The sequence below is a fragment of the Castor canadensis genome, chromosome 12, assembly GCF_047511655.1.
Source record: "Castor canadensis chromosome 12, mCasCan1.hap1v2, whole genome shotgun sequence".
NCBI lineage: Eukaryota > Metazoa > Chordata > Mammalia > Rodentia > Castoridae > Castor > Castor canadensis.
Window position 1 is genome coordinate 60,604,801 of NC_133397.1, and position 274,699 is coordinate 60,879,499.

The 274,699-nt window shown below is 42.7% G+C and overlaps 5 protein-coding genes, 3 long non-coding RNA genes, 3 other non-coding genes and 1 pseudogene across 37 annotated transcripts; 7 read left to right on the forward strand and 5 right to left on the reverse strand.

Annotated features, from left to right (window-relative positions):
• The first annotated feature begins 9,483 nt into the window (after nucleotides 1-9,483).
• Snrnp27 (small nuclear ribonucleoprotein U4/U6.U5 subunit 27) lies at nucleotides 9,484-25,439 on the forward strand. Of its 2 annotated transcripts, XR_012439732.1 has the most exons (7): nucleotides 9,484-9,595; nucleotides 10,634-10,754; nucleotides 12,322-12,434; nucleotides 13,244-13,323; nucleotides 16,833-16,897; nucleotides 19,544-19,730; nucleotides 19,826-25,439. XR_012439732.1 is itself a non-coding variant. In XM_020152709.2 (6 exons), the coding sequence occupies exons 1-6, from the start codon at nucleotides 9,562-9,564 to the stop codon at nucleotides 19,596-19,598; spliced, it is 468 nt and encodes a 155-aa protein (XP_020008298.1). In that variant the 5' UTR covers nucleotides 9,484-9,561; the 3' UTR covers nucleotides 19,599-25,439. The 2 variants fall into 2 exon arrangements, 1 of the variants encoding a protein (XP_020008298.1); XM_020152709.2 differs by having other exon boundaries at nucleotides 19,544-25,439.
• Nucleotides 25,440-27,096: 1,657 nt separating this feature from the next.
• Nucleotides 27,097-51,170, forward strand: Mxd1 (MAX dimerization protein 1). Of its 2 annotated transcripts, none has more exons than XM_020152750.2 (6): nucleotides 27,097-27,429; nucleotides 28,028-28,127; nucleotides 33,232-33,261; nucleotides 46,414-46,528; nucleotides 48,232-48,391; nucleotides 48,618-51,170. In XM_020152750.2, exons 1-6 carry the CDS (start codon nucleotides 27,357-27,359, stop codon nucleotides 48,803-48,805), a joined length of 666 nt encoding a protein of 221 aa, XP_020008339.1. In that variant the 5' UTR covers nucleotides 27,097-27,356; the 3' UTR covers nucleotides 48,806-51,170. The 2 variants fall into 2 exon arrangements, with proteins under 2 accessions (XP_020008339.1, XP_073905995.1); XM_074049894.1 differs by lacking the exon at nucleotides 27,097-27,429 and adding an exon at nucleotides 27,756-27,934.
• A 6,771-nt stretch (nucleotides 51,171-57,941) lies between these two features.
• On the reverse strand, nucleotides 57,942-67,042 carry LOC141414835 (uncharacterized). 2 transcript variants are annotated; one of them, XR_012439734.1, is made up of 5 exons: nucleotides 65,551-67,042; nucleotides 63,191-63,282; nucleotides 62,499-62,592; nucleotides 59,472-59,811; nucleotides 57,942-58,702 (listed from the first exon to the last, which is right to left on the reverse strand). It is a non-coding gene; the product is annotated as an uncharacterized lncRNA (long non-coding RNA). The 2 variants fall into 2 exon arrangements; XR_012439733.1 differs by having other exon boundaries at nucleotides 57,942-59,811.
• An 86-nt stretch (nucleotides 67,043-67,128) lies between these two features.
• Asprv1 (aspartic peptidase retroviral like 1) lies at nucleotides 67,129-68,690 on the reverse strand. The gene has a single exon (XM_020152739.2). The coding sequence runs from the start codon at nucleotides 68,458-68,460 to the stop codon at nucleotides 67,681-67,683; it is 780 nt and encodes a 259-aa protein (XP_020008328.2). The 5' UTR covers nucleotides 68,461-68,690; the 3' UTR covers nucleotides 67,129-67,680.
• Nucleotides 68,691-72,888: 4,198 nt separating this feature from the next.
• On the reverse strand, nucleotides 72,889-183,615 carry LOC109688663 (uncharacterized). Of its 18 annotated transcripts, none has more exons than XR_012439738.1 (11): nucleotides 183,459-183,599; nucleotides 182,270-182,357; nucleotides 179,188-179,333; nucleotides 178,900-179,035; nucleotides 129,011-129,216; nucleotides 120,268-120,323; nucleotides 119,230-119,271; nucleotides 101,741-101,870; nucleotides 80,186-80,231; nucleotides 77,584-77,735; nucleotides 72,889-73,511 (listed from the first exon to the last, which is right to left on the reverse strand). It is a non-coding gene; the product is annotated as an uncharacterized lncRNA (long non-coding RNA). The 18 variants fall into 18 exon arrangements; XR_012439736.1 differs by lacking the exon at nucleotides 77,584-77,735 and adding an exon at nucleotides 112,861-112,934 and having other exon boundaries at nucleotides 72,890-73,511; XR_012439737.1 differs by lacking the exon at nucleotides 77,584-77,735 and adding an exon at nucleotides 123,848-123,949 and having other exon boundaries at nucleotides 72,890-73,511.
• Nucleotides 119,548-119,651, forward strand: LOC141415176 (U6 spliceosomal RNA). The gene has a single exon (XR_012440190.1). It is a non-coding gene; the product is annotated as a U6 spliceosomal RNA (small nuclear RNA).
• LOC141415291 (small nucleolar RNA SNORA51) lies at nucleotides 181,198-181,327 on the forward strand. Its single transcript, XR_012440274.1, has one exon. It is a non-coding gene; the product is annotated as a small nucleolar RNA SNORA51 (small nucleolar RNA).
• Nucleotides 183,616-184,153: 538 nt separating the features above from the next.
• Nucleotides 184,154-185,770, forward strand: Pcbp1 (poly(rC) binding protein 1). Its single transcript, XM_020167155.2, has one exon. It carries the CDS (start codon nucleotides 184,355-184,357, stop codon nucleotides 185,423-185,425), a length of 1,071 nt encoding a protein of 356 aa, XP_020022744.1. The 5' UTR covers nucleotides 184,154-184,354; the 3' UTR covers nucleotides 185,426-185,770.
• A 39,810-nt stretch (nucleotides 185,771-225,580) lies between these two features.
• Nucleotides 225,581-225,699, forward strand: LOC141415252 (small nucleolar RNA SNORA70; annotated as a pseudogene).
• Nucleotides 225,700-228,389: 2,690 nt separating this feature from the next.
• On the forward strand, nucleotides 228,390-239,613 carry LOC141414836 (uncharacterized). The gene is made up of 2 exons (XR_012439756.1): nucleotides 228,390-228,528; nucleotides 235,420-239,613. It is a non-coding gene; the product is annotated as an uncharacterized lncRNA (long non-coding RNA).
• On the reverse strand, nucleotides 232,261-268,181 carry C12H2orf42 (chromosome 12 C2orf42 homolog). Of its 7 annotated transcripts, XM_074049899.1 has the most exons (11): nucleotides 268,024-268,128; nucleotides 267,427-267,526; nucleotides 259,367-259,641; nucleotides 258,201-259,035; nucleotides 256,395-256,505; nucleotides 252,071-252,175; nucleotides 249,372-249,476; nucleotides 246,125-246,232; nucleotides 243,676-243,776; nucleotides 242,192-242,354; nucleotides 232,261-232,913 (listed from the first exon to the last, which is right to left on the reverse strand). In XM_074049899.1, exons 4-11 carry the CDS (start codon nucleotides 259,021-259,023, stop codon nucleotides 232,705-232,707), a joined length of 1,725 nt encoding a protein of 574 aa, XP_073906000.1. In that variant the 5' UTR covers nucleotides 259,024-259,035; nucleotides 259,367-259,641; nucleotides 267,427-267,526; nucleotides 268,024-268,128; the 3' UTR covers nucleotides 232,261-232,704. The 7 variants fall into 7 exon arrangements, with proteins under 7 accessions (XP_073906000.1, XP_073905998.1, XP_073905997.1 ...); XM_074049897.1 differs by lacking the exon at nucleotides 267,427-267,526 and having other exon boundaries at nucleotides 268,029-268,181; XM_074049896.1 differs by lacking the exon at nucleotides 267,427-267,526 and having other exon boundaries at nucleotides 268,024-268,160.
• LOC141415198 (U6 spliceosomal RNA) lies at nucleotides 264,458-264,563 on the reverse strand. Its single transcript, XR_012440211.1, has one exon. It is a non-coding gene; the product is annotated as a U6 spliceosomal RNA (small nuclear RNA).
• Nucleotides 268,182-274,699: the final 6,518 nt, after the last annotated feature.

The window sequence follows — 274,699 nt, forward strand, 5'->3', positions numbered from 1 at the left end:
GGAACCATGTATGGTTTCTGTACATTGGTTCTTTCCTGGTCAAGTTGCCTACACTGTCCATTGAGAGGAAATTACTTCTGTCACAAGTAGGTTATGTTCTCGTTCGAGAAATTGGTCATTGTTGGCTAGTACTTCGAATTGGTAGTAAAGAATCTACTTTTGTTTTCTCACCAGAACATGTGTTTTGCAATAGTAATGCATTCAGCCAAGTGTTAAAATAGTCTTAGGAGAATCATCGTGTAAACCATTGTACATGGAAGCTTTTGTATTTGTCAGCCCTTGCTTCTACCAGTTTTTTTGTTGGTTTGTTGGGTGTTTTTTGGGGGGTGTGCTTCTAGAGCTACAAAACAATATTCACTCGATAATGATTTTTGCTTGTCTAATCAGTAAAAAAGAGGTCCTTAAGGGAAGACCTTACAGAAGGATACAATGTACCTTTCCTTTTTTTAAAAAATGAATTTAGCTTGAAACTTACAAAGATAGGCAAAATTAAATAAAAAACAGTGGTAATCACTAGCTTTTTGTGTTGTTTTTAGACAGGATCTTGCTATGTAGCTTAGGCTGGCTTCAAACTCAGTCCTCCTGCCTCCGCCTCCCAAATGCTGGGATTAAAGGTGTGCAGCACCTTGCCGAGCTGCCACTAGCTTCTTACCAACTGGTTAGCAGCTAACATTTTATCCCATTTCAAGTCTTTTTTCTTTTTCTTCTCCTTCAGTGAGACTGGGGTTTGAACTCAGGTCCTCCTTCACACTTGCTCAGGAGGCACTTTACTACTCCAGCCACACCCCCAGCTCTCATTTCAAGTCTTCCAATAGGATTAGCATAAGTGAACAACTTTCACCATCAAATACTAGGCTGTTTAAATTTAATTAACAATTTTAAAACTTAAAAATTTATTTCCTTTGTCGTGCTAGCCACATTGTAAAGTCTCAGTGACCACGTGTAGCTGGTGGCAGCCTACTGGAAAGTGCCAACACAGAATATTTCTATCATTGCAGAAAATTCTGATACGTGGTTTAGAATATTGGACTGTTAGCTGGACATGGTGGCACAAACCTATAATCCTAGGAACTCAGGAGGTAGAAGCAAAAGGAGGATCCCAAGTTTGAGGCCAGCATAGGCCACATTGAAGACCTTGACTCAAAAAACAAGAACAAACAACTTGTCTGATGTCACACTCACCTGATTGCTATTTCTCTGGCCACTCTCTAGTCTCCCTTAGGGACTGGACTACCTTGTACTGGCTACCTCCAGGCGCTTTTGTCTCCATTCACTCTGGGTGATTTTGTGGCTTCAAAAGAATGTCTGTATTCTGATGATTTCTTTTTCTGTAATTCCAGCCTAGGTATCTCTTCCAAGCTCCAGATGTACATCTAGTTGACATCTATCCATGGTGTTACAATGACATCTTAAATTAGCTGCCAGCATGAACACAACTGTTCTTCCCAGAATTTCTTTTTCTTGGTGGCACTGGGGTTTGAACTCAGGGCCTCACACTTGCTAAGTAGGTGCTCTGCCACTCTTGCCACTCCACCAGCTCTTTTCTGTGTTGGGTATTTTTGAGATAGGCTCTTACAAACTCTTTGCCAGGGCTGGCTTTGAACCACAATCCCACTAATCTGTGTCTCCCAAGTAGCTAGGATTACAGCCATGAGCCACCAGTACCCGCTCAGAATTTGTTTTGTATACCTCATTTTGGGAATTGATGCTGCCATCTGTCCAATTGTGCAAGACAGAAACCTAGATATCACCCTTGAATGTTCTAACTCCCTCGTGCTCTGCATGGAGAAGTCAAGTTCTTCCAGTTCTATTAAGGGTTTCTCAAACACAAGCCATTCTCACCCTGCCCACTGCCATCATCTGTAAAAGCCACTGCAGTTTTCAACTGCTGGGGCTGGACTGTGTCTCCCAAAGATCATATGTTGGAAATTTAATCCCCAAGGCAAAGTGTGAGAGGTACAACCTTTAAGAGGTGATTAGGTCATGAGGGCAGACTGCTCGTGTTAATATCATTCTTTTAGAAGTGGCATCGTCTCCTGTGTTCCTGCCATGTGATGCCCTCTGCCATGTCATGATACATGAAGCCCTGTGCTGGTGGCTCATGCCAATAATCCTAGCTACTCAGGAGGCAGAAATCACAAGGACCACGCTTCAAGACCAGCCCTGGCAAAAAGTTGGCAAGACCCCATCTCAACCAATACAAAGCTGGGCACAGTGGTACGTGCCTGTCAACCCAGCATACATGGGAAGCATAAGTAGGATTGTGGTCCTGGCTGGCCTAGGCACAAATGTGAGACCCTATTTGAAAAATATCTAAAAAGCAAAAATGATTGGGGGTGTGGCTTAAGTGGTAGAGCACCTGCCTAGCAAGCGTGAGGCCCTGAGTTCAAGCCCTAGCACCTCAAAAAAAGAGAGAGAGAAACACATTTGATAAGTGATTTACGATATGCTCTCTTCACAACAAAAGTACTGTATTTTATTATTCTCATTGTAAAGAAGAGCAAACTGAAACAAATATGTTGCCCAATGTGGCAAAACTTGAGCAGTGGAGCTAAATACAAACTCAACAGTCAAACTTGAGCTGTTTTCCTTTCTTTTCTTTATGAAATGTACAACACAGTGATTTCACCTACATACATATATTGAAAAGATTAGTACTGTAAGCAAATTAACATCCATCACCTTCCACTGTTAACTTCTTCTCCGTGTGTGTGTGTGGTAAGAGCATCTACTTCACAAATTTTCAATATGCAGCATTAAAACTTCATTAGCTAGGACATACCTCGAGTGGTAGAAGGCCAGTACCAGGGGAGGAGGGATTATACAGATATATATTTGCTGTCTAGACTTATGCACCCTACATAACTGCAAGTTTGTACCTATTGGTCCACATCTCCCCATTTCTGCCCTCTCCCTGCTCCTGTTGACCCCCATTCTACTGCTTCGATGTGTTTCACTTTTTTTTTTGTTAAGACCTCACAGGTAAGATCATGCAGCATATTTCTTTCTGCACCTGGCTTATTTCACTTAGCATAATGTCCTCCAGTTTCATTCATGTCACAAATGGCATAACTCCTTTATTAAGGCCAAATCTCTCTCTCTCTCTCTCTCTCTCTCTCTCTCTCTCTCTCTCTCTCTCTCATTCACACACCACAATTTCTTTATCCATGAATCTACAAGAGAATACATCCAACTATAAACACACATTTGTGAATGTCTTCTTCCTGGTTAGATACTGTACTAGAATTTCATAAGGTGTTAATTGTTGGTGAAGTGTACACAGGACCTCTCTGTACTATCTTCACAACTTCCCATCAATCTAATTACTTCAAAATAAAAAATTAAACTCTAGATGAATCACTGGTGAGAGTTGGTGGAGTGCCCTAGAAGCTGCGAAAGTCATTCTGTTTTCCCTATCGGTCCAAACCTACTTGAAAACACTAGGTTGTTCAGACTGAATGAGATGAGTTTATTGGGGTGCATGGTGCTATAGATTCGATGTTTCTGTCCCCTCAAAATTCATATGCTGAGCCAGGCACTGGTGGCTCACTTCTGTAATCCTAGCTACTTGTGAGACTGAGATGAGGAGGATCACAGTCCAAGGCCAGCCCAGGCAAATAGTTCTCAAGACCCCATCTCCAAAATAACCAGAGCAAAATGGACTGCAGGTATGGTTCAATCGGTAGAGCACCTGCTTTGCAACTGTGAAGACCTGAGATCAAACTCCAGTCCCACAAAAAAAAAAAAAAAGAAAATTCATATGCTGAAACCTAATCCCCAACATCATGGTGTTAGGGTGTGGGGTCTTTAAAACCCAGAGTACTAGCTAGCCCCGTCCACTATGTGAAGACACAGAAGGCACCTTCTATACAGTACAGGTCCTCTCCAGTCACCAAATCTATTAGCACCTTGATCTTGAACTTGCCAGCCTCTAGAACTGAGAAATAAATGTGATTTATAAGTCACTTAGATTTTTTTTTTTTTTTTGTGGTGCTGGGGTTTGAACTTAAGGCCTACACCTTGAGCCACTCCACCAGCCCTTTTTTGTGATGGGTGTTTTTCAAGAGAGTTTCACATGAACTATTTGCCCAGGCTGGCTTTGAACCACAGTCCTCCTGAATAGCTAGGATTACAGGTGTGAGGCACTGGTGCCTGACTAGATTATAGTATTGTTTTTATAGCACCCTGAACAGAGAGCAGAGCTTCCCTTTAGCATGTCCTCATTGGCAGGAAGGTGACCAGCCTAAGTGGGAAATGGATCTGGAGGGCTATCACCATGCCTACTTTTTCTCCTGGATGTCCAACTTCTGGTGGCCTGAAGTTTCCCGGGGCTCTGCCCTGCTTCTCCCTTCAATTCCAGTGCCCCTGTGTATAGAGACCTCCCTGCCAGGTGCACCCCGACACAGTGCCACTCACAGTACAGAGTGCTGGGTCCCTGCTGCTGCTCCTCGGTCCCACTGCCTGCTGTCAGGATGGTTTGGCTCCTGCCTCTCCCCCTCAGCTGGGAGTGTTGGCTCTGACAGTAAAACAAACCTGCTGTCCTTTCCACTCATCATCTTCAGCTATGCTAATTGCCAATGTGTCAGGTCTGACTTTTCTAATTCAGAAGCTCAGTTTCTTGTCCACTGATGGCATCTTCTATAATTTCCAGTGTTAGCAGGGATTTAGGAAGAGGGAAAGGTAGGGGCAATCCCTTGTCTTTGCTGACTCTTCACCAAAACAATTTTTGGGAAGCTCACCAATGGCTCTGTATTGCTAAACCCAACGGGCAGTTTTCAGTTCCCATTATGAAGGACTTGACAGAGCCGATGGTATGCGTTTCCTGAGGCTTCTGCAACCAATTACCACAACGTGATAGCTTAAAACAACAGAAGTGTATTCTCTCACAAGTTGAGTGGCCACAAGTCCAAAGTCAGGATCAATGGGCCAAAAGTGTCAGCCCAGCTTCACTCCTCTGGAGCATAGAGAAGAGTCCCTTCCTTGCTTGTTACAACTTCTAGTAGCTGCTGGCATTTTATCACTCCAACCTCTGCTTCTGCAATCACAGTGTCTGCCTCTCCTCTTAGAAAGATATTCATGATGGTATTTTAGGATCTGCCTAGAACATCTAGGATAATCTTCCTATCTTAGTATCCTAACATCTGCAAGACCTTTCCCACATAAGGTAACATTAATAGGTTCCAGGAATAAGGACCAGATGTCTTTAGTGGGCTGTTCAGCCTCCTATACTGACCATTCTCTTTTCCTCCTCAAAATTCTACCCACTTATGGCTGAACATGGCAGTGTATGACTGTAATTCCAACTACTCAGGAGGCAGAGGTAGGAGGATCACAGGACCAGGCCAGTCCAGACCAAAAAAAAAAAAAAAAGAAAAACAAGAACTAAAAGCCAAACTAGACAAAGTATCAAACTAAAAAGCTGGGCATGGTAGCTCATTTCTGTAATCCCAACTACTTGGAAGGCGGAGTTCAGGATGATTGAGGTTGGAGACCAGCCTGAGCAAACAGCAAATCCCCATCAATAAACTGGGCAATGGTGGCATGTGCCTGTGATCCCAGTTATGTGGGAGGCTATAGGTAGGAGTTTGAGGCCATCCAGAGTAAAAAAAAAAACTAGAGACCCTACCTGAGAAACAACTATTGGGGGTGTGGCTCAGGTGGTAGAGCCCTTTCCTAGCAAGTAGAAGGCTCTGAGTCAATCCCCAGTACCAGAAAAAAAAAAAAAAAAAGCCTCTACTCCCGTGAATTCTCCGCTAGTGTTTTTATACTTGTCAGTTGAGTCTTGGCCTCTCTGTGAGCCTTTCATCTTCTGTCTCAGCCACAAAGCTCCTGGGGGCTATCCTTGGCTTTTCTTATGGAACAAACCCATGGACTTCTGTGGTGTATAAATCCCCCACCTCTATCTTTACTACTGCTGCCTCCCCTGAATATCAGACTCAGTCTGCATAGAGCCCAATGTCTGTCAAAAATATTTATTTGGATGTTCACAATACTTAATAGTTTAACAAAATGAAATTCAGATTCTCCCTCTCCACCACAAGTTGAAGTGTAACTGTGTTCTCAACTGTGGATCAAAAATGCACACAAGAAGAGCTCCTCTGAGTTGATGAAGAGGAACAGGAAGACTCATACTATTCTTCAACAGAGGAAACCTCACATCAGAAAGAAATCACCCTTTTGTTGCCTTCTCCACACCTCTTCCATATACTTTCATGTTTGTGGTGAACAGACCAACTCTCGCTCTCTCAATAAGCATCACAAAAAGATGCACAAAGCTAGTCACAGTGCAAGGTGAAAATACAAGACATAAAGGTCTTGGTATTCAAATATTGGAAAGAACTTCAAGATGGCAGCAGCTGAAAGCAAAGTGTGAGGCCTTTCTAAGTCCAGGCCTGTGAAGCTGAACCTGCTTGGGAATCATATCTTCCAGCCACTAACACCTGCCATGCTGCTTCTCAAGTGTTTCCCCATTCTGTTCTTCCTATTTCTTCTCTTTCATCATTGTCCTAGTGCAGCTTCTTCATTCACTCCATCTCTTTTCTCTGGCTCAAGTGTTTACATCTGGCAGTGAGAAAGAACCATCTAAAACACAAATCTAGTCATGTAACTGTCCAGCTTAAAATGCTCCAGAGGCCTCATGGTCTTAAGGATAAAGGTCAGATAAGTATTATGGTCTCCCATGATGAGCCCAGTGTGATATAATATCACGCCATCTATAGGACTTGCATGGTATGGAAGCTCTGTTCCTTTGCTACTGCACCTCCTTTACCTGGACAACTCCTTTGGGTACATACACATTTGTTTTTACATTATAGCAGTGTCTGGCACACAGTACAGTAGGTATTAGGTAATATTTTTCCAGGAAACCTTCTTAGAATACCAAATTAGGCTGAATGTCTTTTTATGTTTCCATAGCACACTCCACGTGTATCTTGTCTTACCACATTGTAGTGAAAAGTGCCTTATTATGTCTGCCTCCACAACTAGTCTGTACTCTCCTTGAAGTCTACACTGAAGCTCCACATCATCTTTTCATCCTAGTGCCACAGCAATGTGGTATAATACAGTAGGCCTTCCAAAAATGTTCATTTATTAAACTGATCTCCAGCCTACCTCCCAACCATTCCTGGAAGTTCTGGAGGAGTTTCTTGAAGTGCTTTCATCAGAGGAGACACAAACCTTGATGGAAAAAGAAAAAAGAAAGGAGAGAGAGAGAGAGAGAAACACAGAGGAAGGAAGGAAGGAAGGAAGGGAGGGAGGGAGGGAGGGAGGGAGGGAGGGAAGGGAGGGAGGCAAGGAGGGAAGGGAGGGAGGGAGGGAGGGAAGGAAGGGAAGGGAGGGAGGAGGGAAGAAGGGAGGGAGAGAGGAAGAAAGAAAGAAGAAAGAGGGAGGGAGGAAAGAAGGAAGGAAGGAAGGAAGATGTAAGGAACTGCCGAATAAAGGCCATGCCAAGTGTGGAAAAGAAAGATGTATTATGGGTCAGACTGCAGGGCTGTCTCTCTAGGGTTTAGAGCGCAGAAGCTTGGCTGGAATGGGTAGTGGGCTTTATAGGAGGGTCCAAGCTGTGAGGGAGGGAGAGAGTTCCTGGTTTCCGATTATCTGCAATCACCAGATATAACGGGTTGACGTGCCTAGCTAGTTGAGAAACTGGAAGTTCCTGAGATTTTGCAAGCAGGGAAGTTTGGCAAGCGGTTATAAATCAGGGGGTCTGGTTTCCATGTTAGCCTCGGGAACTTCTGCTGGCCCCAAGAATGCCAGGGACCTAACAGAAGACAAGGAAGGAAGAAAGGTAGGAAGAAGGAAGGAAGGAAGGAAGGAAAGAAGGAAGGAAGGAGAAAGAAAGAAAGAAAAGTAAGTCGATGCAAAAAGAAAAAAGAGGGAGAGAGAAACACAAAGGAAGGAAGGAAGGAAGGAAGGAAGGAAGGAGGCAAGGAGAGCAGGAAAGAAGGAAGGGAGGGAGGAGGGAAGGAAGGAAGGGAGGGAGAGAGGAGGGAAGGGAGGGAGAAGGGAAGGAAGGGAGGGAGAGAGGAAGAAGAACGAAAAGAAGAAAGGAAGAAGGAAGGAAGGAAGAAAGAAAGAAGAAAAATAAAAGTAACTGGGCACCTGTGGCTCACACCTCCTAGCTACTCAGGAGGCAGAGATCAGGAGGATTGAGGTTCAAAGCCAGCCCAGGCAAATAGTTTGCAAGATCCTATCTTGAAAAAAATCCATCACACACACACAAAAATCCATTACGAAAAAATCCATCACATACCTTGGAATGGCTCAAGGTATAGGCCCTGGGTTCAAACCCTAGTACGGAAAAAAAAAAAAGTAAAGTAAACTAACAAAAGAGAAAAAAAGAAAAGCAAGCTTCCACCATATGGCTTCCTATAATTTCTCTGTCTTCCCTGGGAACAAAGTCTTCAATCACTAGTGCTGTGTTTCTCCAGGAACACCCCTCAATCTTTCTTCTGGGAGCTTGGCAACACTTGCCCTTAAACTTCTGTCTTCCACACCTTAGTGCACCCTCTGCCAGGATTATTCCAAGAGTCTGGGATTCAGACCTTCTGGTGGACATTCTAGATACCACAGCTGGTTCCTTTCTAGAACTTTGGGGTGGGAACAGGTATTAAAGAGATCACATCAGCATGTAAGAATCTAATTTATGACTTGTGGGCAGGGTGTTTCCAACATTTCCCCACTCTGTTCTAAAAGCCAGGTAAGGGACAGTAGAGTGGCTCAAGTAGAACAGTGCCTGCCTACCACGTGTGAGGCCCTGAATTCACACCTCAGCACTGCCAAAAAATTTTTTTAAAGATAGGCCATCGGCCTTGCTAGGATCACAGGTTCAGTCTTTTCCTGGTTAGTGGGTTTACCTTCTACCACAGAAGGTTAAGCCTTGTGAGGGCAAGGTAGCCTTTCTCCTTGTTCCTGCAAATTTGAGCGTTATAAAGTCTCTCATTTTGAGGGTTGTGGCAGCTTCTGAGATGTAGTTCTTGGGAGTAGGGCGAATACAGAGCCTTTGCTTTTCCTTACAAAACTCCATGCAATTTTGGGGTGCCCTCTCAATACTGGCATTTAGAAAAGCTGACAATGAATTCTGATGTATTCACTCCTTATAAAAAAAACATTATTTTATAAAGTCGAAAAACAAAGTGGTAGCTAGCGTATGCCGATTAGACTTTATTTCATGTAAAGTATATCATGCATGTGGACAAGCACTGCAAAAGATGGGAGAAATGAAAACTTGGTTGTGGTGCGTGTACGGTTAAATTCTCCAGCCATTTCTAGAACACTATCAACTAGCATATTTTAATACCTACGGTGGACAAAGATAACGGGAAAGTCAGATGGAAATGAGTGTGGCTGGAGCACAAATAACACACCCCGACACTACCGGAACCCCGGAGCGGAGCTGCATGATTCTGGGCCGGCTCAGCGCAGCTTGCGTTCTTTAAGGTTCGGAACCCATACGACTGAGCTCTCTTTTTCCAGTCGGCGGTCAAAGCTCGGGCCCGCCTCTCCCGGAAGTTGTTTTAAGCCGTTTCCGGGGCGGTCTGAGGAGGGATAGAAATCCGAATGGGTCGTAGTCGGAGCCGCTCTCCAAGGAGGGGTGAGTCTAGCGTCTACTCACAGCGTTGGGACTCCGTCTCGGGCGCACCACCCGCCTTTTCTTCTTCTTTTCTGTCTTTTTTGAAAATCAAGCACAAGAACAGCGAAGAGGCGGGCGCTTTCCTCCAGAGGAGAGTGAGGGATGAGGAATCTAGATATGGGTCCTACGTTTCAGCTTGTGGTTTCAAGGCAGTGTTTTGGCTTTTTTGTTTTCCTTCTGAATTAGGGTTTCACCGACTCGTTGTCAGCCTCATCCAGTGGCTTTTATTATTCTCGTGGCCGGCGGGTTTAAAAATCAGACCCCAGTTCCTTCACTTAATTTCTGGGTGACCGTGCCCAAAATCAGCGAACCTCCCTGAGTCGAATGCTTGTAGTCATTGGGAGTAATGATACTTGCAAGCTGACGTGAGCATTGATGTCCCACTCCTTAGCATTCAGTGCGCGGTTTCCCTGGCTCACAGATGTCCCGTATGGTTTTGTCTTCTGCCCCAGTCCTGCAAATGATGGAATGCGAAGTAAAGATCCTGGACTGGGCTAGGAACGTGACTCAAGTGGTAGAGCGCCTGCTTAGCTCGCAGAAGGCGCTGAGTTCAAACCTCAGTACCTCCAAACAAACAAACAAAAAATCTCAATTTTAAGCCTGTGGCTTCTCCCTGTAATCCTACTTGTGAAGTTGAAATTGGGAGGATCGCGGTTCGAGGCCAGCCCGGGCAAATACTTCTTGAGAGCCCCCACCCTCCACCCCCCCAATCTCCAAAATAACCACAGCAAGATGGACTGGAGATGTGGCTCAAGCGATACAACCCCTGCTTTGCAAGTGGGAATCCCAGAGTTCAAACCCCAGTCCCACCAAAAACAGACAAAAACTCCTTTTATATTGGCCTACATGTTGGAATAATAGTTTGAATATCCTGGTTCAAAATTACTGTCTCCTTTTTTTTTTTAATCTTTCATTGTGACAACTAGAAGTAGCTCGCATTATAATTCTTTTGGATACCTGAAGTATTTTTTTGCTTTGCAATTTTTGTGTTTGTATTAGAACGCAGGCGGTCTCGGTCCACATCTCGGGAGAGAGAACGCCGGCGCCGAGAAAGGTCCCGTTCTCGGGACAGAGATCGGAGAAGGAGCCGCTCCAGATCCCCGCACCGGAGGCGCTCCAGGTGGGTGCATAAAATAAACCAGAAGATGACCACACAGCTACAAAGAACAAAGAAACCGTCACGGCCCCGAGATTTCTTTTTATTCTCTGTAAGGGAATTTACAGTTTTATGAAATGGAGAAACTTCACCCTACTTTATGCTAAAGCTTAACCGTATCCTTGGCAAAATGGGGTTTATTATACTCCACATGACAGAGTTGAGTAGTAAATGAGGAATAGTGAGTAAAAACCAATTAGTGTGGTGTTTGACAAGAGTAAGAAATAAGTACTTTCTGTTTTTGTTGGTTTTTAACTTTTTGGTGGTAACAGTTTATTCAAGTATGTAATAAAAAATGGGAGATCTCAGGTTGGATGTGGTGGATCTCAGGTTGGATGTAATCCCATCTACTCAGGAGGTGGGGAGATCTTCAAACTTTGGGGGTGGGGTGGGGAGAAATCCTATGAGTACCTGTCTCAACAAATAAGCCTGGTGTGGTGTCGCATGCCTGTGATCCCAGTTAAATGTGAAATGTAGGCTGGCTCAGGCAAAAACTGTGAAACCTTACCTGAAGAATGATCGAACCTAAAAAGGGCTGGGGGTGTGGCTCAAGTGCAACTGACAGCAACTGCCTAACAAGTGCCAGGCCCTGAATTCAAACCCCAGTACCTCCAACAACAAAAAAAAAAATGGGGGGGTGGGAAAGGACAGGAGATCTTAAATGATCTTGGATCTTTAGAGGAAGGCTCTTTCTTAGTAAGTATTAGTTGTTTAGTGGACTTTTTTTTTTCCTCTGTGTGTATGTATAATTGTTAGAAACATTTTTTCCACTTTTAGCATATATTCATTGCACAGGATAAATTCATTGTGACTATTCCGGATGGCCTTATGTTGTGCATTGATTAGATCACTACCGTCATCTTTCCCACACACACCCCCTCCCCACCCTACTTAAAACAATTGCAGGAGGTTTCACCATTCTATTTCATGTGTATACAAAGCCATATTCCCTCACCTTCTTCTATTTGCTGTCCCCCTCCCACAAGTTCTCCCTGCCCCTCCAGGTACTTATTTTACAGTCCTGTCTTTCATTTTTACTTCCAAAGTCAGTGTTCAAAAGAGTTTCTCGATGTATCCCGGCTGTGAATATACTGTACTTGGTTAGTTCAGCCCCTCTACTGCCCTCCCTTACCCTTTCCTTTCTACTACCTATTATTCAACAGTTAGAAACTTTTTAAAGAGATAGATTTTTCTGTCTCATAAAAACTTTCTGTATTTTTTATTTTTTTCTTAACAGTCAGAGACTAGGTACAAAAGCTTCTTCCTCAATCTGCTATGAAGAATGGACTCTGGGTTGACTGGAACTTAGATTTTGTTCAGCCTTCACCTTTCAGAAACTTTTATATATCTGCACTGATTTACAGAGTGACCTTTTGTTTGTTTTTTTGAGACAGAGTCTCAATACCTAGCCTAGTCTGGCCTCCAACTTGCTGTCTTCCTGCCTTAGCTTCCTGAATGCTAGAATTACAGGGGTGCGCCACCATGCCTAGCATGTTTGTGTGTTTCTAACATCTTTACTTACAAATATTAGGTCTCCAAGACGACATAGATCCACATCTCCTTCCCCTTCTCGACTGAAAGAAAGAAGAGATGAGGAAAAGAAAGAAACAAAAGAAACAAAGAGCAAAGAACGTCAAATTACTGGTAAAGTTAGATAAAACCTTTAATTTTTGAACATTTTAAATATTAAGGTTTTTTTTTTGGTAAGACTGAGGTTTGAATTTGAAACTCTGTGCTTGCAAAGCAGGCACTCTAACTCTTGAGCCACACTTCCAATCCAGTTTCGCTCAGGTTAATTTGGAGATGGGAGTTTTGAGAACTCTTTGCTCAGGTTGGTGTTGAACCATGATTCTTCTAATCTCAGCCTCCCACGTAGCTAGAATTACAGGTGTGAGCCACTGGTGCCTGGAAATATTTAACTTTTTATAGTGTTCATTGCCTATGGTTTTGAGATTTTGACTTAATTGTATCTTAGTGAATTGCTGGTTATCTGTGGTTCTCCTAATGTAATCTAGGAAGGGTATTTAAAAACATGAGAAAACTCTATTTTGGAAGTCTCTTCAAAACTAGATACATAGTATCATATTTTATTAAAGGTGATCCTACTTAAAGGCTCCAAGGAGAGCACAGGCTTTCCTTTTTCTCTTTTTTTTTTTTTGTTAGTACTGGGGTTTGAACTTAGGGCTTTGCACTTGCTAGGCAAATGCTTTGCCACTTGAGCTATACCTCCAGCTCAACACAGTCTTTTCTTGCACCCTGTTATATCTGTCCAAATTTAAGATGAATTTTTCTCACTGGATTTCTTTTATATATTCTCTGCTATTGACATGGAATGTCTATTAATCTGTTGCCACTCTTTTTATTTACATGTACATGTACATATACATTTGTGTATGTGTGAGTACATATATAAGTACATAATGATATCAGAGTTAAAAAGTTATTTTTTGCAGAGGAAGACCTAGAGGGCAAAACAGAGGAAGAAATAGAAATGATGAAGTTAATGGGATTTGCCTCTTTTGACTCCACAAAAGTAAGTAAAATATATAGTCAGCTAAATGCCATGATTTTTCCATATACATATTTTTCCATATATATGTGTGTGTGTGTGTGTGTATTTTATTATCACTTATAATTTCTTCCATTGGCACAAGTTTATTTGCTTATAAGGAGTTAACTATATTTGGAGGGCAAGAGAACACAGATGAGGAGCATTGAACTGCCATTATAATTCAAGGAATGCTTGCCAGAGATGCTGCATGAGTTAAATCTTAAAGAACAAGTAGAGGTAATGAGATAAAGAGGAGTAATTTTAAGTCAGGATCCCGTAGTCCAGGCTGACCTCAAACTTGTGATCCTCCTGCCTCAGTCTCTAGAGTGCTAGGATTAAGAAGCAAGGATTTTTACACAAAGGAGTGACATGATTATTTGTATGTTTTAGAAAGATGACTGTGGGAACAGAATGGAGGACAGATGGGAGGTGGGTTACTTTGGAGGAAGGGAGAAAGCTGCTAAGTCATGCAAATGAATGATAAGGAAGACCTGAACAGATTGAAAACCACTCCGGAGCCAGGAGTGTGGGTGTGCGAGTCAGTCATTGATGCCTCTGAGGCATTGAGCTAGGGAACCTGGGTAATAGATTAACATCTGCCGCCAGATGAAGATGACATTGGGCAGCTGCTACATGTCTCACAGTTCAGAAGGGGGATGGAGATGGATTAAAAGTGTATCCTGTCTGGCTTTCATTATAATACCTGAGATAAGAAGAGCAAGGGAAAAGAAGGAGGGATTGTAAAGAGGATGGAGAGGGATAGTAGGGAGGCAGGGGGAAATAAAAAAGAGAGGTGGGAAGATGGGTGAGAAATAGAAGAGGTGTAGAGAGAAGAAATGGAAGGAGAGGAGGGGGAGAATGGAAACTAGGAGAGTATGTGTGGAAAGAAAGAATGTATTTTTTAAATCTCTTTTCTAGAATTTTAAGTCTTTCCCTTTAGTTTTACAAATAGAAATTGAGATTTTTGAGAATTGTCAAAAATCTACTTTCCCTAATCCTGTGTTCATTGACCTGTTGATGCTGTAAGAGTTCCTTTTAACTAATGTGATAGTGTGGGGCATGCATGTTTTAAAATGACAGTGTGCAACTTAAAAGGAATACTGAGACATGACCTTTTTCCCCATTTTTATTAGCATGTATTCATTGGTGGGGGGGGATTTGTGACAAATTCTGAATAGACTTTTTTACATGTAAGAGGCATGCCTTTTTGAACTCAGAAAATTAAGAATGAGCTCTTGTTCTTGCAGTGGTTACATAAATCCTAATTATGGAATTTAATGCTATTTATGTATCAGCTTTTTCTCCCTTGAATATGCTTAAGTCTTTGTTTTTTTCTAAAGAGTGTTTTATAAGTAAAATATTTATATGTTGTTTGAATAAAAATATCTCCAGAGTGAAGCAATTATGATTTTATTGTTTTTTAGAAGAATAGAAAGGGAATTTATAGAATTACTTTCTTGTTTGTTTGGTTTTTTTTGTTGTTGTTGTTGTTTTTTGGTGTTACAATTGCCTGATTTATATTTCATGTTCCTGAGGGTTAGGGTGGAGCAACTTTGTTTTGTTTTGGGTGGTATTGAGGTTTGAACTTGGGGTCTTGAATTTTCTCAGCAGGCACTCTACCCCTTGAGCCACACCTCCAGCCCACAAACCCTTTGCTTTTAATCGGTGCTGAAGATGTTTGCTTATAAAGGAGAAATTAGATGAGAAATGATAGATCCTATAAAAATTATGGAGAGCTATGTAATCAAGAAATGTTGATTGTTTCTGTGGAGTTTTTGGTTCGTTCATTTTTGTCTTTTGCAGTGCTAAAGATGGAACCTAGGGCCCCAATGCATGCTAGGTAATCTCTCTTCCACTGAGCTATATAGTTCAGCCCCATGTCAGTTGTTTCTAATGACCCTACAAGGGTCATGTAGTTCTGTGCACTTGGCTTCATGGCTATCAGTTACAAAGTCTCTTAGCTCATTGATTATTGTGGAACCTGTTGTTTCTTTTTAAAAAATTTTTTGTCAGTGTTGGAGCTTGAACTCAGGGCCTTGCAACTTGCACTTGAGCCACATCCCTAGTCCCCTTTTTGCTGTGCTTTTTCTTTTTTTCTTTGTAGTAGTGTTTTGAACTCAGGGCCTACACCTTGAGCCACTCCACAAGCCCTTTTTTTGTGATGGGTTTTTTTCGAGGTAAGGTGTCACAAACTATTTGCCCAGACTGGTTTCAAACTGTAATCCTGCTATCTCTGTCTCCTGAGTAGCTAGGATTACCATCCTGAGCCACTGGCACCTGGCTGCTTTGGTTATTTGTAAGATACAGTCTAGAGTTTATGTCAAGGTGGCCCAGATTGAGATCCTCCTGTTTATGCTTCCCGTGTGGCTGGGATGACAGCATCAGTGTGTATCACCACTCCCAGCTTTTATAAGTTGAGATGGGGGGGTCTCGAGAAGTTTTAGCTTGGGCTGGCCTCAAACTTCAATCCTTGTAATCTTTGCCCCCCGAATAGCTAGGATTATAGACATGAGTCACCATGCCTGGCCTTTCTTTCTTTCTTTCTTTCTTGTTTTTGAACTTAGGGCCTCATGCTTACTAGGCAAATATTCTATACCTTGAGCCACACCCTTTGCCCTCTTCTCTTTTTTCTTTTTTCCTCCCTTCCTGTGATGGGGATCTAACCCAGGGCCTTTCACCTGCTAGGCAAGTATTCTACTATTGAACTATACACTTAGCCCTATTGTGGGAACTTTGTTTTGTTTTATTTTTGGCAGCTCTGGGGTTTGAACGTAGGACTTCACTAGGATAAGTAGGCAGTAGGCAGATGCTCTGCCACTTGAACCATATCTGTATCTTTTGAATTGGCTCTTGAACAACCAGATATTTGAAGATTGGATGGGGGCAGGGAATGTAATTCAAGTCTGAGGAACAGCGTGGGGACAAATGGTTATGGCTGGATCAAAAGGCTATAAAAAGGATGAGTGAAAAAGAGAGTAGTTACCACATTTAGAAAGGCAAGAGATAACCTAACTTGAGTGTTTGTTAGTCAGTATTCTGATTCCTGATTTAAACATGGAAATGGTAGTCATCTGGGTAAGAAATGGAATTTAGATACATAGAAAACTGTTCTATGATTTGAGAATATTATATGCTAAGGTTAAATTTTGTGTGAATGTGAATTTTTCTGGAGATAATATTCACAACTTTTATCTAGTTTCAAAGGATTCTTTGACCAAAAAAGTTTAGAATTTGCTGCTCTATTTTTTCATGTGCCTTGTACATAATATATACCATGAATGTTTGTTAATTTGAACATTGTATTGATTCCTGCATATGACTATAAAAATATGAGCAGAATTGTAGTTCTTGAGAGTTCATGGGATATTATGAGAATCTGCAAATTCTGTCTCCCTCATTGGGCTGTCTTTTCTTTAAATGGTTCTTACCACTTCTGTGTATCCATGTAATAATGTGTTCTTCCTGTTTTTCTGTTTATTGATTTTCTCCAGGGGAAGAAGGTAGATGGCTCTGTAAATGCCTATGCCATAAACGTGTCTCAGAAGAGGAAATACAGGTATGTATAGCCCTCTTTATTATGCTTGAACTCAAATCAATTTCATGGTTGGAAAAGGATTTTATTATGGGATAATCACGTTTGTTTAGGACATATAGCAGTTCTCCATACCTTGGTATTTTAATGAAGTATTGTATTCCTTGCTTGTATTCCATTTTACATGTAAAGCAAATGGCTATTAGAAAGAAGGTAGTTGTTTTTCTTTTTTTTTTTTTTTTTTTTTTGCGGTACTGGGTTTGAACTCTGGGCCTACACCTTGAGCCACTCCACCAGCCCTTTTCTGTGATTTTTTTTTTTTTTCCCCAAGATAGGTTCTCTTGAACTATTTGCCTGGACTGGTTTCGAACTGTGATTCTCCTGATCTTTGTCTCCAGAGTTGCTAGGCATAAGCCATCAGTGCCAGGCTGTTTTTTTTTTTTTTTTTTTTATCAGTACTAAGTTTGAAATCAGGGCCTCATGCTTTTGCTCTTACTGCTTGAGCCCCTCAGTCAGCCCAGCTTAAGTGTTTTAAGGCTATAAACAACTAAATTCCTCAGTAAAACAGAATTGCAGGCCAGACATGGTGGCATATGCCTATAATTTCAGCACTCTAGGAGCTTAGGTAAGGTCAAGAGTTCAAGGCCAGCCTGGGCTACATATCAAAACCATGTACATAAACAAATAGTGTAACTTCAAGTCTTTAGGTTTTGATTTCACTATAATTAAAGGTTTAAACTAGATCCCTTCTGAACTGTTTACCTAGATGGATTATGTAAAGATTTAAACTATATAAATATATTTGTCTGTTAAGTATAGGTATATTTTCTTTGTATCATAGATTTGGGATAAACCAATCCAGACTTAAAATCTCATTGAATTCTTAGTGATTTAAAAAGACATGTTCAAGCCCGGTGCCAGTGGCCCATGCCTGTAATCCGAGCTATTCAGGAGGCTATTTGAAGCTAGCCCAGGCAAATAGTTCGTGAGAGCCTATCTTGGAAAAACCCATTACGAAAAAAGGCTGGTGGAGGAGTTCAAGTCCCAGTACCGCAAAAAAAAAAAAAAAAAAAGATACGTCCACATGTTAACTTTCTCTCCAATGTGATTTGAGACTTTGAGCTAAGGAGTAATGTGATTTGAGATTCTAAGCTAAGATACTAGAATCATCACAGACAGTGATCCCTAAAATTTCCTTCAAATAAGGACTTAAGGGGAGAACCATTACAATGTGCAATTGAATTTGTTTGATGGGCACCTATTTTGGAATTCCTCTCTATTTCCTTAAAGTGTTCAGTGTTACCTAAAGTAAATATGGATTTTCAGTTCATTTTTTTTAAGCCTGTAAAATCTTCCCAAATAATTTTGAAAGTGTGTTTCCATACCGCAGTTTGGAGTTTAAAGAAGTCTAAAAGGCTTTGGCTTGTTTTAAAAGTAAAATATGAACTGTGGACAGGTATAATTTAGTGATAGAGTGCTTGCCTAGTATCCATGCCCTCTGCCCCTCCAAGAAAAAGAGAAAAAAAGAAAAGTAAGATAATTTCACAGCACTGGGAGTTGAACTTGGGGCCCCGCAATTGCTAGGCAGGTGCTAGTCACACCCCCAGCCCATTTTGCTTTATTTTTTAGTTAGGGTTTGCTTTATGCCTGGACAACCAGGACCACCATCCTATTTGTGTTTTCCCATAGTAGCTGGGATGACAGGCACACACCACGGCACCCAGCCATTGGTTGAGATAAAGTCTTGCAGACTTTTTGCCTGGGCTACTCAAATTGTGATCATCTACTTATCAAGTAGCTAGCCAGGATCACAGGCATGGGCCACAGTGCCTGGCCTAAATAATCTCTTCTTAATATGTATCAAAAAAAAAAAAAAAAAAACTCAAATGGTTTCTAGCCTAGACTTTGCCTCCCCCACCCCATCTCAGAAAGTGTCTTCCTGTGTATCCTAGGCTCCATTTTCCTGCCCTAGCCTCCCAAATACTGGGATTACAGGCATGCATCTGGCAGAGACTTTACCATTTTATTTATTTTTTTTTTCTTTTTTTTCTTTCTTTTTTTTTTTTTTTCTTTTATTATTCATATGTGCATACAAGGCTTGGTTCATTTCTCCCCCCTGCCCCCACCCCCTCCCTTACCACCCACTCCACCCCCTCCCGCTCCCCCCCTCTCAATACCCAGCAGAAACTATTTTGCCCTTATCTCTAATTTTGTTGTAGAGAGAGTATAAGCAATAATAGGAAGGAACAAGGGGTTTTGCTGGTTGAGATAAGGATAGCTATACAGGGCATTGACTCACATTGATTTCCTGTGCGTGGGTGTTACCTTCTAGGTTAATTCTTTTTGATCTAACCTTTTCTCTAGTTCCTGGTCCCCTTTTCCTATTGGCCTCAGTTGCTTTAAGGTATCTGCTTTAGTTTCTCTGCATTAAGGGCAACAAATGCTAGCTAGTTTTTTAGGTGTCTTACCTATCCTCACCCCTCCCTTGTGTGCTCTCGCTTTTATCATGTGCTCATAGTCCAATCCCCTTGTTGTGTTTGCCCTTGATCTAATAAGACTTTACCATTTTAAAGATGGCTCTCTGAAGTATGTTTGTTTGTTTGTTTGTTTTTTAATAAGAGAAGTCTAGATTTAAAAAAAATAATAATAATGAGTTTTCTCTTCTCATAGGCAATACATGAATCGAAAAGGTGGATTCAACAGACCTTTGGATTTTATTGCATGAGAATTGAAATGTGGAAGAATGATTTTTTTCCCCTCATCTTGGTCAGAGAGTGGATTTTGTATTTTGTATTTAATATGAATCAAAAACAGGATCTGAATTCTTCCCAGGATCTGAATTCTTCCTTCTTGTAAAGTAAGAGAATCTTATTTATGACATACACAGTTCACTTACCACTTACCTTTCCTCAAAAGAAGATAGATAAAATTTTACTTTTTTTTTTTTTTTAGGAGATATTATTTGGGGTAATCATCAACCCCATTTTGTTGTCCTTATTCCTATGGAAGCTGTATGTGTTTTCTTCTTGGATGTTTGTTAGGACTTTTTTAAAAAAAAAAAAAAGTAATTTGGATGTGAGTTTCTCCAATAAAGCAATATTCTACCCATTTTATATTTGATAAATACTTTTATTACTAAGAGTGTCTCTAGACATTTTCTTTTTCACATGTAAATTCAGGTACCTTGATTCTTAATAGTTTAAAAATTAACAGTACGAAAAAAATACCTCTAGATTTTTGTATTTTCTGTTTATCCACCCCCCCAATACCATTTGTCATTTTTACACCAGTTATAAAAGCAGTACATGCTTACTATTAAAAAACACCTTGGAAGATATAAAAAGTAAAGCCAAAAATTACCTATAATCTACTCTTAGAAATAATCAATAATAAACATTTTGGTATATAGCTTTCCAAAAAGGTTCCCATGTCTCCCCACAGCCATGAAGTGAAAATGTATATATAGTTTTCTTTTAACCCTTTTTCCTCATGTGCTGTGAACATTGTTTTAATACTCTTAAATATTCTTTAGAAACTTAGAATTTAATAGCTATTTTATAACCAGTCCCTTAGTAGTGAACTTTGGCTCGTCTCCCATGACTTACACACACATACATGCTTTCCTTCCTTCCTCCCTCCCTCTCTCTCTCCCTCCCTTCCTCCCTCCCTCTCTCTCTCCCTCCCTTCCTCCCTCCCTCTCTCTCTCCCTCCCTCCTTTCCTCCTTCCTTCCCTCCCTCCCTCCCTTTGCAGTATTGGGGTTCAAACTCAGGATTTTGTGCTTCCTAGGCAATTCCTTGTATATTTTTTATTTAAGAACTGAGCCTAATCCTCAGGCTCAGTTCTTAGATGTGAATGAGCGATAAATGGATATGTTTTAAGGTTTTTGATTTATATGGCTAAAAGGTAAAAACCAACTCTCACAGTAAAACATTAGCATTCCCATTTTATGTGCATGCATAAATAGCATATGTAATAATTTTTTTGTTTTCTATCTGATGGATAAAGTAATAATATCTGGCTTTATTTTGCTTATTATCCTGAGAGGATATTTTTTAAATGTATTAGCTATATGGTATTTCTATTGTAAAATGCTATTTCCATATCTTGGATCTTGTCTTTTGGCAAACTTCTTTTTTCCCGTTCTTTCTCTAGCAGTACTGAGATTTGAACTCACCACTTCCTGCTTGCTAGGCAGGTACTCTACCACTTGAACCCAAAAGCTCTCTCTTCATTGAAAATAATAACCATTTATTCATTCTTTTTCATAAAATGGGTGGTATTTGAGGATCTGTAGGTAGATTTTAATTTTAATTGTTTTTGAATGGCTACTACAAATACACGGAACACAGTTCAGATATTATGAAGTTTATCTAGTTATGGGTTAATTGTGTGTCTATTCAGAAATATCCCATACATGTCTGTACATGGTGGGGCACAACTGTAATCCCAAAACTTATGAGGCAGAGAGAGGCAGGAGGACCCCAAGCTCATAGCTAGTCTTGGCTACTTAATGAATTTAAGGCCAGCCTGGGCTACAAGAAAGACCCTGTCTCAAAAACCAGATATCCCATGACATCCTCAAACATCTATATATACATCTATATATCTTATTCTTCAAATAGAAGTAAACTATACATACTGCTCTTCACCTAGTCTTTGTTCACTTACTAGTACATCTCAAGTTTATTTCCTGTACATGTAAAATTGCCTTTTTTTAAAGGCAGTAGTCCATTGTAGCATAGAATGTTATCCTCTGTTAATGAACATTCAAATTATTTCTTGTCTTTTGCTATTTTAAATAATTCTGTAACAATTATCATACACACATGATTTTACAAATCTTTTGCTAGATTTTTTAAATCCTTACTACATCTGAAATTTGACCACCTATTCTGATAGAATTTCCAGATAGCTTAGTTCCCTATAAAGAAAATAATATGCTTCAGTATATATGGCACCTTAGTCCACTCAGTCCTTATGAGATAGAGTTGGTACTATTATCTCTAGTTCCCAGAGGAGAAGGCTGAGATTCTTCAGAGCATAAAGGCAGAAACTCTTGATGGTTATACTACCTACCACCTAAGTGTTGAAATATTTGAATGTGCTGTAATCCATTTCACAACTTGAAGTACCCACTGCACAGTGTCACCACTCTAGGCATTTGCGTATTTTGTGTAGACTTTCTGCCAACCAAGCTACATAGTCCCCCATGTCTCCACCACCAAAATACCATGTATTTGTAATTTATCCATGACAAGGACTGTTTTGATCAAATTTGTGCAGACCTAATTGTTTTATTAAGGAAGCCAGATCTTCTAAAATAAAATTCTATATCCCAAGCCAAATTATATGTTTTTGGATTGTCATTTTATCAGTGTCGTATTGGTAGAGATTTGACTTAAGATCCTTAAGGAAGCATACTTTGTAAACAGATCATTTGAGAGAACCTGGCAGATCAGTAAGTTTGTTATCCTAGAGCTAACACTAAAGGTAAAGGAAAACAGGAAGCTTTGAAAATCTAGAGAGAAAACCTCTGATCTAGAAGAAAGAAGTCTTTAGTTTACCATCTAATTCTGGAAGTGTAACAATGGTGGAACATCCTTGTCTTCTTCCTCTAACAAGCTGCTGTCTTACAGAGGATATAAATTGTGCCAAATCTTGTGTTTCCAAGTATCTAAATGTTAGCATACCCTAGTCAAACTCTCCACTCTGCCCTGGTGAGTCATGTGGCTTCACATATCTTCTGCCATGGCTCTCAAATGTATTTTACTGAATTACAGTCTTGTATATGCACCCAAATTATTAGGCACTTCAAATTTAAGATGAACTGAACTTTATTCTCATTTCCCTGCCTACTGTCTTTCTCAGTAAATGGCCATTTCATGTACTTCATTCAGAACAAAATCCCTAGGTCATTCTTGACTCCTCTGTGTCTTTCATGTCCACATCTGATTCATTTGCAAATCGTTTTGATATTTTGAATCAGACTACTTCTCCAACTACCTATACCAATTCAAACCATCTCTCCTGCCTTGACTATTGCAATAACCTTCTAATAGGTTCTGTCTTTCCACTCTTTCCCCTACCTGTTTATTCTCCACCCATGCAGCAGAAATTACCTTATAAAATGTGTATCAGGACACATTTCTCTTGGCTCTAGTGGATTTTTTTTTATATCATTTAGAATAAAATCCATTTTACTGTGGTCTACAATTCTCTACATGATATAGACTCTGGCCTCCCACAGCTGTACCCTCTTGCTCACTTCACTCAACCACGTTGGCCATCCTCTTCTGTGCTCTTTGAGAACAGGCATGTGTCTCCCTCCAGAGTTTTTCTACTTTTCCTTTCTTCTGGAACTTTCCCCCACCTCCTAGATTTGCATGGGTAGCTTCTTTACATTGTTCAGGTCTCTTTCTACTCAGACTAAAGTCATTTTTGATCCACCCTAACAGAAATATCAATCTTCCTTCCCTCTCTATGCCTTTCTGCTGCTTTTTTTTGTTAATGTAAAAAAATTGAGGTAAAATTCGCATACCATACGATTTACTCGTTTGAGGTTTACATTTCAATGTTTTTTAGTATATTCACAAAGTTATGCATCCATTGTCACTATCTAATTCTAGAACATTTTTGTTGTCCCAAAAAAGAAACCCTATACCCAGTAGTAATCATTTCTTGTCCCCTACAACCCCTGCCCATGGAAACTACTACTACCTCTTCTGGATGTTTCATGTAAACAGAACCATGCACTATTCACTTTTCACTTCCCTGGCTTTTATTTTGACCTTTAATTATCCATAATTGTATCCATGTAATAAATGGATACAATTTTCTTGTAAAAGACCTTTTAAAAAATATGTAGTGATCCTTTAATTATTTACTCAACATGGTGATTTGTAGATCTTTCTGTACCATAGTTATAAACTTAAGTCTACCTTTAAAAAAGAAACAACAAAAACTTGCTACATTGTGTTTTGTGTAATTATAGATCAGAGTTTACCCATTGACCTGTTTTAAAATCACAATTTTTGCAAAGGAGAGTTTTAAAAGATTTTAAAACTTAATATCATGATTGTGGATGTCATGATATTGGAGTGTCCAAAATAGTCACAAAGAAAGAAGGAGATTAATATTAAAGCAGAAACTTACAGTTCTGATTTTTTTACACTTAAGAATAAAATCAATTCTTCAAAAACTTAAAAAAACAAAATTCATTTTAATGCCATAGTGGTTAGGAAGTGTCAAACTCAGTTACAAATAGAGGGACTTTAATTCCCACAGTTTTAGAACTTTTTAGACACTTCAGGATTGTGAGTGATAATTATTCTGAGGCACTCACTGAAGCAACATCTCTTGATCAGAATTCCCATAGCATGCAATGAACCTGCTGCTCACTATTGGCATTAACATTCACAGTACTGTTTTATGCCCACCCTGAGGATAAGCCCCTAGAGAAGGAGGAGACTGCATCTTAGCTTTCTGAGATACTCAGTAAGGATTATCTATTAAGTATAATATTTTATGTCTTTGTATTTTTCTATTTTCCACTGTACTTAGGTCTATGTTTTATCTTGATGTATGCTAAAGTGTATAAACTATTTTCATCTCATGTTTATGCTGTTACACATAGCTTTTTATTTAAAATTCTTGTCATAAACCCAAGGTTCAAACATTCTAGAATTCTCATATTTTGGGGGGTGTAAAGTCTGTCTATCAATCAGCTCATGCCTTTGAGGCATTAGGGACTAGGTGTCTTTGAAAGAACAACAAAATAAGCAGCCTAAACATGTGAGTTATGTACTTTGTTTTCTGCTTACTGCTTTACTTCCAGTAGATGGCACCAAATACACTTTGAAGTTCAATATACTAATTCCAATTGGTGTTGATGGCTAATTGACCATTTCTTCCAGGGAAGGAAAATGGTGTGCTCTTTAGTCTTACTCTCTGATGTTTATATAACTTTGTGTCTTTGTTTGAAGTTTAAGCTAGACTGTGTATGCTTAAATTGTCTACTTGCTGGTTTGGACTCAGATTTCAAACACCCCCTCTCCCCAATCTCCTTTTAAAAAATTCTATTTTTCAATCAGGTTGATTCTAGGGGAATGGTCATGAGAATAGAAAGTGAGAAAGAATAAAGGGATATGCCTCCCTTCATAGGGAGGACTGGGGATGTGGCTCAAGTAGTACAGTGGAAGCCTGAGTCCCTAAGTTCAAACACCCATACCAGTAAATAATCAAATAAGTTAAATAATGCTTTCCAAATGGTCACAATGCAACCCAAGAGAAAATGTAAAGAATATACAAGATCCAAAATATTAAGACACTGACACAAAGTATTTCTAGTAATACCAGATTGGGCACGTTAGTAGAATTGCATGCTTTTCATTGACTCTAATTTTACAAATAACATGCAATGGAAATTACTCTGTAAAACTGTTATCTCCCCATTCTCATTTCTAACTTGGTGCCTTCATGAAAAGTTTTACCTTCAGTGTGTGTGTTTAACTAGTGTTTTCATATGAAAAGAACTAGCTTTAGATCCAATTAAACATTAAAACCATATAGTCAGCATGGCTTTCTACATGTTTATGTTACTTATTTTGATCAATTTATTTAATTTTAATGGATTTGTAAACCATTAAAAAAGACCACTTTTTAAATTTCCTATTTACCCTGTTTTTTGGGTTTCTTTTTGTTTTTGTGGTGCTGGGGATTGAGCCCAGGGCCTTGCACATGCTAGGCAAGCCCTGTACTGTTGAGCTACCTCCCCCTAGCCCATTGCTTTCTTTTTACCCAGGATTTGAGTGTCTGTGACTTGTCTGGAAACCTGTTTCTCTGCTATGTCTTTAGTATAACTATTAACCAGATTGGTATTCTGGGCTCTGGGTGAAGCAGATCTAGATTCAGTTCCATGTCTGGCTGAATGGAAAAGGGAAGTTATTTAGCCTCTATGGGCCTGTTTCTTGTGCATAATGTAGGTAAGTTACCTGACAAGAGAGAGCTATTATCATATATTTTCAATAATATATTTTATTTTAAAATGTTGTGCTTTACTCGTTTCAGTTTGGAGGACTTTGAACTTACCAATGGCTTTTGGAGATGTCAGTATATGAACAATGCAGCTTGGCTCCCAAGAGCTTTTATTTCAAAATCTTGATAGCTTGAGGGAAAAATCTTAAACTTTTGGTTCTGTATAGGTAATATTCTATAGACTAAGTAAGCATCCCCCCGGCCCATTACACACAAAAATAACCATTTGCAGCTATTGTGGAAAGGAGGCATTCTTTTTAATATTTTAATTTAGAATTGAAGGGAAAGACCCTAAAGCTGATTACAGTCTAAAGAATCTTGGGGTTCAGCTTTATTCTGCAGTACAAGAAATTTCTGACCTTTCAAAACGCAGTCGTGTGAGAGGGTAATTAATTCTGCCATCACTTGGGGAGGAGGGAAGGAGCGCCTTTGGCGAGCCAGGGCTGTACACTGCAGCCGGATTCCGGCCCAGGATGCAGGGCTCAGGTCGGTGCAGGAGGATGCGCGATGGGGCGCTAGGTCGCCAGGAACCCGGAGCCGTGGAGGCCGTGGACAGCAGACCCAGGGCCCCAGCCCTAACACAGTGGGGCAGGGCGCCCAGAGGACGCGAGCGGCCAGCCTTTCATTCGAGGGGTGCCTGTTAGGTCCCGGAAGTTTTCCCGGGAGATAGGTCTGGCAACAGGTCCGAGGCAAGGCCGGATGGAGCCCAGCTCCGAGGCGGCGGGTGAATCAGCGCCGCCCAGCTGCCAGGCCTGTCCTCCCAGCCTGTGCTGGACCTGGGGAGTAGTAGCCGGGCTGCTGACCACCCGCCGCTCACGGTTCTCTGGGCCTGGAGCAAGGTGACATCATCGCAGCTGGGAGGTTTCTGAAGAATCCACCAATGGGACGCAGATGAAGTGGCTTGCCTTCTACAGCTCTTGGCCAATACTAACAAAGCAAAAGGGGGCCCGGTTGTCGGTATTGAACCAATGGAAAACGGAAGAAGCACGAGGCGGAGTTGCGAATCCTGTCACCAATTGGAGAGAGGGGGTGGAGCCCGGGCCTTGTCAAGTGTGGCCAACCAGAGAGAGGAGCGGACTTTAGGGGGTGGGCCTATAGGTCCCTCTCCCAATCGCACAAGGCCAGGGGAGGGGCATTGTTTGGGGTGTCCAATGAGGAAGGCAGCTGAAGCGGGCCTGTCAAGAGAAGGGGCTGGGGGCGGGGGGATGGTGAGTCGGAGATAAACACTCCGCGGCGGTGGCGGCTGCTGCTCCGCTTGGGGTTCTGTCACAGTGTCGGCTGTACCCAGCTTACTGGCCCCCTCCCCCCTCCCGGCGAGTGTAGTCATCAGAGAGGCTTCTTCAGCCCTGCTCCACGGAGCAGGTCTACAGAGGGGCGCGGGTGTCCGGCGGCGAAGGCGAGCCCGTGGACAGTGGGGGTTGGTCCCGTGGCTCCGGCCCCCGGTGCAGAATGGCGGCGGCGGTTCGGATGAACATCCAGATGCTGCTGGAGGCGGCCGACTATCTGGAGCGGCGGGAGAGAGGTGCACGGGAACGGGGAGGAGTCTGGCCCCATTCGGGGCCGGGGGTCCTGAGGGGCTGGGCTGCGGATCGGAGCGCCTCGCCTCGCCTCTGCGGCGGGTGGTTGGGGGCGCCGAGAGCGTGCCGCGAGCGCTCCCAACCCCTCCAGCGCTCCCCATGCGCGCTCCAAAAGGAGGCCGCTGCGGCCCCAAAAGCCATGAACGGGGGCTCTTGGCTGCCCCCCGGCTTTCCTCACCTGAGCGGTCCCGCCTCCGGCGCCGCTCCCCGGCTCGCGTGTCTGCCGGCACCTTCTCCCGCGGCCGGTCCCGCCGAGCCCGACCTGCGGGACGTGGCCAGTGGGAAAGCCAGGCTGGCCAGCTCGGCCACTTGCTGTCGTTGTCAACAATGAGCAGCTGGAATCCTCCGACACCTGCTCCGAACCGAGGGTGTACACGTGGTTAAAAAAATCATTGTTCTCAGAATTCCATCTCACGCCGTGTAGCCACTTCAGTAGTGTTCTTTTAAAAGGTAGATAAATACGTGAGACAGGAGGCACGGTGACGGGGACAGAGCGTTAAATGCTCTCGGCTCATTCATTAACTGGATTCTCCGGTTTTCTAGAAGCTGAGCATGGTTATGCCTCCATGTTACCATACAATAACAAGGACAGAGATGCCTTCAAACGGAGGAACAAATCCAAGAAGAACAGCAGCAGCAGCAGGTAATTTGGTAACTATTTCTTTCTCTTTTAGAACATACTCCAGGTAACACAGATGGCATCGCGTAAGCTGCCTGTTGTGATTGTAACCCCGTAAATACATGAAGTGGCGGTCATGATTCAGTACGCTCACACGATCTTAAGCCTTTGGAGGAAGCAGCCTTTCTGTTCAAGTTGAGGGACTGAAAGGACAAGAATAGGAATGTCTTACAGTTCTTTATGAACTTTTTAAAATTTGATTTTTCATTCCTTCTGAAAAAAATCTGCAGAAGTCTCGAATGAGATTAGCAATACTGATGATATTTTGTCTTCTGAAGTTGCAGATTCAGGGCATGTTTTCTGTAATTCAAAAGTGCTGGAAGGGGTTGGTGGAGTGGCTCAAGTGATAGAGCACCTGCCTAGCAAAGCCTAACAAGTGTGGGTCCCTGAGTTCAAGCCCCAGTACCACTAAGAAAAAAACAAACAAACAAAGTGCTAGAAAATTCTTTTAGTTTTTATAGCAAAGCTTTTATAAACATTAAAGGATCTGATTTGGCCTAGATGGTAGGATTTTACATTTAACATATAAATTAAATACAGTGGTTTCTCTGTTTACCTAATTTGTCACATTTGTATTTATAATGGCAAAGAGGAATGATGGAAGTTAAAATCTACCTTTCTGGTGATGGAGGAACAGATAATATAAAAACATTGATATGTTATAACCTTTTCATATTAGTCCCTTAGATTGCCTTACAGTTCTTAAAAACTGTGAATCTCACTGAAAAGTATTTGGTTAATGGTCAGTGAAATCGCATAATAAAGTCCTAAGCACAGTTCCTAGTGTATATAAATATTCCATCAATGTTATTGCCCCTTTTGTCTCCCTCTTTGTCCTGAAAATATTAGTTGGCTAGGCAATGTGTTTTACTAAATCCATTCAACTATAGTTTTCATACCAGTAAATTAAAATCATTGACATCTTCATCACTGGTTTAGAATCGTAATCCTTCCCTCATTCTCATGGTAACTCCTGCCAAGTAACTAGATGGATAGCCACTGTGGCTTAATACAGATCACTAAACACCAGGAAGCTCACACTTAAACCTAAAACTCACTTGTTCTTGTTACCTCTTCCGTCCTTGAGTCACCTCATGGGGTTGGTGTTAGTGGACTCACAGGATATGAGCAGCATACTTGTGCCACACTCTTGACTAAGAATTCACATGAAGGATGAACCTGGTTATTACCTGGTGGATTTTTCCTTGTCCTCCCATCTTAGCATAACCCAAAAGGTGATAGCCAATAGTTCTATGCATGGGTACTAAAGCCCTACTGACTTGTATTTTGTAAGAATATTAAAACAAGCTTTGTTGCATTTTGCTACAGTATTAAGTTTTCATTTTCAATTTTTGTTAAGAACTTTGAGGTTTTTCAGTTTATCCTTCTTGGAAAGTTTATTCCACTTTTGCTTTTACTCTTGTGCATGATTTGAGAAGGATTGTTCAGGCTTAATACTGTAACACTTTATTTTTTCTTAAGTTTCATAGGAAGGTTGTGAGGGGGATATTAGAAGGTGGGAATAGAAAAGGAAATATTGGTGAAGAGAAGTGATTTGGTCTCAAAAGATGATTAGAAAAATAAAGACACTTGAAAATTGCAAACAAAGAAATGGATTCTTCCTCTTGTTTCTGAAAAGTGCTACAATTCTTGGTTTCTAGAAAAGCCCTATCACTTCTTTTTTTGTGTGTATGTGTAATACTGGGGCTTGAACTCAGGGACTTGGGCTTACTAGGCAGGCACTCTACCACCTGAGCCACTCCACCAGCTGTAAGCTCTATTACTTCTGTTGCCATGTTTAGAGACAGGGGGCTATCCCATTTGTGCACATACTTGACTAACAGTGAATTAGCATAATACATGAAGTAGTATAAGGTTCTCTAGAGACCATGATCACACTTGGGAGATGGCAAGAAGGAAACATGACGTCAGAGCAGGCATTCTTATTTAAATGTGATCGTTTCCTTCATGACCTGTTTGGAATGTCGCTCACCTGAAGAGTAAGAAGTTTCCACAGAGAAAGCAGTTTGACCCTTGCTTACACTTAGCCTTATATCAAGGTTCTAAACTGAGGTGAGGGCTAGGGAAAGGTTATTGCTGCTCAACAGAACTCTTGGATAACAGTTTATTCCTGTTTATTTAGGGTAAAATGCTGTGCTCTTTGTAGAGTCTGAGGGCATACTTTACTTTGGAAAAAAAAAAAAAATAAGAGCCATTACATCAAACTTCTTGGGAACTAAAAATTCAGTTTACTTAAAAACTCCAGAAAACTAAAACAAATGAAATAGTAAATTTTAGTTCCATGGGATCACCCAGAGAACTATTGGAATACAGAAAAATGGAATCTTTTCTTCTTCCTATGATCTTTTTAAATCACTTAGTTATTTTTCCATGTAGAGTCTCGCTTTTTGCCAGTGGCCAGCCTCAGATTATGATCCTTCTACCTATGACTTCCCTCATAGCTGGGTTCATAGGCATGTACCACTATACCCAGTTTTATTGATTGAGATGGGGTCTCACTTTTTGCTCAGGCTGACCTCAAACCATGATCCTCTGGATCTGTGCCCCCAAGTAGTTGGGATTACAGGCATGAGCCACCCCCAACTAAAGCTTTTTAAGTGTACTTGGTTGTTAGTAAAGCAGGCTAGCACGCATGTGAAAGAGGAAGCTCAAGATTTGACCACCAAGTTCTCTTATAATAGCCATAAGGCTGGCCTTATATAGGAGTCTTTTTGAACACATGGACTTTTCCCATTTCCCAGACATGCTGCAAATGATTTAGTTATCTTTTTATTAGAGTGTACATTTAAGTGGTGAGATTTGATCTTTGTTGGTGACTCCAGAATTATCAAATCTCCAATAATCACACGGGAAGTAGTTTTAACATAAGGTATCTATGTATTCTTATAATGATTTAATTAAAAATATATTTTTGCCTGCCTAGGAAGCAAAAAAGGCCGGGAGTTCAAACCCCCCAAAATATATATACATATATATTATGTATATGTATATAAATATTTTTTTACCCATCAGTGGAGGTAGCAGGCCATCTCTGACCTAATCACCTTTGAAAGGCCTGTTTTTTTTTTTTTTATTAGTGTCTAAGTCAGTTTCAACAACCAAATGGTAATATCCTAGCAATTAGGTAGAAGCCCCCTTTAAAAAGCACCATGTATTCAATATTCTTCAGGAATCAAATAAAATCTAGTTTCTAGATTTTAAAACTCTGATCAAAGTTTGGAAATTGTTGTGCTTCCTATGGAATTTGTATAAAAGTTTATCTTGGGGATTCAGAATTTTATATAAATGTAAATCTATCATTCTATCTGTATCTCTTTAAAGAATGCAGAATTTTTTTGGTAAGAATACCAGGTGTGCTCTAATTTTCTACCTAGTCACCTTTTTCTCCTTTTCTGCAGTTAAACAGGGCAGTCTTGACCAGCTGTAGTTATATACTTTCATCCATTTAAAAATCTGTCAGACTTTGAACTTATTATTCCCAGTTAAAGGTAAAATGCCACGTGTTTTCAAGCCAAAGGTTTGCAGTCCAGGCAAGGTTCTTGTTCACTGTGGCATCCTGCTGGCCACTGAAGGAAGTAAACCTTCAGAAAAATGTTACTGAAGACAGCTGATGGATCAGCAAGTGAATCAATTGAAAACCTTTAAGTTAACCAACTTAGAGGTCCACATAACATTTACTTAGAAAACAAATATTCTAAGACTTAAAATACTATTTTCTCATGGAAAATACTGATTTTCCAAGGACCTTATAAAAGAGAAATTTTAGTGCTAGGCTATAAATTTCCCATTTGAAGACAATCCTCTGCCCACATACAGACACACACATTCCCTCTATCTCCTGTATGTGGTATGATTGAAGTTGGTGGTGGTGCTGATGGTATTGATGATGTAAATGTCAGGGTAGTATTCCTCTGTGATTACTATGAGAATTTATCTCCTAGTAAGGTACTGATTATGGTCACAGAATTCATGACCTGAACTGGGGAGTTAACTCCTGAGCTACCTAGATTCCAGAGAATTCCCATAAGAAAGGTCAAGATTCAGCTCCTTTCTGTGGCTAGGAGTTTCTTCAAATTCATAACTGGTTAGAGAGGAGAGGAGTGGTGTGAGGAGGACACTGAAGGGGCCACATTGGCTGACTTCTTGTGACTTTATGGAAACCTGTCCATAAAGTTGTAGACCAGATGGATCTTCAAGGTCAGCTATGAACATGCTAATAATATGATTCTACATCCACCACACCTTTCATCCAAAGCTCTCTAATCACTTTTACAGTTGCTACCTCATTGATCCATGCTTGTTCAGTAGGTTATTGGCAATTATTTTTATTCCTGTTTTACAGAGGGGTTAACCAAGGACAGGATGCTAAAAATTTTATTTCGCCTAAAGTACTAGTCAGTGGCAAAGCTAGACTTGAGTTTTCACCCTAGCTTCTGCTTTAACCAGCCTTTATGTCAAGCTGAATTTTGGAAACTCCTTCCTAAAATGATTTGGTAGCTATTCAGCAATAGCCATTTTTAGGAGGTTGTATATAAGGTAGTTAATCAAGGAGTGGAAAGATTGGGGAGGGGAGTTATTTTATCATTTAAAACTGCATATTATAGTCAAACACCTGATAAAATTTTGGCATATGCTACCCTAGAAAAATCTACAGGGGTTGTGTAGGGGTACCACCTCCACTGTTTTACCCTTGGCCTAAAGAAAGCTTTGTGGTATTATATAACCCAAATTCACATTGCATTGTGCAGCTGTTTTTCTCTTTGTATAAATAGACCCTTTTATTCCCTTTCTTAAAAAGGACTACTTTTCCACTAGGGAATGCATGCCTCTTAGTATGTCACTGCTCCTTGAACTCTATTTTAGATATTTGCATGTATCTAACTCCCCAAATGGACTAAATTCTTTAGTAGACCCCGGTGAATTTTCCTCCCTTTCTGTGTATTCTCTACTAGCTTTGGAGAAAGAAGTTAAAATAATTGTGTTGGTGTTGAAATAGTCCTTGAAGACAAAAATAATCTTATTATTTTCTTATTGTTCCCTCTTTCAGATCAACTCACAATGAAATGGAGAAGAATAGGTGAGTTGGAGATTTTGGAAGTGGAATGTGGGGAGTTTTGATGCATTTTCTATTCATTAAGGCTTTGGTTGCTTTTTTTTTTTATAGCTATTCCCACTGGTGGTACTTGATTTAGGACTTTTTCCTCAGGGCCCTCTAAGCAGCATTGCCCATACATCACTTAGCTAGATGAAAAGCTTACTAGTTCCAAAGACCATAGCCTTACCCCTCGCCTCCAGCCCACTCCTGAGGAATGCCCTTGAGTGACAATTCCACAGACCAAAGCATGTTAGGTCTTAGGCGGTGTTTCCACATATAGCATTTTTAAAAAATACCTGCTACTGCTTATAACCAGCAGTGCTGTCTTAAATCATGTACACACACACACACACACACACACAGACACACACACACACACAGAAGCATACACATTTGCAATTGAATGACGATTCTCAAAATTCAGGCAAATGTGTGTAGCAGAAGATGAAAATGGTGACTGATGGGGGAGGGCTGCCACTCTCACGGGGTGCCATCTTGCCACATGCCTGAGCTCAATCTTTTTCATCTGGATCACCCTGGCTGCTTATCTAAACCTTTATTTTCCCAATCAAGTTGCCTCTCTTTCAGTGATGTTGCCTAGTGGTTCTCTACTCTGGCCACACAGTAGAATCGCTTTTATTTTAATGTATTTTTAAAAATATTTCTGTCAAATACATTATACATATGTACGTGTATATGAGAGGAAACGTGTTTATTTCTGCTGATTTTATAAAATAACTTTTTATTATAGAAAAATTTAAATATCACAAAAGTAGAGCAACTAATGTAATCAAGTCCTGTTTATCTATCTTGAACCTTCCATAATTATCAACTTTTTTGCCTATCATAGAAATCAAAACTACCCATCCCTGTAGTATATTTTAAAGCAAATTTTCAATCTCTAGCAAAGACTTAAAAAAAAAAAAAGAAAAGACAACAACACAGCACATGCTTTTACTATGCTGAAAAACAATTAGTGATAATTCTTTGTGGAGCTTTAAAAAAAGAAAAACACAGTGTCCGGACATCCCCCTTAGCAATTCTGATTTAATTGGTTTGGGTTGAGACTCTGCACTAGTGTTTTTCAAAAGCTCCCCAGGTGATTCTCATGTGCCGCCAGAGCTGAGAACCATTGAACAAGGCTCATTCTGGTCTCTGAGCTCCCATCAACTTGAAATGCAGACTACCCATCCAAATTGAATGGCTTTCTCAGAGCCCTGCATGAACAAGAAAATAATGTGTAATGATGGCTCTGTAAATACATGTGGTTGTTTCCTGCAAACTCTCTTTGAAAAAGGAGCCTAACTTGAAGGTCAGGATCTGAGTGATATCTATGTTTTGTCAGTGAAATCGTCTGGCCACACCCTTACCAGGCAGGTAGGATCTTGGAGGAGGGAAAACATTGAACTTTATTCCTCTGTGGAATTTCATGTGTGTGATGTTGAGTGTAACTCATTGCACATGTTCTCCTCCCCATCCCTTCTTCCTCTGTTAATTGCTCTGTGATTGTGTCTGGCCATGTTTTAAGTCAGTGCTTCCTTTGTACTATAGCAATTTACATATCATGAACTAGAAGCTCAGAAGTGTCTTCTTTAGGTGGGAAGATGGTCACCTGTGGCTTCCCTTTCTCATCTTTAGATTCCCTTCCTGACTTTGAAGCAAACTGTGTAAACTGGGACTATTTCTACTGAAAAGCCTCTAATTCTCCTTCTCCCCCTCAGAACTTTTATTTAGGAATTATTTGCATTATTGTGAAAATTTCATCCCTTTAGGCTTAAAGGATGTCAAAGGTCATATGATTGCCTAGTAGGGCAATGCCTTGGGTTCAATCCCCAGCACTGCAAAGAAAAAAGTTTTGTTTTTCATCCCTTCAGGTAAAGACTCTTAGGTTTACTATAGTTTTGGCCTTTTACCTCTGCAAGAATGCCATCCAGTGTCAATGTGTCATTTATTTTAGCAATTCAGATATGTTTATTATCTGCCTACTGTGGCCCAAGAGCTTGTGCTCGATAGCAAATGAGTTCATACAGGGATATTAAATCAAGCAAGGTCCCCATCCCTGACAAATGTTCAGTTTGTCTAATGAAAACGACGTAGAGACAGTTTCAGTTAATACATTAAGTGCTAAGATTAAAGTATGCCCAGAGCTCTGTGGAGACAGAAATTCTAGAAAGCTGTATTTTAAGTCACCACTGGACTAGCTGCTTATAATTCAGATTGCTTCCATATGACCAGCCAACTTTTGCTTTTGAAGGATTAGTTTTCTACTTTCCTCTTTTTCCTTTCTCTTTGGAATTTGGTCTTGTATGGTCTTAATGATTCTTTCTCTGGTTTAGAGCATGTGGACAGAAGAGAAGGAAGTAAGGACTCAATTTACTTCATTTAACCAGCATTGGTTTCTGCAGCCCAGGGGAAGAGGTGAAAGTTTTCTGGCCCTTCTCCCTTGTTAGTGCGATGCTTACAAATTTTAGAGTTTTGAGGTCCAACAGCTACTCTTGTAGCCTCCGTGACTTTGGTAGCTGATTGTTACAAAGAATACCACTGTGCCAGAGTGGCACTATGGCCATTTTTTACCTTTCAATATCACAGAAAAATTTTACCAGGGCTCTCAAAACAGAAACAGAACAACTTAGGGAAAGAAATTCTAAAATGGGAAATTTTTTGTTGGTATTTCAAAGTTAATTACACTCGAGTTATTTTTTTTTTAGACAGAAATCTTTTCTGTGGCACTTTAGAGATTTGAAACCGTGTTACTCTAGGTTATTGGGACTCCACTATGAGGATATTATGCTCAACACTGCCACTGTTATGAACCTTGGCATTGGTGGTAAAATGCAAGAAAAGATCTCTAGAATGGTAGTGGTGGTATTTTCCACTCAGAAGAACAGGTATTTGTTGAGCACCTGAGATGCTGTGTAGTAGATGTGGGGAGTGCAGAGCCCAGAAGAGACCAAGCCCCTGCTCTGGAGGGCTGTTTAATGGCACTTCAGTAGGCTCCTCTCAATTGGTCCATGCCTATATTTCACTGTATTTTAACTAATTTTCAGGATTAACCTCCTACGGAACCACCAATAGTGTGAATATATGGTTTTTCCTTTTTTTTTCTTCTTTCCTTTTTTTTTTTTTAAAGGTAAACCAGTCTTGTAGAAATTTTTGAGAAATACAGAAAAAATATTTTAAAAATCATCCATAATTTATAATTCTGGCAGTCAGAGAAAACCAATGGAACTTCGAAATGTATCTTTCCAATTGTTTTAGAAAATAACTTTAAATATATAATTTATTATAGAAAGTTAGAAAATTCAGAAAGGCACAAAGAATGTAAAAATCACCTGTAATAGTCCTCATAGAAATAACAACTGCTAACATTTGTTCTGTATCCATCTAGATTTTCATGTATTTTTATCTATATAGGATCATGTACCAAGAAAGTAGTTTGCTTCTTTTCAGATTACATTATGAACATTTTTCCAGCATTGTTAAATTTCCATTTCCAGTGTTCTTTAAGTGAATATTCAGTATTAAATCACATGGATATGTCCTAACTCATACAGCCAGTCCCCTATTTTAGGTTTTTCCCAGTATTTCATTAATATAAAAAATGTGTCCTTCACTGGGCATAGTAATCTGTGCTACTTGGGAGGCTGAATCAGGAGGATTACCATTTGAGGCCAGCTGAGTCCAAAAAAAAAGTTAGCATGATACCCATTTTAACAAATAAGCCTGGCATAGTGGCTTACATCTGTCATCCTAGCTATGTGGGAGATGCAGGTAGGAGGATCTTGGTCTTAGGTCAGCAAAAGGGGAGACCCTGTCTGAAAACGCAAAAAAGCTGGAGTGTGGCTCAAGTGAGTGTCTGCCTAGTAAGCACAGGGTCCTGAGTTCAAACTCCATATCAGCAAAAAAGAAAGAAAGAAAGAAACTATTTCATACATAAAAATTTCTGTTGAACATCATCATTTCCTTATGATTGCTAGATTGCAACAGGCAAGTTTCAGATGATATTTTCTTTACACCTTCACAAGTTGTTATTGCAACTTAATACCTTTATGAGTTTGATCATTTAAAAACAAAAAGACACAATAAGTATCTTGTATTAGGTTTGTTTTTGTTTTTTGTTTTTTGTTTTTTTGTGGTACTGGGGCTTGAACTCAGGGCCTTCACCTTGAGCCACTCCACCAGCCCAATTTTTTGAGTTTTTCGAGATAGGATCTCAAGAACTGTTTGCCTGGGCTGGCTTTGAGATGTGATTCTCCTGATCTCTGCCTCCTGAGTAGCTAGGATGACAGGCATGAGCCACCAACACCTGGCTTTACATTTCTTATATTACTAGCACAGCTAAACAATTTTTGTCTATTATCTTTTAAATAATCTTTGCCCAATTTTCTACAAAGAAGTTTATCTTTTTCTTTAATTTTAAAGATTCCATAATATAAGAAGGATATATATGGAAAAGATAGCCCTTTTTCTAGCACATAATTGTCCAGTTATCATTTCTGGACAATGAGTTTTCTCTCATGGACTGAAGTGCTGTCTCTGGTATATACTTAACCGTTTATGGCTAAGTCTGTTTCCAGACTTGTTTTTGTAGTCCATTAATCCATCTGTTCTTTCTATGCCAATATATGATGTTTTAGTCATTGAGGTTTTATCATACATTTCAGGATCTGTTAAAGCAAATCTCTTCCCTTCCTTTTTAATTTTGCCCTGCTTTTAGCTGTTTTCACAAGTTTATTATTTCTGACAAAATTTTAATCAACCCACCAATTCCTCACTCCTCCCTAAATTCTTTTAGGATTCTAAAAATTGGAATCACATAATTCCAATACAAATTAATCTTCTAATTTATGCTTACATCCTGTGTCTTTCCATCCAGGATTTGGTATGTGTCTTAATTTACTCAGATCTCTTTTGTCTCTAAGCAAAGTTTTGTAGCGTTTCCACATAAGTCTTGCATGTTTCTTGCAAAAGGTATTCCTGGGTTTATATAGCTTTAGATTGCTGTTGGTTACGCTTTGTCATTACCTGATTATTGTTAGACTACAGGAAATCTTTTAGTCATATTACTGTTATGTGCCCTTTATTGATGATAATTCTGCTGTATCTTTCTTAGCTGGGAATTATTCTGGTTTAAATGCTTTTCAATAAACCCTGCAGCAAATGGAGACTGAGTGAATGCATGTAAACTGTAGCCAATAGGTCAGGAGTCAGGTGCTAGAATGGACTCTTTCAAAAGAAGGCTCTGGCATCTCCTCTAATAGCAGATGCCCATTTTTCTGGAATGCTACATATGCAGGCCTTGCTGGAATTAGGCAGCTGGTCTAGAGAGATTACCTCTGCTAGAGTCTTCTGACCTATGACAAAAGATTTTTGTGTGTGCTCTGTGGGGAAGACTCAGCAGCCTGGTCTAAGCTGTAATTTCCATTTGGTCAAGCAGGATTTTAGTAGCATCTGGTCTGGCAGGAGAAACCATTTCAGTAGGTCTCTTCTGGCAGAATTTTCTAATCAATTGCAGGACCCTATAAAGTTGCTTCTCTTGGGTTTTGCCTTTTCAAATAAGCAAGCTTCTTATATCGGAAGGGCTGAGGCCTGATGTTCTCATGGGGCCAGGGTTGTGGTATGCATTGCACCACTCTTACTTCTTCTGAACTACTTTGACCACATTCAGATTTCACTGTAGGATGTTGTAACAAATTCACGTTTGTTACCACATGGGTTAAGGGCACAGCCTGGTTATTTCAGAAAAGGAATATGGGAATCAGTGTGTAAACCCAGTCTATATTGATGGTGTGGAGGAGATTTGTACCACTAGAATCTATCTTTCCTGAACTGTCCCTCCTGAATAGGTGACACCTGCCCTTGGAAGTACTTGGAGAAGAGACATATGCTGGTTATTTGACCAATTTCCCATCCCATACCTAGATCCTTGGTGATACTTCCTGACTTTTAGTCATCAGAATTAATAGTCAAAGGGTGGGATAGAACTAACAAATACTAATTGTAGTATATATTTTATATTTAAAAATTAGGGTAAAGAAATAATCTTATATCTTCAAAATGTAGCAACCAGGAATTATTACTTTTATGTGTCATTCATGGGATATATAACTACTTTGTATTTTCTACAAGGATTTATCATTATAGCTATAAAGAATCTTCAAATCTCTCACGGTTCCAATTAAGTTAGTAATAATGATGTATTTGAATTTTTATTTTGTTTGCAGTATTGGCGCTTGAACTCAGGTTCTCGCGCTTGCTAGTCAGCCACTCTTACTACTTGAGCCGCTCCGCCAGCCCTATAATGATGCATTTGGCAGTTGTTTATCAAGGGATCATTCTAGAAAAGAGAGGAAAATATTTCCCCTCCACCCCCCAAAGCATGATTTGTAGTCTTTACCTGGATTTTTTTTTTATTAACACAGTAAGGCTTTGTTCTCAATTTAGAGTCTATTGTGACCCTTAATTACTTTTAGAGAGTAGTTTTTATTCAAACTTCAATTATCCTACAGGATTTTTGATACTATTTAATTGGTTAAGTTTGTGCCCACACCAAGGTAAGAGAGAAAAATGGTGAAACCTCAGTATTAAATAGGTTACTGTTTCTTTTTTGGCTAATAATCTTAAACTCAATTTTAATGAAAAACTGGTGTTTAGTAAGGTCCATTTCTTTACTAAAGGCTTTACTCAAAGACAAGGGATACTCTTAAGTCAGTGTCTACAAACGCATTATTATTTCTAGGTTCCAATGGGTTAACAAAAACAAAGGCTTGGTCTCTTCCACAGCCTCTGGAGGTGTGGCTCAAGTGGTAGAGCATCTGCCTAGCAAGCGCAAAGCCCAGAGTTCAAACCCCAGTACAAAAAAAAAAAAGATATCTACCTGTGAACCTAATTACTTACCTAGCCTCTTTACTAGCAAGTACTAATTATAATATGTATTTTATATTTAAAAGTTAGGCTCTGTGAAAAAAATATTAATGACATATACTTTAAGTATTTCATCTCTACATTCTTCCCTGACCTTATAATTCTTTGTCTTACATTTTTGCTGTGAAAGTTACACCTTCAATAAAGAAAAGAACTCACTAGTGATGATGCTTTTCCCAAACACACAGACATACATATACCACACATGTGCTCATACCTCATTTGATACCACTCTCAACCTTGACAACATCCAAGTCAGGAAGAACCTTATGGGCAAGATACTAAATTCTGGAGCCACTATCTGCAGATAGCATCATCTGTCTATGGTGTGAATCTTTGTGGAACCTATTCCTCAGTTTGCAAACCTACCAGCCTGAGAGAGGGAGAGACGGATAGAATCAGGGAGGCTTGGGTCTTGAGGCAGAAATGAGAAGAGCTGCTTTCAGAGTTGTCTAAGGGCACAGCAGTAAGCCAAAGTCCCCTCTGTCAGTGCTCTGGCAGCCGCCTCCACGAGCCCAGAGCTGCCTTCAGTAGCAACTTTCTTCACTTGCATATTTAGTTTTTCATCACTCATGGCTGACAAGAATTAAGGAAAACTAATAGAAGTATGTGGCAGGTGAAAATATTTTACATTTATATCTAAGTTGTTTGGAATTATTTTTAAGTTGACTTCCCCACTCCCTTGCCATTTTCTTTTTTGTTTTTTCTTTTTTTTTTAATTTTTATTTTATTCATATGTGCATACAATGTTTGGGTCATTTCTCCCCCCTTCCCCCACCTCCTCCTTTACCCCCCTGACCCCTCCTTCTCCCCCCCTACCCCCTTGCTACCCGGCAGAAACTATTTTGCCCTTATCTCTAATTTTGTTGAAGAGAGAGTATAAGCAATAATAGGAAGGACCAAGGGTTTTCCCTTGCCATTTTGTGAACATTCCCCCCACACCAAGGATTAGTGTTATCTCTATTATGAGCTAAACGCATTTCTTTAGGTCTGTTTCTGAGGATTTTTATTCTGTTCACTTGATTTGTTTGTCTATTCCTGTATTAGTACTACAGTGTTTTTAATTATTGAAGCTTTATAATACAATTTAATATCTGGTACAGCACATTCTTCCTCATTATTATTCTTTTTCAAACATTTTGGCAGTGTCTCACTCATTTATTCTTCTAGATGAAGTTTAGACTAATTTCCCAGCATTAAAAAAAATACTGTTGGGATTTTGTTTTCTTGGAATTGTGTTAAATTTGTAGACAAGCTTGGGGAACATTGGCATTTTTCTTTGAGGGTTCATTTTCAGGAATGGGCTGGTTTTCCACTCACTCAAATTTTCCTGTGTCCTTCAGCAACGTTTTATAGTTTTCTTCCCATAAATCCTTCCAAAGTGTTTTAAGTTTGTTCCTAAATATGCTATACTTTCTTCTTGCTGTGTGAGAGATTTTTAAACTCTCTGGAGTATGGCTGTCCAGGTCAAAATGTATTCACCCCTGTTTTTACTTCACTCAGGCCATTGCAGTAAGGGTAGGAGAAGTTCTGGCGCTTCAGAGCCATTGCTCCTGAAGCATAGGGAAGTGAGGTCCGTGCTTTCCTCTGACTTTTTGGCTCCTTTCTCCCACTGCTCCTACTTGATGTGAGCAGCCACAGAGGAACTTTGCCCTTTGTGTCCATTAGCTTTATAAAATCTTTGTTGATTTTGTTTAATGTTAAAAGTAACTTTAGCATGAGCAATATTTGTGTTTCCATAGAAAAAGGATTACTTTCCATTTTAATAAATAAAAATGTGCATTTTGTTGAAGGAAAAGTTCAGTGAACTGGATTGTACCAGGTAGCCTCTCTCTACTTAGTGACACACTTTTGAGCTCTCTGTTGATTATAAAAAGAATAGAGTGCTACAATTATTGGTGCTTGCTCATGGTACTTATCCTCCTGCAGAGGAAGCTAGGGTTGAAAGAATAACAGCAACCATATATGGAGTACTCCATGTCAGACCCTGGCCTTGGGACTTCCATACCTTGTCTCAGTTAATACACACAACAGGCCCTCAGGTAGGTGTTGTCACCCTCATGCTACTGATGAGGAAACTGATGGTGTACAGAGTTAAGTCGTTTGCTCAAGGTTACATAGGGATTTAGTGGCAAAGCCAAGATCCTAAAACTTTTACTCTTCATCACTATACTAATACTGGTTGTATAGTGATTCAGTGACTCAGAATACATATAAATACATTTTTTAAATGTGGGATACTTAAAAAAAAACTTAATAAAGAAAATCTATGGGTTTATACCCAAATGAATTATTACTAGCTATAGGCCACACTTGATTCTGACCAGTACTGATTACAATGCAGGTGAAAAATTGATTTCCTTATGCTACTGTAGACCAAAGATGCATCAATTCATACATAAAAATTAAAGGAATCTTTCTGAAGAGCCAGCAGGTGAAGCTTGTCAAGGTTTGTGAATCTAGGTCCAAAGCAGTATGGCTCAGCTCTAAACTAGTCAGGGGCACGAGCCAGTGCTTGGCATGACCCTTTTCTGCCAAGGCAAGGAGCTGGGAGGCTGCTCTTGGCAACAGAAGATGTGACTGAGAAGATCCAAGAGCAGGGGTCAGAGTGAGGTATCAGGTGGCTTCCTTTCGGGGATATGTGACAAATCCTCTGCTAGTTTTCAGAGGGGAGTTAGACCTGGGTCACAATGGGGCAGGGACTAAGAAGGGAACTGCGGCAGGTACTTGTTCAGCTTGTTCTGGATTTGGGAATTCCATGGATGTTCAGGGCTGGCTGAAGGATTCTCGACCCCAGGATTGTGTGTGTGTGTGTGTGTGTGTGTGTGTGTGTGTGTGTGTGTGTGTGTGTGTGTGTGTGTGTATGCATGTGTGTGTGTATCTGTGTCTGTGCCAGTCAGTCAGTCTGTCTCAGGGTTGAAGGATCTCGGTGAGAGCTGTTACAGAGGAGTCTGTTTTGATTTGTTGTTATTTAATCTGGCACATGGGTTGAATTGCACTATAATATGATGGAACTGAGTCTGCTTAATATAGGTTTCTCTCTCCCTGTGGTTGGCCCAGGCACTGGTATGGGGAATGTGTCTGCAGGTGGTGGCACGTGGACAGGATGGCCATCAGGATGCAGCAGTAAGGCAGTGGAAATGGCCAAGGTAGACACTGCCAAAGGCAGAAGTTGCCTTTGAGTCTTTGCAAAACTCCAGAAAGAATTCTGGTCCTGTGTTTATAGAAATATACCAAAAAGCAGTAAGTAAATAGGTACTACCCTCAATTTGAGTTAGTCAAAAGGCTTATTTCTAGTTTCACACTGGAAGTATTCTTTGGAAACCCACATTTGGGTAATGAAAATAGTGTTTTCTGAGCTGGGCTCCTGTCTAACTAGAAATGATGATGCATTGAAACATGACTTTATTATATTTTTATCAATAGACAAACTTCCTAAAAAACTTACATACTTATATCTGTATATAACCCATGCCATAAAAGGGCTAATACAACATTGTTCTGAATCATGCAGTCCTTGCAAATAACAAGCAGGCTGATAAATGTCTAAATATAATTTTTTTTTTTTTTTTTTTTTGCTGTACTGGCATTTGAACTCAGGGCCTATACCTTGAGCCACTCCACCAGTCCTTTTTTTGTGGTGAGTGTTTTCGAGATAGGGTCTTACAGGCTGTTTGCCCAGGCTGACTTCAAACCAAGATCCTCCTGATTTCTGCCTCCCGAGTAGCCAGGATTACAGGCTTGAGCCACCAGTGCCCAGTTAAATATGGTTTTAATTTTTGAGCTTTTTCTCTTACTTTGAAAATTAGTCTACAAACTTTATAGTGAGAAATTGGTAAGAACAAATAAGTGAGAATAAAAGTTACTGATTATACTTTCTCATAGTATTTTTAATAACATGAAGAACATTATCCAAGGTAAACATTTTATACACAGTTTCTGCTTTCCTTTATTTTTCCCCCCATGCTGTAGAAGAAGGAGCAACCTTCCTAATGCTAGTGCAAGTCATTGTAGTCTTCTTTCTTTCTTTCTTTCTTTTTTTTTTTTTTTTTTTGTGGTACTGGGGATTTAACTCAGGACTTTGAGTTCACTAGGCAGGCACTCTACCACTTAAGCCACACCTCCAGCCCCAAGTAGGAGTCTTATAAAATTGTAAAGCATTTGTTCCCTTACATTCTCCTAGCTCTGAAATGATTTCTGTATTCCTTGATCTTGTCAAAGGTTAGAGGCCCTTGGAGCATTCAGGACAATTTCCTCATGATTCAGGTGAGGCAGAGATTCAAAAGGATATATAAGCATCTTGTATTAGATCTGCATGAGGAGGTAGACATGGTTGTACATATCTGCAATACCAGCACTCAGAGGCTAAGACCCTGTCTTTAAAAACCAAGGACTGGAGCTGTAGCTCAACAGTAGCTTGCTGGGTTCAATTCCTAGCACTGGAAAAAAATCAACCATAGATTTGCCTTAGGGGAATATCCAAAGTCTTTGGTAGAGAATGTGAATTGACTTTCCTAGGTAATATCATACCTGTTTCCCTGTGCTACAGCTTTCAGATGTGTGACTTTCTTCTTTTGGTCTACATTCCCAACTTTCACTAAGACAGTAATATTCTTAAGACAAAAAAAAAAAAAAAAGGAAAACCAGAAGGCATTGCATGGTTTCCCAGCTCAGCTGAAGAATAGCCACCTGGGTGCTGAGGAACTCTGCCCCAGGCAGTCATGTGTGAAAGCAGACATTATTTAAAGCCCAAGACTGAGTGAGCACTGATACACAAGCAGAGTTACAGTAGAGAGGGGACTCTGTCCTCCAAGGCTTAAAGTCTAGTTGAACAGATGACACATTTCATCCGCAAACATTTATTAAGTGTGTGGTGGAGCCACTGTGGCTACCCAGCAGTGATTAAGATGCAGCCCCAGATTTCTAAGGACTTTGCAGCAAATAGTTAAGTGACAAATACTAAACAGTGCAGGAAGTGGTGGGAACCAGCCAGGGAAACTGGAAAGTAAGTACTGGAAAAATGGAGGACCCACTGAGAACTGGGATGGCTTAGGAAGGCCTTGAAGAGGTGATGGGCTTGAGCAAACACTCTGAATCTTGGCTGTTTTTCATGTTCATAGAATTGGCTGGATTCTAGAATAAAGCCCAAACCAAGGTTTCAATGAAGTATAAGTTTCCAAAGTTGTGGAGACTATTGTGTTCCTGGTCATTTCCTGATGAAAGAGTGGCTCTTCAGTGGGTGGCTGGTTGGCTGTGGCTTCCTCCTCATCTATCCATTGTCACTCTCCCACTCTGTCCCATTGTGCCACTTCAAGATGGAGAAGTGGTTCTTCTCAGCTGTTCAGCCTGTTAGTATAGCAATGCCAGTGAGATACTTTTGCCTTATTTTATTTAACTTTTTCAATAACAATAGATTTACATGGATAAAAACTATGCAGTAAAAATTCCCCTCATTCCTTCTTCCTTCTCTCCAGTCCCTGCCTTGTCTCTGCCCCACCAATGTCATTAGTTTCTTAGGAATCATTCCAGAGTTTATATATATACAAGAAAACATGAATACAGATTCCTTTTTATACAAAGATCTCATGCTGTCCTCAGTTAGATATCTTGCTTTTCTTCACTTATCTGGGAAGTCTTTCCCAACAGTACACAGAGCACATACTCACCCTTTTTTATAGTTGCATAGTCTTCTACTGTATGGAATACCATAATTTATTTAACCAGTTTCCTGTGGTGGTTATTTCAGTTGTTTCCATCTTTGCTATTACAAATAAAGCCTCAACTATATACATGTGTCATTCTCATATGTGGACATTCTCTACATCACTGATACAGTGATTTCGTGGTTTTGAATGGTGTCCTTTACAAAAAGAAGTATGGATTGAAAGGATTCCCCTTACTGCATGTCATTATTTTCTAATTTGGATGTTCTCTGGATTACAATGTAACCTAGTGACCTAGAGAGAACCTGATAATTGTGTTTAATAAAAGCAGATTTAATTGTTACTCCTAACACTTATATTACAAATAGACTCAACTTAGAAACCCTGGATTTTTGCTTATTGGTTTTCACCAGAGTTGTCTTGTTCAAATAATGTCATTGGTAGCATTTGCCATCATTGGGTCGGGCAATTTAGAACCCATTCCTCCTGGGATGCCTTTCAGTCCACTTTGAAATACTCAAGTGCTACCGTGATTTTGCTTTCATAGACGGGCTCATCTTCGCTTGTGCCTGGAGAAGTTGAAGGGGTTGGTGCCGCTTGGGCCAGAATCAAATCGACACACTACATTGAGTTTATTAACAAAAGCCAAATTACACATAAAGGTAAGTGTGTCTTGGATGTCTCTTTATTTGTCCTGCCTAATAAGTGTTTGTCTTGTTATGAGGGACAAACAAGGGTGTGTCTTCAGGACAGTCCTCTCCTCTGAACTGCTCCAACCTGCCTCTTGGATGACCCACAGGCATGTCAAATGCAACCTTACAAAACCCAGCTGAGTACTTCTCACCCCTGGGCACCTGGAAGTGAATGGTTCACCTGCTCTCCATGCTATTGTACAAGCCCTGGGCAGTGCCTGCTCCTTGGCCATATTTCTCCAAATGTTTCAGAACCTGGTCTGCCTCCATTTTTACCCCACCATCGTTGGCTGCAGTAACACCCAGGTCTCCTACATTCTGACCCCTCTAGTCTGCTCACCATGCTCTCTGGGAACAATCCTGCCAGGCTCAAAGCCATGTTTCTGTTTTGAATTCTTCTGTGGCTCAGCTCAAACCCTGTCATCAGGCTCTGCCTGACCTGGCCCTCTAAACCTCTGCAGCAATATTTTGTGCCACACACACCCCCTCTCCAGCCTCTTGTTAGTCCTTTGCTCTTGTCATGTTCTCTAACCACAGAACCCATTGTATGTGCTGTTCCCTCTGCCATACACCATCCCCTGTCTTCTCCACCTCGTTACCCTCTACTCATCCTTCAGATCTCAGCTCCAGTCTCACCAGCTCAGCAAAACCTTCATTAACCTTCCTGACTCAGTCACTTCCTTTCTGTGGCAGGTGGTCCTGTCATTGGGTACCTCTCTCTATCAGCACTTGTCACAGCAAACATTTGTCAGTGGTTTGTGTGACTATGGATGTCTCCATCATTAGACTGTAGACTGCAAAGAGTAGGGCAGGGGAGGGAGAATGGACCTTTGTTCTCACCTTGTGTCCCCAAGACCTCAGAGTGTCTAACTCAGAGTTGACCCTCAATGACTAGCTCCAACAGCAAAGGGTAAGGAGAGTTGTGTTCAAACCCATGAGAGCCATAGCCAAAATCACTGTTTAGTCATATGTTGGTTAGATAAATACCACTTTAATGATGGTTAGTAGCCTGCACACATGACAATGCTGGGAGAAAAAGAACCTCTGTTTAAAACAAAACAGCTACAATTAAACACTCTTCTTAATTATCTGAAGAATATGAGAAGCTACGGGCAGATTTGTAAAAATATGTCATCTATGGAAATGGCATTTTTCTAAGCTCTTCTGTTGGACAATTTGAAATCAGGATTTCAAGAGGGACTGTAATTTCCTGCTAACAACAGAAGTTAATTGAGATTTGGCAGGACACACAAAAGTGCTTATGTAATTGGGGCACTGAATACACATAATTTTAAACAGAAGTGTTTCTTAAGCACCATCCCATGTAGCTTTCTAGTTCAGAGATGAAGTGTTTGGAGATCACTGCAGAAGGGGAGACCAGGTTGTGGGTTCCTGTGGTCTTTTCACTACTGAGATTGTGAGGTACAGGATCGCAGAATGTCATGCTCACCCCAGGATCCCCATGACAGACCAGTACCCTGGTGTTGTGGTTGCTGAAGAAATTAGATGAAGCCTGCAGTCACTGACCAGCCAACTTCCTATCTTGGAGAGAAGCTTGACAAGTGACACACCGAATGGCTTCTGGTGACAACTGGCACATTTCACTGCTAGAAGGGAAGATGCAGGGTCACTGCCAACTTAGAAAGCTCCAACAACTACCCTTTGACTTGCAGAAACTTGAAGATTGTGACAGAAAAGCCGTTCACCAAATAGACCAGCTGCAGCGTGAGCAGCGGCACCTGAAGAGGCAGCTGGAGAAGCTGGGCATTGAGAGGATCCGGATGGACAGCACTGGCTCCACGGTTTCCTCGGAGCGCTCGGACTCTGACAGGGGTGAGTCTCCTCTGCCCTCCCCCGCCGCCCCCAGGCGCTCCCCAGGAAGCAGGGCCAGTGCCAAGGGAAGGAGAAGTTGCTGAGAATGTAGGGAGGCTGAGCAGTGGGCAGCTAGAGTCCTTCCCATTACAATGAGGCATCCAAAGAAGGGTTGACGGGTTCTGATTTCAGCTGAGTTTTCTGCAGAGTCCCTCACCAGTGTGTGTCTGTCTCACCCTCCCTGCAGAAGAAATTGATGTTGACGTGGAAAGCACAGACTGTCTCACAGGGGACCTGGACTGGAGCAGCAGCAGCGTGAGTGACTCTGATGAGCGGGGCAGCATGCAGAGCCTCGGCAGTGACGAGGGCTATTCCAGCTCTGGCATCAAGAGAATAAAGCTCCAGGACAGTCACAAGACATGCCTGGGGCTATAGGTGAGAGGTCACCTCAGCCACCTCCAGCTCCAGCTGGTTCTCCTGTCGGAATCTGATTAGATAGCGTGTTGGACCTGCCCGCGACACCCTTGCACGCAAACTTCAGTGTACCACCTTTACCAAACTCAGCTTTGTCAAAGTTTTCCGGGAAGTTCATAGGATTGAGGGCTTCTGATTGCATCTACTAGCTTCTCTCTCTCTCTCTCTCTCTCTCTCTCTCTCTCTCTCTATTTCTCTCTCTCTCTCTAAAAATTCATCTGTGAGAGACTGTACATTCCAATCAATTCAAAACACCCAAGAACTCTTAGACCGAATAAGCAATGTTCACATCTCAGCAACAACGTCCCCTCTTCCTTACTGTCCTCAAGTGGTTGCCCAGACCTTTCTTAAAGTTTTCTGGCTTACTGTGTCACTCGCCTAGGAGAAATGTCCAAGTGTGTCTTGTGCTTAGGAAACCGAAGGAAACAAAGATTTCATGTTGAAATCAGGATCTCAGAACTCCAAAGTAAGCTTTGAAAGAGGAATGGAAGAGCACTTAGCCATGGCCCTTGCCCTGGTGAAGAAGTTGGGGACACCTCCAGGAATTGGCCACAGTGTGCAGCCCATCCTTTCCCCGCTTGCCGCAGCATGGGGCAGGAAGCAGTACTTCTCACTTGAACACAGACACCTTGACAGCGTGTCTTCGGAGTTGCACAGCTTAGGAAAGTTCCAGCATTGTTCTTGCAAACAACACGGTACAATCTGTGTGCGCTCTTCTTGGGACTTCACTGTATACTGCTGTCTCAAGACACATTTTCCCCGCCAAGATTGTTCATGCTACTTGTCTCTGGAACATTTTTTTTTCCTACCTCAGAGATAAATGAGATCTCCATTTCCCACTTAACAAAAGTAATTATGCCTCTTTTTTTTTCCCCCCAAAATAAGTGACATTTGGTCCAATTCTAATCTATTTTCCTATTTAACTTTGAGCAATAACTCAGCTTTGGCGCTAGCTGAGCTAGTAGCCATCGTCAGTGAAAGGAAAAAGTCCACATTCCTACTCTCTATGTCACAGGTGAACAGGAGGGGTGGGTTGTCCAGTGTTACTAGAATCTTTCTCCTGGCTGATTATTTTTGGACTCACCCAGAAACTTCCTTATGGAAGCTTTTGGGTTGATAGTTTAAATGGCTGATTTTTCTCTTTGGTTCTGATTTCTCCTTTAAAGTGGTCTCCCACTTTGTAGCATTTTTATTTAAGCTAAAACAGAGCACATGTATATGTACATAAGACACATTAAATCTATAAATACTATTTATTCATTTTATATAAACTAATGTAATGGAAAATAAATTCTTATGACTTTGTGCTTTTATAGATGTTCTAGAAACTTTGTATGTAGGTATCTACAAAATTGGTTCCTTCCCCTTAATATTTTTGCATTCATATTTTTGAGGTCTTGAGGTTTTCAGCCTCTGGTGAATTTTTTTCATTGAATCTGAACCATTTGTAAAATCCCTGATGCTGAAGCAGAGTGTGTATCACAAAGTGATGGAACATTCTTGAAATCCACAAACGCACTGCGACCTAAGGGCTCCACGGCTGACTCAGCAGCAGGCAGCCACCCCGTGCTGCCTCAACCATGGCCTCGCAGGCATCCAGCACCTCCACCTTCAAGTCAAGTTCAAACGCTACATGAAGAGCAATCTAAACAAAGCAAGATCACATGCATGTTTTTTTTTTATTCTTTAATGTATTAAAATTTTTAAATTGGAAGTAGTGAATTCCTAAATGACTCCAAAGTCATCTGTAATTCTTCAGTTTTTGTTTGATCTTTTTTTTTTTTTTCCTTCATTTTGGCTTTGGGTGGGGGGAGGGACAGGTAATACAAAGGATTTTTTTAATTGTTGGAATCTTTTCCAATTACCAGCTGAAGATTTGCACTGAAGTACAACTTGTATGCCTTTTGCATTTTTAAAGCCTGCTTCCTGAATTTAAGCAGAGTGATAGTGTTCAAAGAGCCAGCTCAGCCTGTCACATGTCTGAAAGAAGATGAACCTTCACTTTGAGGTCCTCGAATGCCATTTGCTAAGACCTCATGAGCATCTTTGTTGAATCGCTACATCCAAGCGCCTCGCAAGTCCACAATGCTGGGTGCCTCAAGGCATCGAGAACACAAGACTTTAGAAAAACCTTGTGGGGCTTACTTGGGGGGTGGGAAGGGAACAAAATTTGTGTACTTATTTGTTTAATTTGCAAATTAGGCATCTGAGAGATGTCTTACTTTCTGTGTTTTAAATGTGCCTTTGAGTTAAACCGCATTTTTGTCTTTTGGTTGAAATATGAAATGTTCTGTCCCAATATAAAAACAGTAATTATTTGACCTTTGCACTGTTTGTCTGGTCCTTTTCAATTTGATTGCATATAAATGCAATCTATATTTTTAATGCACTTGTGATAATCTGACACCAGGGTTAGATATTACTTTCCAAGCTCAAGGTAGACCGAGTCAGCAGGCTAGACAGGCTTCTCTCTAACCAAACTGTATCCTTCAGGACCAGCAAACTCAGCCCAAGGCAGCTAACCCCTTTCCCACGTGGCTGAACAGCAGCCTGATTGGCCAACCTGTTGTCTCATTCACTGATCCACCAGCGTAACTGCTAAGAGCTATAGTCTTTTCAGTTGTTTTGGTTTTTTTAAGCAAAGTGAAAAACGTTTCTATTAGGGGTAATTGGGGGGAGGGGATGGGCAAAGATATAAACCCCAGCCTTTAAGCCTTTGACAGTTGTACATAAATAGAGATGTGTATAAATTTAGGCACATGCATATTTTTTTTGTGAAAGTTCTTTTTAAAAAACTAAAATCTAAAGTGCGCTCATTGATAACCATTGTAATGCAAATGGGAAAGCATCATCCAATTTAATTTCATGCCATGAGAAAATATACAGGTGTGCATCTGTTACCAACCCAGAAGACACAGCTTTCTATCCCTCGTTGGCTTTGAGTGGTGGGCTGAGTACCCAGTATATTTCGATTTGGGTTTCCTTTTATTAGCAGAGATCTTGAATTCTTCAAGGTATTGACAGCAATTGCTGGCTCCTTCCTCTACTCACAGACCTGATGCTAGTTGAGTGAATCAAAGGGCAGGAAAAAGAAGCCTCCCTTGTCATCCCAAACCTATTCCAATGTCAATTCAGAATTGAGCGTTAAGTAGGCCCTGAGCCCACAATGGGTCACCGAAGTGTTTGTTGTTTTAGGTTTGGATTTCAAGTGAGCATTTTCCCTTAACCTCTATTTTTTATTTACTTTTTTGAGACAGGGTCTTGGTCTAGATCTCAGACCACTACTTTTTTTTAATAGAAGCAAAGATCCTCTCTCCCCTTGGTTTCCTGTGGGCCTCTTCCCCCATCTCTGACATAGCCAAGAGCAAATCCTGGGTTCTGAGAAAAATGTGTTAGCTAGATGGGGGTTGATGTTCAAAATAAACCTCTAGTGATATCTTGGGGCTCCATTATGGATTTTATGGACTTTTTTCCTCTTGCCTTCCTCCCTATCCCTTTAAGAGAGAACTTATTTTTTAAAAGTATATATAGATACACATTATTTAGGTTTTTATACCATTCTGTATTGGTAAAAATACACTTTCATTGTGCTTTATAATTTATTCTCTCAAATCTTGGTCTTTCTGTTTTCTCTAAGGTTCTTCGTCTTCCCCTCTTTAACATCCCTGTGTGTTGAACACCAGGTAGTAAAAGACTACAGGCAATTTCCTGCATGGCTAGCTTCTTTTTCTATGTCTCACTCTTTGATGCAGCATGCTTCAGTAGCTGGCTACTCCTGACTTAAAAGTCCTTCCTGGGAGAAGACAACCCAAAGACCCTTTTAGAACAGGCCATGTTCCTCATTCTACACGATTGGATTGCTATAGACTGTCCGTGTTTTGTTTTCAGAGATTCTGGGTTGGGGATGGGTGCAATATTTGATTTATCATGATTTTGTGATTATCGATATTTATTAAATGATGATTTTCTTCTATATTCTTCTGGAAGAAGAAACAATTGGCTGGCATTGCTAGAGTCAGCATGGCTGAGGAAAATTTAGTCTGTCTTCCCTCAAAATCATAAAATGAAAATTAGGAAGTCACCCAATTCTAAGATTACCCAGGTTTTTAATTTTGACTTCTTACTCTGAGGGGGTGGCAGGGTGAAGGGGGCATTCTTCATTTTAGCTTTTTCCTGAGAACCAAACTTGCCTTTACCCCATCCCTAGAGTTGGTGCTCTTAGAATATTGCTGTTAACAGCCTATTTGTGTGTGTATGTGTGTGGGGGTGACATCTTCCTTAAGGTAAACAGCCTAAATAGGAGAGCAGCAGATGAAAGAATAGGACATTCTGTTTCCAGATGTTTATTTCATGTAAATATGCTGGTGTAAATCCTGTGTCAAGACCATAGAGAATGGTGCTTTTTCCTACAGTTAGCACATGCATTTTTAGAAACTATTACATGTTTTAGAGAATCTTTGCTGTGTATATGTAAACTTCTGTATTGTTCAACCGTTAACAGATAATAAATTATTTCATTATTAAAGAAATGTTGGTCTTCCTGATGTTTTGCATCCCAGTTTACCCTCTCATGGTTTTTACTTACAGGGCTGAGTTAATCAAATTTCCTTTTTTCTTAAATTTCCTGGCAAAATCACTGGCCCAAAATTTCTGCGATGAGGATTTAGACTGTGTGACTTCAGTTGAGCCATTTGTTGCAGAACCATGCTTGTCACTGCATGCCCCTGCCATGCACACATACTTCCATGCCACCTGCTCATTCACTTGCTCTTGACTGACTTGCTCTTCATTGATGAGAACTCTGGTGACATTGTCAGCATGTGGGAACTACAAGGACATAGTTTGGTGGGAAAGATATGCCCACAATGCATTGCAGTTAATGTGGAATAACTGTGGACAATGCCTGGAGCTGGGCCCTGGAGAGAGCGGGTGTTTCCTGGGGAAGGATCATCTCTGGGAAAGAGACCATCAGGGCCAGAAGCCAGGGTTCAGGAAAGGGCCAGCTCCACAGGGTGGGGAGCAGCCTGGAGGCTGGACGCCATGGGACCCTTGGTGGGAAGGATCTCATGATAGGTACAATTCACAGACAGGAGAAAGGAACCAGGTTTAGGATGTTAGTTCTTTTACATGCTAACACCTTTGGTTAATTTACATTTACTCATTCAGCAAGTACAGACTGAAGCTGGGTCAGGCTCTGCCATACAACTGAAGACACATCAATGAGCAAAACACAAAACCCCAGTCCTCATGAGCTGTCTTTCTACTGAGCTGAACTTTGAAATTCAGGTCCTGTCTTGGCACCATTGCTGGGTGCAGTGTGTCTTCCTGGCAGTGTTCTTGTTTCCCCCAGAGAACACTTGTTCAGGGTCAAGGGGAAGGAAAGGTATCTTTTTCCTTCTTGATTAGTGCTTCTTTTTTTTCTCTTGTGGTGCTGGAGATGGAACCCAGAGCCTACCTGGGTGCATGTTAGTCAAGTGCTCTACCACTAGAGCCATGCCTCCAGTCCTAAATCCTACCTCAGCCTCTTGAATAACTGGGATTACAGGTGTGTGCCATCATGCCTGGCTTGGCCAATGACTTTGTTTTAGGGGTTGGGGACACTGGATTTGAACTCAGGACTTGGCACTTGCTAGGCAAGCACTCTCCTGCTTCCAGCCCTTGACCAATGACTTCTTACTCTAAAAACCACCAGAGCTTTTTGAAAGGTTTTTATGGTGGCCTACAAATTAACCATAATGGCATAAATCCTGCATATCTTAAGAAAAAGGAACATTCTGGTATTTAAGCTTTGGAAAAGTGACCTGACTCATCTGGAGTCTCCTAAAAGTATGGCCAAAAGTGTGTGGGGTCCTTCTTGGATGTGTGCGTCTAGGATTCATCGCTGTCAAATTTCCAAACTGAACCCAGCAAACAACTATGTTAATCCAAGGCGTCAGGATCTCCTGTTTACTGTGGCCAAGGAAAGGAAGCTTTGAGCTGGAGATAATTATACGCACAACTTTCACATAAAGATAGTCTGTGCCACAAGATGACAAATCTTATTTCCAAAGTTTCCTGACTTTGTTTGCTCAAGGGGCCTGCTGACAAAGTATCTCTCTTGGACCTTTTGGGCCACGTCAAGCTCACTTCTACTGAGGACTCATGAGGTGCTGGAACTCCCTGCAGCGTCCCAGTGAGTCCTCACAACTAACTCCAGGAGGCGAGTACTCCCCCTATTCACCTCCCATCTTACAGATGAGAAAACTGAGGGAGAGAGCGGTGAGACATTTGCCCCAAGTCCACAGGGCTAGTGAGAAGGGAGACTGGAACCTCAGCCAGCTATCTGACTTGAACCCCACGCTCTCTTGCCTTGGTTTTGATAAGAACTGAGTCAAATTCTCATCAGTTTCCCAACATAGCATCTTTTCCTTTTTAAGTCTGCGATCAAGGCTATCTGTCTTCTGTGAGGGAGGGACTTACGTTCCATTTAATGGAGCAGAAAATCTGGAAGCCCACAGACAACTGTGGGTTGTCATTGCTAAGTCCCTCCTGTGAAGGATAACCTCATGCTGATACCTGGGGGACCAGGTGGTAACAGGCCAGCATGCTCTCAAGAGGAAGATGTCCTTCTACACCAAGTCTTTTTGATCGTGGACCTGTGACATTACACTTATTCAACCAGTACTGACTATTCACAATTTCCACTTAGGCCTTGGAGTCCCCATTACCAAATGCCAGCTTCGTCCACATCTTGGATGTCACTATGAGCTTGATGAGAAGGGACACAGCAAGGCCCTCTGCCAAGAGATTCTAGAAGGCTGTCCCTTGTCCCCATTGCCCACTGGGCCTTTCCATCAATGAAGGACGTTTGCCAAGTTTCCCAAAGGCAGGTCTCCAAGGGAAACATTCATCCAGTCATCATTCAGGACGCCCAACAGATGGGTGGCAAGCCATCTCTCTTCCCATTCTGTTCCATACTAAATTCTGACCCCACTGCCTCTTGGGGTGCCCTTATGGAGACTTAAGTGAGGTAAATGAGGCTGCTGAGTGTTAACCGGAAGGGAAGAGAGGAGACAGAGGCCTAACCCCCTTCAGGAAGACAGGATGTATCTGGCAGGGCTTCTGAGAGCCTAACCCCAGCGTTAGGCTTCTCAGAGATGTTGAAGGCAGCATCTCTGTGAAGACAGAATTAGTGGGACACTGAGCCATTGGTCCAAAAGGATGGCCAAGGCCAGAGCTGGCACAGAAGCAAAGAGTGTGTACCAGGGCCTAGTCAGCACTGCTGAATAGAGGGTGTTGGAGCTACAGAGGTGCCCTGAGTCCTGGAGGAAAAGGAAGGAGGAGAGGGAAGAGCCTTTTATAGGATGCACTTGGTCTTCCTTCGGGCAGAGGGGAGGATGACAAGAAAGGCAGGGCTCCAGTGGCTCATGCCTGGAATCCTAGCTACTCAGGAGCCAGAGATCAGGAGGATTGCAGTTCGAAGCCAGCCCGGGCAAATAGTTGAGAGACCCTATCTTGAAAAACCCTATCACAAAAAATTGGGCTGGTGGAGTGGCTCAAGATGAAGGCCCTGGGTTCAAGCCCCAGTACCACCAAAAAAAAAAGAAAGAAAATGAAAAGCAGGGAGCTCTATGCAATGATATGTCTGTCTTCAAGGACACCCGAGAATCTGGGAGCAAAGACACAGAGGAGTAGGGGACAAGGGAAAAGGGAAAAACACTAGCCCTATCAACCCTGTCAGCCACCTAGATGGCCAGGCTGGGTAACTTGAGGAGGTCGCCCAGGTCCTGCACAGAGGCCAGTGGGGATGGAATAGCTAACCTCCATCTCCTAGAACATTCATTTAGTTAAAGACAGAGCCCCCAGCAAACTGTCACCTTGCCTTGTAGGTCCCTGTTCCCCGCTGGAAAGTAGAAGATGCTGTTTTCTGGAACAAATTCTAACCACAGAAATGAGTGCACTGGCCAAGCAGAAGGAGAGAACCCTGGGGGCAGTGCCAGGCCACTTAGGTGATGGTCAAATGCACAGACTGCTCAGAGGGATCCAAGGACCAACGCCATCTCCACCCTTTACAAACTCTGGGTGACCCAGGACAAGTCTTGAACTCCAGGTCCGTATCTGTGATGTGAGGACAATAATAGCCCTCCACTCCCAGGGTGAGCTGGAGTGCATAAGGTGTTTATTGCTGGGCCCATCATGGAGAAAACGTTTAATACCTGGGAGCAGTTCCAATGACTTTCCCAGTCCAGGAGAGAAAGTCTAAGCCCTGTTGGGCATTGTGGATTGTGTGATTGTGTGGTGTGTGTGTGTGTGTGTGTGTGTGTGTGTGCTGGGAATCAAACCCGGGGCCACATGCATGCTAGGCGAGCACTCTACCACTGAGCTACATCATACAAAATCCAAAATCTTGGATTTTTCAGAATACAAAATTCTAACACTCAGAGAAGAAATAAACCTTGAAGGGAAAGTTACATGGGCCAGGGTGGGGTTGTTTGAATATGTCATTCTGACTGTGCTATTTAGATGACAAATAGTGGGCAGGAAGTGGTTAAAATGAAGGAAGGAGCAGAGAGGAGGGTGACTCAGGCAGAATGTGGACCTTGGCCATGGAGGAGGGGAGCACTTTTCAGGTGGCACCTCACTCACTTGGTGCTGTTCAGAAGGTCAAAACAACGCCCCCAGGACAGCTCAGAGATGACTCTCCATCAGAAACCAGGAGCACAGCAGTGACTGAGAGAGTCAGAGACTCTTGCTAAAGCGCCTGCCTTTGGCAAAGTGTCTCACCAGGACAGTGCAAAATGCCTTTCACTCCAGCCTTCTCACATGTCTTTCTGACAGCAGATTCAGGACAATGGCTAGAGCCATGTGCAGGCAGTCAGTGAAGACTCCGCACTTCAAGCATGGACACTGAGCAGCTGCAGGGGGAGCAGCAAAGCTACGCTAGCTGGCAGGCTGAAGTTTTGAGATGCCCCAGACAAACTGCAGACCCCACAGGGCTTGGAACAGTATGGAGCCCAGAAGAGGCATCCAAGGAAATAAACGCTCAGGATGAGACCTGGGTGAGGAGGAGAAAGGTGCTTTCTCTTTACCTCATTTACATTCTTTAATGATAGGCAAAACCATTCTTCCTGAACTCAACACAGGAATCCCACGACTTTCCCTGGAAGAATGGGTGTATGTTTACTTCAGGAAAACAATGAATCATGAAATGAATCATCTTTCTATTCTTGCTTTGGCTGCCAGGAAGCTCAGAACCAAATTCACACCTCACCTTTAGAAATTAGGTGAGACCCTGTGATTTAAATATTTATGTCCTAATTTTCCCCTGGTCTTTTTTCTGACATTGATTTTTATTAATTTTTTTTCCTATTTTAATATATATAATTTTGGAAGTCATTTTAGATCCACCTTTGTAGAGAGCACAGGATATTGTCATGTAGAATCACTGTGTGTAAAAGAAAAAATAAAAGCTCTGGTCTTTTTCTGCAAGCAGAGGGAAGTTGGGGTGACCAAGTGAAACTGAGGTTATCAGGGCCAAGGGTATGGAGAGGGAATGAGTGTGTACGCATTTAAGTACTGGGAATAAACTTGAAGGGAAGGGAGCTGCCCTAGGGCTAAAGACAATCCCTGCATGTCTGGAGTGATCGAGGCTCCTCTGGGGATTCTACAGAGGACAGGGGTAGCAGCCAAGTTAACTTGTATCTGAGTCACCAGTGAGAGGCCGGAAGGCTCGCCACCCTTCTCCCCAGGTGGAGAAAGCGCACTGCTTCGCCGGCCATCGTGCTTTTACAGGACAAGCCTTGAATGTCCGTCACGTAGTCACTGAAGTAAACCGCGGGCAGGTTCCGTGTTCTGTTAGCACATCGCTCGCACACCGACCTGCAGGAAAGCACGCAGAGCGTGAGCGGGACGCTCTCAGCCCCGTCCCATTCAATATTCATTCGCTCATTTGGACTCAGGCACAGTTGACACAGACTGTCCATCTGGGGATGACCAGGAGGTAGCCAGGTGGCACCTAGATGACCTGAAAGCATCAGAAACCAAAAAGTTCTCGAACAAAACACATCCTAAGAGCAAGCAGCAGGGGTGCTGTTCTCAGCTGTTGATGCATCAGAGGTTCATGTTGTTTACCAGCTAGTGAGTCCCAGAGAGAAGGGGACTGTCCCACTCTTGGCTCAATGTCCAGGCTCCCAGGGGAAGGGGCCACTGCACCGTGGAGCCTCTTGGTCTTAGGAAGAGGCTGAAGCATCAAACTGGACCAACAGAGGAGGCTGTCTCAACTGGCCACTGGTCACCAGAGTGAGACACTGAAAAGGCCAAATGGACCCCCAAAGCCTCCGGGCTGGGCCCTCCCTCCGCTGGGCTCTGCTCCCCCACCCAGCTCTGCCCACACCCTGGACCCCTCAGACCAGTGTCAGAACCCAGCCCTCCTCTTCTCCCAACCCTCCTGAGGGACACCACCCGCTTAGCACCACATCGAAGTCTCCTCCAGGGCAGGTCCCCACCTGACTGGGCCTGTCACCCTCCTGGCTTCATCTCCCTCTTCTGATGCCTTCTGTGTGAAGTCACCTTTTGTGTAGAATCACATGCAGCCATCACTTCCTGTCCTCTCCCTGCTCTGGCTATTCACTTCACCCAATCTACTCACCACATGACGTCTGATGGATCATATGGAACCCTCAGAGCAGGGACCAAACGCTCCCTGTGGCTCTGTCCCAGCACCTGGCACAGTGGATGGTGCACAGTGGGTGCTCAGCAACCCCCACTGTGTACGGATGAATGATTCGATGCTCTTGAAGAGACAGAGACGAACCAGGCTCAGCGCTGAGGTAGAACCTGGTCTCCGTTGTCACATGGCCCCAAGCGAAGCACTGAAGCAGGACGACAGTCACAAATGTCACATGGCCCCAAGTGCAGGTGATGAAACACAGTGAGGCTTTTTCCAAAAATAAATGACTTTCACCAGGTCCGGGTTGTAATAGTGAGGGCTGCGGGAAACACCTGGGCTTTACAACAATCCAGAAGAATCCCTCAAGACAAAAGCAATTTGGGTGGCAATAATTTGGAGGGAAAGCAATTCCACCCAAAGAATAAAACACATTATTTGCAGAAATTGTTTTAGTGTAGTGGATTGTACCCTTTTCAAGTGTCTTGCTTAAATTTCACAATATTTAATTTTACCCGCTACTTTAAATTTCTAGTTAATTTTTTAGTCAACTTAATTCTGTTCATTTACAAAATTTTTCATGGTGAAATGTCACATACATACATAAAGGTAGGTAAAACAGAAAAGTGCTGCTTAGCAAATTATTATAAACGCCCACAAAATATCCCCCAGGCAAGAACCAAGACATTGCTGGCCCCTAGGTGTCCCCAGGTGCCACTCCCCTGACACAGTGCCCCCCACCCCACCCCCATCAACTGTCAAAGACACACTGCCCTGCCTGCTGGTGGGGTGGACACAGCTTTCTTGCCTTATCATTTTGCCTCCCTTGCACACAGCTCTATGCACTCTGGTTGAATTCTTTACATTTGCTTTAGAAACTTGTGTAAATCACGCTGCGTTATGTTTTTCAGCTGACTTCTCTCACTGAACATTATGTTGGTGAGATCTGTCTATGGTTATGTGGCAGGAGTGTGTTCCTTTTCATTACCGGATTGTAAGGTTTGAAACAGCAAAATATTAGAAATAAACTAAATGTCAAAAATAGGGGATTGGCTGAAGTATAGAGTTTAGAAAACAGGACACTCCATTACAATCCTATTTAGGTTAAAAGTGAAGAAAGAAAAAGCAAGGAGAAAGAAAAAGAGAACCAAAGACTAAAGGAAAATGCATCCACATGATGCATAGAGAAGGGTCTGGAAAAATATGCCATATTTGACCTATAGAGCATGAAAGGGTGCAAGGTCCTTTCTGAAGTGTCTCTCTCTCTCTCTCTCTTTCTCTCCATGCACTTTTGCACATGGATTGGCTTAAGTGCCTGGTATTCCTATAATGAGCACTAATTGCTTTTGTTATGAAAAAACCCACTGGAAGGAATTTAACCAAAGAAAAGAATTTACAATGCAATAATAAGTCATAATCAAAGAAAAGGATTTGGAATTTCAGGGAAATTTTAGGGGTCTCCACCCCACATCTAGTTAATTTTCAGCCAATTAGGTCTCTTCTACTTGTTTGGCATTTTGCGTGTGTGAGTTTTCTGTTTTCATAAATTGATTAAACATGAATGTCCCAACCATAGCTAACGCGCTTCTGCGGTTTGCAAATTCCTCACCCGCTGTGTATGTGAGGTGACATTGCTGCTTCTCAATCCCATGGTCACCCACTTTGTCTCGCCTCGCTGTATTTATGATAGATGAAAACTACCTAAATTCATCTCAACCGGCCTGCTTCAGCTGACTAAACCACATGTCCCAAAGTCAAGCAGGCTTAAGTTTCGATCCCAGTCCAGCCACCGAGCAATTGAGCAGTTTTAGGCAAGTGGGGAAAACCGTCGGTGTGGGTGTTTTGGGAGAACAAGGAAGAAATGGTCCAGTCAGCAACCCACAAGTCAGCGCCCTTGGGGCACGGTAACTTGTCGCTGTAGAGGCTCTCCGTGCATTAGTGTGTTTCACAGCGTCTGCCCCTCCTCCACAGCAAAGTTGTGACAATCAAAATGCCCCCAGACACTGCCAGTGCTGCCTTAGACTTGTCCTTCTTCCTCATCTTCCTAACAAATGCCCCCAAATCCTGTTGAACCCCTTGGTGTTCCCTTTGACACAGGTGGCCTTTCCTCACAGCGTGTTTGGCCTGCGCCTTGGCCAGTGCGGAGTCCCCCACCAGACATCCTCCTCCATCACGTCTTGTCCCTGCCTCCCCTCTGTGGGCTGCTGTCATGTCACTGGGCCAAAACCCAGCGCTGTGTGGATGACACAGACACTTTTCTTCCCCATCTTTCCTCCCTGCACAAACCCACGCAGGAGTAGAGGACCTGTACACCACTGGCAGGTATGTATATGTTGTAGAGTTTGCTTTTGTTTCTGCCAAAAATACTATTAATTTATAACACTTTTTTAACTGAGTGCATCTTAGAGCGAAGAAACTCAGCATGTGCCTCCCTGGCCTCTAGAGTTTCCTCAAAGGTCATGTGGGACTCCATATCTTCCCCTCCAGTCACCCGTTAGCTGGCACCAGCCTGGCTGGCCCTCGGCCTCCTCCCTTTCTTCCCTTTCCTCACCTCTTCCTGGAAACACCCATTCACTCTTCTTTCAAATTAAGTTTAAAGATGTCCTCTAAGGAGCAGCCCTGAGCTCAGCCCTGCCAGGTAGTTGCTGAGACCCCTCCTTCCTGCCCCGGTGCTGATGGGAGTGGGAAGGGGGCTGCAATGCCACTCTATGGCCTGCTGCCTCCTTGTCCCCAACTGTGATTTCCTGGAGGGCAGGACTCACTGCCCGTGCAGGAGCTCATTGGGACAGGGTTAATCCTCAGGCAATGAGGACCTGGAGCCAAGCCCCAGGCTCAGGGAGTCACCAAGGTCACCAAGTTAGGGAATGCCAGCCCACAACATCTGGGCAGTCAACACCTGAGAATCAATTTATTAACCCTCAATGAGAAACCTACCAACCAGGTGGCCTGGACAGTCACAGCCTCCCCAGAGTTTGCTCTCCTTACACACCAGCCAGGAAGTTCCATTACCTGCAGTTGCTAAGCAACAGTGACTCTGGACAGCAGCCGTGAGTGATGGGTCTAGAACGTGGGATGGTGTCATCTCAGCCAACTGCTTCGGTGGCTGAGGACCAGAAAGGCCAGGTCACCTCTCTAGGGGATGGAGGCCGACCCCTGCCTTAACTAGCACGCCACAAGGGAAGCAGGTGCAGCCTTTGGTCTCTGACTCTGCTGCCTTCCACGTCTTTCCATCATGCAATTCCTTCAGCCTAGTCCTCAAGCAAACCCTGGGCACCTGGGAAGGCCAGGCCCTCCTTTGGATGACTACATTCGGATTTCATCATTTCTCTTTCTCATTGCTGCCAAGGACCACCCACACCTGGCACTCAGTAGGTGACACTAATAACTACTTGCTTCTAGGGTTGTTTTTCAGACATGGGGTTTAGTTAGCAATTCTGAAGCTACTTTCTGAGTATTTTAGCATTGAGCAAATAAGTAACCTGGAAGCAGGTTCCATTGCTGGGAAAGGACATGCAGATATGGGGAGGGAGGCTGGGATGAGATTAACAGTGTTGGATTGGACTGGAGGAATAGAAGTGAACTCGTATTTTTAATACATACAGAAAGAGAACGAGAAATAAAGTAAGATGTGCTATATATTTTTTTTCTTAGCTCCAACCACCGAGAGGACCTTACATCCCAGTAGCAGTAAGGACACCTACCACCCAGATCCTGGTTTCTGAATACCAGAGCCCACCGGCAGGAAGCAGGGCTCTTTGAAGAAATGGCTGGTGCAGGCCTGGATGAGCTGAATCTGGAATATGTTGTGTCAGAAAAGAAGGAAGGGCTCAGTTATGATGGGAACATGCCCCAAGAAGACAGGAGTCAGTTGAAGAGACTCCCATAGCCAAATCTAAAGTGATTTGCACATCAGAATAAACAATGATGGCCAGGCACTGGTGGATCCTAGCTACTCAGGAGGCAGAGATCAGGAGGATCAAGTTTTAAGGCCAGTCCAGGCAAAAAGTTTGAGACTCTTTCCTGAAAATACCTAGCACAAAAAAGGGCTGTTGGAGTGGCTCAAGTGGTAGAGCGCCTGTCTAGCAAGCACGAGTCCCTGAGTTCAAGCTCTAGTATGGTCATACACACAAAAAAAAGGTCAAAGTCGTGAAAACAGAGACAGACTGAGGAATTGTTCAGATGAAAGGAGACCAAAGAGACCTGACAACTTGAAGCAGTGTGTGACTGAATTGGATCCTGGACTACAAAATAACTTTTTCTTTGTCTAGAAAGATTATTGGGGTAATTAAAGAAATTTTAATAAGGTCTGTCAATCAAATAATAGTAGCATCACATCAGCATGGATTTCCTGATTTTGATCATTCTGTTATGCTTATACAGGAGAATGTCATTTTAAAAAGATAATCACTGAAGTCATTTGAGGTAAACGTGCATTGTATTTATATTTGCGCATGTGTGTGTGAGGCAGTCCAGGGGTTTGGGCTCAGGGTCTTGCACTTGATAGGCAGGTGCTCTACCACTTGATCCATGCCCCCAGCCCTTTTTTGCTTCAGTTATTTTTCAGATAGGGTCTTACATTTTGCCTGGGGCCAGCCTGGATGGTGAGCCTCCTACCTATGCCTCCTGTGTAGCTGGGATTACATATGTGTACACCACGCCCAGTTTATTGAGATGGAGTCTTGCCAAATTTTTGCCTGACCTGGCTTTAAACTTTGATCCTCATGATCTCTGCCCACCCAAGAAACTGGGATTACAGGTGTGAGTCACTGTACCTGGCCCCTGTATTTGCAATTTTCAAATGGTTCAGAGAAAGAGAACGGGGTAGAGAATGATACATTGGTAAAATATTAACATTGGGAATCTAGATGAAACATTTGGAAATTCTTTGTACTACTCTTGCAATTTTTCTGTAAGTCTGAAATGATTTCAACACAAATGTTTAAAAATAAATATTTGCTCGATAAAAAAACATGAGGGATTCTCTAGTTTACTCTGGGGAGTTGGTAGGCTTCCAGTGTGTGGTGGTCATTGTTAGAAAGGGGCCAGGAGCTGCCTCTTCCCTGGAGGTGGCACGATATCCCAGGCCAAGGCTTTTCAAGCAGTGAGAATCACCTGGAATTTTTGCTCAGGTAGTCTAGGCCCAGCCAGACTAGGTGGGATCCAAGAGTCTGTGTGTCTATGAAGGACCCAGGTGACACTACTGCTACCTTTCTGCTGGTCACCTGAGGGTAGAGGACAGATGGGAGCAGACTGTCACTAGTCTCCCTGGAGAGTCTGCTGTGCCTCTGCCTTACTCCCTGTCCACCTTACCATCATGTCAGCCTCAGCCCCTCTGTCAATGCTGCCACAGATTCTGGGCTGGATATTGCTGCTGTTCTACTCCATTCTGTACCCAGGGGACACTGGCAGAGTGGCTCAAGTGGTAGTGTGCCTTCCTAGCAAGCGTGAAGCCCTGAGTTCAAACCCCAGTACCAAAAATAAATAATTAAATAATAATAAAAAAAACTGAACCTGTACCCAGGGGACTCTTTGCCCCTCCAAGGCTCAGACACCCACCTGTAAGTCTGCTCTGGGGAGCAGACCCTCATGATGCAGCTAAAACTCACTTTTCCTGGCTTCTCCCCCAGGTTCTCCCTTAGACACTCGGTTTCCTGGGAGTAGCAGCTCACAGTCCTGAATGCGGCCACGTTTGTTGTCACTCTCATGCCCATGAAGCACCTGCCTCAATGACATTCGGGTCTCCAGGTAAAAAGCACCATGTGGCCCCTTCCTGGGGCAGGGGAGGCTGTTCTGTAGACATTGCAGAGCCCTCCTCTAGCTGGATTCACTCAAGGTATTCCCTTCCCCTAGGAAAGGTAGCTGGCTGGGAGCCTGCCAGCTCAGAGGGGCTCTCCTCCCTCAGAACCAGGAAAAGGGGGTGTCTGTTGCAGGACACCCATCTAAGTCTGCCTAAGACAGGGCTCAACCCCCTTCCATGTGAGGACAGAGATGGCTTGAGCATTGCCCCAAAATTCTGGCCTAGCCACCCAATTCCCCATCTCCTTCCCACCTCCCCACTCACCTGCTCCTTACCCGCCCTTCTGCAGCCTCACAAGGTTAGGATCTGAAGGACCTAGAGGAAAATAGGTCACAGGGAGGTGCCACCTGGTTGTTCCTCAAGAAAGGGCTTGGCCCAAGAGAGCAGCAGCAATTGTGAAGCCAGAAGACAGGCTGAAAAGTAGACCTGAGAAGGGAACAGGGACCTGGGAGGCACCAGGGCACTGCCCTGTTCCCAAACCTCCCTTTCTTGGCCAGAGATGGCCTCCTGATCCACACCTGCCCTTCACCCCATGTCCAGGGCTGAGAGCTAATTCCAGTCAATGTGCTTGGCTGCCCAGTGACAGGGCTTCAAAAAACCTGGGGATTAGGGGCCAAGTTACATCGCAGGTCCCAGGAGAGTCATAGCTGACACCTGAGGGAGGCTGGCTCAGATCAGCATGGAGGTCCAGAGGCATTGCAGAAGGCAGGCCCACCCTGGCCTCCTGTCCCTCGCCTCTCCACTAGGGAGTTGTCCAGATGGATCCAGAAGAGGCTTGTTCCACCTGGAGAGGGAAAACGGCCACTCACACCTCCCATCAAGAGACTTTCGTAGCTCGTTCCATGCCCGTGTTCCTGCACGGTCCAGTCTCTGGCCTTGCACTGACATTCCTGGGCTCATTGTGGAGTCTCTGGGCCAACCTCTCCAAGGACAGGTCGGTGAGGTACTTAGTGAGGAGGCATGAGATTTGGGACAGATCTGAGCCTCGTGGAGCTTTCTGTCCACTCAGCTTCTCCTTTCAGCTCTAGGGGTTTTCAGATTCCCAGACCTGCTAAGTTCCAGAGGAAAAGGCAAGAAGCTAGAGGCAATTAGGAGGTGGACCCCTGAAAGACCTCCATTCCTGGCTCTGAGAATGTCCTCCGCCTCTATCTGGTGTTGCTAGTTTCAGGCTCCTGAACAAATCCCCCCAGGAAGAAGGTGCCAAAGCCTCTGCCAGCTGCCTGAGCCCCCCACTGCTGCTACCCTCTTGTCCCCCAGAACTCCCGTGGGCGGCCCACACAAGTCAACACTTGTCTCCTGTCCTTACTTTGTGTATCCAAGTTCTGGCTCCCACAGTGACCATAAAAACCTATTTACCTGGCAGATACCTTTCCATTTGTTTACAACTAACCATCGTTTTCCAATCCCCAGTCAAGACATGTCACAAATAGCCTTAGGGTAACTTTCGGGTACGAGGAGCAATTTGGATGTAGACTATTATAGATTAGTATAATCTAGAATAGAATAATTAGAAGAATTATGACTAGATTAGAAATGATAAGAGGAATTAGAGAGTGAATAAGTCAAAATATTTTAAGTTGAGCTGTCTTAGAAAACCTAAGACCTGTAATTACTGTGTATTTCTTTTCTTTTTTTAAAAAAATAAACAACAGATATATATTTCTCACAGTTCTGTAGGGCAGGAAGTCCAAAATCAAGGCACCAGCAGATTTAGGGTCATTTCTTCTATGTCCTCAGACCAAGCACACAGTAAAGACTCGAGTCTTCCTTGTTTTTGTCACTTTCTCCCTATTCCCCCCCCCTCATCTACCCCACCCTCTCCCAATCAGCACATTACATGGGTTTTCCACAAACCGATCTTTATTGGTTTTTGAAGTAATCAAATTATTGGCACAAGTCTCAATGGGTTTCAAAGCAAATGACAGAAGAAAACATACCACTGGCTGGTGGGAAGACTCTTCAGGGAGGCATCCCATAGCAACTGTCACCCTTGCCCAAGGCTCTGGCACATGAGGGCTCTGTGGTCAGACCCAGCCCAGCTGAGCAGGCTTCTTGAACCTAAGCCACACCTCAGAGGATCTGAAGGGGTCCCCAGTTCTCTCTCAAAGACAGACATTTCTAGCCTTTTTGGAAGCGTCTTCTGACCTTCAAGTCACTGCAATCAACAGCAGCTCAACAACCATGGGGACCATGCCAGGCTGTTCTCCCTCCCATGTGCCATTTTTATGAAGTCTCCCACACCAGGGGCAGAGCAAGGCCCTGTAGGAGGGAGGGGAGCCAGGAGCAAGAGTGAGCTTTAGGGGCTGACCACACCCAATGGCTCCCCAGGGAATACCTGCCCCCCACAATGGTGGGTCTCCCCACCAATGCTGGAAAGCAAGGAGAAAGGGCTTCTTAATAGGAGGGCTGCTGCTGCCCCTCCTGTGAGGAGGGGTCCTCCTCAATGAGCTCCAGGTCAAACTCATCTTCCAGGGAGCCTCCGACAGGCAGGAGGCGGAACTTCTTTCCCTTCAGGGTGCACGTGCGATGCTCAAAGTCCAGGACAGCGTTGTGGTCCTGGAGCACGTCTGTGCCAATGATGGCTTCTTCAGCACTTGCGTTGGCCACTAGGAACTCTGCCTTCAGCTTCAGCTTACCCAGGGACACCACTGTGTCCCAGACGCCCAGAATCTTCATTTCAGCCCCATTGGCCACTTTTACCACATTCTCAAAGGGTCGCAGGGTATCCAGATCGCCATCGGTGACCTCCTCCCACAGGCTCGGGTGGACCACGGAGACCTGGGCCCCAGAGTCTACCAGGAACCTCACGGGTATCTTGCCAATCTTCCCCTTGAGGTAATAGCCCTTACCCATGCTGTTGGCAAACACAATCTCCTTGGGCCGGAGGCTGTGGGCAGCTTCTGGGCTCCCAAAGGCCTGCAGGAGTGTCTCCTTCACAGTCCTGTAGTCTCCCTGGTCCTGGGGACTGAGTCCATTGTAGACCTCCAGGGCATCTCCCCTGAGTGACTCTTGCAGGAACCGGAGCTTGGTGGCATGGTCCCAATGGTTGAGGTCATCAATGACCTCAAAGCGGTGCAGCCAGAGGCTTGGGGCTACATTGGCCCCATCAAAAGGCTCTGGGATGAACGCATGCTCCCGGCGGCCTCCCTGGCTCCTGGTTCCACTCGCAGCCATCCCTCTGCTCAACTCTGGAACCTCAGCAGCAACCCAGGCCAAGTAGAGAAAGCCACAGAGCAGTGTCGACGCAATCACGCTGGAGAACAAGGCCTCTAGAAGCAGAGTGTTGCTTACTTGCCCAGCAGGGGCAAGCAGAAGGGATCAGACAAGGGCTATGCGGCTGGGCACAGAGGTGGGTGGTTTGTGGCCTGCTTGCTCTGCAGAGCCTTTTTGATGCCTAGCCTGGGCCCCCAGGGCTCCCCATTCTCCTTTGTTCTGGAAGCTCCACCCCCCCCATCATCCCGCCCTCCTGCCAGCATCCTGCCTGACTAGCAGGATCGGTGCCTCACCCTTCTGCATCCATCCATGGGACTGACATAGGCCAGCCCACGTGGCAAGAAAGGCAGTCTCAGTGGGGGAAGGGGTACCTGAGTACCCTCCCCAGCCTGTGTCCCAGAATAACCCAGATGAGGACATGGAGGATGTTATGATGTTCAGGTGTTTGTCAATAGCCAGAGAAGGCAGGGGAAGGCCAAGAGCAGACTCCCTCAGCTTTTAGACTGGGGAAGTCCCCTTTGCTTATCCCAAGTGACCATCTTGAGTGGTCACAGCAAAGGAGCTTACAATGATTGAACTCCCACTATGTGCCAGGAACTGATTAGGTTTCTCTCATACATTCTAAAGCAAAGAGAGGCCCCTAGAAGATTCTCTGGAATGAGAGGTAAAGTAGGGACCCAGAATCAAGAATGCAAAGAAATAATTGTTGAGTTAAGACACACACACACAAGATCACTTTATATGAACTCAATTACTGCAGTAATCTTCCTTCATTGGTCACTCCTAATTCAGAGTCAGCCCTGTTCTGCGCTAGGCCTCATATCTGTGGGCTCTCATTAAGGTCCACAACTGGGCTGGCATAGACCTTGGACTTGTGGGAGTGAATGCCAGAATCCAGGATCTCATTCCAAGTCTGGGTGGTCCCCGTACTGGACTCATGCATTGTCTACTCCCTACTCAGCCCCCCCACTTTCTAGGACCCTTTCAATGAGCCCCTTCCCCAGCACTGCAGCCCCTCCTCCCCTACCCCCAGTACAGGGGAGTGCCCCAGAACGGGGCAGTCTCACTCTCCTTGGTTCGGAGTGAGAAAACATCTGGCACATTGGTCAAGCCACTGGAGAGGAACTGGAAGGCTTTGACTGGAGGAGGAGGTCTGAGTGACACCCCTCTGTTACTGACGGTGAAGGCTACAGATGCCATGGACCAGATCTGTGAGCCCCAAGACTGGAGGCCTTGCGTGGGCCTGTGTGGGGAGACTGGGGCTGTGGAAGGGACCCAGATTCATGACCCTGTTTAAATGTCATCACCTCTCTGTCCCTAGCACATGCACACACACTGGCTGAACACACGGTACAGTGTGCTCTAATGGTATGTTCACCTATTTGACTCCTGTAACACACCATGCTGGGGCCCACAAACCTATCCTTCACGATTGTCACCAGCCCCCATAAAAACTTACTCTGGGACCCAAGAGGTGAGCTCCAGGTCAGGCTGTGTGCTGTCACTAACAGGAGAGATTAAGAATGGGAGGGGAGGATGGCTCAATGGCACACCTGTGGCTCTAGGTTGTTTTTCCTGGCCGAGAGCCTGTCCTTCTCCAGTTCCTTATGCCATATGTCACCCTGTGCCTGACCCCAGATGCACCTGGCTCAATCCAGCCACACTTCAAGACCCTCAATCCCTGCTCCTGTCTCCAGCACTGTCCACCTGACCCAGTGAGCCAGCTGAGAAGCACTTGGGTCAACACCTCTCATCATAGCTGCCTGGCTAAGGAGGGGCCATGGTAGCATTCCAGGAGCCCAGGGAGGGGGAAGTGGATCACTGAAGTGTCAAGAGCAGGTGGGTCTCTGAGAAGGTTGCGCAATAAAACAATGTGCATCCAGAGAAATGGCCCAGACACTCAAAGACCAGGAAGCCCCTTCTGCCAGTGGACTTTTGTGGATATACTTGGAGCCCTCGGGATGGGTGTGGTTCTGTGGCCCAGGGACTAACCGTATGGCTTCTTGGCTCCCTGGCATTCATCACCTCACACACCTGGTCCCCTGGAAGTGGGAATGTGTGAGAAGACTAGCATGTGACTGGGGGAAGGGAGAAAAACGGTGGCTCAGCAGCTGACAAGCCAGGACTGCTAGATGTCCTAAACTGACTCTTGAAAGCACATTCTAGATGTTGAGGTCAGATCTCCCCATTGCTCTTAGACTAAGACTAGGTGTCCCTTGAGACTTTATTTGCTTGGGTTTGGGGCTTACTTTGTCTAGGTCCTTTTGCATCCCTTAGGACCCCTAAGAGCAGAAGTTCACAGGGCTGATCTGAGGTACCATGCCATCAGCGGTTGGGCAAGGGCATTTTGCAAGTGAAAACAGGGAAGCACGGTGCCGGGCCTGAAAGGCAGACCCTAGGTCCTGGAGGTTTGTGTTTCCAGTGGCCTCTGATGAGGGCCATGGCCCCAGAGGCAGTGAAGTGGGAGCCGATTGTTAAATGTTCTGGACCAGTTGCTAAGCCAATTGGCAGCTTGAAATTGGACAAGGTGGGAGTGTTTGCACCACAGAAATTGGTCAATGCTAAATCAGGACTCTTTTTTTTTTTTTAACTGGAAATGGAAAGCCAGTTTATTTTCTGTGTGGGAGACTAGGTTCTCTCTCTCTCTATCTCTCTCTCCTTCCGTCTCTCTGGCAAAGCCCAATGGCCAATGATTAACAAATTTATATCAATCTCCACTCCCGCTCAGTTGCTTGGGCCCAAATCACCTGTCTGATGGAGGAGGCCAAGCCCACCTGGCACCAGCCTTCCCCACAGTCTCTGTACTTTGCGTGACTGCGGCTCAAGACAAGTGCCCTTCCACAGGGATGCCCTCCTGGCCTCATCTGTTCACAGTTCCATCACACAGGGCATCGTGGTTGCCACGATTTTTGGAAGGGGTCAGAGGTCATCCTTTGGCTGAGTTTAGAAGCCTGTCTCTGGGATCAGGGACACAATGAACGAAGGTAATTTCTCAAGTTCCCTTAGCCCTTGAAAGACACCCACAGTGGAAGCACTGAGACCTGGGAACAGCTATGCTGATAGAGCTGAACCAGCTGGGGCAGGCAGGGAACCACGGCCTCCTCCCACACACAACCCAGGGCATGAGAGCTAATTATTGATGAGTATAGGTATTGGGGTGGAACACCCTCATTATCACCCATTAGCATCTCCTGAGTGTGCTCGGAAGCAGGCACACTGAACTTGACCTGAGAGGAGGCAAGTCAAGACAATAAACAGGAAGGACTTAGGGAATCCCCACCCTCCACACCCCCTCACAAAATTTCTGAGCTGTGAGCACCATTGGCTCAATTCTGCCCCAGATTCCTGGTTCCTCTCTGCCATTCCTCTTCCCCTAAAAGAGTTGAATGAATCAGCAGGAGCCCAGGGCAGGAGAGACTCAGGCCCCTGGAGAATTGAAGGCCTTGGTGAACACTGGGGACATGTGACATGCTTTAGGTGAATCCTGCTCCCTGACACCTTCCAGGGAACACAGTGGGGCCTTGGAGAGGAACCTGAAGGCTTCAAAGTCCTGAGGGGTGCAGAGCATGACTCCACAATACAGGGTGGAGGGTGAAGGGCTAGGAGGTGACTTGACCTTCTAAGGAGATCATTTCGAACCAAGAAGAGGAAGAGACAACTTATGGATGGCAGTGTTCCTTGTGAGGGAGGCCCTGCCTGGAGCAGGAGGAGGCTCAGGAAAGCAGAGGCAAGCCTGCACAGTTCCCTCTGTAGCTCCTGTCCAGACTGCTGCTGGCCACCTCCTTGCATTGCTGAGGCCAACGGCATCTGGGGAACTGGCTGGGGAGAACAAAAGGGGACTCAGAGCTTTTCAAGGCAGCAAGCAAGAGGGAAGGGAGACAAGAAGACATGCTTCCCCAAACAGAGCCTGCTTCATGGACCACTTGCCCTTCACTCAAAGAAGGCCTGAGCTTGGTTTCATGCTCCATGTCACAGTCCTGAGATCTGGGCCCACACCTTCATTTTGCAATGACCCTTACTAATTATGAAGCTGGGTTTTTTCCTCCAGTCTAGTGATGAAGACTTTTCTTCACACACACACACACACACACACACACACACACACACACATCTTTACCACACACCACAAATAGAAACACTATCTACAGAAACACAGTCTCACCAGGTATGTTGGTGCACATCTGTAATCCGAGAGGCTGAGGTAGGAGAATCTGGAGTTTGAGGCCAGATTAGGCTACATAGCAAGACCCTGCCTCAAAAACCAAAAAAGAGAGGGTGGGGGGGTAAGGGAGGGGGTGGGGTAAGGGGGGAGAAATGACCCAAACATTGTATGCACATATGAATAAAATAAAAAAAAAAAAAAAAGAAAAAAGAAACACACTCCATGTAGTATACACACATCCTGTGCTTGTAAAACACGGTCACACCACAGTTTTCAGATCAAAACAGTTACAAATTGTGCAGCTTGCACGTGGACTTGAGTTCCCATTTCTGGTTCATGTGTTTATTTGTACTTGCATTTCCAGTGAAGACTAAAATCCCATCTATGGGAGGCACCTGCTGTTTATTAGCCTCTGGACACACTTGCTGCTTCAGAAAACTTAGGCAGGTCCTGTCGCCATGGCTTACAAGCTAATGAAAACAGGATGCAGACGTTTAACAGCCAGGTTTTGAAGCGTTTAAGGCCAACATGAAGAGATGCAGGCTGACCCACTTAAAGCAGTCCCCAGTCACAGTCACGCCACTTTGAAGGAGCTGGGTTTTATGTGGGTCATCCTGTCTTCTCCTTCCCACCCCATGAGGCAAGGACACAAGGCCCTCTTGGTCTTCCAACCTTTGGGCATTTGCCATCCAGAGCCAGGGCCTGCACATCCCAGGTCACCCAAGGCCCTGTCCCAGGCTTAGTGTGATGTGAGTGCAAGGGGTTGGTGGCATAGCTCTTCAGAACAACATCCTGGCTGCATTCTGCCCCAGCATTTGCTACAGGAGGTTCATAGCACCAGGTCTTCATGCTGAAAAGCAAAGCAAAGAGGTGAATTTGGCAGGGTGCCAGTGGCTCACGCCTATAATCATAGTTACTTGGGAGGCAGAGATCAGGAGAGTCCCAGTTTAAAGCCAGACTAAGCAAATAGTTTGTGAGACCCCATTTCAAAAATACCCAAACAAAAAGGGCTGATGAGTGTACCACCAAAAAAAAAGATGTGAATTTGGCACAAAAATCTGGCTAGAGAATAAGATTAGAGTCCAAGGGGATCTAAGTAAGCTCTGACCAAAGCAAGTAGTGCTGAGAAATCCAAGATGGGTTCCTTAATCCCAAACCAAAGACCCTCAAACTACCAATGTCCACTATTACCACATGGAAGCTGCCACAGAGCTCACCATCAGCCATGGCCAATGGCGTTTGGGCAAGGCAGCTCTTCCTTGCCTGTGACTCTTTGGGCCCTGCCAGCCTCCTCAAGATGAATGTCCTGCTCCAGCCCTCACCAAACAGGCCAATGTTACTTCTGCGGGACAAAGCACTCCTGCCTGCAGGGCTCTTCCCAAGTTCTCTGCTGTGCTAGAACCTGTCTTCCATTTTGGGCCGCCTCCCTTCCTCCTTTACCACCTCGCTTAGAAGACCTTCCGCTCAGAAATGACCCAGCTCATCCCGCCAGCGATTCTGACACATTAGCTGGCAGCAAGATGCTCTGTGGGAGTCATGACCCTGCAGGATCCCAGAGTGCATGGGGACATGTGATGTGGGCCTGAAGCCACTGCCAGCCCTCAGGTCCTGGGGTCAGGGTCAGGGCCAACCAAGAGTCCGTAAAAGCAAACTGCTAACTCTTAGAAAGGTCCAGTTTGCCAGAACTGGTTCTCTCCTGTTTTTCTCTTTCAATCAAATGTGAAGATTACTAAGGTGTCCTGAAACCTTCCCAGGAAGGGAAGCCCTCTGACTTGAGTTCCCACTCTTTTCTCAATTCCTGGTGACCCCAGTCTAGACCACGCCTTCACCCTTCCTACTGAGATTATTGCCACCCTCTTCAGGGTCACAGAGGACCAGGGGCTCTGCCTTGCCAGAGGAAGAGGCTCTAAGGAAAGACCCCATGCAGGTCTCTTCCCCCTTATCTTCAGTGTGCCCTAATTCAACTGAGGTTGTGAGAGGGACTTGTAAAACAGGTCCAGACAGCTTTGGGGGCAGTAAACCACTTTCCGCAAATGCCTTTGCAATTTATGAAATATTCAGGCAATCAAAATACAAAGATTGAGTAATCTCCAGATACAAGTGGGCTTCTAATGACACCAGAAAACCCGGCTTAGAGTTAGCCACATGGCGGGCTTTTGTCAACTTAAAACACCTCAAAGGCAGCTTTGAACTGGTCCTGAAATAGATTTAATTACTGCTAATGACAACTGGTATTGTGAGCAATGAAAACCTATAAAATAGCCACAGCACAGGGCCTGCTTCTTTGGAAGGCATTGCCAGTTTAGCTTGCTCCTATGATTCAGAAGTTGGGGGGTGGGCAAAGAGGGAGGCACCTTCCCTGGCACATCAGAGGGATTGCTTTTTTACCATCCAGAAGAAGGATGAGAGGAAAGGGAAGAAAGATAGAACAGCGGAGCCTTGCCATGCATGAAAAGATCCAGGTTATTGGTAGCAATATTAATGACCATTTGTTAAGCACCACGCTGTCGGATGTAAATCTGTGTAAGGCACGGGGGGGGGGGGGTCTGCAGCATCGATGGGGAAGGGCAATGCCAATTCCACACATATTTATGGAGGCCTAACCTGCCTCCCTCTGAGAGATGTACCAGACCCAAGCCTGCCCTCACAGAGCTCTCAGATCATGGGGCAGCAGACTGCACCCCAGACACTCAAAATCCAGACAGGTGAGGTGAGAGAAAAGCCACACACACTTGGAGACTGCTGGACAAAACGGTGTCCCAAGGAGCATGGGGCAACTCCTCTCCCCAGAGAACTGAAGAACAGTAAGAGTCAAAGGATATTAAAGGACAAAACTGCATGAGCACTGAAGGCCAGGGAAGGAAGCACCCCTAACCCAAAACCTGCACTCGTTTTTACTGCTCCCAGCAGACTGCCTGTGGAAGGATTTTGGAATTAAGGCCTAGGGATCCTCAGGACATGTGGACACAGCAGAGAGGGAGGCTTTTGAGATGGCATTTGCCTCTGGATAAATAATCCAGTGGAAAATATGTACATAAAAAGAAAAAAAAAAAAAGACTGGAAAAAATACACCCAGATGACAGTAGTGGTCATTTTGGGGTAGAAGGATCACAAATGATCTCAATTTTCTTCTGCATGCATTCTGTGACTACAGTCTCTAACAGGAAAAAGCTCCTCGGGCTGGCAGAGTGCTTAAGAGGTAGAGGGCCTATTTAGCAAGCACAAAACTCCGAGTTTAAACACCAAAAAAAGGACACACACACACACACACACACACACGCCTCCTTAGCGATAAGAAAACATTTTCTGTAAGCTTAAAGTGATTTCCAAATAAAAAAGGTATTAAGCCGGGAATATTCTGGAACTGTGAACCTAAAACTGCCCTAAAAAATAAAATCTATTAGTTTTTTTTTAATAGTTTCTTTAAAAAGCCCTTAAAGGCAGATAAAATAAGATTGGCAACACTGATCAAAGCTAAATGACAGGTAGAAGGATCACATGAGTTTCCCACCACTTCTGGACCATGTTTGGAAATTTCCCATGGTAAAAAGGAAAAAAAAAAGTCTCTATGCCAAAACCCTCCCAGCCTGGCCAGCCTAGTTCTTGGCCTGCTCCTCTGGTCATCTGCATGTCACCCAGTCTGGGGTCTTGGTTGTGCCTCAGTGTCCCTGCTCCATGTGGCAGATTCTGAACTGGCTCTTGCTGCACCCTGGGCCCTGGGCTCAGCAGACAACCTGACCCCTCTCAGCCTCAGGCAGTACACACAGCCCTGCCCCAAACCCAGGCTTCCCTTCAGCTGCTGTCACATCTCCCTGTCCTGTGCCCTCTTTCCCTAAATCCTCAGATTCTCCATGAGTTCCCCTCCCTCATCCAAACTGACACACACAAGTCTCTCACATCCTAAAAATGAAAACCTTAGCATGATCTTGCATCCCTGTGGGCACTGACTGCTTCTCTTCTTCCTTCCCACACAGTTTCTAGAAGGTTGGGTCCCACGCAGGGCCATGGTATGAGGACACCATGTGGGGTGTCTGTGGGGCTGAATCTGTCTGGAGGGAGAGGGAAGGACGGCCACACTTGCTAACTTCTGCAAACCCTCTATGGCCTGGTGTGACTTGCTTGCCCTCTGCCTCACTGTGTCACCTCCACTCACCTGCAAAGCCCCTGGTGTCTGTCAGCCCTTACCCATGCCAAGGACAGCAATGGCCTCCCAATGGCCACTTCCAGTGCCCCTCCAGCCTTGGGGCAAATGCATCTTTGCCCCCCACGCTGCATCCCTGGCCTGTCCTCCCACCTGATGTGCCCACCTAGGAGTGCCACTGTCAACATTAAGCATGTTATCTTCTTCCCTGTGTTCTCTAACCAGTGGGTGGGGGCAGACACACAGGAGTCTTCCTTACCACCTTTCCCCTCAGGGTCCTTTGGGTCATGACTGGGCCCCACTCCTGGGCCTCCCTCCTTCCACCACAGTCCATGCCCTCCCTAGTTCAGGCCACCCTGGTGCCCTTGTGGCTGGGATCCTCCAGCAAATCCACCCTCCTTGGGCTGCCGGAGTCATCTTCAAGGATGTAAAGTCTGCTCGTGTCCTGCCCACCATTCCCAAGCCTTCTCACCCCTAAATAAAATCTGCCTCTACACTCCAGGTGCAGGCCCTCTCCCTAGTTCAAGTCTACCCTAAGGGCGGGCTTTCTTGGGCCTTTTCACAGGCCACTCACCTAGCCAGGCTAAACCCCCACCCCACCCCCACACACAGTCCCCAACTTTTCTCTCAGCAGTCAGCCCAGGGGTTGCCACCTCCAGGAAGTCTCTTTTGACATCCTCAGCAAGCTTAGGGGCTCCTTGTCTATGTTCCAGCTCAGAGACTGTGATCCTCAGGCCACAGGCAGGCCAGGATCAGACTCTCTCCAACTCATCGTGCCCACCTGTGCAGTTTCTGGGCCTTTGCTCATACACAACTGGACATCCTCCAAACACAGATCCCTGTCCTTCCCCCATGCAGCATTGCCCAGTTTTGTTCATCAGTCACTTCTGCTTTGAGGGCTTTAAGGGTCAGACTTGGTGAGGCTGTCTTTATCTGTTGATAAAGTTCAACAAAGTTTTTTGGTTTTGCTGGGTACAGTGTCTCACATCTGTAATCCCAGCTACGTGGGAGGTGGAGGTAGGAGGATTCCAGTATAAGGCTGGCCCTGGCAAAAAGTGCAAGAGCCTATCTGAAAATAACTAGAACCCAAAAGGGCTGGGGGAGTGACTCAAGTGATAGAATACCTTCCTAGGAAGTTGGAGGCCCTGAGTTCAAACCCTAGTACCTACCCAAAAAAAGGTCTTTGTTTTTTTGCTATGATCCTAATAAGAAAAACATTTTTCACTGGGTATAGTGGTACATACTATAATCCCAGAACTTGGGAGGCTGAGGCAGGATGATAGAGAGTTCAAGGTCAGCCTAGGCTCCGTGGTAAGACCTTGTCTCAAAAAAAAAAAAAAAAAGAGACTTTTCATTGTCATCCAGTACACACACACATTAAAATGTGTCAAATATTCATGTAGCTGAAAGAAAACAAATTTACTACATGTAATGTGCTCTGATATTCTATTATTCTATTTCCTATTTGACTTCACTTCTTTTTCTTTCTTTCTTTCTTTCTTTTTTTTTTTTTTGTGGCAGTTCTGGGGTTTGAACTAAGGGCCTCAGGCAGGCACTCTGCTGCTTGAGCCACTCCACCAGCCCCTCTTTTCTTTTTTTAATCCTGGTAATGACACAGAAAACCAAACTCCCAACCCTCCAGTTGGTCCCCACCATGTGAAAACTGCCCTATCCAGCGGGGACCAGCCTGGGCCACAGCAGAGAGCAGCCCATGGACTGCAGGAGGGCATCTAAGCACTCTGAGGGGCAGGAAAGACTTTGTACATTTCCAATCTGCAAAGTTTACTTTAAAAATTGCAGTAAGGATGAACTGTTACAAAATAAAACAAAAATGTATATTAAAAAAACAATTGGCTACAATCAGACTCACTAGGGAGGATGGCTGAGAAGAGTCATGGGTAGCCATGGGACGGAGACGTGGGGTGGCCTTGGTGGGCTTTTCCATTCCCTCCAGCATTTGGCCCTGGCCACACCTACCCTGCCATTCTTGTCCTAAAGCAACGGTCCCTCACCTGCTCAGGGGCTTTGCTGAGGAGCAAGGCGCCTGTGTGCAGTCTCCAGCCTGGTCAACAGTACCAGGCTGCCCAAGTTCAAATCCTGACTCACTACTTACTCACTGAGGGATGTGGACAAATTACAACTTTCCTAAGCCTCCTCCAAGGACCGTCCTAGATTCATGAAGTAATTCATGCACAGAGTTCAGCCTAAAGCTGGGACCTGCTGTGCATTCTCTGGTTCCAATTCTGAGTGTCTGGGTTTTTCATGTCTGGCACCCTTCCTTCGTCTTCCTCGCCCTCCTGCTTTATCCTGGCCCCAAACTGCGGGCTTCAGCAAACCTTCATTCCCTCTCCTTCTCCTCACTGCCCTGCCTCTTGCTCTCAGAAGTGGCTGGCAGAGAAGGAGGGACCTCAGCTTCCTGCCACCCCTGCCCACCTGCCCCAGGCCCTCCTCACTGCTGCATCTTTTCCTGGGGTCGCTATGCCTGTCCAGGCTAATCCTTTCACCCGAGCCCCACCTGCCAGCCCTCCTCTCTCTGCCTCTTTCCATGGACTCCTTCCTTCCCTCTTCCGGAACCCTTCCAGGGTTGAGTCTCTGGTCATTCCTCAGCCTAAGGCAGTCTGCCCAGAGGTGTGCTGGGGAACGCTCTGGAGAAAATATGTGAATATTCACACTTATTACATGTTTTATGAGCATAAAGGATGGTAACAGTTTACAAAAATAAAATATTCTGGACTCTTTATTAAAAATTACATATAGCCAATTGAATCTTACAGAATATTTTCATTGATTTTTGCCAATCTCTTGAATTTATTGCCAACCTGTAGTTGAACTTGACAACATGTCATTCTGACACGTATGTTGATTGATGTTTTTCTTTGTACAACTAGTAAGAAGAAAGTGAAATAATAAAGACACATGTTGGAACTTCATCAACTGTATGAGCAGTTCCTTTTTTTTTTTTTTTTTGTGGTTCAAATCCCAATTTGAACTCAGGGCTTCTCACTTCCAAAGCAGGTGCTGTACTGCTTGAGCCACACCTGCAGTCCATTATGCTTTGGTTATTTTGGAGATTGGGGTCTTCAAACCACAATCCACCTAATCTTAGCCTCCCAAACAGCTAGGATTACAGGTGTTAACCACCACACCCAGAGATAATAGTTGTTATCTATCAGGATTCTATAATATTAATATTGTAATGGTTCTTCCCGTGAAGAATTTTTGCTTAACTTCTGAACCATGTGTAATGCAGTAATTATAGGCAAAACATATACTTGTTTAAAATTCATTAACATTTTCTCCACAACTTAGGTCTAGACAACCAAACAATTAGTCAAGCCCTGATGTGTGGTGGTTCCCAATGTCTATGGTGTAAATATACCCACCATGGCTGATCCCAAGCTAGTCAAAATGATGTCACTGAATGCAGACCTGGGAAAGAAAGCACAGTGACACACTATGTAGTATTCCCACAGACATAATAGACAGCAGTAATCTTCAAAGCATAAACCATAATAAAATGTTATAAAAGTATTAGGAAGTGATGACTTTTGAATATTTGCCATCTTTGTCTTCATATAATTGCTTTAGTTATAATTTATATAAGTTACTCTTGTCCTTTATATTTCGGTGGTACTGGGGTTTGAACACAGGGCCTCATGCTTGCTAGGCAGGTGCTCTACCACTTGAGCCACTCCACCAGCCTTTTTTTGTGTTGGGTATTTTCAAGATAGGGTCTTGTGAACTATTTGCCTGGATGGCTTCGAACTGCAATCCTCCTGATCTCTGCCTCCTGAGTTGCTAGGATTACAGGCATGAGCCACCAGTGCCTGGCTTTATCTTTTTTTTATTGGCATATATTAAATTGTACACAGTAAGGGGGTTCATCATAAAGTTTATGTAATTTAATTTTTAATAATAACTGGATTTAACAAAATCCTAAACATGTAACAGCCAGCTCTTAGAAGTTAGGGTTATCTGAGCACACCTTGATCTGTCCCCAGCCCAGCGCTGCCTTGAGGAAGGCCCTCAAAAAGCTCTCCAAACACCTACTGGCCTCTTCCTTTGTATGCTTTTCAGGACTTCTCTGATACACAAGACTAAACTCATTTGCTTTTTCTCAGACCTGCTCCCCTCTGGGCTGCTATGTTGGTGAGAGGCTTCAACACCTACCAGGAACCTCAGCCAGGAACCAGCATCAACCTTCTGCAGCCCTCACACCTCCTCTAGCACCTGGTCACTGTCCCTGCTCTGCCCTGCCCTCTCTGGGTCACACCCCCACCACCTCTCACCTGGACAGCTCCTCTCTTTCCCCACACCCCCAGCCCAGCCCTCTATAGCATGTCCTCCTTCCTCATGGGATCACAACACTCACTATGTCCTGCCCTGTTTGTTCAACACTGGGCAAAGCCAGGCTCCCAGGTTTCCCACCCAGCAGTCATTGTCCCTTGTCCCTCGTCCTGTCTCTCCAGGTCAATCTCTGGCACATTGTACTCGCTCGACCTCTACCTTGGCTGCAGAACTGGCTGCAGGCCGCCTTGCTCAGGCCACCCTGTCCCAGGAAGCTCTTCTTCATTGAAATTCCTGCTCTCAGATGCTTAGTGGGGGTCCTCTTGGATCTCAGAAGGTCTCTCCCTAGTGAACACCCTACCCCAAGCAGAAGGCCTTCATCTGCTCACTCCTGTGTGCCTTCATTACTAAGGTTTACTCAGTGCCAGCATGGGCAGATTCTGTGCCAGGGAATGAAGAAATGAGCCAGGCTCTCAGAAACTTTTCTGTCTAATGGGGGGCAGGTAGAAATAGGGTGGAGCTGGGAGTGTAGCTCAGCACCCATGAGGCCCTGTGTTCTCTAGGCAGAGAGGCAGGTGCAAAGGTCCGGAAGTACGAGAATGCAGGATATGTTGGGCGCTGTATGTGACTCCATTTGGTTAGCCCTAGGGAGCTAAAGAAGCCAATAGAGGAAGGTCAAGCCAGGACCAGAGAGGTTTTAGTTGGCACACGGAGAAAGCTCGATAAACAAGACACTGATAGTGATGAAGGAAATAAGGAGCAATGGGAGGCTTCTCAGTACAGAATTCCAGCCTTGCAGAAAGGACAGCTGGAGGAACAGAAGAGAGAATAAGAGATGCAACCAGCAAGACATGGCAAGGCCTGTGCCCCAGCAGTGGCAATATGAGGAGAGGGGCAGACAGATGGGCTGGGGAGGTGGAGAAAGTGGAGCAGCCGTACCTGGGAGGGAGCCAGAGGGGTTGCTACAGCCTCTGGACTGGGTCACTTGGAGGAGTGTGTGGCATTGCCTGGAGTGGGTACCCCAGAAGAGCAGCTTTGTGGGGTTTCTGAGCTCATTTGGGGCTGCTCCTGGTTTGTAGGTCCCAAGCACACCCATTTGGAAAAGTCCCCATGGCAACTGGGCACGGGAATCTGGACTTTTGTGGGAAATCCTGATTGCAAGCTGGCATTTGGGAGTCACCTTCCTCTTGGAGGGAGGGCGTTGGCTAAGAAAAAAAGAGAAGTCTGGAGAAGACCACGAAGCAGCACCGAGAAGAAGGAAGCCGGCAGGATGGGCCCCAGTGGGCAAAGCAGGAGAGGGTGCCTGGCTTAGGTCAAAAGCGGAGAAGATTGAAAACTACCCCAAGGATTTAGGAACTCAGGGCTCACTGGTGGCTGTGGTGTCACTGGGTGGAGAAAGAGGAAAATCACAGGGTAGTAAGGGCAGCAGAAAGTTGGAAGATGGGTGATGGCTACCACGGTGTGGGGTCAGGAACAGGGATGATGAGAGAGGCCAAGGGCATGGACCCCAGCCCAGTGGGAGGATTCTCCTTGAGCAAGCAGAATTGCCTGTTATGGACACTTACAGGAAGGCAAGGGAGAGCACCAGGGCAGGCAAGCACGTGGGAAGGGGAGCAAGACAGCTGGGACCCTGGGCAGTGCACACATGTTTTGGGGTAAGACCTGCAGAAGCTGGAGGGGCGTGGTGGGCAGGGAAGGCCTTGAGCCCAGAAGCTGGGGCAGAATGGCAGAGAAGCCTCGACTGCAGGCTTGAGCACCTGCTAGTAGCTGCAGGGCTACAGGGAGGCTAGGACTTGACCTCTGATTTCTCAGTGAAGTGGATTCAGCAGAGGGGTCAGTGTCTGGGGAAGACCTAGACAACACTGAGGAGAAGGCCAGGCCCATTGGCAGCCTGTAGCTTGGCTGCCATCCATCAGAGGCCGGAGTGTGTAGCAGCTTAGTCCATCCATGGGGAGACAGGACCAAGGATGGCTGAATCTATTCCCAAGCTGGGGGGGTGTCCCACCCAGAACAGGGCCAGAGAAACACGATGAAGGAGGAAGAAGCAAGCACTGGGAGGCTTGGGGAAGGGGGTGGTTGGCCTGATAGAAAGGGCCAGGCTGTCAGGAGGAGTGAGGCTAGGCTCGAAGGTCATGTGGCCAAGTGGCTGTGCCCCTGGGGAGCTCAGTGAGGTGAGGACTGGGTGGTGGGAGCCATGGATAAAAGCTCTTGGCAGGGAGGAGGCCAGGATCAGAGGGTGGGGGTTCTGGAATGGTTTGAGAGCAGAGGTGGGTTCATTCTGGGAAAGGAAGATGTCAGGCAGCCAAGAACTCCCTGGGCCAAGGATGGCATGGAGCCCTCAGGCAAGGTTGTTCCAAGGTCAATGGTGGGCTGAGGCATGTTCACATCCTGTCACATCCCCTGTGATCCAGACCCTGCAGCACTAGGTCTGGGTCACATGCTTGGCAGTTTCCCCACCACTACTGCTGACAGCCCCCAGAGTATCCGGCTAAGGTATGATCCTTAGGCAGAAGGTCAGAGGACAGAGAAGGTCTGAAGGGGAAGGGCACAGTCACAGGAAGGCATCACTGTCTAGGCTTTCCAGTGTAGGTGAGGCCTGGACCCACTCTTGAGGAAGAAAAACCATATCCTAGGTAGAATGGGGGGCTGTAAATGGAGGCAAAAGACCAACCTGAAAGGTCACCTTTCCTTCCGTGTCACCACCCAGCCTCACTGCCTTTTCTTTCCTCACCATGGGGTCCTTGCTCATGCTGTTCCTCCTCCGCAGAATCCCCTGCCTTCTATCATATTCTTTAGAGAATTGGTACATTTGGAAAGCACCCAGGATTACTGGAGAAAAGACTGTAAGCAGGTACATGTGAATTTGCCAAGAGCCACCAGGTTCCCAACCTTGACAACCTTGGCCAAGCCCACAGTTTTCTCCCAATGGAATTGCAGCTTCATTGGATGATGTGGACCTTCCTGAGCTATGAAGAGAAAAGGAGTGCCATGAGAAGGAGACTCGAGCCAGGTCGCCCCTCGCTGTAGTCAACATGTAGCAGCTGTTCAAAGATGATGTACTGAGTGAAAAGCCTGGCCTAGACTGCTTTTTTAATCACCCCACCCTCTATTCCATGGTCAACAGATTTGCTTTGGTTTCTAATTTGCTTTGGCTGAGCCCTACAGCCTTGGAGCCACAGGCTCCACTGGAGGCTGCACACCTCAGGATGCAAAGGGTTACACCTGTCTTTACTCAAGAGTCATGGGAAGTTGCTAAATAAACCAAAAGAAGAACCTGTGTGCTTACCACCCTCCTTGCCCACCCTCCCCAAGCTGTTGCCTCATGGAGGGTCAAACAGGCAAGATAAAATCCACCCCACTCATAGTTCCAAAGAAACAGAAGTCAGAAATGTGATCCAAGTCCGCTCTGCCCCACCCAGGCCTAGACAGTCCACGTAAGTCTGGGATGGATGGAAACCTCTGGGCCTCTGGCCACCACTCTGACCCTCTGGGCTTCTTAGAGATGCTATTGTGCGGGTTTTCCTTGGAAGTCGGGCCTAGGCCCACTGCCCCTCCTCCCAGTACTTCATTCCTTCTAATCTGATTTTGATGAGGCAGTGGTGTGGATGGGCAACCTTCACCTTGACCCTAAGAGACCACCTGCCAGGAGTCAACTCTGGAGCAGTGGAGGCTGAGTGGGAGCCTCACAGGGAGGCCCCTGACCCTGAGTCAGAGGAGAGAACATAACCAAGACCAGTCCTGGTATAAACTAATCCTTTCTGGAACCTGATAGGGGACTTTGGCCCAGAGGTAACTTTAAATAATGATTTCTTAACTGTTCTCCAGGATTACCTGAGTGAGCAAATGAATGGATGACAATGACCTTGAGTCAGAAGCCTTCAAAACCTGTCGCTGTGGGTTCAGAAAGCCCCTTCCCAGTCTCCTTCCTGTCACTCAAAGACTCCATCCCAGCAGGGACAGGTTTAGCAGACCCCTATGCCCTACAGACACAGTGTCACAGTCAGTAAGAAAGCACCACATGGCCTCTTCATGGGGCATCAGTCCCCCTTCCCCACACTCTCTGATGTGCAGACCAACCTGTGTGACATGGTCTGAGGAAGACAAAGTGCTAAAATACCTGCCCTCCACACACACCACAAACTGGGCAAAAATGTGGGAAATCATTTTTACTAAAGTCTTTCAAATTATGGAAATTCCCAGTGTGTCAAATGAAAGTAAACACAACAAAGACAGTGGCACAGAGTCCACTGTGGGTGGGAAATCACCACCAGGAGGAACTCTGCCCCTCCCCTCACCAGTTCTGCAATTGTTTCGCAGGTGCGATTCCGCTCCTCCAACATATGGTAAGTTGTGTAAGATGCTGTCGAAAGAGCTCAAGGCTGAGACGCCAGAACCTTGAGTTCTAAACCCAAGACTGCCACCGGTTGCTATGTGGACTTGGGCAAGGTTCTTCACGTCTCTGAGCTGTCATACTTCCATCTATAAAATGAAGGGTGGCCTTGTGACTTCTTTGTCTTAGATTTCTGATGTTCTCTCACAGTGCCTGACCCAGTGCCACCTGGGAAGGGCTTCATAATACAAACGGAAAAAGTAGCCCACCTCATATCCAGCTTAAGCTAAGATTTGGATGAATAAGGAGTCACATCTCCACTAGTTCATTGGGAAAGTTGGGCAGAATGCAACTTTGGAGGGTCCAAGGCCAATTCTTGGCCCATGGGGTGAAGGAAAGGTAGAAATGAGTAGAGACTCTGATAAGGGTTGGAGGGAAGGATGGGACAGAATCTCAAAGGCATGCTTGTTGAGGAACCCTTAGTGGTCCTGCTACAGGCCGTGTTGTCCTTTCCTCTATATTGTCAGCCCCAGAAGTAGGTCACTGCCCTTGGGTTCAAGATGAGTGAAGGTTTCATCTTGCCAGAGATGGATCCAACCCAGACATCCCCTGGTCCTGCCCAAGGAAACAGCAGGCTGGGTGCTCTGGAGCCTCCTTTGCATGAACTCAGCTGGTCAGATCTCCGTCCCAGGCCACAGCCCTCTGCAGGGTGAGCATAGTGGTAGGTTCCTGGCCTTATGGTCAGGCAGGACTCTAGCACTCTCAGACATGTTTGCAGACCCCACATAAGCATCTTCCCTAGGGGCGCTCTATGCTGCCCTACTCTCTCCTCATCCTTCCAGGATTCAGGGAGACACAGAACCTGTGAGTGTCTTCAGAGAGAGTCTCCCAGACTGGTTCTGAGGATGGTCACACACCATCCTAGGACAGCTGCCTTCTAGTTCCCTCTGTCCCCAGTGGGAGGGACAGACCCAGAGGGCTGGACAGCTTAGTTTGAAAGCCTGACCTGTCCCACCCCTTACCCACGAGCGACTGTGGGAAAGCTACTGGGCCTCTGGTTTTTCCTCCCTCGTATGAAACTTGCAGACCCAACGCAACAAATGCTCAGCCACTGCAATGAGATAATGCTTGGGACATTTACAACAAGCCAGAGCTAGCTCATGCTTTAAAAAAATAATAATAACCTTGCAGATTAGACTGACAACAGGCCACAGTAAAAATGTGTCAGTGATGACGGTGTTCTGGTCAAGCAGTGGCTGGGAAAGAGCAGAAACATCAAAGCGAGCCCTTGCACCCTCCCAGGAAGTGATGGACTCTAGGCCTGCGTTAGAGGTTGTGGAGCCCTATCCTCATTGCACAACTAGGGAAACTTGAACTCTATGATAATGGATAGGACGTGCCAGAGGTCACACGGCAGGTTTGGGATGGTGTAGAGGAAAGGTCCTATCTTCCCCGTGCCCTCTCCAGAGTATTTTCTCAGATGTTCGCCTGTGTCTAGATGGTGCATTTTCCTTTCCCCTTTCTTTCCCAGAAGACCTTGGATCTGTCCTCTCCAGCTCCCTGCCACAGAGGATGTTTGAGTTTCAGGAACAGGCAGAAGCCTCTTGAGGCGCTTCTCCCCTTCCTCTCTTTTCCTGGTCTTCAAGGGAGGATGAGATGGAACTGGGGAAGAGATGGGGAGTGGGAGGATTTGCAAGAAGCCATGTTCTGTCACCTGGGACGGGCCTGCCTAAGAAGTGGGAGCCTGGGCCCTGGACACTGGGGCCCTCAGCAGCACCAGCAACCTCCTGGATTCTGGGGTGACCTTCACAGAGAGGGGGACCAATCATGACCGAATGGAATCTTCTCCCTTCAGGTAAGGTGAGAGCTCTAAGCCTAAGTTGATTGGAGTTCAGGAGCATTTCCGGCTGCCTGGGCGGGTGGACTGTGATACACTCTCCACCCAAGCTGGCTCAGTCTCCTTCATGACATTGTAAAGGGATCAACCTCTGGTCCCAGGCTTCATAGAGTGCTCCGTAGTCAACCTTCAGTCTATTTGACAGGCCTGAATTTACACCCACTTAACAGATGAAGAAACCAGGGCTCAGAAAATGGGATGCCTATGCTAGCAGGCCTGCCTGAGGCTCTTGCCTTGGTGACTTTTAGCGCAATGCAGTCATGGCCTCTGGATGTTCACCTGACTGGTTGTGTATCACCTTGAATGGAAGCTAAAGATCAAGACATTGACAAAAATCCCTACAGGTGACTGGAACATCAAAAACCAGGAAATGCAACTGTCCACCCAATGAAAAAAATCTGTAAACTCACTATCAATTAAGAAATGCCTAATAGCCAGGCACCAGTGGCTCACACCTATAATCCTAGCTATTTGGGAGACAGAGATCAGGAGAATCATGGTTTGAGGGCAGCCAGGCCAAGCAGTTTCCAAGACCCCATCTCCAAAATATCCAGAGCAAAATGGACTGGAGGTGTGGCTCAAGTGGTAGAGTACCTACTTTGCAAGCGAGAAGCCCTAAGTTCAAACCCCAGTCCAACCAAAAAAAAAAGCAAGCAAGAAAGAAATGACTGATATACTTAGGAGGCAAAGATAGGAGGATCATGGTCTGAGGCCAGTCCAGGAAAAAGTGAGATCCTACCTGAAAAAAAATAAACCAAAAGGGCTGGAAGGGTAGCTCAAGTGGTAGAGTCTACCTTGCAAGTACAAGGTCCTGAGTGTGAACCCCAGTACTGCCCAAAATAAAAAACAAAAACTTGTAGCTCAATGGTAGGGCATTTACCAGGCCCTGGGTTCCATTCCAGCAAAACAAAAAAAGATTGCTATGACTTTTCTATATATACTTGCACATACATACATACATATCTGTGTGTGTATCTCAAATCCTCACAAATATTCACACTGTAAATACAACATGGTATCTTGGATTGAATTCCAGAACAGGAAAAGGACATCTGTGGAAAAATTAGTGAAATCCAAATATAATCTGAAGTTTAGTTCACAGTATCATACTAGTATTAGTTTACTAGGGGTTTTTTGTCTTAAGAGTTTTTGTTTTATCTTGTTGTTTTCTTTTTTCTTTTTTTTTTTTTTTGAGACAGTACAAAGCTGGGCCAAAACTCAAGATCCTCCTGCCTCAGCCTCCCAGGTGTTGTTATCACAGGTGTGCTCCACCACACCCAACTAGTTTACTAGTTTTGACAGATGTACCCTAGGTAGGTAAGATAATAATATTAGAAAAAGTGGGTGAAGGGAAGGTGGGAAATCTCTACATGTGTAACTATTCTGTAAATCTAAAATTATTTCAAAATAAAAGATTTCTTTTAAAGAATGTTCATACTCTCCTACCAAGAATTCTACTTCTAAGACTTTATTTCAAAACTTACCAGAGATGCAGGTGGACACTTACGTACAAGGATATTGCACCACTTGTGATAATCAGAAACATGAGGAAATTTATATGTCCAAGAGTAGCAGGTGGATTAAATGAGTCATGATACGCCCGTGTTGATATAGTGTGGCCAGTAAGACCACATCATAAAATATTTGTTGATGTGGAAAATCCTTACACTAGAAGGCAAAGGTATGAGGCCCTGGATTCAAAGTCCAGTACTGCAAGCAAGCAAGAGAGCGAGAGAGAGAGAGAGAGAGAGAGAGAGAAGGAAAGAAAGAAAGAGAGGGTCAGAAAGAGAGAAAAAGGAACAGAAAGAGAGAGAAAGAAAGAAGAAGGGAGGAAAGGAAGGAAGGAAGGAAGTGATCGATGGGTCATTCCAAGAGTATATCTTGGACTGAGATGTGGTTCAAGTGGTAGAGTGTGCTTGTCTGGCAAGCACAAGGTCCTGAGTTCAAACCCCAGTACTGCCTCACAAGAAAAGTTTCTACAGTGTACCTTTTTTTTTTCTGAATGGATATATATGTATGTGTGTACATATATATAATTTTTTATAATTAATGTGTTACATTCATAATGAGAAAAAAAATATTAAAAATCTCCTACCCATTGCAGTTCCTCAAAATGTTAAACATAAAATTATCACATGATCATATGATCCGGCAGTCCCCTGCTAGGTACATACCCAAGGGAAACTCAAGTCCAAAAGAGTGTTACATGATGGTCATGTCATGGCAATGTTCATAACAGCCCGAAAGTGGAAACCACCCATCAGGATTATCAACGTGTGGCCCATCCCTTTGTGCTACATTATTTCCCTTTGCCACCTCAAGGACAGATGAAATGCTGATACATGCTGTAACATGGATGAACCTTGAAGATGTCATATTAAGTGAAAAATGCCAGACACAAAAGCCACATATTGTATGTGAAATGCCCAAAATAGGCAAATCCATAGAGATGGAAGGTAGATTCATGGTCACCAGGACCTAGGCTGGTGGGAAGTGCCTGCTAATGAGTCCAAGGATTCTTTTTTGGTGTAACAAAAATGTTCTAGAGTGAAACAGTGAAGATAGTTGTACAATTTAGTGAATATACTAAAAACCACGGAATTGAACACTATAAAGATGAATTCATGATTTGTAGATTATATCTCAAAAGAAAAAAGGAAGAAAGGAAGGAAGAGAGAGGGAGAGAGCGAGGGAGGGAGGGAGGGTTTAGAAGGAAAAAAATTCCACTGCCCCAATTTCATTGCTTCTCACAATTTTCTATATAAAAAATTGTTTTCCCAGCTGAGTGCTAGTGGCTCACATCTGTAATCCTAGCTTCTCAAGAACCAGAGATCAGGAGTATCTCAGTTTGAGGTTAGCCTGGCGCAAATATTTTTCAAGACCCTATCTCAAAAATATCCAACACAAAAAAGGGTTGGTGGAGTGACTCAAGTGGTATAACACCTGCCTAGTGTGAGGCCCTGAGTTCAAACTCTAGTAGGACAAAAAAAAGAAATGTGTTTTTCCTACTTTTAAATGATGCCCAGGATGACAGGATTCAGCTGCCCCCAAACCCAGGATTGTGTAGGCAGAGCAGGTAGCCATCTATCTGTTTGTACCATGGAAGGAGCCCTCAGAAGGTGATTGTGATTAGAAATCCCTCCCCTTCAGTTCCTCCCTCCTTCCCTTTCAGAACCCCCTCCACCCCCCCACATCCTCACCCATCCATCCATTTCTCAGGCACTAAACCTACCCTCCCAGGGGCCTCACAGGAGGAGCTAATCTTTAAATTAACTTTGAAATTAACACTCTGTCATTAAATCTCCCCTGGGCATCCTTAGTAACCTCCCTGACAGTGTATTTTTTTGCCAGATTTACCAAGAGTAAAGTAAAAAGGAGAGCCAGTTTGGGAAAATAAAATTAGGAAGATGCAAATGGATCTTTAAAACTGTCCTGAGGTTCTTCAAGAGATATAGGGATATAGGACTCTAAGTAGCAGGTGAGCATGTTGCCTGGAACTCTTGGGGAGGCCCCAGGGAGAAGGCAGGAGGCCCTCGGGCAGAGCAAGTCCTTGAGCAAAGATGCCACCCTCCTGCTCAGGGCCCCTGGGCTGGCCAGGTACTGTGTTGAAATGAACATTGGTGGAGGAATGTGGGGAATGGGGAGGTGCAGGAGGTGGTAATTGCCTACTTCTGCACGTGCGGCCTGACCTGGAAGGGCTAAATGAGCACTGGACCCAGGTCTTTGTGTGTGGTGGTTGGTGGCTCTGCCTGTTCAGCAGACTGCACCTCCCTTGGCCTGGATCTGCACCTAACTTTCTAAGGGGAACTCAGCTCCATGTGACCCTGGCAGGGCTGTCACCACAGGATCCAAACCTGGAGGTCACACAGGAGACTAGTTCTACTTCTGCCCAGCAACAGACTTCCTGTCCCTGAAGGCCCAGGCTCTTCTTTCCTGGCCTTCCTGAGCTCTTGGGATTCAACCCCCTTTTCAACTCTTGAGCTAGGAGTCATCTAAATAGATGCCCTTTTTCATCTTTAGTTAGCTAAACTGAAATTGCACATTTTTACAGCAAGCAAAACATGATGTCATGGCAATAATCCTTCCCAAGACTTTCTGAGAGTCTTGCACGTGCCAAGAACAATGTGAGACACATCACATACATTTACTCAATTCTCATTCCACAGATGCAGAAGCTGAGGCTTAGAGATTATTACCATGCCTAGGACTCCACAATTAAAATCAATGGATTCAGGTCCAGCTTGATCTGGTTTCTAAGCCTAGACTCCCTTCCCTCCCTTCCTTTTCTCCCTTCTTTTTCTCCTTCCCTCTCCTCTTTTCCTTTTGGATTTAGATCTCAAAGAGAGAAGTTAACCACACTCCTCAGTTCCCAGCACTTGGTCACCACTAGTCCAGGCAAAGTTCCTCTCTTGTTGCACTGCCCAGGTCTTTCCAACTCACTGAGCCACCTTCTCAAGCCCATGGTTATGGCCCACATGTGGCAGGGCCCAGCCTTTGGCTGGCAGGCACTCCAGATAATTATTTGGCAGAGTCAAACTTTTGTATTCCTTAGTTTCCTCAAGAATCAAAATTCAGTTTGACCTAGGAAAATTTTCAAGGTCACTCTCCAGCAGTCTCCATCAATTGGTTAACTCAAAACCCTGCTGTGTGCCCCACTCTGGGCAGGGCTGAGATGTGGAATTTGAAAGAAAGAGAAAAATTCAGTTCCTGCCCTTAAGAAGTTTAAAATTTTACACATTCAACAAAAACATATGGAGCACTGACTTAATGTACAAGATCTCAGGGACAGAAAGATGAAAACAGTAGCTGCCCTCAGAAAGCTAAGAGCCTGGTGGGGGGGAAGACATTGAAGCAGTCACCACCTTGCGTCAGAGTTCATGAAGCGGGGTGGGGGAGGTACAGGAGAGCTCAGCAGAGCAGAGCCCAGGCCTGGGTGTGGCATGGATGGTAGCCAACTGCAGAAGTCACTGAAGAACACACGTGTGTAAGTGTAACTGTTTCCACACCTCTGCCTCAGCGTTGTGCAATAGTGGTGGGCAGATTTTTCATAATATCTGGAGGGGAAGTTTGGGATGGCCAGACTTCAAATGTACACTGTGTAGCATGCAGAAAATTGTAAAATTCAGTGCAGAAGGATGGTATCAGGAGGTAGTCATCCTAGACTAAACCAGTGGAGGCTGGGGCATGGGGCCTGCCATATGGTCAAGCGGAACATATATGTTCCTCCTTGTACCCAGATGCCTTACTTGGAGAAAGGAAACAGGATGTCTAAGATGAATGCCAATCAAAACATATAAGCACACAAGGCTCTGTTCTGCAGGCAGATTCATAGCTGGGTGGCTTCCACTCAGGTCACTCTACACATGGCACGGGCTATGCTGTGAGGGGGCAGTTTAGCCACAAAGTGGATGGCCCTCCCCAGCAGCCTCACTGCCCAGGAAGTGAGAAAGCATCATCATGCTCCCCTGCTCCCTCCCAGACAAACATGGTGGCCAGAACAAAATCTGCTCCTTAGGGGCTGCCTGTTGGGGTAAGTCAAGGCCTCTCACACCAACAAGTCCATTTGGAGACACCTAAAAAGGTTCTGTTACTCAGGTCATTATATCCCCAGCCCTGCTGAACAGGCAGGAGCCCAGACTGGAAGTAGGAGGACAGTTTCCCAGCCTCTTGTCAATGCAGCAAGCCACAAGAGGTGGCCTAAGCTCTAATAGCAATTGCCAGCCTCCTCCTCACCTGGGACTTGGATACCATCTGACTTAAAATGTGACATGAGGGCCAGCAGAATCTTTCTGGCGAGCCCTTGCTGCCAGTCTCTGCTGGACCATGCATCATCCTGTTGTGTCTGCCTTGATCTCACCGACAGGCCATGGTTTGAGACCACTCCTGTGTGCATATCTCACTGTGGATCAGCGGAGTGGGGAAGACTCTCATCCCACTCCAAGCTGGAACTGAAGAGGGAGCTCCATCAGTGTAGTGCCCAACACATGCTGTATAATGCTTCTGCAGTCCACCCCACCCCTGCTGGCCACAGACTGCAAGGGGCTGGGCTCTGCAGGGTAGAGGCAGCAGTCGTGGGTAGAGTCCTGCAGAAGATGTGCACCTGCCTTTAGGCCTTGGGGATGAGCCTCCCTGGGTTAAGAAGAAAGAGAAAGGAGTGGAGATGGTGTACTAGAGAGGGGAATAGCCTGAACAAAGGTGTAGGAGTGGGATGGACATCATGGCACCAAGCCTGGCTGTGTGAAGGGAAGGAAGCAAGAAGAGTTCTGGAGAATCACAGAGCCTCTGGGTCGACCTGTGGCTTCTCCCCAGTTTCTCTACTGCAGCACCAGTCACAGAAAACAGAGATGTTTTCCAAGCACTACACACCCTTTAGAATCTATTCCAACTCCCAGGAATCCTATTCCCAACTCCCAGGTCCAAACAGCCAACCTCAAGGGTCCACAGAAAATGAAGGAGGACTTTCCTTAGCCCCTCATAGCTTCCCCTCCCTCCCTGTTCCTCAGGGCCTCTCAACTCTCATCTTTTCCCTGCATGGACTTTTCCTTTGATGTTAAAAAAAAATAATACACGCACACACATCCCTGCTTAAAACTTTCAGAAGGTTCCTACTGATCTTGGGATAAACTCCTTGGGGGCACCCTCTGGCCTCTTCACCTCAAGGGCCTATTACAGGCCCCAGCACACAGTAGGGGCTCAGACTGGAGATCTTCTATGCTGAATGGTTTCTGCTCAATCAAGGGAAGAATGTTCCCATAGTATCCTGGGCCCCCTAACAGTGTGGGCCTCCTGGTAGTGTTCTAAGCTCCCTGCCGTGGGGAATTCTTTAAGAGAAGCTGCAGACCTTGTAGAGCATTGATTTTCAAACTCTGTGATCCAATACACACCTACATAAACATCACACAATGATACATACCTTTTTTCCCCCATCCATTACGCCCTGGATTTCATTTCATCCTTCATAAGTGCTAGTTTCAGGCATTAAAAACTGGTTTCAGGATTACAAATGCATTGAGACTTACAGTTTGAAAAATATTCTAACTTGCAGATTCCCTGACGCTCGCAGCGCCTCCAGCTCTTATGACCCTGTTGGCATCACTTCCTTGTTACTGTAGCTCTTGACACTAGTAGGTACCTCTCAATAACTCACCCAGGCAAAGGGTGGCCCACACGTGTAATCCCAGCATGCAGGCGGCTGAAGCAGGAGGATGGAGAGTTCAAGGCCAGTCTGGGCTACACAGTGTGGCACTGTCTCAGATACAGCTGCTCTGAGACCAAGGCCCTCCATCCAGCAACTATCAAACACCTCCTATGTGCCAGGCACTGTCCAGTCTCTTCAGCCATGAGCAAGAGATTAGAATCCTCAGCTCCATTGGTGAGAGTGTGGAACTCCTGTGTATTGCTGGTGGGTATGGAAATGCTTCTGCCACTGTGGAAAACGGTACAGTGGTTCCTCCAAAAGCTAAACATAGAGGTATCACCTGATCCAGCAGTCACACTTCGAGTTTAGGCCAAAAGAACTGAAATCAGGGACTCAAACAGATATTTGTACACCCACCTTCATAGCTGCGTTATTCATTTACAATAGCAGAAAGGGAGAGACCCCTGTACCCATGGATGGACAAATAGATGAGCAGAATGTATAGGCATACAATGAAATATGGTTCAGTCTTAAAAAAGGATGAAGTTCTAACACATCCTATAACACAGATGAACCTAGAAAACATTATGGGAAATAAGCCAGACATCAAATTTTTGACTACTCTACATACCAAATTCATAAAGACAGGAGAGCAGATTGTGTCTGTGGGAGCTGGGAGAGTGGGGATGGAAGGCTAGTGCTGAGTAGGTCCAGAGTTTCAGTTTAGTAGATGAAAATAGTTCTGAAAATGGATGGTGGTGACAGCTACATGCCGTGAATTTATTTAATGCTGCTGATTATACACATTCAAAAGTGGCCAAAATGGGCCACTTTTTGGAGTGGCTCAAGTGGTAGAGAGCCTGCCTCATAAGTGCAAAGCCCTGAGTTCAAATCCCAGTACCACTAAAACAGAAGAAAAGTTGGTAATTGTAAAGGAATTTGATATTTAAAAAAAAGTGGCCAAAATAGCAAATTTTATTTTATGTATAACTTACCAAAGTTAGAAAAACAAAACAAAACAAAAAACAAAGACAAGTATCTAGGATGGGGGTATAGCTCAGTGGTAGAACATTTGCTTAATACACGTGAGACCTGAGCTCCATCCTAGCTCTGCAAAAACAAAAAACAAACCAACAACAAAAATACCCTACCACAATGGAGAAGAGCTCACTACAGAGCAGTTTTGGGTCTCCTACCTTAGGGCAGGAGCCTGGGACTACATAGGGGTTCTACAGAATAATCTGAGGTGTGGCTGGAGGGGCCAGGAAACAAGCCACATGCATTCCCTCACTCTCTTCACCCAGAACAGCTCCCCTGTTTTCAATTTGGAGAGAGTCTAGATGAAATTTTGTTTGAAAAAATAAGCTGTGAACACTCAGACCCGAGGCCTTCCTTCTCTGCATTGGCCCGTGGAGGGAGTCTCAAAGGGAGTGGGGAGGGTCTGCATTGCAGAAGCCTCAGCTGAACTCAGCTCCTGAGGCTCAGCAAGGCAGGGTTTTCTCAGTCCTGGCCTCCCAGGCTGGGGCAGTCAGTTATCAGATCTCTGACTGCATATCCTCCTAGAGTGCAGGGTGCTCAGCAGAGTCACTGCTGGTCTTGCCCAGGGTGGGGTAGGGAAATGGCACCTGATTTTGGCATTGAAAACCTTGGCTCCAAGTCCAGCCTTTTGTAAGACACTTAACATCTCAGCCTATTTTCTCTGCAGTAAAATGGGATGACCCTGACACCACCCGTCTCCCAGAACAGTATGTGTCAGTATAGCACAGAGAATACCCAGCACAGTGTTGGGCACAGGGGACATGTAGGGAGCTTTAGTGTTTAGGCCTCAGATTGGGGAATGGAGGGCTATGGGCCTCTCTTGTGCCCAGTACGCCCATGCCTTTGGGCCTGCCCAGCTGGCTGGGCCTGTCCTAGTGCTCCACTGGAGTGCATCAGGGGTGCTGAATTAAGCCACCCCCAGAGTAAAACAGCCTGGAGAGCAATGAAAATGCTTCTGAGCCACATCATGGTTTCAGAGGCTGGTTCCTACTACCCCCAGGAGCCTTCCCAGATGGGCCCTGCTCAGGTGACATCACCACACCCAGTATTGCCCCACACATATCTCCCCATGTGACAGTTCTGTGCCTCCACGCTAGGATGCAACTTCTTGAAAGCAGGGACCCAACTTACTCATCTCTACTCCCTCAGCACAGAGGGTTCAGTAAGTTCATGGTGAACTGGTGACAATGATGGTGACAATGGCAATCCAGTGGCTAACAGTACACAGATCTTTCACAAGTGTGGTATAGTTCTGCCTTGATTTACCTCTTTTAAACCTCACAAAAATCCCAGTGGGTGCAAGCTATTGTCATGACCCTCATCTTACTGAAAGAACTGAGGCACAGAGAGCTTACGAATCTCAACCCAAAGTCTTCAAAAAGACAGAATGAGGACTTGAACCCCCACGCCTACATTTGCCCTTTTAACCTCTATAACAAGCTGCATGTGCAAAGGTGCATCCATGGCATCCATAAACATCTTGGGAGGGGATTTTAGAAGGCGACCTTTGCATGGAGGCTCTAACATCCCTTCTGAGGTGTCCCTGGCAGGGAGACCATCCTGGGGCTCTGCAGTCCTCCCACTGACAGAGAATTCACCATCACATAGGCCACGATCTTCAGACAGAACCCAAAACTATTCTCCCTAACACAGCCTTCTAGACTACAGAATTGTGCCTCCCTCACGTTCTGAAATCACCTCTTCTCCAGGTTGCTGGTTCTCTGTCTTACCACCTGCTCCTCTGTCCCCAGACCAGATGTTTCCTGCTTGGTCAGTGTCTTGAAGCTTCCCCCCTCCCACCCCCCCACCCTACCCTTCCCCTTATTCCCTGGTCCTTGCTCCATGTGTGGCTAGGCTGTCCTGAGCCTCTCACATCTGTAGAAAACCAGTCTCCTCAGGCTCCTTAGTTCCCCTACTATCTACTTGGATAAACCCAAATATAAAATGCTACATTAATTCCTCCTTTTTTTCCCACCTTGACAAAGTTGTTTTGATCCAGACTTTGTCATCCCAAAGTCATTTACTGTCTGATCCATGGCTATGTCATCTACAACACAAAGAAGCTTCCCTTCAGGATATTTATTTAAAAATAAATAAATTGTTTAACAAGACAAGTTTTAGTTTCCTTATCTGTGTTTGAATCTAGGACTAATAAATGAACTGGTCTCTAGTTAGGCTCTCCCCAGAAGTGCTGGGTGACTAACTTTTTGGAGAATAGAACAGGTGGGTCTTTGCTCTGGGAAGGGGTTTTCGGGGCTCCACTAACACCTACTCTACTGTTGGGGTCATTTCACTCTATGATCTTTGTTCCACTTTTTCCCCCAGTTTGAGGTCTATTCTCAGGGGAGTTAGAGTTGGAAACAAAAGTGGGAATGGGACATGAGCAGTCATGTCCTCCCCTCAATGAAGGAAGTTGGTGCCTTGTTTGTGCTCTTCGTTCAAACAGACCAAGAAGGAAGCAAACAACCAATCTTGGTGCTGACGAGGATTCTTTTGATCTCTGCTGGTTCTGAACTTTAGTCTTTCTGGGTTTCCTCACCTACCTATTGGGTACCATAACCAAGTCCTCATGAAAATGTGGAAAATCAGGAGGCTTATTGAAAAATCGAAGCTCATCTGTCCATTGTGACTACTGCCCTGCCCCCTTTCCTCCTGTTAAAATCATTTATGATTTCATCCTCTGGGAGTTTTTTCTCCACCCCTTACATTATTAGATGACTACTGGGCAGCTTCTTGAGACCACAACTTTGATCAAGCCCTACCCCATTCTTGGCCCCAAGGACATTGCAGAGTAGCTTTGTAAACACTCTGAAATCTTTTCAAAAACTTTTTTTTTTAATGGTACTGAGGATAGGGCCTCAGGCTTGCTACCACTTGAGCCATGCCCCCAGCCCTTTGTTTTTCAGATAGAGCCTAGATCCTCCTACCTCTGCCTTCCAAGTAGCTGGAATTACAGAGGTGTACCACAATACCAGATCAAAGACTTTTGATAGTGTTATTTTAGACTATTATTGTTATTTTCTCCCTACTGGGATACACTGTTTCATCATTTTGTAATCAAATAGCATTTGCAAATACCAGCCATAAGAGGTGTAATGTATTCTGCATGCATATAACACACAGTAATCTATTGTTAAGAAAGAAACCTCCTGGTGATGTGACAGATCCCCAGCCCTACTGCTTCTGCTTTCTGCCTTCTCAGATAGTGTGGAATAATCCATCCTTCTCTCCAAAGTATCAGGCTTCTCTTGAGGCCCACTCCCTCTCTAGAGAGCCCCTGCTGTCACCCAGGGTGACTTACAGAAAGAGTTGGAAGGACAGGCTACCAAAGGAACTTGGCCCTGCATTGGTGGGTGGGGCTGCTCTCGCTGGGGCAAAGCAGTGAAGAGGGTGGAATCTGTCTTCAAGCCCACCCTCTGTTGCTTCCTAAACTGCCCTATTTCCTAAATACCGAGTGGCTCTGTCCTGTCCTCTTGTCACTTGTGTCACTCTACCTTAAGTCCCCTCTCCACACCTGTGTCCAGGTGTCAGCAAGCAAAGGAGCCCAACAGTCAAGCAGGCACCCTTGGCTAAGGCAGACAGGTGTGGGGAGGGCTTGCCCCAGCAACCAAGATCACAGCATGCCTTAGCTGTAGGTTTCCAGGAGTAGGGTGAACTGAGAGAAAACAGCATCTCAGTTATTCAGAGTCACTGAGGAGGTTCCCATAAACTGCGTTATCTAAAAAGTAGAATTTCAATTGCCAAAGCAGTATTTTAACATCTTTGAAGGGAAATTTTGCTAAGATGGTCCCCAAAATTCTGTAATGCCATTTAAAAAGTCTCCTTTTAGCTAAGCACCAGTGGTTCACACCTGTAATCCTAGCTACTCAGGAGGCAGAGACCAGGAGGATCACAGTTTGAAGACAGCCCTTGCTAATAGTTTGCGAGACCCTATCTCAAAAAAAAAAAAAAAAAAAAAACCTATCACAATAAAGGGCCAGTGTAGTGGCTCAAGATGTAGGCCCTGAGTTTAAGCCCCAGTACTGCAAGAAAAAAAAGTCTCCTTTGCGCACTAAAGAGGCCTTCCTACAAGCATTGCCAATGCACAGGGCCGTAACTGGCTGTTTCTATGTTGTTGCTTTTCTCGTCTGTCCTACAGCTTCACTTTCCTGTTATCTACAAGTCTATCGCTAAAGACCACCTGCCGCCACCTGAACCCACTGTTTCTTTTCTTCACAAGAGGGTTGAGAGGTCAGATAGCAACTTGTTAGAAGGCTGAGCTGAGGCATTCAGAAGAATAAAAGCACTTGCTTTAGATGCAGGGATTTTGATTTAGCTATCTCTGAGAGTCCTGTTTTCAATGACTTCAAGTTCAGGGTTAAAGTTCAAATCTAAAGGGAGATGGGACTCCAAGACTCTCTTGCACCTGGAATGCTCTTAAATAAATTTGTCATCATTCCTCTGGTCAGCTAGGTACTCCTATGGTCATGCCACTGCCATGCAGAAGCTTTTTTTTTTTTCTCCTGTTCTTTTTTTTCTCTGCTTTTTTTTTTTTCTTGAGGCAGGATTTCACTATGTCACCCAGGCTGGCCTTGAAGTCCTGTGCTCAAGTGAGCCTCCTGCCTCAGCCGCCTGAATAGCTGGGAGCACTGGCATGCTCTACCATGTCTGGCTTTGCTTTGTTCCTATTTGCCATTCATGGCCCTGCCAAGTGAGTGGCACTGCTGAGCCTGGGAGGTCCCTCATCAGGGATGAGTGTGCAGCTTTTGGCCCTGATCCTGAGCTGGCATCTTTCTCAAGTGTCAAATGCTTGATTTCAGTCTCTTGTGACAGTCTCTGTGACCATGGCCATTTTAAGGTATTACCAACCAAGGCACTTGAAAAAAGACCACAGAATGCACAGCTCCATCAGGTGGCCCACCAACAGAAGCCCCACATCTGTTGGCTCTCTTTGTGAGGAACCCAGAGCATAGTGTCTGGACAGTGCTGTGACAACAGATAGGCAGCTTCAACAGGGCCAACTGAGGCCACTCAGCCTGGGTTTAGAGTTGTTTCACATTGGGTGAGGGGTGGCTGTCAAGACTGGGGTTGAGAAATGCAGCCATGACCTCACCCTGCACTATTCACCTTGTGAATTGTGATCCATTAATGGGCTGTGAAATCAGCTTAGTGGGTCACAGCCAGCATTTTTCTTTACAAAAATAAACAGAACAGAAAATATCCAAATGTCTCACATGTAGGGAGGTTATTATCTTCACAAACCTTTGGCCTTAGTGTACACATGTCACTGTTGGAACCTAAGCTTTATTTCTCACTGTGAACGGTGGTTAAGGAAGTCTAAAATACAGTGATCACACACATCCATACTGCAGCCACATCTTCCTGAGACCACCACCTGCCACCAACTAGAAGGTCAAATAGAATCTGCTCAGGGTTCTAAAACTGGCCTCACCTCAAAGACACAGAGAAGTCCAAGAAACCTTCTTGGAAGACTTGAGTTTTGATGCATGAGGGGTAAGGGAAAATAACGACAGGGGAGAAAGGCACAGGCCATGTTCCTAAGGTAGGAAGAGCGGGGCTGGAAGAAGTCCTGGGATGCCGTGGGTGACCCCCTCTCAGGACAGGCAAGATAAAGGGCAGAGACTAGAGGGTAGCAGAAAGAAAGCCCATGTGGGGGCTAGTGGTATGGTTCAAGTGGTAGAGTGAGAGCTTATCAAGCAAGAGGCCCTGAGTTCAAACCTGAAGGAGGAGAAGAGAGGAGAAAAAGAGAAAGAGAAAGAAAGAAAGGAAAGAGAGGGAGGAATGGAAGGAGAGAGGGAGGGAGGAAAAAAGGAAAGAAGGAAAGGAAGGAAGGAAGGGAAAAGAAAGCTCATTTGATTTCAAAGTTACCCTTCGGGGCACTTGATATTGGGGCAATTAGTGTCCCTTTCATTGAACACAGCCTAGTAATTCCTGGTTTTCCTTCTGCCAATTTCAATTCAGTCACACCAGCCATGTTTCAAACACTTGATAGCCACATGTGGCTACTGTACTGGACAGCACAAAAGACAATTTCCATCATGATGGAAAGTTCTATTGGACAGCAGTAGTCTAGAATAAGAAAATGAACAATTCATTCCAGATCATCTTCCTTGAGGAATGCAACATCTTTCATTTTTTCATACCTTTAATTCTAACTGCAAGTGATTCTGAGAGAAGCTGGAATGGCTAAGAGTAACTGGTTGATGCCAGGGGTCTTTAAAAAGCCTAAGTCTAAGGAAACCATTCACCTGGGGCTGGTCATGACCACATAGGGGGTGTCAGAGAGTAAGATGCTATCCACAACCCAGTGTGTTCTCTGAGGCTGCTGATGGACCAGGATTAAGCTCTTCTGTCAAGGAATGTAAAAAATGTTGTGACCTGTGAGGAAAGAGAATGATTCAAAGTTATTATTTATGTCCAGATGAAAAGACTGAGTTTATTGTCCCATCTTCTGTAATGGGTGGAGAGGTGTTACAGGTGAAATTGGTTCTTCTCTATTGGGGTAGGGGAAAGTAAGTGGACACAGACCTTTGCAGAATTGGGTGCTTATAAATTTGGCCCTCCTCTGCCCTTTACATTCACTCTATGTACAGGACCATGGCTCTATCTATCTTTCTTGCATTGGTATTTCCCAGAATCACGCCACTGATCCAGGCCTAGAGATCCACCAAGAGTCCAAAGGGAATTATCGCAGTCTCTCTTCAACCCTACCAAGGCTTTCCCCAAAGTCCCCATCCTGGCTCATCCTCACCTACTCTGGCCCTCACCCAGGTCAGCACCCCAGGATCTTTCCCCTTACTCCCTCCCCACCCTTGGCCACCACTTCTTGGTCACTTCTCCATTCTGCCTGGGTCTGCCCAGCTGGGAATCCTCTCCATCCCTGCCCAGTGTGGAATTCATCCTGTTACATCTGCACCCTGGCAGGAGCTACTCACTGGCCTCCTTGCTTCCGGTCACAGCAATCTCCAGCCCAGTAGTTCTTAACCATAGATGAGCAACAATATGGCCTGAGAAGACATGTGAAATCTAGATTCTGACTCAGTAGATCTGGCCAGGTTGGGCAGGTGGATTTAGCAAAAATGGCCCCAGGTAATTCTGATGCGTATGCTTAGTTAAGAACTATGGCCTCCTCCTCACTGTTATTAATAACAACAAAAACAACAATTAACATGTTTTGTGCACTTATATGCCTCATGTGATCTTCATGACAACCCTATGAGGCAGGAGCTACCATGTACTCTATCGAAACTGAGGTAATAGAAGTCCCATGGCTAGTAAGAAGAGGACCAGAATGTAACCACTCCGCTCTCTATACACACTTCTAAAGCCAAACTTGACATATGGCTCTCCTCCTAACACCCTTAATGACAGTTCCAGAAAATAAAACGGCTGTGTAGAGAACACATTCATGTTCTTCCTTCTTCACCTGAACTCTCCCAATAAGCTGTTTGTTTTGTTTTTGAGACAGGGTCTCACTATGTAGCTCTGGCCAGCCTCAAATTCATTATCCTCCCACCTCAGCCTATCAAGCTCACAGGCAAACTCAGCTCCCCAAAAGCATCTTAATCCTAAAAGAAATATCGAGCTAGGGAGTAGTTATGTAGCGAATACCTGTGTGAAAGTTCACTGGGGTGTGTGCTTAGGATTTATGACTTTATCTTCATTATATCTCAATAAAAAGATCATGAAAAAGTCACTTTTTAAAAGTCTAGAAAATGTGAAATAAGGAAAAGAAACTAAAAGAAAGCCATTAAATGCCAACAACTCTGAAGAATTCTTTCTAGCAACAGCACATATAGGAACAGGTCAAGATCCCCAGAACTACTCCTCAGAGGAGGCCAGGTGTGGACAGTGTACTGGCTTGAGACCAGGTCCCACACAAGACTGTGAGCAAAACTGATACTGTACAGTGTCCATGGTGGGGAGCATGGAGTAGCAGCAGTAACACAGGGGTTCTGAGAGTTCACAGGACTGCCTATGGGTCAAAAGCTGGGGACTTCCCTAAGGAGAGGTCGATGACAGTGAAGGGCTTTAGCAGAGATCAGGAGGATCTCAGTTTGAAGACAGCCTGGGCAATTAGTTTGAGGGACCCTATTTTGAAAATGCCCAAAATGAAAAAGGACTGGTGGAGTGGCTCAAGTGGGAAAGCATCTGCCTTGCAAGTGTGAGGGCCTGAGTTCAAAGCCCAGTATCTCCCAAAAAAAAGGCAAAGAAAAGTCTGAGGGAAAAAAGTGCGGTAAAGCCTACCCTGCCCTATTACCTATTAAAATATACTTAAAGGAAGTATCAGCCATACAGATGATACTGATGCATGTACAGACAACTCAATGGAAACTGACCATAAACCTAGACCAACCCAGGGAGAAGAGGAGATGTAAGATATGGGAAGGGTGACTAGAGACATTGTAATCACCAGTGACTCCAAGGAAAAAGAAGTTAACTCCTTAAATCACGATTCACCACAATACCACCTATTTCACCTAGACAAGGATCTAAATGCAAAATAAAAACAAAAACACTACAGGAGTATATAGTTTAGGTGACTATATAATTCTGTAGCAGAAAAAGTCTTCCTGAGTCTGACACAAAGACAGATACTAGCTCAATCCTAGAGAGCCAAACACCAGTGAGCTATCCCACCACAAGCCACCACTCAATAAGCCCAAAGGGAACAATCACAATCTCTCCCCACCCCCACCAAAGCTCTTCTCATGGTCCCTATTCTGGCTCATCCTCACCTGCTCAGCCCTCATCCAAGTCAGCACCCTGTGAGTCATCTCAGACTCCTCCCCCTTACTCCCTTCTCCACCCTTGGCCACCACCTTTTGGTTACCTCTCCACTCCGCCTGAGTGTGGGCCTCATCCTACTGCATTTGTACTCTGGCAGGGGCCACCTACTGGCCTCCTTGCTTCCAGTCACAATCACCTCCAGCCCAGTGATTTGGAAGGTCTGTATAGGCTATCTTGATTACCTTTTAGATTTATAGGAGGGCAAATGGAGTGGCTTAGGTGATAGAGTGCCTGCCTAGCAAGTATGAGACCCTGAGTCTCATACTTTCCCCAGTTGAATCCCCAGTGCTCCCAAAAAAAGAAAAAAGAAAAAAAATATATCAATTTAGATTTATGGATACTTTAAAAATGAACAAAACCAAATGACAGATAATAATCTAGTCTAAAATATTTGTAATACAGTAAAAGATAATGAGTTAATAGCTTTAAGACATACCAAGTATTCTTATAAATTAATAAGCAAAAGGAAATACTACATGAAATAATAAAAAAAGTTTAAAGCCTCCACAAATGAAATGAGAAAAAAAATATCAATAGAAAATATATAAAACTAAGACATATAATCAGACTCATTAAAAAAAAAAAAAAAAAAAAAAAACACTAGGCCTGGTGGTATGGTTCAGGTGACACAGCACTGTCTAAAAAGACCCCGAGTTCACCCACTGTTGAACAGACCAATTGGCCTGTAAAAGTATCCAACTAACAAATTAATAAAAAGGAATGCAACTAAATCAACAATTAAATGCAATTTTTTGCTTATCAAATTTGTACATTAAAAAATTGTTAATCCCTAGTGTAGGGAAGAATGTAGTGAGACACTTGTAGACATGACAGTGAGAGCGTAAGCTTCTACGTCCTTTGTGGAAGGCAATTTGGCAGTAGGAATCAACATCCTCAAACATGTGCATATTCTTTGATCTATTTATTCTCCTTAGAGACTTTATCCAATGGAAAAAATAAGAATGTGCACTATATAATAGTGACAATTATTAATAACATAAAGTATCAAAAACAACGGGGTAGTTAAATCATGGTCAATACACACTGAAATATGAGAGATCAATAAGAAGTTCATTTATTGACAAGAGGAAATGTTCATAACTTTCTGCTATGCATAAAACACAAACCATGTCAGGCACGGTGGCTCACATCTATAATCCTAGCAACTTGGGTGGAAGAGATCAGGAGGATCACAGTTTGAGGCAGCACAGGCAAAAAGTTTGTGAGACACCATTGCAACCAATGGCTGGATGCAATGGTGCATGCCTGTCAACCAAGCTAGGCAGGAAAGCACAAATAGAAGAATATGGTCCAGGCCAGCCGGGGCATAAAGTGAGACTCTGTCTCAAAAATAACCAAAGTGTCACATGCTGATGGCTCATGCCTATAATCCTAGCTACTTGGGAGGCTGAGATCAGGAGAATGACAACACACACACACAAGAAAAATGTCATAGAGAACACAACCAAAATAGTAACAATACATATTTCTGATGAGTGTTCTTCACATGATTTTTAAATTTCTTATATTTTATGCTTCTTTTACAAGAAGTCTGTCAGTATGTCCTGGCAGAAATCTCACAGGTAATGGAGACCCCTCCTCACTATCCATCTGATGACAGGTCCAGAAAGTCCCATTTGGCTCTGAGCATTCACATTCTTTCTATGTGACACGTATTTCTCGTGCTGTGTTTAACCTTTCAAGCTTAATCTTGTCTCCTCAATTCACTAGACTGAGAGTCAATCTCACATTTCTTTTGTACTTCTCTCAGTGCCTACTACAGAGCAAGTTCTCATCAAACGGCCCAAGAAAGAATGAGTTACTTCTGTGCCCATGTCCCGGTAGGCTGGCCAACCAGAGCTGGCTGGTCCCAGAGGTGTGGCATACAAGCCCAGTTCTGGGCCAGGGTTGGGGCTGTGTGTTGTGGCCACCTGTCAGTTCTATGAAGATGCCTTTTGTTGCTGCTAATTATTGCTAAGGGATGGGACTGTTTGTTTAAAGCACAGGTTACTGCCCCACACCCAGAGGCAAAGATAATCAGTCCTATGGCATCCTGTAATTAATGAGCCGATAAGTGTTTCCTCCTTGATTCTAGTGCAAAGTTGGCTTTGGTCCAAACGATCATGTCCACTCCCTCTCCTTGTCCCATCTATCACTCCACAGCTTGATTGTTGGGGATCTCCTTTGGAGAAGCAGCCCCTTCATCTAAACTGTGGGTTGCCCCTGTGTCCAGAGTCAGACTCACTAGCTCTTCCTGAGCAACAAAGTTTGCAAGTTAAGCACACCTATTACCCAAGTAGTTCAGCCTTTAGGCTGTAAGATCCTCATAGGAGCCACAGAAGGGTTATTTCATTCAAATGCCACAAGTAAAGTCTCACAGTTATTCTTTTTTTTTTTAAAGTATTTTTATTAGAGTAGTTTCATTGTACAAAGGGGTTTCAATGCGGTATTTCCATACACACATATAATGTACTTTGATGAAATTTACCCCATTACTCTTTCTTATCTCCCTCCCCCATTTTTCCCTACAATCAGTCAGTGCTCACTTCAGTTTCACCCTCTGTAGAAAAAACTACAAAAGCCATCAGAAAGGGAGTGGGAGTAATAATCAGGGATAGGAGACCAGACAAGTTCTACTTTTTTTTTCTTTTTCATAGACCAGACAATGGCAAACACGTCCTGGCACGCACAAAGATCTAGAAAGAGAGAGAGAAGTCCTGGAGCAATTTCCATGAGCACATGTGAGAAGCTTTATGGAGACCAAGCACAGTTCATCCCTACTGGGGCTTCAGGCAAGGTACCCCAGCTCTATGCCTCAGCTTCCTTGCCTATAAAATGGGATGACAATAATGGAAGCTGCCTCACAGAGTGGTGAGGACTAAATGAGTTACTGGATGTCAAATACTTAGAATATGTCAAGCACAGGGTGAGCAGGCCATGTTTCCCATTGTTAACAAAAACAGAGGTAGTCTACTGAAAATGCCTTCCTGGCCAGGTGCCATGGATATGCCTATAATACTAGCTACTCAGGAGGCAGAGATCAGGAGGATCGCCATTTGAAGCCAGCCTGGGCAAACAGTTGTAGAGATCCTATCTCGAAAACACCCAACACAAAAAAAGGACTTGTGGAGTGGCTCAAGTGGTAGACTACCTGCCAGGCAAGTATAAGGCCCTGAGTTCAAACTCAATACTGCAAGGGAAGAAAAGGGGAAAAGAAGGGAAGGGAAGGAAGAAAGAAAATGTCTTCCTATGACTCCCCTGAGCAATCTCTTGCTCCTCTCTGCGAGGACAGACCCCACACAGGCTAGGCACAAGGGCAAACTGCCCTCTCAGGTGTTTTGGAACTGGCCACAAAACATTTCTGAGCAGTATACCAAGGGCCTTGGGTGTTGACAGAGGCTGACCAGCCACGGCAGCAACCCCTGCTGTTTGGGGGTGACCCACACAGGCCTCTGTGGCAGTCACACTGCCATGGAGTCTGCTGAGGTTGGGGACTGGCAATGGATCCAATTCTGGAGCAAAGGTTTCTTTCCTGTCGCCTACACCTTGAGCCACTCCGCCAGTCCTTTATTGTGACGAGTTTTTTCAAGACAGGGTCTCACGAACTATTAGCATGGGCTGGCTTCAAACTGTGATCCTCCTGATCTCTGCCTCCTGAGTAGTTGGGATTACAGGCATGAGCCACCAGCACCTGGCAAGTCCTTATTTTTAAGAGCAGTCTCATGGCACTTCAGACAACAGTTGGTAAGAAGACATGGGTCATTATCATTAAAAACATTAATTTTCTGGAAGGCATGGTGGAACACACCTGGAGTCCCAGCACTCGGGAGGCTGAGATGGGAGGATCACTTGAGCCCAAGAGTCCAAGACCAGCCTGGGTAACACAAAAAAAAAATCCATCTCAAAATAAATAGTTAATAATAGAGATAACAGTTTCCTTATTTTCCTGTGGGTCCAGGCTGTCTGGAAGTTTAAATTTCTCATTTCTCCTCTGTGCCATCTCACCTGAGCCTCAGCATTTTCTTGTTCATTAACAAACATTTTGCTATCCAGGCACTTGAGCCTTGGTTCTTAGCTACATTGGTATCATGGGTTCCCACCTGATATTGCCCATGACTTGCTAATAACTCAGCATGGCACTGTTTGGGGACCCTGCCTTGTATCTTTTGTTCAGTGCATATCCCTAGTGCTTAGAACAGTGCCTGGCACATAGCACATGCTCATTAACTAGGTTTTAAAGACATGAGGACGCTGCCAAATGTATAGCCCTCCACACACAGCTTCTACTGCAAGTTATTAACATTTTTTCCAATTTTAGATTCATTTGTATCTATTTGTACTTACGTGTTTTCCTCTTGGTATATCTGCCAAATTATTTATTTTGTCTTAAATGTATTTATTAAAGTTATAGATTTTGTTTTCTAATTCATTAATTTCTGCTTTTAACTTGTTCTATCTCCTTTTTATCAGCTTGTGTTTCCAGTTTGCTGAGTTAAATTTCCTTTATTCTGGTTTAATTATAAAGCATCTAATTCCATTTTGCTTCTTGAAATTTTGCTTTGAGAATAGCTGGGCCACATCTAATAAATTTTGCAGTGTTTTCCACATCTGTAATTTCTCAATAGTCTACAATCTCATGCATAGAATGCCAATCTATCCCATTACCCACCCCCAAACTTTGCCAGCCATCCTTGGTTTTTCAAGAGGGAAATTGGTCACTATTCATTATAAAAAGATTTTTGTAAATGCAGCATCAAGCCTCTGCCTTTCATACCAGAGAGCCATCCACCTCTCAGCTTCACCGAAACAGATTCAAGAGCCACTGGGGACAACGATCTGCTGGGTGGGCACTGTCTGCCTCCAACAGCTCAAAGTTTCTCAACCCGGCACTACTGACACTTTGGGCTGAATAATTCTTTATTGTCCTGTGTGGTGCAAGAAGTTTAGCAGCATTCCTGGTTTCTCTCTGCCCTTGAGATACTAGTGGTACATACACCCCCACACCAAGTTGTGACAACCAAAAATACCTCCAAAATATTGCCAAATGTTCCCTGCTGGGTGTGAGAGCACACACCCAGCAGATGTGTTTGAAAACCACTGATACAGTCTTATGAAAGCCAAAACCATAAGCTGGGCACTGGTGGCTCACATCTGTAATCCTACCTACTTGGGTGGTTGAGTTTGGGATGATAATGGTTTGAGGCTAACCTGGCAAGTAGTTCTCAAGACCCCCAACTTCAAAATAACTAGAGCAAGATGGGCCAGAGGGGTGACTCAAGAAGTAGAGCACCTGCTTTGCAAGCATGAAACCCTGTGTTCAAATCCAGTCCCATCAAAAATAAAAAAAAAAAAAGGTCATAGCCATAAAGGCAGGCCACACCTACCTCTCTGTGTAGGTCTGGTATGGCTCAAGGCCTAGAAGACCCATAGTGGGGCTCCTGATGGTTGGATGTAGCAGCTGCAAGTAGAAGCAAAGAGGAGTCAAAGCCCTTTTCTCCTCTTGACATAGGAATTGGAAAATGAGGCCTAGGAGACATCTAGTTGGTAGGTACCCTCACCTTTGGGAAACAAAGAGGGTACAGAGAAAAGAGGAGACCAGGAGCAGATTGCTCCAGCAGCTTGTGGCCTTGGTCTTAGTTGGAGGGCATGAAAGGGGCTACCAAGATTCCTGAGAGTCTAATCTAGCCTACAGCAGAGGAAAACAGATTGAATTCATCTATGAAGCCCTGGCCACAAGAGAGGATGACTTTCCTCAGTGGGGCCTCTGGCACAAGGGGCAGCAGCAGCCCCTCTGTTCTCAGGAAACAGGTACACTCCACATCTGGTTATGGAAAGAACCACATTGGTTTTTTTCATAAAATAATACCACCAGTTCACATTATTAAAGTATAAAATGCACATGTCTGGAGCTAGCAGGTGCTCTGCTATGAGTATATTTAATGCATCAGCACAAGTGCTCACCATCTACAGAGAGCTATGATGTAATCTAGAGCACAGGCTTGGACCTGGATCAACCATTACCACATGAACTTGGGAAGTTATTGACTTCTTTGCCACTTAGTTCCTTCATTCATGAAGTAGGGGATGGAACCTGGTCTTTGTGCAAGTTAGACAAGTGCTCTACCACTGAGCTACATTCCAAGCCCAAGAGGGCCTTTCTTATTGGGCTGTTACAATGTCACTTACCACACATCAACAATATTTATGGTCAATAAATGCTAGCTATTCTTACATTCACTGTGTAACTGGTAATGGCTAAAAATCTGGATTTTTTTTTTTTTTGGTAGCACTGGGAAACTGGGAAATTTAAATGCCAGTCAGATGGCACATCCAATCTGGAATACTAGGCAGTCAATGAAAGAAATATAAGTAAAACTGTATCTACTTAAGTAAGTAGAAATTTAACAACAAGTAATAAATGTATTACTTATACTATTTATAAAAACTGGAAAATTTTCTATGCAGAAAAATACAGGCAGAAAAGTATAAAGAGTTAAGAGTTTACTGGGATGTTGTAAAACATAGATATGCATAGACAGATGTATGACTTTATCTGCACAGAAAACTTCTAGAAGAATCTCAGGAGAAGGAATGGAGGACTACAGAACTGCTTTCTCCTTTAGTACTGCTTGAATCCTACCATGAACATACACTTTTTAAAAGTTTTTTTGAAGAATAAGATAAATCTATTTCATTCTCATTTGTTTCCACTGCTGTAGAAAAATTTTCAAGGTAAAGTGTTAATTTTTAAGTGGCAGAATATGAATTGTACAAGCCACAGGACTGAATCTCAATTTGCAAATTTGAGTGTGCAAGAAATCCAGTTTTAGTTTATATAACTCAATGCTTATGGTCAGCTTGCACCTGACAATAAGAAACTTAATTTCATATGTGTCTGAACTCTCCTTAACACCAGGGAGAGCTAAAGATGGCGTCTGTGATGTTAGCAGAGGCTAGGTCTGGTAGTCTCTACTGCTCTGTGCCTCTTACTGAGCAGCCAGAAATTGGGCCAAGTTACCAGTTTCCTTGTGACCTGACTCCACCATTCTGCCACCTCTCTCAGATCTTACTCCTGCCTGCCCAGGAGAACTGTTAGAAGGCAGGGTGGGACTCTGGAGGCCATAGACCTTTCTCCTCTTGTGTCTCCTGCCCCCAGCCAGACAGGGGAGTGAAGTTTTGAGAAAGGGAGGTCCTTCCACTCCAGAGCAAATCCTTCTTCCATCTTATTTCTAGTCAAGACATTCAATCTCTGCAAGAGAAGCCTTCTCCTTTGACAGGCTACTCAGCAAATACTGAAGTTGCCCTAAATGTATAAGCTTTCAGCACACAAAAGCAAGAGATGCTTGAAGACTGATTCAAGCCTGTAGCTTGGGAAGCAGCTCAGGAAGTAAGGAGCTCCAAAAATGTGAGGGCAGGAAAGGGAAAAGCTCAGAGTAAAAAAGGGGTCAACTCCTCAAATACACACAAATGCCATGCATTTGTGTAAATGCAAAGCAAAAAGTTTCAATATCTTCATAAATAATTAACAGTGCCTATATTCAGAGTAGGCTTGAGGATGGGGGAGTAGGGGAATAGTAAAATTTTACTCTACATATTTCCAAATTGCTCAGCCTGGTGACAATAAAACTCTATAAGCATCGCTTATACAATTAACTATTCTAAAAAATAAAAACCCTGGCTAATGCCTGTAATCCTAGCTACTCAGGTGGCAGAGATCAGGAGGATTGTGGTTCAAAGACAGCCCCAGGTAAGCAGTTCAAGAGACCTATCTCAAAAAAGCTCATCACAAAAAAGGGGCTGGTGGAGTGGCTCAAGTGGTAAGAGCAACTGTCTAGCAAGTGTGAGGCTCTGAGTTCAAACCCCAGTGATACCAAAAAAATAAGTAAGTACCCATACATCTTTTGCCTGCAGGCTGGTGATAGAGGACCATGCTTGTCTGGCACACTAGTGGGCAGCCCTTGGGAAGCCTCTGTATGAGGGGCTGAGAGGCCCACTGAGAAAGAACTCTTTATAAAAAACTCTTAAGAGGGAAACAGGCACAATAAACTGACTCACAGACAAAGCTTTGTCTAGTGGAAAGGAGCTAATACTAAGCTAGATTAGTATTTGTTTTTTTTAATGGTACTGGGGTTTGAACTCAGGGCCTCATGCTTGCAAGCAGAAGTTCCACCGCTTGAGCCACCCCACCAGCCCTGTTTTGTGTTGGGTATTTTCAAGATAGGGTCTCGAGAACTATTTGCCTGGGGCTAGCTCCAAACTTCAACCCTCCTGATCTCTGCCTCCTGAGTAGCTAGGATTACTGGCTGAGCCACTGGTGCCCATCTTAGATTGGTATCTGTGAACTAGATATATCTGTGTGGCCAAGCCCATGCTTTACAGGGCAGTTTGGGGCCAACAGCCCCACAGTGCTGCTCCTGCAGAAAGGCCATCAGGAGTGACAGTGAGGGCTGGCAGAGTGGCTCAAGCAGTACAGCACCTGCCTAACAAGTGTGAGGCCTGAGTTCAAACTCCAGTACCACCAAAAGGAAAAAAAAATTGACCATAGGTGTGCCAATGATTCTTCAAATGTGTGAGGTACCTGATGGGTATGGCAATGTTCAGCAGAACTGATGGCTCCATAGGGTCTGGTACAGGCAAAGGAAAGTTGCAGAGCTGGAAGAAAGGACAAGATGGGGGAAGGGTAATGGTAATTATCTAGCCTTGTCAACTAGCACATGGGAGACACACACCCTGGGGACACCCAAATGATCATGGGTGAAAGTATGGGAAGTAGGCAGGAGCTGGGATCCTACACTGGCAGCCAGGATCCAAAGATACACATGTGGATAAGCCCTAAACACGTGACAAGTGCATGAGTTCAGATGTGTGTACAGGTGGGGAGCACAGGAGGAGCCACAAAGTCTACATGGGAGGGGTCAGGGAATTTGTAAGCCAGCTGACCTCAGTGACTCAGCACTTGATAGACAAGCAATGAGGCACTGGGTGGGAAGGATGGAGGGTACAAGGAACCACATGTGCTGAGCTGAGAGTGAGTGAGCAGGGTTTGGGGGAACTGAAAGCAGCTCAGGCTGATTATAATGCATGCAAGGGAGTGGTGGAAGATGAGGCCATAAGGTAAGGAATTTGGACTTTATCCTGTAAGCAGTGGTAAAGTGCTATTTAGCAGGGAAATGAGATGATCAAATTTACCAGGAAAATGTTTGATCAACACACCCCCACCTCTCAGTTAACTCCCACCCAGTGAGCAGCCTTAGAATGAGAATTGCTTCTTTCAGGAAGCCTCCCCTAAACACCCCTGACTCAGCTGTTTTCCAAGCACCCATACCATCTTTCCTCAACCAAGTCTTAATGACCTGTGCACCCTGTACTTTTCTCTCCTCCTCCATACACTGTGAATACTGGAGGTCAGAACACTTCTTTTGTTCTCTGTTGTATCCCCACACCCGGCACTGTCCCTGGCATGATAAATACTCGTTATGTACTTAATGAAAAACAAAAGTGTGAGAAGATAACTCCTGGTTTCCAAGCTGAGCCATAAAATCTAGGTTGGAAACGGTTGGCAGGGGGACGAAGGAGAAGGCTCTTGGAATAATATAGGTAAGAAGTGATGAGGGCCTGACCTAAGGTAGAGCTGGAGAACAGGGAAAGATTGAGGAAATAAAAGGCAGAATGAATAGGGCTGGGTGAATAGATGAGGGTGCCAGATAAAAGGAGGAGGGCTACTGGGCATCTGACTTAAACAGTTGAGAGGATGAGTTAACCACGACTGACGATTCTGGAAGAGGAGGCAATGTGTAGGGGAAGTTGACAAAATCAGTTTAGACATGATGACTTTGACATGACTTCTAGGACATAACAGGTGGAGTGTCCTTGGTGGACCCACAGAACTAGCATTCAGGATTGACATCTGCATTGAAGATGGAGAACTGGGAGCTGACAGCCTACAAGTGATGGTTCAAGACCATCAGAGAAGGGATAAGATCACTAGAGGACAGAAGGAGGTGGTAAAATGAGGATGCCAATCTATAATAGGTGAGCTGAGACGGAACCACAGAGAGAAAAGCAGGCATGAGAAGGAGGAAGAAAAGCAGCCAAGGGAAGTATCACAGTTGCTAAGGGAAAAGTGGCTCCCTTGTGGTCCTTACTAGGGAAAAGGACTAGTAAAAAGGATTCAACAGAATGGAGGAAGTAGGCTGCTGGAATGGCTCCAGTGGTAGAGCAAGTGTGAGGCTCTCTGAGCTCAAACTCCAGACTCCAGTACAGAGAAAAAAAAAAAAAAATTCAGAATGGAGGAACTGAGGGGCAGCCCAGGACTTCCTTACATCAGAGAAAACTAACATGATGGAAGCCACATGCTGTTGAGGCCCATGGTCACATAGATCTGTATGACCTATATGGATCTCATATTATTTATTCCTGAGGTCCCCAAGACCTCAGGAGGTAAATTTGATCAAGGCCACTTTCATAATACCACCAAAAGTTTTTTGCAGAATTCACTTTGCAGACATTTGCACTGATGTTGCAAAAGCAACAGCAAGTGAAACTTCAGGGACCTTAACTCAAATCAACAAAGTGGTACCAAACTGCACCCCATACCCTCACATAGTAGCAGTTTAACAAAAAGTCCTGTTTCATATAAGAATGCACATAATGGAGTAATAATCATTATTCTTATTAAAACACTGATGAAAGAAATTGAAGATGATACAAATAAATGGAAAGATATCCTGTGTTCATGGATTGGAAGAATTAATATTATTAAAATTCCCATATTACCTAAAAATATCTACAGATTCAAATGCAATTCCTATCAAAATTCAATAGCATTCTTCATAGAAATAGAAAATCCTAAAATTCACATGGAACCAAAAAAGACCCCAAATAGCCTCAGTAATTTTGAGCAAAAAGAACAAAGATGAAGGCATCATACTTCCTGATTTGAAAATCTACTAAAGTTGGGGACATGACTAAAGTGGTAGAACACCTTAAGTTCTCCACACAAGGCCCTGAGCTCAAACCTCAGTACTAAAAAAAAACTTACCATAGTAGATTTTAAACACTATAGTAACCAAAAACTATAGTAAACCAAAATAGCATAGCAGCTGGACATACACACACCTGTGATTCTAGCACTATATATATATCTCAAGACCCTGTCCAAAAACAAAGCAACACAAAAACAAAAAACAGCATAGTAATGGCAAAGCAAACAAAGACAGACCCATAAATCAATAGAACACAGTTTAGAGGGCCTCAAAATAAACTGATTTTTGCCAAAGATATCAAGAACACACAATGGGGAAAGGACAGTCTCTTCAATAAATGGCACTAGGAAAACTGCATATACATAAGAATGAAATTAGACCTCTACCTCACACTATATACAAAAACTAACTCAAAATAATTAAAGATAAAATTAAGACCTGAAACTGCAAAAACAATGAGAAGTAAACAAAAGGGAAAAGCTCCATGGCATTAGACTGGACAAAGATGCTTTGGTTACGACTCCAAAAAGCAGAGGCAACAAAAGCAAAAATTGACACATGGGATTCCATCAAACTAGAGTCTTCTCCATAGCAAAGGAAACAATCAGAATGGAGACAATCTACAAAATCCAAATCATACATCTGATACCTGGTTATTATCTAAAATATGTAAGAAATTTATCTTAATAATGGGAAAACAAATAACTCAATTTAAAAATGGGCAAAGAACCTGAATAGATATTTCTCAAAAGAAGATATGCAAGTTACCAACAGGTACTTGAAAAGGTGCTCAATTTCACTAATTACTAGAGAAAATCAAAGCAAGAATAAGAAATCACCTCATACCTATTAGGATGGCTATTAGCAAAAACACTAAAAATAAGCATTGGTTGGCTAAAATATAGATTCCCACTGTTGGTGTGAATGTAAAATAATAGTCATTATGGAGGTTCCTCAAAAGCTTAATAGTACTACCATATGATCCAGCAATCTCACTGAGAATATATCCAAAAGCAATAAAAAAGACAGAAAAAAATATCAAAGAAGAAACAAAATCAGTATGTTGAAAAGATATCTGCAGTCCCATGTTCATTGTAGCATTATTCACAATCACCAAAATATGGAATTGTTGTAATTATCCATCAGTGAGTGAATGGATAAAAAATACAGTATATGGTTCAAGTGGTACAGCAATTGTCTAGCAAGTGTGAGTATAAGCATATATATATATGTGTATGTGTATGTGTAAGTGTATTATATATATGTATGTGAATGCACATGTATATGTGTGCATACATATATATATATATATATATATATATATATTACTCAGCCTTTAAAAAAGAAGGGAATCTTGTCATTTAAGAAAACATGGATCAACCTGGAGGATATTATATTAAGTGAAATAAGCCAGAGACAGAAAGACAAATACTATGCCATCTCACTTGTACATAAAATGTAAGAATTTATAGAATAGGGAATAAAATAGTGGTTACCAGAGACTGGGGAAGGGAGATATCAGGGAGATACTGGTTGACACAAAATTTGTTAGGGAACTAAGTTCAAGAATAAGTTCTATTACACATCATGGTGACTATAGTTAGTAACAAAATATTGTATATTTGAAAAATGCTGAGAGTAGATTTTATATGTTCTTATCACAAAAAAATAGGTATGAGTCAATGCATCTGCTAAAAAGCTTGATTTAGCCATTCTGCAATATAGACATGTATACCATAAATATACACCACTTCGACTTGTCAATTAAAATAAATAAAATTTTTAAGCAAGGATGTCAAGAAAATGCTACACAGGGCTGGTAGAGTGAATCAAGTGGTAGAGAGCCTGCCTAGCAAGAGTGAGGCCCTGAGTTCAAACCCCAGTACAGCAAAAGAAAACACTACACAAAACCCCATGTGTAGTGGTGAGAATGTAAAAATGTAAAATGGTGCAGCTTCTGGAAAAATATGGCAGATTCCTCAAATATTAAAAATAGAATTGCCAGAAAATCCACCTCTGGTTATATACCCAACAAAAGAGTCTTGAAATACTTGTGCAGTCATGTTTGTAGCAACCTTATCACAATAGCAAGAAAGGTACAAGATGAACAGACGGGCAAAATGCAGTATACATACAATGAAGTGTTGTTGTGAAACATGCTACAACATGAACACTAAAGACAGACACTGTGCTGCGTGATGAATGCCAACAACAGGGGGAGATGTACTGCATGATTCTTCTTACAAAGGGTGCCTAATCAGTTTCATGGAGACAGAGGTACACTGGTAGTGGATGGGAGAAGAGGGAAGGGAGAATGGGGAGTTGTCACTTAATAAACATATAGTTTCAGTTTTAAAGATGAAAATAATTCTAGAGCTGGATGGTGGTGATGGTTGCACAACTACATAAGTGTACTTAATACCAATGAATTTACATTTTAAAACGATTAAGATGGGGGCTGGTCTCAAACTGCAATCCTCCTGATCTCAGCCTTCCAAGTAGCTAGGATTACAGACATGAGCCACCAGCACCTGGCTGAAGTCTTCTACAGTGGTACTGTGCTAGCTTCTCAAATTTGGGAAGGTGATAAAGGTAGCCTTTTATGCTAATTACAACACTGAACAGCTGGGCGCCAGTGGCTCATGTCTATAATCCTAGCTACTTGGGAGGCTGAGAGCAGGAGGATCGAGGTTCAAAGCCAGCCCAGACAAATAGCATGTTAGACCCTATCTCGAAAAATAACTAATACAAAAAAGGATTGGTGGCATGGCTCAAGTATGCTCAGGAGTACCTGCCTGGCAAGCATAAAGCCTTGAGTTCCAACCCCAGTACCACCAAAAAAAAAAGTGAAACTTCATTATAAATACAAAAGAGACATCTCTTGTCACAATTTGAAATAAAATTTCAACTTCAGTATTTTATTATTACTTGTATGTAATCAATGCCAAATATAATACTCACAGGATTTAACAATTTAAATAAAAGATGAAAATTTGGGGCTGGTGGAGTGGCCCAAGTGGTAGAGTGCCTGCCTAGCAAGCTTAGCAAGTGTGAGGCCCTGAGTTCAAACCACATACCACCAAAATAAAACCAACCAAACAAAAAGAGGTAAGAAAATGATATTGTATGCATTCAAATATAGAATAAATGAATCACCTACAATAAATCTGCCCCCCACACCAAAAAAAAATAGTTAAGATGGTAGGTTTTATGTGTATTTTACCATAACTAAACCATTTTTTTTAATTATAAAGGAGAGAAATTTATTTCTGACAGGGCTGAATCTGGGAAGTCTAAGATCTTGGCATCAGCAGGTTCAGCTGTCTGGGAAAGCTGCTGTTTCTAAGATGGCACCTTGATGTACCATTCTCCAGAGAAGAAGGTGCTGTGACCTTAGAATCCAGGTTGTTCTTGTGCCCAGGCATCTCCTTTTGGAGTTCCATGCTTGTTTTGGGGGCACCAAGTTATCTGCTTACTCTTCAACTGGTTCCTGTGACACTTTGAATCCATTTCTCCTAGCTGGCTTTGCCACAAAATGTTAATGGCACTGGTGCATTCTGTGGTCATAAGACTTCCTAATTCTGTGTCCAGTGGGGAAGAATCTATCACAGGACACATGGGTGTAAATGGAGTTTACTAAAAGTCAGGAAGGGAAAAAACAAAGGGGAGTATGGTGGGGCCCAGGTGGAAACTGGAAGGCTTCCCCTTTCAATGCGGAAGGCTTCCCCATTCAAGCCTATGAGGTCTACCTTTATTTTTTTGCATTTGTTAATGGGTTTTAGTATAACATTTTCATACATGTATACAATGTACTTTGGGCTGGCAGAATGGCTCAAGGGGTAAACTTCCTGCCTAGCAAACATGAGACCCTGAATTCAAACCCCAGTACCACCAAAAAAAAAAAAAAAAAAAGCACTACAATGTATTTTGATCATATTCACACCCCCATTACCTTGTCTTACCTTTCACCTTCTTTCTCCCCTCCTGGTGGTCCCCTTCCACATCTGATAGAAAACATGTTGTTCTCATTCTCACTCTTAGAGAGACCTGCTTTCAGTCTACTGAAAGCTTATTCCTTTCCTAATAAACTTTACTATCACTTTCCCTACAAAACAAAACACCCTGATATTTGTCTTTCCTAGTCTGGCTTATTTCACTTAACATGAACATCTCCAGGTTGGAGAGGTCTGCCTTTAAAAGATGCATTCTCTTACTTGCTAAACAAAATTTTCATTATATCATGTAATGGAAACTTTATGCTCATTGAAAAATGTTTCCTCATGCTCACTCCAGCAGCACATATACTAAAATTGGAACAATACAGAGATTAGCATGGCCCCTGTGCAAGGATGACATGCAAATTCATGAAGTGTTCCATAACTTTTTCAGCAAATGCCACCTACGTTCATGTAGTTGGCTCATGCAGAGGTCAGGAGGATCATGGCTTGAAGCCAGCACCAGGGAAATAGTTCCTAAGATCTTATCTTGGAAAAAACCCATCATGAAAAAGGGCTAGTAGAGTGGGCTCAAGTGTTAAGAGTGCCTGCCTAGCAAGCTTGAGGCCCTGAGTTCAAACTCAAGTGCCACAAAAATAAATAAGTAAATAAAAAGAGAAATGATTCCCCATTCCCCCTCCCCACAGCTTAGGGTGGTCACCCTTCTAATCTCACATATGTGGAATATGCCTTATATAGGTGGACTCGTACAATGCTTTTTCCTTCTACGAATGGCTTGTTTTATTTGACACGGTGTCCTCTAGGTTCACCCATGTTGTTGCAGACAGCAAGATATATGGTATGTATATACAACTATTTTTTGTAGGCTCAGAATGATCAATTTTCTTTATAATTATTCAGTTGTATTAATTGTACAAATTAATGAGTTTCACTGAGATATTTCTATACATCCCTATACTATGCTTTGATATCTTATCCCCCTCCCTATAACCCTCTATTGCTCTCCCCTCTCTTCTTCCTTTCTCCATAACCCCTTCTCCTTACCTAATAGCCCATCTTCTATTTTCAGGTTATCCTTTTTCCTTTGCAGTTTCCACCTACTGGGAAAAAAACATGTATTTTTATCTTTCTGTGTCTAATTCACTTAACATGATGATAATCTCCAGTTCCATCCATTTTCCTACAAATGACATGTCCTCATTCTTCTTCATAGCTGAATAACTCCATTGTATATATGCCATTTTTTAATCCATTCATTTAATAATAGAACGTAGGCTGATTCTATATCTTGGCTATAGTGCCGCAATAAACAAGGGTATTCAGGTATCTCTTTTGTAGGCTGACTTCATTTCCTTCAGGTAAATAACTACACAGCATGAGTTCTTTATCCATTCTTCAGTATGCAAGATGAGTTAAGTTCTAGAAATCTGCCATACAACATAGTACTATTGTTAACAATGAAGTATTTTGTCATCTTAAGTCTCTTACCCCAAAACAAAACAAAAACACAAAAGAACACAAGGGAATTTTTTGGAGGTGATGGAATACATTTAGTATTTTTAGTACTTGGCTATGGAGACAGTATCACAAAGTTATGCACATGTCCAAACTCAAGATGCATATATTAAATGTGTGCTATTTTTTGTGTATTATACCTGAATAAAGCTAAAGGGGGAGGGTGAAAATGGTCCTAGGCCCAAAATATTTGAGAACCTCTGATACAGACCATCCACTGCCATCTCCCAGTTTTGTTTTGTTTTTTTAGGGGGGAGAGATAAGATTAAACTGCCTTTTTTTTTTTTATTAAGATATATTTGTTGTACAGCGGGGATTCATTGTGACAATTCCAACTATGCTTACATTGTATATTGGTTAGATTGCCCCCCCCATCTCTCCCACTCAATCCCCTTCTGCCCCACTTAAAGCAATCTCAAGGTGTTTCATTGTTCTATTTTATATAAGTATATGAAGTCCATCAACCATATTCCCTCACCAAAAAAGGAATGATAGAGCATCAACAATATCATAATATGTAAAATCTGTGAAGGAAGAGGATATAAGGATATGTACTGAAAGCTGTAGAAAAATGGGGGACAGGAGGGAAGGGGTAAGGGAGAGCAATGGAAGGGGCTGAACTGACCGAAGTAAAGTATAATCACAGTAGGGATACTTTGAACATTGAATTAGAAGTTAATAACAAAAGACAGAACTGTAAAATAGGCACAGTATGGGAGTGGGGACTTGTGGGTGGGGGAAGGGTGAATGAAAGAGATTAAGGTGAGGGAATACAGTTGATGGACTTCATATGTCTTCCAGTTCTTGAACTGTTTTCAACACACATACTCCTCCTGCTCATTTCTCCACAAAATACAGAATTATAGACTCCTAAAAACAAAACTTGACCCAAAAAGAGTTAAGAGAGCAGGCATAACAAGCGAGAGAGAGAATAGGACCCCCAAAATAATTTTCCTTTGCTGGAAGGGTCTGCTAAGTAGCTCTGCCAGGCCAGTCTGGGTTCATTCGCAACTCTTCCCTGATGCCACTTGTGGGGGAAGAAAGGAGCTGGGGCCTGAGTAGGAGTTCAGGTGTGTTATCTCTGTCACATTCAGTATCTGAGGTCTGATGTGCCTCAACAATGAGGTAAGGCAGGTGTGGCCATTTTTTATTAGTCATGGTTTACAGGGGAGAAAACAGAAGCCTGTGCCCTAACACCAGTAAATAAAAGGGCAGGAATGGGACAGCCTTCTATCTACAGTCCAAGGGCCCTCCACTGGGCACTGGTGGTAAGATGCCTAAGTGGCTCTCTTCCCCATTCAAGCCTAGAGGTCTACCTTTATTTTTTTGCATTTGTTAATGGGTTTTAATATAACATTTTCATACATGTATACAATGTACTTTGGGCTGGCAGAATGGCTCAAGGGGTAAACTTCCTGCCTAGCAAGTATGAGGCCCTGAGTTCAAACCCCAGTACCACCAAAAAAAAAAGCACTACAATGTATTTTGATCATATTCACACCCCCATTACCTTGTCTTACCTTTCACCTTCCTTCTCCCCTCCTGGTGGTCCCCTTCCACATCTGATAGAAAACAAGTTGTTCTCATTCTCACTCTTAGAGAGACCTGCTTTCAGTCTATTGAAAGTTTATTCCTTTCCTAATAAACTTTACTATCCCTTGTTGTGCCTGCTCTCTTAACTCTTTTTGGGTCAAGTTTTGTTTTTAGGAGTCTATAATTTTGTATTTTGTGGAGAAATGAACGGGAGGAGTATGTGTGTTGAAAACAGTTCAAGAGCTGGCTTATTTCACTTAACATGAAGATCTCTAGGTTGGAGAGGTATGCCTTTAAAAGATACATTCTTTTGGGCTGATGGAGTGGCTCAAGTGGTAAGAGCACCTGCCTAGCAACGGTGAGGCCCTGAGTTCAAGACCCAGTGCCACCAAAAAAAAAAAAAAGATACATTATTTTACTTGCTAGTAGTCTTTTTTATGCTTATAAGCAATGTGGATTTCTCTTTTTTAAAGCCTTTTTTCCATTCTTTTGGGTTGCTGTATTAAAAAAAAGTTTGTAAGAGAAAGTGACCCTGTGTATTACTTTTCAATTACAAAAGTTTTCTTTTTTAAAATCTAGGCTTGGTGACTCAAGCCTGTGATTCCAGCACTTGAGAGGCTGAGGCAGGAGGATTGTGAATTTGCTGCAAGCCTGGACTACAGAGCAAATCTGAGGCTACTGTGGGCTATATAGTGAGAACCTGGCTCAAATGACACACACACACACACATGCACACACACATACGTGTGCACATACAGTTTTTAAATGATAAAAAAGTCAATAAAATAGAAAACCAAGAGATAAAACAATGATAGAGCAACAAAACAGACCAGTAACAGAACTGATCTTGAAAAAGGTGGGAGCATTAAATAAGTGAACTAGAAATGAAAAGGGGAAGATAAAATATAGTAGAGATTTGAGTAAGACTGAAAAATTCTATGGCGCTAATTTAAATTTGTTTCTCAAAAAACTTAAAATGGCCAAATTTACCAGAGAATAAGTAATAGCAGTGTTAGTATAAGTAATATTTTGGAGTCTCCCCTTAAAATGAAAACTCATCCAGTACTCAGGAAAGAGGCAAGAGGGTCACCAGTTCAAAGCCAGACTGGGCTACAACTCCAGTCTCAAAAAAATAAACAAAGCAAAAAAGCAAACATCAAGGCAGTAAGTGCTAGCAAGTTGTTCCTCGGTTGTGGTCTTCAGTGACAAAAAGAGATGGGTGTTTGACTGGGCCTGTCAAGTCTTGTTTGGAAGGAAAGAGGATGTTGAAAGTACAGTCAAGGGGCTGGTAACGTTTGCTGAAATCAGATTACTTCACGGAAATCTGGGCCAGATTTCCAAGATATCTTCTGCTTACTTCCCTAAGAGATGGCGATCTACTCCCATCCTAGACCACTGCCCTTCCTACAGTATCCTCCCTCACTAACCTTACCCTTCTGTCCCCCTCTCCTCTCTTCCTCATCCCTCTCTGCACCTCCTTTCCTTAACCCTCCTCATCTTCTATTGGAAAACAAAGAGCAGTTCCAAATATGTCTAGAATCATCAGTCATCATGTTTCCTTCTCCCCACAGCTTGCCTTATCCCCACTCTCACATCCTGGTACTTCCATCCTGAGGAGTTGCAGCAAACAGGTGGGAGTCCTGAGGCCCATCCCTCAAATTCATTTCTCAGTATTATGCTTGGGACAGAGAAAGAAGGGACTGAGAGAGGAAGGGGTGTTCCATAAAGGGTGATTGTTTTCTAGTTCTGAGCCCTGGTATTAGTGTTAATAGATCCATTATTTATAATTTGCTGTTTGCAGCCCAAATAAATATCCCACATATATAAGCACTACTGTGCCTCAAATTTGCCAATGTGGCTAGATGCTTAAATATATTTTATTAGTGTAAATTAATTACACAAAAGGGTTTCATTATATTTTCATATGTACATATAATATACCTTGATCAAATTTACCCCCTCTATTAAAAATTAAATATAAATTTGTTATTCTTTTCATTCCAACTTATGACCACTTATATTATGTGTGTTGGGGGAGAAACTCATTTAATTTTTTTTTCATTTATTCATATGTGCATACAATGTTTGGGTCATTTCTCCCCCGCCCCCTCCCTCTCCCCCACCTCCTCACTTCCAGGCAGAAACTGTTCTGCCCTTATCTCTAATTTTGTTGAAGAGAGAGTATAAACAATAATAAGAAGGACAAATCGTTTTTGCTAGTTGAGATAAGGATAGCTATACAGGGAGATTCCTCGCATTGCTTTCCTATACATATGTGTTACATTCTAAGTTGATTCTTCTCGAACTGACCTTTTCTCTAGTTCCTGATCCCCTTCTTCTATTGGTCTCTGTCGCTTTAAAGTTTCTGCATTAGTTCCTTTGCATTGAGGACATCAAATAGAAACCCATTTAATATTCTAATGATAGAAAGAGCCATCTTCTTCAGAAAAAGGATGGGAATGGCAAGTGTACCAGGCATTGCTATGGTCAAGTTCTGATGTCTTGTTTTAAAAATTTTTTGAGATTTCATTTTTTTGGAGGTACTGAGGTTTGAACTCAGGGCCTCACACTTGCTAGGTAGACACTCTACTACTTTAGCCAGGCCCCTGGCAAGTTTTAATGTCTGTTTATGGCACCATCCATTGGGAAGGAGGCCACAACAGAGTTGAGTTTAGGTAGACAAGGCTCCTTTGTGGACCTTGCCAATGATTTAGTCCTGGACTGACTCTGACCCTGAGCAGCCCCTAAAGGATGGGCTTCAGTGGACTCCTTTTTCAAAGACTAGAAGGTGGGAAGGAATGTGGAAGGTAGAAATCTGTGACTTCCAACTTCTGCTGAAATGGATGGTCCAGAGTGGCTAGCTTGTCCAGATACAGAAAAACTGATGCTACAGAGACACGAGGCCAGGATACTTTACCAGGCATGTTCAAGTATATGAAAGAAAATAGTAGGTTGGAAGGATTAAAATCTAGATCATGTTGGGCATGGGAGCACATGCCTATGATCTCAGCATTTGGGAGGCTGAAGCATGAGGATTTTAAGTTTGAAGCCAATCTGGGCTACATAATGAGTTCAAGGCCAGCCTGTGCTACAGAGTGAGATGCTGTTTCAAAAAGACAAAATAAGAAGTCATCATATTAATCATTACCATCTGGATCATACCAAATGTTTGATTGTTTTTACCAAAGTCACCTTTTGGTGAGAATATGGACAGGAATCCAGCAACTGCGAACTAAAAACCTACAAGGGTAAGAAAGATGTACTACATCATGAGCTCTTCCCAATCTTGGGTATATGACTGAAGGTACCTAAGACAGGTCTCCAGATTCCTCCCTCCTATTTTGTGAAGTTATGCCTAAAATCCACAATTAGAGTTCTCCTCCTTTCGCAGAAATTCTAGTCGGGTGGACAATATTAGGGTGAGGCTAGGTGAGTTTGGACGGAGCTAAGACCAGTATTATGCTCGGTTGTATAGGCATTCTTTTTCATATTAGTACAGAGGAAGGCTCTGAGAACAGAGTGTGATGGAGCAGACGTAGAAGTGGACAGTAGTAGTGGTGATGAGACAACTTTCTGTGACTGAATCTGTTGGCCATTTAGACTTTCAGGTCTCTCTCTAACCACACCAAACCCATTTGAGTTCCATTTTTAGAAATTAGTGAGCTACTTCTTCAAAGTACACACCACTCCCTGCCACTAGAGACTTAGTAAGTAAGGTACTTTCTGTATGAGCTCCATGCAGGCTCAGAAGCTATAAATTATCCAGTGATTAACTCAAAATCTCCTGGCTGGGCACCAGTGGCTCACATCTGTAATCCTAGCTACTCATGAGGCAGAGATCAGGAGGATTGAGGTTCAAAGCCAGCCCTAGCAAATCGTTTGCAAGACCCTAGCTTGAAAAAAACCAACACAAAAAAGGGCCAGTGGAGTGGCTCAAGGTATAGGTCCTGAGATCAAACCCTAGTACTATAAATAAATAAATAAATAAATAAATCTCCCTCTGTGAGTGCCTCTGGGCATGACATGATAGGAAGACTGGTATGTTTTGATGTGATCTGTCAGGCCCTTCGAAGTACTCCTTCCAAAAATACCTGGCCCTTCAAATGTTATCATTGGAGTCCTTAAAGTTACTCAGAAGTTCTCCAGAAAATACAAATATCCCTTAACTCATGGTAGGGGATTGGTGTAGTCACACAAAAACAAACCAGTGATAGCCCTGGAATTACTCTATCAGGGGCTTAGGGTAGCAATCCAGGGAGCAGGAGAGTAGGGGTGGAGAAGTGAGAAGCTTAAGGGTGTCTATCTTGAAGCTGTGTTTTTATAGAGACTGTATGGGTCTTTTTTTTTTTTTTTTTTTGGTGGTGGTACTGGGGTTTGAACTCAGGACATCATGCTTGCTAGGCAGGTGCTCCACCACTTAAGTCATTCCACTAGCCGTTTTTTATGTTGGGTATTTTCGAGATAGGGTCTCTTGAACTATTTAACCAGGCTGGCTTCAAACCATAATCCTCCTGATCTCTGCCTGCCCAGTAGCTAGGATTATAGGCATGAGCCACCAGCGCCTGGCTATATATGGTTTTTAATTATGCTGATTATTTATTTGGGGTTGTTTTGGCCAAGGGACTGATAAGAATCCCCCACCACCATAAGCCACCCCTTGAGCCCACTAATGCAACAAGAGAAACTGACTAACTGCAAAGACCTTGGAAAGCAAGACACAAGTGACTTGGACTTGAGGGGAGGCCATCAAATTGAACTATCAACTATGTTCGTGAGAAGCAGGTAAACACACCAAGGCTGAGCTAAGAAATACCTTGTACTTGGCAGGGCCCACTCCCAGGTATAGGCACTTGGATCACAAATGACAGGAAAAAAAGGAACAGTAAATTGTCCCTGTATTATCCAGTCACATGATAAAATCCTATGTCTACTGTCATATGATCTCTTCTCCCCACCTCTGGTTTCTCCCTCTCTTCCCTTCCACACCCTTTGCTCTGTTTTGATTTGGTTAAAATAGATGCAAAGCCCAGTCTTTTCTATTTTTAATACCTAGCCATTACATAATCCACACGGTAATTGCTGACTTGAAAAACTATTGGCAACAGTAGAAAATCCCCGGAGTTTTAAAAAGGAAAAGGATTATTACAGCACAAAAGCCTTTGGCAGCTTTACTGACTGGTAAACCGTCTATAATGTCACTTGCCAGTGGAAGTCACGTGGGCCCAGAGAACTACTCAGGTTGGGGGAAGGGATGAAAGGCAGTCTTGGCTGGGAGGAGGTGACAGCAATGGGGATGGATTCAGTCTTGAAGGCTGTTTCAATGGAAAGTACTGAATGAGTGAGCCCCAGGTCATCCAGGCACCTTTCACTGCTTTTATTTCTTGGTAGACAATGTAGTCTGCAGTGGCCAGGACCTTTCCCTCACCAACTTCTAGCCTTCTGACTGACATCCAACAAATTCTTGCAAGAGCCTGAGGGAGGATGGACTACCCCATTTAAAACAGGTGATTTTATAAAGACACAAGTGCAAGGAAGCTGCTTGTTAGGTACAGAGAGCTCCTCTGTAAGGCTTTCTAGATATTAGGCCAGAATTAATCTATTCAGTTCTTCAATAAAAATGGTCCAATAAAAATACAGCACCTAGTTTGGTAAAAAAGTTTCACAATCAAACAAAAATTACATCTCTCTGAGACAAAATTCTCTGTATGTGTAAATTGGGAGTGTGAGTAATATAGGAAGCACAGAGAGGACAAGGTCTTCTATCCCTGATTTTGCCAATTCTGCCACAGTCACAATCCCAAGAATCAAGGAGGTCAGTTGAATCTGTCACATGCAGTTACATGTAACAATTCAATAAACATTTGTCAAATGTCAAAGACTGTACAAAGTGAGCAAAATCACTGCCCTTGTAGAACTGCCAGATCAGTGAGGGAAGATCTTAATCAAAATAATACATATGCTGGTGCCTGTAATCCTAGCTACTCAGGAGGCAGAGATCAGGAGGATTGTGGCTCATAGCCAGCCCCAAGGAAACAGTTCATGAGACCCTATCTCGAAAAACTCATCACAAAAACGGGCCAGTAGAATGACTCAAGATGTAGGCCCTGAGTTCAAACTCCAGTACTGCAAAAAATAAATTAAAAAAAAAATACATAAACATATCCTTCAACCATGATGAAGGATTCTGAGGGTGACAGTATAGGGTGCTAGGGCATTTAGAACAGGGAGCCACATAGGGTCTGAAGGTTCTTAGATTACCCTAAGGAGTTCAGGGTTCTTTTAATTCAGCACCCATGCTTCCTTTCTTTTCTCCTCCCTTCTTCCTTCCTTGCTTCCTGTAGTTAATATTTACAGGTTTTCTACTATACAGAGGGTCACACTAGGTTCTTTACATGTAGGGTCTAATTTGATTCCTATAACAAATATACAATTCAAATTTAGCACTGTAAGGCAAAAGGATCTGTTGAAAAAGGCTGAATCATACTCTGTAATGAAAACTATGTACAATTTATGGCACGGATTAGGTAAAACATTTCTGAACACAAGTGATAAAAATCCAAATCAAACTTACATAAACAAGAAAAAAAGGGGGAAAATCTGGGCCCATGTAAAGGAAATGTCCAGGGTTATACTAGCTTAAGACATGTTATAGATCTAGGTACTCAATATTCTTTTGTTTTGTTTTGCTTTTATTATTGTTGTACTGGGGATACAATGTGACATTTACAAAAGTTCTTACTAGATATCACAGTTGAGTTCTCCTCCTCTCCCGTTCTCCTTTATCCCCACTCAGGTACTCAATATTTTTATCTGGTCTCCAGTGTCCTCCATCCCACAGCTCAGCTTTCGTCTGTATTGGCCTCATTCTCAGGTAGTGCTTTCCTTGGGGTGGCAAGATGGTCCCCAGCAGCATGAGGCTTACATTCTACAAGCTTCACAATCTAGCTGGAAAAGAAATGAGAATGTACTTCTTAAGAGTTCCATCAAAAACCTGGAGAGCTCTGAGTGACCTAGATTTGGGCCCATTCCCATACCAACTGCTATTCTCTGGCACAGTCAGACCTACCCACCAGAACCTTTCCTGAGAATAATCAGAGTGCTTTCATTTATGTAAGAAAGGAGAATGCATGCTGGACACTTAAGCCCATAGACCTCTACTGTCCTCAAAGTTTGGAATGACTGTAGATGGTTTTTTGTTTTTGTTTTTGTTTTTTGGTGGCACTGGAGTTTGAACTCAGGACCTCACACTTGCTAGGCAGGCGCTCTTACTGCTTGCACCATTCCACTCGCCCTTTTTGGTGATAGGTTTTTTTCATGATAGGGTCTCACAAACTATTTTCCCAGGGCTGGCTTTGAATTGTGATCCTCCTGATCTCTGCCTCCTGGGTAGCTAGGATTACAGATGTGAGCCACCAGCACCCGGCTTGTTGGGAGTTTTGATTATACTCATGTCTCACTTCCTGAGACTGGTGTCTTCCTTCTGCTCTAAGCTGTCCCAGATGTGGGAATCAGCTCTTTCTTTTCCATGCTTTACCAAAAATAAAAAAATACACATACACAAACTCACTCAAAATATGTATTCATCACTTTCCCGACGGTATGAAGAAACAGAAGGGTTTTATATTCCCATGCTGCTTGGCCCCTTTGCCTTCTCCGCAAGCTTGTCCTGTTGTGTGGGCATGGGATGGAGCGAGACAGAGATCTCCCCTTTCCTCCAGAAACTAAATTCCCCTTACATATTTCAGAGCAACTTAGTGCTCCAGCCCCCTTCCAGAGCTAGAGTCAGGAGCACTATGAACGATCTATTCCAGGTTCCACCCCTGACCAGCACCAAGGAACAGTTTTGGACTCTTTCATTCTTTTACCATCACCTAGTAAAGGGAATGGAATGATTTTTCTCTTTACAAATATGAATTATACTACCCCTCTTTAGAACTAGACAAAGTCAGCTTTTGTTGAAAATAATTTTTTATTGTATCAATCTATATAAACTCTCTAGCAGAGAGAAAAGCTTATGTAACAAGTCTAAAACAATTAATATAATTGTTTTATAACAATTATAAAACAGATTAAACTAATAGAGAGGCAGAAGGTAAAGATGGATAATAAATCTTTTATCTTATATAAGAGGAAGGCACAAATTAACTTTTCACTCTTTAGCGTCATCATTAGAAAAATACAAATTAGGGCTGGGGATGTAGCTCAAGTGATAGGGAGCCTGCCTAGCAAGCACCCAAGTTCAAACCTCAGTACCACCAAAAAAGAGGAGGAAGAAGAGAAGGAGGAGGAGGAAAAGACATCCTTAAACATTTGTTGTTGTTGTTGTTGTTTTTAAACATTTTTTTTAACCTAAAGGCAACTACCACCAGGTGCCGGTGGCTCACATCTGCAATCCTAGCTATGTGGAGGATCAAAGTTTAAGGTCAGCCCAGGGAAACAGTTCATGGATCCCCATCCTCAAAATAACCACAGCAAAAATGGACTGGAGATGTGGCTTTTAAGTAGTAGAACCAAGTTAAAAAATTAAAATAAAAATAAAAAATCGGGTCAACCACTAAGAAAATTTATAACAACATGTATACATTTGAAGTCAAATAAATAGAATTTTAAAAAATAAATGGGGCCAGGCGCTGGTGGCTCACACCTGTAATCCTATCTATTCAGGAGGCAGAGATTAGGAGGATTGCGGTTTGAAGCCAGCCTGGGCAAACAGTTTGCAAAACCCTAAAATACTCATCACAAAAAAATGAAAGGGGCTGGTAGAGTGGCTCAAGGTGAAAGCCCTGAGTTCAAGCCCCAGCACTGAAAAAAATAAAGTAAAATAAATGGGAACCTTCTAGTCATACTGTTCTGCACTTGTTTTATTTCTGACATAGAAATCAGTTCTACAGAATTTCAAAGTTCCCCTACTCATGGGTATTTACTACTACAATGAACATCTTTATCTATACAACTCTGTGCATAAGGGTAAGCATTTCCTTCAGTGAAATTTGTTTGCTCTGTTGTGAGTTGCCTATTTGTATTCTTTGTGCATTTTCTCTTGGGTTTGTGTCTTTTTCTTATTGATTTGTAGAATTTTTGGTATTATGTTACGGATATTAACCTATTGTCTATTATATATATTGCAAAAATTTTCTGCTAGCATGTTGACGTTCTTCTAAGTTGGTTTATAGTGACTTTTGTCAAAAAGAAGTTTCTCATTTTTATGTGGCAAAACAAATTACAAACTATTTAGAAAGTATTGAAACAGGAACAATGCATTCCAAGCTCTGAGCACATAGCCTCTTCTGCTCAGGTTCCTGTGCTGAAATGGCTGGTTAGGCAATTATTTTTGGAGCTGTTCATGTCTTGTTTTATAGCCAGGGTGGTGGTGTAAATGGATTAAACTAAAGAAAGGGCAAAAAAGAATTGTGAGGATTTTTGTTTGTTTCAACTATTTGGAGGTTTCTTTTTTAAGTGTTTGGAGTCATGGACTGACAATGTTAAAGGAATCCTGAATCACTGAAAATCCAAAAACGTCTTTATGAACAATGTGAGTATTTCCAGACTCTTTAAAACTATGTGGATTTTAGGTTATTATTTGTGTCACTGTGAAGGGAATGACTGAATACAGCCCAGAAAAAATAAACTTTAGACCTCAGAGGAAATAGAAAGGCTCAAGAGTTCACTAACTCCTAGAGTTTTATGCAAGAAAGTTTTTTAAAGTTTCCATATGGAGCCAGTGTGGTGGTCTGTAATTCTAGCACTCAAGAGGTAGAGGCAGGAGGATCTCAAGTTCACACATAGAAAGACCCTGCTTCAAAAAACAAAACAAAACAACTTAAGTTTCCATTTAGCCTCTCAAAGATTACACTAATCCTGAGCAGTTTAAAAAAAACAAAAAAAAAAACTCCTAATGGCCAAATGGAATTTTGCCTACAAGAGGGCCATATTGCAACAAATATGTCGGCTGTCTTCTAACATTGTTTATAGTGACTTTTGCCAGACAGAAGTTTCTCATTTTATTTGGCAAAACAAATTATAAACTATTTTGAAAGTACTGAAACAGCAATGCACCCCAAGCTACTTTGGGGCTCTTCTTCCAAAAGTGTTTTGCTCCCTGCACCTGCAAATGAAGACTCAGGACATTGTGGAAGTCATCCTACTTGGCTAGAACTTATCCCCACCAACACAAGTAAACCTCCACATTATTTAGGTGAGCAATGTAGAAAGCAAGCATGAAAAATAGTCTTGGCTACCATCCCTCTAAGCTGAAACTTAACAATCCTTTAGGAACTTGATTTCTGGGCCATAAAAGCATTCTTTGGTACCCAACAGTACTAAGAGGAAAAACAGATCATCTGTTATGATGCTTCTTCAAAACCATTATTCTTACAACCTTACCAAATGAAAACAACAACAAAAAAACCCTTCCTTTGCCAAGGCTTGCACCAAGTAACTACACTGGTCACTGCTGTCATCTGCTGACTTCCTGGTCATCAAGAACTCAACTGCAGTCTGCCTTTCTACCTTGAGTCAGACCCTTTGCCTGGTCTTTTTTTTCAATAGCTATTGTTCTTCAACTTCACTGCTATTTCTAACCCCTGACAACTCTTTCCCCATCACATTGCCACCCATCAGTCCTCTCCTGGATTCATTTCTTTCTCTAGCCAGCTACAAGACAATTATTATCCTACCAATGCTCTAGATCCCTTTATTCCATTTCTTCCATTTGCCCCACAGCATACAGCTATATAGAGGTCCTCTGCTTTTATCTTCCAGTTGCTTAAAGCTGCTAAAACCACCATTAAGTCATGAGGGCTTCTTCCACTCTAAGTTCATCATCTCTGACACAGGAGGGATCTTCAGCAATGCTCAGCTATCCTCCTTTATTTCCCTCATAATACTGTCATTGATACAGCAGCTTTTTGAAACCATACTCTCACCACTATCCCACTTGCTCCTACCAGATGACTTTACTTCTGCCCAGAGAAAACAAAGCCTAAGAGAACGAAACTCCAACTCTCTGTCTTCCAAAATCTAATAGTTATGGTTTGGACATGAAGTGTTCCCCAAAAGGCTCATATAAAAGCCAGATGGATAGGCTTTTTTGGAAGTGACTGTATCATGAGAGCTTTGACTTCATCAATGGATTAATCTGTTGATGCAGTCATAATGCCACTGCTGGGAGGTGGTGGAGACTTAAGGGGTGGGACCTGGTTAGAGGAGGTGGTTGCTGGAGGCAGGCCTTCAAACAGCTATCTTGTTCCTGTGTTCTCTCACCCTCTTTACTTTCTGGCTACCATGAGGTGAGCAGTTCTGCTCCACTATGCCATAATGTTCTGCCCAGCCCCCGACAGGTCCAAAACAATGGACTGAATCCTCTGAAACTGTGAGCCAAAATAAATCCTTCCTTAAATTGTTCATTCAGGTATGTTGTCACAACAACAAAAAGTCTGACTAATATACTAACCAAATTGCTCTGCCCCATTACATTCCTTGTCCCTATCAAATGAGAGTTAAAAGTACTCAGCTGTAGTGGCACATACCTATAGACCCAGCTGCTTGGGAAGCTAAGGCAGGAGGATTGCTTGAGCCCAGGACTTCAAGACCAGCCTGAGCAACAAAGCAACATAGCGATACCCCATCTCAAAAAAAAAAAAAAGTGCTCAGCAGAATGTTACAAAAGGTAGGAAAGCAATAAACAGTGATAGTGGTAGTGATGATGTTAATCTCAGTGTAGTCTTGGTCTTTGTTCAATCAAGTTTAAACTTTCCAGTACTTAGAATACAGCATCCTCTTCTTTCCAGAAACCTTGCTCAACAATTTCTCTCCCTCTCTCTATATATATAGCTACTTGGGAGGATGGCAATAATTTGAGGCCAGCCCAGACAAATAGTTCACAAGACCCCACCTCCAAATAAACCAGAGCAAAATGGACTGGGGGGTATAGCTCAAGGGGTAGAGTGCCTGCTTTGCAAACATGAAGCTCTGAGTTCAAATTCAAGTCCCACCAAAAAACAAAAACAACAACAAAAAAGAGTGAACTGTTCTTACTTACTAAAGTCTTTGGAAAATTGTTTTATTGATTAGCAAAGAAGCACAGTGAATGTAAACACTATAATGCTATTAATTCAGTTTTAACAATATGAATGAGAATAGCTTTTCCTTTATATAGGCACTATCTCTAACAGGAGTATAAGCAAGACTGTTTAAAGTGTTCTTTTGGGGGTTGGGGATATAGCTTAGTGGCTGAACACTTGCCTAGCATGGGGTTTAATCCCTAGCACTCTTAAAAAAGTTTTTAAATGTTCTTTAGGCTAGGGCCAGAGGTGTGGCTCAAGTGCTGGAGAGCACCTGCCTCAAAAGCACAGAGCCCTGAGTTCAAACCCCAGTACTGCCCACTCCACCTGCAAAAAAAAAAGTTTTTAAAAATAAATAAACCTGTTTTCACAAAACTTGCCTAATTATCTAGACCCAATAATTAGAAACAAGCTCTTCTCCCTCTGAATTCCAACAGCATTAATCAACATCTATCACTTCATCCATAATTAAAATTATTTACATACTAAACATAAATTCCTCAAAAATAGACTCAGATCAAGTTATCAGAGAACTCCACAGTTAAGAAATATTTGGGGAAGAAGGGGGAGTGGCACAAACAATGTATACACATGTAAGTAAATGTAAAAACGAAAAAATAAAAGACAGAAAAAAACTGAAAAGAAATATTTGATAAATGAATGAATGGACTTTACAAGTATCTTTTGTAGAAAGGATAATTTTAATTATGAATCAATCTAATTGGCCCATTAAATCAGGAACCCTAAAGAACCTCCACTGACATTTTGCTAACTTTTTATTTTTGGTGGTACTGGGACATGAACTCAGCCTTTCACTCTACTACTTGAGCCATACCCCCTAACCTTCAGCATCCTGTGTTTTTGTTCAGGGCCAGCCTTGAATACAGATCCTTCTATCTCTGCTTCCCAAGTTGCTGAGATTACAGGCATGTGTGCCACCATGCCCAGCCCTGGCATTTTACTAACTTAATATTAGTTTTCCTTACCTATTGAATCCAACAAAACTGCATTCATCTGCATGTTGTAATTTAGGCTTTCACTCATTTAAATGTGCCATGAAAAGCCTCAAATACTGAGACTTTACAGTATTATTTTCTTTCAGGATCAGACTGGAAAGACTATGCTAAGTCAATAAGCAGGAGTCACCCACTTTGAAGGGTATGAACAGGGCATTCCTTGAGAATTAATGCATATCCCTCCTCCCTCACCCAAAAAAATACCCTGGAATTTAATTTCTTTCATATATCCTGAATGTCAACTCAGCACAAGGCTTTGCCTCTTACTGGACCCCTCCTTCCCCCTTTCTAGGTTTACTCATTTCTAAAACAAAGAAATTTGCCTAGAAAAATCTCAGAAAAGTTTTTTTTCTGATGCTAATATTCTGTGAATGAAAGTCAGATTTTCTTTTTCTTCCTTGTGGTACTGGGGTTTCAACTCAGGGCTTCACGCTTGCTAGGCAGGTGCTCTATCACTTGAGCCACTCCACTAAGCCCCAGATTTGATTTTCAAAACCAGGATGAATGCTTAAAGAAAGCAGTGGTTAAATCCTTTTATGTGAATGCACACCAACCTTCCCTTAAAAAAAAAAAAACAAAAACCCCCAACTGAACTGTTAGATCATCTATAGAGACCTCCTGTGGCAAGACATGGAGGGTGCTATCAAGAGCTTCTTCCACAGCACTGACACTCCTGTCCCCATAGTCCCTCTGGGAAGCTAGTGTGTAATCTTTACCCAGGCAGAATTACAGGCTTGGAGCAAGTATGCCAAGGGTTAAAAGGTGGCCAGGAATGCATGCCAGAAAACACAGGTCATGACCAGGTGACAGGCCTCAGTCTCTCTGGAGTGAGAACCAGCACCTCCCAGTAGAGGGTTTAAAAAACACTAATGGCACACAGCCAAAAGGCAGAGCCAGGCTGGCTAAGCAAAAGCTAGAGATGAGCCAGAGAGGCTCCAGATTTTAGAACCCAAACAGTTAGGAGGAAGAGAGCAAAAAGTCTCCTATAGAAGACCTATAATGTAGCTGCCCACTTTAGGTGAAATCAAGGTTGCCAGTAGGAAATCATCTACCTCTGAGGGCCTCTTCATTTGCTCCAGAGATTCTCAGCAGCCTGATCTTTTAGAAGAGATCATATGACTGGGCCCCAAATGATACTGGCTAACCAGTTTTGGAAACGTTGGTGGAGTCACTAGCTCATAAAGCAGAAACTTCCATGATGCTTCCACTTCCTCTTCCACTACGAAATCTAAGCAATAAGACTTGTCCTAAAGCTATAGTACAAGGCTGTGGGAAGGCTAGCCCACACAGCTCAACATGCCTCAGGCAGAAGGGTTCCCTCAGTCCTTCACTCAACTCATTAATTCAAATCAACATTTCCCGACGCCCAGAATGTTCCAAGAATGGAGCTGCAAAGATGCCTTGAAGGATTCTTGGTGGACTTCAGTCTAGTGATTACAGGAAAACCTCTTTTAAGTTGACTCTGTGGATTCAGAACTTCTGAAAGGTCATAACTGCCTTTTGTGTTTATGCTATCAGAATGGGCTAGTTAAATAACTTAATTACTTAATTCCATAAATACGATTGCCAGTTGGAAAACTGAAGCAACTTAAGAGACTCTTGATTTTCTACTCATTAAAGCAGGTTTCCTTAGGATCTCTACTAGTTAGTGAATACACAAGTGGAGGTACCACAGGACACTAGATATAAACCAAATGATTTCACAAATTTATTTTTTCATTTAACTAAGTCAGACAAGCCTTTCTCTCACTGGTCTAAGTCAATATACTTTTACTGTGCTGCTGTCAAAGAAATAAAGCCAGAATTCAATAAACCACTAAGCCACCACTATGCCATAATCAAACTGGACAACTTTACTTCTAAACACCTCACAGCTGTTTATGATAGATTAGGACTCTTTTTTCTCTCCTTTAATTCACTGGAACATCCAACATTCTCTGGTTTAGGAGAATGTCAGAACTTAATAGGTCCAGAGAACAGTTCAATGATTATAATATGATATCTTTCCTTGCCCTTTACTATCCAATTCTTGGGTTTGAACTCAGGGCCTCTCACTTACTAAGACGACACTCTACCACTTGAGCCAGGTCCCCAGTCCCTGCACAATTCTTAACTGTTCTTAACTGTTCCTAGTTCCAAAGTATAGCTTCATCTCTAAGAAATAAGAGTAGAAAAATGAGAAATGGAACCTGAGGCTGAATACCTGAGCTTAAGTCCTAATTCTACTTTTTTTCTTTTTCTCAGTACTGGGATTTGGAAGTCAGGGCTTCTCACTTGCTAGGCAAGGACTCTACTGCTTAAACCACACTTCCAGCCCCTAATTCTACTTTCAAATTGAGCTTGTGCCAATATTAAAGGAAAGAGTAATAATGGAAGCATTCAGGATTGTGTTGGCTAAGTTATTATATAGGATGGTGCATATAAATGGTAAAGTGATTGTTATATGTTGTTAAGACTGTTGTTTATATGATCGCTGCCCATTCCTACCTCTCCCCAACCTCTATGCTAAAGTTCTCTTTGAAACCACTGCCACAAACTCCTCTCCAGTGTCTCTCATGACCTACAGCAGGAAGGGGAACCAAGATACCACCATGCCTCCCCCAACTCTGTCAAGGCTGACAAATCTAAGGAGTCACCACTCCCATTATTGCCTCTACTTTAGAAGTAACTTTTTTCTCTAAATGAGAATCTGCAGCTTACAGAACACTTCTTTGATATTACTTTAGCCCTTCAAATTCAACTCCAGGAAACAAATTCATCTCCTCTTTCCGACTATCCCAATTTCTAGCATGATGGGTATCCTTCCAATTTCATAGAGTAGACAAACACAAGGACACTATCAGTGACTTACTACCCTTTGTTCTTTCTCTTCTTCCTAACAGGAATGTCTTTTTATTATCTTATACTGATCCTCTCTTCGTAATCCCAATGCCCACTCTAGCTGATACCTTATTATTTCAGGCCTGTACCGCCACTACAGCTTGCTAACTAGTTTCTCTAACCTCATTTTCTGCTTGAATCATTTCACATACCACACTATACTTTAGATTTCCTGATCACTGCTTTTATCAGCAGCATATGCTCAAGAACCTATGATAGCTCGTTATCTAGTTCACCATAAAAAATAATTTAGACAGCCCAGCCAACACCTACATGTCAGAATCCTACTTTTCAGTAGCTTTTTTCCATATTGTCAAAGATTATTTCTACCAAAAATTTTCTGTGCACTTTTCAAAATGTACACAAATAGCTCTGTCTATATATATGGTTCAAGTAAAAGAGGTTCATGTATTTTCATGTATATACTATAGTCATCTTTCCATGTCAATTATTAGAGGTCTACTGTATTTATCAATGTATGTACATAAAATAATTCAACCAATCTCTGGGAGTTTTTTTTTTTGCTGTTGTTTTGTTTTTTGTTTTTTGTTTTTTTGGTGGAACTGGGGTTTGAATTCCAAGCCTTGTGCTTGTGAGGCAGGTGCTCTCCCATTTGAATCACACCACCAGCTGACTAATCTCTTATTAATGGCAATTTTGACTGCTTTCTAAACTTTGTAGTAATAAAAATTCTCACTGATGCATCTCTGCAAACTTGTCCTTGGAATAAGTCCTAGAAGAGGAACTGACGGTTTAAAAATGTGTGCACTTTAAATTTTGATACTGTCAAACTGAACATCAGAAAGGTTATACTAATTTATATTCCCAGCCCTCACCACAACAATCATTTTCTTCTTCTTGGTGATGCTAGGGATCAAACCCAGGGCCTCACACATGCTAGTTCTACCCCTACACCCTCAGCCCTTTACCTTCATTTTTAGATTTGTTGATTTGACAGCTAAAATATTTCATTTCTGCTTGTGTATTATGAAAAAGCATTTTTCTATATACTTTACTGGTCATTTGTATTTATTATATGACTTTGACACACTTTCTTCTGTGGTTATTTGCTTTTTTCCTAATGATTTGTAAGAGGGCTGGCAGAGTGGCTCAAGTGGTAGAGTGCTTGCCTAGCAAGAGTGAGGCCCTGAGTTCAAACTCCAGTACTGCCAAGAAAAACATGATTGATTATAAGAGCTTTGGGCACATCAGAGATGTTTTTGTTAAACCTAATTATCTTCTAGTACATTTATACTTTAGTTTTTTGTTCAGATGGGTTTTTTTGGTGATACTGGGTTTTTGTTTTTGTTTTTTTGTATTATATTTTATCATCTTTGCATTTGCTTACATGTGTAAGCAAATACAAAATTTGGGCCACCTCTTCCCACCCTCCCCTCACTAGCCCTTTTTTGTGATGGGTTTTTTTGAGATAGGGTCTCCTGAACTATTTGCCTGAGGATGGCTTCAAACTGTAATCCTCCTGATTTCTGCCACCTGAGTAGCTAGGAGTACAGGCATAAGCCACCAGTGTCTGGCTATACTTTAGTTTTTTTTTTGTTTTTTTGTTTTTTTTTTTATTCATATGTGCATACAATGTTTGGGTCATTTCTCCCCCCTTCCCCCTACCCCCTCCCTCCCCACTATACTTTAGTTTTTATATAAAAACATCTCATCCATCTACAGTTTATTTTACTACATGGTGACAGTGATCTTTTTTTGAAACAGGATCTCACTATATAGCCCAGGCTGGTCTTGAACTCATGATCCGCCTGCCTCCCAAGTGCTTGGATTAGAAGCATGCAATACGAGGCCTGGCTTAGTGATTTTTGTCAGTTAAAACCATGGTCTGAAGCCAGGCATGGCGACACATGCCTGTAATCTCAGCTACAAGTTCCTGCTGAAGCAGGAGTATCTTGTGTTTGAGACCAGTCTGGGAAACATATCGAGTTTTTGTCTCTCATCAAAACAAGACAAAACAAAACCATTGTCTTTCAGGAGAAGCAGGAGAAATGGACAACTGTCATAGGTCAAGGTCCCAAGTCTTCTCCTCTGACCCTCGTGGGATGGAAGGTATTGCTTGCTGGATGTTTAAAGAACACCACTCCTGCTGACAGGATCAAAGCAGAGATTTTTCCATCCAGTTTGCTTTTTGATTAGCTTAATCAACTGAGTTAAGTTCAGCCAACCAATGCTCTCACTCATGACAGAAAAGAATGCATACATCAGGGTCTCAAAAATTAAGAATACTACTTTCTTAATCAGGAGTCCTAAAGATTTCTGTTTCAAGTGGTCTTTCCTACTTGTAACAGTTATAAGTGGCATGCACAGCAGGTAACTGGCTTCTCCTTCACTACCAGTAATGCCAACTATAGTTCCTGGCACTTGCTCACCCATGATGCAGATTTAAATGGCTCTCCACCTGTAATACAGCCATGCCAATACAGCATGGGCTTATCTCCTTTGAGAGCTGAAAAAAAATTATTATAATCTGAGCTTCCCACAAGGTACAGAAGAGGGATTTATGGAAAGTGGAAAATTTATGTCACATCCATTCCATAAAAACAAACCACCTTGGCATTGATCAGCATGTGTAAATGAAAATCTGAATGATGAGATTTGAGACTGATGTAAGATAAATGGTCCCCCAGTAGAAGGAAGAGGTGCTCAGAGTGCTACAGAGAAATCCTGATAGAGGTCAAAGCTGGGAAAAGGAGGCTCAGAGAAACCTTTGTTCCTTGCATCAGCAGCTGATGACATCTACAGCCATGATGGTATCATCTCATTTGCTACTTTCAACTGGGAGGAAAGAAGGGTTTTCAAAGTGGAAGAATGCACAATCCTCAGAGCTCTACTCCAATCAGAACTGCTTTAGGAAGAGACACAGGAGGTTGCCAAACATACAGTGAGATTCCAGCATACAGACTGGTAAATAGTAGGTGCCCAGTAGGCATTTTGTTGCACAAAGAGTACCATGAGCCATTCCTGCCCTCCAAAAAATTTCTTTCTCTAATTGTCACATTACTTTTACCTGGAATTACTCCACTTGCTAACCATTCTTTTGGGATAAAACCTCAAACTTTCCAAAACTGTGTTCCACCAAACACCATATTCTGGTGAAACTTTTTTTTTTTTAATTCATATGTGCATACAATGTTTGGGTCATTTCTCCCCCCTTCCCCCACCCCCTCCCTTACCCCCCCACCCCCTCCCTCTTCTGGTGAGACTTTAATAAATTATTTCTCCAGGGGAGAAAAATGGTTCTCTAGTTAAGATAGTTTGGAAAATGTATTTCTCTATTTCCCTTTTGGAATTCTGCAGTGCTTATTAAAAGCTCTTTTTGAGGCAGAGGCAGCTGGAGAGCTAGCATGAAATCCAGGACAAGAGCACAGCTAAGCTAAAAGTCCTGTTCCAGAGCTCAGTCGGACAGACCAGCATGATATCCGGTTAGCCCAAATAGTAGTAGCAAGAGTTCAAGGTGGTCATTACAGGGAAATCAGTGCATGAACTTTACCTACTGAAACTTCAATGGGAAAAAAAAAAGAGGCTCTAGCATCAGGTTAGCCACCTGGCCCAGGAAAGCAAAGGTCATAGCCCCTACAGCAGGGCTGTAGTACTTGTCAATGGTAGGGAATCCAGGAAGGGCAGTTGGACAGAGCCTGGTACTCCTAGGTAAAAGGCAAAACAAAGAAGAAAGGGAAGATGGAGCAGCAGAAACTGGTGAACAGAGACGTGTTATTCAGGGCATAGAATACATGATCAGGAATCCCTCTGTGCTGGGGGCGCTTATTCAAAAATCCTAGTGATCAGTAGATCCAGATACATCACCAGATTTTGTGTATGACGTTGTGGGGTGGGGAGGAGAAAAAGGGGTGTGTTTTGTCCAGAAACTGCCAGAGTTGTACTGATTCTGTTAAAGGAGATCCAAATCTTGTTAAACTTTGGGAGATATAAGATGAGAGGTCATTCGCAAGATAGCCCTCTAGGGAAATGAGTTAGATCCCAAAAGGCCTGAGCAAAGGCAAAAGTCCAGATCCAAAAGAAAATGCTCTAAACTTAAGGTAGGACTGTGGACAATGTAGAAATTGCAGCCTTCAGGTGAAAGGCATCCATGAGCCCAACTGTTAGGAGCTGGGAAGGACACTGAAATTCCAGATGTCTCTGTCAACGATTCCCTAGGGAGGAAAAGCTGTGAGAATTATATCATAAACACAGTTTGAGAGCACTAATGAATGAAATATGATGCCTAGCCAACTAAGAAGACTCCCTCTTTAGAGGAACTCAGGCCAAAGAAGTTTTCCATGTGAATCACAGGGGCTATCCTGAAAATTTCTGAATCTGCTATTTTGGCTCCAGAAAGTTAGCAGAGAAGGGGAAACTGCACCTTTATGTGGACACTCCAAATGCTTTGTCATTGCTTTTGACATGGCTTATTTTGCTTTCCGGCAAAGCCCTATCTCAGCATGGCTCATTGGGAAATGGAGACCAGAAGTTGTCTGTGACCAGCAGCCACTAAGGAAGTGCCCTACCCTTGATGTCACCAGTGGCCTCTTTTGCACCACTATTTTGCACCATTTCTGGGAAGCTGAAACCGCTTCCTAAGATCTGTGACGGTCTTATCTGAGAGCATCATAGCAAACCAAAGTCTCAAATGTTCGGCACTCCTGGTTACATTCTGGCTGTCAACTACTCTCCAGATTGCCTGCAACCCAGCATGCTGATGGGAAATCTGTATCCAGCATGCTCACTTTTGGGGTCAAAAGCCTCCATCCTTAGCTGTCTGTCATTTTATAGACAAAAAAGGAAATAAAAGTGTTTCTTTAAGGCCCCAGCTTCTCTTTTCCAGGCCTTAATCTCAAATTCACTGGTGTCTCTGTCCTGCCCCTACAACTATGGTACAGTACCCTTTCCTTTCTATCCTGTCCTTAGTCTAGTTCTCAGAAATCAATCTCATAAACTCATTCACATTTCCATTCACATGACCAAGATGCTTCATGATCATATCCCTTCCAGGAATGCCTTTTTCTTTTCGTTTATTTTCTTTTCCTACAGTGTTGGAGATCAAAACCCAAGATCTCAAGCATGCTAAGCACATGCTCTATGCCACTGAACTACACCCTCAGCCTTCATGTACTATTGGATCTCAAAGATTTAAATCAAGAGAAAGAAATTTTAGTTGTGAGATTCCAAGCAATAGCATAGGGAAAAATCTTTCAGGAGCAGGACACATTCTTGGTAACCCTGAAATTACAACACTTGACAGACCAGCCCTTTTTATTCTAACACCTGACACCCTTAAGCCATCTCCTCTGCTAGCCCAGAGGCCAGGATCCCCTGGATCTGTGCCAGAACTCACTGCCATCTGGCCTTCCTTAGAAAGGCAAAAGACAGACACCTCTTGTTTACTCAGTAATAATTCACAGTAATAGTCACATAGCAAGTGTCACCAGCTCCAGCACATGCACTGAGGGCACACCACACCCTCATCTCTGCCAAATCATGACTTACTCATGAGGACACAGCAAATTTCATGTGAGGGATAGGACAGAGCAATTTAAGCAGTAAACCAGTTACCTCTGGTATTTTGACACGTGTGGTCTTTGCGAAAAAGCTAGAGACAAAGAACAAAGGCTCTTTTAATCCTATAGCAAACTGGTATCTTTCCCACATATGTTGTTGCAGCATCTCTGTAGAGAACTTAGTATTCTAGAAACAGGACACTCTGGCTAAACAGGTCGCTACAAGCAAAACGTGAGACAAAGATGGTATCTTCCAATCTTTCCCTATCCTTCTTTCCTAAGTCTCACCAGAGACAGAAAAGCTCTAGAAAACAGCACAGGTTTTAGAGGTAGATGCACACGAGAAGATAGCCATTTATTTGCTGTGTGACCTTGAGCAATTCATATACCTTCTTTGGCTTTCAGCTTGCCCATGAGCAAAAATGGGAATGACACTTTACTGGTCTGTGTTATAATTAAATAATACACAAAAACATCTAACACATGCTTGGCTCTCAAGTTATGTGAGCTTATTCTTCCCTATCTAGTTCACCATACACCAAGTACCCTCAAAGCTATTCTCTACTGTCCAAAGCCAAGATGTGTGTCCCACAGATTTCTTCCTTTCTTAAACCCTATCAAAGTCCCCATCCCTTATAAGAGTTGAACTAACCACACTGTTCAAAGGAAAGCATGTCTGATGAAATGGATTTAAGTACAATATAAACAATATTGCTAGGTTCCTATATTAACTCTGTAGGGGTGTTTCTGTATTTTAAAAAGGAGCCTGGAAATTCAAATAAAAGAAGGATGTTTAATGGTGAGGCTCTCCTAGAGGATAAAGGACCAGACTGTTACCTCTTTCCCTGTGAACACAGCCTTAGAGTTACAGAACATCAACTCAGATTGTTCAATGTCATACCTCAAATCAGGCCCAGAATAAAACTTGGGAGCCTTGGCTGCCCCTCTTGCTTTAGCCAGCACACACCACTTCCTTAGCCAGGAAGTTACTGTGGTACTTTTTTCCTAGGAGGTTTTCCAACACTATTTTAAACCCCTTGGAATCAAGCAACAGGATTTGACTATGGTCAGAGCCTGTGGGAGGCCTGGGCCCTACTTCCAGCATCACACCTTTTTTTTTTCAAAATGGTCTCAACAAGATCTAAATTAATATGGGAAACATAATGGGTCTCCATCTTGACTTCTCTCTCAGTGATTAAGGAAAGGAATCACAGAGAAATTTCTAGGCTTTCCACATATATGTGGATCACAGAAACAGATTATTATAGCTAAAATGGACCTAAGCATAATCACCAGGCATAATGAGCTATGGTGATGGTAAATCAAAATGCAGCATGAGAGTTCTCATTATGAGGCATTCTTTAGTAGTATGTACGTTCTATTTGACTTTCCTGGCAAGCTTCCAGGGAGCTAAGGACACTCGCCAACCTGAAATCTCAGGAGCTGGACACCTCTGGGAGGTGGAAAAGGCTGGCTGGCAGTTTCAACAGATGGTAAAAGAGAAACTGAAAATGAAGTCTAGGACTGGTCCAGGCAGAATTACACAATAGCATGTGCTTCAAGAACTGGCAAGGAAAAGACAACAAATATTCTACATTTATCAAAGTAATCACCATGGTAAAAAATTAGAATGTTGCTGCATTTTCCTTATACTTTGCTGAATTTTCTTACACCTATTTTGTATTTAATTCTGTTTGGGAAATACATACTGAGCACTACAAGTATGAGGGATATCATAATCTTCCTGTTGCTTAGGATTTCAAACTTATTTTTTGGTGGTATTGGGTTTTAAACTCAGGGTCTCATGCTTGCTAGGTAACTACACTCTAACACTTGAGCCACTCCATCAGCCCTGGTTTTTTTTTTTTTTTTTTTTTTTGTGTGTGTGTGTGTGTGTGTGTGTGTGTGTGTTGGGTATTTTTGAAATAGGGTTTCTCAAAATATTTGCCCAACCTGACTTCGAACCTCGATCCTCCTGATTTCTGCCTCCCGAGAAGCTGGGATTACAAGGATTTTAAACTTTTTAATCTGATCCTTAGCATTAGAAAGAGGCAAGGAAAACCAAGAGTTTGAAGCTTCTAAGTCAATAATCATTTCTTTATTCAACATATATTTAGTAAGTGCCAGGCTTTTGCTCAGTACTGGCATACAGCAACAAACAAATGTGGTTTCTATATTCTTGGAGCTCGTACTCTAATGAGAACAGCTGAGAATAAGAGCAGGCTCCACAGCCGAAGGTCTACACTGGAAAATAGGCAAGATTCCTCATCCAGCAATGGGATGGCAGCAGAAGAGCCCATGAGTAGGCAAAGAGCTGTTCAGAGAGATGATCTAGTTCAGAGAATGCCCTCATCACCTCCCTTTGGCAGGAGAGAGTGTCACTGTGGTGGACTGAGTCCATCGATAACGTGATTAATGTCCTCAGACCCAAGTGCCCAGTAAGTACTACCACAAAACTGAGCCTTCTCTGCTCACAGCCATGAACTGGAAGCTACATGTAAAATCCTGAAAGCTCCAAAGAAAAACACAAGACTTGTGCTGTCAAGACAGGAATTTTAGAAGACACAGCAGGCCAAAAGCGGGAAGCACAAAAACAACTGCTAGAAGCAGTTGGGGGATCTCCCCTGTAGCTTTGTTATACTCTTGACACCACGTGGAAAAAAAATAATAAAAATAGGGAATTATAGAGAAGACACATAGAGTAATGATCAGGCTACTGCCAAAAGTGCCTTCGAAGGAGATTCTCCTTTGTACTGTGAAGTGGGCAAAAGTGAGGGAAAGATGGTGACTTGGTATGTTGGAGAAAAGAGCCATTTCAACAGCTCAGCTCTGGCACTGCCAAAAACTAGTGGTTCTGGTAAGTGTAGGGAGCCAATAAACAGCAATGGCAAGAGCTAGAGTAAGTTCTCAGCCAGCAAGCAATGGACTATAGAGATCTCAAAGTATTTGACCTCTTCATCTGAAAACGGACATAAGAACATGTATTAGTTTCCTAGGACTGCTATAAGAAATCAGCACAAATTGGGTGGATGAAAACAATAGAAACTTCTTTTTTATTTATTTTCTCTCTCTCTTTTTTTTTTTTTTTTGCAGTACAGGGGGGTTTGAACTCAGGGTCTTCACCTTGAGCCACTCCACCAGCCCTTTTTTGTGTTGGGTTTTTTCGAGATAGGGTCTCATGCACTATTTGCCCGGGCTGGCTTCCAACCACGATCCTTCTGATCTCTGCCTCCTGATTAGCTAGAATTATAGGCATGGGCCATCAGCGCCCAGCAGAAATTTCTTATCTACAGTTCTGGAGGCTACAAGCTCAAAATCAGGTATTCCCTCTGAAAGCTACAAAAGAATTCTTCCTTGCCTCTTAGTTTCTGGTGGTTGCTGGCAATCCTTGTAGTGCCAGACCCATTCCATAGACTGTGGCAGCAAACGTAACTGCAATCTCTGTCTCCATCACCACATGACCATCTGTGTCTCTCTCTTCATATAAGAACACTAGTCACTGGATTAGGATCTGCCAGTAAGACATCATCTTAACTTGATTACATCTGCAAAAACCTTACTTCCAAATAAAATCATGATCACAGGTTCTGGATATGGACATGAATTTTGGGGAACGTTATTCTACATAGTACAGAACACATACCTTACTAAGAGGAGGTTCTGAGGACAGTGCCTGACACGTAATGTATTCTATGTAAAGATTGGCTGCCTTTTATTATTTCTGGCAGGCAGAAGGTGCCCACAGGATACATGGGTGCTCTGTAATAGAAGAGTCACCTTTTTTCCTTCTTTTGGGGGAGTTTTGTTATTGATTGCTTGTTTTGAGACAGTATCATGCTATGCAGCCCAAACTGGCTTTGAACTCACCATGTAGCCCAGGTTGTCCTTGAACTAAAGATTCTCCTGCCTGGGCCCCCTAAGTGCTGGAATGACAGGCATGTGCCATCATGCCTGGTTCTCCCTTCTTGTCCGAGGCAAGAAACTGGATGGAACTAAAATTCCAAAGAGTTGATGAGAACAGAGCTAGAGCAGGACAAGTTTATTGCCATTCAAAACCCCTTTGTCAATATCCTAACAGTATCCCAGGCTGCAATGATATCTGCTACAGTCATTTGTGTTTTGAACAACACAAAATTTATCATTACAAATGAGTAATGACCCCTTTAAAGCAGTCCTTTGTAAGAATCCTCTTTAGAAGAGTCTTCAGAGCCAGGTGAAAGGCTGCACCAGACAGTAGTCTCATCAATGAAGAGTCAGAATTTAGGTTCTGATCCCACACTGGTTTATGTGACACAATTCATCCATCCCACAGTTTAGCAACTAAATGACTTTTGGCTGCATCCAAACATTAAATCCATTCTCTGAAATGGAGATTTGATACTTATTAGAATGTGATTTTTCAAAAGAGAGGAAGAAAAGAAAAGGTTAAAGGTTCCTGCTCTTGTCCCTTCACTTTACTAAATAGGCTTAGGAAACCTATCCAACTGAAAAGAAAGCGCTAGATCCCAATCACTCTCTACACATAAAATAAATTCCAACCAGGCAGGGTGGCTCACATCTGTAATCCTAGCTACTTGGGAGGCGGACATCAGGAGGATGGAGGTTGGAGAAAGCCTGGGGAAAATGTTTGAGAGACTCCATCTCAACCAATGAAAAGCTGGGCAAGGTGGCGTGTGCCTGTTACCCAGCTAAGTGGAAAGTGTAAATAGGAGAGTAGTGGTCCTGGCCAGGCTGGCCATAAATGGGAGACCCTATTTCAAAAATAACCAAAGCAAAAAAGGGCTGAGGACATGGCTCAAGTGTTAATAGCATCTGCTAATATGTGCAAGGCCATGAGTTTAAACCCCAGTTTCATTACAAATAAATAAATTCCAGAAGAATCAAAGATTGAAATTTAAAGATTCATTGACGATTTTAACACACACAGAGTTTTCAAAAGGAACGAGGCGGGGTCTAGGGATGTAGCTTAGTGGTAGAACATGTGTTTGGCATACATGCACAAGATTCTGGATTCAAGCTGGGTGCCGATGGCTCATGCTTGTAATCCTAGCTACTCAGGAGGCAGAGACCAGGAGGATCATGGTTCGAAGCCAACCCCGAGGAAATAGTTTGCAATTGCGAGATCCTATCTCAAAAAACCCTTCACAGAAATAGGGGTAGTGGAGTGGCTCAAGGTGAAGATCCTGAGTTCAAGCCCCAGCACAGCCAAAAAAAAAAAAGATTCTGGGTTCAATTCATAGTACCACTACAAGGAAAAAAAAGAAAAATGAGGAAGTTGATTAAAGTGACATTGAAAAAAAAAAAAAACAGTATCTATCTGGGTGGGAAGGCACACTTTTTCTAAACACTGGTCTAGAAGCAGAAAAAAAACTATGAAGGAAAAAGACTATTTGACTACCAAAAAATGTAAAGCTTGCAGACAGAAAACAACTACATAAACAAAGTTGAGAAGCAAATAGCAAACTGGCAAGAATGCTATATTTTATGATAATCAACATGCTAATTCCTACAAGTTAATAAAAAATTATTGGAGGCTCAGTAGTAGAGTAACTGCCTAGCATATACACATAAGGCTGTTCAACCTTTTATATCAAAGGAATGGAAATTAAATCAAACTTACTAGTGCTTGTCTAGCATTTATGAGGCACTGAGTTTGATTCTCAGTACCACAAAAATATATAAGTAAATCATATTTATTGAGTGTTATCTCAGTCACTGTTCTAAGCATTTTACTTGAAATAGGTGCTACTGTTATCCTTACTTTACCAAAGGAGAAACTGAGGGATAGAGGAAGGTAAATGACTTACCCAAGATAACACAGTAAGTGGCTGAGTCAGAAATTAGGCCCCAGGAGGCTAGCTCCAAAGTCACATTCTTAACTACTATGTTACAAACCATGTCTCACCTGTCAGATGGGGAAGGGAAAAAGAAAATCCACAATATCCATCCTTCTTAAAAACACGGGGAAGTAGGCAACCCATATATTGTTGTTAGTAATTTTGGGGGTCAGGGTGGGCAGTACTGGGGATTGAATTCTGAGCCTTGTAGGTTGTTTTTTTGTTTGGTTTTTTGTTTTGGTTTGGTTTTTGGTTTTTTTTTTTTTTTTTTTTGTGGTACTGGGGCTTGAACTCAGGACCTTCACCTTGAGCCACTTTACCTGCCTTTTTTTTTCCTTTTTTTGTGAAGGGTTTTTTCGAGATAGGGTCTCACAAACTATTAGCCCGGGCTGCTTCAAACCTCGATCCTTCTGATCTCTACCTCCTGAGTAGCTAGGATTACAGATGTGAGCCACCAGTGCCCACTTTTGTAGGCCATTTTTTGTCTTGCAGTACTGGAGTTTGAACTCACAGCTCATTAGGCAGGGCTCTACCACTTGAGTCACACCCCAGCAATAGCCTGGTATTTGCTAAGCAAATACTCTACCATTTGACCCACACCTCCAAGATTCTTTTTGTTTTATTTGATTTGGATTTTTTTTGAGATAATGTCTTATTAGGTAGCCCAGGCTAACCTCAAAATTGATACCCTTCTGCCTCAGCCTCCCAAGTGCTGATAATCGGAGTGTGCCACCACACCCGGATTGAAGTTCACTTTCTTAAGAGTGATTTAGTTCCATGAATTGACATTTTAAATGTGCATATCTTTTTTAACTCAGCTGTTCCATTTCCTAGAATATGTTCTAAGGAGATAGTGGACAGGTGTGCAAAGATGCATATACCAGGATGTTTATCATAAAATGTTCATAATAATCAAAATATTACAAATAAAAATCTGAAAAGATATATTAAAAAAAACTCATTCACTCAACAAATACTTAAGCATCAACTGTGAACCAAGAGCTGTCAAAAAAAAAAAAAAACACTACTACTCAGTACTACTACTCAGTACTGAGTAGTAGTGAAAAAGAAAATAAAATTCCTGTCTTCATGGAGCTTACATTCTAATGGAGGGAGTTAGGCAACAAACAAATAAGAAAAGTATGTAGTATATTAAGTGGCACTAAATGCTACAGATAAACATACAAGAGGGACATGAGATCATTACAATTTTACAAAAGAAGGTCAGAGAATGCCCCACTAATAACATGACATAAATGGATTATTTACCAGAGAATAAAATGTATATCCAGTGAGTACATTCACTCACTGAAATGATTCAACTATTTATTTTATATTTATTGACATGAAAAGAAGTCTCTAAAACACAAGTTAAAAAAATAAAATCTGCTGGATGTGGTGGCAGGTGCCTGTAACCCAGTCCACAGAAGGCTGAGGCAGAAGGACCAAAAGTTTGAGGTCAGTGTAGGCTACATAGCAAGACCCTGTCTCAAAAAACCAAAATCACAAGTCACAAAACAGTATATTTTTATTTATTTATTTATTTATTTAGCAGTACTGAGGTTTAAACTCAGGGCCTTGACCTTGAGTCACTCCACCAGCCCTTTTCGTGAAGGGTTTTTCAAGATAGGCTCTCTTGAACTCTTTGCCAGGGCTGGCTTCAAACTGCAATCCTCCAGATCTCTGCCTCTTGAGTACCTAGGATTACAAGCATGAGCCACCAGCATCCAGCTTGTGATGAGTTTTTTTTGAGATAGGGTCTCATGAACTATTTGCCCAAGCTAGCTCCGAAACTTGACCCTCCTGATTTCTACCCCCTGAGTAGCTAGAGTGTGGTGCCACTGGTGCCCAGTCACAAAACGGTATTAAAAGGGGAAAAAAAAAACCAGACAAGGCGTGATGGCACAAGTAATCCTAGCATTTGGGAGACTGAGATAGGAGAATCTCCAGTCTTGAGACTATCCTGGACTAGAGAAGCCATCTTAAAAAAAAAAAAAAAGAAGAAGAAAAACACAGCATAAAGATGGGATTTCATTAATATAAAATTACATATGAGAAGTCAAGCGTGATGAACACCTATAATCTCAGCACTCAGGAAGCTGAGGCAGGAGGATCTTGAGTTTGAGGCCAGCTTTGGGCTACATAGTGAGACCATGTCTCAATTAAAAACACAACAGGGCTGGGATTTGGGGTGTGGCTCAAGTGGCAGAGTGACTGCCTAGCAAGCACGTGACACCCTGAGTTCAAATCCCAGTACTGCAATAAATAAATAAGATTCTGAGTAACCTGATGAACAGAGTCTAGATATATTTGCTCTAGGTATGTGGGACCAGGTTATACTTCTTTCCAAGATATAAAGCCACAAACAAGAAACTAGCAACTTCCCACAGGTAGAATCCATGTTGCTGACCCTATATTTATAGGCTGCAGTGGGGAGTATAGCACATGATTAGATACACAGCTTAGGGTAATTTTGACTATTTCAAAATATTTCTCACATTCTCATGTAACCTCTTGGAGACCTAACAAATGCCAGTCCTCATATTCCTATTGTGTGCTACTGAATTAAGAAGCCAAAGGCAATTTATTCCTCAATTACTCTGTAAACATGCAACCTGATGACATATGATGAGTGCATAATTCAGATTCAGTCTGGGCAGTGGCTGGATTCCTTCCTTCTCCTAGGACTTTTGTTTGAGCTGGACATGAGGATAACTGAAGTCTAATCAATAACCCTGGGGGAGAGGGAGGAGGTGGTGGGGAGGAATGACCCAAACAATGTATGCACATGTGAATAAATGAATAAAAAAAAATAAAATAAAATAACCCTAACCTGCTACAGATAAGATGCCTCTGGTTACTGATAAGTAAATCTAATATAAGTTTGGTTATCTTTTTTTTTGTGTATGATACTGAGGTTTGAACTCAGGATCTCATACATGTTAGGCAGGAGCTCTACCACTTTAGCCATTCTGCCAGCCCTTTTTTGTGTGTATGGTTTTTTTTTCCCCCCTTTCTGTACTTGGGGTTGAACCCAGGGCCTCATGGATGGTAGGCAAACACTCAACCACTGAGTTACATCCCAGCCCTGCGTTGGATATTTTTCAGATAGGGTTGTCAGAAATATTTGCTGGGGCTACCTGTGAACCATCATCCTCCTGATCTCTGCCTCCAGAGTAGCTAAGATTGAAGGCATGAACCACCAATGCCTGGCAAATTTGGGTAGCTTTAGGATACAGAATCCGACCTCAAGTATAGGAAGTAAAAAGTGCAAAGATGTGTGAAGGATTATTCCTAGTATTGGAGAATACTTCATCTACTAAAAAGTCAACTGTTCAGGTGAAAGGTTGAGCTGTGTTCAACTGATTTCCTCTCCACCCCTTGTCTTTCAATACAACTACTACTTTGTTCATTAATATTATTTGTAGGAAGATGTTACATACTTGACTGTATCATGATAAATCAGCATCAGTTTGGTTAGTTTCAGTACAATTGAGTAAAATACTGGTTTTACAAAAAACAAAATCCAAAAACATATTCATGTCCAGCTTCCTGACATTAAATATACCCAGGCTTTTATATCACGAAAAAGATAGAAATCTGTTCTTCAAGGGATTCTGCACACAGAAAGTGAAACCCAACATAACCATGAAAGGGCAGGCAGCACCAAACTACAGGAAAAGACAAAGCAAGAAAGTAGAGAGCAACATTGATTTAGCTACCCACAATCAAACCCTCAAACAACTAAGACAACTAAATGACAGGAATGACCACATACCTATCAATACTAACACTTAATGTTAATGGACTTAATTCCCCCATCAAAAGGCACCGTTGGACAAACTGGATTAAAAAGGAAGACCCAACAATTTGTTGCTTACAGGAGACCCATCTCATCAATAGAAATAAGCACAGACTTAGGATGAAAGGCTGGAAGATTTACCAAGCCAATGGCCCCTGAAAACAGGCAGGAGTAGCAATACTTATCTCTGACAAAGTAGACTTCAAACCTACATTGATCAAACGAGATAAAGAAGGACATTCCATACTAATAAAAGGGGAAATAGACCAAAAGGAAATAACAATTATCAACCTATATGCACCCAATGTCAACGCACCCAATTTCATCAAACATACCCTGAAGGACCTAAAAGCATATATTAACTCCAACACAGTGGTTGTGGGAGACTTTAACACCCCACTATCATCAATAGATAGGTCATCCAAATAAAAAAATCAATCAAGAAATCCTAGATCTAAAACACACCATAGATCAAATGGACATAGTTGATGTCTACAGAACATTTCATCCAACTTCTACACAATATACATTCTTCTCAGCAGCCCATGGAACCTTCTCCAAAATAGATCATACCCTAGGGCACAAGGCAAGCCTCAGCAAAAATAAAAAAATAGAAATTATACCATGCATTCTATCTGATCACAATGCAGTAAAACTAGAACTCAACAATAAAAATAAAGACAAAAAACATGTAAACAGCTGGAAACTGAATAACTCATTGCTTAATGAACAATGTGTCATTGATGAAATAAAAGAGGAAATTAAAAGGTTCCTGGAAGTCAATGAAAATGAAAACACAACCTACCAGAACCCATGGGACACAGCAAAGACAGTCTGAGAGGAAAGTTTATAGCCATGAGTGCATATATTAAAAAGACTGAACGATCTCAAATTAATGACCTAATGATACATCTCAAACTCCTAGAAAAACAAGAATAAGCAAATCCCAAAACAAGTAGAAGGAGAGAAATAATAAAAATAAGAGCTGAAATCAATGAAATAGAAACCAAAAAAACTATACAAAGAATTAATGAAACAAAAAGTTGTTTCTTTGAAAAAATAAACAAGATCAATAGACCCCTGGCAAACCTGACTAAAATGAGGAGAGAAAAAACCCAAATAAGTAAAATCAAGAATGCAAAAGGGGAGATAACAACAAACACCATGGAAGTCTAGGAAATCATCAGAGACTACTTTGAGAACCTATAATCAAATAAATTTGAAAATCTTGAAAATCTTGAAGAAATAGACAGATTTCTAGATACATATGATCATCCAAAACTGAACCAAGAGGACATTAATCACCTGAATAGATCTATAACACAAAATGAAATTGAAGTAGCAATCAAGAGTCTCCAAAAAAACAAAAGTCCAGGACCTGATGGATTCTCTGCTGAATTCTATCAGACCTTTAAAGAACTGATACCAACCTTCCTTAAACTGTTCCATGAAATAGAAAGGAAAGGAAAACTGCCTAACACATTTTATGAAACCAGTATTACACTTATCCCAAAACCAGGCAAAGACACCTCCAAACAGGAGAACTATAGGCCAGTCTCTTTAACGAACATTGATGCAAAAATCCTCTAAAAAATAATGGCAAACCAAATTCAACAACACATCAAAAAGATCATTCACCATGACCAAATAGGCTTCATCCCCGGAATGCAGGGTTGGTTCAACATAGGAAAATCAATAAATGTAATAAACCACATTAACAGAAGCAAAGACAAAAACCACTTGATCATCTCAATAGATGCAGAAAAAGCCTTTGATAAGATCTAACACATTTCATGATAAAGCTCTAAGAAAACTAGGAATAGAAGGAAAGTACCTCAACATTATAAAAGCTATATATGATAAACTTACAGCCAGCATTATACTTAACGGTGAAAAACTGAAACCATTCCCTCCTAAAATCAGGAACGAGACAAGGATGACCACTATCTCCACTTCTATTCAACATAGTACTAGAATTCCTAGCCAGAGCAATTAAGCAAGAAGAAGGAATAAAAGGAATACAAATAGGTAAAGAAACTGTCAAAATATCCTTATTTGCAGACAATATGACCCTATACCTTAAAAACCAAAAAAACTCTACTCAAAAGCTCCTAGACACCATCAACAGCTAAAGCAAGGTAACAGGATATAAAATCAACATAGAAAAACCATTATCATTTCTATACACTAATAATGAACAAACTGAGAAAGAATATATGAAACAATTCCATTTACAATAGCCTCAAAAAAAATCAAATACCTAGGTGTAAACCTAACAAAGGATATAAGGGCAAAATAGTTTCTGCTGGGTATTGAGGGGGTGGGGGGGGAGAGGGAGGGGGTGCAGTGGGTGGTAAGGGAGGGGGTGGGGGCAGGGGGGAGAAATGACCCAAGCCTTGTATGCACATATGAATAATAAAAGAAAAAAAAAATCAAATACCTAGGTGTAAACCTAACAAAAGATGTGAATGACCTCTACAAGGAAAACTATAAACTTCTGAAGAAAGAGATTGAGGAAGACTATAGAAAGTGGAGAGCTCTCCCAAGCTCATGGACTGGTAGAACCAACATAGTAAAAATATCTATACTCCCAAAAGTAATCTACATGTTTAATGCAATTCCCATCAAAATCCCAAAGACAATCATCAAAGAGATTGAAAAATCTACCATTAAATTTATATGGAAACACAAGAGGCCACGAATAGCCAAGGCAATACTCAGTAAAAAGAACAACGCTGGAGTTATCACAATACCCAATTTCAAACTATATTACAAACCAATAGCAATAAAAACAGCATGATACTGGCACAAAAACAGACATGAAGACCAGTGGAACAGAATAAAAGACCTGAATATGAAGCCACACAACTATAACCAACTTATCTTTGACAAAGGTGCTAAAAATATACAATGGAAAAAAGACAGCCTCTTCAACAACAACTGCTAGGGAAACTGGTTAGCAGTATGCAAAAAACTGAAACTAGATCCATGTTTATCACCCTATACCAAGATTAACTCAAAATGGATCAAGGATCTTAATATCAGACCCCAAACTCTAAGTTGGTACAGGAAAGAGTAGGAAATACTTTGGAACTAATAGGTATAGGCAAAGACTTTCTCAATACAACCCCAGGAGCTCAGCAACTAAGAGATAGCATAGATAAATGGGACCTCATAAAACTAAAAAGCTTCTGCTCAACAAAAGAAATGGTCTCTAAACTGAAGAGAACACCCACAGAGTGGGAGAAAATATTTGCTAGCTATACATCAGACAAAGGACTGATAACCAGAATATATAAGGAACTCAAAAAACTAAATTCTCCCAAAATTAATGAACCAATAAAGAAATGAGCAAATGAACTAAACAGAACTTTCTCAAAAGAAGAAATTCAAATGGCCAGAAAACACATGAAAAAATGCTCACCATCTCTAGCAATAAAGGAAATGCAAATGAAAACCACGCTAAGATTCCACCTCACCCCTGTTAGAATAGCCATCATCAGCAACACCACCAACAACAGGTGTTGGCGAGGATGAGGGGCAGGGGAAGGAATCCTTTTACACTGCTGGTGGGAATGCAAACTAGTACAACTCTGGAAGAAAATTTGGAGGTTTCTTAAAAATCTAAACATAGATCTACCATATGATCCAGCAATACCACTCTTGGGGATATAGCCAAACAAAAGAATGTGACACAGGTTACTCCAGAGGCACCTGCACACCCATGTTTATTGCAGCACTATTCACAATAACCAAGTTATGGAAACAGCCAAGATGCCCCAATACTGATGAATGGATTAAGAAAATGTGGTATCTATACACAATGGAATTTTATGCAGCCATGAAGAAGAACGAAATGTTATTATTCGCAAGTAAATGGATGGAACTGGAGAACATCATTCTGAGTTAAGGTTAGCCTGGCCCAAAAGACCAAAAATCATATGTTCTCCCTCATATGTGGACATTAGATCAAGGACAAACACAACAAGGGGAGTGGACTTTGATCACATGATAAAGCACACAAGGGAGGTATGAGGATAGGTAAGACACCCAAAAAACTAGATAGCATTTGTTGCCCTCAATGCAGAGAAACTAATGCAGATACTTTAAAGCGACAGAGGCCAATAGGAGAGGGGACCAGGAACTAAAGAAAAGGTTAGTTTGAGAAGAATTAATTTAGAAGGTAACACACATGTACAGGAAAGCAATGCGAGTCAACTCCCTGTATAGCTATCCTTATCTCAACTAGCAAAAACCCTTGGTCCTTCCTACTATTGCTTATACTCTCTCTTCAACAAAATTAGAGATAAGGGCAAAATAGTTTCTGCCTGGTAGCGAGGAGGTAGTGGGGGAGAGGGAGGAGGTGAGGTGTTAAGGGAGGGGGTGGGGGGAAGGGGGGAGAAATGACCCAAACATTGTATGCACATATGAACAAAAGAAAAAAAAAAGGTAGAAATCTGAGATTCTCTTAGGGCTGTGAAATAAAGTCTCTATATGCTATCAGACCAGATATGTCTTCTGCTCTATTCTCTGGACTTTCAGCAGGGAAACACACACACACACACACACACACACACACACACACACACACACACACACACACACACACACACACTCCCAAGCCTCCAACACACTTAGTCCGAAAATGGAAGAAACTCCCTATTGGTGTAGGGTTCAAGATGAGGCAGAGAAAAACCAAGCACTTCTCCCCTTTCCCTTTTCTTGCTTTCGTTGAACATGTACGTACTAAGCAAATCTTATTATTCTCATCACTATAGGATAAAATCATGAAAATGCCTCCTGTCTTTGAGAATTTACTCCATTTGAGAAGACAAAATGAGCATACACAAAACACATAATTAGGGAGGGGGTAGGGGCAGTGGGGAGAAATGACCCAAGCCTTGTATGCACATATGAATAATAAAACAATAAAAAAACCCCACATAATTAAAAGGGAGTTCCCAGATTCTTAAATACATGGAACAGGAAGAATAGACATGCTAGTGTTTCTGGGGTTTGCAAACTGTATTTTGGAGGAAGCAGTGACATAGAATGAGGACTCCTTAGATGCATCAGAGTTCAAATATCAGTTCTGCTTTTTCCAAGTTAATCTTTTACGGCCTCCAGTTTGTCATTTGTAAAACACAGAGGCAATATCACCCATCTCTTGTGTAGATCAAATCACAACACAGGGAGAAAAAGCCTGTTTGAGAAAAACAAAGCTGGGAATGGTGGCTCAAGGCTGTAATTCCAGCACTCAGGAGGCTAAGGCAGGAGGATCTGAGTTCAAGGCCAGTCTGGATTATATAGAGAGATTCTATCTCAAAAAGAAAACTTACAAAAAAAAAAAAGGGGGGGGGAATAAAATGCTGTCTCTGATGAACTAGCACTTCTTGGAAAGGTCAAAGATATGCTTAGAGAAATGATAAAGGACAAGAAAAAATCTGACGTTGACAAGAAAAAGAGTATTTCTGGCATAGGCAAGAGCATATATAAAGTCCAAGGGATGTGCAGAGACAAAATGCAGCAAAACAGATACTAAAAAGAAGATAAAAATGTGGCTTCACCAATAAGTACTTACTGAGTATTTTGGGTGTCTACACACTAGGCACTGAAAATACAACCGTGGACAAGGTCCCTGCTCTCATGGAGCTTATAATCTAAGAAAGAATGATAGGTAAATAGCATCAAGTGACCTAACTGAAGCAAAGAGGTCACTAAGATCTTCTCTCATCTTTTTTTTTGGTGGTACTAGGGATTGAACTCAGGACCTTGCACTTGGTAGGTAGGCACCACACCCCACTCCCGCAGCCCTTTTAGCTTTGGTTATTTTGTTGTTGCTATTGTCTGTTTTTTGGTAGGACTGCAGTTTGAACTCAGGGGTTTGAACTTGCAAAGCAGACATTCAATTGTCTGGACTGCACTTCCAGTCCTGCTTTGGTTATTTTTGAGCTAAGTAAGGTCTCTCGTTTTTGCTCAGCCAGGCTGGACCCAACTTGCTTTCACTTTCCACATAGCTGGAATGACGGGTCAAGCACCGTGTCCACCTTTTTTTTTTTTTGAGATGAGGGACTCAAACCATGATCCTCCTGATCTCCACCTCCCGAGTAGCTGGGATTACAGGTGAGTCACTGTACTAAGCTGACAGTTTCTTTATACAATAGCCAGGAAAAGACCTCTAAGAGGAGAGATTGCTAGGTTGTTTTTTTTTTTTTTGGCAGCATTGGGGTTTTGAACTCAGGGCATTGAAATTGCTAAGCAAGTGTGCTACCAGCTTAGGTGACCCTTAAAACCAAGGGATAGTTAATGAGGTGAGTATCAGAGTAAAGAGTATTCCAGGCAGCGGCCATACAATATTGTAAAGGCCCTGAGGCCAGGGAGAGTTGGAGAAGAGGTCAACTGTAAGCAAGTGAGGGTGCCTGCAACCAGGGAGGAGTGTGACCTAGGATAAGATTGGAGAAACATGCAAGGACCAGATATTGCAAAGCCTCATAGTTCATAATTTGGGCCAAATTATGCAAGACTTCTTATTCCAAACTGAGACATATAGACTTGACTGTGTAGGTAACAGGCATGCAACAGAGGATTTTTAAAAGAGATACATGAGTTGGTGGTTTTTAATACTATGAATGGAAGCAGTGTGGAAGATGGTCACAATGAGGAGTAAGGACAGCTCAGAGACTGGATGAGGAAGGTCTACACTAGAGCAGGGTCCATGTACACATAGATGAGAACTCCAGAGGCAAATGTGGTGTGACTGGCAGACCTCATGGCCTGCATTCTGACTTAAAAGTCACAGGCCCCTGTAAATTCCAAAAGTACTGGTCTGCAATGAGAGTGGAGGGGGATAGTGAGGCCCTCCACTTCATCTAGGCTTTGCTCCTACTGCAACAGAGGAGACGGAATGCTAGTACCTGGAGAGTTATCCATTACTCCCCTTGCATGACAGACACCAGACTAAGGTTCCTAGAATTCGAATAACCTTCCTGCTCCTTTAGGGGTTCTTTAGATGTGGTCTTTAAGATGAGGACTGGTGTCAGAATCACCTGAGATCAAACTAGATTTCTGGTCACCACTCCACATCCACTAAATTAGAATACCTAGAAGAGACACAAATCTGTATTTTAAACAAGTATCCAGGCCCCAACTTTCACTCCCATGGGTAATTCTGATGTATAAAAGCTTCAAAACCATAGTTCTAGAAGCAGGAATAATAGAGGAAGGCCTTTACTTGATGCTAGCTGTCAATGTTAAAATTAGGGTATTATGTAGAGCTAAAGTGACTCAAGTGGTAAGGGCGCCTGCCTAGCCAGCATGAGGACCTGAGTTCTGAGTTCAAATCCCAGTGCTGAAAAAACAAAGAGTCAAGCTGGGGATGCAGTGAGTAATCTAGAAAGAGAAGTCTGAGTGGATTATGGAACTTGAAGGCCCTAAAGCTGAAAAGAGCTTGGGGCTTAAAGTACAGAGAGGTAAGCAAAGCAATGAAATGAATGCTCTTGGGAAAAATCACTAACAGTCATCATGGCTGGCTCTCTTAGCTTGGTTTTCCCAGCAGAGCCCTAGAAGGGGAGTGCAGTTGTCTCCCCTCATATAGGCCAGATGACCTGCCATAGACTGTCCGGTCTGTGCAATCACTCCATCAAACCTTTCAAAGAGAACATACCCCTGCTCTGGAAGGACTGTTACTACTCTCGATTCCCCCCCTCAGCCTGCAGAAGCCAGGCTACATGGGAGAAAACACAGAATACCTCTGAGGGCTAATGACTAGCATTACTCATGACTCTATTTGACAGAGCCCCTATCCCTGCCATAAACTCAAGGACCATTTCAGGTCAGAAAACTTGAAACTCACTCTATACCTTCAGATTCCACCACCTATGCACATCCACAGTCTTCTACCTTTTTTTTTTTTTTTTTTTTGAGACAGGGTCTCACCATGTGGCCCAGACTGACCTCAAACTCATAATCCTCCTGCCTCCCTCTAAGGGATTATAGGTATGGGCCACCACACCTAGCCTCTTTCAGTATTTCTTACTTTGCCTCACTGATGAAGTCCTACCCTATAGTTTATACTCTCATGTCCATCCCCAAAATTCAGAAAATTTCACATTCAGGTTAGACAGGGTCCTGAACTCCAGCAGCCGCTGAGGCTAGCTCCTAGGCCTGGTTCAGCGGTAAGAGGTGGCCGGGGAAATGCTCATTCCCTCTACCCTACCTGAAGGGAAATGCAGAGTTGCTGCAGGCTCCCATAAAGGAAACTTGTTCAAAGACAAGACAGCTGAACCTGACATATTTAAAAGAACAAAAAACAGGCTACTAGCAAAAGAAACTGAGTGGGGGAAAGGTAAAATAGGATTTCTGGGGATTTGATTTTAAAGCAGTACATAAAATATAAAGAAATCAACAATCTCACTCAAACACTTGCATGTCAACTACTTGATCCTCCCTATAATCTAAATCTGGTTCTAGACTAAAAAAGTAAGAATATTCAAAGATGACTTAAGTAATCCCCAAGATTATTTATGACCCTAATTCTGAACTGCTTGCCCTGTCCCTTCTTGCACTCCACCCACTATTCTGTTCTCTAGGTTTCTCATCTAATGATTCAGCTTCCTGTTTCAACATTGCCTCACCTATCCCTTAGGCTTCCTACCTTGCTTACAATTTCCCTCCCTTGCTTTCAATTTCCCTCCACTCTGTTATTCTGTCTTCAGCCACCCCAAGTAAAAAAAACTTCCTACCCTAATCCTTTCCCCTTTTTCTCAGCATACACACCCCTTTAAAATTAAGTCTCCTGGGCGCCAGCCCAGTGATCAAGCAGTAAGAGCACCAGCCTAGCAAGTGTGAGGCCCTGAGTTCAAACCCCAGTGCTGAGAAAAAAAAAAAAAAAAGGCAACTCTTGATAGCTTACTCTGGTTTTGTGATTCAGAAACTCAAGAAAAGCATGTTACGTGGTTTATCCAGGGCAAACAATGGAATCACCAAAGGTGATCAAATAAGGAGAATGACAATAAGCAAGGGCAAAACTCTAATTAGAGAAGACTATAAACAAACTAGAAAACAAATTATATAAGTGCTACAAAAAGAATAAGGTAATGGGATAGAAAGCATATGGGTAGTTCCCAGTACGGCCAAAAGAAAGAAAGTTTATGGGTGGCTACTTTTAAATCTTCAGGTGGTCAGGGGAAGGGCTCTGAGATGTCATTTAAAAGCTGATGTTGGAAGTCTTTGCTCCCATTTCCAACGTAGGGTACAGGGAATGTTTCTCTCTCTTTTTCTTCCCACTCCTAAATTCCCATCTATACTTTATCTTGTTATACTAAAATAAATCCTTGCTAAAACTTCAAAAAAAAAAGCTGGTGTCTTACCAGACATGGTGGTACACAGGAGGATCCCAAGTTTGAAGCCTGCCTGGGATATATAGTGAGACCATGTACCTAAATAAATAAATAGTAAAAGCTAGTATCTCAATAAAAAGAAGCGCGCCTTAGCCAGGAACCAGTGGCTCACACTTGTAATCCTAGCTACTTGGGAAGCTGAGATCAGGAAGATCATATTTCCAGGCTAGCCCTAAAAACAGGTTTGTGAGGCCCCATCTCAACAGAAAAAAGTTGGGTGTGGTGGTTCACACCTGTCATCCCAGTTAGGTTGGGAAGCATAAAACAGAAGGATCACAGTCCAGGCCAGCCAGGGCAAAAATCGAGACCCTATCTCCAAAATAACCAGAGGAAAAAAGGGCTGGAAGCATGCTCAGCAGTAGAGCATCTGCCTATTAAATGTGAAGCCTTGAGTTCAAACCGCCAAAAAAAATGCCAGCCTGTCAAAGATCCAAAGAGCAAAGCATTTTAGGTGGAGTAACAAATGTGCAAATGGAAATATCAATGAAGTATTTTTTAAGCAGGGGAATGTCATCACAATCATCATTATATAAGATTACTATAGGTGCAATGCAGAGAATGGAATGAATGTGGGTTAGGATAAATTCAAGACTGGACAAACAGAAAAAATAATACCAGAAAAAACAAGACTGGAGGCAGAGATGCAAGTGTGAGAGCAATTTATATAGACCAAGAAAAAGATGAGATAACCATTAACATTCAAGTAATAGTTAGCAGGTACCAATGTATTGTACTTGGCGTTTTATATATATATAATTTAAACTGTTTAATCCTCACAAGTACTCTATTTTATAAATTAGGATGTTAGGTACAGGGTAGGCAGTGAAGAAAGAGACTGGACTCAAGAAATGTTGAGGAAGCTGGGCATTGATGGCTCACGCCTGTAATCCTAGCTAGTGAGAGATCAAGATGATCTTGGTTTGAAGCCAGCTCCAGGCAAACAGTTCAAAAGACCCTATCTCAAAAACACCCAACACAAAAAAGGGTTGCTCAAGTGGCAGTGCGCCCTGAGTACTTGAGGCCCTGAGGACAAATTCTAATACTGCTCCCTCTCAAAAAAAAAAAAAAAAAAAAAAAAAAAAGCTTGAGGAGGTAGGGAGAACAAGTGCTAGTGATTAACTGGTTGTCAGATGTGGGAGGGGAAGGGAAGGACTGCCAATCAATACTAGGTTTTAAGCTTCAGTCTTTACATGCTGTTTACGCTGTATATAACAGAGCAGTGGAGAAGGAGCAAATGAAAAAAAGCAAGAAACTGTGTTTTGTCATGAATACAAGATATAAGGGCTGGGGATGTAGCTCAGTGGAACACTTGTCTAGCATACATGAAACCCTGGATTCAATCCCCAGCACTATGAAGGAAAAAAAACAAGATATTATTGTCCATGTGGAGAAAGATTTAGACTAGAGATGCAGGAATCATCTATGTGCAGATGGTATACTGTCAGAGAGGCTGAGATCGCCCAAGGATTAAGAAAAAAAAAAGGACAGGGTAAAATTGCCTAGGAACAGAATGCCAATATTTAAAACACATAGGAGTCATTTATGGGCTGGTGGAGTGGCTCAAGTGGAGAACATCTGCCGAGCAAGCATATGGCCCAGAGTTCAAACCCCAGTACTGCCAAAAAAAGGGGAAAAAAAGCTACAAGAATCATTTATAACAAAAAACTAGGACTATCTTAATGTCTCTCGATAGGAAAAATGCTAAACAAAACGCAGTATTGCTCATTCTGTGAAATACTATACAGCAGACAAAAACATGAGATGTTTATTTACTAATATGGACTATTGTCAAGGCACATTCTTGAAATAGAGAAGGAAATACCAGACTCTTACATAGAATGTAACATTAATTGCAGAAATAAAAATTTTAAAACACAAAATAACACTTTAAACTTTTTCTGGGTTCATACATACATTTGTAAACACACAGAAAAAAATCTGGGACATTCCAAGCCTATAACATGTTACCTCTAGGGAATATAGAAATAATTTAAATGGGGGGGAGGCAAATCTATGTAAATTAATTTGTTTCGTGCACATGTGTTTTCTTTTCATAGTTGTTGTTATTTGTGATGCTGGAGATCAAACTCAGGGCCTCTCCAGGGCTAGGAAAGTGCTCTACCACAGAACCACACCCCCAGCCTCAAATAGCAATTACAAAATACCTTTTTAAAGATTCTCTGTAGGGGCAGGGGGAAGGGGGGAGAAATGACCCAAACATTGTATGCACATATGAATAAAAAAAAAAAGATTCTCTGTAAATTATGTGTGTTTTTTTTTTTTCAAAAAGGAATGGGCAGAAGAGGGAGTCTACGAAGGACATTTTTTGTTTTAGATACTAAATTTTCTCTATTCCACCCATCCTCCACTGGCCCCTTCCCTCCCCTCCCCTCCCTTCCCTTTCCTTTTCTTTTCTTTTTGGCAGTGCTAGAGATTGAACCCAGGGCCTTGCACAAGGTAGAAAAGCACTCTACCACTTGAGCTTTGCCCTCAGCCCCCTCCACTAGCCTTGATGTTCACATCCTCTGGCTTCCATCTGCCCAAATATGAAAATGTTAACACCAACCCTAATTCCATACTCTATCCTGAATCCTTGGTCCCAGGTCAGCACTGGCCACCAATTTCCCAGCTGGAGCCATACTTTCAGAAGGGGAGGTCAAATACAAGTCTTGAACAAACACAGGAAAAACCTCATGTAGATGCCAGCTTCAAGTATAAGGATCAAGTGGTCTTGCTGGCCAGCAGAAATCTCAAAGGAGAAAAGGTATTTGAAGACTTAAATACCTCTCTGAAGTGCTGGGAAATGGGGATATTAACAGTCAGGTGAAGTCAATGGTACAGGATGAGTTGAAGGATGAGCTAGTTCTACCTCTAAGGAAGGATTACAAGTGAAGAGCTGTAATCTAGAAGAAACCAGCAAAGGGAGCAGAACAAACTGCATTTTGTGAAGAACCTGATAAGGATGAGGGTATTTACAGGAGTCACCTCACAAAGCAGTAATTTCAGGGGCACAGCATAAAGTGTTAATAGCTAGGCCAGCAGAAGGAATCTAGAGACGTGAATAGAAAGGTGGAGCCCAGAGCTGGTGGCTCACACCTGTAATCCTAGCTACACAAAAGGCAGAGATCAGGAGGATTGCAGTTTGAAGCCAGCCCCAGCCAAATAGTTTGGGAGACTCTATCTCAAGAATACTCAACCTAGAAAAGGGTTAGTGGAGTGGCTCAAGTGGTAAAGCGCCTGCCTAGCAAGCATGAGGCTCTTAAGTTCATGCCTCAGGACTACCAAAAAAAAAAAAAAAAAAACCTACCAATGAAAAGAGAAGAAGCTGAGATAAAGCCTTTCCTTCTTCAGCAAACCAGAGACAGAAAGACCATGAGTAGCTCTCTGGTGACAGTACTTTAAGCTTTCTGAGGATGAAACCCAATGTATTTGGTCATGTCTTCCTGGATACCCAAAGAAATGACACTGCCCAGGCCTTACACAACAGCTGATTCACCATCAATTAGTCTCTATCATAGCCTGCTGAGCCTCACACCTCACGAAGTCAAATACCAGACGGTCCTGGAAAAACACCCAGTGTGAGCTGTCAAAGTCCTTTCGGTACCTCACCTCACCTACTGGGTAGGTTTCATTTCAAAACTGAAAGCAACTGAAGGGCTGGGGAAATCCAAAGATCAACAGAGCCAGGAACAGGTGGTTCCCATCAGAAAGGGGTCCCAGTCTGGAACACAAAACAGAAACCAGACCACTGATAAGACACGGTTTATGATGTCTGTCTCCAAGCCTCAGATGCTATTTATGTTTCCCAGTATTTACAACTGGGTATGACCGCACTTGCCCAGCTCCTGACTACTAGATACCTAATTCTCCAAGTGCTTCAGCAACGTTCTGGCTTTATTAAGTTTTAGAACTTTGGGGTAACTCCAATAACTGGGATACCAGGGGGATTGTGAATGCTTCAGTCTTCAAATAGGCCACATTTTAACTATAACGAATTTTATCACCTCTTCCTCCCTTTTTCATCTCCCCATGAATCCTTGGCAAAATTTCTGTCTCAGTAAAAAAAATCCCAAGTTATTCATAAGGGCCCTCTCATTAGAGCAATAATAATACAACAAAAGTCTACTTCATCAAAGGAGTCAGGTTATTTGCTTGATGTTCATTTGTAACTAGTTATATGACTCCAGGCAAGTCACTTCACATTTCTGGGCTCAGTTTTACTTTCCTCATCTGTAAAGTAAGGAGGTTGGAAACAGAAGCCATAAATGTTCTTTATCTGGAGGAGAGGAGGGAAGAGTTGAGAGAGAGTCTTACAATGTAGCCCAGACTGGTCTCAAATTCACAATCCTCTTGCTTTAGCCTCCTAAGAGCTGAGATTATAAGGCATGAGGTACCATACCCGACCATAACATGTTTTGATCTTTTTTTGGTGGTGGTACTGGGCTTTGAACTCAGGGCCTCACACATACTAGGCAAGTGCTCTACCACTTGAGTCACTCCACCAGCCCTTTTTTTGTGCTGGGTGTTTTCTTTTTTTGAGGTACTGGGGTTTGAACTCAGGGCCTTCACCTTGAGCCACTCCACTGGCCCTATTTTTTGATGGTTTTTTTTCTAGATAGGGTGTCGCAAACTATTTACTTGGGCTGGCTTCCAACCTCTATCCTCCTGATCTTTGTCTTCGGAGTAGCTAGGATTATAGACGTGTGCCACCAGCACCTGGATATGCTGGGTATTTTCGAGAGGGTCTCATGAACTATTTTCCCGGGACTGGCTGCAAAGCGTGATCCTCCTGATCTCTGTTTCCTGTGTAGCTAGGATTACAGGCATGAGCCACTACCAGCAACCAGCCAAAATGTTCTTTAAAAAGACACATCTTAGCATATATGGTGGTTCGAAGCCAGCCCAGGCAAATAGTCTGTGAGACCCTATCTCAAAAAAAAAAAAAAAAAAAAATCACAAAAAAGGGCTGGTAAAGTGGCTCAAGGTGTAGGCCCTGAGTTCAAACACCAGTACTGCAGAAAAAAAAAAAAAAGAAACGGAAGCAACTTAAATGTTTACCAACTGATAAATGGATAAAGAAAACACAGGCTGGGGTTAAGATAGCTCAGTGGTAGAATGCATGCCTAGCATTTGTGAGAACGTAGATTCAATCATCAGCACCTCAAAAAAATAAACAATGAAAATATAGAACACATACATGATGGAATACTGTTCAACCACCAAATGAAAATCTTTTTTAAAAAATCCTGTCATCTGCAACAACATAGATGAAAGCTGAAGATCATTATGTTAAGTGAAATAAGCCAGGAAGAGAAAGACAAGTACTGCATGATCTCATTCATATGTGAAATATGTATTTTTTTTTTAAATCATAAAAAAGAATGGTGGTTACAGAGGCTGGGGCTGAGGGGACTGAGGGACTGAGGAGAGAGGTTGAGCAATGGGTACTGAAGTTGTAGTTTGATAGGAGTAAGGCATTCTGGTGTGCTGTTACACAGTGGGGTAAATATAGATAATGATAATGTACTGTATATTTCAAAATCCTAGAAGGAAGGGTTTTGAATGTTTTACTATAAGGAAATGGTAAATATTTGAGGGATAATGTTGAACCCAATTTAGACATTGCAAAATGTACACGAGTCAAAAAATCACATAGTACCCCATAAATATGTTTCATTTTGTTTTTATTAAAAAACTAAATTTTTAGGGGGTGGGGGCAGGGGGGAGAAATGAACCAAGACTTGTATGCACATATGAATAATAAAAGAAAAAGGAAAAAAAAATAATAAAAATAAAAATAAATAAATAAAATAAAAAAAAAAATAAATTTTTAAAAAATTGGATAGACTGTTCATGCCCCTCTTCTATGAAAATCACTCAAAGAAATATTCCAGCCAAATTAATATTTAAAATCATAACAAAGCCAGAAAAGACAAAGTACTCAAAAAAATGCATTTCCCTTTCTCACCCCCACAAAAAAACTTCTTAATGAGGTTGGAATGGATAACTTCTGACATTTACCAGTTACAAACAGAAAGTGCCCTGCACACAACAGTCCCTGGAAGTCTGAGTTTGTGAGTTGTTCATCACCTAGTGGCCTAATGAAGTAAATGCAACTTGCCAAGTGCCGGTATAAACTTCCAGCCATTTTGTGAGTTCTGACAGTGCAGAGCAGCAATTTAACCTCCTAGAAATTGCAAAAGAAGGAAAGTACAAACCCTCCAGACTTATATGCAATTGTAAAGACTTAGCTCACTACCCATTAATTCTGCAAGGATGTAGGAAAGGCCCATTTTGTGCCTAAATAATCACAAGAAGTGAAGTACTAATTTGTTAGACTGCTTTTGTGCAGACTGATATGAATTGAAGGTAAATTCAGATGCCATGAGAAAACTGCAAATATGCTTTATAAACTGGAATACTGTCTTCAAAGGTTCATAAGATTGGCATGTGAAAAACTGATTATATTTCTCCTGTATGGTTCCAGTGAACTGACTTCAAAATAATGAGAAATCTCAATTAGGTTTCAATCCAAAACAAAAAATAAAGCCAGACGTGGTGGTACACACCTGTAATCCAAGCACTGAAGTTGAGGCTAGAGAATTGCAAGGCCTGGGCTACATAGTTAAAACCCTCTCACCAAAACAAAAACAAAAATAAAAAACAAAAAAAACCCCACCTAATTAGCATAGAGATTGATCAATACCCTAGGAAAAAAAGGATTTTAAAAACCTCAGACCATATCACTTCTCTGACAACCCACTCCTGGGACAACCCAGCTCTGAGGGCTATACTCTCTGCTATTTTTCTTCTATCTCAATAAACTCCCATGCTTTAACTCTCAAAGAAGCAGTAGCTGTAGCTGCTGCTGCTGGGCATGATGGTACACATCTGTAATCCCAGCACTTGGGAGGCTGAGGCAGGAGGATTGAGAGTTCCAAACCAGCATGGGCTACATAGCAGAAACCCTGCCTCAAAAAAAAAAAAAAAAAAAAGAATTCTCAACCATACAATAACATCTTCAAGAAGTGATGCACTTTCCCATCCAATTCAAGGAGAACTGGAATGATCCTCTGTTGGGGAACAATAGAAAGCATTCCTTTAAACTGAAAGGCAGACTAGAAAAAAAATTATATTAAATTACTTCAAAGCTCTTTCCAACTCTAAGAGTCTATCGTTCTAAATAAAATGAACAAACAAAACCAAACAAATAAAACACTAACAAATAACTAAAGAGTCAGCCTCATTTTTTTTTTTTTTTTTTTTTTTAGTATTTACCCAGGCAGTTTAACCTACTGGCTAAAAGCATAGATTTGATACTAGCTTCTATTTGAGTAAATCTGGACAGATTATTTAAGTCTATTTACCCCAGTTTTAATATCTGTAAATTTAGAATAGTCCCTATTCTCCTAAAATTACTATAAAGATTAAATGATACTATTCTTTGGTAAGTACTTAAAACAGTGTTCTGCACATGAAAAGTTCAAAACTAGCAACTTGAAAAGAAAGGTAACTGGGAGTTTGGGAGAAGACAGGGAAGGAAATCTGCTTTTTTTAGTTATCTGTACCCAACCCTCAACCAGAGCATTTCTGGCGACTGCTGCCAGAGACTGAGTTCCTTTGGCAACCAGACTCAAAAAACACCCCAAACCTACCTTCTTCAGGGAGAAGGCTCATCTCTTGCTCTAGAATCTGGCAATTTTCCCTACATAAAGCAGACTCACTAAGTAAGACTTCACTGCTCCAAACTCAAGGAATTGGAAAGTATTATTCTCCTTACTTCCTATGCGCAATCACGGAACATCAGCATTCAAAAGGGACCTCAGAGACCATCTAGAGAAATCCCTTTGTTTAATAAATGAGGACAACAGGCTAAAAACAGTGAAGTCCTAGATATAGCAAGTATGTTGCAGGGCTAAGACAAAAATTACAGGTCTCCTTATTCCTAGTGGTCAAAATCTTCCATTTTCAAGTGAAAAAAGAAAACTGGCTCATATATACCTCCCAAATGCAGGAATTACAGACGTGTACTGCCATGCCTAGCACCATACTACATCTTAAACAATACAGCCTATACAGGTTGAACAACTTTCTGAGTTTTGGGTTTGGTTTGGATATGTTTTTGATGGTACTGGGGTGTTGAACTCAGGGTTTCAGGGTGCTAGACTGGCACTCTACCACTTGAGCCAGTCTGCCAGCATTTTGCCATACTTACTTTTTTTTTTTTTTTTTTTGGTTATATTGGGGCTTGGACTCAGGACTTCATGCTTGCAAAGTAGCCACAAGCACTCTATCACTTGAGCCAACATCCAGTATGAGTTTTAGATTTGGGATTTTCAGATTAGGAATGCTCAACTGGTAAAATCTGCAAATATTTAAAAAAAAAAAAGCGGGGCACCAGTGGCTCATGCCAGTAATCCTAGCTACTCAGGAGGCAGAGATCAGAAGGATTGTGGTTCAAAGCCAGCCCAAGCAAATAGTTTCAGAGCCCCTATCTTAAAAAAAGGGCTGTTGGGAGTGGCTTAAGGTGTAGGCCCTGAGTTCAAGCCAAAAAAAAAAAATCCAAAATCTGAACACTTCTGGTCCCAAGTATTTTAGATAAGGGATACTAACCCTGCACTACCTAGTTTACACAGGTTAGAGAGGAGTAGAAGTAGCAGAGTACAGAGGTTAACAACATGGACTTTGGAGCCAGACCACCTATTCAAATCCAGATCTACCTCTTGTTAACTGTGTGGCTTTAAGCAAGTTTTCTAACCTGACTCTATAAATATAAATAGGAGTTAGAATGACTACACGTAAGGTTATTTTAAGGATTAAATGACATAATCCATGAAAAGTTCTTAGTGTGTATACTATTCTGCTTCTCATCATTACCAGTTGTATTAAGAAAATAGCATGCATAATAACAAGAGACTAATCTACTTCCTGGTTGTAAGAGCACTGAGACACCTGTTTATTTAGCTCCATTTCCTGCCGGAGGAAATACTTAACTGTAACTAACCCATCACTCATTCATTTCTCTGGATCTAGGGAAGAATCAATGCATAGACTAGAGGCACATACTATTATGATAAGATGCTCAAGGTTACAAATGATGGTCAAGAAGGCCGGAACCCAAGCCTGCCGTTTGCAGCAACACTCATCTCAAGGTCAACAAGATACAGTTCTAGTTCCATCTTTTTTTTTTTTTCTTTTTTTAACTTTTTTGTTTTTTGGCCATACTGGGATTTAATGGGGTTTAAACTCAGGACCTCACACATGCTAAGCAGGTGCTCTACCAACTTGAGCTACTCCACCAACTCCATTATTTACATTCTGTACAAATAAGCAAATTACTTCTCTCTCTAAACCTTTGTTTTCCCATCTATTAAATGAGAACAACTAATTTAATTATGGTAACAGCTGACATTCAGGAAGCACTTTCTATGTGTCAAGTGCTATGTTAAGCACTTTACCTGGCTATGTCATTTAAATCTCACAACTTTATAAGGCAGGTACTATTATTACCCCCATTTTACAGACAGATTAGAAAAATGAGACTGAGGATGTAGGTCAATGGTAGAGCAATTACCTAACATGCACAATTCCCTGGGTTCGATCCCCAGCACAGCAAAAACAAAAACATATGACAGATTAGGAAAATGAGGCATTTTAAGGCCACAAAGTCAACTACTAGTAAAATTAAGATATTAGTGCAAGAGTTACACTGGTCCCAGAGTGCACATTCTTTACTCCTAAACTGTTCAGCTTCTCAAGTGTATTGACATCATTTGGTTATGTTGTTAAAACAAGACAATCTACATACAGTGCTTCCACATGGCCTGGGTCATCAGTCAGCCATTATTGTTGTTGCTGCTATAATCATCAATCCCTTTGAGCTTTTCCCAGTCATTATTCTTTCCTGAGTTCCAATTTCACCTGAAGGAAAAGGGATGTTTTCCTACCTAGGTACCAGCTCACTGGGTAGACTGGTGTAGAGTTCCAGCATTTCATTCCTTCATATAATACAAGGATTAATTACTTGGGTGGAGAGACAGGGAAATATTAGAAACCGTTATACCAGTAGTTTTTGTTTTCAACAAATCTTTAAAATCTTTATTACTCTCATCAGAGTGTGGTGGCACATGTCTACAGTCCAAGCAAGCTGAGATTACAGGGAAATTTCAGGGAAGCTAAGATAGGAGGATCTCAAGTTCAAGGCCAACTTGGGCTACATAACAACACTGTCTCAAAAACCAAAACAACAACAACAACAAATATATATATATATATTACTCTTATTAGAAAAGGAAATGTGCATTTATAGGCTTTTTATCAAAATGAGACAGATATATAATATTCACTAAAAATCACATGATCAGTTCTCTACCCCTCTTCCTCTTTCCACTCTCCTGCTGTCAAAACTGATATATTCATCATTTAATCCTTACAAGAAGAAAAAATGATGTCATTACTCAGTATCTCCATTTGACAGGTACAGAAACTGTTTCAGAAAGGTTCAAGGCCACATAGCTAGTATATCAACAACCAGGGTTACCAGAAAAGAACTTTCAGACATGAAGGAAAATAAAAGTTGATAGCAGCTGTGTAAAAGATGCCCAGAAGATACCCAAAAAGAACGAAGGTGCAATGGCACAAGTATGTAATCCTAGCTACTAGGAAAGATGAGGTTATGGATCACTTGAGTCTGTGAGCTTGAGAACAGTCTGGGCAATACAACAAAGGTGGTGGGGGGGGGCAGAGAGAATTAAGACTGAAAATGAGACTTATCTTTTTTTTTTTTTCCCCCAGTGCTGGGGATTGAATTCAAGGCCTTGACCCTAACAATGAAACTTTTAAGAAACTCTTTTTTTTTTCTGGGTGGGGGAACCCCCCAGGGTAACTGGGGTTTGAACTCAGGGCCTCACACTTGCTAGGCAGACATTCAACCACTAGCACCACTCTGTCAGACCTTTTTTCTGTTGGGGTTTTTTGAGATAAGGTCTGTTTTGTTGGTTTTTTCTTTTTGGGGAGGGGACGGGGCTGGCTTCGAACTTTGATTCTCCTGATCTTTGCCTCCCAAGTAGCTGGATTACAGGTGTGACCCACCAGTGCTGGGCTTTAACAAACTCTTTTTTTTTTTTTTTAATTTTTTTTTATTGCAGGACTGGTGCTTGAACTCAGGGCCTCATGCTTGCTAGGCTTTGCTAGGCAGACACTCTTATCACTTGAGCCACTCCACCAGCCCTTAACAAACTCTTAAAAAGGCTTTAACTGCTCTAATGAGGCAAGACCAATCAGGAACTGTAACCTAAAAAGCCAGCAATGCAGTGAGCTATCACTAATCCTGGCCTCCCAGAAAGAGTGCAAATTACCGATAAACCTGAAAAAGCAAGACTTCATTCATCTCTGATTATATACCAGTTCTCATCTCCCCAGGTACAGAATGATATAGCAGTTTAACCTGCTAAAGAGCACGTTGCTCAAGTCAGAACAAGCATCTTTTTGGGATCTAAGCAACTTGAGGACAGGAACAATTATTACTCATGCAGATATCCTCCTCATTATATGTTACAGAAACCTCTATATAGTCAATATACTTTTGTTTAAAAATTGAATTTATGGCAGGGGGGAGAAATGACCCAAACAATGTATGCATATGTGAATAAGTGAATAAAAATAAATAAATAAATAAACAAAAATTGAATATATTCATTCAACTCTTATGTTCTAGGCACTGTTCTAGGAAATAGGAATAGAGCAATGATCAAAACAATGCCCTGCTGGAGGTGTGGCTCAAGTGGTAGGTGGCCTGCTTTGCAAGCACAAAGCCCTGAGTTCAAACCTAGTCCAACCAAAACAAGAAAAAAAATGTCCTGGGCTGGGGATGAAATTCAGTGATAGAGTGCTTGCCTACCATGTGTGAGGCCCTGGGTTTGATCCCCAGCCAAAAGAAAAACAAAAGTCTTGAGTTCAGAGGAAGATATTCAAGCTAGTAATACAAACTCAAGAACTTTTAAGGTAGTTGGATGTAGTGGCACATACCTGTAAATCTAATCTCAGCACTCTGGAGGCTGAGGCAGGAAAATTCCAAGTTCAAGGCCAGCCTGGGCTACTTAGTAAGACCCTGACAAGAAAGAAAAGAACACAGGAAAAAATAAAGGAAGGAAGGAGAAAAGAGAAAGGAAAAGAAAAGAGATGTGGTGGTACATATCATGTATAAAGTATTGAAAGAGAGCACTTAGGAAATGAGCACATACAGAACAGATTCAAGGGCTGCTTTGAGTGCTCCCATCACTGGAAGCTGATGAGATCAGTGTGAATCAGATTTAAAAAAAAAAAAAAAAAAAGGGTAAGAAAGAGGAGGAGAGTCAAGGGAGTAGTAACATCATAGTGGAAGCCAAATGAAGCTACAGTACAAGGAGGGATTGTCAAATACTACAAATGTGCCAGTGGCTCATGCCTACTTGGAAGGCTGAGAACAAGATTGAGATTTATGGATTGGGGAGTGGCTCAAGCAGGAAGAGTGCCTCCCTAGTAAGTGTGAGGCCCTGAGTTCGAAATCCTGTACCACCCCCACAAAAAAAAAAAACAAGAGGAATGAGATTGAGATTTGAGGCCAGCCTAAATAGTTTCCAAGACCCCATCTCCAAAATAACCAGAGAAGGGCTGGTGGAATGGCTCAAATGGTAAAGTGCCTGCCTAGTAAGTGTGAAGCCCTGAGTTCAAACCCCACTACCACCAAAAAAAGAAAAAAAGTTAATAAAAAAATAAAATTATTTTAAAAAGTAAAATAACCAGAGCAAAATAGACTGGAGGTGTTGCTCCAGCAGTAGAGCACCTGTTTTGCAAGTGTGAAGCCCTGAATTCAAACCCCATACCACCACAAAAAAAAAAAAAAAAAGAAAAAAGAAAAGAAGATGGCTGAGAAATGAATTTATATGGTGTTTTCTAAGCTTTTCTTTCCTACTCCACATGTAACTTTTTTTCTCTTTTAATCCAGGTAAAATCCCAACATTGTCCAATGAATACACATTAGGTTTCTGTTTAATGCAATCATATTCCCATCTCGAAAAAACAAAAATAAAAATCAATGCTCTTAATCTGGACATGATAGATCTTATATAGTGAGTAATGCTGAATAAATGCTTTGTGTGGTTTAAGTAACTGTCTAAAACAAAGTCCTTTGCCTTGCTTGTGCTCAGTAGGTGGGATTAGAAATGAGCTAAACGTATTTTTTTTGTTCTGAACTCCTTTCCCTCCGAACTTAGACTGCTAAATAAAGACACACACACACACACACACACACACACACACACACACACACACACACTCCACCTTCTCCTCCTCCAAAACAAAGCTGAAGCCAGGCATGGTGGTGAACACCTGTAATTCCACCACTCAGAAGGCCAGAGAGGACTAGTGAAACTATGTCTCAAAAAAAAACAGAACACAATCAGATCTCAGATCCAAAAACTGAATGACAGCTAGGATTAACTGTGCATTGCACCTTTTTTTTCTTTTTTTTTTTTTTTTGAGACAGGGTCTCACTATGTTGCCCAGACTGGTCTCAAACTCCTAGTCTCAAGCAATCCTCCTGCCTGAGTCTCCCAAGTGACTAGAACCACATGCGTGGCATTCCTGTGTCCTGCTGTACCTTCTTTGTTTACTAGACATTGGGTTATCAATCATTTGCTAATTAAAAGGCTGTGTGCTTCATTTACATTTTTCTCCTTAGAATCTCTAGATACAAAGTACAATTTCTGATGTCTTCATTATAAAGGAGACACTACTCCAAAATAAGGACTTTAAATTTCTGTGCTCTGGCAAGGGCAGTCAAGTCTCAATAATTCACACTACTGAAACAGCAGAAAAGTAACCACTAATAATTAGATAATGCAAACATTCTTCATACCTTCCTGAAATGGCTTTGACTTCTGAATGGATTGTACTTTATTACTTCTGCCTGGACTACCCTTCCCTTCACTGTCCTCCATCTTACATCTGGGACTCTGGGTGTCATCTTATTTAGACAGCTTTTAGATTCCTTCCACAGTTAAATTAAGATCCTGCCATTGGAGTCCCATTGCATCCTCTGCTAACTCATACCCTAATATTAAACACACTGTCTTTTGTTACTTTATTGTATCCCTCTCTAAACCATAAACATCTTGGAGGGCAAGGACAAGATCTCATTCTTTGTATATTTTTCTTGTTGAGGATGTATCAAGAAATCAATAATTATTTGTTGAAAGAATGAATAAATAAAATGGAATATGACCTAGAATACCTTCTGTGATTTTTGTAACACATTTCCCTTGATAAACCAACTGAACTCTGGCTAATATTAAAATTACTGCATCCAAGCTCATCTCTGGTTGATAGCAAAAACAAATTTCCCCTATCTTATGACAGAAAAAGAGAATAAAAAAATTGTTGGATCTGGAGACCTAAGGCAGATGAGTGAGTATCCCATCCCCCATGGAGGGCACTGCATTCCTGCATCCTAAAGGAGAGATACAGATCTGCCACAGGGCTAATGAGCAAAATGCTCTCAAGATTGTTCCCTTCCCCCAATAAAGGTGCAAACCAAACCAGTTCCCCTGAGAAAGCCGGTGAATCTATGGCCAATGAGAAAAACTCACCTAACCCAGAGTTAGAACGTCCATAAAAACCCCAGCCTTCACCTGTGCAGCGAGCCACCAGCTTCCGGGCTCCACTGAAGTACCTTAGCTGTAGCCTTTCCTTTCTCTCTAATAAATCCTACTTTATATACCCGCTTTGGCTCATCATTCAGTTGCCTCACGAGCCAGTTCACTGGCCTCTGAAGGCCAGGACCCTCGACACCAAACGTAACAAAATGAAACAGCATGCCACCCAAAATCAACCTCTTTGCCTGGATTGGCCTCAAATTGCAATCCTCCTGATCGCTACTTCCTGAGTAGACAGGATTACAGCTGTGAGCCAACAGCACCTTCATGGGACTGGGGTTTGAACACAGGGCTTCAAAACAGGCACTCTACCCCTTGAGCCACACCTCTAGTCCAGTAAGGCAAATTTAAATAGCTATATCTGGACTAGGTAGGGTAAAGAAAACAAGTGTGATCCCTATTCCTAAATTTCCTACTCCCTGGGAATGTAAGAGTCAGAAATCATCCCCACCATTTCCCAGACACTAGAGAACATCTAATGTAAACATTACATCATAAATGTAAACATTAGAGAATGAGAGGGAAGAGATTCTTTTAATCCAAGAAAGTCAAGAACCTAAGATAACTGAACAGATGTTCTCACTGAAACTGTGGCTCAAGTGCTACAGCACCGGCCTAGCACAGCCCAAGGCCCTGAGTTCAAACCCCAGTGCTGCCAAAAATAAATAAATAGTAAGTATGGAATAGATGTTGTGGGACAGAAAAACAAAGACTGGCTGGAAGGACTTTTAAGGTAAAGTTATCTCACATAACAAAGTCCACACCACAGGCATCAGAAACCAAGGAAAGGAACAATCCACAACTAGGGCTGGGGATGTAGCTCAGTGGTAGAGCACTTGTCTAGCATTCATAAGGCCCTGGGTTCAATCCCCACCACTGGAAAAAAGAAATACTCTAACCTCTCAATCAAAAGGAAAAAAAAAAAAAACACAACTAGGAATCAAGAAGCCTAGCTCAGGTCCTAACAAGCTGTAAGGCAAGTCACTTCTTTCTTCTCATCCAAATATGGTTCATCTGTAAAGTGGACATAACTTAGTGGCAAAGTTATCTAAGATCATTAAACAAATAATGTAAAATCACTTTGAAAGTTTTACATAACATACCAAGGTAAAAAAGAAAGCAGTTGCATACTAGTAGTTTCCACCTGTAATCCTAGCTACTTGGGAGGATGACTTAAAGGACTGTAGTTCAAAGACAGCTCAGGTAAGTAGTTTGAGACCTCATCTCCAAAATTACCAGAACAAAATGGATTGGAGATGTAGCTCAAGTGCTCAGAGTGACTGCTTTGTAAGCATGAAGTGCTGAGTTCAGAAACAAAGAAGCAGCAAAAATCATCCCTCTAAATGGAGTATAAATCCTTTGGCTCAACTTCCAAAGTCTATAGCTGATTCACTATCCCAGCCTTGGTAAACCCCTTAACCAACCTGTGGTCACTTGAATGAGAGAAGAGTCATGTGTGAGGCTCCAAGGGTAGGGCAGTGACTATTTAGTCTGTTGTTTCATATCTCAGTGGCTTCATCCATAAAGTGGGTGGTGTGGAATTCACAAGATAGCATAGGTCTGAGGAAGAGAGTACAGAATTTGCCAAAAGTAAGTAAAATACTTACATAACCCTCTGCTCCACCAGAAGATAAATAACCAAGATTATCAAATAGCATCACTCCCTAGATAGATTTAGAAAAGGGCTTGGAGTTCGTTTAGACTTGTTTTACCGATGGGAAAACTGAGGCCCAGATACATGACAGATGGATTATAGAAGTCTCAGAACTAGTCAGTCCCAGAGCTGGGGGTAGGGCCCAGAGTCTCAGTTCCAAAGTCCAGATTCCTCTTGACCTGATCACAGCATCACCCAAGGCACCTGTGGGGCAAAAGGCCAATTATCAACATTAAGACATGTCACCGGCCATGCACAGGGGGTTCACATTTGTAATCCTAGCTACTTGGAAGACTGAGATTGGGAGGATCAAGGTTCAAGGCCAGCTGGGACAAATACTTCAAGGACCCCCCCATCTCCAAAATAACCAGAGCAAGCCAGGCACCAATGGCACACATCTGTAATCCTAACTACTTGGGAGGCTGAGATCAGGAGGATCAAAGTTCAAGGCCAGCACAGGCAACTAGTTCTACATGACCTCATCTCCAAAATAACCAGAGCAAAAATGGGACTGGAAGCTTGGTTCAAGCAGAAGAGTGCCTGCTTTCCAAGTGTGAAGTGCTGAGTTCAAACCCCAGTTTCACCAAAAAAAAAAAAAAATAAATAATAATAATAATAATAAAGGTGCAAAATAAACTAGAAGTGTGGTTCAGTGGTAGAGCACCAACTTTGCAAGTGAGAAGCACTAAGTTCAAACCCCAGTCCCATCAAAAAGCCCTATCATTGTACGATTTAATCAATAAAAATGTGGGTCTCTGGACTGGCAGAGTGACCCAAGCAGTAAGAGCACCTGCCTAGCAAGCAGGAGGCCCTGAGTTCAAACCCCGGTGCCACCAAATTAAACAACAATAAAAAAGACAAAATGTGGACCTCTGAAGGGAGGGATGTAGAATTCTGGTGGACGGAAAGAGGTTAAGAGGTGGAGGAACTGGGAAAGGGAATTCTGAGGAGGAATACTGAGTCCTAGAGGCATTCAGACAAGGAAATCAAGGAAATATTTCAGGCAAAAATTACTTAAAATACATAGTCTTAGGGAGAAAAAAGACCTGTTGAGGAAATTTTTCTTTATGGAAGATGTTTAAAAAATAGATCTAAAGCTGGTAGAGTGACTTAAGCACTAAGAGAGCCTGTTTAACAAGTGTAAGGCTGAGTTCAAACCCCAGTGCTGCCAAAAAAAAAAAGTAGATTTAGAGGGGCACAATTCTTTGAATCAGAAAAAAAAAGTAGATTTAGAGGGGCACAATTCTTTGAATCAGGATACTCCTTGATTATATACAATTTCATCCCTTTATCACCTGACTTTTTAATAATTACGCACACGTTTATATATGCTTTATATGTTTTTTATGTTGTTAACTTTTGTGTGTGTGTGTGTGTTACTGGGGTTTGAACTCAGGGCCTCATGCTTGCTTATAAGCAAGCACTCTCTACCACTTGACCCACTCCATCAGCCCTTTTTCATGCGTGTTGGGTATTTTTGAGATAGATTCTCACTTCCTGTCAGGACTGGCCTCGAACCTCTATTCTTCTGATCTCTGCCTCCTGAGTAGCCAGCATTACAGGCATGAGCCACCACTGCCCAGAATATGTTTAATTCCTAATCTACTCTGTCTCCAAAGACAAGGCCCTCTGCAGAGACCTCTAGTAGCTTAGTGGTCAAGAATAGTCTGTGGACTCAGCTTATCTAGACTCAAATCCTTACTTTACCACTTCATGTGTAGACTTTCAACAAATTCCTTCACCTCTGTACATCTATAAAATGGAAATAGTATCACCACCCATTTTAGGAGGTTGGGTGAGGACTAAATATGTATACTATCTCAATGTACTTATGGGTTTCTATTCATTTTAGTTATAATGGTTCCCTTTTTCTTTTAATATAAAGTAGTTAATAGAAATTTCCAGAGTTGCAAATAGTAGTAACTGCTGTTTTGCAAAAGTTTTGTTATATATGTGTGTGCATACACATTACATGTATGTCTAACTCATGATATAAAATTTATTTCTTACAATGGTCTGCTTCTACAAATGTTGAGTTGCTGATCTAAAGCATAGAATAATGCTTAGAGGCCTCCTGATGCTTACCACAGGCTGTGTTCTCACACTGACTGTATAGAAGGAAGAGGCAAAGTAAACCTACCATTTACACCTCAGCCCAGGCCCTGTGCCCGGTCTGTACTGTGACTGGGGAAACATAGGAGGGGAGGGGGTAGAAGAATGCTTACAATAGTGCCTAGAACATATGCTTAGAACATACTAAGCACTTAGTGCTATTATTGTCATCGTTGTTTTAGTGTACCTCTGTATTAAAGTTCTTTGCAGGGTTAAATAATGTCAAAGCCCTTTGGAAAATTTGATACATGATATTAATGTAAATCATAAGCAAAAAGCCCTTTTCTCCATCTCTGACACCAATGCAAGCAGAGCCCTAGTTATACACAATTTGTTGCTTGGCCCACTAGCTATGTTACACTGAATTGAAGACTCCACAGATTATGGCTTATCTTACATTCCATCATGCTCTGTCAATATTTGCAGAGAACTGGAGGCTTGGTGCCCAGTAAAATATATTATTTTTATCTGGTTGGGGCACTGGGGTGGAGAAAACAGGAGCCACACACATGAGCAGCTAAGGGAAGGTAAGTGAGTCATATAGAGAACTGTTCACTGCCCCATGCCAGGTAGACTCAAATGTGTCACAGACAAGGCCTGAATGACAGATACCTGTGCCTTTGGGCAGCACTGAATCACTTCCGCCTCCGTATCATCACCCAGACACCTCATAAAATAATATTTGAACCCATACAGGTGTCACTCACTTCAGGAAAAACTGGAAGTCCCCAAGCAGTACAACCAACGGTTACTTGAGGGGTTTCTTTAAATAAGAAGCTCATGCAATGCTTTGAAAATACCATTTAGTCTAAAACCCTGCCTAGCCAGCTTGAACTACGTAGCAAAACCTTGTCTCAAAAACAGATGGCTGGCTGGTATGTAGCTCAGAGTGCTTGGACTGGAGGTGTGGCTCAAGTGGCAGAGCACCCGCTTTGCAAGCTCGAAGCCCCGAGTTCAAAGCCCAGTCCCACCAAAAAAAAAAAAAAAGATAGGAAAAAAAAAAAAAAAAAACTGGAAAATATGCTCACCAGTAAGAAACTCAGGTCTGGATTCCATCCCGAACACTGTGTGACCTTGAATCAGTCACTTCATCTCTCTAGATTTAAATGTCTTCCTCTGTTTAAAAAAAAAAAAAAAAAAGTGAGAGAAGAAACAAAACACCTACCTCAGGGGTAATAGTAAAAATTAAAAATAGTATGCAGGAAAATGCCCAGCATAGGATCTGTGCCTTCTCAGCTCTACAGTAGACTGTAATTGTGATATACTTGGGGGTCAGTGGCCAGCTGGCCTGCACAAAGTCACAGACATCCTAACATCTGCACAGACGTCTGCTTCGTAAGCTTCTTCCTGTGCTGGGGGGTCTAGGAAAGCAGTAACTTCCACCTCCTGCCTTAAAGCAGTGGTTTCTGATGCTTTGGGAAGTGGGGGTGAGGGGCAGTGCTCCTCCATTATCCACTAATAAATTTGTGCCTGCGTTTATTCACATTCCCGCTTCCGATGGTGGGGTTGGCATTGACCATCCCCCACTCTTCACACCAGCCTGGGGGGGGGCGGGGTTCCCAAGATTCGTGGTGCGGAACGGGAGGGGGCGCGTTCTAGAGCTTTCAGGCCGACCCCAAAAGCGCGTGGGCGGCGTGTCGCCATTTTGTGTTAAGAAAACATGGCGGCCACCCCTGTGGGGCAGAAAGCCGCAGGAGCCCAAGAGCGCCACGTTAGCCGCTTTCTCTGATGTGTTCTTAAGCACGTTATTCACACGGTCCTCTCTGGTTTGGCTTCGCCCACGGAGGAAGGGGCAGACGCCAACTCCTCCGCCAGAGGCTCGAGCGACCTTTCCTAGCAGAAGGAGCTCGCCAAGAAAGGCCTTCCAAGATGGCGGCCGCGGCGACGGCCGCCCCCGGAGTGCGGGGTGCGTGGGCGCACGACAGAGCGGGACAGAAAGGCTGCGGCGGGAGCGAGCGCAGCCCGCGCGGGAAAAGCTGCAGGACCACCCCTCCAAAATTCTACAGTCGGCACCCCTGAATGAATGAGTCCTCCACAGAAGCACACTATTGTTTCAGTGTGGCGAAACTGCTCCCCGTAGAAACGCCACAAGGGCACATGGGCTTTCCGCAGGTTTAACCGAAGACCAGCAAAATGCAAACAAAGCATTATGTAAATGGACGCCATTCTTTTTATGGCTGTGATTCTAATGCTTCACAAAAACACCAAAGACAGTACTCGGGCAGCGGCAGCGGGAAATAGATTTCGTTCTTTCTGCTCACCAGCCCGGACAAGGGTTGGGGGTGGCGCGGGGCGCCCGGACGCCGGGGACGAAAGGGCCCCACGTGCCTGGCGGCGCGCGCACCCGCCGGTCAGGCCGCGCCTCACCACCCCTCCCCCCCGGAAGACGGAGGCTGCCCCTCCCGTTTCCCCCACACTTTCACGCATGCGCGCTGGCTACCTCACGCACACGTTTTAAAACCGCGGCGCCCGTGCTACCGCCTGCAGTGGCCACCCAGACTGCCCGTATCGCTCCGCGTGCAAACCCTATTGGCAAAACACGAAAATGATATGTGACTCCCATACAAAACGCTAATATTTTCAGTCATCCGCCAGTACCATTAGAGTTAATAAAATACATGCCCACTTTAAAATTCTGCCGGACTAACAGCGTCAGCCCATCCTGTGCATTATCTTTACTACTGCGATGTTAAAATGATTTTTTTTTAAAGTTACGCATGGGGGTTGGCGCAACCTTGGGACCTAAAAAAGACGGGTCCTCATTTTTTTTCAAGGGGTCCTGCGCAGCAAGCACTTCCGGGGTCAGAGGGTACTCGGGGTTGAAAGCGGGCTTCCCGCCCCGCCCAGACCGCCGAGGCTGCCGCCGGAGTCGCCACCGCCGCGCCCTCGCCCACCCGCCCGCCCGCCGCTCCCGGCCCCGCTCGCCCCCCTCCGCCGCCGCCGCCCACCCGTGCGACGACGACGCGGCCTCCCGCCCGCTCCCGCTCGCTCCCGCGGCCCTCGCTCGCCTCGCGCCGGCAGTTTTGGGCCTACACCTCCCCTCCCCCCGCCAGCCACCAAAGACTTGACCACGTAACGAGCCCAACTCCCCCGAACGCCGCCCGCCGCTCGCCATGGATGCCGGTGTGACTGAAAGTGGACTAAATGTGACTCTCACCATTCGGCTTCTTATGCACGGAAAGGAAGTAGGAAGCATCATTGGGAAGAAAGGGGAGTCGGTTAAGAGGATCCGCGAGGAGAGTGGCGCGCGGATCAACATCTCGGAGGGGAATTGCCCGGAGAGAATCATCACTCTGACCGGCCCCACCAATGCCATCTTTAAGGCCTTCGCCATGATCATCGACAAGCTGGAGGAAGACATCAACAGTTCCATGACCAACAGCACGGCGGCCAGCCGGCCCCCGGTCACCCTGCGGCTGGTGGTGCCGGCCACCCAGTGCGGCTCCCTGATCGGGAAAGGCGGCTGTAAGATCAAAGAGATCCGCGAGAGTACGGGGGCCCAGGTCCAGGTGGCGGGGGATATGCTGCCCAACTCCACCGAGCGGGCCATCACCATCGCGGGCGTGCCGCAGTCGGTGACCGAGTGTGTCAAGCAGATCTGCCTGGTCATGCTGGAGACGCTGTCCCAGTCTCCGCAGGGGAGAGTCATGACCATCCCCTACCAGCCCATGCCGGCCAGCTCGCCGGTCATCTGCGCGGGCGGCCAAGACCGCTGCAGCGACGCCGCGGGCTACCCGCACGCCACCCACGACCTGGAGGGACCCCCGCTAGATGCCTACTCGATTCAAGGACAACACACCATTTCTCCGCTCGATCTGGCCAAGCTGAACCAGGTGGCAAGACAACAGTCTCACTTTGCCATGATGCACGGCGGGACCGGATTCGCCGGAATTGACTCCAGCTCTCCAGAGGTGAAAGGCTATTGGGCGAGTTTGGATGCATCTACTCAAACCACCCATGAACTCACCATTCCAAATAACTTAATTGGCTGCATAATCGGGCGCCAGGGCGCCAACATCAATGAGATCCGCCAGATGTCCGGGGCCCAGATCAAAATTGCCAACCCAGTGGAAGGCTCCTCTGGTAGGCAGGTTACTATCACTGGCTCGGCTGCCAGCATTAGTCTGGCCCAGTATCTAATCAATGCCAGGCTTTCCTCTGAGAAGGGCATGGGGTGCAGCTAGAACAGTGTAGGTTCACTCATAACCCCCCCTCTGCTGTTTTCCCATGATCCAACTGTGTAATTTCTGGTCAGTGATTCCAGGTTTTAAATAATTTGTAAGTGTTCAGTTTCTACACTTTATCATCCGCTAAGAATTTAAAAATCACATTCTCTGTTCAGCTGTTAATGCTGGGATCCATATTTAGTTTTATAAGCTTTTCCCTGTTTTTAGTTTTGTTTGGGTTTTTGGCTCATGGATTTTATTTCTGTTTGTCGATAAGAAATGTAAGAGTGGAATGTTAATAAATTTCAGTTTAGTTCTGTAATGTCAAGAATTTAAGAATTAAAAAATGGATTGGTTAAAAAATGCTTCATATTTGAAAAAGCTGGGAATTGCTATCTAAAACTCTTTGTTGGTGCTTTTTTTCCTCTCCCCTTTAGTGTTAGGTGATGGCTAGCGACAGGAGGGTGGGCCCGACCTGGGTGTTCTTTCAACTCTTCTCACCTTATAGTAAGGTTCCATTCCCTCTGCCCCAACAAAGGAACAGCAGGTTGGGCCTGCTTTGGGATGTTTATTTACAGAGACCAAGGGTCTCTTCCCTTCCCCGGAGTGACAGCGCTCCACTCGAGTTCCAGAGAAAGGCCTCTGCCCATTTCTCTGGTAGAAACAGGTCTTCTCAGGTGGAAAAAGTGCCCATTCTGTAGGACCAGGTGAATGGAGGGCATCCTTTCCGTCTAACCAGCCCGTCACTCCCATCCTGCAGGAAAAACTTAGCCAGGAACAATAAAATATTCTGAGGTAGAGGAGGGGGGAGGAAGGGAAAGGAGGGGCAAGGTTGGGGGAGGGCAACAGCTGCAGGGTGGTGGAGACAGAGGGGTCTTGGTTGGACAGCAGGAGGGAGAGTGGGGGGATGGTACCAACAGGATCGCACGTGGCAAGCATGCACCTGTGGCAAGGAGCCTGTCAGAGGATGTTATTACACCTGTCAAATGTATCCAGAAACAAAAGCCCAGTTTCTAGTTTTTCAGCTGTGTACAAGGTTTAGAGAATTACAACAGGAAATAATCCTGCCGAATTGGGACAGTCCTCACAGAAATGTAAACTGGTCCACTGGCCACGGCCTAAGGATGAGCAGGGTGTTACAATGCAGTTTCTTGAGTCCCACTCCAAAACCAACCAGAAAACTGCATTTTTTAAGAATTCTAAGAGGGTCTTTGCCACTGATTGTCTTCAGTGGATGAGGAAAACGTGAAGGCCTGGTAGCTTCATATGCACATGAGCTAATGGGACCAGGCTGGACCTGAGGAGAGAAGAGAAATTCTTTTCAGGAAAAGGCAACACTAGAAACAACAGTAAGACAGTAGACAGTGCCAAAGTGGGCAATTCAAACTCCAGGCACCTTAAGAGGATCACTACCAGCAAAGAGAAATTCCTGGGGGTGAGGGGAACTAACCACAATAAATTGTTTGTTGAAGCTGCCCACAGGACATCTTCCTGAGGTGCTGGCCTGGTTCTGAGAGTGCCTAGAGGTGAGACTGCCATGCACATCAACTATGGGAGTAACCAGGCACTCGCAGAGGAACCCGAATTCTAGAATTAGGCCTGCTTTCGTGTTTGCGTTCTGCCACTTGTGGCCTTGGGCAAATTACTTAACCTCTCTATAAAGTATGTTAAAAGTACACACCTCCTGGGCTTGAAATAAAATGAGAGCATATATGTAAAGCAGAGCAGTTCGTAAGCTCCATTACAAAAAAGCCAAAAGGCCTGTGTTCTGGATGTAGGAGTTGGCTAGAATATCTGGGCTAAGAGAAAAGTCAGGGAACACAATGTGTATGAAGTGTTAACCTAGCGGAGAGGGGGAAGGGATAGCTACTGAAGACCCAGAAATGGGTACAATACCTTCTGGAAACAATGAGAGGGCAAGTGGATAATAAACTTGAACCCACAAACACCAAGTCAGCCTGGAAAGAATTCTTGAAATGGGTAAAATGGCTTAAATACTCTCTGGAAGATAGTCCTCAAACTTTTTTCACCCCTCCCTTATGCCCTTTATGGTGCAAAGCTGGCGATCATTTGTAAATTTGGGAAGCAAATTTGCACCGTGGAAAGAGAAAAGTCAGGAACAGCTGTTAGAAAACCCTCTCAAGGCAGGAGTTTCTAACAGGCTGAGAAGAATACTAAGAAAGGGACCCATCAAAGCAAGAGAGGTTGACACTGGTGGGGAGACAGGAGGAACAATGAATCCCGGCATGGTGATAAAGCATATGCAAGCAGAAATATTTGACCCAGAACTAGAAATGGGAGACAAACGGGAAGTCAGAGCTACATGGGAAGAGAGATATAAGGAAGGGGAAAGGGGTAGAAAATGAGTTTTGGGGTGTCACCTGAGGGGCTTAGTAGTCTGTTCACTGCTGTATCTCTACCTATAACTGTATCAGACACAGCAGGAGCTCAAAAAATAATTTGTAGGACTAGAAATGTAGTTGGGTGGTTGAGCACTAGCCTAGTATGCTCAAGGCCCCAGGTTCAATCCCTAGCACAACTAAATAATAAATAAATAGAATGAATATGGAAGACAATTAGTGAAGAAGACAGACTAATTGAAGCAGCAGGAGAGAAACCAGGATGAGTATCCTTCAGAGAAATCAGAAAAGGTTTCAAGGCTGGGCCAGGCACTGGTGGCTCATACCTATAATCCTAGCAACTCTGGAGGCAGAAATCAGGAGGATCACCATTTGAAGCCAACCCCCTCCCCTCCCCCAGGCAAATAATTTGCTAGACTCTATCTTGAAAAAAACCATCATAACACACACAGGAAAAAAAAGGGCTGGTGGGCTGGGTGCCAATGGTTCATGCCTGTAGTTCTAGCTACTCAGGAGGCAAAGATCCAGGAGGATGGCAGTTCGAAGCCAGACTGGGGAAATAGTTTGTAAGACCCTATCTTGAAAAAACTCATCACAAAAAAATGGCTCAAAGTGTAGGCCCTGAGTTCAAACCCCAGTACTGAAAAAAAAAAAAAAATTGCTGGTGGAGTGGCTCAAGTAGTAAGAAAGCCTGCCTACCAGTGTGAGGCCCTTAGTTCAAACCCCAGTACCACCAGTGACTTATGCCTGTAATCTTTGCTACTTGGGAGGCTGAGATTAGGAGGATAGTGGTTCAAGGCCAACCCATGCAAACAGTTCTTGAGACTCCATCTCTAAAAATATCTAGAGCGAAATGGACTGGAGGTGTCTCAAGTGGTAGAGCAACTGCTTTGGAAGTACGAAGCCTTGAATTAAAACAAAAACAAGAAAACCTTCAGTACCACAAAAAATAAAAAACCTTGACTGTCATAATAAAGGGTTGAGCTTCATCCCAAAAACCAGTGCCAGTGGTCTCCATTTTCTTATAGTTTGCACCTCTAATCACAAATCTTTAACACATACCCTTATTACATGCTTTGTTTGTGAATTACATATATGTATGCTAATTACTCTACTTGTAAGCATTATACAAGCAGAATTCTAAATATTATGCACATCACACAATTTTAAACAGTTAAGATTTTTAAAATATTGTGGGTAGCCAGGCACCAGTGGCTCACACCTGTAATCCTAGCTACTCAGGAGGCAGAGATCAGGAGGATCGAGGTTTGAAGCAAGCCCCAGGCAAATCAGTTCCTGAGACCCTATCTCAAAAGAACCCATCACCAAAAAAGGCTGACAGAGAGGCTCAAGTGATAAGAGCACCTGCCTAGCAAGCGTGAGGCCCTGAGTTCAAACCCTAGTGCTGTCAAATATAAATAGATAGATAGAGTGGGAGCTCTTGCTTTGCATGCATGAGGCCCTGAGTTTGATCCCCAGCACCACTAAATAAATAAGTAAATTGAAATTGAAATTGCAATAGTTTTTTACCCTTTCTCCCCATTGTTTTATGGTCCACGATAGTACTGGGAAGACAATTTCAATGGAATGGGTCTGCTTGGGGAGCAGAGTAATAGGGGAAGCCAGATGGCAGCAGGAGAGGCGGGCCTGGGAGGTGAAGCAGTGGAGGCAGCAGTGGTTATCGACCACTCAAACACTTGGCAGTCCAAAGGAGGTAGGGGAATAGGACAAAAACTTCAGTCAGGGGAGCATGCAGGAAAAGATTGTCTCGATATTTTTAAAAGGAGCTTCACTACAGGCAGATAATAAGGAAACAGTCGGAAGCAGAAAGTTAAAGGTACAGGTAAGAGAGGATTGGTGGTACAAGAGCGCCTTGGAGCAGTGACTACCAACCAGGCACCAGGCAGTATTGACTACTGGAATTTAACTCACTTTGTCCCATCTCCTATGCAGATTTGCATTTCAGGACTCCCCTCCTTTCTCCTTTCTCTGGGGCAGCTTGAGCAAGTCTGGGCCTCTTCTGGACTGAGGACTAGAAATCAATGAGGCCCCTGTGCAATTGCTGGGTTTTTTGTTTTTGTTTTGTTTTGTTTTAGTGGTAATAGTGTTTGTACTCAGGGCATCACACTTGCTAGGCAGGCCCTCTACCACTTGAGCCATTCCACCAGCCCAGTTGCTGTTTCTTGTTACAGCTCCATCCCTGCCACCAGTTGTTAGGCAGTCACTACTGTAGTAGAGAAGCCTGGACAGGTTGACTCCTGCTGAGTCACAGCCACAGGAATTATATCACATGTCTAGAAGGGTGATCTCTCCTCAGGTCCCAATCCCCTCTCTTGCTTGTGCTACCCAACATTCACACACATACACCACCACCACCTGCCTCACTCCAGCCAGCAGCCTGGACAGTGAATCACCACTCTTGGCTTCACCTCTAGAGCAGCTACTTTTTCTCTGAGAACCAGGAAAGTAAGCAGTGAGCTTCATGAGTTGGATCCACCTTGCTCCCCCACCCCCAGCCCCCGCCAATTCTTGGCTACCCCAAGTAGCAAAACACATGTTGTCTACCATCCCTCGGCTGGTCACCCCTGCCAATGAGACAGTACCTAGTCACACATATGAATAGACAGCTATAGGAGGAGCCTTCCACTACCAAGTCCCCTGGCCACCTGAGAGGCCTTCCTAAATTTTACATCTCACTACCTCCCTCCCTGCTTAAAGTAAGTTCTATCTTCATCGTGTCTACAAAAGAAAATCCGTGAGTTTCAGCACAGTTTACGTGGTCTTTTGGGTACTGTTCCAAACAACTTCACCAGTGTGAGGCCTACCAGTCTCTACCTCCAGCCTTCCAGCACCAATAGCTTAAGCATCCTTGCCTGGGGACATAGTTGTTTCTTCTTCATTCTGACCCTGGCTGTGCTCTTCATCCTCACTTGTCTGGAGTTCTGGGGCTCCTATTGGGGCTCCTGCTTTTGAGCATCAACAGTCTGTAAGGGAATCCATACTCAGCTGAGGACTGGGGGACCTGAGTTCTTGTCTTGGCTCTAGTATTGACTCTGGGTGAACATGGACAAGGTGCTCCCCACTTTCTGGGCTCAGTCTTGCATCTGAGAAGACGGGATAAGATAATATCCACTATTGTCTGACTGCCTTGCAAAATAATGCTGCCTTTGTGGGCATACATCCCCGCTCTGTCTCCTGCCACAGGGCTGACTTCTGACACACAGGCTTTCTGTAAACACCCAGTGGGAGGGTTGTATGTGGAAGGGGAAGTTAACAAAACACTGGCAGCAACAGCCTCGGTTTGGGGTTTGGCATTTTTGGGCAACTATTCTTGAGTGCTCCACTGAGGAAGAAGAAGAAAGGAAGGAACTCTGGGGGGAGATTTTACTCTGACAACCCCGGGGTTGTGAGTGCCTATCACTTTAGACTTTGTGGGGAGAGGAGAGGAGAGGACAGTAGAAGGATCAGAAAAGAGGGGAATGCTAGAGAAGGAAACAATGGGAAGATGTCCCCCAAACAAAGACCCAAGCCTCCTTCCTCTTCTTTCCCCTGCCCTCAGACTCCAGCAGGGTGATCTCTGAGAGGACTCTGGTTTCCCAATGGCCCCTGGACCTTGTGTCCACTTAGGAAGGGACAGGATGACTTCAGCTGCACTTCTCCTAGTGGCTGACCATACCTCCAGACATCTGCCACCAGACTGAGAGAGCCTGGGCAGGGAACTGAGGCAACTGAGCTTCAGTGACATCAAACACACTGCCCATTAGTCATTTTGGTGGTGGTGGGACATACTGAATACAGACATTTTTTTTTTTTTCTTGTGATGCTGGGGGATGGAACCCTGGGCCTTGCACAGGCATTCTAACATTGAGCTACATCCTCAGCTCTCAGATGCACTTTCTCAGTCTTAGGGTTAGGATAGAACCTGTGCCTTCACTTGCTAGATCACCTTCTCATCGAATGCATTATCTAAGGCCAGGCACAGTGGTGTATACCACTGTCAGAAAGTGGAAATTAATAGGATCAAGACTTGACTCTTTCAACCAACAGCTGGACATGGTGGTGTGCATCTGTCATTCCAGCTACTTGGAAAAAATAAATAGGATCACAACCCATGCCAACCCAGGCAAAAACTCAAGACCCTTTTCTCAAAATAACTACAGCAAAAGGAGCTAGGGGAGTGCCTCAAGTGGTAAAGCACCTGCCTAGCAAGCACAAGGCCTTGAGTTCAAACTCCCAGTACAACACCCTCACACACAAAAATTTAAAAAAAAGTGTTTTCTGGGCTTGCTCAGTGGGCTCTTATAAGAACCTTCTCCCACTAACTCCTGAAAGGACCTTAGTAAGGTCAGATATGGTGGTTCCCCACCTGAAACCTGAGCCACCCCAAGCAACACCTCCAGGACTGGCTGTACCAAATGCTTGCTCTGCAGAGCCATGTCCCCTGCACTTAAATGAATTAACTTATTGACTTTCCAGGGCCCTATGAAGTAGATACTGTTTTGATGCCGTTTTGCAAGTGAGAAAACTGAGGCAACCCAGTAACAAAGTAAATTGCTCCAGGTTCCAGCAAGTAGGCAGCAGAGCCAGAATTGGACATAGCAAGTGGCTTCCAAACTGCTATCTCAGGGCTGTAGGAGAGGCTCAAGTGGTGGAATGCCTGCCTAGCTAGCATGAGACCTTCACTTCAAATCCCAGTACTGCCAAAAAAAAAAAAAAAACAACCCACTTCGTCCAAGCTGCTATCTCAACCACTTTTCTAGACTGTCCTACTAAGTCACAAAAACTACCTAGGGGAGTATTGTGGACAGTCTGTACATTGTTTTATTGTGTCTTTAGAGCATTTTCAATTAAAGCAAGACATAGCCAGGCATGGTGGCTTGTGCCTAAAATCGTACCTATTTGGGAAGCTGAGATTAGGAGGATCTAGGTCCAAGGCCAGCACAAGCAAATAGTTCTCCAGACCCCATCTCCAAAATAACCAGAGCAAAATGGACTGGAGGTGTGGCTCAATGGGAGGGCTTTTCGAGCCCAAAGCCCTAAGTTCAAACCCCAGTCCCAACAAAGAAAAAACAGGAAAGAGCCAGGTGCTGGTGACTCACAAATGTAATCCTAGCTACTCAGGAGGCAGAGATCAGGAGGATCTCGGTTTGAAGCCAGCCTAGGCAAATTGTTTTCAAGAGCCTATCTCTAAAAAATCCATCTCAGAAAAAGGGCTGGTGAAGTGGCTCAAGGTATAAGTCCTGAGTCCAAACTCCAGTACTGCAAAAAAAGAAAGACATGTTTTTATATACAAAAATACATATTGCTATTCTTAACATCCTCTATTCTGTTTTATAAATATATATATTACTCTTTCTTTTTTTTTGAGACAGGGTCTCACCACTTAGCCCAGGCTGGCCTCAAATTTGCAATCCTTCTGACTCAGCCTCCCAAGTTATACTACTCTCTCTTAACGAAAGGAAATCATACTCTGCACACTAAGTTGTCTGCTAGTATTTCTTTTCATCAAATTGAGATGCATGTACCATACAATTCACCAGTTTACTTTTATTTATTTATTCATTCATTAATTCATACATTTATTGGTGCTAGGAATTGGACCCAGGGCTTTTTTTTTTTTTTTTTTTTGATGTTACTGGAATTTGAATTCAGAACTTTGCAATTGCTAGGCAGGACTCTACCACTTAAGCCACTCCACCAACCCCAACCCTGGAACTCTTGAATGCTAAGCACATGTTCGTTACTACTGAGCTACATCCCCACTTGGAAGTGTACAAGTTAGTGGTTTTTAATATACTCACAAGTGTACAATCATCACCACTAATTTTTTTTGGTAGTACTGGGTTTTGAACTAGGACCTTGCACTTGCTGGACAGGTTTGCTAGGCAGGTATTCTTCCACTTGAGCCATGCCCCCAGCCCTTCACCACTAATTTATACCAGACATTTTCATCACCCCCAAAATATTTTGCCATACCTGTTTACCATTCATTCCCCATCCTTCCTCACCTCCAGTGTCCACTCCCTGAGTCTCTAGCAAAAATTAATTCACTTCTAGTCTCTATGAATTTGCTTATTCTGGGCATGTCCTATAACTAGAATTATAAAATATGGGGCATTTTGCTTCTGACATCTTTAACTTAGGAGTATTTTCAAGGTTCATCCATGCTGTAGCACGTATCAATACTTCTTTCCTTTTTATGCCAGAATATATTTCTGTTCAAATGTGCTGTGGTCACACGATATATGGATATTGTATGGTCAGAGCATGTTGATGGACTTTTGAGTCGATTCCATCTTTTGGCTATTATGAACAACACTGCTATGAACATTTCTGTACAAGCTTTTGTGTGGAAATGTTTTCATTTCTCTTGAGCATACAAACAGCAATGGGGTTGCTGGGTTATACGGTGCCTCTATACATAACTGTGTTTATTCTTTTTTTTTTATTATTATTCATATGTGCATACAAGGCTTGGGTCATTTCTCCCCCCTGCCCCCACCCCCTCCCTTACCACCCACTCCGCCCCCTCCCTCTCCCCCCCACCCCCTCAATACCCAGCAGAAACTATTTTGCCCTTATTTCTAATTTTGTTGTAGAGAGAGTATAAGTAATAATAGGAAGGAACAAGGGTTTTTGCTGGTTGAGATAAGGATGGCTATACAGGGCATTGACTCACATTGATTTCCTGTGCGTGTGTGTTACCTTCTAGGTTAATTCTTTTTGATCTAACCTTTTCTCTAGTTCCTGGTCCCCTTTTCCTATTGGCCTCAGTTGCTTTAAGGTATCTGCTTTAGTTTCTCTGCATTAAGGGCAACAAATGCTAGCTAGTTTTTTAGGTGTCTTACCTATCCTCACCCCTTCCTTGTTTGCTCTCCCTTTTATCATGTGCTCAAAGTCCAATCCCATTGTTGTGTTTGCCCTTGATCTAATGTCCACATATGAGGGAGAACATACGATTTTTGGTCTTTTGGGCCAGGCTAACCTCACTCAGAATGATGTTCTCCAATTCCATCCATTTACCAGCGAATGATAACATTTCGTTCTTCTTCATGGCTGCATAAAATTCCATTGTGTATAGATACCACATTTTCTTAATCCATTCGTCAGTGCTGGGGCATCTTGGCTGTTTCTATAACCTGGCTTGTTTATTCTTTTCTGTGGTGCTGGGCATTGAACCCAGGGTCTCACTCATGCAAAGGCAAGCATTCTACCCCTAAGCTGTATCCTTAACCCCTCTATGCTTGTTTTTTTTCTCCCACTCTATTTCTCCCCATTCATAATACAGACCATGGGCTGGTGGAGTAGCTCAAGTTGTAGAGCGCCTGCCTGGCAAGTGTGAGGCCCTGAGTTCAAAACCTAGGTGCTGCAGGTCCACAGAATAGACCCAGTCCCACACAGGGAAATTAGTATACCCTTTATTTAAAATAATAATAATAATAATACAGACCAGGTGCAGGGCCTCCTCTTTCTATACCATCACTGTAAGAACACAGCCTGTGCTGTTCTTACTGCACCAAGAGACCTATGGTTAATTTTTAAAGGATTGCCAAATTGTTTTCCCAGCAGTGTATAAGGATTCCAGTTTTTCCCAAGTCTATACCTTGTTGTTGTCATTACTACTATAGACATTCTAGCAGATGTGAAGTGGTGTCTCATTGGGTTTTTGATTTGTGTTTCCCTAAGTGATCACCTTTTTGTGGTTTATAGGTCATTTATACATCTTCTTTGAGAAATGTCTATTCAAATCCTTTGCTCATTAAAAAAAAAAAAAAGAGGTTATCTTCTTATAATTGAGTTGTAAGAATTCTTGTTTGTTTGGTTGGTTGGTTTGGCTTATTGTTTTGAGAAATGGTTTTACTATGTAGCCCAGGCTGACCTGGAACTTGTAATTCTACCTCAGTCTCCTGAGTGCTGGGATTACAGGTTTACAACACCACACCTGGCTTAAAAGTTTTAATATTTTGATTTATATATATATTTTTTGCTTGTGCTTTTATTCAAGAAACGATTGCCTAATCCAAGCTCATGAAGATTTATACTTAGGTGTTTTTCTAAGGGTTTTATAGTTCTCACTCTTACACTATAAAACTCTTAGATAACCTTAGGTTAGGGCTTTGATCCTAGGGTTAATTTTTGTATATGGTATAAGGTCCAAATTCTTTTTTTTTTTTTTCTTGTACTGGAGTTTGAACTCAGGGCCTCACACTTGCTAAGTAGGCACTCAACCACTTGAGCCAATTCACCAGCCCTCATATTAACTCTTACAAATTAAAGCATAGAGCCAGGATTCAGGGCACAGGCCTGTAATTCCAACACTTGGGAAGCTGAGGCAGGAAGATTGAGAATTCAAGGCCAGCTTGGGGTATATAGTAAGATCTCTCAAAGAAAAATTTTTAAAAATTTAAAAACTTAAAAAGAAAGAGATGCCAGGTGCTGGTGGCTCAGACCTGTAACCCTGGCTATCTGGGAGGCTGAGACCAGGAAGATCTCAGTTTTAATTCAGCCTGGGCAAGTAGTTCCTGAGACCCCCATCTGCAAAATAACCAGAGCAAAATGGATTAGAGATGTGACTCGAGCAGTAGAGTACCTGCTTTACAAGTTCATATTATCCCAGGGCCACAAAAACAAACAAAGCACATAAAAATTGTAAATATTTACTACCTAATAATTCTTTAATTCTTTTCTTTCTTTTTTTCTTTTTTCTTTTTTTTTTTTTTTTTGTGCTACTAGGGATTGTGCTCTAGTGCTTGAACCAGGCCTGAAGGAAGGTCTGATATGGATCCATTTGAAAATAACTATAGTTATTTAGTGGGTATTAATAACCTTTAATGGGTATTAAAGGTTAGCATAATAGAACTGGAGTTGTGGTTAAAGCAGTAGGGCACCTGCCTAACAAGCTTAAAAAGCCCTGAGTTCAAACTCAAACCACCAAGAAAAAGAGAGAGACAGAGAGAGAGAGAAAGTTGACATAACTGATATGTATGCTTTCATTAAAAATAATTTTCCAAAAAAAATTTTCCAAAACAAAAAAATATTTAGTGAGAAAATTGGCATTTGTTTATGTCTTTGCAAATCTCTTTTAGTGCCTCCAAACTTGTCTCATCACTATTTCAGTATCAATCTACTGTGATATCACAGACCATGTAGCCTCTGGAAAATTACACTCCATGCTAGTGAACAAAGGAGAATGAACATGGCAAATAACATCTTAGCATTTTTTGTTGTTGTTGTTGTTCTTTTTTTTTTTTTTGGTACAGGGTTTGAACTTGGAACCTTGGCACTTTACCACTTGAGCCACACCCAGCCTCATTATAGCATTTTTATGAAAACAGTTTTGATCCCCTCAGACTCTGGAAAGCATCTCAGAATCCTTAGGGGCCTCTGGCTGCTCTGACAAATGCTTTTGCAGAAAGATTTGACCCAATTCTACTCATTCCTCTGCCCTTTTTTCTACATCTTCACCCACACTGGGTATACCACTTTTTTTTTTTAGCCTTTGCTAATCTGTTAAGCAAAAAAAGCAGGATCTCTGAGATTTTTACTTTGGTTTCTCTAATTTCTAATCATGGTGAACCTTTTTTTCATGATTTTTGTACTTATATTTTTTCTTTTATTTATGAGTTACCTCTTTCCAGATGTTCTTTCTGGAGTGAACATCTTTTATTTTACTGATCGTAAGAGCACTTTTTTTTTTCCTTGCTGGAGATCCAGCCCAGGGTCTCAGGTCTGTTAGGTGAGCATTCTACCATGAGGTCCATCCCCAGCCCTGAAGATATTTTTGATGTGCACGAGATTTTGTTTCGATTTGATTTGATTGTTGTTATCACTATTCTTTCAAAATAGGCAAACCAATCATCACCATTTTTAATGACTTCATCCTTTGTTTTTTTTCCCATCCAAAGTCAAATAAATTGTGGTCCAATTTAACTTCTTGCCACTAGTGTGCCGACTTGACCTCAGAAGGTATCAGCAGATACCTCACTTGCATTTTAGTATTACTAATAAGGACATCTTTTTTTTTTTTTTTTTTTTTGGTGGTACTGGGGTTTGAACTCAAGGCCTGCACCTTGAGCCACTCCTCCAGCCATTTTTTGTGAAGGGTTTTTCGAGATGGGGTCTCATGAACTATTTGTCCTGGCTGGCTTTGAATGGAGGCCCTCCTGATCTCACACCTCTTACAGGCGCCAGCTACCGGTGCCCCAGCCTTCTCATTCTTACTCTGCGGATTATTTGGGTATTTCAAAATGAAAGTGAAATCACATTTGGATCATAATGAAGATCATCTTTGATGACACCATCTTGTGACACCTCCCACCAAATGTCCTTGGGGAGAAACAAGGACACCCAGAACCAGGTGACAAAGGTGAGGTTTATTGTGCCTGATGAGGTGGGTCTCATCTGATCAGAATACTGGAGACCTGAGTGTCCAGGTCCAGGGGAAGAGATGGCCCAGCTGGGTGGGCCTCCTGGCCTCCCGCCAACAAAGCGATGCCCAGCAGGGGGCTGTCTCACTGTACCTTGAGGTGGGGCCAGCTGAGACTCAAAATTTTATCCAGGGATTGGGGTATCTAAAAAGTTAAAACTTATTAGGGGAAATAGCCTAAACCCTCATGACCTATTTCTTCAGCAGAGACCTCTTAGAATAAGAAAAAGAAACTAGAACTCAACAAGCTGACAGGATATTCTGCTAACCACAAATTTATAGAATGAAAGCTGAGCAACACATCTTCTCCTTTCACAACTTTTTGCAGACCCTGCTAGTAAACGCCACTTCCTACTGCTTGACTGCTCAAAGAGATAAATAAATACATAAATAAAATGACAAAGTGGGTTTTGTGTCTAAGGCCCCAGTAACTGAGATTTTCTGCGTTTCAAATGTGTCTCACATCCTTAACCTCACTGGAGATTTTTCTTTACCAGTCTGGCAGATGAAAAAAAAAAAAAAATGGTAAGCATTTTTACATTTTTTCACTCCTTAGATTGTTGGCAGTTTAAAAAAAAAATCACACATTTCTCTCTCAGTGAATTTCACACCTTTTTTTTTCTTTTTTCTATGTGGAGGTTGATATTTTTTCTAATCAATCAAGAAACTCACTAAATATTAAAATGTTAGCCCTTCATCTTCTATACTGCATTTTTTTTTCTTAATTTGCCAGTTTCTTTTTACTTTTTACTTAGCAGAAGTTTCTATTGATTAAGTAGCTAAATCTATCCATTTTTAACTTCATCGCTTCTGTCTTTAATGTCATGCTTGGGAAGTTCTTCCCTAACTACAGTACTTAATTTTGTTTTGTTTCATTTTGTTGAATATGTATATTTCCTGGGGTTCCCCCCCCAGTTTCCATTTATTTAATATTAAAATCTAATCCATCAGAAATCTATTTGATATATATGGTGAGAAGAGTTAACAGTTTCCCCCCCAAAATTGCTGGCTTAGCCCAGTGATATTTATGAATAATCCATGAACAGTAAATATGTGGTCCCAGTGAAGTCATTCTCCCCCTCCGGGGGCCCCTGGAAGACATTTCTAATCAAACACAGAACTCCTAGCTAAACCTAGACTAGGCCTCACAGCCCATCTCATCTCGAACTCTCAGCAGCCACCTCCCACCTGTGAGTTTTGGCACCAAGAGGAAGCTTTGTCATTCCCTAGACTAAACCGTCCTTTTTCCTACTGATTCATGATGCCATTACTACAGAACACCTTCGTACTCTAGACTTTCTTTTCTGTTTCCATGCTAACTCTGTACTGTTTGAGTATTGCTTTTATGTATTAAATGGATATAACTAGAGGCACAAGCCTTACCCTTTTTTCCTGCTCTCATTTTAAACTTCCAATTAAATTTATTTCATCACAGTAATCTCCAAAATACTTTAAATTTTGAAATTCATATTAGATTTACCAATTTAGGCACGTTCCACTTTTTTTTTGTTTTTTGGGGTTTTTTTTTGGCAGTACTAGGGTTTGAACTCAGGCGTCACACTTGCTAGGCAGGTACTCTTACCACTTGAGCTACTCCACCAGACGTGTGTGTGTGTGTGTGTGTGTGTGTGTGTGTGTGTGTAATGGGTTTTTTCCAGATAGGGCTAAACTATCTGGGCACCAGTGGTTCATGCCTGTAATCCTACCTACTCAGGAGGCAGAGATCAGGAGGATTGTGGTTGGAATCCAGCCTGGGCAAATAGTTCCAGAGCTCCTACCTCAATAAAACCATCACAAAAAAGGGCTGGTGGAGTGACTCAAGATGTAGGCCCTGCATTCAAACCCCACTATGGCAAAAAAAAAAAAAGAAAGAAAGAAAGAAAAGAAATCTGAACTAAAGAAAGTTTCAGGAGTTAGCACCCCAGAGGGATTAACTGAAGATGGGGCAGGCAAATTCACACTGGAAAGAAGGGCAAAGACAGAACTGGGGTGCACCAGTTCTGAAGAAACAAGGAAGAAATTATCACAGACATGAGTGCAAATTGGTAGGAAGGAATTATCAGAGATCAAAAATGAATTCAGGTTGGGGCAGGGTTCAAGCAGTAGACATCCTGGGTTCAATCCCCAGTATTGAAAAAAAAAAAAGAATTCCCAAGGACAGGAAATGATGGATGTAGCCAAAGAGCAAAGTTAGGCTAACTCAAGACAGTCTGAAGATGTGGTAGTGGCTAGAGGTCATTGGTGACCTTAGTGAGTGTTAGGGTATCCCTGTTGTGATGGGTTTGAACTTTTGGGGGTGTTTTTATTTTTGAGGTACTGGGGTTTGAACTCAGGTCCTTGAGCTTACTAGGCAGACACTCGGCCACTTGAACCATGCCTCCAGTTCCCCAGTTGTGATAGGACCAAAATCAGCTGTAAAGAGTTTGTTACCAGAAAGTCAGCACAATTGTAGGTCAAGTGAATTCAGGCAAGACCTGGAATACAGTGAAAGTGATCAGGAAAGGAACACACCCTCAATAGAGGGAAAGCATACTGTCCCAGAAGGTTGAGAATAACAATTATTTTTACCCTGGCATGAGAACTTTTTTTTTTTTTTTTGTGATGAGTGTTTTCTAGAGAGAACTGTCTTTGCCTGGGCTGGCTTCACACTGTGATCCTCGTGATGTCTGCCTCCTGAGTAGCTAGGATTACAGGAGTGAACTGCTGGCACCCAGCTACTGGCATGAGTTTTTATTGAAGTAGAGGGGGCTTGGAGCATATTTTAAGTCCCTCCCCAGAAGCAGCCCTTGAGTCTGGGTTAAGGTCAAGAGGCTAGGTTAGATCTGCCTGGGTCTTTGTTTTGTTAAGTTAAAGATCTATTGTTCTAAGAACTGTTTGCTGTAACCCATTTTAGGATGGGTAGGGTGACTTGTGTGACTTCTCATGACCTTGGTGTGCTATTTTGATTTTTAAGAGTTGGAAAGTTTAGTCACTGTGTTTTCTCTCAGAGACCTTGAAGACTGAAGCATTTTAGGACCCCTCTGCATATTCCCATCACTCATGGCTACCTACTATAACAGGCTTGTCCGTCAAGAAGTTTAGCAGGAGCCGGGTCAGGACTGTAATCCTAGCTACTTGAGAGGCTGAGATCAACAGGATCCAGGTTCAAAGCCAGCCCTGGGCAAATAGTTTCCCAAAATAACCATCACAAAAAAGGCTGACAGAGTGGCTCAAGCAGTAAGAGCATCTGGGTAGCAAGTGTGAGGCAATGCCTCCAAAGTGCCTCCCAGGGCTGCCAATAAATTAATAATAATAATAATAATAATGTTACGTGCCAGTGTCAAGGGTCCTGGCCTTCAGAGGCCAGAGAACTGGCTCTTGAGGCAGTTAAATGATGAGTCAAAGCGGGTATATAAAGTAGGATTTATTAGAGAGAAAGGAAAGGCTACAGCTAAGGTACTGCAGTGGAGCCCGGAAGCCAGTGGCTCACTGCTCGGGTGAAGGCTGGGGTTTTATGGACGTTCTAACTCTGGGTTAGGTGAGTTTTTCTCATTGGCCATGGATTCGCGGGCTTTCTCAGGGGAACTGGTTTGGTTTGCATCTTTATTGGGAGAAGGGAACAATCTTGAGAGCATTTTGCTCATCAGCCCGTGGCAGATCTATCAGACCCTGTATCTCTTCTTTAGGATGCAGAAATGCAGGTTACAACTCCCTCTCAGGGTACAGGAATGCAGGCCTAACTCCTCAGGATGCGGGAATGACGGTGCTCTCCAGGGGGAGATGGATCCCCATCTGCCTTAGGTCTCCAGACCCAACAATAATAATAAATAACCAGACCAAAATGGGCCAGTGGTCCAAGTAGTAGAGCACCTGCTTTGCAAGCATGAGGCCCTGAGTTCAAATCCTAGTCCCACCCAAAAAAAAAAGCTTACCAGGGGCTGGGCCCCAGTAGTTCACACCTATATCCTAAATACTTAAAGAGGCAGAGATCAGGAGGATTGAGGTTCGAGGCCAGCCCAGGCAAAATAGGAGACCCAATATCAAAATATACCACACACGTGTACCACAAGGGCTGGGGGCATGAGTTAAGTAATAGCACACCTGGCCAGCAAGCGTGAGGCCCTGAGTTCAAACTCCAGTACTGCCAAAAAAATTAAATAAAGCACCTTGGGCCTTGGTTTTGCTTTTTTTTAGGTAGTAAATGATGCAAACTGAAAAGGAAAAAACAGTGGAACAGACCTAAGGTTTGGGAAAGTGGCAGAGGGAAAAAATGTAGAATGGGGTGGGGGGGGCAGAGGGAAGGGCTCCATGGTAGGGACTGTTAGCTTTCTCTGAAGTGGGAGGGCAGAAAAGGAGCTCTTACCTCTGTGCTCCTCCCACCCCAGACTGGCAGAGGGTGAGTCCAATCTCCACTGACTTGGTGGTCCAACTGAGCCTAAAAATCCCAAGTCTGCCTGGTCAAAGTAAAGCCCTCAAGGTTCTCTGGTTCAGCTGGTTCGGTTTGAGGCCTCTAGTGTGCAGCCACAGCTGGGAACCACTCGTGAAAAAAGTGAAGTGATGCTGGTGGTGGTGGGGCACAAATAGATAAGGAGAGACTGTGGACATCCTTCAGTCATAGCAGGATGAATTCCCATCTTGTTCAGCCTGCCCTGCAGGTAGGATCTGAACTCCTCCCTTGCCTCCAGCCTTAAATGAAAACATGGCAATTCCCTGACAGAGTCCTTCAACCCGGGCGGCAGCGGGAGGGCCAAGTTCAGGACTGTGATAGTAATTACCACAAACACTGTGTTCTCCCACTTAGGAACAAATCCTTTGATGGTTCACTGTGTGGCCCGTGCAAGGCTGACAACTATTCAACTGACAAACAAAAGCCTCTCCGAGTCTGGAGCTAAGGTTCAACAAGTGACCACAATGACTCATTTCACTTGGCTGTGAGGGCTATAGGGCTGCCACCCCCAGCGGGGTGGGGCCTGGGTGGAAGGGGTGGGGATTCCTGCAATCTTCCCACCCTGCCCCTGGGCAGGCTGCCTTTTGGGCCAACCAAATACTTCCGTAAGAACTAAGTCATAAAATGTAACTTTCCTCTTCCAGTCATAAGTCATAAGTGTCCTTCCCAGGGTAAGCAAGCAATCTTGCAAAGGCCCGGGGATGTTTGCACAAGGACAGGGTGCACAGTGGTAGGCTAGACAGGTAACCTTTTTGAGAACAACCTCAAGCTAGAACAAGAAAAGACCTAGGCAGAGCACAGGTGCTGCTGTGAGGAGCGGACCTCAGCAGGAGTCAGGACCAGTTCTAAGGAGCACATTTAATGAGAACTATGGCCTAGTTGGCCATTCTCTCAGTCCCTGTTTTGGGAGGGGTTCTGGAGAAGTTATCACTGTCCTCACTTGAGAGCAATCTGGTCAGGATAAGCAAGTCCTTGTCTGTCCTGAAGAGGCTTAGCTATTCCTATGCTGGGGCCAGTTTCTTGCATCCCTCTTTGTTATCAGTCAGTCCTGTCCTTCCTGGATTCCAAGGTAGCTGTAAGGTGAATGGCAAAGACAAGAAAATGGCAAGCTTTTCTCCTGCTTTTAGTTAATTTGTAGGCCCAAGTAAGAAGTCAGTGTTTTTCAGCAAAAGGAGTTCAGACACCTGTCATAATTTGACACTGATGGGTGGGAGTCTTCCTTGGAAGGAAATATTGTTGCAAAGTTTTGTTTTTCAACTGGACTGGGACTTAAACTCAGGGTTTACACCTGCAATGCAGGTACTCTATCATTTGAGCCATGCCTCTAGTTCATTTTACTCTGGTTATTTTTGAAATGGGGTCTTGCAAACTATTTGCCCTGGCTGGCCTCAAACCACAGTCCTCCCAATCTCAGCCTCCCAAGTATCTAGGATTATAGGCATGAGCCATTGGCACCCAGTTTATTGTAAAGTTTTGAAAAAGACATCTTATGGCAGTCACTTAGAAAAACCTGGAGACATGTGTGAACCACTGAAGGCAAAAATCAGGAGGATCGAAAAAAAAACCAAACAAACCTAGAACTGGGCTAGGGAGCTGGCTCTGTCACTGTGTGATTTTAAAAGACATTTAATGATTCTAAAGCCTCTGGGTCCCCCAGCCTCTCTCTGAGCTCTGTCCTGCACCCCTTCCACCCACTGTCTTTCTGCATTGCTTCTAGCACTGGCTCTAGAACACATCTCACCCCACGCCCACTTCCACGCCACTGAAAATTTAAACTGTTGTCTGTGGCATTTGAAGCCCTTCAAAATCTGGTCCAAAGCCAAGCATGGTGCTTCATTTTTGTAGTCCCAGTTTTCCAGAGGCTGAGGCAGGAGGATCAAGAGCTCCAAGCCAGCCGGGGCTGTAAAGCAATAATATGTCTTTTAAAAAAATTTGAGGCTACATATTTAGTGTCATTTCATGGAGATCTGTCTCTGTCTCCTGCTCCCAGGCCTGCTGAGAGTGTCAGGGTATCCCTGTTGTGATGGGTTTGAATTTTGGGGGGCTTTTTTTGGGAAAAAAATAGGACCATCCCCTATGGTCCTATTTCCATGTCTGCCTTTGCCTCAGGACAGTCATGAACTCTGTGAGGAAAGAGGTGGCTTGGCCACGTCTGGCTGTTCCTTCCTCCAACTCCCATTCCAGTTCCTGGCTCACAAGCTCAATAACGTTCTTTTTTTTTTTTTTTTAATTCATATGTGCATACAATGTTTGGGTCATTTCTCCCACCTTCCCTTACCTACTCAGTAAAGTTCTGACGTCTAACTTCCTAACCTCTCTTCTAGCGCTAACTTCTGAGAACCGTTCCCTAGGGCAGAGCTAAAAGAACTTGACCTAGTTCACAGCTAGTATGGTTTCCAAAATGGACAGGTGGTCTGAAAAAAGGTTTCGACGTTTTGTAGCCATGTGATAATTTTTCATAGAGCGTGAAAGTTAAATTACAATGTCATTAAATGTTTGGAATCACACTAAAACAAGACGGCGCTGTGGTTGTACAACAGTGTGAACGTACTTACTGCCACTGACCTGCACACGAATAGCTAAGGGGCAGGCTTGCCGGGTGTGTGTGAGGCCCTGGGTTCTAGTTCCAGCAGTGTGGGGGGAGTGTGCTTAATGATTTGTAAGCATTCTTTTTTTTTTTTCCTCTTGGCAGTACTGGAGTACGATTGAACTCAGGGCCTCACACTTGCTGGCAGGTGCACTACCACTTGGGCCACTCTACCAGCCCTTGAGATAGGGTCTAACGAACTCTTTGTCTGGGCTGGCCTTGAACTGCCATCCTCCTGATCGCTGCTTCCTAAGTAGCTAGGATTATAGGCATGAGCCACTGATGCCTGGTGAAATTTTAAGTTGATAAAGTAAATAACCCATTTATGTAGGAAAATATTAAGACCTTTTTTTTTTTGGTGGTGGTACTAGGGGTTGAACCCAGGATGTCGTGCTTGCTAGTCAGGTTATCCACCATTTGAGCACACCTCCAGCCCTTTCTGCTTTAGTTATTTTTAAGGTAGGGTCTCGCATTTTTGCCCAGGAACTTTATCCTCCTATGCGTACTTTCTGCATAGTTGGGATGACAGGCGGTGCTATCGTGTCCAGCTTACTGGTTGAGATTGGTTCTTGTTATCTTCCTGCCCAGCCTGTCCTCAAACCTCAATCCTCAATCCTGAGTAGCTGGGATTACAAGCGTGAGCCACTGCTTCTGGCCTAAAATCTTTAATTCTTAGGGAAAATGGAGAAGAGAGGATTCCTGATTCAGTAAAATATTCAAATGCAGTGATATTTTAAGAACCCTAATGTTGCTGGGTGCTGGTGGCTCACACCTATAATCCTAGCTACTCAGGAGGCAGAGATCAGGAGGGTCAATCAAGGTTCAAAGCCAGCCTGGGCAAATAGTTCTGTGAGCCCTTATCTCAAAAAACCCTTCACAAAAATAGGGCTGGTGGAGTGGCTCAAGGTGAAGGCCCTGACTGAGTTCAAACCCCAATACCACCAAAATAAATAAATAAATAAATAAATAAATAAATAACAAAACAAAACTACTTCAGGTATGAAGAGAGTTTAAGAAAGATGAAAGGGAAGGGAGGGAGGGAGGGAGGGAGGGAGGAAGGAAGAAAGGAAGGAAGGAAGGAAGGAAGGAAGGAAGGAAGGAAGGAAGGAAGGAAGGAAGGAAAGAAAGAAAGAAGACGCCCCCCAAAATCCCAGCACTTTCCATGCCATGCCTCCACTCTTTGCATACTGAAATGCTTAGAATAGCTTTTTGTCTGGCTTGGTTTGGTTTGGGTTTGGTTTTTTGTTTGGTTTTTGAGTCCTCCCAACCCTCTGACCACCTAACCCAAACAGGACTTTGTTGGAAGCGGAATGTCCTGGCTCAAGTCTCCAAAGGAAGAGCTAACAAACCACAGACAGGCAAGAGCCAGGACAGCTTGGGGACCTTCTTTCAAAACACAGAAGCTCATGTGACTTTGCCCCATGCTTGCCAGGCGTGGAGACTCTCTGTTCGGGGTTTCAGATTCCCAGGAGAGAGGATCTGGTTTGCTGGGGTGGGTCAGGTGTCTGCAGCCTGTGGTCACTCTGCCTAGGGAAGCAGGTGTCCTGGCTCCCAGACACAGTCCCATGGTGCGGCTCTTTTGAGAGAGGGAAGTCCCTTGTGGGCCAGGTAATATCCCTAGGAGTGTCCCCAGCAGGGGAGGGGAAAAGGCAACAGGAGTGCCCTGTCACTCAAGGGGACTTCTGGAGAAGTTCAGCCTGAATTTCAAGTTGCTCCAGTCATAGTTTCCTCATTATCAGGGGTTCCGAACTTGGCCAACATATCTGCAATGTTGACCTCATTGTGTCCCTGAATTATTAAAACCCATGTCAGCTACACCAAGGTGGCTGCCCTAGGGTTTGTCTCCCAAGGGCACCCTTGGAGGTTAGTGGGTGAGGGCAGAATGAAGACGCAACTAGAAAGTTCAGATGCCTGGGAGCCAGGTTGTGCTAGCTGTCCAGGATCTCTAAAGAAAGAAAATAGAATTGTATGTCACGCATTTGACTTGGTGTATCTGCATAGAAACATGTTCACGCACAGCCAGTCCTAATAAGTTGTAACCCGGGCCTAAAGTCTAAAGTCCTTTAAGACTATCATATGGGCTCTAAGTGGAGTTAAACTGTAGGCACATGTCAATATTCAAACTCAGTGGGCAATTATCCTGCTGTCCATCCTCCCTCCCTCCCTCTCTCCCTCCCTCCCTCCTTGCCTTCCTTCCTTCTTGTTTTTTGTTTCTGGCAGAGTCTGACTATTATAGCCCAGGCTGGCCTTGATCTTGTGATCCTCCTGCCTCAGCCTCCTGGGTGCTGGGATTACAGATTTGAACTACCACACCCCAGCTTGCCAGCTTTTCAAAGTCAGGAAGGCCTCTCTACAGATCAGCAGCAGCAGCTACCATGGCCCAGAACCTTGCTGCTATGGATGTTAATTGCATTTCTCCCTGATCCTGAGAAAGCTGGTGACATTATAACCATTTATGGATGGGAAAAATGGGACATGGAGGAGTTTTGACTTGGCCCAGAAAAGAAAGTTTGGAGATCCCAGAAATAATAGATTTTTTAATTCAGGTCTTCAGGCCTCAAATTCTAGGTTTCCGTATCTTTTAGGACTTTCTAAGTCCTTATCACTTCTTTATTTTCTTTATGTCGTTGGTCACTTTTTCAGAGTAAGTTACCTAATGTGTGGCCCCCCCCCTTAAAAGGCAGGGGTGGCTTCTCCATGCCAGTCCCCATGCCTGCTGACAGAATGCATCAGGTTACTTTCTCTCAACAAAGTAGTCACTCTTTTCTTGGGCTCTGTTTGCAAGAACAGCTGAGCTGGAGCAGATCCTGGTGACCATTTGTTGCCAAGTCCCAGATTACACAGTGGACAAGAGGAGGTTTCTAGGACTGCTTTAAAGTGAGCACAGTTCGAATGAGGGTTTCAGGCCTGTGTATCAAGACCGAACCCTATGTGAAACCTCAGAGGTGAAATTCAAAACCAGTCTGGGCTCTTGCCTGTTAGCTGTCAGTCAAAGCTTAGTTCAGCCTGAGTGCCCACACACAAATCCATGGTGTTCCTCTATGGATTTATGACTGCCTGCAGGGGTGGGGGTGCAGGAAAGTTTGGAGACAGAAAATCAGCCTCTTCACAGTCTTTCTGGGTTTTTTAAACTGGCTGTTAAGATTCTCTTGATGGGTTGGTAAATCAATTTACTGGGTCAGAACAACGTTTTTTTTGTGTGTGTGCTGGGGACTGAACCCAGAGTCTCATGCATGTTCAACCATTGAGCTAGGCTGCTAGCCCCTTTTTTTTTTTTTTTTTTTTTTTGGCAGTACTGAGGTTTTTTAAACTCAGGGCCTTACAATTTGCCACTCTGCCAGTCTCGTTTTGTGTAGAGTATTTCTTTTTTGGGGGAGGAGCGGGGGGGCGGGGGGGGGGTGGGGGGGGGGCGGGCGTTGAAACTCCACCAGTTTCTTTTTTTGTGTGTGATGGTTTTTACGAGATAGGTCTCAAGAACTATTTGCTTGGCCTCAAACCCCAATCTTCCTGATTTCTGTCTCCTGAGTAGCTAGGATTACAGGCGTGAGCCACTGCCACCAAACTTCTTCTTCCTCCTTTTCTCTAAATTAAATAGAACTGAACAGAATTTTTTTTTTTTTTTGTGGTACTGGGGTTTGAACTCAGGGCTTTGCAGACACTCTACCACTTGAGCCATGCCTCCAGTCCCACAACGGAATATTTGTCAGTAATTTTTTTGCATGTACTGGTTTGCAACATAAATTTTTGTTTCTCTTTTGCCATAAGTCACAATAAAGAGAAGTCTGAAAGGCACAGGCTAGGTGAACTAAGAATGTCTGATATCTATAACCCTATAACCCTCTCTGATTAATATTAGGCCCAGCTGTCAGGAACAAGCATGGCTGCTATTTAAAACTTGACACCTGGAAATGTGAAACCAAAGCCTACTACCAAAGAAAAAAAGCTAGAAACTTGATTTTGTAAATATTTCTAAATTTCCTGTATTGAAAGAATTGAGAAATTGATCAAAACAAAATGCTTATTCATACACAATTCAAAATGTATTCCTCCCCACCCCCCAACCCCTATAGTACTGGGGAAGGGGCTCAGGGGTTGCTCATGCCTGGCAAGTGCTATACCACAGAGCTATATCCCCAGTCAAAAAAACCGTGTCCTTAGTATTAAAATAATGATTGCAAATCAAGAGAAAAATCTAACATCACAACAGAAGAAAAAGGGTAGAGACAAATATTTAAAAAAAAAAAAAAAGAAATAGTTTTTAAACAACAATAATGTCAGTTAAAGTAAGATAAAATTTTTTCACCTCCCAATGGAGTTTAAATGCCCAGCTTTGTCAAAGATCTAAGACTATAAAAGGCATCACAGACAGCTGGTGTGAGTATAATTAGATAAACTGGAGAAAAGTTGGCAGTACACACTAGCAGCCTTGATTCAGTGATTCCTCTTCAAATGCTTTATCTCTAGGAAGCAATCCTGGGGTGAAAACTTGCAAAACCTCCTGGCAGCCCAACAGTAGGTATGGGAGGGTCTCTTTGTGCAAGAAGTAAAATTAATTCATTCATTACTAAATTTGCTAGCAAAGGGACTTGACCTTGGGCTATTTTGGGGTCTAGAAGCCTGGTGCCTCCTCTGGGAGTTCATCTTCTTTGGTTGACAGGTAAAGGCAGGAGGAGGAAGGTTGGGAATGGTGACTTGGGGGCAGAGAGATGGTGACAGGGGACTGTTGAACCAAGGTGGAGAAAGAACTTTGAGACAAAAGCAAAGGAGCTTTGTTTTTGGCAGTACTGGGGTTTGAACTCAGGGCCTATGCCTTGAGCTACTCCACCATCCCTTTTTTGTAAAGGATTTTTCCAAGATAGCATCTCTCAAACTATTTGCCCATGCTGGCCTCAAACCTTGATCCTCCTGATCTGTGCCTCCTGAGTAGCTAGGATTACAGGCATGAGCCACTGGTGCCTGGCTCTCTTCTACTTTTTAAGTAAAATGTTTATAATGAAATGCTTCAAAGAGTAGCAAACACCTGCAGACCCACTACTGGCTTGAAATTTTATCATACTAGTTGTGATTCACCACCACCCCACCCCCAGCTTTTTTTCTTTCTTTCTTTCTTTTTTGGTACTGGGGCTTGAATTCAGGGCCTTCACCTTGAGCCACTCCACCAGCCCTATTTTTGTGAAGGGGTTTTCAAGATAGGGTCTTATGAGCTATTTGCCCAGACTGGCTTTGAACCAAGATCCTCCCGCTCTCTGCCTCCTGAGTAGCTAGGATTACCAGTGCTTGGGCCCTTCCCAGCTTTATTAAGGTATAATTTACCCAGGCTGGCTTCGAACTGCAAGCCTCCTGATCTCAGGCTCTTGAGTATCTTTCTTCATATGGTTATTTCAACATTTCCTGCAGAAAAGGTATTTATGGGTTTTTGTTCTGTCTGGTTTAGTGGTTTTTTTGTTTTGTTTTGTTTTGAGGCAAGGCCTCACTGTGTAGCCCAGGCTGGTCTCAAACTCTTGATCTTCCTTCCTCTGTCTCCCAAGTACTGGGATTACAGACATGTGACACCACTCCCAGCTTTGGGTTTTTTTTTGCAGTGCTAGGGACCAAACCCAGGGTCTTAACCAAGTTGGGCAAGCACTCTATCACTGAGCTACACTCCCAGCTCTATGAGGTTTGTTTTTGTTTTTTGAGACAGGGTCTCACTATGCAGTCCAGGTTGGCCTCAAACCCATGATCGTCCTGCCTCAGCCTCTTGAGTGCTGGAACCACAGGAGTGCACCACCATGCCCAGCTAAAAGTTTGAATGAAAAGGAAACATACTTTAGACAAAAAAGTCTCCTTTCCCTTCCCCTGAAGTATGAAGTACAAGATAATAACCACATGACTTCGTTCAGATCATCAAATCTGCGTTTACCAAATGCCCATCCTTCCATGGCCGGCATCAAGGCCGCCTTCTCCCCTTCTGCTTCCCCAATTGCCTGGCCACTCCTGCCTTCCCATGTGGCCTACGCAGCCCTCTGTTGAAGTTTTCTTCTCCAGTGTTTGTACTTGGATCTGGTTTTTGGCTAGAGAGGACACTTTCTACAAACCTTCTCTGGACCCTGTGCCAAAGCACAACCTGAAAGGTTGTATTTGTCTGAGGCCCAACATCCAGTTGGGTGAAGCGAAGGATCCTGGAATGTCAGGCCGTGGGGACATGGAGACACAGGCAGGCCAAAGTCTGTCCCTGTATCTGAGGAACAGCCTGAGGCCTCCCTGGAGGCACTAGGCTCCTGGTTCATCCATCCTGACTCCCTGGCTCTTGGGAAGCAGGGAGGGAGTGATTTGTGTGACTCTGGCCCTGGAATGTTCCCAAGCTCTTTGACACTAGGCGCCCTATTTGGGGGCCTCATAAAAAGCTATGAAGAGTGGTGGGGAACATCTCTTCACTTCATAAGCCTCTATACAAACATTATTTAGTTTCCTGTTTCTATAGTTTTTATGAACTGTTGTGACTGCTTTCTCATGTCACCCAACATTCTTCAGACATATAATTTTGATGACAACATATTATTCCTTTTAGCCACAATTGAATCAGTCCCTTGTGGTTCAAAAGTTAGATTATTTCTAGCTTTTACGATTATATTTAATATCACCTCATAATTAGTCTAAAAGGAATAAATAGAAATCAGTTCCTAGCCAGGCATGGTGGTACATGCCTGTAATCATAGCACTCAGGGGGCTGAGGCAGGAAGATTGAATTCAAGGCCAGACCGGGCTACATACTGAGACTCTATTTAAAAAAGAAAAAAAAAATCAGCACCCCCCCCCCCCCCCCGACTGATTTTTTTTTTCGGTACTGGAGTTTGAACTCAGGGCCTACACCTTGAGCTACTCCACCAGCCCTATTTTTGTGATGGGTTTTTTTGAGATAAGGTCTTAAGAACCATTAGCCCAGTCTGGCTTTGAACCATGATCCTCCTGACCTGAGTCAGGATCCTGAGTAGTTAGGATTACAGGCATGAGCCACCAAGTGCCCAGCAAAATACCTTTTTTTTTGGCAGTACTGGGATTTGAACCCACAGCTTCATGCTTGCTAGGCAGGCACTCTACTGCTTGAGCTACTCCACCAACCCCTCAGCCCCCAAATTTTGGATCTGTACCCAAGAAGAAAAAAATCCTTTGATTTTTCCACACTTTTTCCAACCCTCTTCCCCTTTGGTTTTTGAGGCAGGCTGCCCTTGCATTCACAATTGTCTTGCCTCACCCTCCCAAGGGCTGGAATTACAGAATTACAGGTATGCACCATCACGCCACTTTTCTTTTTTTTTTTAATTCTGTTTGGAAAGGCTAACCACCCTTGCCGTATCTGGGTAATATTGCAATCGTTATGTATATCTGTAAATAGCTTTAGAGTTCACAAAGTACTTCCTCATAAACACTGTCTCATTTAATCAATCAACCACACTGTAGAACAGGTTATTATTTCTATTTGATATTTGGGGAAATTGAGGTTAGAACGGCTATGTGCCACTTTCAAGGTAACACAGCTATTTAGTGTCACAGGCAGCACTTGGGCCTGGTCTTGGGACTCCTCAAACCATGTCCTTCCCATGTGCACAGCACTGTGGGAGGTGTGGTGTGACTTAGGTGGACAGTCATGGGACAGGTCTGGGCAGCTCCATAGGCACAGTGGTCCGTGACATTGGTGAGATGCAGAGTGGTGCTCAGGACAGTGACTTTGCAAGGACAGAGTAATTCTTTCCACTAGAGGACAAGCTGGGTCGTCAAGGATGGACATTCGGAGTAAGAAGGCCTCCCAGAGCTGCAGTGAGTGGGAGAGGGAAGGTGGGAAGGATGGAATTGTATGTACACAGCCTCTCAAGGCTAGGGCCTGCTGGGTCTTGGAGGTCACCTGGTAAGGAAACCAGAGTTGTGGGGCAATTTGCTGAGGTGGTACCATGTGAGGAAAGGGCAGGGTCCAGATTCTAACTCTGGCCTCTGCTTACCCGGGCCAGTGCTCCTTCCATGCAGTAAACCTTATCCATCTCCTGAAACCCAGGGGCCACTTCCGTGGAGTAGTGTTTGCTGTTTGTACTGGGTAACAGACAGTGGCAGGAGGAGGGATCAATGGGATCTTGTGAGGACAGCCAGGAAGCTACTGCAGTGGCCTGGCAGGTTGACAAATGAGGCCCAAAGAAGGTGTCGTCAGAGGAGCAAGGAGGAGAGTGGAGAATCAGATAGGACAAAGGTCAGGATCCTGCAAGCTGAGTAGATACAGAATTTGCTGGAAGGGACTAGGAATGGTGGGTTTGGGGGAATTTGTTTTTGGTAGAACTGGGATTTGAACTCATGGCTTGCAAAGCAGGTGCTCCATTGCTTGAGCCACACCTCCAGCCCATTTTGCTCTGGTTATTTTGGAGATGGGGTCTGGAGATCTATTTGCCCAGGCTGGCCTTGAACCCAGATATCTTGAACCCAGGAGATCTGATGAGATCTCTGCCTTTCAAATAGCTAGAATTACAGGCATGAGCCACCCAGCTCAGCTTAAGGTGGTGTTGTACCCTTCTGCAGAGAAGAGAGGTAGGTGATAAGACAGGGTGGTGAGTAGCCCCAAGAAGCAGGGAGCCTTCCAGGAAGGGTGGCACTTCAGAGCAGTCTGTACCTTTTGTGCTAGCTTGTAAGTATAAACACAAAGTTATAATGGAAAGTGGCACTGGTGGTGGCCTTGGGGGTTGGGAGGAGAGTGGTTATCAGACAGGGCCCTGTAGCCTGTCCCTTTTATCACACCTTTGGATTGTGAGCCATGGGTACATAATGACACAATAATTACAAACAGTTGTCATTGTGTAGGGAATGGAAGGTTAGGACAATAACACGAGGCAGTGGCGGGCTCATCTTTCTTTTTTCTTTGGACATCAAATCGGGAGGGGGGTCTGGTGAACGGAGGCCGAAGGGGGTGCAGGAGAAGCAGATTCGTGCTGGGGAGAAGGCCAGGGGGAAGGCGCTAATGGCAAGGGGGAAGCCAGGAGGGTGGAGGGGCCCTGCTGGGCGATGCATGTGGCAAGGCAGGCAGGCACCGGCGCAGGGACAATGCCAGCCGCAGCCGGCCACCCGCTGGCGGGCTGGAGCGAGCGTTCTGGGCGCATTCACCGCGGCCCAGCGTCTGGTGGCACTGCCCGGGAACAAAGGAACCGAGGGGACGCGGCGCTCCGTGCGCTGGCGGAACCGCCAGTCATCGCGGCGTGGGGCTGGGACTAGGGTTCCCACGCGGTCCTGGAGGAGCGAGACGAGTCGCAGAGGCCCCTGCTCCACCGCGCTGCTTTGGGAAACAAAGCACACAACCGTGTGACGCGTGTGTGTGTGTGTGTGTGGCCGTGTGGCTTTACGTGGGACGGAAATGCAGATTTGTGCTTGTCAATCGAGATGGTGGAGGACGGGGCAAGAGAGGGGAGGACATCCCGGTGTGACCAGCGAGCCGGGGCAGGGCGGCCTGGCTGGCGAGCCCTTTGTTAGGCGGGGACGCTGGGGACAAAGGCGCCAGCGGCGGGAGCGCGGGGCGCAGCCGGGCTCCGGACAGCCATTTGCCTCCCACCCTCCGGGTCCGCCCCCGGAGCTTGTGCTCTCTCTGGCTTTAGGAATTTGCCTATTCGGGATATTTTGTGTGAGTGGGATCAAACAATATCCGGCCTGTGTGGCAGGCGGATTTTGCTTAGCTTAATGTTTGCTTGCTGGCTTTTTTTGCGGTACTGGGGTTTGAACTCAGGGCCTACACCTTGAGTCACTCTACCAGCCCTTTTTTTGTGATGGGTTTTTTCCTGGGATAGGGTCTCACGAACTATTTGCCCTTGCTGGCTTCGAACCCCGATCCTCCTAATCTCTGTCTCCTGAGTAGCTAAGATTTTACAGGCATGAGCCACTGGCGCAGGCCTTAGTTTAATGCTTTCAAAGTTCACTCCTGTTCTAGCACATATGAGATATGAGAACTTCATTCCTTTTTTTTTTTTTTAATGGCTGTGGCCCCACTATGTGAAGATACAATGAGAAGGCAGCTGTCTGTGAACCCCGAGGACAGCCCTCACCTGTTAGTGACCATGCTATCTGCTGACCTCAGACTTCTAGCCTCTAGGACTGGGAGAAATGAATGTTATGCCATTCCACTCCCATCCCCCAAATACTGTAGTCAAATGCACACAACAAAATTTTACCATTTTAAGATGGGGCAGTGGCTAACAGCCCTAATCCTAGCTATTCGGGAGGCTGAGATTAGGAGGATCCAGGTTCAAGGCCAGCCCAGGCAAATAGTTTTTGAGACCCATCTCCCAAATAATCAGGTGTGGCTCAAGTGGTAGAATGCCTCTTTTGCAAGCATGAAACCTTAAGTTCAAACCCCAGTCCCACCAAAAAAACAAAACAAAACCCAAACAAACAAAAGCCCCACAAGTTACCATTTTCACCTTTTTTTTGATCATGCTAAGATGGGGCCAGGACCTGACACTCTACCACCGGGCTACACCCCCATAACCAATTTCAGGTGTACAATTCCTTGGCATTAAATATAATCATATGGTCATGCACCCATCACCACTGTCCACCCCCAGAACTTTCCCACCATCCCAAACTGAAACCCTGTACCCATTAAACAACTCCCCATTCCATCTGCACCACCCCTGGTAACCACCATTCTACTTTCCCTCTCTGTGAACTTGGGAACATCACCTTTCTGGGACCTCTGCAGTGGCCATCTGGAGGGCTATGTTCCCACTTTGAGGGTGAGAAGGACAGAGATAGCCACACCCTGGAGTATATCTAGATGTAGGTGACAAGGATGACAAAACCTGGTTGTATGAGAAATCCTGTATGAGAAAGTGCAGGAATCTGAGAATGTTCCAGAAAATGAGGTCTTGGGATGATTTCAATTCATGTAAAAACAAAAATAAACAAGGAAAAAAAAAAAAACAACTAGAAGCCAGGCATCGTGGTACATGCCTATAATCCCAATACTAGGGAGGCTGAGGTAGGAGGATCACAAATTTAAGGACAGTGTGGGCTACAGAGCAAGTTTGAGACTGGTCTGGGCTACAAAGCAAGACTTTCCCTGGAAAAACCAAACACACAAAGCCCCAGAGGTTTTAGCTGAACTTCACACTTGAAAGGATGTGTTTGCTGTAACTGAGGAAGAGAAGTTTTAAAGGACCACAAGACTGTCTTCACCCAAGTGAAGGATGGCCTTATGGAAGTGACTAGAATAGTTGTATGAGTGGAACTATAATATGAATCATTTGGAATTCTAGTAGCAATTTTTTTTTTCTTTTACAGTGCCAGGGATCAAACCCAGGGCCTTAGCCTGGAGACGGTGGCTCACACCTGTAATCCTAGCTACTCAGGAGGCAAGAGATCAGGAGGATAGAGGTTTGAAGCCAGCCCAGGCAAATAGTTCCACAAGACCTATCTCAAAAAAACAAACAAACAAACAAAAAAAAACCCATCCTAGGCTGGTGGAATGGCTCAATGTGTAGGCCTTGAGTTCAAGCCCAAAAACCAGGGTCTTGTCACGCGAGGCAAATGTTCTACTTCTGAGCTACATCCCTAGCCTTCTAGTAGCAAAGCTTTAAAAGTAAAAAGAAACAAAAATAATACGAAGGGGTGGATTTAACTATTGTAAGCACTTTTGTAATTGTCACCCTATGCCCCAGTACAATAATATAATAAAAATTAAAAATAAATAAAAAAGTTGCAAAAAAAGAATGTTATTTTACTTACCTGATGTATCAAAAATATTATTTCAATATGTAGTTAATGTAAACACTAATAATGAGAGAGCTCACATTTTTGGGGGGTTGAGACTGGGGTTTGAACTAAGGGTTTCCCAATTGCAAAGCAGGTGCTCTACTGCTTGACCCACACCTCCAGCCCAAGGCTTCACACTTGCAAAGCAGGCACTGTACCTCTTGAGCCATACCTCCAGTCCATTTTGGTCTGGTTATTTTGGAGATGAGCTCTTGTGAAGTATTTGCTCCAGACTGGCCTCGAATCTCAGTCCTCCTGATCCCAACCTCCCAAGTAGCTAGGATTACTGATCTGAGCCACCTGACTTTTTTTTTTTTTTTTCTAACTTGGTCAATGAAATCAGGCTAATGACATTCCTAGGCTCAGTGGCCACACTGGCTACTGTGTTGGATAGGGCTGGGTTGGAACCCAGGACTTGAAAGTTGGACAGTTCCGGATTCTAGACCTACATTCCATCCCTTAGTAGGCTGTGTGCCTGGGCAAGTCACCCTCTCTTATTTCTGTTTGTCTGTCTATAACATAAAACTAATTATAGTGTCCATTTTATAGGGTAATTTTGAAGATGGATGAGTACTTGTACATGCTTAGGAAATATTCATGATTATTAGTGAACAGTAGGTGATTATTAAATTGAATTAATGTGATTTGGGTATTACAGCTAGGGTGACCTCATTCATTCCCATCAGGTGATGTGGCTTGGAGATATTGCACATGGGCAAAGTTCAGAGATAGGGCACAAGCCAGGAAACTGTATTGTAACTTATAGGACAAACAAAATGGTAATATTCTTAGGAGGTAGGAAGTACTTGTAAATAAATAAGAAAATGAATATGAATATGAATGAGAAATTAAAAAAAAAAAAAAGGCACCAGGCACTGGTGATTTGCACCTTTAATCCTAGCTACTCAGGAGGCAAAGATCAGGAGGATCGTGGTTTGCCAGCCCAGGGCAAATCTTTCTCAAGACCCTATCTCAAAAAAACCCTTCACAAAATAGGCTGGTTGAGTGGCTTAAGGTATAGACCCCTGAGTTCAAGCTCCAGTACTAGAAAGAAAAAGAAGACAAACATCTGAATTGTTTCAAAAAGCAAGACCATCCAGCTGCTGTGATACATACCTGTAATCCCAGCACTCCAGAGGCTGAGGCAGGATGATCAAGAGTTCAGGCAAGCCAGGGGTACATACGGAGATCCTGTCTCAAAAAAAAACAAACAAACAACAACAACAAAAACTTAGTGCTTTTAATATCTGATATTGAAATTAGCCTTGCCAGGCATGGTGGTACATGCCTATAACCCCAGTTATTGGGGAGGTGGAGATAGAATAGAGGTCTGAGGCGGGAGGGAGGTGGAACTCAAGACCTTACCTTAAAAGCAAAATGACTGGAGGTGTACCTCAAGTGGTAGAGTGCCCACCTAGCAAGCTTTTAAGCCCAGAGTTCAATACAACCAGAAAAAAAAAAAAAAAGGGTTGGAGTTGTGGTTCAAGCAGTAGAGACCTTCGTAGCAAGCACGAAGCCCTGAGCTCAAAACTGATACCACCAAAAAAAAAAAAAAAAAAAAAGCCTGAGCTAAATGAAATCATCACCCCCCCAAAATTTTAAAAATCGAACAAAAAGAAACATATGACACCATTTTGAGTAACAAATTGGCAGTCACAGAAATTGGGGTCGTCAAATACTAATAATACTAATACCAAAGAAGGCGGGGGAGTTTCAGCTCTGTTTCCATGGAGACTTCCAGAATCGATGAGAGCTCTGTCTGACCCCAGATCATCAGGATAAACCAGCTGGGTTTTCTCTGAGGAGGAACTAGCTGGTGGCTTTTTCCACCGCCTTCTTCTTGTTCCAAATGAAGCTCAGCTTCTAGTGAGTTTGATTTCTTTTTCTTTCTTTTTTTTTTTTTTGGCGGTGCTGGGGTTTGAACTCAGTGTCTATGACTTGAGCCACTCCATCAGCCCCAACTATTTGCCAGGGCTAGCTTTGAACCATGATCCTCCTGCTCTCTGCCTCCTGAGTAGCTAGGATTACAGGCATGCACCACTTGCTTTTTTTTTTTTTTTTTTGTCACTTTGCCTCAGGTGTTGACTTTCACACAGCTTGAAATAGCTCCCAACATCGTTCCAAATTTGGACAGGGCTGGCATTCTGACTTAAGCCATGAAACCCCCAGTATATTCTTAGACTTCTGGCTAAGTCCCTGGGGAATATTCTATTTTTCTATTTGCCAGCAAGTCAGCTCTGTGTGTGTGTGTGTGTGTGTGTCTCTATGTGTATTTAAAGGAGGGAGGGAAAAAGCTTTGTTTCTCTGCAATCTCGATCTCCTTGAAACCTGCCATGTTGCCCTGTTGGTGCCCTCCCTTGGGCATGGGGCTATTTCAGGGGTATAGACCCTCACATGTACCCTGAGCAGGACAGCATTTATTTCCCAAGCTGGGAAAACTTACCTAGTGTGTGTGTGGTGGGGGGAGGGCGTCTAAATGTGTCTAAGTCCTTGTCTTCCGTTCTCAGCACTCTGCTGGATAGTAGTATCTTAAGGCAAATGATGCATCATTGCCCGGCAGTCCCAAAGGGGAGGAGCATCACAGGGTAAGAGAAATGCTAGGAGGAAGAAGCACCTTGGCCGAGAGATACTGCACGCTACAGTACAGCAGTGTATCAGAGCTGGCTTAGGGAGTCAGCCCCAGAGCTGATCCACTCCTGTGTGTTACTAACTTCTCAATCTCAGCCTCCTAAGTATCAATCCTAGATACTTACGGCCATGAACTACTAGTGCCCACCTTTTGTTTTTTTTTTTTGGTGGTACTGGGGTTTGAACTCAGAGAATTGCACTTGCTAGGCAGGCACTCTACCACTTGTGCCATGCCTCCAGCCTGTTTTTGTGTTGAGTATTTCCAACACATTCCTTTTTAACTGACACATAAAAAATGTACATATTTGTGGGGTACCTTGTGATGTTTTGATATTTTACACATGTAGACATTATGTGATGTTCAAATCAGGGTAAACATATCTATCTTCTCAAATGTCATTTTCTTTGGTGGTGAAAACATTCAAAGTCTTTTCTTCTAGCTTTTAAAAAAATATACAGTACATAATTATTATTTATTATCTGTAGTCACCCTGCTGTGCAATAGCACACAAAACTATACCTTAGTACCTGTTGACCAACCTCTGTCTATCCCACCCTTCTCCCTGCACATTGTCTTTTTTAAATTTTTTGGTAGTACTAAAGTTTGAATTCAGAGCCTCATGCTTGCTTGGCAGGCGCTCTACCACTTGAGCCTCGCCCTCAGCCCCTGCATTTGTCTTTAAAGTCCATGTGCTATGCTGGGTGTGGTGGTACACATCTTTAATCCCAGCACTCAGGAGACAGAGGTAGGAGGATCTGGAGTTTGAGGCCAGGCGGGCTACATAGCAAGACTGTCTCAAACAACAAAAGAGTCCATGCCTTTATTTGTATCTCTAAAGGACTAGAAACAACCTCAATGTCTCTTGGTGGGAATCAGCTAAATTACAATGTTATACTTTGCAGCCACTAAAATAAAAATGAGGGTACTCTCCATGTACCTATAAGGAAATGGTTCTAAGACCGAGTAGAACATTTGTATAACCCAGCACTGTTTATATTAGAATTGAGTAAAGAGTGTATCTTGGTTTTAGCTTGTACATGCCTAAAAGCAATGTTGGAAGGATCAACAAAAACCTAAAAACAGAGGGAGGGAAGGTGAGGGAAAAACAAATACAGAAACAACCTAAAAAACGGAGTTTTCTATTTGGAGTTGGGGAACTGGGCAGATGAGAGACAGGAAAAAGGGAGATACATACCTTTAAATTTTTTGTTTTGAACCATGTAAATGAATGACCTATTCAAAGCAGGAAACACATATAAACACTTTAAAAACAAAATTAAACAAAACTCTTGCATTGCTTAGACACACATCTTTGGAGGGGAGTCTGTGTCCTCTTTTTAATGTCCCTCAGGGCAGCAGGCCTCTGACTCCCTGCAGTTCTCAGGTCAGCCTCAGTTTACAGATTGGGAAGATGCCCTACCAGCAAGAGGCCAGGCCAAGCACCGCCTCTCTCCTTTCCCCTGACTTGGAAAAACAAAACCAAGAGGCAAAAGCACTTGTCAGCTTTACTGAAGGCAGTTGTTAACCAATCCTCTTCCTGCCCTTTACTCTTCTTTTCTTCCTTTTTCCAGAAAAACCTGGAAAGCCCTGCAAAGATTTTGCAAAGTGCTTTACTGCTCTAGCTGCCTTGTTGTTTTCCTTCTCTCCTTTGGCCTGTGTCATCCTCTCCTACAATGACTGCAGTCAGACTTCCTGCCAGCTCACCTGCTGGGTTCATCTGTTTTCTAGAAAAACAAAACAAAGCAAAAAAAAAACCCCAATATTTTCATAGAACCTACAAACTTCAAATTACAAGTCATTTTGTCCAACTCCTCATACAAAACAGAATGTCCCAGTGGTAAAATTTAGCAGAGTAAATCTATTTGGTTTTAAAGCACAATGCCTTAGTTTCATTTTGTCCATCCAATCAACTCAGAGCGACACTTCTCATAAAATATCTGCTGCTGTGAAGAATCCCAAGGGCCAGGTTTATTTTGTATGTAGAGCCTAGCCATGCAGCAAAAGCCACAGTAAATTTCCATTCAGTAATTTAGCGAATGATAATCGACACCAAATATGCAGCCATAACTGTCTGTGGCCCTGGGCTGGTGACAAACATGAGACCAGTTCCTACCCTCAAATCTTTAACAATGTTAAGATACCTCAGCTTATCATTGTGTCTGTCGTAATTTTTTTTTTTTTTTCGGTTCTGGCGTTTGAACTCAGGGCCTACACCTTAAGTTACTCCACCAGCCTTTTTTGTAATTTTTTTTTTTGAGATAGGATCTTGTGAATTATTTGCCTGGGCTAATTTAAAACTGTAATCCCCCTGATCTCTGCCTCCTGAGTAGCTAGGATTATAGGCATGAGCACCAGCATCTGACTGGCCTAATTTCTTTTTTTAAATCCATTTGCAAGGTATTAATTATATCATTGAACTGGACATTTTCATGGTCATCTATGTGTCATAAATATGATTTATAGGCATGACTTTCTCCCTCTCTCCCCTTTTTAAGGTTTTGAGGAAATAGCTTTTATATTGCAAAGATCACAGCTGAAGTTCAAACTCTAGGTAATGCAATCACATATGATTCACTAACATTTCAGGGTGTTAATTTATCTATAACAGTGTCATAGCTTTCAGCTTCCAGTAGTTAGAACGCCTTGGCTAAGTGTAGGAAACTTGAGCTATCTGCCAAGTGTGTTCAGTGAAAGGTTTTACTCAGATCATTCCTACAGACATTCCTACAGATGCTGAGCATGGCAGGGATTTGGGTGTCTAGAACCACACCATATACTTCCCCAGAGGATGCTGGGCCAGTATACTGCCTTCCCTGGAGTGCTGTTACAATTGCTAGGAACACAGAGCAGAAGGCCCATAGAGGCAGCATGCTCACTCCCTAGTACACATGGACAGCAACAGCGTCACCAGGAATGATAGCTTGAGAGTCATTCTTTATGGGCTTATTCTCCAAGGAAAACCTCAAACAGGGAGAGGGTAACGAACACAACAGACTATAAGCAGCAGCAAGTTGCTGCACACTGATGACTCCCACACATCACACAAAACACATCAGCAGGAAGAAGGAGCAATATGTTACTCAAGTTTCCCGTCAGGACATCCTGGCTTTAGACACAGGGCTGCCACAGGGAAAATTAAATAACTGACAGATGGGAACCTGCCAGATCATGTCCTTAAGAATCTCAGAAATCTGTCAGTCTGCAAATACAGTTCAAAAGCAGCCATGAAAATCACCTGTTCCAATTAATGACAAATAGGTTTTCTTCCAGTGAAGAGGAACCTAGGAAATTGATGGCATGAATTGGTTCAAGGAATGTGGCCTGAACCGAAATGTGACCTGAACCAGAATGTGGCTCTGGGCCAGATTCCAAGAAGACTGGGCCCTGTTTTAAACCAACAGCCTTGGACCAAATTTGTCATAAGGATGTGACAAGCTTGAGCTCCAAGAATTACTACACAAGTGATAGGTTCCATTTTGCTTATATATCATATTACCTGTGAATTGCCCAATGCCTATGGGCCCCGAATATAAGGTTATACATTGAACAGTACAAGCTGTCTCCTGGAGGAGATGAAGGAGAATCCATTAAAAGCTAAGATCCTCTACTCTGTGCTTGTCTTACAAGCTCAGGACCAAACAGTACTCCTCCGATAATTCGTTTATCCGTTTACTCCTTCAACGGACATTTACAAAACACCTTTGAGGTTTCAAGCACTATTCTAGGTACTGAAAATGCAAAGAAGGACAACTCAGTTCCCTGTCTTTAAGAGGCCCACAGCCTACTGGCACAGAGCCTAGTAAGCTGGCAGTTACAGTGAGACAGCATGATGGATGGATGCATAGAATGCTCTTGCTGTCATTATTATTAACACTCCCTTCTTTCAAGGACAGTAGCAAACAGAGAGTTAGCAAAAAGAACCTGCAGTGTATAGAGGAATTAGCCAGGGAAAATGGGGAATGGAAAGAATGTTCTGGTGTGTGTGTGGTGGGGGGGCAGGGAGCAGGGGGCAAGATGCACAAAGGTACAGAAGACAGGAAACATGCACACTGAGAACTGCATATAGTTCAGTGTGGATGGAGAATAAAGGGTGAGAGAGAAGGGATGAGGATGGGGTGGAGAAATGAACAGAACCAGGTGGCCAAGGCCTTTGGTGTCATGCTGAGGAAGCATGACACCCCTTTTAATGTTTTAAACTTTTTAGTTCTAGGGATCAAACCTTGGACCTCACACATTCTAAGCAAGCACTGTACCACTGAACTGGGTCTTACATCTGTTTTATCCCCATGGTTTGACAAGCTTGGGGTACAGCTAGTTGTCAATAACCATGTGAAGACAATGAGGAGTCACTGAAGGGTTTTAAGCAGGGGATCAAGTTTGTAGAATAGACAAACATGCCAGGGGAAGATTTGAAGAGGATGAGTGGAAGCAGGAAGACCAGATAGGCACCTTGCAAAGATCTAGGAGAAGATGAAGATGGCTGAACTAAGGCAGTGCCAGCGGGAGTGAGGAGAAGTAGGTGGACATGGGATCAGCATGCAAGAGGTACCTGCTATCTTAAGCCAAATATTATGGATACTTTTATGGTTTTTCATGGGCATTGCCAGACCTCATGCAGATTCTTCAAAACTATAGGTGTGCTGTGGTTCTCAGACTATCATAGATGGTAATAAGCTGGGCCCCGGTTGCTCATGCATGTTAAGCCTAGCTACTTAGGAGGCTGAGATCAAGAGGATGGAAGTTTGAGGCCAGCTTGGGCAAATATTCTCCAGACCCCATCTCCAAAATAACAAGAGCAAAATGGACCGGAGGTGTGACTCAAGTGGTAGAGGGTTTGCTTAATGTTCACTTGAGACCCTGAGTTCAAGCCCCAGTACTGCAAGAAAGAAAAAAAAAATTCTAGGTCTGAAGGACCAACAGAGGTCTGTTCAAGTCCTTTTTGTACAGAAGAGGAAGCCAGACCTCCAAGGAGTAAAGGGTCTTGCCCAAGGACAAAGCTGGAGTTCAGTAGAGCCAGCCAAGAACACAAATCTGTGAACTTCCCTTCTCATATTTTTCCCAATCTTAAAATTAACAGAGGGGGAGACTGCAAGCTGCAGGTGATGCTAAGAATGTAAGTTACTAGACACAGTTCAACTGCCAGTCCTCCTCATTTTTTTTGTTGTGAGCCCTACCCTCACTATCCCATTTCTTCAGCTTCAAAGATCATATACGTGACCACTGTCCCAGAGGTCTTGCAAATCAGCACAGATTCTTGAAGTCCTGTAGTACATTTTTTAGCCTCATCACAACAGGTATCTTTTGATACCAGTACCAGTCACACCATCTTTCTTTCCTCAACCACAAACTTTTACTTCCTTCGACTGTTTTGTTTCCATTATACTCATAAAACCACCAAAATGTCTTTAGAATGCCAAATTTGTGTGTGTATGTTCCAGTTTCATTTCTGGTGCAATAAACTTTATGGTTCTGAAACTCCTGATTCAGAAATAGTGCTGTGGAGAGCAAGGTGAGAGGCTGAGACTGTCCTGCAGCCAGCAGTACCTCCAGGCACATGCCCGCATCTGGGAATAGGGACCCTCCCAAGGAAACACACATAGTCTCCCTAGATCCTGTGGCCACAACCGCCTTAGGGCTTGACTTCCTTCTTCCCAGCTCCCCAACCGCACTCTCTGGGCAGGAAAAGAAGCTGAGAAAATACTTCTTTAGCTCTTTCCTCATCCCTACTTAGCTCTATCACAGCCCACCAGGTCAATACTGTTATTTCCTTAGAACTATAGTGTTTATATTTAGGGTAAAGTTCCATTTTCCCTATCATGGCACTTGGCTTTTCTAGCTTGCAGAGAAAATGCTCTATTTAGAGATCTTGGCTTACTTTTTCCTCAGGCAATGAGTCATAGTCACAAATTTTATCTCCTGTGACACAACATGTTCAGCTCCAACAGAAAATGATCAAAGACTGTGTGTCCTTTTTACCCTTATATTCACTTGCACAAAATTTATTTAAAATCTGGAGGAAAATTGCCCCATGTGCAATAGCAGCCTCCTTGGTAGTGCATGCAGCCTGCTGCTTGTATGGGTTGCCCTAGGGGACCTTGGAGATGGCCCTTTCCAATAGCCATTCATGCCTCTGACCTTGTGTGGTTCCCAATCTAGACAGGTATGGTGTGTGCCTTTGGGAAGAAGCCCAAAGGCACAATGGCCAGGTGTCACATTGCCCAAGCCATTATGTCTATCCACACCATGCTGTAGAACCAGCAATTAAGGCTCTATATGGAGGGCCATGTCCCAGGCTGGGATATAGCTCAGTGGTAAAGTGCTTCCTTCGCATGCACGAGTCCCCCAGTTCAATTCCCAGCACTGGGAAAAAAAAATCCTATTGGCCAGAAGATTCACATCTCAAAGGAGTAAGGCTATAAATGCAGATAAATTTGATGACATGGTGGCTGGTAAATGGCTCATCCTGGATGGCTGCAGGTTCAAATATGTCCCCTATCATGGTTCCCAGACAAAGTGGTAGGCCCTGCACCCATGAGAGCTTCCACTGTGCTGCCCCCTCCTTGATCACGCCCACCAAAAAATTTTACTTCCTATCTAAAAATAAAATAAAGTAGGAAAAATATCTCAGCATTTCCTTCTGCCTCCCCACTCCTGGTTTTAATTTTCTCCATAGCACCTGTCACCATCTGACGTACCATATAGTTCATTCTCTCCCTCTCCCCCTCTCCTCACTAGAATGTAAACTTTTTGAGAACAGGCCTTTTATTTATTTTGTTCATTGCTGTATTACCAGTATCCAGCTCAGTGCCTGGCACATATTAACTATTCAATAAATGTTGGACAAATTGTTGAATGAATAGTTGATTTTTCCTTATTTCTAGGGCCTATCACTTCCTTCTCCAACTACAACCAAGTCTTTCCATGGTTGAAATTAGATGACAATGTAGTTTATATCAGTTCCAGAGGTGAAGTTCATCAGAATGGCAGTGGTAGTTCCTTTCCCTCTCTTACATGTACTCTTCACCCCTTTGTGGCACTATTCCCTAACCTCCCACAGCAATCTCACCCTCCCTTGAGCCACAGCATCCCATACATGTATCTCTCTTCTAGATTTCCATGCTTTCTGTGCTATCACTTTCCTGAATGTGACTACAATAAGGCTGACAGTAGACTCTGGTTAGTTTTTCCTGGGCAAAGCTGGCTTTCTGCCTCTCATTTCTACCCCTTTCTCAGAGCTCATCAGCCAGTGCTACAATTAAATAAGGACTTGGATGTAGGTCTTGGGAGGCTGAGATTGGGAGGATCAAGGTTCCAGACCAGTTTAGGCAAATCATTCAAGAGACCCCTCTCCAAAACAAGAGCAAAATAGACTGAAGGGATGGCTCAAGTGCCTGCTTTGCCAGCTGAGTTCAAACCCCAGTCCCATCATGAAAAAAAAAAAAAAAAACCAAAAAAAACCCAAATGTTAGTTCACTGGTTTACAACAACAAATAGTGGACACGCCAGGTGGGTTGAACGCTTGAGTTGGCCTGGCCAGTTGATCACCCCATGGTCTAAAGATTGCTTAGTAAATGTGGACTTAAAACAAAATTAACCACCTAACATCAGGTCTCTTTATAAAGCAGGAGCTCCTTCTTACTGTTAGAGCTACAGCCAGCACCTGATCAAGGAAATCAAGGAGCTCAAGTCCCCTTGTGGGAACCTGCACAGTTAGGCAGTATTAGCATGTGCCCTGACAGGGCTTACTTCTGTACTTCTGAGGATGGTCAAACCACTTCCGTTCAGTTCCCCAAACTGGTTTATAACACAACTGATAAGAATTAAATTACAACACTAACCAGTTCCTGTCCAGTCTGTAAGTTCCTGAGGGCCCATGCCTTGGAGGACTTGTCAGCTAATTCAGGAAAGGAAGGGCTGTCCTGAAAGAAGAGAAAAACCCTCTCCCTAGCTACTAGGGAGGCAGACATCAGAAGGATCACAGTTTAAGGCCAGCCAGAGCAAACAGTTTGAAAGACCCTATCTCAAAAACACTCAACACAAAAAAGGGCTGGTGGAGTGGCTCAAGTGGTAGAGGGCCTGCCTAACAAGTGTGAGGCTCTTAGTTCAAACTTCAGTACTGCAAAAAAACAAAATAAAAAAACCCCACCTCACTTTTCATCTAAAGGGTGTCTAGGTCAACCAGGTTCATGCACTCTTTCAATATGAAAATTTTTTGGAGGTATTGGGATTTGAACTCAGGGCATTCACGCTTTTTAGCAGGCACTTTACTGCTTGAGACACTTTGCCAGTCCAGTCTCAGTATGATACACAGAAGCTACCTGCCATGTTCAAAACCAAGAATCATCTATGTAGAAAGCCCTGGGTTTTGGAGAATTACTCTGAAATACCTGTGCTATCATTTATTTACCTTTTCCTGGTAGTTTCTGTATCCCATTTTGTAGTCAAGTTGAGGACTGGGGGAAAAAAACGGCGGGGGGGGGGGAGGGAGTTGTCTGCTGCCTCTGTTGCCATTCTCATGCGAGGAACACAGTCCATCCTGAGGTGCACTGAATCTGAATTACACAAGCCCCAAATCTGCCTTTTTCACTGCCGACTAGCAAATGAGCAATGGTTTGTAGAAGCAGCAGGTGCAGGCGAGGTGACTCCTGCCAGATATTGCTAAAAAAAGGCCTAAGTGTTAACACACAGCAGTCCTTCCATTAACCCATCCACGACCAAAGCAAAGTCGGGGAGAAAGGTTGCCTCTCCATTGTCTTTTGGGGCTTCTACTTCAAATGCCTTACACCTGTCACCTAACACGGTTTTGTCGTAATACAAATGACAGGAGCAGCTGAAACAGAGCCTGGAGGAGAAGACCCAAGTGTCAAGATGCCCTCCCCCATATCCTCCAGGATGGTCCTGAACACTGCAACCCTCAGGGAAGACCTGAGAAGGAGGTGAGTTCTTCAAACCTGCTGAACCAGTTTCTCCTTATTTCAGAAGACTGATTCCCCCAGCTCACCGCACCCTTGTGAAGGCAAAAGAGGTCCCTGGTGCGAAAATCTTAGGTCAGTCCCCGCCCTGTGCCTCTCTTCCTTCCAGGAGATGGTCCTGCCCTCTACCCCGTCGATCCTGTTGCACCCAGCCTCGTGCCAGCTACCAGAGGCTGGCTGGCTTGTCTCGAGGGGTTGGGTCGTTCTCGGACCCATCAATTGACCAGCAATGTCACACGAGGTGGCTGATTCTGGGGCAGGGCAGCATGCTCTCGGGGGGGGGGCTCCCAGTGAGTTACGTAGTGCTAGACTAACCACTCCTTCCCTAAATCCCTATCAGGCCTCAGGTTCTTGAGTCCTTTGCCACCTGTTCTTCCAAAGCTCACATTACAGAAAAGGGAAGGCAGAAGGCGCAAACGCATAAAGCCTTTTGTTTGAACTACCCGGGAATTAATTCCTTACAAACGGACTCCTGGGGCCGGTGGGAGGCAGTGAAAAGGGAATAGACTGAACGACAACCAAGTCTGGGAGGCGATGGTGCCATCGGTGCTTTACAAAAGGACAGTCGAGGTGCCGAATGTCTTGTTCGAGGCCAACAGTACCGGCAAGTGGCGCCGGGATCAAGCGGCCGCCCCTCCCGGGCGCACGGTCCGTGTTTCCCGGCCGGCAGGTACGGCGGGCGAGGACTGCTAAAGCAAGGAGGCCAAGGCGATGGCGGGCGGGCAGGGCGGGGTCTGGGCCCGGGGGCCGGGCGGTGCGACCCGACCTACGTGCCCCAAGGCCACTCCGCTACTCCGGAGGGCCCGCGGGCCGGAATGCAGGCGCAGGCTCGCCCGCCCAGGGTGTCAGGAAGTCGGTGCCCGGCCGGCCAACGACCGATTTCCGGAGAGCCTCGCGTTAGGCCGCTACGCGCCCGCCTCGTCAGCTCGGCCTGGCGCGCAGGCCTGGGTTAGGTCCCATCGCGGTCACGAGGCGGGCGGCGGCTTCGTCAGCCCCGGACGGACCTGCACTCGCGCAACCACCCCTCCCCCACTCCTCTCCGCGCGCGATCCACAGCGCGCGCCACGTCCGCAGCCCCGCCCCCGCGAACTATGCGGGGAACCCCGGTGACGTCACCACCCTCCTGCGCTTGCATTCCCGCGCTCTCCAGAAAAGACGCGAAGGTGGTGACGTGTCCGGAGTATCAGTGCGGCTGCGCACGACGCGTCGGCAACTGAACGTTCTGCGGCGCCGCCTGGTGGAAGAAAAGCCACCAAGCCGCCCGGAAGCTGTGGAGCAGGCGAGAGGGTGAACGTGACTGACGTCACCTGTTGGAGGCGAGTGGGCGACTGCCGCGTGACCTGTCTGCAGCTCGGACGCCCCAGCGTCCTTTCTTGTTTTTCTTCTCTTGCTCCCAGTATAGAGTGTTGGTTAATTTTTCAACCCCCCCCCTTTTTAATTTTCCTTTTTCGAACTTTTCAAAGCAATATTGTTTATTGAAAAATTGAGAAAAGAAGAAAATGAGTATCAGCATCCTTGATCTTAACAGATTTATTTCCAGCCACCTCTCTTCCCCATTATTTTTTTTTGTGGTGCTGGGATCAAATGCAGGGCCTAGCACATGCTAGGCAAGCGCTTTACCACTGAGCTACATCCCCAGCCCTACTTCCAGCTTTTTAATCATTAAACAAAACTGTCATCTTACTGCATAACAGTGGCATTAAGTACACAGATTCCCAGGAGGGACAAAAGCTTCAAGTATCTTCGATATCAGGGCTGACGTATTGGAGTTGAAGCAGTAAGAAGACGCGATTAACACACATCAGATTCACTATGGCATCCAGATGCGGAATGGGGCCACGTGTTTACTAATTTGTCCCAACTAGTTTCCTCATCTGGGAAAGCAACGTTGCATGCGTTGTAAAGTAGCTCACAGGAGTGCTGCTTGAAACACAAGCATTCTAGCACTGAGGTGTTACCCTTCTCCAGCACTGCTCTCCCCATTAGTGACAGTGAAATGCGGGAGGGAGGTTGTGGACTAGGTCAGGCACTGACCTTGCCGCTTCTCCCAGTGGTCTGCAGTGCAGCAGCCGCCTTCAGTCCAACACTATGCAACACCTAGGAACTTGATAGAAATGCATTCTTGGACTCTCTCTTGATTCCCTCCCATTCCCCCCCGAACTGGGGCTTGAACTCAGGGCTACACCTTCAGCCACTCCACTAGCCCTTTTTTGTGAAGGGTGTTTTCAAGATAGGGCGTGGCAGAACTATTTGCCTGGGTTGGCTTCTAATGGGATCTTCCTAATCTCTGTCTTCTACCACCTGAGCCACTCCTCCAGCCCTGATCTCTGCCTAGGATTACAGATGTGAGCCACCCATGCAGGTTCCCGTGAATTTTTTAATCAGAATATGGATTTTTAACTAGATCCTTGAGTGATTACTATGCATGTTGAGGTTTGAGAAGCCCTGTAATAAATCAAGTCATCCTGTGGAAGCCATCCATCCTTTCAGGCACCTCAGGAGCCACAATTCCTGCCAGAAGGAGCTGCTCAATGCTGAGTGTGAATGAAGGTCCAGAGAGAGGCAGAGACCTACCAGATGGATCCTGGCTCCAGAGTTCCTAAGGCCCAGCCACACCACCACATCTATTCTATTGTGGCTGTCCAGCCCTATTTTAGTGTGTAATTTTTTCCATTTTTGCCTAGGCTGGTTAGATCTTGGTTTATATCACTTGCAACTGAAAGAAAGTCAACAATCTATTTTGGACTGGGGATGTAGCTCAGTGGTTGAGTGTTTGCCTAGCATGTACAAGGCCCTGGGTTCGATCCCAGTACTGCAAAAAAACAAACAAACAAAAAAAACAATCTATTTTATATGGATTTTTTTTTTTTTGGCTTCCAGCTTCCTAATGACAATGAAACCAACTTGGTATCATAAATAGAGCATATACTTTGGAGTAGAAATAAACATTATTTTTAATGCAGTTTCCAACAAGATGTAACCTCAGGACACTTACTCAACTTTGTTTGGCGGTACTGTAGTTTGATCTTAGGGCCTCATGCTTAGTTAGGCCGGTGTTCTACCACCCAGCCACTATCCAGCCCCACTTATTTAACTTTATAAAAGGAGTCATGCCAAAACTCAAAAGAAATGAAGACTCAATGACAAAAATGATGAATCTAGGCGCTGATGGCTCATGCCTGGAATCCTAGCTACTCAGGAGGCAGAGATCTGGAGGATAAAGGTTTGAAGCCAACCCTGAGCAAATAGTTCATGAGACCCTATCTTGAAAAAACCCATCACAAAAAAAGGGCTGGTGGAGTGGCTCAAGTGGTAAGAGCACCTGCCTATCAAGTGTGAGCCCCTGAATTCAAAAGCCAAAAAAAAAAAAAAAAAAAAAAAGATGAAGTGAAAATGTACATAGCAAGTGTGTAGGAAATGTTTGTTCCATGTCAGCTCCTTGAAGGCAGGTTTCCACTTCTCTTTTAGTATCTCCATTCTGTGATCAGTAAACCCAGAAACAGGAATTGAATTTTATCAGCTGTTTTAACTTTTTGAAGAAGAAAAACATCAAGAGAATAAGCAAATACAAGCTAGTTTGAAATGTCAATAATTCCTTGACACCTAGATGTTTTTTTCTTATTTTACTCTCAGGTAAATTCCCCGAAAGGTTTATGATTTTATAATCAGGTCAGCATGAGATATCACTTGAAAAAACTAGTGACACTGTGCTTTATTTGAGAACAGAATAAAGAGTATGGCTGGAATTCTGCCAGGATAGTCCTTTACATTCTGCCCTAACTAGGGTATTAATAACGTTCCAACACTTGGTATAAGGCTCTGTGCTGCTGACTTCTGAGAGAATCAGAAAAAGGTTGAAATAAACCTTGAAGGTGAGTCCATCAGAAGGAAAGTGAGCCAGTTTTCTTTTTGTTCCTTTTAAAACTCTCACCAAAAATACTGCCCAATCTGTAATGAAGACTGTACACAGCAGCACCAACAAGTCTATTTACAAGAAGCTTTTCTTCCACAGAACTCTCTGAGAAACTGAATCAGTTAAGAGCAGTTCACTAAGGAACAGGGCCATCTAAGTGCCTAGCTAGTATTTAAAGTGGTAAGGGGGAAGGATGTGCAAATTTAGCAGCAAAAGACTGTTTTGCTTCAAGGGAAGGTGATGGTGGTCAGTGGGGCCAGTTCTAGAGGCTGGTCTAGGGGAGGCCGCTGGTCCTGATAGTCTGCTACATGCCCATTCCGGTGATGACCATACTCAAACTTGATCCGAAGCTCGCCAATCTTGGATTGGGGAAGGATATCGGGAATCCACTCAATGATGAAAGGTGTTGGCTCCTTCTGATCTGGGGAAGTGTTACCTACAGAGGGAAACCAGAAGCATTAGCGCAGTTCTACGTGACTCTAATGGGTATCCTTAATAGCAAGAGGATTCGTGAACTGAGCAGTCTCCTTGGCTTTGATAATCAGAAGGTTGAGTAGGGTTTACTTAGTGATGACTGAAGTATCAGCTTACATGATCATTATGAAGTTAAAAATATGTATTTAATAATGTAAGGTCTTTCTTACTGATGTTGCAGCCTAGAGTGACAGTTTGCTGGCAGGTATGAAATGAAAACTTTGAGATTCAATGATTTCTAGCTGTCAGTTAAAGAAAAAAAAAAGGAAGGCTTTCTGGAGAAAAAATGAAAAATATTTGTTTTTCATACAGGGTTTCACTACTAGAGACTTATCATGAACTTGCTATGTATCTCAGACTGGCCTCTAACCTGCAATCCTTTTTCCTCAGGCTCCCAAGTGCTGAGATTACAGATGTGTACCACTATAACCACTATAACTGGCTTAAAACAAAGTTTTGTTCAGGTTGTTTTCAAGAGAGGATCTTGCTAACTATTTGACCAGAGTTGGTTTTGAAATTCAATCCTCTGGATCTCAGCCTTTCATGCATGCACTGCTGGTGCCTGACTGTAACATTTATTCAAATGAAACTGGGCTGAGAACCTCCAGGAGATGCTAATTTTTCGCCTAAATATCAGTGAAAACACCAAAAACTCACAAGAATTACCATTTAAGACCACTAGCAAAATCTCAGAATAAATATAAAACAGATGGAAGTAGATTGAAGGAAAGCTACCCAGGCTTTTGCCATGGTCTATTCTAGCTTCCCTTTCACAAAATGAGGTTGCATGGGAAAAGGTAGGAAAAATCTTGTCTCTTCCACCATTTGTGCACTGGATAGAATTTGTACAAAGTACAAAACAAGCAGTCCCAGCTGGGCACCAGTGGCTCATGCCTGTAATCCTAGCTACTCAGGAGGCAGAGATCAGGAGGATCTTGGTTAGAGGCCAGCCTGGGCAAATAATTTGTGAGACCCTATCTTGAAAATACTTAACACAAAAAAGGGGGAGTGGTTCAAGTGGCAGAGCATCTGCTTGGCAAGTGTGAAGTGTTGAATTCAAATCCCAGTAAAAAAGAAAAAGTTTTGTTTTGTTTGTTCCACTAGACTTTGAACTCAGGGTTTGGCTCTTGCAAAGGAAGTGCTCCTGCTACTTGAGCCATACCTCCAGTTCTTTTTGCTCTGATTATTTTGGAAATAGGGTCTCTTGAACTATTTACCTGGGCTGGCCTTGAACCATGATTCTCCAGATCTCAGCCTTCCAAGTAGTTAGGATTACAGTGTGAGCAATCATGCCCAGCAAATGGTCAAGTTTTCAGAAAACTACGAACAAACAATTAAAATCTACATGGTTCTAAGACATATTCCAAGTCCATAATACTCAAAAGAGTGTTTGTATTGGTATATATGTCTAGACACACTAAAGGAACAAGACAGAAGATCAAAAATAGATACAAACAGAACAGGAATTTAGCATCAGGTAAAGGTGGCATTTTCACTTAATTGTTAATAATAAATGGTGTTCATAAACCAGATAGCCATCTTGGAAGAAAATAAAAGATGGTGAAATCTTGCCTCATAACTTACGTTAAAATAAATTTCTGAGGATCAAACTTTTTTTTTTGGGGTGGAACTAGGGTTTAAACTCAGGGTCTTATACTTGCTAAGCAGATGCTCTGCCACTTTACCTATGCCTCCAGCCAAGGATCAAACTTTTTTTGGTGTGGTACTGGGGTTTGAACTCAGAGCCTTCACCTTCAGTCACTCCACCAGCCCATTTTTTGTGAAGGGTTTTATCAAGATAGGGTCTCACAAACTACATGCCTGGGCTGGCTTCAAACTGGGATCCTCCTGATTTCTGCCTCCTGAGTAGCTAGGATTACAGGCATGAGTCACAGGTGTCAGGCAAGGATCAAACTTTTAAATGTGGAAAACCTTAGGTTAAAGGATGCTTTTGAGGACTGGAGGCATAGTTCAAGCAGAGCAAGCATGAAGCCCTGAGTTTAAATCTCAGTACCACCACCAAAGTAAAAAAAAAAAAAAAATGCTTTTGCTGGGCATGGTGGTGCATGCCTGAGGTCCCAGCTACCCAGGAAGCAAAGGCAGGAGGATCACAGAGTGAGGCTGGCCCAGAGAAAAACTCAAGACCCCATGTGAAAAACTAAAATACAAAAGGACTGGGAGCATGACTGAAGTGGTAGAGCGCTTCCCTAGCAAGTGAGAGGCTCTGTATTCCATTCCCAGTAGAAAAAAATCCCAAAAAATGCTTTTGAAAAATATAAACACTAGCAGAATTAAACAGTCAACTTAGCAAAGCACAGAAAATAAAGCAACTCAGCAAAATACAGAAATTAAAACAATCACTTACAATAAATATGAGGGATAAATTATTAAAGAAAAATCAAAACCAACTATTTAATGTTGATAAAAGATTCAATTAAAACAAGGTATCACTTTTTCTTTTGGTGCAGATAGTCCGCCCGTAACCATGGTTAACATTCCTAAAACCCTCTGGACTTTGCACCAACCTCACAAAGGGACACAGTACAAGAAGGGCAAGGACTCTGTACACCCAGGGAAGATGGCATTATGACAGGAGCAGAGTGGCTATGCTGGACAGACTAAGCCAATTTTCCAGAAAGAAGCTAAAATACGAAGAAGACTGTGCTGAGGCTTGAGTGTGTTGAGCCCAACTGCAGATCTAAGAAAATGCTGGCTATTAAGAGATGCAAGCAATTTGAACTGGGAGGAGATAAAGAAGAGAAAGGGGCAAGTGATCCGGTTTTTAGCTCCATCTTTTGTTTTGTTATAAAGAAAATAAAATCATGAGGTCAATTAAAAAAACAAACAAACAAAAAGTATCACAAAATATTTAATAGGATGGTAAACACACCAAAACATGAAAAACAAAAAAGCTGGTATCACTGTTCTAATTATAAACAAAATTGAATTTGGGGGGGTTGGGAGTGTAGCTCAGTGGTAGAGTGTGTGCTTAGCATAGTAAGGCTCTGGGTTCCCTCCAAGCACTGCTCCTCCCCCCGCAAAAAAAAGAAAAAAGAAAAAATATAACTTAGGGTGAAGTTATGTTTACATTGATAAAGACATTTGTCAATAACTGATATATCAACAGTATTGCATGAAAATACTTAAAGGCATTTGGAAATATAAGAAGACATTTAGAGAACCATAATTATAGTAGGAAATTGTATCATGATCCTCTAGTCTTTGGCAGGTCAGAGAGATAATAAAGATAAAGAGGACTTAAATAATCAAGTATGATTATTTAACCAGGCCTGTATATGCCTGTAATCCCAGCATTCAGGTGAAGACAGAATGATCACAAGTTCAAGGTCAGTCTGAGCTACACAGCCAGACTCTGTCAAAACAACACAGCAAAATAAATACAAATGTACACAATTTAAATTTTGGATTTAAATTATTATTATTATTTAAAATAGATGAGTTTTGGAGAAAATGTAATTATCAAGATTGACTCAAGAAAAGATAGAAACTATGAATACATTTAGAGAAGTACCTAAAAAATCAGTTATATTCAGAGAACAAAGGTTTTTAAGCTGTTTAATTTGGTCCAAGGCTTTCCAAAATAATTCTCTATATAACTGTTACAAAAACCTAGGCAGGCTCAAAGAAAGAGTAGTTTTTTTTGTTTTGGTTTTTTTGCAGTACTGGGGCTTGAACTCGGGGCCTTCACCTTGAGCCACTCCACCAGCCCTATTTTTTGTGAAGGGTTTTTCCAGATAGGGTCTTTCAAATTATTTGCTCAGGCTGGCTTTGAACCACAATCCTTCTGATCTCTGCCTCCTGAGTAGCTAGGATTACAGGTGTAAGCCACTGGCACCTGGCTCAGAGTAGGTTTTATTACTTATTTTTACTTTTTTTTTTTTTGGTGGTACTGGGATTTTGAACTTAGGGCCTTGCCCTTGTTAGACAAGTCCTCTTGAGCCATTCCCTTAGCTTGGTGTTTCTACTTGAGAGAATCAACCTTTTTTTTTCTTTTGTAGGAGTGGAGTTGTGGAGTTGAACTCAGGGCTTTGTGCTTGCAAAGCAAGCATTCTACTGCTTGAGCCACATTGCCAGTCCCTTTTGCTCTTGTTATTTTGGAGATGGAAGCTCATGAACTATTTGCTTGGGCTAGCCTTGAGCCTCCCAATCACAGCCTCCTCAGTATCTAGTATTACAGGCATAAGTCACCAGCACCTAAGAATCAAAAAAAAAATTTTTTTTTTTTTTTTGTGGAACTGGGGCTTTAACTCAGGGCTTTGAGCTCAAGAAGCAGGATCTCTACCACTGAAGCCATACCTCCAGCTGCAAATTCTTAAAAGAATTAATAAATAGATTCTGTGTTTATATTGAAAGAAAATGAGACCAAACTGATTTATTCCAGAAATATAAGATTAATCAATATTAACTACTACTAATAAAATTCATTACACTAGTAGGTCAAAAGATTAAACCTCAAATGTGGTATAAAGGCATTTCATAAAATTTGACATTAGGCAGGGCACTAGTGGCTCATGCTTGTAATCCTAGATACTTGGGGGGCTGAGATTGGGGGAAATCATGATTTGAGGCCAGCTTGGAAAAATAGATCATGAGACCCCATCTCCAAAAAAAACCCATCAGGCTGGTGGACTGGCTCAAGTTGTAGGTAGAGTGCCTTCCTAGCAAATGGGAGGCCTTGAGTTCAAATCCCAGTGCTACAAAACAGAAACAAAAACACCTACATTAATTCCTAATAAAAATAATAAACTACATCATTTTAATAATAAAATAATTATATGAAGTCCATAACCAATGGCGCACTATTTGATAGTGAAAAACAGAGTAGCTTTCCTAGAAAATAAATTATTCTATGAAACACTAATGGTGCTCACCTGGAAAGTATTCATTGGTGAAGGAAGTTTAGGTAATTTAGGTTAAATAAGGTTCACCAGGTGTTTTTATTTCACAACCTTTTAAAAAAAAACTATATCCCTTGCTGGCAGAGTGGCTGAAGTGGTACAGTGCCTGGCCAGCAGCATGAGTCCCTGAGTTCAAACCTTAATACCACCAATTAAAAAAAAAAAAAAAAAAAGCTGGCCCCTGTGGCTCATGCCTATAATCCTAGCTACTCAGGAGGCAGAGATCAGGAGGACTGAGGTTCGAAGCCAGCCCTGGGCAAATAGTTTGAAAGCCCCTATCTTGAAAAATACACATCACAAAAAAAGGGGCTGGTGGAGTGGCTCAAGGTGTAGGCCCTGAGTTGAAGCCCCCAGTACTACAAAAAACAACAAAAAAAACCCCTATATCCCTAGCTCTTGGATCTTTGAAAATAGGGTCTTACTATATAGGCTAGACTTAAATTCCTCACTCTCTTGCCCTGCCTCCCAAGGGCTGAGATTACAGGTGTGCACCTCTACTTTTTCATATTCAAATGTATAGGATAACTTATAAAAGAGATAAATTATAATCAAAGACACTACTCTCTATTGCCCCCTACTTCAATTGTAACAGTTTCTGAAATTTCAGTGTATCTTAAAGCCAAAACAGTTTTTATTTTTTATTTTTATTTTTTTTTTACAGATATAAATCTTTTATTCTGTAGGATATCATTTGCTTGCATTATATGCTCTCAAGATTTATTAACAGGACAGAACAGTTTTTATATGGTAAAGTTTCTTTTTGTTTGTGGTGTTGGGGACTGAACCTAGAGCCTTGCATATGCTAGGCAAGCACTCTTAGCACTGAGCTACATCCCAGTGCAAACTTTCTTTTAAAAAGCTACTATTAAATCAACTAAGCATCTTATAATCGAGAATTATTTTAGAAAAAAACAAGAAAAACAAAACAAAAAATTACTTTGTTGGGCTGGCGGGAGTGGCTCAAGTGGTAACAGCCTGCCTAGCAAGTGTGAGGCCCTGAGTTCAAACCCCAGCTCATGAAAAAGATTTTGTCTTAGAATCATGAAAATACAGTATGTAGCACCTGTCAAACTTATTTGACTACTGAATGATTTTTTTACACAGAATACTTATTACTATCCGTTCTTTAATTTTTTTTTCTAAAATTATATTTATTTATTTTGCAGCACTGGGGTTTAAAAGCAGAACCTCATGTTTGCTAGGCAGGTGCTTTATCACTTGAGCTGCTCCTTCACTCTATCTGTTCTTCACAATAGAGATGGAAAATGCTGCACTTGAAGAGTTTTGTTTTTTGTGGTTCTGGGGAAGGAGTTTTTTACTACAGTGTGAAATATGAGCATGGCTACTATTTTTTATTCATTGTTGGTCTTGAAATCCTGGCTAAGTTAACAAGAAAAAGAATGATATAAATGTTTGATAGGAAAAAAAAAAGAACATTATTGTGCTGATGGTATCACTGATTTCTCAGAAAAGGGAGAGAAACTACTTATTATCACTACTAGGACTTCGTTAAGATTGCTGGTGTAAGAACAGTAATCTCCCCTTATCTTCAGGGGATACATTCCAAGACATCCCAGTGAATGTTTGAAACCACAGGTTTCAAACCATATATACACCATGGTTTTTCATTTCTATCTAAGTATGATGAAGATTATATATTAGGCATAGTAAGAGGTTAACAACAATAACTAGTAACAAAGTAGAATAATTGTAATAAACTATAATAAAAACAGCCAAGTATCACTACTCTTGTACTTTTGAGCCATTATTAAGTAACATGAAGGTTACTTGAACGCAAGTGCTACACCCACAGTCTATCTGATCACTGAGACAGCTGTCAAGTGACTAATGGCAGTGTGGCTGTGCTAGACAAAGGGATGTTCACATCCCAGGTGGGACAGAGTGGGAAGGTGTGTGATTTCATTAACACTAACAGAACGTGCAATTTAAAACTTAAAAATGGTGTATTTCTGGAATTTTCCACATAATACTTTCAGATTGCAGTTAACTAGGAGTAACTGAAACCACAGAAAGCAAAATTGCAGATAAGAGCGGATTACTGTATGCCAAACCAAGCGCTTCCCACAGAGTGGCAACAAGTTAGAGACATATAGCTTATTTCCAAGGGCAGCAAACCTGTAATATACCTAAGAACGTATTCAAAAGAACCCGACAAGATAATTATTCATTACAAATTTCTCCTGGGATAATAAATGCACAATTAAAGAAATGAAGAGAATGTTTCATTTTTATGAAAATAGCTTACAAAACTAAAGTAATTAAAACTATAGCTGCTGATGTCAGCGGGAAAAAAAAAATCAGAACAAAACTATGGCTGGCATTGACTTACTGTGTACCTACTCCTACCAGGCACTGAGCCATCTTGTGGTACATAATGAATAGGGTAGTACAGTTCCCTTCCCTGGAAGGACTTACGGTCTAGTCAGTGGAAGGACAGGTGAATGCCAGATGGTTAGGGGTATAGGCTCTGGAGTCCAAAACGGTCTGGGACTAACGCAGCTCTACCACTTATTAACTGTACAACTCTGCATTGGGGGCTGCGCCACCTTCACCTCACTTTCTTCCTCTGTAAATGGGGCTCACTAAATCTCTCTCTCAGTGGGTTGGTGAGCATTCAATAAGTTAATCATTGAAAATAATACCTGGCACAAAGTAGGTGTAAGTTAAGTGTTGCTGTTACAGCTGTTGTTGCTAAATTACCACATAACATCTCAATTAAGATAGTGAAAAGGCAATTCATCAAACCAAATGACAAATGTAAAGAGTTTACCTTCATTAATACTGAAGAAAATGCAAAATAAGAGTGAAAAAATACTTTTTACTTATCAATCAACAAAGATTAAGAGAAATGGGCTGGTGGTGTATCAAGGGGTACAGCACCTGCCTAGCAAGTATTAGGCCTTGAGCACCACCCCCCCACAAAAAAAAGAATTAGTTGGTGGCTCAAGCCTGTAATTCTAGTTATTGGGAGGTCGAGATTGGGAAGATTAAGTTTGAGGCTAGCCAGAGCAGATAGTTCTTTTTTATTTTTATCCTTTCTTGGGCAGATAGTTCATGAGACAGACCCCATCTTCAAAGTAACCAGAACAAAACAGACCAGAGGTGTGGCTCAATCAGTAGAGTGCATCTTTTGCCAGTACGAAGTATTGAGTTCAAACCCCAGAACCCCAGTCCCACTTTAAAAAAAAAAAAAAAATCCTAAGGAAGTTAGGAAATAATTAGGGATATAAAAGGTTTATTTTATCGAAGGGCTGAAGGTATGGCTCAAGTGGTAGAGCACCTGCCTAGCAATCGAAAAGTCCTGAGTTCAAACCCTAGTACTACACACACACATACACACAAAAAGGTTTATCTAAAATGAATTACAGCACTATTTTACTCAACAGCAAAAAGTCTGAAATAACTTAAGTAGGGAATTGATTAGAATGTAGTTCTCTAATGAATGAATCTTATGCAGTTGTTAAAAAATAGCTTTATAGGCTGGAGATGTAGCTTCACGGTAAAGCATGTGCTTACTATGCACAAGGTCCTGGATTCAATCCCTATCACCAAACAAAACAAAAAAGTAACTTTGTATTCACAATAATCAAAAGATTGAAGCAACCCAACTGTTTATCCACAGAAGAAGGGATAAACAAAAGATGGTATATATATATGCAATGGGAGGTCATTCAGCCTTAAAAAGGAAGGAACTTTTGACACATGCCTCAGAGACCTTACGTTAAGTAAATTTAGCTGGATGGAAAAGGACAAATATTGTTTAATTCCTCCTTCCATGATATACTGACAGTGGTCAGACTCTCAGGAATACAAGCAGGATGGTGGCTGACAAGAGCTGTGGGGAGGCAAGTGTAGTGTTATTGCTTAATGGGAATAGGCTTTCAGTTGGGAAGATGGAAAGTTCTGGAAATCAATGGTGGTGATGGTTACAACAATATGAATATACTCAATGCCAGAAAACCCTTAAAAACAGTTAAAATTCTAAATTGTCTGCTATGTTTATTTTACAATAAAAACATTTAAAAAATAACACTGAAGATAGACACAGAAAGCAGTTAATGATGTATTACTAAGTGAAAAAAGCAGCTGGGGTGTTTTGGAAACATGAGTCTGAAAAATGTTTGGAAACAAAATTTATCTTGAAGGCACTAACTCAACCAGACAAAACACATTATCCTATGATTGCCTTTACAAAATAAATGAATGTGGTTTTTTTGATTAAAGTCAAGATCCAAAGCCTGAGACAGTGTAATGAGCACAGGTAACCCCAAAGGAAGATGGGCTATTGAAACTCACTCACCAACTTTGAGAAAAGTTTTTAGCTCCAAAGGTCGCAGCACTGGTTGCTTTTCTATGCGACCATAGGTTTCTGCTATGCTCTCTACTTCCACTTTAGGGCATTTAAACAGCTCATACGTCCCATCCCGGTTCTGGATAAAGCTACGGGTGATTTCCAAGGGCATCTGGACACAGACAAGACAAGAAAGGTGAGACAGAGGAAACTTTTCAAAGTAGACAAATAATGGGATGCCAATAGATCTTTTATTACTCCTTCTTTCTTGTTAAGTTCACTCAAAACTCTATTTTCAGCTAAGTTCTGTCAACCAATCTGTCATTTCTCTCCTTAATTTGAACCCAGTCAAACCATATACCAGCTGATCCTATAAGATCTTTATAGCCTTGAGACTGCTCCTGGCACAGTTTTACCTTCTCCTGCTGCTCCACTGGCAGCATTCTTTTCCTAAAGCTCTGACTCCATTGACAGCTCACCTCACATCCTGTTCTTGGGATTGAGCCAGAAAGAACCAAAATCAAACAGCAGGGTCTTTGCCACTAAACAGCAGGGTGATCTGAGCAAGTTACTGAATATTTCAGAGCCTGTTTTCTCATCTGTAAAATCCATGGCTGGGAGGGTGAACACAGCAACATAGGTGAATAATACCAAGCAGCAGTAGCTCAATGACCACTGGCCCTCTCCCCTCACTGCCTTTGCTCTGGGTTGCTTCAGTGGTTCCCTGAGTGCCACCAATTCTAGGCTACAAGATGCCTCTGGACGTCCTGGAGGGATGACATGACTAATGTGGAAAAGTGCCTATCTAGGAAGTGTGAGGCCCTGAGTTCAAATTCTAGTATTGTCAAATATATCCATCCATTAACAAACCCTGCCAGTCCACCTCCAAAATACATACAATGTCTGAATGCTTCTTGCTATCCTCTCTGTGATCATAGGCCCCAGTCCACCGCCCCCTGCACCCTCCTAACTGGTGTCCATCTTTATCTTCATCCTCACACCTGTCCCCTAAATCTGCTCTTCTTGCACTCTTCAGAGTGCTCATTTTATTTATTTTTTTTTTTGGGGTGTGTGTGTGGTATTGGGGTTTGAACTCTGGGCCTCATACTTGCTAGATAGGCACTCTACCACTTGAGCATTCTGCTTGCCCTTTTTTGTAATGGGTATTTTTGAGATAGGGTTTCTCAAACTATTTGCTTGGGATGGCTTTGAACTGAGATATTCCTGCTTTCTGCCTCCTGAGTAGCTATGATTACAGGTGTGAGCCACTGGCACACAGCTAAAATATGCTCTAAATGAAGACACCTTTTAAAGTGGGAATGCCCACTAAGGTCAGAGTCAGAACTATAATATATATTTCTTCTAAATAATCTCTTAGCATGAAAAACAAGGAACTCTCACTAGCAACTGGAATTCAGGGAATCAGTGGAAACTCAGTTACCACACTTGCTTCCCTCTTAGCCCTCCCACTATTATAGAAATAAAACTCTTACCTCTGGGGTATCTAAGATTTGTTTTACTTGTAGGATATTAGTGATATGCCAGGTGTACTTGGAAAATGTTCCCAGTGGCAAGGCATCTTTCCGAACAAAAGCTTCAGTGTAAAAACAGGGACAAAATTAGACCACCAAACAGTAACATTCTCTTCTACTGTATTTGTTACTCAGTTTCTATATCTCTTCAATGCAGAGCTATTCTTTCCTTATAGAATCTCAAACTTTTTTTTGTTTTGTTTTGTTTTAAATTTTGTTTGGTGGGACTGGGTTTGAACTCTACTTGAGCCACACTTCCAATCCATTTTGCTCTGGTTATCCTGGAGATGGGGTCTCTTGAACTATTTGTCCAGGCTGGCCTTGAACTTCGATCCACCAATCTCAGCCTAAGTAGCTAGAAATACAGGTGTGAGCCATTGGTGTCCAGATAAATCTAACACTTTTAAAAAGAAATTCTAGCAGCAAATATATAAGAGGGTTTGACAGATATGTGACAAACCAAATGCTATGGACTTCTGCTATATGAAGTCTCTGAAGCTTCTTTTAGATGGTATCTTATTTTTCCTACCTTAGAAACTTGTTTCTATGTTTTTTTTAGTACTGGGGATTGAACCCAGGACCTTGTACATGCTAATGCTTCCACATGCACAAGACTTATAACTTTAAATAAAATAGGCCAAATTGTATATATATATATATATATTTTTTTAAGGTGTTGCGGTGTGAACTCAGGGCTTCATGCCTACTAGGCAGTTGGCGCTACCACTTGAACCACTCTACCAGCCCTTACTTATGTATTTTTTGTTTTTGGAAGTTCTGGAATTTGAACTCAGGGTCTCCTGCTTGCTAGGAGGTGCTCTACCACTTGAGACATTCCCCCATCCCTCAAGTCAGTCCCTTAAATAATTACATGGAGTTTAAGGTTATAATGTGATTACCCATTGCCTGCATGCAGGATTATAACGCAGTTCTTGCAAAGGGCCTGAAAAAATAGTCAAGAGATTAAAATTAATGTACATTGGGCCTCAAGTTTAAACTCGAGGAGTCAATGCTGCTTCAAAAATCAGTAAGCTATGAAGACAAAAGTTTTTATGGCCCAAACATAGTGATTTACAGCTTGCATTACTCAAAAATAGAGTGTGTTAAATGTCACAAAGTTACTATTATATCAACAACTTTCTGAAGAAACTGTATTGATTTCTAGCAGTAGTCATGCTTGGCTACTTGCCACTGAACAATCCTTTTCTCATCCTTTTCCCTTCTTTATTTTCTTGTACTATCTAATAAGTATTTGAGACTCCTAGAAGAAAGATGTTACATAAAATAAAGAAATAGGACTGGAGGTGTGATTCAAGTAGTAGAGTGCCCACTTTGCAAGTGCAAGCCCTGAGAGTTCAAACCCCAGTCCCACTAAAAAAAAGAAAGTAAGAGATAAGTACCAGAATAAGATAACAGTTTTTGGGCTAAGGGCTGTAGCTCAGTGGCAGAGCATATGCTAAACATGTGGAGGGTCCTGGGTTCAGTCCCAGCACTTGAACAAATAGTTTTCCAAATCCCAAAATTACTCTAAAAATAAAAATCTTCCTTCTTCAAAACTTGGTAATAATGCCAGGTGCTGGTGGCTCATGCCTATAATCCTAGCTACTTAGGAGGCAGAGATCAGGAGGATCAAGGTTCAAAGCCAGTCCCTGGCAAACAGTTTGGGAGAGTCTATCTTGAAAACACCCATCACAAAAAAAGGGCTGGTGGAGTGGCTCAAGGTGTAGGCCCTGAGTTCAAACCCCAGTGCCACCAAAAACAAAACAAAACAAAACTTGGGAATGATGAAAAAAAAGTTTTGTTGTTTTTTTCTTTTTTGGTAGTGCTGGGAGTTGAATTCAGGGCCTTGTGCATGCCAGCCAAGCACTCTACCACTGAGCTACATCTCCAGCCCAGTTTTAGTTTTTGATACACACACACACACACACACACACACACACAATAAGCTTCTACACACACACACACACACACACACACACACACACACTACACACACACACACACACACACACACACACACACACACACACACACACACACACACACACACTACAATAAGCTTCTAATAAGCTTCCAAGAAGCTGGCTTAAGTAAGTATTGGGGCCCTCAATACTTTTGTAGAAATTGATTCATACCTAGAAATAAATGTCTTGGTGGACACCTGCATTGTTCTTCATTGTTCTTTTACCAAGTTTAAGTTTTCTGAATTTTTTCATTCACTGTTACGAGGATAAGTATAGAGCCTTCAGAGAGGGTGGGGGTGTTCATTGCTCCAAAAGCTAATTATTGAAACTTTCATGCTCCAAGCATGTGCCTCAAAGTTCTAACCCTGAAAGTTCCACAGATTTTTTCCAAACATAATTCTCTAAGTCAAAATATCTGTTGCTACTCCTGAGGGAAAATCCCATACCTGTGGTGGAATTGGGGAGTCGTTTTTTTGCACTGCCTATTGATATTCTTTGTTGCAGGGCATCAAAAAAGGACTGAGGAATGTGAAACACCAGTGGTTCTGGCTTGCCTACAAAAAAAGTAAAGAACAGTCATTAAAAAAAAAAGAATCTCAGAATGTTTTCCTGATGTTTAGAAAAGTAAAAGAAATGAAGGAGCGGTAATTACTAAAAACACCACTGAGGTTTCCTTTCAGAGGCAAAGGCAGCTCTGATGGATCTTTATGAGCTAAGCACCATCACCAGCCTTGTCTTTAATTCCTGTGATCATAAAACACATACACAGCAGGTCCTTATCTTCCACTAAGGATAACTTTGAATCCCCACTTTTATAAATATCACCATAGTATATGTGATATTAAAGGGTACATGAAATGACATGAAAACACTGAGGCAGAGTGGAGGGGTCCCTCATAAACTATATCCATTTGATTCAGATTCACTCCTGCCCACTCTGCCCAAGTACTATTCATACCTAAGGAAAGTAACAACCTGCTCTCACCTGGATGGTGAGGACCATGAAAGGTGAGGGAAGCAAAATTAGGACACTACTTACCTAGTAAGCATCAGTCTTTCTCTCTGAATATGATTTCTATGACTTTTTTTTTTTTTTGATAGTATTGGTTTTGAACTCAGGGCCCCACACTTTCTTGGCAGGTGCTCTACTTGAGTCATGCCTCCAGCCTATATGAATATAATCTCAAGGCAGATAAAATATTTCAAAGTACTTAAACCTCTTAAAGAAAATTGGATTAACAAATTTCTCTCCTCAAGAGAGGTCTGGGGAGGTGGCCAAATGAATTTACAATTTCCCTTAAAAATTCTACCCAAGGGGTTAACCCAGACAGAGGGAAAACATCCAGAATCATATGGATAAACACAGAACTGCAACCTACCTGGATACACCTGAAACACTCCAAAAGACAAAGTTCAAGTAACTTTTTGAGGGGTTGGTGGAGTGGCTCAAGTGGTAGACTGCCTGCCTAGCAAGCCTGAGGTGCTGAGTTCAAACCCCAGTGCCACCAAAAAGAAAAAAAAAAAGAAACCAGGTAACTTTTTGAAACAAAAGCCAAGCCAAAAAAGAAAAAATTAAAAATAAGCCAGGCACACCAGGTGCCCGTGGCTCACACCTGTAATCCACTTGGCAGGCTGGGATTGGGAGGATCTCAGTTCAAGGACAGCCTAGGCAAATAGTTCATGAGACTCCCCTCATCTCCAAAATAAGTACAGAAAAATGGATTGGAGGTGTGTATCAAGTGACAGATTGCCTGCTTTGCAAGCACAAAGCCCTGAGTTTGAAACCCCAGTACACCAAAAATAAATAAATAAATAAAACAAACTTAAAAAGAAAAAACTCAAGCAGTAGAGTGCCTGCCTAGCAAGCACAAAGCCCTCAGTTCAATCCCACTACTGCTAAAACAAAAACAAAAATCACAAGGAAAAAAGACTCTTTTTACAACCCTCCTGAGCTTATTTGTTTTTATAAAAAGTAATCTCTGAAGTTTTATTTATTCTCTATTAGTATCTGAGCATATATTTCAAGATCTCCATTCTTATCCCTTTCCTCATCATGAAGCGGAACTATTCTAATCCTTGCCTCCTTCTTTCAGGTGTCTGCATCAGGCTGCTTTTCAGCTTGAGGTGCTTTATTTTTAAAATGATTTTCATAAGGCAGAAAATGCTCAGCAAAGAACATGAAGATGATGTGATCTCTGTAAAGATGCCATGATGATTTACCTGAATGACAGGGACTGTTCTTTGGAAACAAGATCAGATTTATTTCATGTGGCTAGAGCTCAGAACCAGAAGCAACAGTAAGTATTACAGGCCAACATCTCAACTCAAATTGTCCAGGGATGTTAAGAACTGCCTCAAAAGACAGTGAGCACTGGGTGTCAGTGGCTCATGCCTGTAAGCCTAGCTACTCAGGAGGCTGAGAACAGGAGGATTAAGGCCAGCTCAGGCAAATAGTTCACAAGACTCCATCTCCAAAAAATAACCAGAGCAAAAAAGGACTAGAGATGTGGCTCAAGTGGTAGGGCACCTCCTTTGCAAGTGTGAAGCCCTGAGTTCAAACCCCAGTCCCACAAAAAAGAGCAGTGAGCATGTCATCACTACACAAAGCTCCAGAAACCATCCATCAAGGATACTCTTAAAGTAATGGGCAAGAACCAGTTGCTGACCTACTGTGACCTCACTGAGGTTCCATGAAGCCTCTCAACAAATCATACCCAAATCCAGCCTGTTCTCTAATCTTCTAAGGAAGATGTCTATGTAATCTGATACATAACTATCTCTTTTTTTCTTTTTGGTACTGGGATTTGAACTCAGGGCCTTCACCTTGAGCCACTCCACCAGCCCAATTTTTATGATGGGTTTTTTGAGATAGGGTCTTCCAAACTATTTGCCTGGGCTGACTTCTACACTCTATCCTCCTGATCTCTGCCTCCTGAGTAGCTAGGATTATAGGTGTGAGCCACTGGTGCCCGATAATATGACTATCTTAGTAACTATCTTAGTCTCACATGTTTAGGCTTTCTCTAAGTACACCCCCTTACCCCCTTGCTTTGGTTTTACATTTAATACAGTGAACTTCTAAAGCTTTGGGATCATTCTCATCAAACACACAAACACAAATAGTCACAAAAGATCAGGGCAAATTACTATTTTATTTATTTATTTATTTATTTTTTGAGACTGTGTCTTGCTATGTTGCCCAGGCTGGACTCTCGAGTTCTAGAACCTCCTGCCTCCACTTCCTGAGTGCTGAGATTACAAATGCTCCACCATGCCTGGCCTCAGACTACCCTTAACTTCTTATTTTTCATGTTTTCTCTTTTTTATCTCTGAATTAATTTTGTTGGCACTATACTTTAATTATGATTAATCCTTTCTTCCAACCTTGATTTCTACTTTCTTTTTTATTTGTTTCTGCTTTTGCTTTTTTTTTTTTTTTTTAGGCAGAGTCTTGCTATGTAGCCCAGGCTAGCCTTGAATTCACGATCCTCTTTCCTCAGTCTTTGGAGTACTGAGATTACAGACCTGTGCCACAACACCCAGCTTGATTTCTACTTTATAATTTCTTGTGATCCAATGCTCTCTGGACTGAAGTTCTTTTACTTTTCCTGTTAAAACAGAATAGAACTATAGCACAATTACATTAATTTCTCCTACTTTCAGTAAGAATCCAGATGGGTGACTAATACTTACCATCAAATTGATAGTGCATGGTTTGATGGATGCGCTCTGTGACACTGGCCAGCCAGTCTTGAAAGGATAAGGTCACTTGTGCCTCATCTAACAGCTGACCACAGACTAGGAAAAGGGGGAAAACAAACCTTTTTAGTAACTTTTTCTTTCAATTAGTTGAAGTTTGAAAAAGTTAAGTAGTTTGTGCAGAAAAAAGAGAACATTAAGCTGAAATCCAACAAAAGTAGATAAACTAAAGTAGATTCTAGGACTTTTATTTTCTTTGCAGTTTTATTTATAATAATTGCACATATTTATAGGGTACAGTGTGATAATTCAATACAGACTTAAAAAAGAAAATATCCACTTAAGAATATAAAAGCCCTTTAGAAGACCGACAGGTTTAAGATTACTAACTACAGAAAGTTAGTCAGGGCCTTGTGATTGCTAGGCAGGTGCTCTACCATTTGAGTCACTCCTCCAGCCCATGTTAGTACTTTTATTAATAACAAGCACTGTATATTAAAGAATATTATGCACATTATAGATATTTACAAATTAGTTTAATCCTGATGAGTATATACTTACATATCCCTAACCCTCTCAATAATGGAGCTGTTTCTTTCCTATCAAGGTTGAATATGCCTAAAACTGAGTGACACATACACTATAGGTTGGTATGGTAACTTTACTTAATTCTGAAACTTTGTATTAAAAAAAGGGAAAGATGCTGGGCGCATCTGGGAGGGGGAGTTAGTGAGGAAATCAGTTCAAATTTGAGAGCTCTCTTCTCAACCAATGGCTGGGCATGGTGGTGCACACGTATCATCCAAACTATGTGAGGGAGCACAAATACAAGGATTGTGGTCCAGGGCAGTCTGGGCATAGAATAAGACCCTATCACAAAAAGAACCAACACAAAAAAGACTAGTGGAGTGACTCAAATGGTAGAGCATCTGCCTAGCAAGCACGAAGCCCTGAGTTCAAGCCCTAGTACTGTCAAAACAAAACAATAAAAAGGAATGAAAATTCACTGGGCCCTGGTGGCTTACACCTGTAATCCTAGTGACTCAGGAAGCTGAGATCAGGAGGATCATAGTTGGAAGCCAGTTCTGGGCAAATAGTTCTAGAGACCCTAGCTCGAAAATACCCATCACAAAAAAAGGGCTGGTGGAGTGGCTAAAGGTGTAGGCTCTGAGTTCAAGCCCTAGTAACACACAAAAAAAAAAAAAAAAAAAAAAAAAGATGAAAATTCATTAATGGAAAAGGGAAAATCTTGCACCCCTGGAGTAAATAACTGGGAAGTTCAGCTTACAACTGGTACAGTTTAATGAGGCCAGAGTATAGAGTTGGGAGTGCATGGGGCTGAGGGTGTGGCTCTGTGGTAGAGCATGTACTTAGCATGCATGAGGCCCTTAGTTTAATACCTAGCACTGCAAAAACAAAAAAGACATAATTTAGGGTTTCTGTTTATTTGTTTTTGGTAATCCCTAAAGCTTTTAAAATGTAGTTTAAATTTTTTTCAAGATAATTGTATATTCCCATGCAAGTATGAGAGATACAAAGCTTAACTGGGTGTGATGGCATATACCTAAAATCCCAGCACTCAGCAGGCTAAAAGCAGGAAGTTGTTGAATGTGAGGTCATCTTGGGATAAACAGCAAGACGCTGTCTACTAAAATGAGGATGATGATGATGATAAGAAGCAGCAGCAGTGGCAGCAGACAGGTAACAGTACACATTTGTAATCCCAGCCACCTGGGAAGCAGAGGCAGAAGGGTTGCAAGTTTGAGGCCAGTGTAGATAAAGGTAATGAGGCTTTATCTCAAAAGACAAAACAGAAACAAAAGGAGTGGGGTCAATGCTCAAGAGGTAGAGTGTGAGGCCCTGAGTGTAATCCTGATAGAAATAAAAACAAACAAACAAAAAATTCCAACCAACCAAAAACTTAAAAAAGGCTGTATACCCTTTACCTCATAGTAATATTTTATAAAATGATAGTACAATATCCAATCAGGAAAATATCATGGACATAATCCAGAGCACCTTATTCATAGTTCACCACTCATGTGTACAGGTATGTATGCACACAGTGCTATGCAATTTTATCACGTGTGACTTGTGTGACTGCCACCAGTCAAGGCACAAAACAGTTCCACTGTAAGGCTCTTTTCTTCTAGAAAAGCACTAATCTGTTCTCTGTTTCTATGATTTTAGACATCGCTTATTTTGATTTAATTAATTAATTAATTAATTAATTTATTTAGTGGTACTAGGGTTGAACTCAGGGCTTCATGCACATACTCTAGCACTTAAGCCACTTCACTAGCCCTTTTTGCATTGGTAAAGTGTCACTTTCTGCCTCAGCTTTCATCTTTCTATTTGTGCTGTCCCACATAGCTAGGATGACAGGTATGCGCTGCCACTGGTTGAGGTGGGGTCTCACAACCTTTATTTATTTTGCCCAGGCTGGCCTTGAACCAAAATCCTCCCTATCTTTGCCTTTCAAGTAGCTAGGATTACCAGCTTGAGCCCTGTGTCCCCATAGTTTATTTTTGAGCATGATTTGAAACTCGTAGGATAGGATAGATCAGTTTACATAAATTCCTATGTTGCTAATGTAAACATTATTGAGTCTCAATAATCTCTTGATTATTGAGTCTGACTTCTTTAGGAGAACTTGCCATCACTGTATGCTGTACTAGGGAATGGAGACTTACCCTGCCTTTTTAATGAAGATGCAACGACAGGTTTTTTCAGGCCACTCTTCCTTAGATTGCAGCTCACTGCATCTTGAGGAATTAGTGAATTGTTCATCTGTGCACCTAAATCACAAATCATTATGGTGTTTAAAAACATGTGCAGTGAAACACACTGAAAGCTGTTGAATAGTAGGCAGCAGAGGGGGAAATGGTGAGGAAGAGTAATTGAGGGGCTTAGACTGATTAAAGTACAATGTATTCATAGGTGAAATACCAAGGCGAAACCCATTTGAACAATGAATATACACTTAAATAATAAACGACAGTTATGTGAAATAGGTCCTGTTCAGGGGTGGATACCAGTGGGAGGGAAAGGAGGAAGGGAGAGAGGATGTACTTTATATGCTTGTATGAAAAAAGAAGATTGAAACCTATCAAAATCATTTGAAGTAGGGAGGAGGGAGATGATAGAGAATGATGGTGAAGATGAACCTAAACACAGTATTTTGTAAGCATAAATGAAAATGTCATAATGAAACCCTCTGTACACCTAGTATATGCTAATAAAAATGTTTAAAACACCAAAAAAGTATGCAGAATATATAAGTCAATTTGATATTAATTTCTAAAAAGTCTAAAACATAAATGGTCTTTGCTAATTTCTAGGTTAGTTCTACCTGTTCTAGAAGTCAGCATCAGACTTTATGTATTAAATTTTAACTTTTTATGTTGATAATAGAAAATTAGGAGTGAAAACACAAGTGAAAGGAAGAAAAGAATTCATCCATTGTTCCCACATCTCAGATAATCATGATTAACTTTCTAGTGAGACCTCTTCCAGTTTTTCCTCTGTGAACAGTTTTCCTCCTTCTTCCCTTCCCTCCCTCCCTCCCTCCGTTCTCTCTCTTTTCTTTTTTTTTTTTTTTTTTTTGTGGTAGTAGGGATCAAACTTAGGGCCTAATGCTAGGCAAATACTTAACCACTGAACTACATCCCCAACTCTGGTTTTGTAATTTTTAAGTAGTTTATACCAGGGTTGCCAGATTAGGTAAAAGAGAAGCAACTTTTTTTCTTTTGAATTTAGATAATTTTTAAAACATCTTGTAATTACTTCCTACAGATCTAAGAAATAGTCCTGTAAGTAAAGCAAACCACACAACACCATTACCGTGTGAGGCATTTCCAACAATATCAATAAATAAGTTTTTAGTATAAGTAAGTTGTATCAGAAAAAGTTATACTAGGGTTAGGAGTACAGCTCAAATGGTAAAGTGCCTGCCTAGCAAGGACAAGGGTAAGACCCTGAATTCAAACCCAAGTAGTGCTAAAAAAAAAAGGGAATAGTTATACTAAAAAGTTATTATTTATTTGAAAGTCAACTGAGCAATCTATACTTTATCTGGCTACCTGAATGACCTAAGCATTTCCCCAAATTCTTGGGTTATTTTTTGCAGGCTAGGAACCCATGGCCTCATGCATGCTACATGAACATTCCACATCCCTTGCCTTCCCTCCTACCCAAATTCTTTATAATCATTTTTAATAGCTGTCTGCCATTCTAGGGTAAAGTGTCTTTATAATGTTTCATTTAACTATTTCTAGTACAAATATGTGTATTTACTTGTTAATCTTATATTTATATATGAATATGTTAATCATATTTATTTAGAAGTGGGAGTACTGAATCAAAGGGAACTTTATTTTTAATTTCAAGTTTTCCTGGGACGGCCAATAAATAAACATTTAATAACAATCTCTATTCTATATTACTATCATAGCTGCCTCTCTAAAACAAAAATGTCCATGTTATTTTGCTTCTCTGTCTTTTTCCAGGTTCCTAGCACCAAAACTCCTGTGTGCCCACCTGACTCACTTTCCTCAACATTCCCCATTAGGAGGACCATTTTAGGGTTCTTAACAGATACTGCATTATCTGTTAAAATTAGCATTATGTTAATTGTGCAAAGTTTCATTGTGCTTCAACCTGCTTTTAAAAATGGTTATGGTAATTTATACTACACTAGCCATGTCTAGGAGCCTATTTCATCGTTACCTATGGTCTTATCATTTCTTTAATTTTGCATTTCTTTGGCAGTACTGAGGTTTGAACTCAGGGTCTTGTGCTTGCAAGGCAGTGCTTTACCACTTGAACCATGCCTTCAGCCCTTAATTCTGCATTTCTAAAATGTTTGCATTGCACTGTTAATATTTTTTTCCATTTCCATTATGATATATTCATTGTACAGGGGGGATTTGTTGTGACAATTCAGAATAGTCTTACATTGTATGTTGGTTAGATCACCTCCACCATCTATCTATCTCTGGCAAAGTGAGTTTGCAGTTTGGTCCACATATGTTGATCAGGTAATGTTTTCATTTCGTTTACAGTCTAGATCTCTTGAAACTTAACTTACAAGGATACTTCAGCAATTTCACATTGATTTGTATGAGTCCTTAACTGACAAGGATATTAAGCATTTGAATTTGAATTGTGTGTGTGTGTGTGTGTGTGTGTGTAGACAGCCTCTGATTTATGATGGTTTCATTTTGGAATTTCTGACTTTACGATGGAATGAAAGCCATCTGCATTCAGTAGAAACTGGATTTTTCCTGGGCTAGCAATGTGTGGTACAACACATTCTACAATGTACCATATTGCTAAGCTTTGATTAAGGTACATGTAGTAGATGCACTTTGAGACTTGTATTTTCAACTCATGATGGGTTTATCAGGATGTCACTTAAATTGTGCTAAGTTGAGAAACATCTGTAGATACATGCTGAAAATGGAGACAAACTATATGCCTAAATTAAGGTAGTAAATACAACTATCCATTGTCATAAGATTTTTGGTGCTGGGGGTTAAACCCTGGGCTTTGCAAATGCTAAGCATGTACTCTACCACTGAGTTACATCCTCAGATGCAAGTTTTAGTTTTTTTTCAAAAATGAATTTAGAGTTGAGCTAGTCAGGCCTCACTAGCCATGTTAAAATCATATGCAACTTTATGTTTTGCAGTGCTGGGCATTGAACACAGGGTCTTGCGTGTGCTAAGCAAGTGCTCTAACACTGAGCAACACTCCCAATCTTTTTAAATCCTTTAGGAAACTTCCTGATATTTTCCTAAGGCAGATTAAGGCATAAAATTAATCTGACATACTTAAGGGATTAACAAATGTAATAAAAGTGGAGTTTGGTTGGATTTCATTTTTTTTTTTTTTTTTGTCAATAGAACTTTTAGCTGGACTTGACAAAAAATTATCAATGGATGGTAAAACTATTTTCAGGGAAAAAAAAAAAAGAAGAGGGTCCTGGGGAGTATTAGGCTTTTAACCTGCCAGGGTCCAGCTGACCTGGGACCAACAGTCACACAAAAAAGTGCCTGGTCCTGTGGTTCCTGCCACATTCACTTTACGGGTCTCAGTGAGGGCCAGGGAACAATTCTGTTACTATATTAACTTTATTCAGTTAATTCACTTGAGAAACTAATCATTTTTTTACTCTCTGTCTAGAATGAAGTACAGAGGAGAGTAAGCACCAATGATCCCAAAATGTTTTCTTTACTTTAACATAAACATATTTGTTTTTGTTTTTTTGGTGGTATTGGGAGTTGAATTCAGGGTCTTGTGCTTGCTAGGCAGGCAGTCTATCACGTGAGCCACTGTTGGTTATTTATGTACTTATTGGTGGCACTGGGGCTTGAACTCAGGGCCTCACATTTGCTAGGTAGGTACTCTACTACTTGAGAGTCACTCCACCAGCCCTGATATAAATATATTTGTAAGAACATATTCCAAAGGGTTTCTTGGGTGTGTTAGACACATCAAGATTTTAGAGAATGAGTGAGGTGGGAATGACATATGAAAACAGGTCTCTTCCCTAAGGCTAGGAAAGGAGCTGACCCTTCAGCTGGAGATCTAAGCAGTTGTTTTGAGCTAGACCCCAAAAGTGGTCCTTTGCCTTTCTGCTTCATTCTATTTCCACCCCATTCTTCTCAGACCTTTAGAAAGACAACCAATTTTTAGAGCCCTGCAGCTCTAAGCCTAATTTCATTTGTTTTTCTGCCAGGCTCATGTGTGTACCAGATTTGTAACCCAGTGACCTGAAGATTCTGTACAACTACTTTATGTATACACATGAATATTTAAATGTCACATTTTTCAGTAATTTAATAATTTGATAAAAATTTGTAGCCACTCAAAAAAAGAGTTGGGGTCCAGCTCAGTAGTAGAGCCAAGGGTTCAATCCCTTGCACTGCAAAAAAAAAAAAAAGGCAACAAGCAAAAACCCCTTAAGAACAGAAGACAGTATTCACCACACAAACAAACAAAATAGCCTCTCACCAGATGCTTCATCCTTTTTCCTCTTCTTTGGCTTACAGGCAGTAGACTCACAAGCTGATTCAGTTGATTCTGAATGGCAACTTAACTGGGGCATGATAGTCTCTTTAAGACCTAAAAAATAAGATTTCTGAATTACTAATACCACTCAAAGTTAAGTGTGAGCCCCTAACTAGAGAAAAATTTATAAAGTCCAAATCACCAAAACAAAGGAGGGAGTGTTGGCCTGCTTTAAAACAAATTCCTTGGAAGAACTCCCCAAAACAGGTGCTTTTAGTCTTAGACCATTAACTTGATAAAAGGCTCTATAGGACTGCAATGTAGCTCAGTGGTACAGTGCTTGCCTAGCATGCTTAAAACCCTGAATTCTATCCCCAGCACTGTAAGAAACAAAACAAAACAAAACTACAGAGTAATATAAAACTAAAAAGGTGGGAGCTATTGCCACCTAAAGACCATTCAGAAATGAAAATAAGGGTGATCTAACCAATACACAATATAAGCCTAATCAGACTGTCACTATGACTATGTCCTAATAAAAAAAAATTTTTTTTAATTAAAAAAAAAAAAAGGACCAACTACTCACGGATCGGAACCTGTGAAACTATAAGCAAAAATAAAACTTTCCTCCTTTAAAAAAAAAAAAAAAAAGGCATGGGCTGGAAAGTCACATCTACAATCTTAGCTACTCAAATCCTCAGAGATCAGGAGGATAGCGGTTTGAACCCAGCCTGGGCAAATAGTTCCAGAGACCCTATCTCAAAAAAAACACATCACAAAAAAGGACTGGTGGAGTGGCTCAAGGTGTAGGCCCTGAGTTCAAGACCCAGCACTGCAAAAAAAAAAAAAAAAAAAAAGAAAGTAAAGAAATATCTATAAGATAAAAATATGGTGTTGCCAGAATGGCTCAAATGGTAGGGCACTTTTAAGTCTTCTTTTGAGCAAAGTACCCTCATCTTCAGGGTTAATAAGTAAGCAAGTCATAAGAAGAGACATTTTCTTGTTGTTGTTCTTTGCTCTTGTTAACACAGTCCAGCTTTGGAATTAAAAAAAAAAAAATCAAAGTAAAGCTAATTTTGCTAGATCCAATGCCCAAGTCCCTCTCTCTTTTTTTGTGGAACCAGGGATTGAACCAAGGGTCTTGCAATTGCTGGGCCAGCAACACCCCCAGACCTGTCCAAGTTTCTTCATTATTAATTTCAACCATCTAAGCAATTAACCAACTAACTAACCAACATTTATGCAAGTATACTGACTGGGATTAAAAGAAGGAATGTAGGCTGGTAGAGTGGCTCAAGTGGTAAAGTTCACACCTAGCAATCTTGAGGCTGAGCTCAAACCCTAGAACACACCAAAAAAAAAAAAAAGAAGAAATGCTGCCAGGCATGATGGTGCACACTTGTAATTCCATCATCTAAGGTGCTTGAAAGACAGAGGCAGGAGGATCATGAGTTGGAGCCCAGCTCAGGCAAAGTTAGTAACAGTCTGTCTCAAAAATAAAAACAAGGTATATCTCAAGTGGTAGAGTGCTTTCTTAGCAACCACGAATCCCTGAGTTCAAACCCCAATACCACCACCAAAAAAAAAAGCCCAAAAAACAAAAAAAAAAAAAACCCAAAGGTCTGAGGGGGTGGAGGCGGGGCTCAAATGATAAGAGCACTTGCCCAACTCCAGGCCCAATCCCCAGTAGTAAGAGCTCTGGCAAATGAATAATACTTATCATCTAGATTATCACAATCTCCAAATATATCAGTGAAACTCATTGTAATTTCAGAAAAACAAAGTAACTGTGTCAACTGTACCACCTACCACTGGAATCAAAATTTAGGAAGTCTGAGAATTCCTGAGCCAATGTCTCGTCACTGGCAAAGGCACAGATGCACGCAAAGAAATGAATGCATCTCTGAGCTGCCTCATCCCTGGAGGCACTTGACTTGTGTGATTTCAAACTCTGGCAGGAGCAGAAGAAGCGGCGCTCTGGCAAACTTTTGGCACTGATTTTCTGCACAAAAGATGTATGCAAATACCCCAAGGTATGCTTCTGGCTTGCCTTGCATTTTACTACCAAGATATTTTTAGTAATCCTCTGTACCAGGGGACCCGTGGGGTCTGTGGCCAACTGCCAGATGGTCTGTTTGGTTTCTGCAGAGGCCTGCATGGCATTCAGGACTGAACTCTTCAGGGTCAGAGGAGTGGCTTCCAACTGACAGTTTACTGCCAGCTTGATGTGCTGGCACTGGTTTTCCACAACGCCTTGGGTGGCAGCTTTCAAGCACGAGGGGACATAACACCGTCCAGAGCTCAGCTGAGTGATGATTGTCCCATCCACCGTCTGGATTGTCGTCTCTGAAACACCCAGCTCCACAAAACATCGGTAATCAGGACCCCGGTCCCTTTGCCGCACAGAGTAGACCTGCAGATCAGAGCCTGTGATGATTTTGACAGCTTCAACACTAGGCTGCTTCCGTGCACCGTAGCGGAATATGGTTCCACACGTTTTGTTCTTACAGCTCAGGCCCCGGGTTCCATTGTATGTGCCACATCGGGGACACTTTCTGATTCCCCTCAATGTGGCCTTTCCCAAGTCAGATAAAAAAGCTGGGACTTTAGTCCTCAAAGAATTTGGTTCCATTTTTCACAGGCCCTAGAAAGATAAGCCCATCAGCATGAGTAGACATTCACACAAGCACAAAGTTAAAACCATGTATGATATTTAAAAAGCAAAATGTAAAAAGCTATCCAACATTTTTCAAATCATATCACAAAACAAACTTAAACCCTCGAATGAAATAAAAGTGAAGGAAACTTTGCTTTTTATATCTCTGTACATTTTTAAAAATCCTATTGCAAACATTAGTATCTCTCCACATTTAATCCGTTCTATATAATGACTGGAGTTAGTTAGCCTAATCTTTACATGCACAGATGTTTAACTTCAGCAATGACATTCCCCACAAAACTCACCCTAATCTTACCTGTATCAGCCACCAGGGCATCTGGAGAACAGTGTCGCCTGAATTCATGAGACCTAAAGCGTGTTTCATTAGTTTGTGATGATCAGAGAGTACAGATAAAGGCATGATCATTTGCAGGGTAAGTGATACTGCTTAACCCAAAGGTTTCTGAAGTTTGAACTCTATGGTGTAACAATGCAGACATTCTGCCTCCTCCTTCTTGACCAGCCAATGGCAAAGCTCTTGCCCAATGTTCCACAAAGATTCCCACTGCTCTAAGTAGAGATCTTGACAGTCTGTAAGTAAAACAAGAAAAAAATATTAAGTTATACATAGGCAGGATAATTCTTTCTTTTTAGAAATCAGATAGAATAGGGGCTGGGGAGTGTAGCCCAGTAGTAGAGCATGTACTTAGTACATGTAAAGCCCTGGGTTCAATCTTTAGCACTAAAACAACAATAAAAAATCATAGAACCTAAATCTAACTCTTTCACAATTATTTGAGAAATACTGACAAACTGTTAAGGAAATGGTTAAATGTTTTGTACTTTCAATTGCATGAAGTTAAAACAATGCTAACATTATTATGCAGGGGGTTGACAAGAATACCTACAGTCATGGTCAAACACTCACCTTCCCTAATAGTAATGTATTACATATTTAGAGTGCTTTATGTTTCTCAAAAGGCTTTCACATTCATTATTTCATTTGAATGTCACCATAGGAAGACCTCAGTTAAGCCAAACAATTGCTCTACAGATAAAAATAAAGAGGTTAAGTAACTTGCTTGAGGTCACCCAGGAAAAACAACAACAAAGCTTCCACTAACCTACAGAATCTAAGAATGTGAAATCTCTACTTATGATTTTCCCCCTTAATATTTTCTTATGAAAACTGTAATTGCACAATGAATTGCCCAGGTACCCACCAACTAGATTTTACAATGAACATTTTACTGTAGTTGCTTTATCACATGTCTATTTATCCATCCCTCCGTCCATTCTTCAATCCCTCTAATATTTGATGCATTTCAAAGTAAGCCAAAGGTATCCAGTTCAGTATGCATATTAACTAAAGTTCAAGGGCTAGGTACAGTGGCTCACATCTGTAATCCTAGCTTTTTTTTTTTTGCAGTACCAGGGTTTGAACGTAGGGCCTTCAGCTTGAGCCACTCCACCAGCCCTTTTCTGTGATGGGTTTTTTCAAAATAGTGTCTCTGGAACTATTTGCCAGGGCTGGCTTTGAACCATGATCCTCCTGATCTTTGCCTCCTGAGTAGGTAGGATTACAGGATGAGCCACCGGCACCTGCCTTAATCCTAGCTTCTTGGGAAGCAAAGATCAGGAGAATCTTGGTTTGAGGCCAGCCCAAGCAAACAAAAGTTAGTAAGGCCTGCATCTCAAATAAGCTACATGTAGTAGTTCCAGCCTGCATGCCAGGCTATTCAGGAGGCACAGGTAGAAGGATTATGATCCCAGTCTGGTGCTTGGCAAAATTTTGAGAGCCTATTTAAAAAAATAACTAAACCAAAAGGAGTAGGGGGATGGCTTAAGTGTTAGAGTGCTTGCCTAGCATATGCAAGGCCCTTAGTTCAAACTCTAGTACTGACCTAGCTACTTGGGAGGATGAAATCAGGAAGACTGAGGTTTGAAGCCAGCTCTAGTAAACAGTTCTAGAGACCCCATCTCCAAAATAACCAGACCAAAAACAAAACAAAAAAAAGAAAGAAAAGAACAACCAGACCAAGAAAAAAAAGGCAGGGGGAAGGGAGACAAAAATAACCAAAGTAAAATGAACTGAAGGTGTGGCTCAAATGGTAAAGTGCCTGCTTTATGAGCACCTGCTTTGCAAGCACAAAGCCCTTAGTTCATACCCCAGTTCCACAAAACAAAAACAAAACCCAAAAAATCTCTCCAGTACTGCTAAGAAAAAAATTCATGATTTATTTATTATTATTTTTTTGAGATAGGGGCTAACCATGTAGCCCAGGCTGGCCTTGAACTCATGATACTCCTGCCTGTGGTTCTGAGTGCTGAGATTATAGGTATGTGCCTTCACATACAGGGCCTTATGCTTGCTAGGTAGGCACTCTACCACTTGAGCCAAGTCCCCAGCCCTTTTTGCTTTATTTTTTTAGAGAACCAGATTTTGAGCCTTTTTTCTACTATTTTTTTCTACCATTTCTGCTGTTTTTTTCAATCCTGTTTTAATGGTACTGGGGCTTGAAGATGGCATCATGCTTGCTAAACATGTGCTCTACTACTTGCACCCCGTCCCCAGTCCAGCTTTTGTTATTTTTCCAATATGGTTTCATGTTTTTGCCTGGAAAGACCTGGACCACAATCCTATTTAAACCCTCTGAGTAGCTGGCATGACAGGCACATACAACTACAGAATCTAAGAATGGTTGACGTGGTGGTCTCACTAACTTTTTGCCTAGGTTGGCCTCTAATGGAGATCTTCCCGATCACTGCCTCCCGAGTAGCTGGGATTACAGGGGTGTGAGCCACTGTGCCAACCTCACACCCAGCTCTTAATGCTTTTTTTTTTTTTTAAAGGTACTATTTGTGATTTTTTAAAGTAAGCTGTTAGTATTCTTTTCCCCCCGATTCCAAAGGATGATCTTGATTAAATACTGTCCCTCTGTATCTTCTGTACTCCACTGATTAACAAATCGGAAAATACAAGTAAGAATGGTATAAAAATAAAAATGGACATGGAAGGTGGAGGCAGGAGGATCATGAGGCAGCCTGAATCATATAGAGAGATCCTGTTTCAGAAAAAAGTAAAAAAACAAAAAAACAAAAACCAGGTGCTCTACTACTTGATTCAGTCCTCCAGTGCTAAAATATCCACTTTTTGAGTAGTGTTATGAACTAATCTCCAACTGTAAGTAGAGCTTTGTAAAATAAGATCTACAGCAAGGCCTCTCAATTTTGACACTACTAACATTTTAGATAGGGTTGCTCCTTGTTGTGGGGGCTGTGTCTTATGCACTGTAGGATGTGTAGCAGCATCCCTGGATTTCTACTCACTGGATGCTGTTAGTGACCTACCACACCCCCACACCCCCTGCCCGACCCCCAGCTGTAAAAATGATAATGCCAAGTGTCCTTTGAGGCAAAACTGCCCCAGTTAAAAAAACCAATGATCAAAAGACTTATCCTGTTCATGGAGGGGTTTTTGTTGTTGTCTGCCATATTGGGGATTGAACCCAGTGCCTCACACTTGCTAGGCAAGTGCTTTACCACTTGAGCCACAGGCCCTCTGTGAACTTCTTTGCAAGTATTCTCCATCAGCCAAACATAGGTTCTTAGGAAAATGTTGTTCCAAAGATTTAGTTTACCTTCCACCATCAATAATCCCTGTGACGCTGGGCGCCGGTGGCTCACGCCTCTAATCCTAGCTACTCAGGAGGCAGAGATCAGCAGTACCATGGTTCAAAACCAGCCTGGGCATAGTTCCACAAGACCAAATCTCGAAAAACCCCTTCACAAAAAAGGGCTGGTGGAGTGGCTCAAGGTGTAGGCCCTGAGTTCAAGCCCCAGTATAGGAAAAAAAAAAAAATCCCTGTGACCAAGTTCTTTAATTTATGACCTTCAGGTTTCTTTTCATTTGCAAAGTGGAAAAAAAATGTGTGTATGTACCTGTACATATGAAAGAGTTAACAAAAAATTAACTTTCAAAATTATGTTGATGGAGACTGGGGGTGTAGTTCAGTGGTAGAGGACTTGGTTCGCATGTACAAGGCCCTTGATTCAATCCCAAGCATCACAAGAAAAAAATTATGTTGATGACAATATATCATTTAAAACTTTATATAGCATTAAAATTTTCTGTTTATTAAGGGAGGAACTGGCCTACCATTTGTTTGTGGTGAAGCCTTAAGGTTATGTAGCTTTTTCTTTACTCTTTTGACTATATCCTATAGAGGGTAATTTTCTAGTGTCTTCCAAAATTACAAGTTTGTATTTTTAAATTTTGAGACGGGGCTTCTCTAAAAGTTATCCAGGCTAGCCTTGAACTTGCAATCCTCCTGCTTCTAGTTCCCTGGGTAGCTGGGAATACAGCAATGTGCCACCATACTTAGTTTTTTAAGATCTTTAGGAAATGTTAAAGCCAGGCCCTCATAGCTCAAGCCTGTAATCTTTGCTACTTGGGAGGCTGAGATCAGGAGGATCTTGGAATGAGGTCAGCATAGGCAAATAGATCAAAATGGACTGGAGATATGGCTCAAGTGGTAGAGCGCCTGCTTTGCAAGCATAAAGCCCTGAATTCAAACCCCAGCCCCACCAAAAAAAAAATAAAGAAATCAGTAGAAAAGAAAGATGCAATCATGCAATCAGCATATATAATATGCTTCTAACCATTTCTGTAAGGGGGAAATACATATTTTTATATATACATATATAAATATACATACATATATGTACATATATTTATTTACATTAGCTTGTAAATGAAATATAGCTATTTTTAAAATCTCTAAAAGGATAAACTAAAAAGAAAGTTACTTTATTGAATGAGGGACAAATGTGGCAGGGAAATTTTTTATTTTAATAGTTTATTTTCAGCCATGTAAATCTATGATCTTTTCTTCTTTTTTTTTTTTGGTGGTTCTGGGGCTTGAACTCAGGGCCTTATGCTTGCTAGGCAGGTGCTCTACTACTTGAGACACTCTACCAGCCGTTTTTATGTTGAATACTTTCAAGATACTATTTGCCTGGGGGCTGGCTTCAAACCAAGATCGTCCTGATCTGTGCCTCCTGAGTAGCTAGGATTTTAGGAATAAGCCAAAGGCACTTGGCTCAGAGCAGAGATTTTAAATGTGAACCAGGTGAAGGGACCCAAATAATCTTTTTTTTTTTGGTGGTACTAGGGCTTGAACTCAGAGCCTCATGCTTGGTAGGCAGGGTTCTACCACTTACTGGAGCCATGCCATCAGCCCAGAATCCAAAAAATTTTTATTCAAAAACATTAGTTAACTAAAATTTCTTAAAAATTTAGAGCAAAGATAATTATTTAATATTTCTTATCCATATTCTCTTACTTCCTATACCCAAATAAATCTCACACAGATAAAACACTCAAGCACAAAAGATATGCATTTTTTAAAATATGGAATGCTTCACGAATTTTCTTGTCATCCTTGCAAAGAAGCATGCCAATTTTCTCTGTATTGTTCCAATTCTAGTATATGTGCTACTGAAGATATAACTATTTTTATTTTTGAGTCAGGGTCTCATTATACTACCAGGCTGGCCTTGAACTCCTCAGCTCAAGTACTCTCCTACCTCAGCCTCCTTACTATCTGGGACAACAGGCATGTAAGCACAGCACCTGGTTAAGCTGAAACAAAACCAAAAAGAGATGGAGACATACATATATAATAACATAAATACATATGTTTTATATACATACAAAACATATATATACATATATATAAATATATATATATATTTTAAGGATCACAAAATGTGGATAGTCTAAATGTTATAAAATCCAGAGTATATAAATATTGACTAAATCTTTCCTGGATATATCAGTTTTCTTTAAATGGCTTTATGAAGTACACTTTACATACCACAATATTCACTCATTTTAAGTGTAATCTATGAAATTTATTAAATTTACATAGTGGGCATCCAACACCACAATCCTCCAATTTTAGAACACATCCATCACCCCAAAAAATAAATTTATTTGCAGTCATTCACATTCCCATGCACAGACCCAGGCAAACACTAATATGCTTCCTATCTCTGTAGATTATTTATCTTTTTTAGGTATTTCATATAAATGGAACCATATAATATGTGGCCTTTTGTTTCTATTTTCACCCAACATAATGTTTTCAAGTTCAACCATATTACAGCATATATGAATACTTTTTTTTCCCCCCAGAGGCAAGGTCTTGCTGTGTAGCCCAGGCTGACCTTGAACTCTCTCTGTAGCCCATATTAGTTTCAAACTCACAATCTTCCTATCTCAGTCTCCTCAGTGCTGGGTTAAGCTTCTTTTCTTCATATAGTATTCCACTGAATGGACAAATCATATTTTGTTTATCCATTCACCAGCCAACAAACATTTGGATTGCTTCCAACTGGTGGATATTACAAAAGTGCTGCTGAGAACATTAATATGCAAGTTTTCACGTGGACAAATGTTTTAATTTCTCTTGGGCAGAGATCTACAAGTGGAATTGCTAGGTCCTAGGATTAAATGTATATTTAACTTTTTAGAAAAACTGACACATTTTGTGAATCTTTGTTGAAGTATTAAAAATCCAATATTCATTATATAATAAAACAATTAAAATGTAAACACACTAATGGCATGCATGGACTGCAATATCTAAAGTTCAAAAAAAATTGACACATAAAATACTGAGTTGGGGATACAGTTCAATGGCAGAGTGCCTGCTCAGCATGCATGAGGTCCTTGGTTCAATCCCCAGTACCACACACTCAAAAAAATTTATACCTATGTGATGCTTCACTTCATGTAACCATTGCAATGCTCGTTAGGGCAAGCATATCAATCTCCTTTATACACTTAACATTTTAAGAAACTATCAAACTTTTCTAGAGTAGCTGTACCATTTTACATTCCCATCAGCACTTCCTGTCCAGTGCTTGATAGGGTCTTCTTCATTATAGTCATTTGATTACAGTGGGCATAAAATGGTACCTCCTTGTGGTTTTATTTGTAAATCTCTAATGAGTAATGATATTGACCAACATTTCTCATGCTTATTTAACCATCTGAATATTATGCTACATGAGAGTAATCACATATTTTATGATTCCACTTAAATGAAATATCCAGAAACGGAAAATGTATTATACAGAGTTAACCATCTGAATATTATGCTACATGAGAGTAATCACATATTTTATGATTCCACTTAAATGAAATATCCAGAAACGGAAAATGTATTATACAGAGTTGGAAAGTAGATTAGTGGTTGCCAGGGCTGGAGAAAACGGGGAGTTGGTAGTTACTGTTAATGGGATGAGGCTTCTTTTTGGGGTGTTGAAAGGTTGTACAACTCTGTGGATACACTAAAACTTCTAAATTGTGACTTTTTAAAAAAAGGAAATTTTATGTTACATGAAACTTTTTTAAGTGTTTTTGACACAGGGTCTTGCTATGTAGTTCAAGCTGTGAAGAGTATTTCAACAAAGCTGTTACTATTTTAAAAAGAGGAAAAACAGCTGACACAGTGGCTAAAGTGGTAAAGCTCTAGCACAGGAGGCCCTGAGTTCAAATTCCAGTACCACCTCCACCCCAAAAAAGAGCAAAAATCCTTGAAATACAAATGTCAAAAGGCTAATTTCCTAAGAGATTTTATAAATCAGTAAGAAAAAGAAGTATGGGCTGGAGGTATGGTTCAAGCAGTACAGCCCCTGCCTACCAAGCACCAAGCCCTGAGTTTAAACTCCAATACCACCCCCCAAAAGAAAAACAAAAATTCACTTTTGGTGAGACTGGGGTTTGAATTCAGGGTTTTCCACTTGCAAAGCAGATACTCCACTGCTTGAGCCACATCTCCAGTCCATTTTGCTCTGGTTGTTTTGGAGATGGGGGGAGTCTCACAAACTATTCACCTAGACTGGCCCCCTAACCACGATCCTCCCGATCTTAGCCTCCCAAGCAGCTAGGATTAACAATGTGAGCCAAGGGCACCTGGCTTTTTTTTTCTTTTTGAGACAGTCTTATTACATAGTTCAGGCTGGTGTTAAACTTGCTCTTCCTGCCTCAGCCTCGACGGTGCTGGGATTACAGTTCTGCACCACCATACCAGCACTTATTAGATTCTATATACAAACAACACAATCTGCCAAAACCAAAACCCTGTATTTGAAACCTGAAAGATCTGCTGTGGGTAGTCTCTTCTCTGCAAGTTTTCAAGTTGTAGTTTTCTCCTAGCCAGAGGATGGAAAGCGACTGGAACCATTAACCCCAAACAGACCCTCCTCCCAACCCCCTCACAATGTGTTGAGTTTTCATCCAGGTACTACAGTTCTATATAGTTTTATGAATGCTGTTTAATGCTTGTGAGAAGAACTAACACTCACCATGAATTTTAAAAAACATACTACCATCAACTGGAGGTGTGGCCCAAGCGGTAGAGCGTCTGCTTTGCAAGCACGAAGCCATGAGTTCAAACCCCAGTCCCTCCAAAAAAAAAAAAAAAAGTACTACCTGAGTACCTTCCATGTTAAGTCCTTTCTATGCATTAACTCATGCTACTATTTTACCCATTTTTTGAGACGAAACTGCGGCTCAACCTGACGGGTGTCACAACCAGCAGGGCTCTAACTTGAATTTTGAATCTACTGGATTCTTGTCAAGTCACAAGTGAGAATCAGGGTCACATTAGTTCCGCGCCGACTGGGACAGCTGGGGTCCAGCAGACATGCGTCGGGCCACCACCTCCCCAACGCTTACCTCGCGTCAGGCTTCCGGGACCCGCCCGCCGCGAGACGCAGAACCCCTGGGACCTGCTTCCCGGCATCCTCCCCGCGCGATAGCTCACTTCCGGTGCTAAGTAGGCCCCAGCAGAAGCATCACCTCTCTGGCACCCAGCTCCATGGACACGCTCTCTGCCTGGATCCCCAGTCCTACACCCCTGTCCCACCGCTGCCCAGTCCTCTCTCATCACGACCCCTTACCTGACCTGAGCGTCTCCGCGGGCCCTAGAGCCCCTCGCTGATGACCACCCTCGCCTCTTCTCTCTTAACTTGCCGTGGCCTTTTACAAACGCGGCCAAACTGTTCGCTGTAACGACAGTCGTTATTGGTCAGAGCTACCCACGCGCGGCAAGTGCCCGCCCACTTCTCTCGCGTTGTTTGACGGGAGTTATAGTTTTTCCTTCCGGGATCAGGTGGAAGGTAGAAGCTGCATGGATCCTGGCGGCTGTTTTGTTCTCAGATTCTGCTTTAGGGCTGGAGTGTTCCCTGTCTAGCCTACTGGTATTAGAAGGTACTGACAGATTCAGGACTGGTGTTGACCTTAGGTTCGAAACAGCCCTATTTCTAAGTGGTTCCACAGGAGGCAAAAATCGCGTGAGTTTTTTTTTTGTCTTACTAGGATGCCATTTGCGATTTAGAGATTGTTTGGAGGTCTTGTCCACTAGAGTGTTCGTTGTTGCTTTCTCTCACTTGTATGAAGTTATTTTTTTTCTTCCTTAACTACACTTCAACATATTTACTTGAACGTTTTCCTTTATAATGGGCTGAAATCGGTTTCCTATATACCTAGTTCTGGTCCTTGCAGTCACACAGAATAAATCTAATGCTTTTTATTAACGGTTGCAGGTGTCTCTTGATTTTTGCTGAATCACAAACACCACATTTTTGTTAGCTGTATCTGTCTACCTTAGTCACCTTAATAAAATGGCCTGAAGATGTGAAATGGAGATGCCCTTATTTTTCCCCAAACCAAGAAAAAGGCATACTGCTCATCTGGGAAAAAAACAAAAACAAAAAGCAACTCGAGCGTGATAACTCACACCTGTAATCACAGTCCGTGCTCGGGAAGCTGATGCAGGAGGACTGAGACAGTTCGAGGCCTGCTGGGCCACATAGTGAGTTCCAGGCTAGTTGGGCTACATAAAGTAACCCTGGGCCTGGCGCCTGTGATCCTAGCTACTCAGGAGGCAGAGCTCAGGAGGATCGTGGTTAGAAGTCAACCCTGGGCCATTAGTTCTCGAGACCCTATCTCGGAAAAAAAAAAACATCACAAAAAAAGGGCTGGTGGAGTGGCTCAAGGTGTAGGCCCTGAGTTTAAGCCCCACTACTGGAAAAACAAACAAACCAACCTGGGATCCAAAATGAAGGAATTAGTATCCAGTATGTATTTTCATAACAATAATCTTCCCCTTTCCAACTCCAAAACATTCTAAAGGACCTTAATTAGCTGAGGAGTGAGTCAAGAAGTCTAGAAAAGTACCCACCTAAGTACAAAATTAGCTTGGCACCATAACTGAAGACTGCTTCAGACATTAGTTAACCCACCTACATTTAAAAACTTCTTTTTGCAAGACTACCTGTCAGCGAACTCCAGAAAGATGCAAAGTGCCTTTTTTTTTTTTTTAAACCCTTGCACTATTTGTATTGCCATAAATCTGGGAAGAAAGCACCTATCAGAACTTTTTTTTTTTTTTGTGGTGCTGGAGTTTGAACTCAGGGCCTACACCTTGAGCCACTCCACCAGCACCCCCCCACCTTTTTTAATGAAGGGTTTTTTGAGATTGGGTCTCAAGAACTGTTTGCTCTGGCTGGCTTCAAACACTGATTCTTCTGAGAAGCTAGGATCACAGACATGAGCTACCAGCACCCAGCAAATCAGAACTTCTCTAGGCAATATTCAAAGGCATATAAGATTTATGGGAAGACTTAGCTGCTTTTTGAGAAACTGTCTCCAGGTATCTTGTTTCTGGCTGGGGACCCGGCTCAAGTGGTACAGCATGAGGCCTTGGTACCATCAGGAAAAAAAAATTTTTTTTTTTCCCTAGTAGCAGTTCCTCCAAGTACAGAAATGCAAGCTGTGGATCACTTACTGTCTTTCAAAACAAAATTCATTTCTTCAACAGCTGTCAACACTAGAAGCTTCATTTATTGTGCAAAAGTCGTGGCCTTTACTTCCTATGCATTTTAATTTTAAAATTTTGATTCTTCTACCAACCAAATTGTTTCATGTAAAAAACAGAACTCCAAGCTAGGTGCAAGACCTATGCCTGTAATTTTCATTTTCACGAATACTGCCTTTTGTGTCTATGTGTGTTGCTGCCTTTTGTTAAATACTTTGATTAGATGTAACATAAATTAGTGACAATGCTGGAGGTGTGGATCAAGTGGGAGTGACTGCCTACTAAGAGCAAGACCTTGAGTTCAACCCCATTAATAGTAAAAAAAAAAAAAAACTGACTTAATAACAAACCCATACACAGAAATGATGCTCTTAAATACTTTCCTGTTGGGCACCGGTGGCTCACACCTGTAATCCTAGCTACTTGGACTAGTAGCTAAGAGGACTGAGGTTCAAAAAGCCAGCTAGGGCAAATAGTTGAGACCCTATCTTGAAAAAACCCACCACAAAATAAGAGCTGGTGGAGTTGCTCAAGAGGTACAGCACCTGCTTAGCAAGCGTGAGGCCCTGAGTTCAATCCTTAGTGCCACAAAATTTTTTTCCTTACAAAATTATGCGTAACAACATTTTGAATGTGTATGTAAGTGCTGTCTTAATTTTCTGTTTCTCTACAGAATGAAACCATTTCCATTTGGCAAGTTAGGAAATTAAGACAGAACCTTCTCCTCCCTGGTTTAGCTTCACATTTCTTACATGCAACTTTTTGTGTGTGTGTGTGATACTGGAGAATTTGAATTCAGGCTCTTGCACTTGCTAGAAAGTGTTCTACACTTGAACCACACCCTGTCTTTTCTAAAATTTTTGTTTTTCTGTACTTGGGTTTGAACTCAGGGCCTATACCTTGAGCCACCTCACCAGCCCTTTTTTGTGATGGTTGTTTTCAAAATAGTGTCTCAAAAACTTTTTGCCCCAGCTGCCGTCAAACCTTGATCCTGGGTAGCTAGGATTATAGGAGTGAGCCACTGTCGCCAGACTAAAATCTTGGTTTTTAATTTTTCTTTTTGAGACATGTCACTATGTTGTCCAGGCTGGCATCGAGATCCAATCCTCCTGTCCCCTACATCCCCAGTGCTGGGATTATAGATGTGTATACCACATGTGGGTTTTAAGATGGATTTCTGATGAATCGACTTTAGACATTCACCTCCTATTATGGAGAGGATTTTACCTGATTGACCCTTTTGTCAACAGAGCTCCTTTCTTTTTTTATTGACTGCCATCTCAGTGTTTCCATTACTATGACTTAGTACATGTACTTTTCAGTTTTCTTACATCCTCCATAGTGCTAACATCCCATTACCCAAATCAACACAGTTCAACCTGTCTCCTAAGTAGGTCTAGCTCTGGCCACCAATCCAGATTGGCTGCCAAGTGGCAGCCCCATCTCAGGACTTCCCTTTATCTTACTCCTATGTTGGATCCAATCTCTAGACACTATATTGTACTTTTTCTTTATTTACTTACTTGCTTATCCATGGCCTTGTGCATGTGATGCACTCAGTACTATCTTACTTTCTTGAGACAGGGCCTATGTTGCCCAGGCTGGTCTTGAATTTCCTGGGCTCAAGGGACCATGCCACCTCAGTCTCCTGGACATCTGTGATCACAGACACCCACTATAGGCCTCAGGGGTTTTGTTTTTCCATGATCTTAGAGATTCAACCCCGGACCTCACACATAGTAGGCAAGGCTCTACCACTGTACTACATGGCCAGTCTTGATTTATGGGTTTGTTTTGTGGAACTGGAGTTTGAACTCAGGCCTTCATGCTTGCAACACAGGTGCTCTACTGCTTGAGCCACACCTTCGGTCCACTTTGCTCTGGTTATTTCAGAGCAAATTATTTGCCTGGGCTGGCCTCTAAATATGATCCTCCTGATCTGTCTTCCAAATAGCTATAATCACAGGTGTGAGGCACCCAGCACCCTGTGCTGATTTACTTTTTAGGGTGGGAAGGGGGAAGATTTACTGTTTTGATGGAGTATATCCAATAGCTTTCTGAGAACCAGTGGAAATATAATTGGATATATAATACAGCCAAACTTTTTTTTTTGTGGGGGGGAGGCACAGGGGTTTGAACTCAGGGTCTCATGCTTGGTAATCAGGCACTCTACTACTTGAGCCACTCTGCTGGCCATTCTTTTTATATTGGGTTTTTCAGTATAGGATCTCTCAAACTATTTGCCAGGTCTGGCTTTAAGCCACGATCCTTCTGATCTCTGCCACCTGAGTAGCTAGGATTACAGGTGTGAGCTACCAGTGCCCAGCTCTGGGTTTCGTATTTTTGAGATAGGGTTGCAAGACCTGCTTGCCTGGGCTGGCCTTCATCTGCAATCCTAATGATCTGTCTCCTGAGTAGCTAGAATTACAGCCATGAGCCACCAGCAGTATCCCAACTACTCCTAGTTTCCCCTGTTGCTGCTAAGAATCCAAGGCTAGCATTATTTTGAATCCTTTTTTGCCATTTGACAACTTGTAGAATATTCTGTGTCCAGTGTTGTAAAATTTTATGGTGGTATGTGTCTTTATTATTATGATATTATTATTCAGTGTTTTTTTAATAATCTTGAAATTTGTAATTTTATCAGGAAAATTTTTTTGTGGTGGGAATGAAGTTTGAATTCAGGGATTCGTGTTTCCAAAGCAGACACTCCACCACTTGAACTACACTTTTAGTTCATTTTGCTCTGGTTATTTTGGAGATTGGATATTGAGAACTATTTGCCTAGGCTGGTCTTGAACCTCAATCCTCCTGATCTCAGCCTTCCAAAGTAGTTAGGATTTACAGTGGAGTTACAGGCGCACAGCTTTTTCTTGTATTTTTAAGTAAATTCCATCCATGTCTCTTTTCTCAAGTTCTCTTCATGGAAATGTCCTGAAGAGATCCAACTTTTTTCCCTCAACTTTTTTTCCCCTCCACTTTTGATTTCTGTTCTAAAACATTTTGTTGTCTTTCTACATTCTCAACGAAACTTATCGTTTCTTGTTCTTTTACTAGTATTCTGCTATAATACATATATTTTGCAGTACTCATGTTTGACCTCAGGGCCTACACCTTGAGCCACTCCACCAGCACTTTTTTGTGATTTTTTTTTTACGAGTGCCCAGCTTCTAATTTTTTCCTTTTGGTGGTACTTAGGTTTGAACTCAGGTCTTTGTGCTTACTGGGGAGGCACTCTATCACTTGAGCCACACCTCCAGTCTATATTTGTTTTTGTTATTGTACCAGAGGTGGCCTAATTTCTTGACTATAGTATCTGCCTAAAGATATTATGGTTCTCTGAAATTTCCTGATTTTTGAGAATTACTTTATGTTTATAACTAAAATAGTCTTGTCTTCAAATTTCTGGGGATATATAGGTGTGACTATTAAAATAAAACACCAGAGCTGGAGGTGTGGCTGAAGTCTTAGAGCACCTGCTTTGCAAGCTGGAAGTCCTGAGTTCAAACTCCAGTCCCACGAAAAATAAATAAAACACCAAAAACCTGTTTGGAAGATGTATGTTGGCAGAGCTTATTGGCTGGCACACCTCAACTGTAGTGGGATTGGTGGCCAGTTGGTTTTTTCTTCTGGAGACCCTTGAACGACACCTGTCTTTACTCTTGGGAGTCATTTAGTTTTTCCACAGGATCCTCCAACATCTTGCTGGTGAGTATACATCTGGCTGTTGGTATTCAACAGCTGAGTGAGGATAGGGAGCAAAGGATCTCATTTATACAGCATACAGAATTGTGTTTTGTCCCTACTTTGTTTTTTATTTATTTTCTGATTGTCCCTACTTTCTGGATAGCATAGCTTAGTACCTTTTTTCGGAGACTGGTGTTTAAACTCCAGGCTGAGCAGGTACTCTACCACTTGAGCCACATTTCCAGTGCATTTTGATCTGGGTATTTTGGAGAAGGGAAGCTCTCAAACTATTTGCCCAGGCTGGCCTTGAGGTCTCAACCTCCCAAATAGCTAGGATTACAGGCATGAGCTGGCGGCACACGGTTTAACGTGTCCTTCACTCCCAACTTTTTTTTTTTATTCATTTATTCACATGTGCATACATTGTTTGGGCCATTTCTCCCCCCTGCCCCTCCCCTTCTGACCCCCAACTTTAGAAACAATAATTACTTGTCAATCTTGGCCAACCACCCCCCCAAAAAAACCCAAAAACTCATTTCTGAAGCCAATGCTGCACACAGCAGTTTGAATAAAGCAAGTATTTCTAATAATGGAAGGAAACCCAAGGTGTCTATTAAAGATACTTAAAAGAAATCCTAGCTACTTGGGAGGCAGAGATCAGGAGGATAAAAGTTTGAAGTCAGCCCCAGGCAGAGTTCTCTAGACTCTATCTTGAAAATACCCAATTAAAACAGGACTGCCAGAGTAGCTCAAGTGGTAGAGTGCCTGCCTAGTAAGCATGAGAGTCTGAGTTCCAACCCCAGTACTGCCAAAAAAAAAAAAAGAAAAGAGAGAAGAAGAAATATTAGTTCTCATAAGTCAGCATTCATTTATAAAGGTTTACTTTTTTATTTCCTATATACACATTTTTGCCTTTCTAATTGAACTTTAACTTCAGGAGCATCCTACAACACTTTGTAAATCTATCTACTCCCTTTGTAAATCCAATCTAGTTCTTTAAAAATGGAACAGAATCCTATCACACATATAAAAGGAAGATGATCAAAACTAGGATGTGAATCTCATTTTCA

Coding starts and splice junctions, on each gene's coding strand:
- Snrnp27 (XM_020152709.2), top strand. CDS start 9,562: ATGGGTCGTAGTCGGAGCCGCTCTCCAAGGAGGG. Junction 13,324..16,832: donor CCTCTTTTGACTCCACAAAA/GTAAGTAAAATA, acceptor GATTTTCTCCAG/GGGAAGAAGGTAGATGGCTC. Junction 16,898..19,543: donor TCTCAGAAGAGGAAATACAG/GTATGTATAGCC, acceptor CTCTTCTCATAG/GCAATACATGAATCGAAAAG.
- Mxd1 (XM_020152750.2), top strand. CDS start 27,357: ATGGCGGCGGCGGTTCGGATGAACATCCAGATGCTGCTGGAGGCGGCC. Junction 28,128..33,231: donor AAGAACAGCAGCAGCAGCAG/GTAATTTGGTAA, acceptor TCCCTCTTTCAG/ATCAACTCACAATGAAATGG. Junction 46,529..48,231: donor AAGCCAAATTACACATAAAG/GTAAGTGTGTCT, acceptor TTTGACTTGCAG/AAACTTGAAGATTGTGACAG.
- Asprv1 (XM_020152739.2), bottom strand. CDS start 68,460: ATGGCTGCGAGTGGAACCAGGAGCCAGGGAGGCCGCCGGGAGCATGCG.
- Pcbp1 (XM_020167155.2), top strand. CDS start 184,355: ATGGATGCCGGTGTGACTGAAAGTGGACTAAATGTGACTCTCACCATT.
- C12H2orf42 (XM_074049897.1), bottom strand. CDS start 259,023: ATGGAACCAAATTCTTTGAGGACTAAAGTCCCAGCTTTTTTATCTGAC. Junction 256,506..258,200: donor CCTAAATTTTGATTCCAGTG/GTAGGTGGTACA, acceptor CTTATTTTTTAG/GTCTTAAAGAGACTATCATG. Junction 242,355..243,675: donor AAATCTTAGATACCCCAGAG/GTAAGAGTTTTA, acceptor GTCTGTGTCCAG/ATGCCCTTGGAAATCACCCG.